General features: G+C 45.8%; 11 protein-coding genes and 1 pseudogene across 15 annotated transcripts in view; 8 read left to right on the forward strand and 4 right to left on the reverse strand.

Annotated features, from left to right (window-relative positions):
* Positions 1–266: 266 nt before the first annotated feature.
* Positions 267–16089, forward strand: LOC146196467 (uncharacterized). The gene is made up of 11 exons (XM_084597022.1): positions 267–318; positions 2849–2976; positions 3809–3958; positions 4448–4933; positions 5453–6253; positions 6855–7227; positions 8842–8887; positions 14098–14217; positions 15113–15229; positions 15840–15920; positions 16005–16089. The coding sequence occupies exons 1-11, from the start codon at positions 267–269 to the stop codon at positions 16087–16089; spliced, it is 2439 nt and encodes an 812-aa protein (XP_084453148.1).
* A 1797-nt stretch (positions 16090–17886) lies between these two features.
* LOC146196468 (solute carrier family 13 member 2-like) lies at positions 17887–26073 on the forward strand. Its single transcript, XM_084597024.1, has 4 exons — positions 17887–18057; positions 19277–19444; positions 24227–24361; positions 25918–26073. The coding sequence occupies exons 1-4, from the start codon at positions 17920–17922 to the stop codon at positions 26071–26073; spliced, it is 597 nt and encodes a 198-aa protein (XP_084453150.1). The 5' UTR covers positions 17887–17919.
* Positions 26074–40449: 14376 nt separating this feature from the next.
* On the reverse strand, positions 40450–59211 carry LOC146196469 (putative methyltransferase DDB_G0268948). The gene is made up of 7 exons (XM_084597025.1): positions 59127–59211; positions 48797–48969; positions 47959–48116; positions 47334–47532; positions 46259–46356; positions 44328–44462; positions 40450–40578 (listed from the first exon to the last, which is right to left on the reverse strand). The coding sequence occupies exons 1-7, from the start codon at positions 59209–59211 to the stop codon at positions 40488–40490; spliced, it is 939 nt and encodes a 312-aa protein (XP_084453151.1). The 3' UTR covers positions 40450–40487.
* Positions 59212–71495: 12284 nt separating this feature from the next.
* alpha-Man-IIb (alpha-Mannosidase class II b) lies at positions 71496–134769 on the reverse strand. 2 transcript variants are annotated; one of them, XM_084598200.1, is made up of 4 exons: positions 134026–134769; positions 80642–80814; positions 78761–79069; positions 71496–78153 (listed from the first exon to the last, which is right to left on the reverse strand). In XM_084598200.1, exons 1-4 carry the CDS (start codon positions 134482–134484, stop codon positions 75576–75578), a joined length of 3519 nt encoding a protein of 1172 aa, XP_084454326.1. In that variant the 5' UTR covers positions 134485–134769; the 3' UTR covers positions 71496–75575. The 2 variants fall into 2 exon arrangements, with proteins under 2 accessions (XP_084454326.1, XP_084454327.1); XM_084598201.1 differs by lacking the exon at positions 134026–134769 and adding an exon at positions 125572–125767.
* A 1489-nt stretch (positions 134770–136258) lies between these two features.
* On the reverse strand, positions 136259–169060 carry LOC146196471 (nonsense-mediated mRNA decay factor SMG8). Its single transcript, XM_084598203.1, has 22 exons — positions 168932–169060; positions 168657–168783; positions 167241–167279; positions 166612–166734; positions 165517–165600; positions 164987–165054; positions 164400–164571; positions 161674–161762; positions 160631–160773; positions 158961–159112; positions 157871–158007; positions 155690–155777; positions 149177–149332; positions 147674–147817; positions 145643–145910; positions 144469–144558; positions 143855–144001; positions 142801–142944; positions 142076–142200; positions 137964–138022; positions 137282–137458; positions 136259–136549 (listed from the first exon to the last, which is right to left on the reverse strand). The coding sequence occupies exons 1-22, from the start codon at positions 169006–169008 to the stop codon at positions 136432–136434; spliced, it is 2727 nt and encodes a 908-aa protein (XP_084454329.1). The 5' UTR covers positions 169009–169060; the 3' UTR covers positions 136259–136431.
* DNAlig4 (DNA ligase 4) lies at positions 169049–174684 on the forward strand. The gene is made up of 2 exons (XM_084598204.1): positions 169049–170239; positions 172067–174684. Exons 1-2 carry the CDS (start codon positions 169380–169382, stop codon positions 173856–173858), a joined length of 2652 nt encoding a protein of 883 aa, XP_084454330.1. The 5' UTR covers positions 169049–169379; the 3' UTR covers positions 173859–174684.
* A 3698-nt stretch (positions 174685–178382) lies between these two features.
* Positions 178383–179924, forward strand: LOC146196473 (uncharacterized). The gene is made up of 2 exons (XM_084598206.1): positions 178383–178820; positions 179786–179924. Exon 1 carries the CDS (start codon positions 178573–178575, stop codon positions 178810–178812), a length of 240 nt encoding a protein of 79 aa, XP_084454332.1. The 5' UTR covers positions 178383–178572; the 3' UTR covers positions 178813–178820; positions 179786–179924.
* On the forward strand, positions 178808–187589 carry LOC146196474 (transforming growth factor-beta-induced protein ig-h3-like). The gene is made up of 6 exons (XM_084598205.1): positions 178808–179639; positions 179786–179985; positions 180359–180548; positions 183697–183798; positions 185352–185456; positions 186053–187589. Exons 1-6 carry the CDS (start codon positions 179333–179335, stop codon positions 186154–186156), a joined length of 1008 nt encoding a protein of 335 aa, XP_084454331.1. The 5' UTR covers positions 178808–179332; the 3' UTR covers positions 186157–187589.
* A 335-nt stretch (positions 187590–187924) lies between these two features.
* On the reverse strand, positions 187925–209141 carry LOC146196475 (OTU domain-containing protein 3-like). The gene is made up of 9 exons (XM_084598207.1): positions 208991–209141; positions 208096–208289; positions 204699–204847; positions 201166–201278; positions 197553–197675; positions 195085–195192; positions 194456–194561; positions 191343–191497; positions 187925–188419 (listed from the first exon to the last, which is right to left on the reverse strand). The coding sequence occupies exons 2-9, from the start codon at positions 208251–208253 to the stop codon at positions 188255–188257; spliced, it is 1077 nt and encodes a 358-aa protein (XP_084454333.1). The 5' UTR covers positions 208254–208289; positions 208991–209141; the 3' UTR covers positions 187925–188254.
* A 29808-nt stretch (positions 209142–238949) lies between these two features.
* LOC146196476 (membrane metallo-endopeptidase-like 1) lies at positions 238950–252771 on the forward strand (annotated as a pseudogene).
* Positions 241980–248750, forward strand: LOC146196477 (uncharacterized). The gene is made up of 5 exons (XM_084598209.1): positions 241980–242145; positions 243811–243950; positions 245534–245622; positions 248096–248320; positions 248568–248750. The coding sequence occupies exons 2-5, from the start codon at positions 243848–243850 to the stop codon at positions 248583–248585; spliced, it is 435 nt and encodes a 144-aa protein (XP_084454335.1). The 5' UTR covers positions 241980–242145; positions 243811–243847; the 3' UTR covers positions 248586–248750.
* A 14744-nt stretch (positions 252772–267515) lies between the features above and the next one.
* The window catches only part of LOC146196478 (uncharacterized), a 301218-nt gene continuing 280375 nt past the window's right edge, over positions 267516–288358 (forward strand). For 2 of the 4 annotated variants that reach the window (XM_084598211.1, XM_084598213.1), the window contains exon 1: positions 267516–268294. The gene's annotated coding sequence lies outside the window, so the exon portion shown is untranslated. The remainder of the gene's footprint in view (positions 268295–288358) is intronic. The other 2 variants (XM_084598210.1, XM_084598212.1) reach the window with 1 other exon arrangement.

Genomic DNA, 288358 nt, shown 5'->3' on the forward strand with positions numbered 1-288358 from the left:
CAATGTTCGGGGGGCTCGACGGCTACCCGGAAGTAGAGAGCTCGGGCTAGCTCATGATCCGCCTCGTTACCAGGGACGGCAGGTATGTGCTGAAATTTTGCTGGCTGATGAAGAAGATGAAGCTCACGCGTCCACGAGGGGCATGCGCCCCAGCCGTTCTGTTCTGATCTCGCGAACAACCGCCGTTTCGGTGCCTCTTTTCGTAAGAACGGCGGCCTTCCCTCCTGCGTTGCACGTCGCTTCGGACGAGAGCGTACCCGACGTCCATGTTCGGCGCCCCGCAGACTCTGCCGCACACCAGCGAGCGCTTCTACGTTGGTACAGTCCTCACTTTCTTCTCTCTATGCCTAGCCTAATCGTTCCCTGTGCCTCGTCTTAAATGTCGCGGCTTTCACCTGCCAGGGGCCCGTGCAGCGGGGCCCACATTTAGACGTGGCAAGGTGCGGAAGCGTCCATATGATGCGCAGTGGCAGTACAGGTTAAAGCATCCCAATTGGTCGAAATTAATCCCTAGCTTTCCCACCCTGACTTGTCTCATAGGTTATGTCTCGCTTCTGGACGTTAAACCTAACGTACGCCGTATAGCCTTTAGTCTCCAGAAAATGTGTGCAGTTCTTCGCTTATTGCTTGTGTGATTTGGTCATCGGGTTTGTTTGGAATTGGAATTGGTTTATTGATTCCTCGTACAAGCGAGAGGAGGCAGGGAAAGCCTGACAGAGGTGCCTGCCCCCCACACAGATTCTGACATTAAAAATTAAAAACATGTTAGCAGTATCACTGTAATAACACGACAAAATTATGCTTTCTTTTTTTAGTCTGATATGTTGTACAGTCATCTTTGGCGAATTGCCTTACCTGCCAGTTATGTCAGAATTAGCTTATCTTGATGCAAGGAATATGCCTCAGCGCTCCAGTAGACCGAGCTAGCAATTGTACTTGCTTGGAATTGGTGATTACGACCAGACATCGCCATCGCGACGGCAGCAAAGACGCCTGTTGATATTTTGTATAGTGACTAACTGAGGCTAAGAGAAGACAAAATTTAGAGAAACGGAAGAAAGCATACGAATGTGTTTGTTGCTTTTTTATTCATGGTGCAGCTGGGATTATTACGGTAATAATTGTGTAGACGAAAGATTATTAGAAAGTACGAGAATATAGGTCATGGGTTTGGACCCTGTGACGCTGTGTGGTCTTTTTTGTTTCTATTTATTATGGTTCGGTTTGATTTCTTATTGTATTCATGCTGTACATATCAAACACACCAATAAAAGAAGGAGGTCCCAAGGTAATAACCCTCAGAAGGATGTCATGTGAGCGAGTGTATCAATTAAACATCAGAGGTAATCCAGCGAACAAAAGAGTCAAAAGAAGTGCACAGAAAGAAGGTAATTGCACAAAATAAAACTTAAAAGAAATGTGTGAACAAACTTCTTTGTTATCATATAGCTAGATAATTATACAAAACAAAGGTAAATAATAACAGAGTCATAAATAGCTTTGACAAGGAATAACAAAAGGAGAAATTGATGTTATCAATGACACATGAAAAAGTACAATCTCAAAATCTCATGAAGCCAAATTCACCGCAAAAAGGGAATAATACATAGTCACTAGTCAGGAGCAATGAAGAAAGGAAGATATTCACCAAGATAATGCTCTCAATACGTATCTCTTCAATGACTGACGAAATGAGCGTGAGGTGCGTAATAATTTCAAACGAGTAGTAAAGAATTCCAGACGAATATCGATGAAAAAGACACTAATTACCACAATTAGTATGAAGTAAGTAGTTGTGTTCTGAAAATCTTATGTTTGTGCTTCACATGTAAAGGAGGTCAAAACAAATTAGTTTTGAGTTCATAATTACGAAAGCGATATAATATTATTAATAATAATAGTAATACTAATAATAATAATAATAATTTATTGGCAACAAATTTACAAGATAACTAAATAAACTAAAACTAATAACTAAATAATGCTAAATTAAGCTTAAGTAAAAGGTTGATAGAAAGAATGACGAGGTTACCATGTCTATGTAAAGCAGTCGATCTGAATGGGGTGAAATTAATTATTGATGTCTTAATTTTGCAAATGACGAAGACATGAAATGTGCGTGTTGTAAGTGTAACTTCCCCACGATGATAACAATAAATGAGGTGGCCATACATGAAAGAATATTAAACATAAACAAGGACATGCAGCTGAGAATAGTTACTTGCGCTAATTAACACGCAAATTGCAAAGACAGTTTTAGACGTTACAGATCGAATATGGGGTCGAACTTTAGGTTTGAGTCAAGGACAATGCCAAGAAAAGTGGCGGTATCTGATGCATAAATATTATTACTTTTTGCTGCTAGAATGAAACACCGTGAAATTAAATTTCTCTATATATTATCGTTCACACATAAATTATAACTGCATTAATTTGCCAGCAACCTCACAAATTAAGCGAGGAACATTTCCCAACACATTCCCTGGTTCCTTTGGCTTTTTGCTTCTTTCATATACGTGCGCCATAATGAGCACATCATTTCCCAGCAGTTTACTGATATTACGAAAGAATACGTACAAATCCTGACCCTATCCTAGAAGGCAATGCTTCAGAACGGCACTGTGGAGTTGATCTTGTGGTGAGCCGGCGAACTGGTCATGCTGACGTTCTGTAACCTTGTCAGCGACAATATGCGATATAGTACTCTTCTCTTAGTGTTCTGTGTATAATCGTTTGTTAGCGCACTGCCCCGAGCCTGCGCAATTTTTGCTTTCGTTCACTGGTCATTCCAGTAATAAAAGGTTGGAAGTTAACGCGAAGATAACAATCGCGCTTGCTTTAAACGCAGGTGAGGTGCCTAAAAAGACGACCTCAAGAACCCAGGATGCCGAGAGCCGAAGGCGAGAGCGGAAGTTCACGAAGCTTCTCGAATGCCTTATGCCCATCTGCCTCCTGCCACTTGTATTTGGCGACCATGTAAGATTATTACCAGACGTCAGTGTTATCTAAGGAACATGCACCTAGTAGCGATTTTGTTTTCTAAATAAAGGATTCCGATTGAAGAATAAGAGAAATCATAAAAGTGACTATACAGTCCCTAATCAAGTAAGCCAGTGCCATAAACCCTACAAGTCGATCTTGGAAGTGTGCGCCCTCGTGGTCGAATGGTTCAGTTGGAACCACGGGACAAGTGCACGTATTAAATCCTCTTAAGAAATAACGTGTCCAAAATTTCTACAAATGGGTGCTGGCTGGCAGGCTTTTACATTGCGCGCTATGACAAAGTAACTCACAAAGCGGCGCAACTTGAGTTTAAAACCAGATTGTCATCGTACCCATCATTGTACGAGAGGGCACCTCTTCGGTATTTATGGCAGAATAGCTGAAATATTCGGTGAGAAAGTACTGACGTTTCTGTTTTTAGTTTTAACGGGAGGACCCCGTTGATCCTCGGCTTCTCTACTTTTCGTATAGAGACTAGGATATACGTCTGATCTCGTGAACTGTTCAATTAACAAAACTCTTAACGATCGTTTCTAAGCCTAACGCAGTGCGATGCCTCTCAAAACAAGCAAGATGGCCACGCATCTCTGTAGCCGATGTTTTGAACGTGCTTCGCGCAAATGCATTCAGGTAGAAATGGAATTCTTCGTAGGCTAATATTAACACAAATTTGAATTCCAAAGAGAAGATATAGTAAGTCAAGTTCGATATCTTAACAGTCTGGCTTGCTTTAAATCAGCTAAGTAGCTGTGCACCTCTATGTTTAGTACAGGGAAGCATGATGTGCTCCCGTCTCTGGATGCAGGCGGGCATCATTATCTACTGCGTCCTGGTGACTGTGATGGGCCTCACGGGGCGTCTCCTGCCACCAGCGGTCGCCGCCATGCTGCCCATCGTCATTCTGCCTATGGCCGGCGCCTTCTCCGCCGACGATGTGGCCGCGGAGTTCCTCGGTGTCAGTATATATTTTCGGACCTCACTATCAAAACCGGACTTGTTTACTGTCTGCAGTGCGTTAATTTTCTGAGATATGGTGGAATTGAGCGATACAAAAATGTTTGCCGAAATTCATGGTTGTTTACCGCGATTGCAGATATATAGTGGTGAAATTGTAACTGCAGGTCGAAAAGCCTAAATAAGGCGCAGAAGTGGGTTTCATTCCAACGAATAGTCTCGACAGAGGACTCGTTTTACCGAATCCCGTAACATCCACAGACTATTTTCCCGATTACCTCACCACAGGGGAAGCCGTACAGGAAACCGGTGAGTACTGAACAGTATGGAGTCAAACACAGCCCTCCTTGCATAAGGTAGTAAGGTAGTTAGAGCATTGTGTGATTCCCTGCATACAGTGCTACTACCATTAAACCGCCACCCCTCTGGACACACGGTCTCCTTGTAACTGGCGTGTCGGCAACCCCATGTCTCCTTCCTCACTGCGCAGCCTCGTGTCCTGGTTGCGTTGCTTCTCTTCACCATCGCCAACGTGGGAGACGAGACGACCCTGTTCTCCAGGATGTGCCTGTACGCGCTGCAGCGGTACGCGCTGCGCATCCAGCCCCTCTTCCTGACCGTGCAGCTCGTGGTGCTTGTGCTGAGCCTCTTCCTGCCCAGTTCGTTCATCGTAATCTTTAGCACCATCCTCATCGAGCGCTTCATCGCCACCGTCCAGAAGGAGATCATCACCGCCGACCAGAGGAGCGGCATCCGTGCCCCGACCAGCAGCTCGTCGCAGAACTTCATTGAAGAAGTGCGGCGGCAACGCTGGCAACGGAAACACGCCGCCGGTTTCTCCACCAAGCGCGCTCGCAGCGTGTCCTTGGTCAGCGATACGATTCCCAGCGAGGTATCTCACAGCAGTTCGATCGTGCGCGAGTACAAGTTGCACCCCGAGTGGCTCAACGAGCGCTGCTTGGACTCAGAGCAACAGGTATCGGTGCCCAGTTTTGGTATTTTGCATATGACGGCTGCTCGGCTATCCTCCGTGCATCCAATTGGATGCTACTCAGTGTGGGTCGGGTAGCTATCCCAGTCATAACAAGGTCGCCCAGTTGTCGGAGGTCCCGTGCAAGACATCTCAAAACATTCCCGTCCATTTTGGTAGCGACCGAAACGATTGCAGATCTGTGAAAGGGAACTCCTCTTGTAATGCTTATTTTTTATGACAATGGAAAGTGAAAAACTATATTACCGTGTTATAGATGACTTAAACATTTACTGGGGTCACAGGTGAAGTTGCCTGGGAAATTGGAGATAAAGTTTGCATGTGTCATTACTGTTGCTATTTCTCTTTTGATATTCGTTGCTATTTTCGGCGCGTTTTTCAGCAAATTAGTTAATTCTCGATGCCTCTAAAAGTATACTTCGCAGAAACAAAGAGCGGACAAATTGTGCTATTTCTGGAGATTCAAACCGGATAACGTCCCATCATGATTAAATTGGCGCGCAGGCACGAAGAAGGCCGCGAAAGACATCGTTCGACCCATTTGACAGGACATCGGACGCCGGAGTCTTGGCTTGCAGGCTTCCCGGGCGCACGATAACTACTTTTGCGTCGGAGAAGAAACAGCCGTCGTCTATATTGAAACACAGTGCGAAGGGGAAAGAAATGGAGCCGATAACTTCCACCGAGCGCCGTAAAGGCGGCCTCACAATGAGTACAGCGCAGGCCTCGGTGTCTCCAGCAGAAGCTACGAGACCGGCTGACGAGCCAGCCAGCGCATGTAAGAAGGAACCGAACGAACAACCGTCAGTTACCCCTTCGAATGAAGAGGTGAAGAAACAGAAGTCCAAGCTCGGAAAGCCGCCGTCAGTCAAAGTTGCTGTCGAAGAGCGTCCCATCCACTCTGCGGGAAAAACAGACTCAAAAGATGGGTGCGGACAGTACTTCGAAGAGATCATTGAACAAGGCTACGATTCACCGGAATTTCTGCAAAGTTCAAGCCCTTCAATGACGTCATCACCGGGGACACCAGCGACGTCTCCGTTCAGGCTCTCTTCTCAGACCTCGTCGTCGCCAGCGACTGCCGCTGACTTATCGCCGCCAAACGCACAGACTGGCAAAAGAAGCGTGGACAGCTACACGGCATGGGCGTCGCAGTTGATGAGCGCTCCGGGCTCTCGGCTTCTCCGCACCTACAAGGTGTCATCACCCAAGTCCGAGGAGCCATATTCGCCTGCTGACAAGAGCACAGTGAACTCTAGCGCGTCTGAGCTCCAGGCGCAGGCCTCTGGATGGAATCTGCTGGAGGTAAGGCGCTCATCGCTAGGGCGTTGGTGCTCCCTTATGTCCAGCTTTGTAAAGGTACAGCTGTTTTAGAAGAACTTTAAGGGGGGCTAGAAGGTATGCTGTCTCCGGATTCATTATGTGGCAATGTAAGGCACTAACACAGAAGAAAGAAAGAAAGAAAGAAAGAAAGAAAGAAAGAAAGAAAGAAAGAAAGAAAGAAAGAAAGAAAGAAAGAAAGAAAGAAAGAAAGAAAGAAAGAAAGAAAGAAAGAAAGAAAGAAAGAAAGAAAGGGACCGTACCAGCAGATGTCAGTTTAGTAAGTCTAACACACGTGAAAATTACAGGTACCGGGTTTGCTTGCGACTGTTGGGCGGTTGAGCCATTCAAAAAGATATAAACATTGCAGTTCTCTCATATGAATTTGTGCAAAACTGGATCTATTCTCATTCCTTCTATAGATTTCCTTTCCTACAACAGTACGGCTCCTATAGGCAAATCTGAACTAATGATTTTTCCTGAGATAATTAGTACATTACTGACTTGAAATTACTAGGACATGTATTTCAAAGACAAGCGGAGTGTATTACCTCGTTCACAAACCCTGCTGCTGGTTCTTGTGCAGGCGTTGCAGCGCGCGCACATGCAGACATTCACCGATGTAAACCAGCTGTACACGAAGGCCGTCTCGCCCACGGAGCTGCGCCCCGAGCGTCACCTGGAGGTGCGGGGTGTGCTCAAAGCCGGTCGGAGCACAACGTCGCTCCAACCGAGCGCGCACGTTCGCCACGAGGGCGCTGTACGGCGCAACTCCCTGGCGTCGTTGGACAACGACGGCGAGGCGACGTTCGGCTGCCCTCCGCTCCTGCCCTGCAGGCCTATCGTGGGCGACACTGCCAAGCGTAGGATGATGGTCCGCCAGGAGAACGGCGCCAGCGCGCGCCGCATCGTCATCGCCTCGCAGCCCTACGTGGCCGGCGACATGCCTTCCAGCTTCCGTGAGGACGCGCCGGCGTTTTTTGTAAAGTCGCCAGTTCACAACCACCACGGCTTCATTATCATCGACATCCTTATCTGCCTAACCACATCCACAGGAGAAAACGCGCCTCTCCCATATTTATCCAATTAACCCAACCCTGTGCCGGCTGCGGCCAGCTTAATCCTGCAAATTCGCTAATTTCAACCGTCCACTTTATCATCTTCCGCCTCCTGTTGTCACGCTTTTTCTTCTTTTGAAAATAGAGTCTGTTACCCTTAGCGACGATCGGATATTCGCGTCATCTGCCATTGCTTATTGATCTCGGCTGGAATACAATTAATGCGGATTTGCTCCCTCATTCATCCTGCTCTCTCGGTGTCTTTCTTCGGTCGTGCTCTCTTGCTGACCTTTCTTTTCTATTTTTTTTTTTTCTATGGCTCATGGCATTGCGTTCAAGGTAAGCTTAACCGTTTCCGTTCGCATTTACATTTCCGCCCTATAAGTATCGGCAACATACTGCTCATATAAACATCGCACTTGAGGGATACTGGTAAACTGCTAATTATCCCATGAGAGTGCTTGCGAAATGCACTGCACCCTATTTATTTTTCCTGATTAGTTAACTGTCGTGGTCAGAGTCTGCAGTTACTCCCTACCCTAAGCAGGTGTATCCCCCCGAATGACTTGCAATGTTTCGCTGCCTATTTTTGCGCCATTGCGACCCTGCGAGCTTATTGAACTTATCTTCGTGTCTCTTCGTTATAAAGTGTTATACATTCCGTTCGGCATTGCCTAAGACCTCGATCATGCTTTGCAGTTCGTGTCCTTAGTTACTTACCGAGTCATGGTCATCATGAAATCAACGATTACTAATGTATTCTTAACTACCTTTTGTCTCTTTCTAATGCGGTTTTCTAGTGGTCTTTTTTAAACACGCAGTAATTATTATTGGCAAGGTCGCGTCTCCTTTCTGGTCATCAGACTCCCTGAAGTCGAATAGGCTACGGTGAATCGGGTGATTGGTCCGGACCGATAGCTGCTGCCTCTAAGGCAAGGTGACGCGCCTGTGCATGTGCTCTGCTGGTGGTGGGTGGTAGTACGATCATGTACTCATGCCAATATCTCCTAGCTAGCTAAGCCAGTGTTGGCGTTCATGCGGTGTTAGGAAATCGCCGAGAAAACGGATAAAAACTTTTAACGTTGTTACCACTGTGTCAGTGCATCAAAGCTGGTGCGCTGAATTTACTGGCTGACGTTTACTGCTTATATTGAACGAGTGATCACGTTGCGCTGACTGATCTTTCCTGCCTTATGTTAACGCGTTTCTGCCGGCAAATATTATGCGATTTTGAATTAACCCGGGTAAGACGTACCCTTGCGTATACAGATGGAAGCTGACGGTGACGACGACGTGCAGTTTACACGTATCGAGAGTGTTGCATTCTGTATGCGTACCGATCGGCTACGACGACAGCTGCGACGTTCCACACTTTTCCTCACACAAAGTCCTGGGTTCTAATCCACTTCGCTCACTAGAAGCGGACATGCAAGCGCTAGATGATTTGACGAGTGTCTAAATCTCAGGGTTACTACTTTCGCACTGATAACGAATAATCATTTTGGCTTTTTTCAGTCGACAGCGGTGACGAGCAAGTCTCATCGTGCACACGTCTGAGAGCGTAAGTAATATGCGCCGAGCGCGTGTTTACTTATGTTCACGAGACGGGTTATCGTATAAATACAGTCTACACTCGTTATCTCAAGCTCGGAGGGTAACAAGAAATAATTTGAATATTTGATTGTCCCGAACTAATTACAGGCTTTTTATAATCCTGGTTGTTGACGGGGCCAAAGTGCCTGCTCGAATAAACTGATTGATTGAATTAATCATGTACTAATTAACGAGAGTCCACTCTATTTGGAACTACAGAAAAATATTTGCAATTCAATTTGTGATAACGGCACGAATGTGTCGAACAAAATGGTGAGCCTTGCTAAGTAACGAAGGGGACCGGGAGCAAAACAAGGAATTAGTTGCAGGTCACTTTGCGAAGGAAAATGAAACGCCATTTTGAAACACATTCACAAAATAACGACGCATTGTTTCCTTGTCCATCTCGCAACTTTTTGAAGCGAAAAGTTTCACTACGAGGGTCGGAGCCGAGCTTCGAGTATGCCGTATGCGGTATGCCGTATGCCGCGACTAAGTGACGTCACAGCCAAGGCCATCTGCGCAGCTACCTCGCCAAGCTCTGCCGGCGTTGCCTAGCAATGCTTAAGAGGTGTGCGACTCGTCCTCATTAAAAAAAGTCCCCGTCCGGGAATCGAACCTCCATCCCATGGGCCCCGGGTCGTGAAACGCTCTTCATAATTCCGCTTGTCTACTGTGAGAATGATAGCGGGATTCCGTGAGTGACAGATACTGCGATTGGCGCGCAATTTGAAAGTACCAAAGACTAAAATAGTTAAGTCACTCAATTAGGGTGACGTCAAGGATGTGACGTCACCCATCTGCCGTCAGCTATGATGACCAAGCGGGAACGAGTGCGCTCCAACGCCGCCAGGCGGCGCTTCTTGCCTTCCACGAGTGACAGATGCTACGCCTTTCCTTTCCTGTAAACAACTTATAGAACACCGGTGAACTTAGAAGGGCTCGACATCGAAGCCAAGGAGAGTTTAGCTGCAGGCGTACGGCGCAGAAGACTGGAGAAATTGACTTCTGATTCCGCGGTAGTCACTGCTTTGCGCTACGTATATCCAGGCATAGCAGAGCTAAGCCATCTTTCATTTCTTTTCTCGCAATGCAAAAAAAAATGTAGTTATTGGCTATTTTAACGAAAATGACGTCAGGCTGAACCAGTGCAACGAGCTATAGTCGAGGGAGGACCGGCACGCGTAACTACGTTACTATTTCTCTGTAATGAAGTTGCTTGCTCCGTTGCATAAGTGGTTCGCCGGCACATTCAGGTATAGATGTCGTTTTTTTACCGTAAAACTATTTCTTCGGAGGGCTGTCATACAGATTGCTCTTTTTTAGGCTACTATTTATTTTCCCACAGTAGATCTTGGCCCCCAGAAGTGAGAAAACAGATATATGGTGTGCAAAGTTTCCGCTGTATACTTTAAGAACCTCACTACCGACCTAAGAAACAATAAAAAACAACTGAATATTTTTTGCTATTTTTATTAAGCATCCTCTGAACAATGCATAGAAAAAATTTAGTCAAGAAATTTGGTTTATTTTAGCTGAAACAAGTATGTACACAAACGTGGACATAGGTTGTGTACACAATGGACGGGTCGAACACAAATGTGGGAATCAGTGCCCAGCGTTGTGAAATTCAGCGAAGCAGTTTTGCTTCTGAAGGCACAAAAATATATTGCATTTCATGCACCTCACCCTTGTCCTTCCCTTACAGTTCTTTTTCCTGCACCGCATTGCATTTTCAAGCTGGCATATTCCGGAAAGTGATCAAAGTGGTCGCTACGGGTGTCATTATTGGGGAGTTGCACAGGCCTCTTTTGGTTGATTGTGGGCTCGTTGCTTGCTCTTTCAGTCCTGCTGTTCTTTGTTAAATTGGCCTTGATCATGGTTTCTGCTATATCTTGCTTGAACTGAAGCAAGGGCAGGACTTCTTTTTTTGGAATGCCCAATTCTTGGGCGTCCCGCCGGTACTCAATCCACGCATTGGACACGGCCAGGTCAAGGAAGTGTGTGAAGAATCGAATCGTCCATTTTCTTGTTTTTATCTTAATTCTGTAGTATGACACATGCCTGTCGGCCAAGTCCACACCGCCCATGCACTTGTTGTAGAGTGCAACAATAGCTGGCTGAGGAACAGGTATCTTCTTTTTGTCTTCCTTTGACCACCCCTTGCACATACCAAGTGGGTCACACCCAACCGCGCTCGACAAGAAAAGAACTCCTTTGTTGTCTTTCCATTTCACAAGACAAACTTTTCCGTCCTCGCGCACGAGGCAAGCATTTTCTCCACGTTTTATTGACCTGTCACTCGGCAAATTTCCGACTGCCCCTTGCGTGCGGTTAGCGTTCACAGTGCCAGTCAAATATATTTGCTTTTCAGTGAGGTAGTCTATAACTGACAGCCCCGTGAAAAATCTGTCAGTGAACAGATGCGCCTTCTGGTCACTTACGGTTGTCGAAAGATGCTTCACGACTGCGCCACCAAGGCCATATAATTTCATGTCTTCAGGAGTCACTGTATTTTTGCCAGTATAAACCAGGAAGTCTAAAACAAGGCCATCTGGGGAAGCCAAGACAAAATTCTTTAAACCAAGTGGATTGGGCTTAGAAGGAAGATATTGCCTAAATGCACACCTTCCCGAAAAAGGAATCATTTGCTCATCTATTGAGCATTCCTTTCTGCGCGGCAATGAGCGGCAAGCACTTTGAAAGCTGTTAACTATTGGCCGCACAAGGCGTAACCTGTCTTCTTTCTGCTGTGCTGTAACCACGGAGAGGTCCACAAAGTGCAGGTTATTACGCAGCTCGTAGAATCTGTTCCGGGTCATATGTGGTCAGCAACAAAAGGGGTTCGTGTTGCTCGTGACCAGTACAGCTGGACTTGAGGAAGGCTCATAATTCCCATGAGTAGATGTATGCCAGCGAGCTTCCTCACCTCAAGTACGTCTGTTCTCACTGATCGGTGATTCCGTTTTTGAACGGAATACAAATTCGTTTGTTCAGCGAGTTCCCTCCAAAAATCCATTGGAAAATATTTGGCGAAATACTGATGTGGGGACAGAAGCTCCCGAAAACCGACGTCTGCTTGACTGTGACTGTCTGTCGTGTCAGGGTTTGTGAATCTGGAAAACGAAATGTTATCTAGGTTAAGCGCACATCAAACTAGAAATATTTTAACAGAAAAGTGCTGTGAGTAGACGCGCGAGAAAATTTAGCGCCACAAAGAGCAAGAACTTACGTTCCTGGCTTCCAGCAGCTTTTTTTTTTTTTTTTTTTTTTGCTTTTTGGGCAGGTTGACGATGTCCGGTTCATTTTCATCGTCATCTTCGGATGTGTCATGACCACATGCCGAAGGCGGCGAAGCACGATCATCCTCATTATCAGACTCTGAAAGGTCCGCGTCGCTCTCTTCCAGCATGGCAGCGATCTCTTCATCGGTCAAGAATCTGGCTGTTGAGGACAAGCCAGAGAGAGCAGTGCCCATGTTCACAACTTTTGTACACAAATGTGACACATTGTAAAAAGATGCGGTTGAAATCAATCGCCGTGTTTTTTGGCCTAGAAATATTTTATGGCGCCTTCGGATGTTATAAACTTAATTACCAAATGACTCTTTTCGCAAGGAAGAAGAAAAAAAGGAAAAGAATAGGTCAAAACTTACCTCTCGGTCGCTGTCCGACTCTGGAGCTGGATGCCGCCATTTCAACTTTTCCTGACGGCGCTTTGACTCGACTGGTGGTGTCGCCTCTTGGGCGTAGTGGCAACTACAAGCACATCTTCTAAACGCGCTGAATTTGAATTCCGCCAAACATATTTTTTTGAAGTAGGGTGCATAAATGTGAATGTCCACGAACGTGTACACTGGTAGCGAATGACACCATTGCACCATTGAATGATTTCACTAGCATTTATTCTCTCTGCGCAAAGCTGCAATTAACTCACAGCGTCCTCTTCTACGGAGTCTGATGAATCATGATCAGTGGTCAAAGCAGTGAATTATGTTTTCTGTGGTGTTCAAGTGCTTGCTTCTCAAGGTTGCTCTGCCCAATATCTGCATGGGGTGGCGTAGCGATCACACTTTGGAATCCTAGGAGCTTCCTCCGGTACTATATCATGTATATTTTAAGCGACTCTTATGATAATGCATGCAGACTTACTTTTTTATTATATGGCATCATTGCAAAATTACTCGTTGCCGGCATATTTTTTTTTTCTTTCAAAGCCGGACTCGATGTGATCAAACGGTTATTTTCTTGCAGCAGCGTTAAGGTCCTTTTGCTCAGGAAAAAATATGGGAGTGTCTGCGTAGTCCGCGTAATGAGTGAAAAATCACGAGCATTGCTCCGAAGCCGGGGGTTGGCAGGTGGTATGGCTGGCACTGATTGGGTGGCTGGTTGTGTGACGTCACAAGATCACGTGACATGGTCTAGTTGGCAGAAGCTTCCAACTAGGGGCGCTGTTTCGACACGGGAAAAAAGGAGGTCGCAATCGAACATTACAGCACTGTTCCATCCCGAGTCGGATGGCTAATCATGGATCACGCGCACACGTTAATGCAGCTTGACCTAAGCGGGATTGTCTATATCGGGAGGTCTTTCGCATAAATTGGGAGCTAATGACTGTATGCTATGGAGTATATGGAAGAGAACAGACACAGATAAGGTATCTCGATCAGCGATTAGTAAAGTATATGTACGTGAATAAGATTCCGCGCCGGGAGTTGCAGGCGGGAGCCATAAACGCTGTCGTGTCATACCTTTTCAAGGCAGAGCCATTGAAGGACTCTGGCAGAACTTAGATGTATCCACGCCCCCCCCCCACACACACACACTTTTTTCGTAATCATGGCGACTCACCGTGATTATGTGCATAGCATGGTGGGTGTCCACAGACAATCTATAGCATTAGCCTTGCACCCTATCACCAGAGTCCTTCAAGGACTCTGCTATCACTTATGTATATCTGCATGTACTGTACGCAATCGCGGCCTGTGTTAGCGCGCGCATTTCACGAAACGAAAGCCTTTCCGAGTAAGCGACGTTGCTGTGCCTGTATTGCTTTCTTTTTTCTTTAAATTCGAAAAAAGCTACAGAAAAGCTTTCACATGCCGCCTACCGACAACATGGCGTAGCCTTTGTTCCATTATAATTATGTAAGAATTATCTCTCGACTTTGTGAATGCAGGCTGATGATGACAGTGCGGCCTGCGCTCATCGCTGGCACCGCCTACACCGCCATCTTCGGAAACCTGATGAGCCTCAACACGGTGCCCACGCGCCATGCCGTGGTCCTCAGCCTCGGCTGGTGCGTACGCGTTCACTGTTTGATACCAGTTAGATGGCACGGTGAAATGTGCATGGAGTTCATTGGGCAGTTCTTTCTACCAAAACCCTGGCGGCAGAAAAACATTTTTTGGTCAACAGAGTCATGACGTCTCAGTCTCATAACGAAGGTGTGAAACTGTTTTGCTGTTGTTGTTGTTGTTGTTCGCTGTTTCTTGTTCATCCTCTGTTTTTACTTTTATTACTTATTTTAATTTATTTCTTTTGTTTTGAGTTGTTAGAGACTGCCTTGTTGGCTATTCGACGATTGAAAGTGATATGATTTTCCTTGCGAAACTGGCGCTGTCCTTCGCCGCCCAGCGTGCGTAAAGGTCACGAGGCCACGTCAGGCGCCATATAGACGCTCTTTGCCTCGTGAACCCGAGAAGATGTAATAACAAAAATTTCTCAAGTACATGTACCCCGATTCTGCTGAAATAAAGTTTATTTCATTTCAGAACGACATGACCTCGCGGGGTAATTTCAAACACCTCGCATTTAAGCAAAGGTAGCAAATAGAGGCAGGTCCAAATGAGCCCAAAGTTGACTAGGAGGTTCATTTAGGTGGGTATTTCAGAAAATACAAGTAGTTCACTAAAACAAATTTCTCGTATTTAGTGTTCGAACCCAGGCCATCTGCATGCCAGGCGGACAAAAAACGCATACTGTCGTTGGCGCCAAGCGTGATAGAGGGGCCCCTATAGTGAATGCGTTTTGATGTGTAGGGCAGACGTTTTGTAATCACTTAAAAACATTATGCCAAAGCTTAGGTCTCCTCCTTTTTCCGAGCGGATGGCTCTTCTTGGCTGCAACTTGGCAACGACTCTTAAAAATATATATATTGGTCCAACTCAGCCGTCGTTACTTTGTTCACACAGCGCCGCAGACGAGTGCCCGGTGAACTGGTGGAACTGGTGGACGGTGGCTTTCCCCGCGTCTATTGCGTGCTGCCTCATCATCTGGATTTACGTCTACTGCTCGCAGCTGGTTAGCTGGTGAGGCACAGTGATGACATCGACTGGTGATGAAGAAAATAATGTCGCGTTCGACTTTGGGCGATGCTTAAAATTTCATACAGAGCCTCACTTTTGTAGTGTTCGTCTAGTAGTCAAGACACCTTGCCAACGGTCGGCTTAAACGGTAGTCTCGAAAATAAAATGAAATACAACTGAAGAACGGTACTTTACATCCCCATTGCATCTTGTGGGGTCGACCCATTGTCACGATGTCAAGCGATCCGCTACCTTGCTCCTCTAGCATGGCACGGCAGAGTCCAAGGAATCGGTCAACGCTATTGGTTGGAAGACCTGCTTTTTAGGGCATTTGCCAGTTAGTCCCAATAGTCCATACCCATTTTAAATGTTAAACCACATAAATCATACAATAGTTTTGTAGCCGGCTCTATAGTCCCTCGGTGCTTATCATATACTGAACGTTCTCATTGCATATTACGTTAACGCGGTAGGATCAGTCAGCGGCGCGTCTTCACGCTTATGCATTTTTTCTTCCGATGGAGGAACGCCTAACGTTTGGTTTTCGAGCGTCTAAAATACTTTGAGTGCGTATTTATTTATTTATCTTTATTCTTTGTTTGGTCTCGTGCAGCGACGAAGAAATCGAAGAGCAGACACACACAGACATGTCCAACTGCGCTCGAGCACGCCTGCGCACCATGAAGAGACACACGTGAGCCACCCTGCATGCCCCCTCGCGCCTTTTCCGTGGTAAATTTAAAAAATATTAATAATAATAGTTTCTGTTATCTTCCAGGGTGCGAGAAACACTGCTCATCTATTGGCTGATCGGGATTCCGTTCACTTACGGGGCTTACAACATCGGGCATCCTGAAAGGTGAGTTACGCGCTTAATAGAGCCAGCTTGCATCAGAACCCACTACGGCGGATCCCATGGACAGCTCGGATGAACCGCATGCATACCGAGAGCTGTCGAACGCCATGTGTTGGTTTCACTGGGTGTCGGCATGGTACGTGCCGCGTGTCACTTCTAAAGATACGTATTGCCGGGGGCGTCCTTAGTGCCTGCCGCTGCTGTGGTCTCTGGGTCATGCGCCGTATTCACGGCGCAAGTAGTCGGCTCAGCGTTCTAGCTTCCTGTTTATCACAAACATTTATACAGTATCTCGCTATCCCGCCCGTTGCGACGTGTTCTACGCTTGATAGGGACAAAATGTAGATGACTCTTAACTGTAGATGCTTCCCGCGCATCCGAAGTATCGTGGGTGTGTTTTTCGGTTGGCGGTGAAGCAAGCATCCTGTTTGTAGTCTGATCTTACTTCATGTTTTTCGCTATCTACTGAATTATAATTTTAAGGAAGAGGAGGAGCGCGGCAAAGTCAGTTTAGAAGTCGAACCTGATTAAGTTCAGTCTTTTGTGATCTTTCTCCGGGAGACATGTGAGCGCAGATACAGTACCTGCATCCGAACTTACGGCGCGGTCACCCAGTTATAGATTGTCTCATGCTTTGGCAGTTTTCGCGGTGTATTGGCTTTCGTCGCATAATCTTTCGCGCATTTAGCGCTCATCAAGTGAAGCCTTGTCCCGCTCTCCAGCAAATCCATATGTGTTGGTGCTGTGAGCGAAAAACCATGATAATGGCTCTGCGGGTGGTGGCTGGCTGGTGACACGGCCGTGCACTGACTTTTCGTCCAATAGTGAGACGTCACGGGAACACATGGCATGGGCGAGTTAGTAGGCTCTGCCAGCTCGGTTCTTCGATTATGAGATGGGAGGGTGATATCGGAATCCAGCATTCCAGGACACTTGTATTTCAAGTTAGACACGGCCTGGTTAAAGCGGTGCCTTATATCCATATCGCAATTTCTCACATAATGTGGCATATCTTATGGCTTTATGCTAATGGGTATATGTGTGGGATAACAGATACACAAATTAAGAGATTACTGATTGAGTGAGTCGCAACCTTAGTGAGTGCTGACGAGGATCCGTAAAGGAGAGAGGAAAATGGGTGAGCCGTTAAACGTTGATACCGTTAAAAGCGGATCATAAGTGTCCCCCAATTTTTGCATCGCAGTCCCTGCCACGAGGCAGTCTCGAGGTATCGAGAATGCATGCCAATGCGGTTATTCTCTGGTCGTCACTAAACTACAAAAACCCTTGCATAGCTCACTGCGCTAGGAATGAAACCGTAAAGCTACCGACTGAGTCCGGCCCTCCGAACAGGTCTGTGGTTGCTAATACGCATTCTGACGCTCACCGTGCGCGCTATTTATTCCTGGGTTCTTCAATTATACCCAAAATTCGGTAATGACCGGTGGCAACTTTGCGGAATTGAGATAAAGGCGACGCCCTATAGAAATGAGGCAGTGCGACAGTTTCTACTCTGCTGTGCTTATTTCTTGAGAAGTGCGATCAGTTCGTCCGAATGCTACAGGCGGCGCGGCGGTCTTTTTTAGCCTCTGAGCTTTTTGTCTTACTGAAGCGTCATACTTTGATACATGATGACAACTTTGGCAACTTGCTGATCAAAGAACTATAAAGTCAATGAGATTAGAAGACTCCGCCTTATTTTGCAGGCTGCGTTGAAACGTTATGGAGAGCTGATTATTTAGCCGCGAAGTTGAACTGGAGAGTACAATGAATATAAAAATCGGATGGAATATGCAGTCACCTCGAGGGTCCCTTGTTTGGCCTGTCCGTGGTCGTGATGAGCGTGGTACCAGGCCTGACATGCCGTAAATGCTGGTCGCACCGCATGCTCTCCTGGGAGACCATCAGCGCCCGATTGCCCTGGAACGTCATCATTATGCTCGGCTGCGTTTTGGCCCTCACCAGAGTCGTCGAGGTAACAGGGAACTGCAGGCTAGGGCTTGCTATATGCCATAACCGGAACCTTTCGGACCCAACAATGTATCATTGTACGCGGGTTTGGCCTCTAAAAGATAAGAACAAAAAGACCAACTGAGCAGATCAGATTCAAACACCTGTTTCGAATTGCCAAACTGTATTTGCAATGAGAAATTGTGCTGGTCGGGTGTCATCATCCCAGTGAGAAAACTTTAGGGCATCTTTCTTGGCATAAATGGCAATTCGGCAATAACTATAGGGTCCAAGAAGGTGTTTCATTTGTCGATTTCATTTTTGTATCAGGTCTTGTGTAGTTTTGCGTGGTGTTTTTGTTATTGTTGATGCTTAGCTTTAATTTTGTATACTGATTGATGTCCTTTGCAACACTGTTTTGATAAGATTATTTTTCTCATGCTTCATGTTTATTATGCTTCATGCTTGATGCTATTCATGCTTCAATGCTTATCAATATGACTTTAGATTTCTTCTGTGGCCTTCTTTTTTTGGCGACGCTGTGAAATGACCAGTGTATAAGGGGGCCTGCGGCCTCGTCAAGCTTTCTTTAACAGCTTTTTCTGCAGGCCTCCTGCATCTTGTGTGTTCTACTTGATGCAAAATAAACATTATTATTATTATTATTATTATTATTATTATTATTATTATTATTATTATTATTATTATTATTATTATTATTATTATTATTATTATTATTATTATTATTATTATTATTATTATTATTATTATTATTTAAAATTATAAAGATAATTCGAATAGCATCGTTTTTACATTTGCGTTTACACCGTGTTTAGCTAGATTCCAGCCCTGGCGCTTCCGTTTCGATGGAGGCGAAACTTAAGGCGCCCATGTATTGCGTGATGTCAGCACCCATTAAAAAAGTAAAGCCCTGGTAGTCAAATCATTCGGAGACTTCTACTACGGCGCCCATTTGTCCTGAGTTTCTCTGGAGGTAATAAACTCTATAAGCCAAACTATGTTTAATTCGCTTGTTGATGCGTCAATAAATATAGTCAAAATTTGAACAGAATACGATACAGACTTATTTGTTGCAGTTGCGCTTAGTTATAAATTTAACTGACGATGTAGACGGGACTAAAGTTTCGAAGCCACCTCTTGTTTGAGCTAACAAGAATTCGCTGTAGATGTTACATGCTCATCGACTGAAGCTTGTTCACACCGACTCTTTCGCCACTGGACAGAAATACAGCCTAGTCCAGTCATTCCTGAACCAGTTGGATGACCAGTTCTGGAGGCGGCGTTCCATAAAGGCGAACCAGTTCATCCTCGTCAGCCTAGCAGCCTTGCTGTCCGAAATGGTCGTCGGCGAAACCCTGGGCGAGATCCTTGACCCCGTGGTCGTCCGTGTGGTGAGCGTCGTTAGTAATTAACGCGGAAAGGCGGTTTAGTTGCTGACTCTTCGTAGAATGAATTCCACTAAGCATGCATGAAGACAAACACGCAGTTATCGCAAGGAAGGTCAGGACCAGCAGCAAGGCAGGAAAAGGCAGGGCGGGACAGTACGGACAGCCGAGCAGAGCAAGAAGATAGAAACATCCTGTTTATTTTAGGCTGGTCACAATTGCGCTGTTTTTCAAATGTCCCTCCAAGTTCCGCCCTCTTAAGGCATATGATACTCTGAGTAGCCGGCGTGTGGTGCTTAAATCAGAACTTAACAAAGCATCGTGAAGTGGTTGAGGAGTGTGGGGGATGCTTTTAGCTTCTCATTGCAGTCGATGCCCATTAGTTCTCGTCTACCATTCACAATGAGCGCATGTCAAACAGTCTTCCTCCAAGATTTGTTGAAAAATCCTTGATGGGGTAAAGTATCAGTATGAATACGACGTTGTAGAGATGCACAGAAGAGAGACGACGAAGCAATCCCTTAGTATCTCGTCGTTATTATTGTTCTTTAGCGCCCTTTTTAGCACTTCAATCTAAAACAGTTGCAAGTCTGTCAGCTATTCGTCTCTGATGCTATTTGATAAATAATTCTAGCCTCACTTCGAAATGGTGCACAAGTCAGTATGACCGGGCAATGTGATGTGTTCGATTTGTGCATTAGGTATCGAAGGTTTGCGAATTTTTAGACCTTAAGTTATCATTAGACCGTTTGCCATGTCATTCCTTAATCCGTTTCCGTCACATATTTAACCAATTTTCCCTGCGCGTACTGTAAATACATCATGAGCGTTACCATGTTTTGTGTAATTAATCTCCGTTGGTTACATTGTGAGCACGCATTTATTTCCCCCTTGAAGTACGCCCTGAAGCAATCCACTGATTCTCATTTGCTATTAGTTAGATTAAAAGCTCGTGGTCAGCAGATCTTAACCGCGAGAGTGAACTATACTATAATGACAAGACAGAATGAAGCGCATTTGGCAGGTGTACCCATATTGTGAATGACATTTTACCAGTATCCGCCTCTGTCCCATAACACTGAACACAACACACTTTACCAGTATCGTACAAGTGAAGAAGGTGCAACGGCTGCATATGATCACCTATACTCACTTATGATGCACAAACGCAGAGGTTAACGAAAAGGGTTCAACCTAAACCTGATGACAGTGCAATGCAGCTATGGAAAAATAATGTGATCCATGTAACGTTCAGAGACAGGGGAGAGCAGAGTGGGTCAGAGAATAAACTTAATTTAGTGGCATCCTAGCCGAAATTAATAAGAAATGGGTATGGGCAGGGCACATAATTTGAAGACAAGATAACCACTGTTCGCTAAGGGCAGTTGGATTACAAGGAAAGGCAAGCGCAGCAGGGACGGCAGAGAGCTATGTTGGCGGTCGAGATGAAGTTGAAGGAAATTAGGTGAACGCAGCTGGTATAATACCAGGTTAGAGCAATCAAGGTGACGATGATGATAGAGGCTACACCTATAGGTTGAACGTTAGTGGGTACATGTATACAACCAATACACATTGCAATGGGTTGCGAAAATTTCAAGCAGGAAGTTCTTTTATCGAAATTTCTGATGTTGAACAGAGTGCTGAGCTTGTAAAGATAAGAAAAGTAACATGTTTGACGCTTATTTAAGTTTATTTGTCGGAGCAACATTCACGAAACTTCACCTTAAATATTCATTGCTTAGTAATTGTTCTGGAATTTGTCTTCAATATATACGCGAACGAAAGCTACGCTGCCTAGATAAGTTTTTCGGAATCGAACCGCAGTGTGATTTTAATTAAATATTAACCATCCTCGTACGTTGTTTAGTCAGAGTTCTTAAGGGCACATGCTTCGCTTTTCGCCCTCAATACCGTTTACATAGAGCAATTCGATTCGTACATGCACAAAATGTGGCGAGAATAAGGCCCCCGCCACTTCGGGCCTCTGAAACAGGAATCGCTGTTTCTGTTGCATGTCAGTAGTGTCTTTTGGACGTTTGCAGTAACTGCTAAAGACAACGTAACCAATGATATCGGCGTGCGTTGTGAGCTCTCGGCACGCGACGCGACGAACGCTGTCATGAATTATTATTATTTATAGCTTTGAGTAATTAACATCAATAATTAATATTATTTCATTAGCTATCATTATTGTTATTATGAATTATTACTATTATTCTTTATTTTTGTTAAACTTAATGACTAATCACTCAAGATTAATTCCAACTTCTTTATATCCTTATTCACAATTCACTTCCGAAGTGCTCACATCACCAGATGATGACGTGACGTCCGGTGACACAATTTTGCGGACACAACATAGCCTAGTACTGCTTTCGCCTTAATCTTTGGAGAAAACACTGTATATATGAAGAGCTGTATGCGCTGCTCTCAGGCCCGGGGTACATAGAGAGGCTCCTTGTCACGGTCCCATAAAATGATAAAACGTTTTGTTTTCTTCTTTTCAGTATACATAGCGTCTCACTAGAGCTTGTTTTTATTTTTCTGATTCTCTTGCCACGAAGATACACGAGGTGTTAGTTTGCCAGCCCTTTAAGCGTTCGGGCGTGCGTGGGATGAGAAGCGACAAAAGAGAAAACAGCACCCTTCCTCGGCGAGTGGAAGGGGCTTTTTTTTTTTTTTTTTTTTTTTTTTGCCATGTCGTCTTCAAAAAGTTCGTTACACCACTCTGGTAAACAAAACTGGCAAACAGCACCGTGGTGAGTATGAGAAGTTTTGAGTACATCAAGGTTCCCAAGACAGCTCCTGCGAAGCTCCATGAAACACAGCGAAGGCCTTGATCCTGACAGAGATACCGAGATGAAACGCAAACAGCTACTTGATTGTTGCTGCAGATGTAGAAGCCTTTAGGTGGATAAAGTCTACTCGTAATGGCGCCTGCGCGCGTGTTTCACTCTCCAACGACAAACCGCTAGCCTTTGTATGCATTCGCTCGTGTCTGGCTTCGAATCATTGCAATCATTTAGTCATCAATGGCAAAACAGCATGTATGCAGCATATGCGTCATCAGCAATATGAAAGCAGCTTGCGCTAAAACTCGTACCAAGAAGGGATGGTGGCTTAAATGTTAATATTTGAAATCTATCCTTAAAGCAATGGTCAATGTACAGTCGCCCCACGCTTATACACGCTTCTTGAAAACTAGCGCAAACCGACACGGACGTCATAGATGTAGACCGCACATGCGCTAACTTGCCATTTTATTTTGGAGAAAACACTGCGCTGAATATATAAAAGCCGTTGCCACTATCAGTTAGTGAGCGTGCACAAAGCAGTACGCGGTTCTGGGCACGCTCACCGACCGACAGTGGCAACAGCTCCTATATATTCGAAGTGCATGGAAAAAACAAAGTTGAAAGTTAGCATCTGTCAGGTTTACATTTGTGTCGCCCATGTCTATATTTGCGCTATGTTTTCAAGGAATTTCTGCCAGCTAGCCAAAATAAGCATCTATTACATATGCTGAAGCCCATGTCCTAGAAAAGTCTAGTTGAAATGGGACCTTTCCTTATCCCCTCCACTTGCCACCCCATACGGCTCCCCCAAAAGCGACCCAATCCGCTCCTATGGGTACGTATGGGGATTTTCGGTGCTCACTCGTTTCTCTGAAGCAGTTTTCCGTCATTTTAGGAATGCACGTGTTCCTCTCAACGCTGGTCGTTGGCAAGTTGCAATGACAAAAAAAATGGCAGAAGTACCATAAATCCTACCAACAGACTAATTTCAGCGCTGACAGGGTCTGCGAAAACGATTAAACCGCAAATATTCAGTGAAGTACTAAAATTCCCATTTTGCCGTAGCGGTGTCAAACTCTTCCAAGAAATTTTTCTGTCCCCAATCATCGGAATATCTATAAACTCAGGTTATCATTTGGAGCAGGCACGTAGTTGGTTATTTTCTTTCTTTTTTTCAGGAGCTGCGCAATGCATTTTCTTCGTTTGATGGGAAATGGCGGGCAGGTGGGGAAGGGAAGTAGTTGGCTATGCGAGCCCAACAAGAGGAGCACTGTCCACAAATTCCAGGGAAGGAAGGATCGGGCTTCCTCTTATTTCCGTGTTCTTAGATACTTGCGTGATGTGCAGAAAGCATTCTCCAGTGCGCAAGGTCCATCGACAACACACTTTGGGCGGCACAGTTCGCAAAGTAATTTAATCAATTAGAACTGTGCTTTAACAGGGTACAGTAGTGCAATTTCGTACGACAGCATTTTGTATATTTCAGCTGATTCCCAAGGGCAAGACTCGCAGGAAGTTTGTGCTTCTGTTTGCTCCAAAATGCTGACCTCTGGGCACGAAGCTATCACAGCAAATTATTAGCCTAACGCAAGCATACAGCACAACAAACGCGCAAAAACACACTCTACGCAACATGTTTGCGTCTCACGCAACTGTGTTATACACTAATAAAGCTAGAAAAGCTTCTTTCGCAGTGCCTTCCTCAGTACGCGACTGAAAAGTAGCAACGAGACTTGGAGACGACCCCAGCACATCGTCAAAGAGACTAAAAATCCTGGGGTTCTGCAGATTCTGGGTCACGAAAACCATGCAGCTAAAATCGTAGATTTCGTTGCCCCATGTTCGAAACACCGCACGCATAGGCTACGGCAACCCTGCTTCGAGACGCAAAAGCGCTATTAGCCATTAACCAAATCTAGCAACGCTTTCCACGCGGGAGAAATTGTAGCCATGAATACCGAACGTGAAGGCTACGACGCTGTGCCCGCAGGCTGTGGCGACGAATTGTTCCGCTGCGTTCTACGTGGTTCCAGTCAGCCTGGCGGCCTCCATCAACGTCATGCTTCCCGTCTCTCTGCCGCTGCTCATTATCCGCGAGTACCTGAACATCAAGTGTGTCAAGATGGTGAGAATTACTCCAGAAAACTACTCGAGTTAGGGACTGAAAGATGTAGAGGAAAATTAATATTAGTATAGTCTGGGTGCTCTCTAGCCACTTTGGCCGCCAATCTTGGCGCACACATGGAGCATGGCTGTAGACCGCACGCACGTATCAGTGTCTTATCGATCGCCACGTGCTCAGGACTGCATTACGGTAGTTGCCAGATAAACACGAACACAATACCCATAACACCAGGCGAGTACAATCCTACAGGGACAGCATGTTAGTTTGCCGGGTCGTTCTATTGCTAGCGAGAACTTGACAAAGCCAGCGCACCACAACAGCCTATGTCAGGGCTGCAGGAGCAGCCGTGAAGAGTCAACAAATGAAACAACGCGCGGGTGCAAGAGGTGAGGGGCGCCTTTGTAACTCGTAACTCGTAACTCGAGTTCCGTGCTCGCAGCTTCATTTGGTCACCCTCCGCGGCCCATCCCGCAGTATAGTGACGGATTTTTCGGTGGTAACGCTTGATCGGAGCGCCGTAAAACACCGGAGAAATAGTGCAAGCACTGTATATGCGCTTCGCTGGGCTTTTTCACACCAACTGCGTGGGCTTACAGTTGTGATCGCTCGCATGCTCTATCGTAGTCACACATAGCGTGTGAGAGCTAACTGGGCTACGTCGAGAGCACTAGGCGACTAATATTAGCAAACAAACGCTCAACTGGCGTGTTTATAGTTACCCAAGGAGCTGATAGCAGCAGTTTTAGGCTTGGAGTGGAACAATTACGGTGGCGCAACCTGGGCTGTTCAAGTTCTTTATTGCGTCGTATTTTGCGGCTGCCTTCTATAGATAAATGAGAATGAGATTTAGTTCCTCAGAAAATGAAAAGTGCAAACTATATGGTAGTGAACTACTATATCCCAGTGCTACATTTGGTGAAGATGCTGTTGGTGCCACTTTAACTGTACAGTATAATTGTACAAAAGCTTCGCATTGTACAGTAATTTGGATGCCTTACTGCCCAGTCGACATAACTACATGCGGAAACTATGGTGTGGGTCCTCTCATCTTAAGTTCTCAGCACAACATGGACACACTGGATTGGGGCAGTATGGGCTGTCAGATGGAGTAGTCCTACTCCACTCATTCCCTGTTCGTCATGTATTGAGGGAAACTCTACGAATATGCGTAATCACATGCCTAATGATGTGTTCTAAAGTCCAACCAACTCGAGAATAGCGGAAAATTCCCCTCAAATAAGACCCTCTAACCAAAGGTATCGATCGTTTGTCCTGATAGGGAGGTTAATCCCCTTGCTACTTCCAGTCACAGCAAATGCAGAGTGATTAACTGTGGAATAACCACAACGTCATGAGAATAAGTCGACGCTATTGCCTATTAGAGAGCATACGTTGAGAAGCGTTTTCCCCTTTATTCTTGAGTTTGATTCGTGTGAAGTCTAGGGTGTCTCTGATTTCAAGCTTAAGCTGGTAAGGCATACAGCAGAGACGGTTGCGGCCACTGCACATGAAGCTGTCATGGTACCCTTGGACAGAATGTACAAATCCTATTCCAGGTCGCCTATGGCGTCTTTCTCAAGTGTACGGCTGTGCTCGCCATCGTCGCATCCATGAACAGCCTGGGCACGGTGTTCTTCAGTGGCGAGCCGGTCGCCAAGGTCGGGTACACTTTCAGCAACGCTTCGCACACTCTGAGCACCCTTCCGCCGTGACTGCACCCACTCTGATCGGCGTCGCAACGTGACACTCGCCGCTAGCCTTCTTGTGTAACTTTCTCTGTGCGTGAGGCGTTGCACACGCATGTGTGACAGTTCATTGTATGTGCTATTTTGTAATGTGCGTAATATCCTTTGCATCGCATACTTGTCTGGTTAATCGAAACATGCTACTGACAGTATTCCATTCATAGAGTAGGCTAACCGTATACGAGATGGTTTATTGGCCACCTACCTTTGAAGTGCCAAAATCATTGAAAACTATTTCGCAAGAAAGTATACTAACTGTTGGCGCATTTCTTATACTATCGCGATTCTTAACCTTTTTATTATCGTTGTCCTAATGTCTGTGGCTGCCTTGTATAGTTTCTTTGTTCGTGTATCGTTCTTGATAGGTGGGCATGAATTATTTTGTCGTCTATCAAATATGAAGCCACCGAAGGCCTTTGTACATCTATGCTAGATTTGCTATATAAGCCATATAGTAACTCTAATCTATACAGTCGTGCAACGCCATCTGGGTAGCGGGAATGTCAGTAAGCCGCAACTACATTTTTTGTGGGAACAGGCGCGTTTTCTTCGGGTCATTTCCTGTATTACTGCTTCAGCCCTGAGTATCCTGCAGTGTACTGCCGGCCAAGCGGAACAGCGCTTTTTTGCGTGTACCACCTCAAGCCGCGTCGTGACGTATAGACACTGCCTGCACCCGTAGGGCCGTCTGACACTGTCGCACAAAGTGCCCGTTGTGAAGGGCGTTGTTCAGAACAGACTTGATTAGTAAATGCTGCTCTCACTGTGGTACGGTCACAATCTGTGAACTCTTGTAACACTCCGTTGTCTGTGTGATATGATGTGCACAAAGACCTCTGCTGCTTGGGTCACCACAGCGTATATGCGATATGGGGGGCAGAGAGCTATAAAGTCTTGGCACGAGCTACGCCGAACAGGAAGACCACACCGACCCCGCAAACTAACAGCTGCGCGTCGCAGGAGCATGTGAAAAAACTGTTTCGTGCCGTGACACAACGAACCTTTTAATCCATAAAATCCCCAGCATGAGCTTTCCGCATGTCTACGTCTTTTGTGACTTTGTCATTTCATCGTGTGTCTTGAACGTAGGCGAGGAGGCAGCACAGCTGTCTACAACGGGATGATTCTTTTTCCCGATCATTACTCTAACTGTGCTCATGTTTGCCAAAATGCACAGCTACAGCAAATGCTGGGAGCGCATATGTAACCGGATTCAGAAGATTAATGTGATTAAGTGACTATAATTTAACTATGAGAGAAATAGACAGTGGTTCCAGCTTGCAAAAAAAAATTTAATGGCTATTCAGCTTCGCCAATTAAACACGAATATTTTAGCTGTTTTACATTGTTTAGCTTTGCTTTGCTACGTATTGCTATGCTTAGCTAAGGGTTTAACGGCTGTTTTCGGCTTTATTATGACCGAGGGGGCCTAATTGAAGACTTTAATGAAACTTTCTGAGAGGAGAGAGGACGACGACATCCGATGCGTAGCGTGAATGACTGGCAACTAGCGCGTAAAATACCAGGCCCCCGAGATGGCTCAGCGGTCCAGCGCAGTGACCAGCGAATCTATCTTTGCGTGTCCTCGGTTTGAAACACACTGGCGGCGAGTTTTAGCACGAACTCACTACTAAATACGGTGAGACCCAATTATGAATCTTGTGTGAAGCCTCGGCTGAGCTCAGTCAAAAGACAAATCCTAGAGCATTGTGTAATCTGCACTGCAGAAATGCGAAAGCCTAAGCGTTGTTTGTGCACGCGATGCATCACGTTTGCTTTCATTATCAACTAAATGCGCCGGCATTATTATTGCTAATGTCATAATCGTCATTATCACTAACTGCAGCTTCATTGTGATCCTACTCTCATCCTCACGGTAGACAAAAATTGTGTGCGTTTCACGATGCCGGGCGTGGCGCTGTTAAAGCGCTCGGCTGGGGTTCCAAGGGAGGGAGGTTCGATTCCCTGTGGAAAAAGGATTTGTTTATTTTAACTATCTCCCTCACGGTAGACTGACCAATGACGTCACAATCTCGTGTTATCCCGCGGAATCTCACGAAGTGTGAGACTTCTCGTGGCCGGATGTACCGGGTCATGACCGCGAGTATGAGCCATTAAAGGCTTTCGTCTTAAAAGCGTAGGAATGGAACGGACTCGAGCCTAGGAAGTTCTAGCAGGGAAGCCAATACAGAACCTCGTAGCTATCGCCCCAGGCGACCACCCCACCTGTTTCACTGCCGCACTCTCGAGCCTGTGTATTGCATGGTACGTACATCCATCCCCTTCTATACGTGCCCCATGGATCCAAATAAACAATCGCCCCCAAGAAAGCTTCCGAAACTATGAAAAAGGGGAACGTGGTCGGGGAAGATCAGGTAACTGCAGCTTTGTTGAAGAACGGGGGGCATCATGCTAGGAAAACTGGCCACCTCGTATACGCAATACCTGATGACATCGATGGTACCTGAATCATGGAAGGACGCGAACATTATATTCATAAGAAAGGGGACGCTATGGACTTCAAAAATTAGACCATTCAGCTCACTGTCTGTTACGTATAAGGTGTTTGCTAAGGTAATCGCTAACAGAATCGGGACAAACTTTATTGCATGAAAATATACCAATCTTGACAGGCGTCAATCCAACTTAACCAGGTGGCATCCTGCAAACAGTCCTGCACAATCGCACCAGCGTCTACAGCTCTCTTTTTTGACACACATGAAGATTAAAACCAAATCAAATCTTTATTTCCAACACGCTCTCTACACATGGAGTGCTACATTGTTGCTTGGATTTACGAATTTTTTTAAGTTCAAGCAAAAGATCAAGAAGGTTTTCGGAAAGAGTACTCCACTATAGACCGAATTCGTACCATTAACCAGATGATAGAAAAATGCTAGGAATATAACCAGTCCTTATACATAGCATTCATTGGTTACAAAAAAACATTTGACTCTGTAGAAACCTCGGCAGTCATGCAGTTATTCCGGCATCAGAGTTGACGAGCCTTATATGAAAGTACTGGAAGATATCTGTAGTGGCTGCACCGCAACCATAGTTCTGCATACGGAAAGTGACAAAATTCTCCTAAAGAAAGGGGTTAGGCAAGGAGACACGATCTCCCCAGTGATATCACAACTTGCTTACAGGAAGTATAGGCTTGGAATGGGAACAGTTAGGGCTAAGGGTTTTGAAGAATACCTCAGAAATCTGCAATTCGCTGATGACATTACCTTGCTAAGTAACTCAGAGGATGAACTGCAAACAATGATTTATGATCTAGACAGGAATGGCAGAACGGTAGGCTTGAAAATCGATCTGCAGAAGGGAAATGTAATGTTCAATAGCCTTGGGAAGCAACAGCAGTTCACAATAGGTAGCGAACCTAGGCGAATATGTCTACTTAGGACAGGTAGTGACCGCAGATCCATACCATGAAATGGAAATAATAACAAGATTGGGATGGAGCGCATTTGGCGAATACTCGCAGATTATGACTAGCAGCTTACCGGTACTCACCTATGGGGCTGAAACGCGGATGATAACGAAAAGGGTTCTATTTCAGTTGAGGACAACGCATAGGCCTATGGAACGAAAATAATAGGTGTAACGTTAAGAGATAGGAAGCGTGCACAGTGGGTCAGAGAAATAACTCGAGTTAATGACATTCTAGTGGAAATAAAGAGAAAGAAATGAACATGGACAGGGCATGTAGTGCGAAGAAATTATAACCGATGGCCGCTAAGGATAACGAACTGCATTCCGAGGGAAGGAAAGCGTAGCAGAGGGCGGCAGAAAGTAAAGTGGGCGGATGAGGTTAAGTTCGCTGGGGTCAAGTAGATGCAGCTAGCCCACGGTCGGGTTAGTAGGATGAATATGGGAGAAGCATCTGCCCTGCAATGGGTATAATCCGGCTGATGGTGATAATGATGACAACGACGATGATGATAATTTCTGGTTGCTGACACAACCATCTGTCCACTCACCATAATACAGTCTCTTTTATACGAAGTCATCTCTTGACAGGTAACACTGACGTGTGCAGTTTTAAAAAGAATGTTGTGTGGCCGATTGAATGCACAGCCTTTGTCGAAACTATACGGACCAAGGATTTTTGTTCTAAGCCCAGTAACGAAGCTTGTAAAGCAACTCTAGCGTTCGAAATCTCGTAGAGGACAAATCTCGCCCTCATTCTTCTCGAGGTTACATTCATATTTCACTATTGCTGCCAGCAGCTCCGTTACAATGCTTAGAAGCGAACCTCTTGGGCCATATACTTTTGACATGCTGTACGTCCGTTGCACGTGCTTTAATACACTGTTGTCTATGAAGGAGAGGTAAGGTTGGCAATACATCGGTGTAGTAAATAACGTTTACGTCAGAAGCTTTGTCCTCTGTCTTATGGATAGACTGTATTGATATTGTAAGGAAAACCGCATAGTGAGAACATGGAATGTGTCGACAATTCCCTTAAGAAAGCCCCACGGCAGCCGTTGTCGAACCACTGAGGCGGCGAGCGAGAGAACGGCACGTGCAACAGCGGGCAGGGCCCTTTCCTTCTTAAAATGTCAAATAACCAGCCCTTTGGCCCCAAGACCTGATGGTATTAGAGCTGGAATGTTAAAAGCCCTTTTTTCATATTTCTTGACAGGGACTATTGAATATTATCAACTGTTCACTAAATCACTCCTGGATACCTAGCTCCTGCAATCTTGACAGAGTAGTTCTACTAAAAAATCAGTCTTGGCTACGACGTTGGCGCCATCAGACTGATCTCTTCTTGTTTTCAGGTGAAAATATTAGAGTGCATAATTAATGCGCGCTTATCTTGTCTGGTGGTGGCTGCGTTACTGTCCGCGTGCCAGAAGGTCTTCCTGGTCACGTTAAGGGCGTGACAATGTGGTGGAGATGCGGAGGCAAAGATCCTAGGCACGTACTACATTCAGCGCAGCTAGAACTGGAGCACCGTAAAAGTCGTCGCCTCGCGGGCCTTGAAACACTGATCAGCGCTATGCAATCTGCTGATGACCACCCAGCAGCACACGGTGACACTGTAATCCAGGCTGGAGACCGGGGTGTGGCGACAATGGCTTTAGTGGATACGGGGGCATCTATTATTATTAATTTATCTTTTAAGAAGCGCTTAGGTCGCAAAATGATCTTTATATGGGACATAAATGTGAATTTTCATGGTGGGGAGGTGAGTTGTTATGCCCTTTGTGAATGCACAGTGCTACAGTGTGACTTGGTGGAACGATATTGACAGCGGAGTTTACAGTGCTTTCGCGATGCACACATGAAGTGATTCTCGGTATTGATGTTTTGTGAATGTGTGTGGCACTGCGGTGGACTGCCGCTCCGGAGAGGTCTGCATTAGCAGTTTCTTTCCGTTCCCAATAGACCAACACTTTCTATTGTGTGCGTCCAAGTTTTGTACCCCAGTCGTGCTTTCGACACCTTCGCTGCTGTGGTGGCGCCGCTTCATTACGACAGTGCCAAGAAACTCATTGTCGTTCCTCATTGCGTCCTGTCGGTGGTCAAGGACGGCTCACGGCTGTGGACCATCAATTGCTCTTCGCAACCGGTGGTTTTGCCCGTGAATATGAAGATTGCCGCGTGTAGCCAAGATGATGCTGCTTCGCCAGTGGCTTTGATAGCAGACGCACCTAAGAAAGTTACTGCTTCTCCAGCACCTGAATCACAACTGCGCCGAATTATCATCAGATCTCTAACCAGCGAACAGCGTGAGGCGCTGGAGACTTTACTTCTCAAGTACTTGTCCATCTTTGACTTTTTGGAGACAAGTCGTTGATGGTGCATTCCCCTGACACGTACCCGACATCGCATTGACACAGGCTACTCACACCCTGTTCGACAGAAGCCACATACCGTGTCGCCGACAGAACCCTGGGTGATCAGTGAACAGGTTCGGAATATACTGAACAAAGGTATTATTCAAGAGCCATGGAGGTCTTGGGCTGCTCCTGTCATTCTGAACAAGAAAAAAGATGGTACATGGCGCTTTTTCATGGGCTCACCGCCTGAATGCTGTAACCAAAAAAGACGTTTATCCTCTTCCCCAGATCGATGACACCATAGATTGCCTCTACAGCGTGATACTTTAGATATGTTGATCTGCGGTCGAGATATTGGCAGATACTTATGCACTCTCCGGACAAAGAGAAGACTTCTTTTATCATACCCGACGGCCTGTTTGAATTTAATGTAACGCCGTTCGAGCTGCGCCATGCCCCCGCAACTTTCGAGAGATTTATGGATGTCATCCTACGTGGCTTAAAATGGTATATATGTATGTGCTACCTCGATGATGTCATTTTTGGCCGGACATTCCATGAGCACAATGAGCATATTGCGCTTGTATGGGACTGCCTAAAAACGCTGGTCTCGTATTGAATGCGAAGAAGTGTCGCTTCGGTGAACGACACACTTTGGTTCTTGGCCACATCGTTGATCGTGAAGGCTTCAGAACTGACCCACAGAAGACCGTGGCCACTGTGTCATTTCCAACACCTCTGTATGTAAAGGAACTTCGAAGTTTCCTCGGACTTTACCTTGCCGTAGTTTTCGAAGTTCAGCGGTTTCGGTTCTATTTGTACAGACGCCCATTCACAGTAGTTACTGACCATCATTCCCTGTTTTGACTGATCAACCTCTGCGACTCGTCTGGCCGCCTTGCGCGGTGGGAAATCCGTTTGCAAGAATTTGATTATACCGTGTCATACAAGAGCGGGCGCCAGCGAGCTGACGCGGACTGTCTCTCACGTTTGCCGGTTGCGACGACAGAATGTGACGCCGACAATTTTGATTATTACATTGCCGCGGTATTACCTCTGCTCCCTGAAGCCCGCATGTTCCGCACTAAGCAGAGGCAGGACGAGAGACTGAAGCCATTATTTACCACTGTACAGGACTCAACAGCTTCCCTTCCTTTTTATACGTGGCGGCTTTCGTACAAGGACTATTGTGGCACTGGCCTCCGCCACCTTCTGGTGATACCCCACAGCCTACGATCCTCCGTTTAGTGCGCCATGCATGATGATTCCACTTCGAGACACATCTCCGAGGACGCCCCACCGCATCCAAGCTCATACCTTGCATAGTTGGCAATACCTATATCCCGGCTAAATACACTTTCATTTGCACTCTTTCTATTTCTCTCTCATACCATCAAGAGCATTCAGTCCAGGTTACTACTCATAAGTACCTGGGCGTTTTCTATGATTCTTCAGTGAGTTGGTGAGCTCACCCTGATCATATCAAGCTTAAAGGGGAGCGCGCCTAAGGGCCTGCTGCGTCGTAGAAGCCGCAGGACGTATGAGATGAGAAGATCTGTTGTCATTATGATGCGTAAACTTATGTCCGCCTTGTTCTTGAATTCTGTTGCTCCCTGTTTTGTGGATGGTGTACCTACAAGCTTTGACCAGTCCTCCTGACCGAACGATAAGTATTGCGGCTTCGCCTTGGCCTACCTAGTTTTGTGGCTATGAACGTACTGAGGCTCTGGTCTGGTACTTCCTTTGCATTTTCGATTTGAGCAACTTACGGTACAGGCTATTCTAAAATTATGATTCTTTCCTGTTGTGTTTACAAGCGATTTTCATTACTTGACCTAATTTATCTTTTCGTATTTATTGATCTCGCTACCAAACGCCGCAGGTCACGTATGTTCAGCCGTTTTTGTCTCAGTTGTTAGATGTGTGTTGTCTTTCACATGCCAGTATCGCCTATCTAATTTTTACTTGATCTGTGATGACACTTATCCCAATGATACCAAATGTTCACCAGTGTTTGCCTTCGGTTCCATTTTGTATGATCACTTGTAGCATTTTCCATCATATACCGTGGTTGCCACTAATACTGTTCAGCGTGGGGGAAAGGCAGCCGTTAATTGCCATTTTCCCTACTCGACTTAATTTGGCTTTCTCACTCCGCCTGACTATTCCGAAATTCTTAGCAATTTTATCAGACATCGGAAAGTTTCTTCACAGCACTGCAACATTATTGTGGTGACGGATGCTCTTTGACTTTGTACTGCCTGCCTTTTGAAACTACTTTGCTTCGACAGTTTTATGATGTCTCCTATTCATGAGTATATGCTTGTGTGAGTTCCAGGCTATTCTGACATCTCAGTGAACGATCTAGACTGCGGACTTTCTTTCTTTCGTCAGCTTCATCGAGTAGACTTATCCTTCCATTACTCCCCTGCTTTCTTGTATGAATCTGTGCACGATTTAAACAATTTATTTGGATGAAGTGCTTCAATTCGCCCTTCCTATATATTGACGACTTCCAGAATTTGCAGTTTAAATGGAATCCAAGTCCGCATTTCACGTCAATGCGGGGTATGTTTGACAATTTTCAGTTGTAAGATTCCTCTCCCTAACTTTTATTTTCACATATCTGGCTGTTTTCCGAGTTATATGTGTTCATACTGCAATGAACCCGAGACTTTGCATCATTTTGTACTGTCCTGTCACCGTTTTTCCTTGTAAGAATTTTTTATGTCTTTAACTATTACAATTTTACTCTCGTCTGGCGCTACTCAACTCGTATTCAGTTGAGGGACGGTTCACTCCGTGGTGCACAAATTCATTAACGCCTCTGGTATAAAATTCCCTGCTAGATTCCGATTCCGCTGCCTCTCTTTTTCAGTTTCTTATTAAGTCGCTTTTTTTTTTTCAATCAGTATGCCTTTTCTCTATCTTACTGTATATAAATGTATTTAATGTAAAATTTTATCAAATAATGTGTATCCTAGCTCTAATCTAATCACGCAGTATAATACTATTTCGGACGGTTACATTTGTTGCGACTCCCCCTCGTGGGTATGTGTCATTATCTAAGGGCATAACGACATATCTATATTGTGATAGGCCTGTGGTCAGTGTCCTTTTAAAACTACAATGGTGTCCTCATGACTATGCCAATGTGCAGCCAGTTAACGAACAATGGCGCGGAGCTCGCGCCAAGACCACTCTTACATCCTGGTATAAAGTTGATCCCTGATGAGTCAACATCATTTATAAGTGGCTCTTCAATAGCGAGTCCAAGGGAAAATTATTCTTGCACGAGATTGGAAGTCACGCCGAGGTTCACACGGTGACGCTATGTTTCCAGCTCTGTATCATTTTTTTGAAGAAAACATACACCGCCATAGGCAAAAGAGAAGAGAGAAACGACATTTAATGCCAAAAGAGTAATAATTAAGGCATGTCGGCCTGGCGTGGCCCCCAGGGGGGGGGGGGGGGGCGACGCTCTGGGCCCACGAGACAAGCGCCAGCTGCGTCTTCTTGTCTGAGCGCGTAAGAAGTTGGTCCCAGCTCTCCTCGGAGGGAGCTGGCAGTAAAGCAGGAGGGGGTGGTCTTCCCCTACATCCCCAAAGGGCGTGTGCCAATGTGGCCGTTATTGAACAGTCGCAATTTAGGCAAATGGGGTCGTAGTCCCCGTCCGTAATCAGTGCCAATCTCGGATAGCTGAGAATAGAATTTGTTTGAAGTTTACGCAGCATGGTAGCCTGCGCTCTGTCAAGGTCAGGATGGGGAGGCGGGAAGCGTTGTCTCGTATCTCTGTGTAGGTTGGTGATTTTGGTGATTTCGGCAAAAGTCAAGGGGGCCTCGGCGAAGGCCTCTAGATCCGCGGAGCCGCCCGCCCGGTTTGTTAGACCTCGGGCTAGTCGGTCGACCCCTTCGTTCCCAGAGTTCCCCGCGTGGGCGGGTACCCAGACTAAGCGGATTGCATGATCGGGAGTGCGGCCGCGGAGTATGCGTGCGGCGGTTGGGCAGATAAGGCCTTTCGAATAATTTTGAATCGCACGCTTAGAGTCACTAAGGACTGTGTGCGTACGTGGGTCGGCGATGGTCAACGCGATCGCAGTTTCTTCCGCCGCGGTGGGAAAGGGAGCGCTAACCGTGGCAGCAGTAACAAGTGTGGAGTGTGGCATGGCTACGCATGCGACATAGATATTGTCACTGATTGCAAATTACGAGCGCTGCGACGGAGAACAACAACGAGAGAGTAATGACAAGGACAGGCGCTCCGTCGCAGCGCTCGTAATTTGCAATCATGTACCAAATAGCTCAACTTTCCGTAATATTGTCACTTTGTCTCGCTACATCCACGTAGCATGCGTGGTCGTCTGTAAGGTAAGTGGTGTCAAGTGTCTCGGCCTTGATTCGACGGCGTGCGTGGCACCCAGCCAGCATATTCTTGGGAAGGGGTTTAACCGTGAGGCGGCTGTAGACCCCTGGAGCTGCATGATATGTATCCCCGGTAGGAGTTACGTGTAGGCGGTCAAGTATAAGGCGACCATACCTGATGCGTGAGAGGCGATGAATTTGGGCGATTTTATATGCTTCGATGATTTCTGCAAGAGACACCCAGGTGCAGCTGTCGCTGTGTACTAGCATAGTGAGGCAGTCCTACCGCTGCCTTGTACGCGGGACGGATTACGCTGTCCACTGCTTCCAAATCCTTCTGGCGTAGGTGGTAGTAAGGGAAGGCATAAACAATGCAGCTAATTAGAAAAGCCTGGGTTATTCTACTAAATTCCTCCTCTCTCATGCCTCGGCGGCGAGTGGCAATGCGCCGAATGAGGCCGTTAATCTGATGGGCTGTAGCCCGGAGACGTTTGATAGCCTCCGTGTTTTGGGTGTTATTCTGCACCATCATACCGAGGACACGGATGGTCGGGACTGAAGGTATGGGAATCTTATTCAGGTGGAGCGCGATCGGTGCCATAGGCAAAGCCCCCGAGCGTGGTTTTGCGGAATTTGGCCTGTCATGACTTGCGGTGCACATAAGTAGATTAACTCTAAAACTCATGACTTGCGGTGCACATAAGTAGATTACCTCTATAACTCAACCCTTCAGGACGTCATCGACGCCGCAAGGAGAAGCCTGAACATAGTCATGGGTTGGGCTGGCGATGCAAATCTTAGTTCTAACGCAAAAGAAAAAAAGAAAAAGAAAACAGAACAAAGGTTGCTTTGCCTGCATGCTTCACACATTATTATTTTCAAACACCTCGAACAGTAAAAGAGAAAAATCTTCAGGACACCTCTATACTTGCTTGTTCTGCAAGTAAAGCTAGGTTTCTTGTAGATCACCATCGTCCTACCTCAACTAGTTTAAAGAGCGCAAGCCAGAGTATACCGAGAAACAATGTCCTCCTTTAATAGCGAGTATCGCAAGAGAAATTCTAAAATTTAGCCGGCTCGTATGTGCTGCATAGCTATGAACCTATCTTGCAGATAGTGGCACCATACTGTGCGCGTGTGAGAAACATTTATTGAACAGAACAAATGGAGGTTATATTTGGGTCCATCATTCAAGGAGTTCATTGGCTTTTGCTGCCACTCTTGCTCGGTTCGCTAGCCAATAAAAAAAAAAAAAAAAAAAAAAAACTACAAAGAACTCGTCTTCCAGGAGTGAACTGGACAGCGCTGCCTCCCAGTCCACACTTGTTTCCATTTTTGCAATGACAGGACTTTTCTGCCGTGTCCACACAGTGTTATATAAGTGGATGGTGGTGGAACTTGTATCCGCCATCTTGCTGCGTGCTTCGCCCATGTGCTCTCGACGTTATTACGAACGTTCTTGGAGATAGCGTCCTCATCCTTCTGGCACAATCCGCGTGAGCCATGCCCGCGCAGAGGCAGGTGTATAGAGGCGCCTTAGAGAGAGAGAGACACAGTAATTCAATGTAATGTGGGATGTCGGCCGGTGGTAGAAGCCCTGGCCTGCTACTACACACTAGGGAAAAGCGTAAAGGGAAGTAAAAATGTTCGAGGGCGTACGTGTGGTTACATGCTGCAAATGTATTCAGTACACACACACACACACACACACACACACACACACACACACACACACACACACACACACACACACACACACACACACACACACACACACACACACACACACACACACACACACACACACACACACACACACACACACACACACACACACACACACACACACACACACACACACACACACACACACACACACACACACACACACACACACACACACACACACACACACACACACACGCACGCACGCACGCACGCACGCACGCACGCACGCACGCACGCACACACACACACACACACACACACACACACACACACACACACACACACACACACACAAACTTGACAAGATTCGTTGCAGATACAAATGCATGAACACTTACACGACGGACTGAGCCAGAAAATACCATAAAGTTCATGCGGCACATGTCCTCACACGTCGCTGCCCACATGCCGGTTGCAGAGAGGATCTCCGGATTTTCGCATGCAGATACAAAAGGGCTGACTTCCCAGTGACATACGCGCGGTTAGATAGTGAATTTAAAATTAAAGCGACAACATAATAGTCTTCCACTGCGCGCATCACCCGAGCGATTCAAAACACAGCCGATTCCCGCGGGCTGTGTAGTTTTTAATGCCGTTTAGAGGTGGCGTCACCATCCGGCTAAGCACGATTCGCGTGTGCCCTGCATGCAGCAACGACAGATGTACAGGCACCCTAGTGACGCAAGCGATGATTTGCCAGTCACTTGCACGCGGTTAAATATCTAATTTAAAGTGAATAAAGCAACGGCGCTGCAGTGCTGCACACCGTGTATCACATGAGCTGTTCAATCACGCAGCCGATCCCGGTAATAGTTTCGAACGTCAATTGGAGGTGGCACCAGCATCCTTTTGTGTAATTTAGTCTTTGTTCGTGTTTTTTCTCTCTTTCATGTCTGTGTCTGTCTGCCTGTCTGTCTGTATGTCTGTCTCTGTGTGTAAGAAGAATAAGACGCAAGCATAGCACTGCCTATGGCAGTCGAATTTGTTTAATGTGCGTATTGGAATCAAATCAGTATATCCTGCACCGTGCCACGGGATGAGGCAAAAGCTAGTGGCATACTTCCTGATGAGGCCTCACCCCTGGTAGCACATCGATGACAGAAGGATGGAGAAGGATGGAAATAATAAAATTGCGAGAGCACTGCAGAATCTGATCTGGATAAATGCGAGTCTCAGCTTTGCTACTGCGCACGTACATCGCGCGCACCTTGTATAGATTTTGCTAGAGAGGCCAGACCTGGTGCCGCACAGTGGAAACTCGTTTCTTGCCCCGACCGCCGGCGGCTGCGTTTCGATAGACGCGTAACGAAGAGGTGTCCGTATGCTGTGCGATGTCAGTTCACGTTAAAGATCCCCAGGGGGTCGAAATTACTGGCACCCCTTTCTCTCCTTTCGATTTAGCTACCACCTTCCTCACTTGCCTAACGACGCGGTTCAGGACAACGCGGTTCAGGACATGGATGTGCCCCGCCGGGGTGGCGCAGTGGTAAGACGCCCGACTACTGTGCCGGAGTTCCTGGGTTCGAACCCGACCTCGGCGGCTGCGTTTCGGTGGAGGCGAAACGAAGTGGCGTCCGTGTGCTGTGCGATGTCGGCGCACGTTAAAGATCCCCAGGTTGTCGAAATTACTCTGTAGCCCTCCACTACGGCTCCCCTTTCTCTCTTCACTCCCACTTTCCTCCCTTCCCTTACGGCACGGTTCAGGTGTCCACAAAGCAAGTGTGACGATACTGCGCCTTTTTCTTCCTGTGAACCAACCAACATGGATGTGTTTCTGACCTAAGTCGTTGTCAGGAAAGGAAAGGCGCAGTATCTGTCGCAATTTAAGTGGACACCTACATCCATTCCGATTGGCGTATCGTCACATGAAGAGGCTGGCAGTTCCTGGCCCTACGGGGCTGGGACCAGAGGGCGCGCGCATCGAGGCACCCTAGCTGGGACGGTAGGTCAACGCCACTTGCGGCGGGGGCTAGCTAGCTACCGAATTTTTATCTGTTGTAGGCCGTCATTGCACCCGCCACCGCTTAGGTGGTGGATGACGGCTGTTGTTGCGGCGCGCGGCTTTCTCTCCCTCTTCTTTTTCTTCTCTATTTTCTCTTCTGTCCGCACGAGGCAGCGTAGGTGGCTCAGCTACAGAGCCAGTAGCAGGCCCGTGCATTTTCTTTTCCTTCTTTCTACAGCCACAACAACGTCACATTCATTCGACGTCGACATTAGTCGTATTTTACTTTCAAATTTCTGGCTCTAATAAACTGACTAATCATCCTATCAACATATTTTTTCGGCAGCATCATCATATCATCCTCTATCGATCACCACTATACGTTTTATCCTAATCTGAGAACGACACAGCTGCTGCGGATATGTTTCGCGGACATGACTTTGCTGACATAACCGAGTAAGGCTTTGGCCATAATAAATAAGAACAAGGTTAATGTTTTTGGCACACAGAGAAGATAAAACGAAAACTATATTTCTATTATTCAGCGTTGACAGTTATTTTTTCCGGCACATAACGTATGACGTCATGAAGGCGACGCTGATCATCGGGTCCTGTCCCGGATATTCCTGCGTCTTGGATAGGATCCTGCAGCGAAAAAGCATGAAGATTTGTATTATTAGCGGTAGCTTAAACACCTCGTTCGGCCGAAAAGCCGTCGGCGTCGTAGCTGTAGTAATTGTAGTTTTAAGGACATAGTTTTCAGCGCAACAAAGGAAAGAAGAAAAAAAAAACTATAGGGACGAACACAGCGCTGTGTTCGTCCCTGTGTTCGTCATTTGGCCGCGTGCCTTTGCGCTGAAAACTATGTCCTTAAATCTAGAATACCAACTAACCCAACAACTAACTCTACTAATTGTAGTTGTTGCAGCTGTCGACACCACGTGTCAGAAATAATCGGGGACTGTCTAAAAAAACCGTATCATAGTATTTTGTGATTCTAGTGATTGATGATTGATTGGTGTGTGATAGGTGATGACGAGTCAATGTAATCATTGCAATTAGTAAATGAATTAACAATTTTAAGAAATTAAAAGAATTGGGAAAAGGGGGTCCAAAGGTGTCAAAACACTCAATGAAAAACCAATGCTTGATGATGATAACCAAGAAATTTGGAGTGTGTAATTGATCAATCAAATGTTTTAAATAATTTAAGAAATTAAGTTAGTGTAATAACGACCGGCAGCAGCCAAAGCCCGGTTGACTCTTGAGGGCTGGTTCGCTCGATACTCAGTCCCCGCAATACCGTCCTGACGTTCCAATAAACTCCTTACATTAGAAATAAGGGTACATTTCAATAGCGTCATAATGCTCACAATAAAAATTCAATGCTTCCTGATGCCAATTAATAAAATGTAGAGTGTTTAATTGATCAAAAATCATGGCAATAATTGAAGGAAAAATTAAAATCGGAAAAAAGAAGTGCAAATCTGTCAAATGCTCACAATGAAAAGCCAACGCTTGATGATGCAAATTAAGGATATTTAAAGCATTAATTGATCGATTAATTCATTGAAATAATTGAAAAAGAAATACAAACGAATTACGTGGCACAAAGTTGTCAAATGTTCAGAATGAGAAATTAATTTTTTTTATTATAATAATTAAAAATTACCTGTGGTTTAGCTCTGGTTAAACCCTGACGGAAGCGAAAGCTTCTTTTGCCTGCTACATTATTCCCCTATCCTACCCTATCAGTGTAGGGCGTAACGTTATTAAGGACACTTAAGCTCAGCCTTTAAGAGTATATGACGCGAGAGCGTAAGCTACCAGCCCACCTATACAGTCCCGCTTTAACCAAGACGTATGGACGTGCCTGCGTGTTCTAGGGGTAACGAGAATGCAAAGCGTTCTGGCAGGCTGATTCTGATATCCCCCTCCCGTATGAAAGGATCGACCCGAGTTGGCAGCTTTTGCCAGTGGCACGACGGAGCACACGCGAGACTCGGAGTTGACTGGCCTAGTGAAACGTTTCGCTTAAAAAATAGTGCGTAATTGATAAATTAAATTATTCATTCGCTTGTGAACTGGCGACGTGTGTGTTAAAGTGTAGTGGCACACGTGCAAGAATGTGCGGGGCGGGGCTCCGTGATGCAGTGCGCAAACTGTAACCTCGCGCTTTGCGATTGGCCCGTGCCGAATATGAACCAATTCCTTGCCTATAGGGACCTATAGACACCGAAGAGAAGAAAACCTGGTATCTGACATCGGGAGAGAGCTTCCTTCTGAAATCTCCAAAGTGTACAGATGCAAATAAACTACTTGTACTCTGCTCTAATGAAAGCTCCTCGTCTCCGCGGTTCCTCGACACCTCGCCGGTAAACGCTACCCTCAGCTCCGGCCCTGTGCGTCCGGCGTAACAACAAGGAGTTCATTATGAAATACATACGAAAGCCGCTAATGGCCTCTGATTGTACTGTGGCTTTCTTTTATCTTGTCCTTTGTCTTCGTGTTCGCGCTGTTTATATTAATAATGAATAAGTACCAACTCGCCCAACAAAGTATCTTGGTAATGGCCTCTGACACCTAGGAAAGCGTAGGGTGTTCTTGGTGTTGATTAGTATGAAATAATAGTGTAATCAGGGAGATAATCAATTACGAAGAAGAAAAAGTACCACGTGGTGCTACCGCTATGATGCGAACACACAACCTATGAATTTTGCATCCGGTGCTTTATCGGCTGAGCTCCGATGACTGCTGTTTTTGAATTACTTGTCTATGTTGCACGAAAGCACGTAATCTACTTAGGTATTTATGTCGCACATTTGTTTGATATGCTTAAGTGACACTACTATAACGGCGCCGGTTGTACACACCTGTCTTCAAGCGCGTAATCATATAACTAATAGTATTTCATTTTCGTTTTCCATTTTATTTCCATAAAGGTCCCAAGATGTGTTACATATAGGTTGGGAAGCATTATAGAAACAGTGTTACGGTGCGTATTTTTTGCTCATCCATTTCACTTCATTATTGCAAAGCAAAGGCTTCTTCCACATCTCTCCTGGAACCCGGTCCTCCTCAGCAGGGGCTGCTTTATCCTACCAAACCTCCTAATAATACCCGCCCACCTGACAGACTTCCGCATCCTGCTGCGCTGGTGTTCTCTTGGAATCTGCTCCGTATGTTACGCTAAGGTACGGTTCTCCAACACGTGGCCCGCGGTTTGTAATGCTGTCCCGCTTGCACCAATACTTTCAGCATTTGTCCCCAAAGCATGTGCCAGCTTCACAAATCTGCGTTACAGCGTGAATCGTTTTCCAAATGAAATCAACTGAAATGCCTACTCCTCAGACGGTAGACGTCCTTTGTGGAAACTTCCAACGGACATCAGCTGTCTTCAAGAGCTAAGCGCCCGAAAACCTGCCCTCTGTTTTGTCTCTAATTCTGCTTTTTTTTTTTTTTTTGAGGATGTGTGTGTGTAGTAATTAAAAACCGTCGTACCGATACAGTAGCTCTCTTCGGGCCACCCTAAAGGGTCGGCTGCCCGGCGTTTAGGCAGGACCTAACACGCAACGGTTTTCTTTTCCATGAAGAATGAAATGGAATGGTCTAGAAACGAGATGGTTTCTTTATTTGTTTCAGAAATTCCTCTCGGTTTTCTCCATTTTATTTTTGCTTATTGTTTCCATTGTTTCCGGTTATTATTGCGAAAGCAATACTACTCGCACTTTCAAGCCATCAGCGTAGTCGCGGCGGTAACCACGTTTGACCTTTGACCTTTAGACGACCCCAAGCTGGCAGGAGCTGCCAACTTGGGTCTCTCGTTTCACATGGGGCGGTTATGTCAGAATCAGCCTGCTAGGGCCCTGGCATTCACGCTACTTCTAGAGTCCAATAAGGCACGTTCATATGGCTTGGTTAAAGAGGGGGCTTTATATGTGGGCTGAGGAAGAAGAAAAAGAGAAGAACGCTCGGTCACCCGCAGCCAATGCTTTCGCTCAATATTTGGTTCAACAGCGTTGAACCCTTGTAGTTTTGTTCCCGGTTCTTGGCACGCGAAGGACGAAATTAAGTTTCTTATTGCTGACCGCATAGGAATACGAGTTTAATACCCCTGCCTAAGGGTGATTGGTTCCTTGTCATCTCGTTGCATGCTCTATGGGCATTTCTTTCCAATTTAAACTACGACTTCTCTAACCAGTGTTCGTCCGCAGACTCACGCTGCTTAAATTTTCTCCGCGTTTATTTATTTTTATTTTTAACTAGAAGAGGGCGAACACGGGCTGGCTGGTACATGTTGATGAAGGGAGCAAAACAGCGCTGCGGAAGACGGGACAGGTGAAGGACAAGTGTCTGTCCCTCGCTTGTCCCTTTATACGTCTGCACATGGATACCTGTCTCTGAACTCGGCAAGCGTGGCCCGTGCCCTCTCCGGCTCCTGCTGGCGCATCATGACCGCCAGGCTCCACGTGTTGATGTGGTCCATGACAGCCGACACCGTCAAGGCGCTCCTCATCAGCACTGTCTTCCTGGAAGCGTCAACAGTTGTGGCGTGCATTAGGAGGCACGCCGCATCGGCCGGAAAAAAGGAAATGTTCCCAGGCTTCCCACTCTTTTCCACAGCAAAGTGACAGGACTAAAGTTGTTTTACACATTTGTCAACAGTTCCGAAGCTGGTTGAGAGGGAACACTGCGGCGGCGAGAAAAAAAAGAAATGTTCAGGCTTCACGCTCCTTTCTGGAACAGACAAGACTATAGTTGTGATGTGCATTCACCGTAACCACCCTAAGTGAGAGAGGCCACTCCCGCTTCCAGCCGCGTTAGTGGTCCCTATGGCCAGCTGGCAAAAGAGGGCGCATTTGGGTGCGGAAAACAATGACGCTGCTCTGCAGCTGTGGAGAATGGAGGTACGAGAAAACCAGATACGTATAATTGTAATGCGTCGTGTCATTTTTGCGTTTGAACCGATGAACTGCATTCGCCCTATCATCCTTACGTTTTCTCTTCTTTACGCGACGGCATTTAATGCTCCGTTCTCTACAAAATTTGGTATCGGCGGTGTTGTGGACGAAAAATCAAGAGCAAGCTTCTGGAAGGTGGCAGTTGCACATGGCACGGTCACACACTGATAGGTCGATGAGTTCTGTGACGTCACGAGTCCACGTGACATGGCCAAGCTGGCAGGAGCTGCCACCTCTCGCAAGTCCGTTGAAATGAGGAGGTGAGATATGGGAATAAAATCCTCCGTAACCCTCGGATCCATTGGACGTGGCGCCACCTGGCGCCGTCAAGATGGTCTGGACATGCGCGATGGAACGTGCAGCGGCGGATCATGGTAACGGATCGCGTTCGGCTAAAACTCTAATAATGCGATCGCGTCACATACCCTCAAGCAGAAAATCACACTTATGTGTTATCCGATTTGTTTTTTCAAGAATGGTGAAAATAAAAACGTTTATACCTAAACGCTTTATTTTCGTCATTCTTGCGACGCCATTTGCATGAGATAGCAGGTGACTGCTGTGGTTGCTGCTGCTTTATCCTACCACCACAGATGCACTTGAGATACAAATGGCATTTGTTTCGCTCCGAAAATACGCAAATACAAGGTACAGAAAGACGTATTGACAACTGGACCTCAATTGTAGTACTTGAGCTTACTACACAGAATGACAGCCTAGATGTGATCCCGATAAAAATAGAAATTGGATTAAACCCTCTTATGCAAAATGATAAATATGCCAGCGAAACATGCGACATCTTAACCGGTACAATCGTCTCTCATTTTCGCCGTCCCCAGCCTCTGCACTCGTGGCTCTTTGCACGAGTTTGACTAACGTTAACTGTATGCTGATCTAGAGCATCTCGGTGAACTTTAGGTCTTGTGTCCTTCGCCCTTGCGAGCGGGTTATTGTTGCTGAAACGACATGCACCGGACCCCTTCCAAGAGGGAGCATCTCCCTTTTGTCATACACGTGCCTCGTTGTTCCAACCTCGACTCAAGAGTCGTTAGACCCCGTTATGCCTGTCATTCCAACGGCATCCGCAGATGCCACTCACCTTGCACTGTGCGAATACATAAGTGCTGACAGTACATAAGTGCTGCTTTTTATTCTATGAATACACAAAGAACCACTGTGACCAGTCGGTTGACACATAACAGTGTCTGCCACGTTACCGCGTGCCTACACCGACCTTTACAACACCCTCATTTTTTTTTTTTTTTTATCAGTGTGACTGCTGCATCGACCTACGTCTTCGAGCGCGTCCGCCTGGACAAGGCAATTCCGGTCACGGAAGAAAAGCAGCAGAGAGTCGTGCTCACTTTCTGACACCCGTGAAGGGGACCTCGATGCTGTCGTATCCGTCAGCCCAGTAAGCATGACGAGAGAGCAGGTAATCCGAGAACTTATCTTTCCTCAGCTGCGAGAGAAAAAAATGCAGTTAAACTGTCATTAAACAGAACTCTGCTGTCGCAGTACGTATACGATAATTGTATTTACACGTGGTCTTTGTTAAGGTGCCATTGCCAAACTTTTCTTATTTCAGTGTAGAGTCCGTTATTCGATCCTTACTTACAAATTCATTTATCCATGTTGAGCATAATTATTTGCAGCACATGGACATTGCATATTGAGGAAGGTGAAGTCAACGCTGGCTGTTGTTTTTGCGGCACTGCACTCTTAAGGAGCACTGGCTATGCAACTAGTTGTTGCTTAATTTTCCTGGAAAACCTGAAAGAGCAGACAGGCAAGGATGAAAGCAGAAAAGGTGGTATGAACGTTCGTAGTAACGTTTGTTTTCATCGTCGTCTGTGTACAATCTCACGTGCTCCAGGAGAATGAAACAGCAACTGGCTCCAATGTTCCTGAGGGTTGAAACGAACAACTGTAACAACACGAATAACGTATCATATTACCTAAGCGGCCATCAATACATTGAACACTCATAAAGACAATGATGTTATATATTGTTACCCAGTCTAGCTCTATACGGCACCGACATTTAGCCCACAGCAATGTGATGTGCTATGGCCGGAACTAATTTCTGCATTCAAAGATGATTTAAGCCAGCGCTTGTCCCCTAGCCGTATAAGATGGCTCGAGCCATTAATACTCATGCACAGATTCTAACGTTTTCTTTCCAAAGCGGCTGCCATACTTCTCTACTTCAGGTAATGGTAAATGTTTCGACAGCAAAATAGTAGAAATTATAAATGCCTCCTCCTTGAGGCACTGTTACGAATCATAGAAGTTTTATTTCATTGAAAACTTTAAAAGCTTTTTTTGTATATTGTAGGCGTTCGCACAAAGTTTTGTAGCAGAACATGGTGTCTCCCGATTGCAGGGTGATCGAGTGCTGCCACATTGGTACAAGGATCTCGACGTCGCGCCCTCTACCTGTAATAGCCAGTTGTCCATGCCGGGTTCGAGTAGTGCGCGTAGGTGGTGCATGGCTGCGAAGAGAACGCCGTTGTCGACCAGCAAGCGACGCACCTCGGCGAAGAAGGCGTCGCGGTCGAAATACTGGATCGCGTTCACCGCCGACACCAGCGCCACTGAGTTGCTGCGTAGAGGCAGGTTCTCCGCCCTCGCCTGCCTGTTAAGTGCCGTATTCGAAAGAGCGTGGACAATCAAAGGCGTCCAAGAGGGGCGGTGTACTGGTACTGCTCGATATGTTACCAGGTTTCATGCGGGGTAAGCATTTCCGGGCAGTCTAACAAGAGCAGCAAACATGGTGTCATACATTGATAGATTACAGCGCTGTCCGAGCTAACATCGAGAAGGGGATGTTAGACATGGGTGGGGAATATAATTCAGCAAACAAGCGACCATGTATACGTTTGCAACACACTGTCTTGAATAAAGAATGAAAAATATTGGCTTGGTCGAGAGAAAGAGGATGGGGGGGGGGGGGGGGGGGGGGGGGTACTATCGCCAGATTATGCAGCCAAATACCAGAATGAGCATTGACCGAATATACCAATAGTCAAAGCGGAAATGAAATAGCGGCGTAACGACGCACATGTAGGTGACGTTGCCGTGTCGCCTCCGAGCGTCGGCCACCTCGATGAGGGAGCGGCTGACATCGGCGCCCACTACGTTCTTGAAGTAGGGACAGAAAAGCTCGGTGCTCTGGCCGGGACCGCAGCCCACATCCACGCACAGCTCGCGCTTGGACAGCTGCGAGGTCCGGCGCCATGAGACGACACGAGGCTCGCGTAAGCCTCACAAATAAGCCTATGATGCAATACGGGGGGCATGCTCCGTATACTGTGGTTAGATCCTCGTTAAACTCTCTCGGTTCACTTTTTGATCTAAAGCGAACAACTATGTGGCACACTGTTCAGGTTTATGAAGCAGCTTCTGTTTGTCAGCACGCAAGCTCTGACTGAAACCTCTGGCTTTCACTGAAATCCTTCAATAAAATGAACTTTATTCGGCAGGACTTGAACTATGTATGTTGACCAAGGAGTCCAGAGGATGAAGGGAACTGTCCGGGCAGTTTTTGAGACTGAGCATTCTAGAAGGTATGGTATGTGACTGTCGTCGCTCCACTCAAGTTATAGAGCAGAAATTCATAAATTTCTGTTTTCAGAACTCGCGCTTGTCGGGCGAAGGTAAAGGCGGCACAGTTGGAAGGTAAGCATGTTCAGTTCAGTTCAGTCGTTCAGTCGTGTCCGACTCTTCGTCACCCTATGTACCATCACGCCACGCTTTCTGGTCTCTCACTATCTTCTTAACATCACATAACTTCATCTGCAGCGCCTCGAGGACGCTATCTATCCTACAGAGGAAGCACACTTGCATACAACTACCAAACACACGACGCCTACGCGTACAGTCTCCATTAGTGTGTGTACCTTTCGGTCCACGTATGCGATGACTTCTTGGACCACCGAGTCGGGAAGGCTGGGCCTAGCCTGTTTGTACAACTTCGAAAGGTCGGTGCCGTCAATGTTGATGCTGTACTTGTCCCGCGGTGTCTCGTCTTCCAACCTTCTCGCGGTGCTGTGGCGAGCCTGGTGACATCTCACTGCGGGCGACGCAGGTGTCAAGTGCGAGTGCGTTTACGTCATCACTTTGAACGAATCATAAGCGTGTCCTAAAGACACACGTCTTCGCCTGGATTCTCATGTTCCAAACCAACTAGACCAACACACCGCGTCGACGGCCCTCCCTGGCAATCTCGATGGTGTCAGTGAGACTACAAAAGTAAATCAAATAGAAACCGAAAACAAAAAATCTACTGTTCCAGATTTAAACAACATTAGTGGATGAACCATTCCAGACTGTAGCAGTCCAGCGCGCAGCTGTTTGTTTGTTTGATGTTTGTTTTGAGGTGAGAAATTTCTTCATATTCGCGCTTAGTGCTCCTACTCCTCGTGTCAAACGTTTCTGTATAGCAGTGAAACACCAGAATTTCTCGACAGCTTAATGAGAACCCTTCTCTTCATTAAGGTACACTGAGAACACGGCCACATCAAGTATACACAGAATACATGAACGGGTGGGTTGCCGTCTATGTTATTCGGGTTGTTCAGGCGTATTTGGAAAAATAAGAAGTAGACGAAGCAGAAGAGGGGTAGCTAGCTTCGAAGAATGCGGAGGCGAGATACAACAAGCAAAGAGCGAAAACAACCTCCGCTCGACAAAGGGATAGCCTAATACATTTTCGCCAGTAACATATTCCTGTGGTCGCTCGTAGCTTGTATTACCTACTAATTTGTATCTCTAACCTGAACCGATGAAACATTTGCGTCGGCTTGTATTCGAGGATGTATAAATATAATCCATGAAACGCGACAACTAGTTTACACTATAAAAATATCGCGCAGGTTGTGCCACGCCCATATGTCTGATTGATGGTATGCGAAATAACGTAACACATGGATAAGAATGATGTGGAAATGGCGTTCAGATTCTCTTTCTCAAAACTCCCCCATTGTGATGTGATGTGACCTGTCTGTGATGTGACTTTACTGTCTTAACCCATCCCCCTCTCACCCACAACTTTTATACCCACCTACCCCTCTCCCCCAGTGCAGGGTAGCAAACCAGTTCCTTTACCGGTTAACCTCCCTGCCTTTCCTCCTCATTTTCCTCCTCCTCCCTCCTTGTCCTCAATTTCTTCCGTGGGTGCCAGACGAACGGAGTAAAAGCTGCGCTAGCGAATGCTGGTGCACTATATAGACGTTGCGTTCATACCTGAAGACATGACTGGCCAGCTACAGCCTCTCGACGTCTGCGTCAACAATCAATTTAACTACCGGCTACGAAAGTTGTCTGGCTTACCAAAACGTCCAAGCTAACCCCAATAGGCCCCATTAATGGCGTCGCTAGGATTAGTACCGAGCTGGACTGCTGCAGTCTGAAATGGTATATAAAAAGGTTCCATCGCACGCTCGTTTAGGAGCACTGTATTTCAAGTGAACTTGAAGGGACAGGAGATTGCGCGTTGTATGATGACAGGGACACAAAGCCCAACGCTGACGACGAAATGAGCTAGAGGCCGTAGGTTGGTAAGAAATACTTTTTGCCTTTCACAGTCCTTGTCGCTCTTAACGTTCTTATTTTTGATCGTTCTATAGAAGGATTCCAGAAAGGGTTTTCATTTCCTAGCCTTCAAATTTTTCGTGTCGGCGTAGCATCGAGGTCGGCCTATATTCGGACAAACGCCTGACGTTCTCCGAAGACCTGAAGCCGATATTTCAACGCCATCATTCCAACCTCCCAAGAAACGCGCGCATTAATTTTGTTTAGATCTATGAAGAATCGCAAAGCACTGGGACTTGCTGCTAACGAAACAAATGCCGCAAGACTGTGCTAAATCGGCTCAAAGTTTTGTAAGCTATTTGGTATTTTGGACACTTGATTACTCACATAAACGACCTCCTCTTCCCCAAGCTCTACCCAGCAGCATTAACGTTGTGGACCAATGTCGGTGAACACCAATGCGAGAAAGTTTCAGGATAAAGGATCATTCAAGGCTTGATCCTACTGCCGGATGCCTTCTTTGTTTCTTCCTCCCGTGAAGCGCGTGCTCCCACGGCTCTTTGTCCTTCTCCTCCTCCCGCCGACATCCTGAGGGTACATTGTTGTTGTTTTCCAAATAACATATGGCAAATACCCACACACGAGGATCGGCCAAGAAAGTTTTAGATATAAACTTACATGTCTAAAAAGAAAATGATTCGGGGATAGAGAAAAAGAAACTAAAATGTTAAGCAAATGAAAAAAATAAATAAATAAACTCATAACGCACACTTATTCACGAGGGGGACTGGCTTCTACTTCTTCTAGCCTCTGTACACAATGGCACATACCAAGAGTGGGGAATTGGCCAGGGTTCAGTGCATGTGCAAGAATTGAATGTATGATCCCGACTGAGACTTTATGATACATAACTTATTAATTAAGAATTCGTGTTGCTAAAATAATTTGGAAAACTTTTGAGGTCGGCTGTCTGAAAAAGAACATGACTGGTATTCTCCTTTTTCTTTATTTTTTGAAACATGGCACATACGCACAAGGAGGATTGGCCAACGGTAATTGGTATATATACATGAAAATTTCCACAGGTGATTACGACATGACTGGTGCTAACACAACTTCGCTTTTTTAACAATGTAGTTAAGACTTGTGACGAAAAGTATGTGAAGGAGCAGCACGCTACCTGGCGTTTTATTACTCCTACGCTGGCGTTTAAGTGACTAGTCTACGCACACACTTCATACATTAACTACAGTTCAGAAATAAGACGTAAACAATACTGCATGAAACTTTAGTTCGGGACGCCTCCACAACTATGCACCGCGCTTGGCATGGAAGGCCAGCCGAACTGATTCTTTGTAAAGTTGGGGCATAAAAATTACTACAATAAAAGACGCAGAGCAACTACACAAGCTGCACATACAGTCACTTGACGTACCTCGCGCCTTATGAAATGGCACAAAGTCAGTTGGAAATTATCGATCATATGTTATCCGTATACATTTGGTCTGGCTTCCAAACCCTACGGCCTTCACCATGCGTAGTCATACAAGGGTCGAATACCTTCCTGGCCCGTAGCCACCCAATACAGCCACAGGTACCTGGGAGAGAGAAAGCGAGAAAGAAAAAAAACAAGGAGTGAACCATAGCGAAAATTCTCAGTCTTCGTAGGATACTGACCTTAGGAGATAGTGATAGAGATGCTTTCATTCACCTGCATGACTCAGGCGGGGCAAGTGGGAGCATACCACTTTGAGGATAATTCTGGCCTTACATAAGCCCCTTCATAAAGGGAGAAGTCATCTTGCTTTTTAGGCCACGGTCGCCAGTTCAGCTGGATGAGTTGCGACTGCAATTCGGCGTTGTATCCTGTTTACCCCAAACGTGGCTGGTGTGGACCACCATAAACAACCCACAAGCCGCTGGAGGTTTTCTCTCTTCCTCCAGTTCTAACGCATCTAAACGTAGAAAGTTGCAGTGCTGGGGCTTCCTCGAGCGACGCGTTCGATCCCCAGACGTAGATTCCTCTACCGTCGAATTAAATCACACTTACTGAACGTATAGGTCGCATGCGCCAGACAATGTCATGTCTCTAGAAGCGTTCATTGGCGCACAGATTGGGTTTCGTTGAGGATGCTCAATCTAGACAGCTTATATAAACAATTGAAGAGCAAAATACGCTTGCAATGGGGAAGGAAGAGGTCTCAGCATTGTTTCCTCTAGATATTGCCAAAACATATAAGCAATGGTGAACACTCTATACGTTTTAACAAGCTAGACAAGATTAGACTCCCTTTTTAGAGTTTTCTTTCTTTATAGTGAATCACAAAGAAAGAAAAAATTTTCAGTACAAGAGATTCTTTTACGTCAAAAACTTCTACCAAACTTGAAGTGCGCCTCAGGAGTCGATCCCCTCTCCATTACTTTTCAACATAATCATGCTGGAGATTCCTGTTCGTCCTGCTATGAAAGTGTATGTATACGTACATGCCGATTATTGCCTTTTTCCCATCTGCAAAAGATGTTCATCCGCTATACCACTTACTGCAAGCCTCAGCGCCCATGAAGTTTGGCTGAGTAAGGTAAATTTAATTTCCAATGTGAGCACAACTTCCGTACTCGTTTCGTCGCCGGCATACCCTCTTTGCACCTCCCTAGTGTAATTGCGGTGCGCACATCCCACTGGCCGAGTCCTTAACATACATGGGTGTAATAAACAATTCCCAGTTATACTTGCGACCTCATATCAAAAGCAATCACTTGAAATGTGAGCGTGCTCTTGGTCTCCTGATATAATTGGCAATAAGAAATTTGGTATGCGCAGAAATAATCTTTTGTTCCTCTATAAAACTTATACGAGACCAATTCTGGAGTTTTTTTTTTTTTTTGCGAAGTTTATTGCCTCAGGGCATAAGAGGAATGTCATGATGGATGAGGGGTGTGGTCAAATAAATGAAAAAAGGTTGGCTGATGCAATGAAATCGAGGAGTGAACGATGATGCGGTCCCAGTGTCCAAACAGCATATGACTCCAGATTATGGGGGGAGAGGCCAGCTGCCACCAGGTGCCGGATCCGCGTTGGCTTCAACGCTGGGCAATCCCACAGTAGGTGATGGATGTCTGCTTCTATATTTTTAGACTTGCTGATGGGGCACCCAGGGTGTGGATATAAATACCGAAATTGTGGCCACTTTCGGATCACTGCTGGTGTTAGGGCCACCCCAACTTTAATCCTCCGAAGCGCCACCTCCTCTGCACGGGTTAGACCGCGGGGGAGGCTTACCGTACACGGAGGTATAAGAGCACGTGTACGGCGCCGGAGGTGATCCTTTCTTGTTAAAAGCAGGGTGGCATTATCTAATTTTATGAGATTTGGCGATGTCGATGTCGAGTTTGATAGGCGGGTTGCAGCATCCACTTGGCTTTGGGCACTTAAAATGTCACGCGGGGTCCATTCAATACGAATTGGATTTGGTATGCGAGCCGCTAGACTGTGTATGTTCTGGCAGATTTCCGGGCTACTACTAACTCGTCTAGGTAGCTTTGTCACCTGGAGGGCATCTGTACGTATGATAATACGGGCTGTGGGAAGCATGGGAATGGCGGTCACAGAGCGAAGCGCCTCTTGCACTGCAAGCAGTTCCGCACAAAAAGAAGATGGAGGTTCCGGTAATTGAAATGTTGACGTCTTGTTCAATGAAGATTTGCTAGGACAGTAAACTGCTGTTATCACTTCACAGGCTTTGATGCTTGCGTCGACGTAAATTATAATGGAACCATGTGGCAAGCGGGCGTCTTGAATTCTGGAGTTCGGTTGCGTACTTTTCTCTGGTAGTTTTATTAAATTAAATTAAATTGGTTCACAGGAAGGGAAAGGCGCAGTAACTGTCACACTTGCTCTGTGGACACCCGAACCGCGCCGTAAGGGAAGGGAGGAAGGTGGGAATGAAAGTGGAAAGAGAGAAAGAGGAGCCGTAGTGGAGGGCTACGGAGTAATTTCGACCACCTGGGGATCTTTAACGTGCGCTGACATCGCACAGCACACGACGCCTCTTCGTTTCGCCTCCATCGAAACGCAGCCGCCGCGGTCGGGTTCGAACCCGGGAACTCCGGCACAGTAGTCGGGCGTCTTACCACTGCACCACCCCGGCGGGGCCTGGTAGTTTTAGACACAAAATACGACTTCGTTACTGTCGGAGAGGCACATTTTACGGCTATGTCTCGGTTTGACAAAGTTATTTGCGAATTAAGTACTCTATTTAAAGGCCCGTGTACGAGGCTTCTCGTGTGTGCATATGCTCGTGTGTGCATAGCTTCTCGTAGTACGGACCTTTTTACGAGCACTTGAGCCAATGCATATAGAGTGGCGTTCCCCATTTTTATGACGCGCCCAGCTGTGTTTCTTTTTTTTTTTTTTGTATCTACTGGCCGCACTGCCAGCAACCAAAACTCCCATTTGTTCAGTACTTGTCTGAAATCACTATTTCGCTTAGGTCAGTGCAAGTGCTAGTAAAGTTGATTTTACTATTGCATTGTTCTTTGACCAGTCGTTGTCATCTAACGGAAAGCACCTGACTAATAATATTATAAATGGCCTCCTGGACGATTACATGTTACAGAACGTGCATGCGATGAGTAGCTATTTCATAGATGAGTCTCAAGATGACGAAAAAGTAGCAATAGTTATTTATTCCCAAGCACTAGATTGGAGTTCTTCTGTCTGTGTAATATTTACTGTTGAATTGCTGGCAGCCGGCTTGACCCTTCAAAACATTCCCTCCAACATTACTCAGGTAATTACTATTTTACTGCTCCTCGATCTTAGCGGCGCTGGAGAGCTCTAATACACTTGTTTTGAGCCAACCGCTTATGGTTGGTATTCTTTTGAATGTGCAAGAAGTGAGTTTTCTATGAATTTCGGAGCATTTTGATTTTACTTTCTAAACACAAGCAAATTTCTTGTCGAATACAGCTCTCAGTGTGCCTTTCGCCAGGTTCATGTTTAGAAAAAGTATTATTAGAAATTAGACATTGGCGCGTGCGATGACAAATGGTCAAAACTGAAAACATACATTGTTAAGAACGAGGGACACGGCACACAACATATCTTATGAGGAGGAAATAGATCAAAAATTACTATTTACATTCGGGAAAAGGATTGGCTGCTCGTGATGATGATACATACAATTTTGAATGACACTGTAAATGAAGGTATATACAGTGTAGAATAATTTGACAAATAAAATAATGCAAACATATGCAGCGATTGCATGCGCAGTGTACTGCATATACACTGTTGTGTTGTGGTGTGTGTTGTACACTGTGTGTTGTGGTGTGTACAGCTGCAAATTGACATAGATATTTACATTACATTACTGGTACCAAGGTGAGTTAAAAACCACCCGGACACGTTGATCCGACACGGAAAAAAAAGGAAAGAAGGACAGAAGAGGAGGAGGAGGAGGATTGATGTTCTGGTTGGGGATGGGAGAAAGGGGGGTAACGTGGTGCTTTCGACTGTCTCCTCTATTGAGGGAATCAGCGCCGTTAGAAGGACAGAAGAGGAAATGGAGAAGGAAAAAGAAGAGGGAGAGAAAGACGCGCGCCGCAACAACAGCCGTCGTCCACCACCGAAGCAGTGGCGGGTGCAATGACGGCCTACAACAGATAAAATTCGGTGGCTGGCTAGCCCCCGCCGCAAGCGGCGTTGACCTACCGTCCCAGTCCTGTAAGCGTATTTGGGTTTGCTCGGTACGGTGGCCCCGCAAGGGATAAAACGACAGACGAGACGAAGAAAGCGGGCTGTTCCGACTAGCATCTACCGCCCCCAGGAGCCGAGCAGCCTAGCGATTAGCGGCGCATACTTTTTCAATGGGCGTCATGTTGGACGCGGCACTAGCTTGAGAAAGCCTATACTACTACTACTACTACTACTACTACTACTACTACTACTACTACTACTACTAATACTATTATTATTATTATTATTATTATTATTATTATTATTAGTAGTAGTAGTAGTAGTAGTAGTAGTAGTAGTAGTAGTAGTAGTAGTAGTAGTAGTAGTAGTAGTAGTAGTAGTATAGAGGAAGACTTTTTTCACTAAGTTGGCACTGAATTGTCTGTAGGTAACGGCCAAAATAACTGGCTAAATATTATCTTCACAGTTTTAATTATTAATAATATTAATTGGTTCACAGGAAGGGAAAGGCGCAGTATCTGTCACTTGTGTCTGTCTGTGGACACCAAGGGATGAAGGTGTCCACAGACACGAGAGTGACAGATACTGCGCCTTTCCCTTCCTGTGAACCAATTATTATTATCATTATTATTATTAAATAAAACTGTGAAGATAATATTTAGCCAGTTAATTCGGCCGTTAACTAGACAATTCAGTGCCAACTTCGTGAAACGAATCTTCCTCTATACTACTACTGCTACTACTACTACTAATAATAATAATATTATTAAACATAATTAGCAGAGAAATATTACTGTATATTATTATTATTATTATTATTATTATTATTATTATTATTATTATTATTATTATTATTATTATTATTATTATTATTATTATTATTATTATTATTTAGTAGTAGTAGTAGTAGTAGTAGTAGTAGTATAGGCTCTCAAGCTAGTGCCGCGTCCAACGTGACGCCCATTGAAAAAGCATGCGCCGCTAATCGCTAGGCTGCTCGGCTCCTGGGGGCGGTAGATGCTAGTCGGAACAGCCCGTTTTCTTCATCTCTTCTGTTGCTTTGTCCCTTGCGGAGCCACCGTACCGAGCAAACCCAAATAAGCGTCCCGCAAGGCCAGGAACTGCCACCCTTCACCCCCCTCTCTTTTGTTGTTGTTGTTGTGGCTGTAGTAAGAAAGAAAAGAAAATGCACGGGCCTGCTACTGGCTCTGTAGCTGAGCCACCTCCGCTGCCTCGTGCTGAGAGAAGACAAAATAGACAAGAAAGAAAAAAAGAAGAGGGAGAGAAAGACGCGGGCCGCAACAACAGCCATCGTCCACCACCGCCGAAGCGGTGGCGGATGCAATGACGGCCTACAACAGTTAAAAATTCAGTGTCAGACTAGCCCCCGCCGCAAGCGGCGGTGACCTACCTGTCCCAGCCCCATCAAGGTCAGGATCAGCCACCCTTCACCACCTCCATCTCTCTCTTCTGTCCGAATGAGGCAGCGGAGGCGGCTGCGTTTCGATGGAGGCGAAACGAAGAGGCGTCGTGTGCTGTGCGATGTCAGCGCACGTTAAAGATCCCCAGGTGGTCAAAATTACTCCGTAGCCCTCCACTACGGCTCCTCTTCCTCTCTTTCCACTTTCACTCCCACCTCCCTCCCTTCCCTTACGGCACGGTTGCGGTGTCCACAGAAAACAAGTGAGACAGTTACCGCGCCTTTCCTTTCCTCTATATAAGTCAGGTTTTGGTGCAGTGGTAAGACGCCCGACTACTGTGCCGGAGTTCCCGGGTTCGAACCCGACCGCGGCGGCTGCGTTTCGATGGAGGCGAAACGAAGAGGCGTCGTGTGCTGTGCGATGTCAGCGCACGTTAAAGATCCCCAGGTGGTCAAAATTACTCCGTAGCCCTCCACTACGGCTCCTCTTTCTCTCTTTCCACTTTCATTCCCACCCTCCTCCCTTCCCTTACGGCGCGGTTCGGGTGTCCACAGAGCAAGTGTGACAGTTACTGCGCCTTTCCCTTCCTGTGAACCAATTTAACTTTAACTCTGCTACAGAGCCAGTAGCAGGCCCGTGCATTTTCTTTTCCTTCTTACTACAGCCACAACAACAACTACTACTGAGGCACTCGCTATGCATCCTGATAAAGAGAAAGAAAAGTCACGCCGTCTCGGTGAAGCCAGGAAGCGACAGCGGGCTACAGAGACAGATGAAGAACGGGAACAGCATCTCGCTCGACGGCGCGCTCAAGATGCAGCTAGACAAGCGCGCCGCGCTTCTCTTGAATCGTTCTCAACCGGTGACGACTCCGAATGGAATGGAATGAACGTTTTGAACAGTGAAGACTGTCGACATGTTCGCGAGCAGTCAAGAACGTAGGAATGCAATTAGGCGGCAACGACGCGTTCGGGAAACAGAAGAACGGCAACGGAACTATAGCTTAGCCATGCTATTATTGCTTTCGCAACCTACCGGGCTTAACTAAAGCTAAGACCCAGCTAATTTTTGTAAGGCTTGTGTCCGCCGGCGCACAAATGCACAAGATGCGCAACCTCACAGTCGAAAATGAGAAATCGAACGCACACGCCCAAACCCGTATGTGAAGTTATGGTCACGCAAAAGGGATCTGTTTGGCAGCACAATTCCTACGCCACTCGAGCGCGAAGCGATCGAATAGTAATATTCCAAATGAAACTCGTGCTTAAAAGCTACAAAGAGAAGCACAATTTTCCCCAGAATCAGAGAATTTTGAAAGGTTCCAAGTTGTTGTTGTGGCTGTAGGAAGAAAGAAAAGAAAATGCACGGGCCTGCTACTGGCTCTGTAGCTGAGCCACCTCCGCTGCGTCGTGCAGATAGAAGAGAATATAGATAATGAAGAAAAGGAAGAGGGAAAGGAAGGCGCGCGCCGCAACAACAGCCGTCGTCCACCACCAGCGGTGGCGTGTGCAATGACGGCCTAGAACAGATAAAAATTCGGTGCCAGGCTTGCCCCCGCCGCAAGCGGCGGTGACCCACCTGTACCAGCTCCATCAGGGCAGACAACTGTTCCCAAGTACTGCACTCTCTGTTCGAAGAACGCGTTCTGCAAGGACAGGCTCATGGCTCCAAGTACTGCACTCTCTGAGCCATGAGCCTGTCCTTGCAAAACGCGTTCTTCGAACAGTTAAATTTCCCTTAGAATATATGATCCCGCAGTTCAAGACAATGTGAGGTCTTCAACTTTATGACAACCACACTTTCCCTAATTACTTGCCTCAATCTTTATTTATATCTTCTTGAATTCACGCTGTCAAATCTTTGTGTGTCATGGAATGAAGCATGGAATCTATGAAGCATTACATCATCTCCTGCCCGATAGTTCTCCAACAGACACAGGATAGGCGTCTACCTATCCGCCTACACGACGGCCTGGAGCCCTCGGACCCGGGCGGCGTGTTCGGCCAGTCGGATTACACGCAGCTGAGTCTCAGGGTGTCAGCTCAACAGTGGAGTCTCCCAAAATTCTTCAGTTTTTGTCCATTTATATTTTTTTATTTCTGGACACGTCCATATCACATGTACCAAATCCTCCTTATCCTGACATAGCTTGCACCTATCTGAAAGGTTTTCTCCCCAGGGAAGAAATTATTTTTGAACTCTTCTTGTTTTCCTTCCTTTGAATGTATATAAGAAGTGTGTTTTCTGCGGGCTTCGGAGCATTGCGGTTTTACTTCCTAAACACAAGCCAATTTCTTCGCGCAACCGTCAAAATACATGCCCTAAAGCCGGTGTGTTACTTCATAAGTACAACTTCCCGAAGAGCGCTTCCCTGCCTTGATTTTAGTTAAACGTTTTATTTGCTTAATTTCTTTTGAAGCGAGAAGCTTCACTAGGCTGGTCGTTCCAAGGTCAAGCGTGGAAACGAGGACTTTCGCGCCAGAAATGATTCCTTCCCGAGGCTGGAGGAGACTACCGAAGGGCGACAGCAGCGCGGCCGGTCGAGTTCCCGCTCCAGGGGGCGTTCCGGATCCAGACGCAGCAGACCGAGTTCAGGGACCCGGAAAACCGGTGGAATAAGAAGCGGAGCCCAAGCAGGGACCGTAAAAATGTAAGCTTTGGGAGTGGGGTTTCCTGGGCAAATGATAAGAAGGACGAGGAGATCTATAAATTAAAAAAAGAAGTTGGGGAGCTTAAAGAGTAAGCTCACTCAAGAGTTGCATAGACCAAAAGGGCAAGCGCGTACTGGGTCCCTCTCCCCCCATAGAGCGCAACCGAAATTGGTATCGAAACCAACTGCCCTGGCCCCTAAGGCTGCGACTCCCACGCAGCCTGCGGCGCCGGAGGAGGAAAAGATGATTGTAGAATCGGCTAGACCGCTCCCAATGAAACGCAAAGGGGAAGACGCTGATCCATTGGAGGCACTAGAGAAAAGATTAGAAGCCAAAATCGAAGCTAAATTCGAATCTTTCATGACCCAAATTATGGGAGCAATAAGTCAAATTCATAGCCAGATCCAAACCCTTACGGGCGAAGCACAACTGCAAAGGGCAGAATTAGTTGCCATCGGAGAATGGCAGCAAAAAGTTGAGGAAACATTTGATCAGCTCCGTAATGGCCAGAGGCGGACCAAGTGAGTATTTAATCTGGTAGTGGAACTGTCGCGGCTACCAACGCAAGCGGGCGTTAGTGAAACAGTACTTGACGCTGTTAGATGAGAAACCACTAGTTATAGCCCTGCAAGAGACGGGTAAAGCAGCGAAACTCTCGTGACATCAATCTTTTTCAAGTGACAGAGGTGAGAAATCTCGCGTCACAACGTTGGTGAAGAGGAACATTGCTGCAATCATGCACGAAATCAATTCGAAAGAAATTGAGACAGTTCTATATTGGAAATTCTTACGGGTCGAAAAGAGCAACCAAGCGTGTTCCTCTTAAAGTTGTGTAGTACGCCACCGCAAAGAAAGGTGAGATTCGGGGCCCTATTTCGCAAAGCGATAATGAGTATGACAGCCGGGAGTAACCCCTTGCTAATAGTCGATGACTTCAATGCGGCGCACCCGGAATGGGGTTACGCTAAACAAGATCCCAAAGGCAGGCAGTTATGGGAAGAAGCGCACGAGGTGGGACTCACCTTGCACACGAACCCTAGTTTTCCATCCGGGGGGGGGGGGGGGGGGGGGGGTAACAGCGCCTGCGTAGACATTTCCCCTGACTTTACCTTCTCCAAAAATGTGACTGATCTGAACTGGCAAAATTCGGAGCAAACTTTTGGCAGCGCAATTCATTCTGGCCTCGATCCTTAAAAAAGGAGTAAAGACACGCCATGTGTGTCAACCGACGGTTACGCAATGGAACTATTTAGGGAACAGCGAGAGAAGGCTCCCGCACGGAAGATTACAAACATAGAAAAATGGAAGGAGGCCCTCATGCGTCCGTTGATAGGCAACAATGACTCTGAAGGGGACGATGCCCCGGAGGTAGCTGACAGCAACTGCTTCACATGTGGAGGCAAAACATGGTATGGAGTTCAGACTAAAGACTCAAAGTGGAACCGTAATCTTAGAAGGAGGATAGCTAGACATAACGAAGAAATTGAAATTTATGCGGTCAAATTCTTCGAACAGAATTGGTGCAGCAGATATGCGACGAGATGGAAGGGGGCATGAGCATTTCCAGAACGTGGGGTCTGCTGAGACACCTATTAGATCCGACCAACTCAAAATCTCAATCAGGAATTAGATTACCAAAAGCCAGGCACGCGTTTAAGGGTACAGACGCGGAATTTATGGATGCACTAATCAACCTGTACATTGGCGATACTCATAGTGCCCCCCTCCTAGAGTATGACGGAGCTGCCAACGAGGAGCTGGACGCACCCATCACGGAGGCGGAGGTCAGGGCAGAAATATTGAGTCTAAAAACGAAATCGGCCCCGGGCCCTGACGGGATAACTAATAGAGTTTTAAGAAACCTGGATGATGACTTCATCAGCGCTCTGAGTATATGCAAGAAATTTGGACTAAAGGCCACCTGCCTCGGCAGTGGAGGTCGGCAAACGTAATTCTAATCCCAAAGCCGGGCAAACCCCTAAAACTAGAAAATCTAAGAGCTATTTTTCTAAGCTCATGAATGGGGAAACTGATGGAGCATGTAGTCCAGACAAGACTGACGCCACTCGAGATGGTCGTCTTCCGACCGGGTTTGAGCACGCAGGACGTGATGCTCCGACTCAAATACGACATAATCGACTCGCGTTCTAGAGACGCCAAAGTGATTCTCGGCCTGGACTTGACAAGCGATCCTCCACGGTCTCCAAGAAATCGGAGTAGGTGCACGAACATACAATGCATAAGGACTTTTTGTCAAACAGAACTGCTTGCATGACGTTTCAAGACATTCACAGTACCCCACAGTGAAGTTAAGGAGCAGGGGGACGCCGCAGGGCTCGGTTCTCTCCCCGTTCCTTTTCGCGTTGCAGAAAAATCGTCGTCGGCGGCCGCCGCCGTCCCGAGAAGCATTAATATATAAAACAAGTAGAAAAAATCGCCGACCTGAGGAATCGAACGTGGGCCTCCAGGGTGCGAGACGAGCGCGCTAACCATCCCGCCCCGCCAGCTAGACGGTTTGTAATGGACAAAGGCGCATCTATTGATTCCGGTGTTGTCTTAGAAATGTCCCTTAGAGAAATGTATTGTGGCGTATAATAATAGTTATGAGCATGTAAATTACAGAATTACATAACACGCAGTTAAGCGAGCGGCAAATTACTTTTCCGCTTTACTTCCTCTTCGCTTGGCGTGCACGTAGAACCATCATGCGTGTGGCGCACGGAATAAGATAGACAGGGCATGGCCTCCGAGATCTCCATCGCGCCGGCTCGGATCGGCAACGTAGAGGCAGCAGCGATCACAGGGGGGGCTGAGTTGGAGTCGATGGTGTTCGGGACGTGGCCAGTGGAGATGCCCATGTTAGCGACCTCCTGGCGAACAACAGCCTGGATGAAGGATACCGTAGGCAGGGTGTTGTCTGTCGGCTGAGATGAGGAAACAGCGGGAGCCATGGCCTCGAGTTCGCGGCGGACAATTCGTGTCAAGTTAGTCGGGTTGGAAGGCGGACGGAGATTAGGCACGTCAGTACAGGATGAGGAGCAGCAGTGTTCGGCAGGCGGTCAAACCGGTGACATATGCGTTGTTTCGCCTGCTCAAAGCGCCAGCATACTTGAAGAGCAGAGTCCACAGTTGAAAAGTCCTTGCATAATAGTAGGTAAAAGGCGTCGTCGGCTATACCCTTTAGTATGTGGTCCACTTTATCTTCCTCACTCATGGCCGAGTCGACTTTTCGGCACAGGGATAGGATGTCTTGTATGTAAGAAATATATGACTCGGACGATGTTTGGGCGCGAGATGTTAGGTCTTTCTTGGCAGCAAGGCGGCGTCCAATGGGTTTGCCGAAGAGGTCGTGAAGCTTCTGTTTGCATACGTCCCAAGATGTCAGTTCGTCTTCGTGCGTTTCAAACCAAACGCGCGAGGTGCCGGTCAAATAAAATATGATATTTGCCAGCATGAGCGTTGCGTCCCAGCGGTTGTGTTTCCTTACTCGTTCGTAGAGGGCCAACCAGTCGTCCACATCCCGCAGAAGGTGCCCGGGTCCCGGGGTTGTGCCATCACGACAGTTGGGGCGGCGGCCGTAGAAGGGATGGGGTCTGTGGACATGGTGATGGTACCGACGTGGCGCCCACTGCGGAGATCCAGCCTGTTGTACGGGGATCGATTATTTCACCTCCACCAAAGATGTTACGAGTGGAAATCACGCACCGATGGGTAACACCACTCTGAAATCGCTGGGCACCGCTTAGCCGCACAACTCAACACAGAGCGTCGTCTTCGTCCACACACCCAGACACTTCTTTCTTCACTTGCTGAATGCCAGCATGGTACACCGCATAACAATATATATATATATATATATATACTGGGTGTCCCAGCTAACTTGAACCAAGGGATACAAAATAATACATTTGAGGTAGGTCAGTGAAACCAATTGCATTCAACTGCCAGCCTCCTTGCGCACTACAGGCAATTTTTTGTTTTGCAATTATTAATTAGCTAATTATGTTAATTTTTCTAATTTATTACAAATCGACTTTAGACCAAACATGTGAATTGGAAACTTGTAGAGCAGCTTCAGAAGCCCCCATTCCATTAATTGCGATAAAGAAAGTCTCACGTGTATCTTCTTTTTCTGGGCTCAAAAGAAAGCCCGCGAAATACAAATGATACCACGTGACTAGTGCATTTGTGCGCCGCGATTGGGGTGTTCTCAGTCGTGGTTTGAGCGAACGAAATTAGCGGCGGCTGTGTCTCGGCCCCGTTAAAGTGGCAGGCCGATATGCCTGCAATGGCTTCTTCGCCCGCGTCAGACAGCCGGCCCATGTGACGGTGCAAGTATAGCGGCGAGAGCGGCGAGCCGACACCCTGGAGATTCTAAGAAGGCCTGCTTCTCTCCCATCAGCGAACGTCACGACAAACGGATGAGCGATAAGGTATCAGCCACTGAATCTGCGCATATAGGCTTGGGTAAAGGGGCGAGATGACATCATGTGACTCGACTAAAATTAGCGCTGCACCTTCATTTGCTGGTTCTTTTTATCGTCATCCGCCTGTCGTGATGTAGGCTGCTGCGGTGCGTAGGCCTGGCCAAGATCGCGGTGGTGACGGGCGAGCTCGAGCTCGCTCCAACCATCGCCAATATTTCTGCCTGCCGCTGCAACGGGACAATCGGGTCACGGCCGCAGCTGATTTCGTTCGCTCAAACCACGACTGAGAGCACCACAATCGCGGCGCTCATATATGTTAGTCACGTGGTATTATTTGTATTTCGCGGGCTTTCTTTTGAGCCCGGAAAAAAAGATACACGTAAGACTTTCTTTATCGCAATTAATGGAATGGGGGTTTGTGAAGGTGCTCTACAACTTTCCAATTCAAATTTTTAGTCTAAGCTGAATATTTATTAAATTAGAAAAACTAACATAATTAGCCAATTAAGTAATTGCAAAACAAAAAATTGCCTGTAGTGCGCAAGCAGGCTGGTAGTTTTATGCAACTGATTTCACTGACCTACCTCAAATATATTATTTTGTAACCCTTGGTTCAAGTTAGCTGGGACACCCGGTATATATATATTATTTAACCTAGAAAACAAACCTATTGCAGATAAGACCACATGATTCTCGACAGCCTTCAATTGGTTTCACTTAACTAGGACCCTTGATTCTCTGCAAACTTGGTTACGTTTAGCTGGGCCACACCACTATGCCCCGAAATGACGGAAATGACGCAATATTGTTAGCTAGAACTGACACATTGTTTTTTTTTTTTTTGTGCTCGTGCGAAGTGTTAGGTGAAGGGAAATGCGCTGTTCAACACTTAATTACTAACCTCAAAGAGTATGATAGTGAGGGTATATAAGCCGGCCTGTTAGAAAGTGTTGGAATTTTCGGGAGCCTAAGTTCAGCGCGGGAGCGGCCGGCTGTGCCCTTTAGACTTCTCCTTCTGCGCCGCTTTCGAAGACGGGCGCGCCGAAACTGTCGTAAAAAGACAACCGCGGCCTTACAGGGGAGAAGGCGTCTAAGAGCTGAAACTATGTCACACACTAAAGACTTAGAACTATTATGAAACTATGTCACACACTAAAGACTTAGAACGATTATGAAAATTAATACAAGTAGCTTATCTCCCCTTCTAGAGCAGTTCAGCAGACTAATCTGTCGATTCCTTCGTTGTTTAGTGTTTAGCTTACTAACGAGAAGCCACAGTCATTTGCTCGAAGCTTCGACACCAGAACAATATGTTTGTTAGCACATGGAAGCTACCACCGTACCCTTCACAGATCGATGCCAAAACTCTCAATCCCTAACAACATTTAAGTGTCGCTACAGTTAAGCGAGTTCCAGAGAATTATCGTAAAACTTACCCCCTTAGCAGCTAACTCAACTAAACTCAACCTCTCCTTTTCTAGAGATCTTAACAATCTTAATTCGCTCCTTTCTGTTACCGGAACGTGGGCACCCAGCTCGAAGATAAGCAACGGTTTTCAAGTTCAGGGAGAAAACGTGGTTCGAAAGACGAAAGGAATGTCATTTCCTTTCACTCACTTGTGCACAACAGGTAAAAAAAAAAAAAAAATGTCTGTTACTTATACATTAGATAGCATCGAAAAAACTTTTTCCTGTCTGAGTTTCTCCGCAAGCGCTCGCGTTCAAGAATACTTGAGCTTGTCTACAGATGAGCAAACTGTAAGAAAGCAAGCATAATGTTTCTGAATTCATTTATTTTACGCTGAGAAGGAGGCATTTATCAGTTATTATACGAGCGTCCTTAGCCTATTCTTTGTCAATTTACAGTCAGTATACTGTCACAACGAAAAAAAAATGTTACCCTCTCCGCTCCTTGCAGCCTTTGTCTTCGGAGCAACCTTCCGAATCTTGTGCGGTCAGCCCTCCGCGGCCATCCTCGTGCTTCAGCGCCTTCCTTATTACGAAGAGATAGCGGGCCAGTGGTTCCTCATTGGACATTCAGCATGCTGCTAAGTTGGTCCGTGCTAAAGCTGTCCACGAATATCTTTCAATACGAGAAATAAAGTTTAATCTAAAGTAAAAAAAAAGTAGACTTAAGTTCTTGCTCTGCTAACATCATATTGTCAACCGCATTTTACTGGTCTCCACAGTATCGCTTTTTTTTATGCGCACCAATGCCCATTCCCAGCAGTTCATTACAAGTCATCATAAAGAGATAGAGAAGTTTGTCTTTGATATGCTTAATAAGCATTCGTAATTAACAATAGTAAGTACAATATATTTCGCCTCACAATCTCTAGTTGCAATAGTTAGTTCTGATCAAGTGTACGGGGCAGAAAATTATAGATAGAAAGAACATACACGGAAGTCGTTTGGCAGGAAATTGATGACCCCACTCGCGATCTAAACGTTCATGTGATGTTGATACATGACGTATGCGGCCCGGCTGACGACGATCTTCTGCCTGGCCGGGTCCGCTGACCGCTGTGAAGTCTCCCAGTTCTCCTAGGTACGGAGAGGCACCGGCCCGGTGGAGGGAGGAGACGCCGGGCAGGATAAAATAATGTGGGTAAGGGTGGCCTTGGGGTGGGAGCACAAAGTGCGTATGGGGAATACCGGAATAAATTTGGAAAGTAGAGCTGGTGTCGGCAGTGTTCGGGTCTGCAGGGAACGCCAGATTGACTGTTCTCTGGTAGTGAGGGATGGGTGGGGTAACGGATAGATGAGGCGCTCAGCGCGGGAGTTTGCAGTGAATTCAGAAAATGAATGAATGCGTTCCTTCGAGAAATCTCCCACGAGGTCCACCTGTGCCCGGTGCAATTTGTCAAATGTGGCGCGACAGAAGCCAAAGGTACATAGGGGCGCGGAACACCAGTGGGTGTCTCAAGTAATCAACATGGAGGAAAACGGCAGCGGATATTCAGCGGAGTACAGGGAGATGGACGAGGAACGAAGGAGATGCAGCTGTGCTCTCACGTCTGGCCGCTTTCGCCTTCTCGAAGGCCGGACTGGCGCCACGCTTGGACGTGTTTCGCTGCTTTCAGCTCACACCGGCTCTGACGCTGAGGACAGAAACACCATCCGAGGAATCTCACACGACTGCGGACCAAGCGGCCAGGGAACCCGACGCAGAGAAGGCAGCGTTGACCAAGGACAGCACCATTATGTCTCCCGAAGATGACACCGAGCCCCGGAAGAAGCAGCCAGTGAAGCCTTCTTCAGCGCGTATTACTCCGCTACCGGAAGTCGCAGCACCGCATTCTAAAGGGTCCGGAGTGTTCCGGAAGCTTCAGCCCCCCACAGCCACGAAAATGCAGAACAGGTTCAGCCATAGGAGGAGGCCAGAAGGAACACGCCGAGGTTCAGCTCGTCTACGTCCGGCACTTCCTCATCGCGGCAGTCGGTGACAACAGACAACAAAACTCCACTAGAAGGATCTTTAAAACCGCTTGTGGGCAGTGGAAAAGGCGGGGCCGGGCCCTTCCTCACAGCGGCAGGCGGTGACAACAGGCAACACGACTCCAGTAAAATGATCTTCAAAACAGCTGTGGGCAGTGGGAAAGGCGGGCTCAAGGTTCGCCAACGGGACTCTGCTTCCAAGTCAGCCGCCTCCCCGAAAGGGTCCTCGTCACCAACCCGCTGCACTACACAGTCCCACTAGAACGCCACTGGCTAGAGTAACTTGGTGGGGCCCGCACAGGCCGCACCAGGCGGACTCCACTGATGCCCCAGCGACAAGGCGCCAGTACTGTACTGGCACTGGCATTAATGCCCTGTCATAGACAATAAGAGTGCTACGACAGTGTCTTTAAAAGCGAATTATGAATTAATCAGCAACATTAAATGCCTCTGGAGCTGCAACGTGGTCTGTTCAGTAAATTCTGCTTTCCAGTATACAGTACGCGCCACACCGAGGAATAATACGTCGTCTAAGTGTATGCACACAGCAGCAGAGCAGTTTGCCGGGAACTTAGCCCAGAACCGATTTTTGACGCGGCTCAGCTAATGTTCCTCAGCTCTTAGCTCACTGAACATTTAACGTTATTGAAGTAAAACTTGTTGCCGGGCTAATTGGTTCATGATCGTACGGGAGAAAAGTAAGCGCAAAGGAGACGAACACAACTTGGCAGGAGACAGCACAACACGCCGTTCACAAACTAACTCTTGGTCTTCCACAAAGACTTTTTATTTTTTGCCTGGAGAACAAGTGTCTCGCTTGCAAGTACCAACATGAGCCACCTCTTCGTCATCTTCCTCATCCTCCCCTTCACTTCTTTCTGGGCATTACAATATTAAAAAAGCACCGACGGCAGCTCCGTCCATTTTTCTTGCGAAAGCAATACTCGGACAGCCAAAGCGAGACCTCGGGTGGCCGCAGCTACGCCGTGAAGAGGCGTAGCTACAGTCTCCTCATAAGAAAACCAGCCTGTCATGGCATTTGAATTCACGATACCCCTATGGCACAGGCAGGAGCTGTCAACTCGGGTCGCTCCTTTCATATTGGAGGGTGATATCAGAATCAGCCTGCCAGAACCGTTTGTATTCTCGTTACCCCTACGACACGAAGGCACATCCATACGGCTTGATTGCGTGACTTTATATGTGGGCTGATAGCTTGCGCTATCGCGTCATACCCTTAAAGGATGAGCTTAAGTGTCCCCAATAATGTAGCACATTACACTGATATGATGTGAAGGGAATAATATAGGAGGCAAAAGAAGCTCCTGCCGTTGCTTTCGCAATTCAACTAGGGTTAACCAGAGCTAAACCCCAATTTTTTTTTCTTTTCTAAATATCTTGTTTAGAGAACAAGTTTAAATCACAAGGTCAATGTCCCGACATGGCTATAAGACACACCGTAGTGGAGAGCTCAGAGTTTAATTAGACAGAGAATAGCCCGATTCGGTCACCCATCTATTTTCGCTTGCTGGGTTGGCGGCCGGGCGCCATTCTAAAACTTTGACCAAACGTAAGCATGCTAGAGCTTGTGAAAGTGCACATGTACATAGCGCTCGCGCAGATGAACCCTCTCAAGCTAGAAAAGGCCAAAAAAGAGGTGTCTCTGATTTTGCAAGCGAAACCTGTGAGCCGACATCAACGGACCCCATGTGCTTCGCTAAGCCACCATTCACTTCAAAACAACCATGCCCTTTTCGATAGGGCGTAAGCCACGAAGTTGAATAAACTGCGAAGGAAGATTTTAAAATGCCATTTTCTCGCAATTAAACGAGTCTTTTTGAGCCAGACAGACATCAACAAAACCAGAAAGAACCAGATAACATCTACTGAGAGCAATAACTAGTTTTCCTCGTGGTCCTTAAAAGAGTAAAACCATCAAATTCTTAGACGCATGAAAGTACTAATTCAAGAGTTCATAGCATAGAGAAGTCGTCTAACACCGCCTAACTAACGCCTAACGAACAGGCCGCGCCGCGCTGCGGCGGCACCCTCTCGGTCTCGCCTGGGAGCCTGGGCAACTACTCCGGCTTCCAAGACGGTACCCCGTTCAACCGATAAATCTCGGAGGCAACCCGCAAGCACCGCGGCGGGAGCTTTCCCTCGTAGGCTTAAGTAGGGTTATATTGTGACGAAGAAGAATTGAGCGATTGTGCTGAGGGTCGACGACATTGAAGTGTGTGTGCGGTTAACTCGGCTACTGGGCGCTACTGTGCTGCATTAACTGGCCATATCGAGGCCCCTGTAACAATATTACCTCCGACACTTTTTTTTCTACTTTGCAATGGTGCGCAAAACAGCAGTACACGTTGTTCACGATGTGGAGTTCACTTAGGCCAGCTGAATAAATGACGAGCAACTCTTTATTTCTCTTATCGTTCCGGTTCACACAGCCTAACGATGGCAAAGACGCACTTTTCCGAACTATAAACTTTACAGTGCACCAATGTTTCAGCTAGTCTGAAAGCGTTTAATATGGTGATTCCGACTCCAAAGCGCCTTAATGCAACCTTAAATAGTAGAAAACACACAAGGGGGTAGGGGAGAAGGGGGTGCTGGAATTGTACACATTATTTTCGGGCGGCAACTGCTGTTTGAAATAAAGAAAGAAAAACGACGACAAAGTAAAACCTTAAACGAGTTATAGACTAACTTTCGCTTAAAACCATAACAAGATTCATCCAACACACCCTAAGAGATAAATGACCTATGTCTTGCACGGCATATGTAAAAAATGATGAAGTGTACAATTAAATGTAAGATTCAAACTGCTGCTATATGTTGAAATGCAGAACAAGCAAACTGCACTCCAAAAGCACCAGTGTCAAATGTGTTCTTATCCATTCTCTCTAATACTGTGATATGGTGATATGACTATCTCCTGCTTTGTACCATTTACAATTTGAAAATGTGTGTTAAAGATCCATTGAGGTCATGTGATTCATGTAAAAACCTGCGATATATATTCACCGCTTGCTCATTCATTCACACTGCATTGCTTGAGCAGGCTGTATAAAAGATGTGAATAAAACGAAAGCAGAGAAACTCCAGTTCACAAATGCATGACTTGACCTAAACTCACCTTGTATGTCACAGCTGTCATTTGCCCACTGAAACCGAAATTGAAACATGATAGGAGAAAATCAATTATAAATTATTTCATGTTTGTTGGCACAACCCATGCAGCCATCTATGTTTTCTAACCTGCTGTTAAGAAAGAACACATAACTGAAATTGTGGTGAGAAATGAATACCAGTGCAGGGGCGAACACGGACAACAAATGACTGTTTTGGCTACTACTTTGTTATCAACAATGATTCGGCAGTATCAGAAGTTTGTATTAACACACTGTGAGCAAAAGCATGGACTCAGATTAACGCAATGCTCGATCAGTGCGAGCATTTATTTTCACAGACAAAAACGGAGCAAAAAAAAAAAAAAACTAACCACAGGTACATACATCACACTTCAACGATTTGGCATGAACTGAAAAACAACGAAACAGAAGGACATGCTGTCTTTCTTTGACAGACACAGATGTGTTTCCATTCAACCGCCATAGCAATGCACCAACCCAAAGCATGACTTCGCAAAAGAAAGTGTTGTCTGCCTGCTTACGTTGTTATTGCTGAAGCCTGACTCCCTTATCACACACAGGTCGCACTCACAGACTGTGCATGTGCGACATTATCACGGTGTGCCCGTCCCCAATTTCTCATCACCCGCATTTGGATATCTATATAAACTCTCATAATGCCAAAAACAAAAAATATATTACTTTAGAACCATCAATATATTATTACTCATGGGTCACATCTATAAACACACTGGTGCAAGGGAATGCACCTATAACAAGTGTGGTGTGTCAGAAAATGACGTATACAGCTGAGGCGCAAAGGAAAGTGGGATGGAGGGGTTGCTTGAGAAGGATTTGTATGAGAACAAGCACATTTAGTGCATGGAAAGAGGGAAAGGAGAAAGACTGGAGGTGTAGTATGGAGCGCAGTGATCACTACACAACCTATCCTCACCTTTCCATCCTACCACACTAAGCAGGCCTGACATTTTACCAAACTGTAAAAACATCAACACCTTAGAATGTGAACATGTACCAATCGATTGAGGGAGCCTTCTATAATGTGTTCACAACAGTGTGGGCACAGAACAGTTGAGTCCCTGTCACGTCAAGCACGCCATTCAACACTCATACAGATGCTGCTTTCTGCCAGCAGATGAGAAAGGAACAAATGCCACCCTTCAGTATGCAGTTTTTCCAAAACCACGGAGCACCACCAATGCAATCCAGAACAAACAAAAAAGCAAGGCAATAAATATTTAAATGAAGACTACCAAAAGTGGTTCAAGAGATTGAAAACAGGTGCAGAAAAATGCTCCACTTCGATATTCAAACATACCAAGATATTAGCAGTTTACGTGGATGTCCGAACACTGAATGGGCGCTCGTTTTTCAAGGCTGGCTCTGTGGCTGTGTACAAAGGCTGACAGAAAAATCACAATAAGAAAGTTCATACTGCGGGAACAAGTAGTACTGGATGCACATCGCATAGAAATTCTTTGATTACACAGGTCTTGTAGATTGTGCAAGCCCTGAGAAATTAAAACTGCAGAGGGTACAACTACATAAGAAATTTATCATTATAAAAGTGTTCTTATGCAGCTAAAGCTGCGGAATTCCCGCTGCCGAGTTGAAACATTGTCATCACAGTTTTTGGCTGAAACTACACTGCATCATTCAAGAAATATATGGAAAGATGCTTTGTTACTCGTATGTGTACCCAGAAATGAATTATACATAGAATACAGGTAGCAAATGGGGTGTCATTTCTTTCTGCTACTGTTGCTAAATCTTTCAAGAAGCTTTGCCACAAAGCTGCAACCCCTCCTGCACATCTTTTTTCAACACTAAGAGCTGCAAGTCTCTGACTGCATGGTCTTGAAAAATGCAGCAGCTTTGAAAGCCCACATAATGTCGTCATAAACACTTTTTCTCGCATAATTTTCCTCCACAATCCAGCATCTAGTAATAGTGAGCAGACCCTGGGGTACTTGAAACAAAACAAAACTATTGCTCATAAACATCATAACAAAAAACACATTGCAGCCGGTTAATTACCTGCACAATCGGGAAGCTGTCCTAATGTTAACGAGATTGTTATTTGCAAGCAGATTCATTAAGAGTAATTTTAAACAGCTATAATAAATACAAAGAAATGGTGGCAGCAACATCTTACTGGTATGCACTGAAGGTTGTGCAGCCAAAATAAGGCCACCCTGTTTTTACTCAGCTGCTGCTCAAGTTGAATAAAAACCTTCTCAGAAGAATTCACAAGCTCCACACACGGTGAAATATTTTAGCTTCCCTCACGCTGACATAACCAAGCACCTAAAGTATTTGAGGGGTCAAAATCTATAACGTAACTCAGCACAAGTGCAAAACAAACAAACAAAACATGTTTTACACGTCCGGAATAAATAGACAGCATTCTAAACCATCGGTGGTGTTACAAAGCTCTGCAGCATACCCATCACGGTGGTGGAATGGTTTCAATGACAACATCATTATATTTTGGTGTCATGACTGCAACAGCACACAGTCATTAATATCCTCACGCTATGTACAGTTATTTACATGCTCTGATGCAGAGCTTGCAGTGATCCACAGTGAATGTTGTCAGCTATGGAAGACAGGCATAGATAGGTACACCGTGTCCCACAGGTCACGAATGTGTAATAGTATCGATCTAGAATCACATGCTACCACATGAAACAAGCTGGGCCTGTTTAGAGCCAGAGGCTGCACCAGAAAACTTCTTCGGTAAGCAGGAGTCTATATGTGTCCAGCATCAGGGAATAAAGAATTGGTGAAGATAAGAAGAAAAGGTAAGGTGTCTTCATATAAAAATGGGGACGCAGGGACAATAAAATTTGTGATATGCTACCTTGTGGCATCACCATCCATTCCAACCTTAGAACTGGCGGGGTGACCTAACGGCAACCTGACCGTTCATGGGTAAAGGTGGGGGATGAATCTCTTCAGCAAGATTATTTTGCACACTATACACATATACAAGAAAGCGCGAGTGTGCTTTAAGGGAACACAAAAGCTGACAGAATTCACTGTGCAAGGTAGTCATGATTACGAAATACGCACTCAGATGTAAGGCTGTACAAAGTGACGCCTAAACCAGTTAAATAAAGATCCCACAGAAGATCATCAGTATAGCTCTGCACATTATCACGAAAACTTCAGTGGTTATAACCCATCGTCAATACAACCTGTTAATTCAACAGATTTAGATCCATTTGAACAAATAAGGATATTAAGATAATTTCTGTTCCTTGCTCTTTGTTCAGAGCAAGGTCAGCAAACACGTGTTACCATCATCTAGTTTGCCACTACGCTTTCATCCTTTGGTATCAAAAATTCATAGAGTATCGTAAAGTGCAATCAATATGTATTATTAGAAAGTAAAAATAGAGCGTAAACTTCAACACATTATTCAATCTGTGCAATATTTTTTCATTGGAAGATTAAAAAGTGCATCAAATATCCCATAATATCTGAGTCACTTGCACAATAACTCCTTTAATACTTTATTACCCGCACTTGTGAGCTGCACTCAAGACTAATATGTAGTCGATGTAATTCCAAAAACAGGTGGATATCCCTATGAGAGTTTGTACGTCCTGAGTTGATGTTAAAGCGGACGGCTTGTAGTGTTTTGCTCGATAACTTGAAGTTTACCACTAGGGTCACTGCAGTAGACTGGATCCTTAAATAATGTAAAGGAATCCAGAACAATCACAAATTACTTTTTTTTTATGCATTGTCCTTATTCAAAGCCTACACTCATAGACGCAAGTGCAATGCACAAACTGGACCAAAGGCTTTTGGTATGAGAGAGCAAACTCTTACAGATATGTGTGTCTGGTGTCGCAAGCAAGATTTCTCATGTGTTTCCGGATGTTGACAATTGAGAAACGACGTCTAGCCACCCCGATAGCATTTTCCTACAACTATAAGCTTAGTTACTTTCATTTTCTCATGTGCTTTTTCCCAAGATCAAAATGTTTGACAGCATTATCATTTCCACATAGTGGCCAGGAGGTACAAAGTTTGTAGCAAGTCATAAGAACTCCACGACACATAACCATTAACTCGTAAGACAGCCCTTTGAGGTGAGCATACGCGTTCAATCATGAATACTCTGTGGAACAGACAGGACAAGCCCATACATGTCTCATAAGGTCCACATAAACAAAGCTATAGTATGCATGACAATTACTCGCAAAAGCGAGATTTCAATATTGGAGGCCGCTGTAGAACGGCCTATGAAGGATGCTGCCACAATATCATGGTGCCAGTGCATTCAGAAGTTAAGACAGTCCCCAAAGTACACACGTCAACTTTTCTTATCTTAGACACCCATTTTTAGGGACCAAAGGTCACATTGAGGGTCACAATCTCCATGGGCGCCACATCCACCGCCCGCACATCTGGCAATCTTGCACCATTCCGTACACCCGTCAGCGTAGTCCTGTGCACTGACTGCACCTTGATGAGCCTGAAGTTCTGGGCTCGCGACGATGACATTGGCAAAGAGGACGTGGAGGAAGCAGTGCCAGAATTCACAGAGGCCTTCTGGGCGTCGCAAGCAGCTGGTCCCAAACTAGCCACATGGCATGAACCGGCCTTATGGTGCAGAATCAGTAGGCTACTCTTCGAAGGTCGGTCAAAATCTTCCTCCAGCGGCGTCGTCCGGAGATTCATCATCCATGTCAAGCATGGATAGCTCCTTTGCAAGAAGGTGAAACTTGGATGCAATGCGCGGTTTTGCTGTCCCTCGGTGGCCAGCACCACGACCGGGTAGAGAAGCCGTTCCGAAAGCGAGTGCGCCAGCGAAGACAAGTTGGGCACATCCTTCTTTTGGTCTTCGTCCGCCCCTCTGCGATCTCTGGCGTTCACGAGTCCCGAAACTCTGGGTTCTAGGAGCAGCCAGAAGTTGGCCTGCGTCTCCCGCACGTCTAGGACGCCCTCGCCGAGCCCACGGCTGTCGTCGTAGCGCAGCTTCCGGTCCAGCATAACTTCAAGCGATCCAGGCTGCACGCTCGCGGCGCCGTGGGCATGTGACACAAGTAACGTGACTCGGGACAGCTCGTCCTCCAAATACGCAGCGGCGGTCACCGGATAGTAGTTGGCCTCAACCGGGAGCCGCACATCGGTGATGCGCTTCATCATTTGGAAGCCCGAAGAATCTGTGTAGAAGGCGCGATCGCTGTTGTCTACATCCGTGTCTAACTTCATAAACATCTCGACATTGTAGTCGGATCGCTTCGACAAATCGAAGACGACGCTCATCTCGAGGCCACCGCCCAAAAAGCTCTCTGTGTGATACACGCGGAACGTGTGGGTCAGGCCGTCCGCGTAAGAGGACACCAGTTCCGAGATTATTGGTCCTTGGATCACGCGAACGATCGGAAAGCGCCCAGTGACGTTCAAAAATGGGTCGCTGGCGTCAGGCTCGAAGAGGTACGCGCCACTGTGAAACTCGAGCGACCGGTACGCAGCGAATGAAACGTTCATCCTCCTCTCAAGGCCACTCTTCAAAAGCTTGATGGAGCGCAGAAGGCCCGTCTCGTGCGAGAAGGTCGCTTGCAGGTAGGGAGTCGAGAGGACGATCGGCTTAGTGTGCGGGCTCTCGAAATTAAAGATCGATTGCGCACTGGCACCACTCCAGGTGTCGCCAACGAACATGGAGACCCTAGTCTTGGGCGTTGCCAATCTTCCCGGCTCTATAAGCAAGGTGTAAGTACTCAGCGACAGCGGTGCGAGATTCGCGACGAAGACCAATTCGAACACATCGCTGGACACGGCAGCGGCGTCATTCCAGACGGGGTTGAGCTGGAACAGAACATCCTGGCCCGCCGAGTCGAGCACCCTAGCGACGGGGTCTGTTACGTGTACACTAACCACCTCCTGTAACGCCTGCGCGTGCGAGTTATAGAGGACGACCTTGCGACCGTGCATATCTGGCACCGTGAGCGGCAGCTTGATTGGCAGCACGTCGTACGTGGGCCTCTGCACGTCAGGAAACAGGTACGACGTCACTGGTCGCGGAGAATGGATCGCATCACTGATCATGGGCTGCTCAACAAGCATCAAATACTGAGCGGCGTGCGCGATGACTCCCATGGCCTCTTTCATGCCGTTGTACATTCGTGATCCGTAGTCGGTCATGACACCCTCCTTGGATGTTCCCGTGATGGCATCGTGGTGCTGGAACAGCCCCAGGGCGTCTCTGGTCTGTACGAGGAATACGTAGTCTGCGTCCATCCTCCGCGCCAAGTCAGTCTGGCCGCTTTCGTTCAGGTAGACGCGGGCCAGGCTGAAAAGAATCTCCGCCGCCCGGAGCCAGTGCTCCAGTTCTCGGGCAAAGTGTTTCAGATAGGGACGCGTCGTAAAGTAGCCCGTCCAGTATGAAGGTTTGCCCTCGGCGTACATGTCGCCGTACGAGTGGAAGTCCCCGGTCAACTTGGTGAACGGGTGCTCTCTCGACACGCCCTTCTCCATGCGGGTGTACACTTCTTCGAAGTAGTCGCTGAGCGTGCCGAAACGCACGTGCGCGTGCAGCCGCTTGCTCTTGTTGATGTAGTCGAAGAGCTTCCGGTAGTTTGCGTACTGCTGCTCCCACTCAATGTCATGGTCGAAGCGGAAGTCGTCGCCCAGTGGCACCAGTGCCACGTTGTGGGGAAACAGCGACCCGATGCGGCCATACTGGCCCAGCAGCAGCTCGGCGAGCGTGGCCACGTTGTGGTCAGCCACCTGCGCGGCTCGGCTCTCGGTGTACTCGCCGGCAAGGCGGCGGAAGTCGAACTTGAGGCACACGTCCGTATTAGGCCCGCACGTGTGCTTGATGCTGTACAGCTCGAACGGCGCCATGTGCGTCAGCACGCCGGAGTCGTTGAAGTACGCAGTCGGGAACGGAGTTTTCCACAGGAACTCCAAGTCCCTGAAGGAAGTGGAGCAAACCTTAAAGACACTTTTGCCACATCAAGTACTACACGAAGAAGTTTCACTTCAGAAATACTTAGTCACTGTGTCAATTGCATGCAGTAAAATAACAATTATTATTTTTTAATCTAAAAAGCCCTATCTCAACCCCGTGTTTTATGAGGTTAAAGATATTGTTGATGTTGTCTTCCTCCTATAGGGTGATGAGCTAAGGATCCGTTCAGCATACGAAGCGTTTATCGTCAAACCTAACCCCCACACCACTCCGAAATTCAAAGCTAGACAACTCCTCTTTCTGAGAAAAACTTATTCATTCTGAGAATAAAGAGATGAGCGGCCAACCTGGCATAATCAACACATTTTCTCTCCTATATTTATATCTAAAACATTTCCTAAACATATTTCGGCTCTTCTCCCTAGAATACATCTAATGAGGTTAACTTATCCAACCTTTGTTTCAAAAGATCAACGAGTTAGACGCTATCAGCAGGACACGAGACGAGTGTTCTCATCTTAGTTCTCATCTCACGCATGTTTCAAAGTTCGCGAGGAAAAGCCGCACTGATGGGCAACAAATGGAGACCAGAAGTGGAACGCGACCTCACCTCCTGGCAGCCAGGTATTCCTTCCAGGCGAAGTGTGTCCGCTGCACAAAGGTGTTCCGGATGCCGGCCGCCTGCAGCAGGTATGGCACCGTGGCCCCATGGCCGAAAGGGTCGATGGACCAGCCGGCGCGGGGCACCACTCCCAGGGTGGAGCGCAGCCACTGGTGGCCCTCGACCAGCTGGTCCACCATGGCGTGGTAGTGCGCGGCCGCTTCGTCCGTCATCACCCAGCCGCCCGTCACCATCTCCAACTGGCCCCGGTGCACAAGGTGGCGCACCGCGTCGCGAAGATGCGGACGGTTCTCTAGGCTAAGAGGGATAACACTCTCATCACCGGCGGCATGGGAAAGCCACTCGATGCAACACCATTCAAATGCAACCTCTTATTAACGTCGTTGGTGTCATCAAATATTCACCATAATTAATGCCAGCCGTCAATTATATGTCTTCTGAGGTAACTCGTACCGACGTTTTCTGCATTCAGGTCGCGTACACAAGGGCGTATACACGTCTAAAACTTAAATGTTGCCGCGCATTAAGACAAAACCGCCGAGGACACAACACTGGGACTGTGACTACGTATTACTAATCTCTACGGAATCTGCGTCACAGAGACGCTTGCTGCAAAGCAATGGTGGTTACCTGACAGGTTACCTGACATGGTAACCTGAACGTCCTGCGAGACTGAACGAGCACGCGGGGCTACCGCCGCTGCTTGGCGCCTCTCAATACTTTGGTTAAAAATATCACTCCCACTCTGTCATCCGAAAGAAATAAACAAACGGAGCTGCCAGTTTATTTATATTTTCATATTATTTTCTCAAGAAAGAATTCATTTTTCAGGCAACCAACCTGTTTTCTGTGAGGTTCGGGAAAGCAGGCTTCAACGCAATGCGCAGCGTGTTAGCAGTGAAACGCGCTTCGCAGGCCACTTCGCCCGCTGATAAGGCAAAGCAAGGGGCGCAGCGCGGGTTGCGCTATCTGAAACTTTCGCGTTCGGAAGCGGCGTTATCGAGCTTGAAGGAAACTCATCAGAATTTCGGAATGCGAGACTGCAAGGTGGCCCACTGTAGCCTATAATAGTGAGGCGACTCGCTTGCTGTCAAACTGCGCATGCCCTAACATATCCTCTATTTTATTAGGCTCGGCCAGCGTGAATTTGTAACGCAGTTCACCTCGACAACACCCCGCCGGCCTATAACAATAGGTCATTCACAAACTAAGATAGTTATTTCGCTGATTTAGCTGTGTGCGCGCCTTGTCCTTACCTTTCCTTCCCATAGTGCCGGGCAATAGTGACCGTGTAACGTTGCGCTGCTGCGATGAAAGAAGACTTTTGACGCGACCTAATAATGCCATTTAGTAAAGCGTAGTTCAGCTACAACTATTAAATATGACGGCCCCTTGTGTCAGTCGGCATCGGCCAGTATACTTACAGCTATGCCAACAGGTCGCTCTACAATTTTCGCTGCAGAAAGGGGGACCGTCGCCTTCCGAGGGAGTTATCGCTTCCTGGTGACAGCATCCAGATAAAGCGAGGAGCTAATTGACTTCAGTTTTTATGGTCAGCCGCGATATGAGTTGGTCTGCGGTCTGGTGCCCGATACAGGATGCTGGAAGCGAACTAACAAGATTCCGAGGCAGTTTAGTCACTTAGTGGCATACCAAACTGACGACGCAACTTAGTACTATATTACTTAACTACCACATTGCCAAATTAAGCAGACTTTGTATTTAGAAACGCAGGCGCAGCATGCGCAGTGCAGAGGAGAAACGATGCAACAACCTCGATTCCACTGCAATACCACAAGCAATTGCTTGCAAATGTTAAAAGTCGAGGCATGCTAAAGAGAAAGAAAGAAAAAAAAATTGTACACGTACCTCCGCCACCACCGAGAGAAGAAGCACATCTCGGCCCAGAGGAAAGAGAAGTCCTTGTGCTTCTGCAGGAAGTCCACCATGTTGTTGAGGATCTGCGCTGTGTTGCTGAGGAAGTAGCCCTCGAACGTCTTAAGCCAGCCCGGGTCATTGTGAGAGTGCGGAATCACGATCACCTGCGCAAGCACGCGCGTTAGGGTTAATCGCTAACCCTAAGCAACAAAAGCATCATCTGCAAAGCATGAGCCATCAGAAAACGGGTCAAGCGTAGAGTCGTAAGTCGCGAATACATGTTTTAAGTCACAGCCGCTAAGCACCGTTATGAACTGGAACTAGCGGTGTTCTCCGTGACAGCGGGGGCGGAACAGTGAAACTCTCAAAGAAAATTGCTCGAAAAGCTAACTATACACCGACGCGAACAACGGCGATTGGATGTCAATAAGCTGCTGTTTACGGCTATATATGCCACAAAAAAAAAAAGGAAGTAAAATAGGGGGAAAAGCACGCTATCCCTGCGAGGGACATCGAAAAGAAATGTGAAGTTGGCCTAGAGAACCGATTTCTGCTAAAAACAAAAGTTCGACGTGGTTTCATACAATCAGTGCCCCATTTCCTTATTTAAAAACCTATTCTCTCGACTCAAACAAATGTTTTCCCGTATAAATTATATATCCTGGCCTGTGAACAAATTTATTTCGTTATTTTTCCGCTGCATAACAGAAAATGTGTGTTTATTTTTTTTTTTAACAAGAATGTAGGAAATTAGATTTGTCACATAAACACCCGAGGGGCCGTGGAATCGCCTCTTTAAAAGTAAAACATGGCACTAGAAATTCAGAAAAGGAAAGTATATCATTGCTCGTATCAAAAGTTGGCTGCATGAAATATAAATTGGCCCAAAACAGGCTACCTATAGGTCCTCGTACTAACAAATATACTTCCCAACCGAGGAAAAAAGATCAACAGAGCGGTGGCCAAAATACGACAGAATGGTTGGTTGTTCTATTGCAACGAAATTTTTCTATGCTATTCGAGACATTGTGATTAACGTACAGAACACACGCAGAGAAGGATAAACGACAGGACATACGCTGTTGCGGTACTATACAGTTTATGCACTATTGCATATCTTCTGTGATAATTCTTACGTAGGAAAAAATTACAGCTCATTATTCAGTTGTTACAACAAAAATGTATATTGGCAAAAAGAGTTCACGGCCTTAAATACTGCACAAAGTAGTCTAGAAACTATACGCTATTTTTCGACCGGGATATACTGTGTTCGCTAGTTGGCATAAAGGAGCACCTTGTTTGCGACGCGAATGATGTGAAATTTGCCTAGAAGAAATCAATCACCGCTACATGCATCGCATCCAGAAAAAAAAAAAAAAAAAAAAAAAAAAAAAAAGAAAGAAATAGCGACCAGTTGGCTTTGTACGTAAATGAGTGCCAAAGAACTCAGGGGATTAAAGCCAAGCACTAGGATGTGCTCTCTCAGTCAGTCATGTCGCCTCGTGCCGTCATGAAAGTAACAGCACGTGCTAATGCAGCTGACATCCTCATTTCGGCCAGGAGACAGCAGCACAAGGCTACTGCGTTGTGCTGAGAAGGGAACGACAGCAAGCCACTGTCCAAACAGACACACACGGTCTGGTGCCTTATTTACGTGTTCAATATTTTCCATCGCCGCTGGTAAATAGACACGTCGGCTCTGCAAAAGCGACACTAGGGCCAGATTTCCCGCACACGCTAAGTACACGGTCAATATTAGACAGTCCAGAGCTCGATACCGATCAGATAGGTGTCTCGCTTCCAACAACAATATTGTCGAGAACGCGTGCGCTACCACGCTACTTTCCGGACGCCACCTGGTCATTTGCGGCAGCGCTATCGATTATGGGCACGGGAGCGCGAACAGCCTGCAACAACACAAATGAATGCTGGCTGGTGCATTCGGTTGAGTAGTTCGTTCGACGAAGGCAGACTTGTCGGTATGGTTAATTATCCAACTACCTAAGCCGTGAGCAATATCCGGTGTGTATTTTGAATACATCCTAGGGTACATATAAAGTATGAAGCATATATACCCATTAACCGCGTCATGCACTGTAGTTTAGCCGATGCTAAACAATAGGCCAAAAAAAAATTAAATACGCATCCTATATTTAAATTCTTAGTGGGCCGTCATTAAAAGCAGATCGAATTGGAGGAAGGGATAAGGTGAGTGAGTTCGCACAGATACACGAATCGCAGATTTATTTTTCATGGTTTTCTCACTTGGAACACAGAAGCGTTAGCTCAGTACAAGCACTCACCGCTAGTGCCACATCCACTGGCGGCGTGGCGACAGACCCTTACAAAACTGTTCGCAGTCCGTAAAACCTCTGATCCAGAGATACTGCTTACATTATAGTATAGTTAGCCAGTGTACATTTATCTTGCGGAACTTTTTCTTCAATCGCAGCAGTCGGAGTGCAGTACAACTTATTACGCCGATTTCACTCAGAACAAGTCTTTGGCGATCTCTGGAATGCTTCCGTAACGCGCCTCGAGTGGAAACTTGATCGATGACGCCACCCTCCGGCTCTTCCACTCACATAAGTCACATCGCACGAACACTCACTTCAGACAAGACCTGCTGCGTGCAAGCTATAGTTCAGCTTGAGACCCAACGGGTGAAAAGGGGGTTGCGAGAGAGAGAGATTTTTGGAGAAATACCAGTCCACGCCTCTAGTTCATATGTGGCGCGCCTGTATGTGCAGAACTGTTATTTGCGATGCGTGCTGCAACATCAAAAATCACCGCCTAATAATGGGGTTGGATGTTCAATGCGCCACATAGCGACAACCTTTGATTCCTTCAATGTACGTCACATATTAATAAACGCAGTTCACGTCCAGTGGAGCTGTTTTTTTTTATTGTTTTTTTTTTTTTCGAACCGCGATCCCCTCGCTACGCTATAGTGCTTTTAAAATGACGCGCACGAGCGCTGTGCGTCCGGTTACAACTTCCCACGTACAGCGACGCATATACCCGCTCTTGAAAACTGGGTCGTCGACCAGTCCGCTTCATAAGAGCGTGGAGAAAAGCTAATGTGTGTGTGTGTGTGTGTGGGGGGGGGGGGGGGGTTACACTACACGTTCGTCCCGTAATTCATACCCCAGCCACGGTGCCAAAAGCAGCGGAAGAGCACGAAAGGTGCAGCGGCCGACACGAATGGGCGCGGACAAACGGCCCAAACAAAAGCCGACACCGCCGTCCAACCTTCGCCCGATGGCACGCGTAGGTGGACACATACAAAGGAGAACTGCCTTATATATATAGCCCCATACACACACACACGCGCTGCTGCCGGACGGCACACACCACAACCGCGCTATTGTTGGTGCATGTATATATACTCGCCCTCTAAGCTTCCATACAAACAGGGGCCTACAGCTGCGCCGGAAGCTGCAGAATAATATTTATCGGTGGACGTACTACAACGTATAAGGGCCTGGCAGCGAGAAAATAGAGTACGCCTGACGTCACACCAGAAGCTCTGAATTGAGGAGGAAAAGCTTTTGCAGCGGTGAGCGTGAGTGGCGCCCACATGACGAAGTGCGAAAACCCAGGCTGATTCGAGTGAAAGTTCGTTTCCCTTTTATTCCAGTCACGCGCGCGCGACCTCTTCTCGCGAGAAAACGTCCTCTCTTCGTCGGTAAAAGTTTGTGAAAGCTTCACCACGGCCCCAACCAACAAAGCGAGACTGAAGTAGGAGGGTAAAGATTTATTGAGTTAAGCGCAGTAAAAAGTTACGAGACAAACAGTTTTCAGCTGAAATATTCCGCTACGCATTATGAAAAAAAAAAAAAAAAAGTGTAAAAGGGCCTGCCTTCCCTCTTTCTTTTTGTTTTGTACTAAAATCTATAACAGCCACCTTAGCAGAGTTTTAATGTGTCCAGAGTGCGCCCCTAGATTCAGCGAATCTAGGACCCGGAGTTAATCCTTGACTTTTTGATAATTTGAAACACAAGCCCATTCATTCTATGGATGTCGCGACTGATATCGCCGGAATATTTGAGCCATCTCAGATTTTTGTCAGCGAAACACATAGCTAGCAGCAGCACCTAAGAGCGCTTTCTTTTTTCCCTTTTTTATTTTTACTTCGCAGCTTCAAAATGCTGTCGCCACAGCAAAGTGGACCTCCTTTGTCGTCCAGCTAACCCCCATCCTCTCTTTTACCGATCTCATCAACGCAGCGACTACACGCATACTCAAGACTCAAGAGCCTGTCACAAATAATAAGTAACAGCCGAGTTCTCTGCTACAGTCAAATCAAATGCACAATAATCTACTCGATAAAAGAAAGCAGCTGACTGCGCTAGGACTTAATATTCGCGCGCATAAATTCAGTTTTGGGGCGCACAGACGCTTGCGAGTCGCGGCCGTCAACTGTTAAACGGCAGCTTCAACGAAACGTCGAAAAATAAAAGGTGTTTACGGCGTAAGTCGGGAAGCGATGTGTCAGTGCTCATTGCGACACCGAAGTGGCCGCAGTTGCGCTTTGCTCACTTCCTGCGTTAGAGCGAGTCCCTTGCACCATGAAACCAGTCGAGCGAGGTTGGCATTACATAAGTTCACTGATTTCACTCCTTTTCTGCACGTGCACTGCTGTGTTAAAGGTTGCCCATCAAGTCAGCGAAGCTCGAGCGTCAACGGCTGTTCAGGTGTCGAAGCAAGGTTATGTGATGCGAGGTACGGCCAGGTGGGGGATCTTTAGAACTCCATCGATGAATCAGTCGTTTTTCATTTCTCGTTCGCCGAGGAATCAAAGCCCGCGAACTGCAATCCAAAAGCAGCAGTGACTGATAATTACGTGTATAACCGCTGTGAGAAAAGGAAAGGCGCGGAAAAACAATAACTCGGAGTGGGCACCCCGACCATTGTTGTTGTCACTGTGGAAGAGGGATGTAATACAGGCGAAACGCAACTGCGACCCGCGCGCTGTGCGATGTCAGTGCCCGTTAAAAATCCCAGGCGCTCGTAATAATTCCACCTATGGCACATCTTTCTACTATTAATCCCACATTCCTCCTATTCCTGAGCACCTTCCCTTTCCTATAAAACAATTTACATTTTACATTTTAGGTAGGGATGAAATGAGACAGTAGTAGCATCGCCGTAGGGGTTCGGTCCGTATTGATTTCTGAACCTTAGATTCTTTAAAATGCACTCATACCACGCTGCACGAGGGCATTTTAGGTCTCACTAAGTGCGCCGCGGCCGGGATTCGAACCCGCGACCTGGTTCTCAAACGAACCGTCGCGGCGAGAACCAAGAGCGAGGTAAAAAATCGACACCATGGGCCGCAAGCACTGAAGAGCGCTTTTCTTCTTCGGAAGGCTTTCCGCTACGTCAAATACGCTAAGTGCCGACGAGTTCAAAAAGTAGCGAACGAGCCACTCCACGAGCTGAAATGGCGGGAAATATCGGCCGTCGAGGCAAGAAATGGGTTGTCGCTCTTTTATTGCCCGTCGCCGATCGGCAAAACTGCGCACATTCTCCTTCTCCTTCCCAGGATTGCTGCTGTCAACAATGCGTGGTGTATCGAAAACCGCCGCGGTCTTGGACGGCTTCTATCGACTCAGATACACACGTCAGGGTGCTGACAACGCTCCGTTCCGTTGGAAAGCACGTGGACCAGGAAAGGCGCCGTTTCGCGGAAGTCGTTCCGCTCAAAACGGTCGTTTTCCTCCTTCGGCACTACTTTTACTTTTTTTTGGTCTTTCGACCAAAACGTCCAATTCGATCGGACGTATAAAGTGGGGGATTTCGTACGAAGGCCACTGACTGAGCTTGAAACGGCGGCCACGTCGCGCCATACAAAACGTGCGTAAGCGTATACAGCGGCCGGCTGGTATTCAACCGTGGCTTCGAACACGCCGTATACGCGCCGTGCCGTCGCGCCGGCGGCGCGGCACGTCGGCGGGTGTTTCCTTTCATTGGAAGGCTGAGTTTCGCAAGCATAAGCAACGCGCGCTCTCCAGCGAACAAACAAGGCGGCCTGCGTTTGCACGCTCGGTTTCCGAAGAACATCTGTCGAAGGCAACCCACAACGCTGGCTCCAAAGGCAGGAGACAAAACGAGCCAGGCTAAACCAAATGTTACCCACGTACAACTAATACGTGCTTCGCGCCTTCCTTCTGATTCCTTCATTTATTGCTTGCACCAGAGCTGAGAGCTTGAGTAATAATAATTATTTTATTTTACCGACAGCTGTGCATATGCGTGGTGTAAATCATGCAGGTAGCGGCTAAAGCGACCGCCCTTGTAAACTGCTGTCTTCAGGTTTCGTAAGATCACTTGGGTTCCGGGGCACTCTGGATTGGAAGGTAATGAGGTCGCGGATAGGCTAGCTCGAGGTCACACAAAACCGAGCGGCCACCAATCCCGATCTCACAACCAGCATTCCTGTCCCCAACGACTTACGGCACGTGACTTAAGTACCTACGAGAACAACGTAGGATTTATCCCCCTCCACACAAGGGACTAAATGCACAAGAGACGCGGGAATGGAGACAGCTCCAAACCAACACTTACCCCAACCTACATCAATACAACATAATGTTCCCAGAACACTACACAGACATATGCCCTTGGTGCGACGACCAGCCCACCGGCTACCCACGTCACATGGGGGTGCACAGGCCCCAAACCTCCGCACATAAACATGCACCATTCGGAGGCGCAGTGGGAGGCCTCTCTGCAATGCTATTGTTACCCGGCGAAACGCGGGACCAAAGTGTGCTCACTGACAAAGACGACGATCGAGGAACGCGGCACGACGAAGCGTTGAAAAAGAGAGAAAAGAGAGAAAGAGAGAGAAAAAAGAGCTGGGTCCTCTATGATCTAGAGACCCAGCGTAGGCTGGTAACTCAGGCAAGAGCGGCAGCCCAGGCCACTGGGGGTCTTGAAATGAAGACTCCACTCACTGCCCCCCCCCTTTTTTTTTTTCTTTTTGAAATAAAGTTTCTCTCTCTCTCTCTCTCTCTCTCTCTCTCTCTCTCTCTCCTCCTCTCTCTCTCTCTCTCTCTCTCTCTCTCTCTCTCTCAGGTTTCGTAATTGGGCCCCACTGGAATGATCAAGAGAAGGTCAAGAACTCTTGTCGAACACTTCGAGCTTCGTGGACTCCGTTAAGTGCCTCCATCGTCCCGGTGTTGCAACGTGTCCGGCAACGCCCGGTTTTTTGTACAGGACCTGACGGCCCACGCATTTCCAACGTTCGGACACTCTCTGCTGCTTGGAAATGCACTGGTCAAATAAAACCCTGTGACGTTAAGACTCTTAGCCAAAACTGCAAGTTCAAGAGAGTCCGCTTTAAGGTACGCGTATAGTTTCGCCCGTTGCGATATACGCGCGAAAACGCCGATTTCCGTAATTCTGATATAAATGTTCCCAAGGATTGTGAACAGCCGCTCGGAAAAGCGCGCAAATAGCAGTTCTATATGCGGGGCAGGAATCGGTGCTTCCGGGGCGCTATCGACTCCACAGGAAGCCGCAGATTCCCCCTTACCTCGCCCCATCTCCCGACGCAACGGAACAGCTACCATCCTCCAGATCTTTTTTAACAAGCATGCAGTGGGTTTTACACCACAGTGCAAAGACCCCCGGGTAAAACCAATCGAATAAGACGTTTGTGGCATTAGTACCGTAAAAAAGGAGTGGCCACCGCACACGTGGTCGCTCCTCGAAGAGATTCGAGGTTTACAGCAAACTAAATCGGCAAACGTCGACTTACTGAAAGAGGTCCTAAAAAGACAATTTTGAATCAGGTTACTCATTCTGGCAATCGGAACCACGACATGACGAACATCAAATATATGGTTGCAATGTTGAGCTTTCAGTACATGTGCCGATAGATTCTTGAGGTTAAAACGAGCAATATTCACCGGGGCCCTCGAAATGACTATCTGCCAGTGCTGACTTTCAATTCTATATGCACAGACCAAAGAGACCCGCAAACCGCGCTTCAAGCAGCCACATAATAGAAGAATACGCGTCTGCGGGCAGTTATTTTCTACCTGCAATATTATAGGTGCAGAATAAATGCTCAACCACAAAACTGTAAAGGAAACAAGCTTCATGCACAACTGAAGCCACCCGACATGCCGAAATCGGCATGTCAAAGCAGATTTTTTTTTTTTTTTTTTTTTTTTTTTTTTCAGCGCGTCTTACTCCCGGATCCAGTCAATTCACTCTCATGGATCAACGCATTTTTGTTCTCGTTCGAACTCGACCGTGCAGTGCGAGGTGACAAAGCAGAAAGACGAACTCCAACAAACACTCGGCGTTCTCTTGTAGTGTTCAGTATCTTTAGCAGTGAAAACTAAACAAGGTTGCAGGGTTTATCTTTCCGAAGCGGACGAATCAGCTATGAAGGACGCCGTAATGGATGGTTCCGGATTAATTTAGACCACCTGCATCGCACACCGGCTCCATTTGCGATTCGTCTCCATATCAAACGCGGCCCCTCCACAGCCACGATCGAAACACTAAAACGTGGTTTAACGTACAGGTTTAACGTAACGTAAAACGTGCTTCTCAAAAGAAGCAACCGTATTTTGCGACGCCGGTAACAAGACTTGACCAACTGTACGTACAGCCCCCCCCCCCCCCTCCTTCTCCCTCCCTTCCCCCCCCCCCCCCCCTTTCTGTCCGAAAAAAAAAAAAAAAAACCTGCACATTCAATTCAGACTGCGTGTGTGTAAGGTTGCTAGAGCATTGCAGTCCCGTGCACGGGCGAAACGCTTTCCGAGCACAGTTTTCGACATGTGTATTAAAGTTATATCTGCCAGTATTGAATTCCATGAGTCTGCTATTTCAAGTAGACTGCCAAGCTTAATTCACAAGGCTTAGGAGCCGTATACGCAGAAACCTCGGTTTGAAAATCAAATTGGATGTTTAGTTTGATTTTAGGGGTTTAACGTCCCAAAGCAACTCAGGCTATGAAAGACGCCGTAGTTGAGGACTCCGGAAATTTCGACCACGTTGAGTTCTTTAATGTGCGATAACATCGCACAGCAAACGGCCGCTGCGGCCGGGATTCGATTCCGCGTCCTTGGATTCAGCAGTCGAGTGCCGTAACCGCTGGGCCACCTCGGCGGGAATCACAATTGGATGAACAGTAGGGTCCACTGTTAAAGGGAACGCGCGATCGCGTGGCCTTAAAACTTGGCAAAGCGCTGCCGTCGACATCTGCAGAGAATGGGCGGCACCATGTACATACCAGGCCAGAGCAGCCGGCCGCGCTTGCTGCGCATATACTTTGTGCGATTGCTTGTCGATTGCTCTCTCGGGAGTGCTTTGCAAAGCGCTGCAGTAACGCGGTCTTATGTTCCCTTCAATAGTGGATCGCACTGTCATATGTCGTTAGTTCGAATCCCTGTCAAAAGCTAGCCCCCAACTTTACTAGCACAAAATAACATTGCCATAATTATATGTACAACAAGACATCGTACGACACTACAAGTAACGCTGTATGCAAAAAGGTTGCATCCTAATCTTGATACGAATAGTACCAGGAAAAGTGCCACGTGAAGGTCCGCCTGTGGCCAGTATTTGATGCACCCAGTGATGCACACTGGATGCTCTACTTTCTATGTACGCCATAGTCATGCGGCCGCTTGATGACGTCACCCTATTTTTCTTGCCAACGCAAGGATCCTTGCGACTATCTCGTGAGCACGAACGAACGATGCCGACGGCTTTTATCGTAATGGGACAAATAACATTTTCGCATTTAAAAAAAAAAAATGGTAGGGTACAATACTTGTTCTTTAGTGAAGTATACTGCAGGCAAACCCATCGAAACCTGGCATTCGCGGAATAATTTCACTTGCAGTGGGTTTCGTGCGTTGAGTACTACGCCGACAGGTGGCGACAGCATGGGCCACAGACTACTGCGACCCCAAATGTAAATATTGCGGAAAGAAAACAGGCCTGCACCACATGGTGTGGACCTACCCACACAATCCACCTGATGACTCAAATGCAGTGCCAACCAACTATTGAGGGGTGGGAGGCTGCCCTATTCAGTTCTGGACTATGAGGACCAACGGGCCGCCCTCGTGATACGCGCGCGGACAGCAGCGGCAGCCGCTGGAGTCCCGGACTAGGGACCCCACCTACACATCCCCCTCCCTTATCTCTACTCAATAAAGTGTTTCAGTTAGTCAATACCGACGCAGCAAACGATAAATTTGTTCGGCCCTGCCACCCCTGCACATTTTGTTCATACTGCAAGATTTCCAGGACGCGGCTACATATACAAATGCGCAGCTCGATCAGCTGAACGCACCCTCGCTTTCTCTCCGCGCGGTCTCGTCCGCGGGCGAGCCGAACGGTGACCCGTGACAGACGACCGTTCAGCTCTCCGCCAAGGAAATTACGTCTCTGTGCAGCGGACGGTCATAATTCACTCAGCATGCTGCTGCGCCTGGCAAGCCACAGCCATGTTCTCCATGCGTACAAGGAGGAGAAAGGGAGCCCCATCTCGTAAGGCCAAGGTGCGTAACACGCCACTTCGCGGTCTGCTGGCCAGTGAGCGGCCACCGCAGCCAGCGGCCCGAACGTGACCGCGCGGTGCAGCGGTGCGTTGAGAAGAAGACGCCCAGACAAGGGACGGCGGCCAGCCGATGCGAGACGCGTGGACGAACAACGTGACAAAGAGAGGATGGCCATGCTAGGACGGACGCAGTCGTTACTGCGGACGGCGGCGACGCGAAGTTCGCGACACACAGTAAATTGCGCTAGATGAAGAGGCACAAAGAAAGTTGGTCGCGCTCGAAGGGAAGGCACCGTGGTGTGCTCTGTGTAACGTCCTCAGTTGAGGACGGTTAAACCTCCTTGCAGCAAGACGCAGTCAGCATCCATGCAGTGGCAGTGGATTCGCTTTGTCAGACGCCAACGGCGTAGACATAGAGGCTTGTCTGAGCAGATTAGACAGTGCGGTATACACGAAGTAGAGAGCACTGCATGGGCTCAAGTTGCGGGCCCGGGCTTGGGCCGGGGCTCAGGCCTAAAGCTACGGGTCCAGGTTGGGATTGCGCCCGCACAAAGAGAGTCGATGTCCGGCTTTTGATCCACGATTGTAGAGTTACACTTGGTGGGTTATAACAACGAGACAGATGAAATGAAGCCACGCAGCGCGCAGTAACATAAGAAGTTAAGGTTTGCTGACTTAATTATTACACAGCCCCGGTGGCTCAGTGGGTAGAACGCTTGACCGCTTGACCGCGTTACTGGGGTTTGATACTGGCCGCGGCGGCCCTGCTTCAACAGGGGCGGAGAGCATGACACGTGTGTTATGCGGTGTCAGTGTACGTTAAAAAACCCGAGGTGGTCGACATGATCCGCATTTTGATCATTTTGCTTCACGCGTTACATAAGGACTGGCCCGGGCCGGGCTTCACCGTTATCTTTGCGGGCCGCGGGGGCCTCAGTACAGCGTTAATTTAACGGGCCCGGGATTCGAGAAGCGGGCTCGGTCCAGGCTCGGGCCTCAGATTCAGGCCCGTGCAGTGATCTAACACGAAGCGGGCCTTTAGATATTCCTACGCCACTGCAAAGAACCCATGAGGGTTGGTATACCCGACCCAGAGTCGTCAAGTCGGTTCTGCACTTGCTCTTTGCAGTTTTTCTTTTTTTTTTTTTTTATGCGCCGAATAACAGCTGCGAGACGGGTAAATACAACATTCGGCACGAGACAATGGCATACAGTTAAAGAAAAACAAGAGAGCGTGTGCTGTCGGTTTCCCTGTCTCGTCCCAGCGCTGTTCTCACACCGTAAACGAGTGCAAGTAGGCGTCTTCACCTGGCAACCACGACTGCATGCCTCGAGCAGGCGTGGAAAACGAGCCGAAGAGTCTACGCGCAGCAATGCATCCACGCCGAAGGAAAGGGGGAAACGAAATGTCGTGGAACGAGGTTAATCTGAAAGTATTTCCTTTGGGCCGCGAAGAGCGGCTCGCGATGGCATCAACGCGCGTTTTTTGCCACGCAAGAAAGCTGTCGCTTTAGGTGCAGGTTGCGCAAGCTTATTAAGGCGAGCAAATATGCGCACCTGGGTGTTTGCCAAGCCACGCCCGTTCGTCGTGCTAGCGCGCACGTCTAGTGCGAAGCGGGGCCGCTATGCATGCGGATCAGCTTTAAAGAACACGCGCACCCTCCCCACCATTCCAAAAGCGCAGACATGTGGTGCACACTCAGGGTATACCCCAGGTGACGAGCCGAGGCAACACAAATTGGAAGAGGCTCGACCTATATCCGGGTTCACTTCATACACCGCCGTAAAAGGGGCAACCATCTAGAGGCTCTTCAACCCGTGGTTGTGCAACAGTAACCCATCCTCTGATGGCGTCATGCAGCCGCAGTGAAGAGGAGGGGAGCGCTTCCAAAAATAAAAACAGAAAAAAGAAAGGTAAAATATGCGGTGGGGCGCGCACGCGGCAAGCGCGCACGGGCGCCACGCTGGCGCGTGCCCCGACTTCCGCGGCGCCTGGTGCGAATAGCGCTATACATAACGCCCACATCTGGGCCAAGCGGTCTGGGGCGGTGCGGAGAGAGCATATGCGCCGAACACGAGCGCGCGCGCCGTCGTAGGAGAGGGCTCGATGGAGCCTGATTTGGGGGGAGCCGCTTTCGCGAGAACGCAATCAACGCGGGCTGAACCTCTCCGAACGGGCCGGGCAAACTGAAGACAGCGTGTAGACAGGTTGCGCCTGTCCGAATAGCTTTTGCGCTTTTTGTTTTCTTTTCGTTTTTTTTTTCTTTCCCGTTGTCAAATTTCTTTTCTCGCCAGCAGCGAAAAAAAAAAAAAAAATGGGCGCGACGGGCATCATTCAAGACTGACGTAGTACGTTGTACGCCATCGCACACACGCATACACAGCCCATAGAGGGCTAGAAGCCGCTCGGCTCGGAAGTACATTACGCGCTCCGGCATACAGCGATCGCATCGGGAATATGTGGTGACCTTGGTTCTTCCCCTTCCTCCTTCTGCAGAGCAGCACATCGTACAAGCGTCGAATTGGACGGGTTTGCATGTGGTAAACCGTGCGAAGACGCACACTGCACGGCGCGGCATTGGTTTGAAGCTGAAGCCCTCCGCGTTTTATCTGTAGATGGGCGTGCGAGTCGTTAAGGTCTGCGTAGCGGAGAGCAGAGAGAGAGAGCGTCGAAGGTAGGTGCAGTACGACACTCGACAGTTAAGTACACACGTACAGAGGCAGGGCTAGCGGCCTTGGATCGAGCAGTGCAGACAACCATCAATCCCGGCCGGCCCGCCAAAAAACGATAAAGCGCTCGACAGAGTGCGGAAGGGCGTGTTCCTCGCGAAGCCAGAGGCGGACATCAAGTCTGCGCCTGTACTTCATCGGTGCCGCCGCAATTGCGCTACTGGCTGGCGTCGATAATGGTGTCTTAATTTTGTCATCAAGTTTAGAGGTAGTGCGTGTTGCCTGGTTTCCCGAGGAACTGGCAGAGACGCGTGACACTGACGCTGAGCTCTATATCAGATTACTACGAAAGTCATGCTTTTACGTTAGCACAATAGATAAGAAATCCATCGCGTCACTAGGAGTAAGAGGAAGAGCGGGCATACAGTCGCCAAGACGTGAGAAATATACGCCCACACTTCTTGTAATAATTACCCTCTCCACAGCACACAACCCGCAAGACGACATTAAATAAAAATGGATTTTAATACGAACCAAAATGAATTAACAGTGTGTCCATGTGTGCATGTGCGAGAAGAGGGGGGGGGGGGGGGGGGGGGGGTTCGCTATGCCCAAATATGAACGGCGTTGGGCAAGAATGTGCCGAAGCAGCCAGAGGCGATGTGCGAGCACTGCCGTGTCTAACAACAAATAAATCAGCTCTCTCTCAAGCACGTAATACTGCGCACGACAGCAAACAGCTAGACGGACGGACAATGGATGACCGCGGCACGCGCAAACGGAATAGAAAAAGAAAAATTGAGTAATGTCGCTCGCAATCACAGCGACTGCATTCGAAGCACGCTAGCGCAGCTGAATGGGCAATATAACTGAGGACCGAGCTCGTCGCTCGATCAAAGCCTCCCGGCGCGCACTCTGACAGGCGGGCGCTCCGACGGCCGAGTGTCTTCAAAGCACGCACAGCGTGTGTACGCAAAGCCGACAGCTGGCGGACATTACGGCGTTTGCGCTGCGCTATTTGATCGCTCGCTCGGCGGACGCCCATTCATTTCGCCCTTTCGTCAACACACTGGCTGTCACGTCACCTCTCCATCCTCTTTCCATGGGCACGGCTCGCTGTTATCACAGCCTCGCCCAGAATGAAAGCAATGGAAGAAATCACAGTCGTTCCAGACTCGAGAACAGGTTATAGCAAGCTATGGGAGAAACGTCACGATAAGAAGGTGCAAGCGCTTGAGTAAACGAAAGAAATCGAATGGAATGCAGAGTAAGCGCGCCCTCAAAGCTGCAATGTAGCTCACCGGTGCTGCGAGGCGTGGAACGGATTGGGAATACAAAACCTCAGCTAGCCGCTGGAAGGCGACAATTGTAGGTGGCTACAGTACGTGCTTCGCGATGTTCAAAAAGGAGAGAAGATATAAAAGGCAACTCGAACGTTAAACGTATTAGATCTTTAGCTCTGCTTCTCCGATGTCAGACCTCGAAGTCATCTGGATTTGAACATTTGACCTTGAATACCCGAGCTGTGCAGCAGACATCGTCGTCTTCATTCTCCAAGGACATCTATCTGCGCAAGCTAGGTATTGCGCATGCGCATAGCAGCAGCTGTGCCGAAAAAAAAAAGAAGAAAAACATTGCTGCGACTGGATTTCGCACCTGCGTCAAAAGGAACAGATCAACTTCCCTCGCCCATATGCACGAGGACACCGTGCTGTCGGCGCAGCCAATCACGCCTCGTGTAAAGCTGCAACACACTATCGCGCTGTGCATTGAACATCACCATCGCCTTCTAAGTCCCATTTGCGCCGCTCCTTCAAACGTAGAAGCGAGCCAAGATTGAAGCGGTAGCAGAGACTGCGGCTGCAGCCGATGGTATAGGCTCGTGAAACTTAGTACAAGGATAGTTGAACCTGCACACTTTCTTATTCTATTTGTTAATAAAATTCGGCAATTTATTTTTTTTTTGTTGCTGCTGCTGTTCTTTTGACGTGTTTGGCAATATTTATTGCGGAGAAATTTGGATGCGAAAATGAAACGCCTTTCTCCCATCCTTCTAGTGAAACTTAAGAGTACGACGACGACGACGCCTACAACATTACGAACTCAATAATACCGCTGGCTGCGAGAGGATTCACGTGGTCGTGGTCTAGGCTTAGGGATCTGAAGGGGCTGGGTGTCGCCGCACTTTTGTTTGTGAAAACGGTATGCGGTAGAGCAACCGTTTTTCCTCACTTTTTGCTTTTTTTTTTTTCTGTGATAGACAGGAAAGCGCGCATATCCAATTAAATTAGCTTCTTTGTGAACACATATCGCGCCAACTTATCAGATGATAGATCGGTTTGAACTTAGCTTGCCTCTGAGGTGCAGAGAAGTTCAAAAAGCGATCCGGTTTGTCATTTCGGCTCCACTGACATGCACCCAGGGTTAAGCAGCAGAACTACAGAGCGATTAGAACAGCCTGCCAATTATGCGGTGGAAAAGAATGCATTAACTGTTGATTCCCCAATTATTTCTTCATTCCTCTGCGCACTTGCACCCAAGCCATAGTTACATGTGCCTCTCCTCGTCAAATAACCTCATCATGTAAATATTCTTCTGTGTTTTTGTTATGATTTATTCTTCAGTGTGTAGTATCTCGTTTGCGGTTCTTGCTTTTGTTCACCTGAACTGCCCACTCCTGCCAAAGGCCTGATAGCAAGGCTGGCAGTACCTGTAAAATAAATAAATAAAATAAAATTAAGAATAATGAGGTACGGTGTCATAATTACGTCCGCGGCGCACTGATTTCGCTGCTTCGGGATGGAGCAGGAGAACCGGAAGTGAGTTCGCCGTCCTTTGTAATTACATGCGGGGACAGACGCCGAAGTGACACATAACGGTGTCACGCGGAAAGAAACGGTGCCGAGGGCAACCGGCAAGCAAAAGCGACGTAACTCTTTCCGCCTTACCTAGCGGATATTTCGAGCCTGGATGACTGTTCGCAGCCCCCATCTCCCCACCTCTCATCCTTCGAGCAAAGGTGCACCCGGATAGGAAACGGAGACGCGAAAGGCACAAATAGAAACCGCGACCCACGGAGCATCCGTAAACATATCTCGACACGCTGTTCTCAGCGAGTTATGACTTCGTTCGTCTTCGTTTTCCTTTAGTGCCGACGCCGTCACTTTCACATAGTTTTCTAGGCGGGCCACGTGTATCTTCGAAGACTGGGCAGCTCCTCAAAACAAGCGGACGTGAATATGACGTCGATATTAAACTCTCTCTCTCTCTCGCGTCCTTTTCTGACAACGCGCGTCAATCGTGCGAGAAGAAGCAGCAATTTCGAACGGAGAGCATTTGCCACCGATCGCTTTGCGAAAGAAAAGTACCAGAGAAAAAAGTGGTCGACACGTACGCTTCTCCACGTCTAAAATGAGCAGCTAGAATGGGACGGAGATGCACCAAGAACAGCTGAGAACTCTGTCGTATATAGTCATCCAGTGTCATACACATCTTAGTGATGCCGCAAGTTCGCGAGATACAAAGAAATATGAACAGACTCCCAGATTTTTCGCCAGTCCGTTGGGAAGAGGAGCTCCTCAATCGTGTCATCAGAATCATCGTCATCGGCATCATCATAGCCATCACCAGTCAAGCTACGTCCATTGTAAGCCAAATGTTCCAGATGCGGCCTATACAGTCGGACACAACTCAAGAACACTGCTGACACTGCGGCGAATGCATGCCCCTCAAAAAAGCACCCCCCCCCCCCCTCCTCTTCAGCCAATGGCGTCGAATTATTGGCGTGACGTTACGGCTGACTTCATTGCACGGACACACCTGCTCGTTACCTGGTGTCTCATAGTAAGGTATTAACCATGACATCATAAGAACACACACTTGCTGGTTACCTTTCGTCTCAGAGTAAGGTATCAACCCTGACATCATAAGAACCGGTCGGCGCCATTATTTGAAGGGGGCATCCTTCGAAGGACACGAGCAACTGCGCTCGTCATCCGCGCACCCCGTTCAGCGTTTTCTGTCTCTCGGTATCCACTTTGTGACCCCTCTCCCCTCCCCCCCCCCCCCCCACACACACACACGCACACACAAAAAGGAAACTGCAATCTCTTCTCTCTGTTACAAGTACCGCCAATCCCAAATTTAATTTCTTGACTCCCGCTAGGATACTTCACTCGATTTGGTTCCTTATAGCCGATTCTGCTGCCGTCTTTCCACCGGTTAAAGTAACGTCTCTAACTTCCGATCGTCATCCGAAATTTAATCGTCGACCTTTTCGTTAGCGTCCAATTTAAAGCTGCGCAGGTGAGTACTGACAAGACACAACTATGAACCAAACATTATGGAAACAAAGGCAGAGTTCGAACAAGTTCAGCCCTATGGCTTCCGAAACAAGGCGTCATAGTCGATCCTGCTTTCAGCTTCAGATTTCAAGGCCGAAGACTACGATATGTTACGCAGCCTTTAGTAGGTGCGTACGTAGCAGGGGTATTTTAGAAGCCAGATCGCGGAAGGCAGACCGGGATACAAGGCGAAGGGTGAGCGAGAATGATTAGGCCTTTTATTTATTATTATTTTTTTTTTAGTGAGAAAAAAGAAAAACGGCGTAAGGGAACACTGACGCCCTGCAGCCCTCTTTGAACAACGCGTTGATGAGGTAACGCTACACTCACTGAGGAGAACCACCGGTCTTTGCAGAACAAGCGCACCACTTAAAGGACTAGCCGTGGCCCATCCGTTAACCACCAAGTCCATGTGTAGTAAAACATCACTGACGTCCTTACCGTTGCTCAACTACACGCCTTTTGTCCTCCGCGAAATAAAGACTCGCGAAACGGCTTCCAAGCACCACAGCTTCAGCCGGAGACAATGGACGAACAGTGCACACAGCGTAACGGCCTGATGGAGAAAAGAAGCACGCGACAATGCAGGCGCAGCAGGAGCAAGTGCACGGACCGTCTCGTCGTTCCCGGGAGTCTGCAGTGCATGCGATAACGCATTGTTTCGCCAGCCCCTCGCGTATATGTATTATGCCCGTCGGAGGAACTATAGCCATGGCCGTCGTCTTCACGATGCGCATCGTGCTCCTCGTTTCCTTGTCTATTTTCTCCTTCCCTTCTCGTTTGTGGGAGAAGCTGAGTGGCTGGCGCGAACAAACGAACTGCCCACGGATGGCCAACGTCTTGCAACCGTGCAAACAATGCCTATTCTTAAGACGGAAACTGAGGGCGAATTGAACTCAGCCTGTATATAGGTAGGACGTGCACTGCGTTCTCTGTGATCATACAGAGAGCACTCGCGCCGAAAACGAAACTTTCGCAAGAAAATACAACAAAGAAGAAATCGAGTGTCGCCGCTACGCGGCGAGTTAGCAAGTCAACTGTGCGCATCGAGAACGACTTTTTTTTTTTTTTTTTCGCGTACCTCGGAGGTCACGCTGCAACGCCATTCGCTTAAAAACGGCGATCACGCAGCCCTTCTCGGTAAGCACGCAAAGAGGTTGAATCGAGGAGCGAGAAGGAAATTTAGGCCTAATTTTGCCGCCGATAAATGCATACTTTGCTCGCGGACAAACGTCATCGCGTAGGTAGAAGAAAGAGCCGGGAAATAAATTTCTACGAAGAACCGAAACTGGATTTGTCCTCAGTGTCATGGGCAAGTAGAAAGGAAACAACAAGACAGGCCAACAGTGGACACACCATTAGCGCCGTAGCCTGTGACTGCGAAGTGTCGTCGTCTGGGTGAAGAGGACTTTTCGCCGTAAAAGCAACATAGCTTTAAAACAAAAATGTCTGAATAGACCTCGCACCAGAATTTATAAGGTGTAGTTCTAACCCAATAAAGACCGAATTATGCGTAGCTTTAATTATGCGCAGTCTTTTTACCGCTCTTCGTGGACGGTATCAAAGAGTCAGTTTGAACAGAGCAGCAGGACGCATCTCTTGCCGGAGCTCCAGCCCGTGAGAGTTCATGTGAGCGCGTGACCATATGGCGACGGGGTGACCATAAATACTCCGCGATGTTGCAAAGTAGAGGAGTCATTGGAAACAATCAGTCTGGTTCCCTATACCGACTATAAGTAGAACTTAAGTAATTTTTTAAAGTTCCACTTATAAGTGGAACTTATTTGGAGGCAGATGCTTAGTGCGGAAAGTCAGAGCGAGGGAAGGGAAGGCATATTACCTCCGCTACTGTTTTCCTGGTTTAAGCGCTAAACCTTTCTAACAAATGACATTAGTAATATCGAGGGCCGATATTCGGCTATTGCTCATGACTCCAACGAAAAATATTAGCGAAAATATGGAAAAATACAAGCGCCTACACGGAAACCAGTCTCAAGCTGGCGATTTCTTCGCCGGCTGACTGATGCCGGTGACAGCTCTCACAACAAAAACCGATGATTGTCATAGGTATCGCAATCGCCCTGACATGTGCACACATCATCCAATTTCCTCGGACATGCATTATTGTTCCCATTCAGGAATACAACCATTTAACAGCACAAATATCTTTTTGTTGTTGTTGTGGCTGCTGTTGGTACGTGCGTCTGTTGAGCTTACATACTGGTCACCACATTTGCTACCCATGAAGTGTGCGTCACGGGCAGCGGATTAACCCACCCAGTGCATTATTTTAACTCACCCTGGCATCTCGCTGCACTGGTGTTTCTGAATCGCGCCTCTGTTACAATACGCGGCCGCAAATTATGAAGACCAGACTCACGATCCCTTGCGCCGCAGCAGAACAGCCCCTATATACAACGCAAGAGGCGAGTTATTTTCCGCGCTCCCATTTTCATTGTCACGTCCGTAAAAGTCAGCTGTACACGCTGGCACGCGAGCTATTGAATCATGAGAAAGAAAAAAACTCCAAAAAAGAAAGTAAAAAGAAGAAAAAATGGGGGGGGGGGGGGGGAGGGGCGCAGCAAGGGAATTTCCCGCCGCAGCCAAGATTGAGGAAGGAAGCGGTGAGGGCCACATGCTGATCACTTCCCACCACTTGCCATGCAGCGCGTGGACAACGGAGAGCGCGCGGGAGGACAGGATGACGGTCACAATTGATCGTCGCGCAGTGTAGTGCATGGCGCACACGGTCGGCCGTGCGCACGACAGATCGGCACGTCAGCGGCAAAGCAGAAAGCCCCGACAGGACTGCCACAGCACAGGCACACACAAGGTCGTCCGAGCGCGGTCGTCCTTAAATATAATGCCCCATTCATGCATTCACGTATGCAGGATAAAATACGGCCGCAGCAACAACTCGCGAACGGCGTGCGTCACGCATACACGAGGGATATGCACACTTCTCTCTAGATGGTCTAATTTCTTTTCTTTTTTTTTTATCTCCTCGTTTCCTCGAATAGAATGCAAACTGGGTCAGCGGAACAAAAACTGGAGCGATATGGGGTATGCGAAGCACGGTCATTGCTGCGCGCCAAGGTTTATAGCCCGTTCCGGCCTAGCGCCCGGAAACCAAGGACACGCGCCGGCCTTCCTGCATTGTCACGAGCGTTTACCTCCTCGCCCTGATTTGCAACTGGCTACTGCGAGGCACTCGTATGCACCAAGCGAAATAAGGCTCTCGACGTGCGGTCGAGACAGGCGTGTGGCCAGAGTTTGTCGGATGATGGCTAAAAGCAGGTCCACGCAACCTGACGCCGAATATGAAGTATATAGAGATGATTGCGACTGCGACTTTAATCAAGCACAAAATTTGGGTCCCTCTCTGTGGTCCCGATGCAAGAAGCGATCGCAAGGTATCAGCCCCATGCGAGCTCCTGGACTGGCTTCAACGCACCGTTGATGTCGCTCTGTAGAAGCCAGCTGCGACAAGCGACGACTCCCGCACATTTTGTGAAACAAAGCTGGATGCGATAAGATTGCCCACAGAATCTCGCAGGGCTGAACCAGAGGCGACGACCTTGAACATTTTACGACACCAGCGCCTTAGAAAGATTTGTCGACCTCCATCTACTTATCTAAGACAGCCGTGCGCTTACTCATTTTGCTTCCCGTCTGTCTGATTGGTGCACAACCGTCGCTATCGTGAGAGCTTCTTCCTTTCGCCCTTTCCAAGAATGCGATACACCACAACGCCACTGACGAAACCAGTCCGGCATTGATGGTAAGTGCCTTTGATATGGCCCGGAGGAGTCCCAAGTCAGGTCGGTCACCACCGTCTGCATTCTGTCGCAATTTCCGCCCTCTTCCCTTCCCTGCTCGCCTAACCTTCATTTCCAGAGCATGATTACATCGAACAGCAGATGGGGGTTCGTTGTCACAAGAGGCAAAGAACACGGTTTGAACGAAGGGGTTAAATAGAGATATCTGGCGTGTAATATGCAGTCCCGGGAAAGAACACACAGCGGGACTTTCCCGCTCTCTCCAACAAGCGTGACATTTACAAGCGCTCGCCTTCCTCACGATTACGCACTCAGCCCCCAGATAAAAATAAAAATAAATGCGCCGTCACCAAGACAAAGAGGGGAAAGAGTCGGGCAAGGCCCGTGCGGCGACGAGATGCGCCTCGACATCGGTGGGGTCCGGGGCGAGAAATACCGCAAGTACGCGCGCTGCCTGACGCAACTGCACCCACGGGGCTACGCTACGCAATGCCGCGACAACGAGGAAGTGAAAAGCTCTCGGCGGGCCACGCTTTGACGCCGTCGATTACGCATGGGCTCGCAGGCTTGATGTCACGCACCACACGCCGGTTTTGTGAAGCAGCCGTGTGCATGAATAAGCACAGCACCAGCACTCAGGAGCAACCTGCAACGTTCTTCCCATGCAGTGTACTGCTTGTTTGCAATGGGCTGCAGCATCCGAAAGCTTTGCAGCATACTACAGGGCACAATTTGTTTCGTCGAGCGGCGGCGGTACACATGAAGCCGGATTTTTGAAGCCGCCGTTGCACGAAGGACTTACAACCACAAGACGGCAGACAACCTCGAATTCAAACCACGCCTTCCCAACACCGCACCTTCTTAGAAGTTCTGAAGTGGTTTCCCCGCTAGAAAATACGCGTTTCATACGGGAAGCAGACACTCGAATGTGTGTACACACAGTAACATCTCGTGTATTCTCTATATATAACACGCGTGTTTACTGTACACAGAGACATGAGCCGGGCGACCTGGTTCTTCCTAGCTGCAGCGACCACTGAAACTCAAGGCGCCCATGCACTGCGCGATATCAGTGCACATTAAAGAACTCCGGGTGGTCGAACTTGGTCGCAGCGCTTCCACCACAATGTCCTTCATATAGCCAGAGTCTCTTTGGGACGTTGAACGCCATAAACCGTACGTAAATCAAACAATGCACAGAGGCGCAGTTCTGCGCCTCTGCTGTGCAATTATACGCAACAAAAGCGCGAGCCGTTAACACTCACGCAGGATGTGCATAGCTGCCCCGGAGGGCGACGGCGCTGCCACGTCCACATATATACCGGGTGTTCCACATAACTTGAACCAATCATTGAAAAAAGAAACGGTGCGGCGAAGCTTGGTGAAACCAATGGCGTATCATATTCCGCCTTGTAGCGCTCCTTGGAGTATTTATTCCACTCAATTGGTTAATTAACATAAGATAAATTTTGCAAATTATCCATTATTCACTTTGAGCCAAATGGTTTTCGTCAAGTTGTGAAAGGGGTTCGGAAACCACCTATCTAGTTTTTTCTACCAAAGTACCTATTACGGACTGCACCATGACATAAGAGGAAGAAGGAGGAGGAGGAGGAGGAGGAGAAGAAGAAGAAGAAGAAGAAGGTTGGTTGGTTTGTGGGGTTTAACGTCCCAAAGCAACTCAGGCTATGAGAGACGCCGTAGTGGAGGACTCCGGAAATTTCGACCACCTGGGGTTCTTTAACGTGCACTGACATCGCACAGCACACGGACGCCTTGCTTTTCGCCTCCATCGAAAAGCTGCCGCCGAGGCCGGGATTCGATCCCGCGTCCTTGGGAACAGTAGTCGAGCGTCGTAACCACTGCGCCACCCCGGCGGGGTAAGAAGAAGAAGAAGAAGATTGGTTTGTCGGGTTTAACGTCCCAAAGCGACTCAGGCTATGAGAGACGCCGTAGTGGAGGACTCCGGAAATTTCGACCACCTGGGGTTCTTTAACGTGCACTGACATCGCACAGCACACGGGCGCCTTGCTTTTCGCCTCCATCGAAAAGCGGCCGCCGAGGCCGGGATTCGATCCCGCGCCCTTGGGAGCAGTAGTCGAGCGCCGTAAACACTGCGCCACCCCGGCGGGGCGGTAGTGGTAGTAGTAGTAGTAGTAGTAGTAGTAGTAATAACAACAACAACAACAACAACAACAACAACAACAACAACAATAATAATAATAATAATAATAATAATAATAATAATAATAATAATAATAATAATAATAATAATAATAATAATAATAATAATAATCAACCCGAGCCTCCTTGAATTACGCGACTTGAACACTTCCCTTTTTGTTTCGTCAGTGTGTGCAACACCTCGATAAATTCTCCGTCCGAGATTGTTGCCAGTGGCCTGCATATATCGCTTATCGCTTTCTGTGCTCCGAAAGAATATGCGCTGACGCAGTTTATGAGACTGTGCTGATAAGGGGGCCCGTCGCACGCGCATTTCGAAATGGGCAGCGTGCACGCTTCGTTAATTCAAAGCGCCTTTGGCAGCGCTACAATACGATAGCGCAAGAGCATTCACGCGGTATTTTTTCATGTTTCGCAGGCTTTCTTTAAATGCTGTAAAAAACGGTCACTTATACGAAGTAGGCTAGAAAAAACTGAGTCAGCTGCACCTTAACCCCCTCTACAACTTAATGATATGCACTTGTCCATAAAGTGAATAAAAATATTTTGCATAATTCATCTTTTTTATTCTGCTAATTGAGCGGAATATAAAGATACTCTGAGGAGCACCACATGACGACAAACAATATGTCGTTGGTGGCAGTAAGCTACAGCTTCAAATATTTTTTTAAATCCTTGGTTCAAGTTACGTGAAACACTTCTATAGTGGCCCCGCCGGGGTGGCGCAGTGGGTATACGGCGCTCGACTCCTGTTCCAAAGAATGTGGGATCAAATTCTGGCCTCGGCGGCCGCTTTTCGTTTGAGGCGAAAAGCAAGGCGCCCGTGTGCTGTGCGATGTCAGTGCACGTTAAAGAACCCCAGGTGGTCGAAATTTCCGGAGTCCTCCACTATGGCGTCTCTCATAGCCTGAATCGCTTTGAGACATTAACCCCCAAAATCCAAACATTTATAGTGCGTGCTGCTCCTTATACTTTCATGGGTTTGCTTGTCCCTATTTCTAGGGAGTGTTGGGACCCAGAGCTCGTGACGCCACAGCTCTGCAGCATCAGAAGAGTCTCCTCTGAGAATATACGGCGCTCACTGTGCCCCATAAAGGTGCTCCCAAGTACAGGCTGCCAATATCCGAGTCAGCGATCACACAGACGCAATAACCCTGCCAAACAGCGGGCGGTATGTATGGTTGCTCGGCCGCCATCCGTATCAGGTGAAATCGATGCTGTTCTGTTGGGCAAGCCGGACCGCTACGGTAGTACGATCGACGTGGATGTCGCAGTGAGAAATCGGGAGCGGCCCGGTTCCCACAGCTACGCGTCCACGAACATATGCAAAGTAGGCGACGCGCCCTGGGGAGAGGTAAGTACACACGCTGCTACCGCTTGGGTGACACAAGGCGGTGTACTTGCCGCTCCCAGCCGACTGACGCTGGCGCGGTTCACTTGGCACAAGCACGTCACATGCCGTAGAGAGTGGTCCGACGCAAATAATCATGCAAGAGAGTAGCAGCTATGTCCATTTAAATATTTACTCTACATACTTATCGCACTCGAAAGGGAACATTCTTATCTGTAAAACAGAAGTGCAGCATAAAACGGCTGTTTACAACACTCGGATAGGTACAACATCGATATGCACGTTTATCCAAGCCGCAACCTGTCTGCCTAGCGTACTTTTTCAAAAGGGGTCGTAAGAGGACCGGCTAAGACCGACGAGGAGAAAGCGCTGACAAATAAAGAGAGTTGCAAATAAAATATTATTATTATTATTATTATTATTATTAATAATAATAATAATAATAATAATAATAATAATAATAATAATAATAATAATAATAATAATAATAATAATAATAATAATAATAATAATAATAACAACAGACGAAATCATCGGATCCTGTTGGTCTACTCGGATGAGACCGGTTTGGCTGCCCATCTCTACACATAGTCCTGCATTTGCCCATCCGGGTCATGCCTGCAACTCTTTCGAACGACGTAACTTCTGCACTTGGTCACATCTGTCTCATCCTCCAAGAGTGATGCCTCAAGATGGACAACATAATCAGCATCTCCCTCCATGAATTAACAAGAAGAGAAAAGTATGCAACTAAAGATGTTCGGGTGATATGTAGGAATTCGTTAGAAGCTTTTTCCGGATTAGGCTGTCCCCTGTGTCTAGGTAGCGACAGGTAGCGGCGTCGGTGTTCCCTGTAGTATGTGGTGACGTCGCGGTAGCCGTGACGTCACGTCCGCCATCGCTCGTCGGGTTGAGACTTTTCTTAAATACGCATGAATGCGTTAATTACAGGGAATGTATATCCTCACGCCAGATCTCCACGTGATGGATATCGGGTGTTCAGGTGTGGATGCGGTGGCGAGTATGCGGGCTGCTGTTTTCGAGATCAAGCTTCGGAAAAGGTGTCTATATGGTTGGCGTGGTGTTGTCGGTTGCAGCGGCATGGGCCAGTAGGGTAAAGCAGTCGGCTTTCCCCGGACCCTTGATGCGAACACCGGCTGCCGTCTTGTAGTTTGTCTATTGTGGTCGCCATGTGTGAAGACGCCGTTGTGGAGGTGAGGTGTTCTGCGTGGGCGCGCCTGCGCCCTGCGTGAAGCACAGGGTGCGAAGTGTTTCGGGGAAGCAGTTGAAGGCTGGGGCTCTCGCGTGGTCAAAGCGGTCAGGGGCGGATGGCCACGTCCAGCGTCTCCCTCGGCACGTGGTAAGCACTCCCATCTTCGTGAGCAAGCGTCGACACTCGGTGGTGGAGCGCAGCCGTCTGTGTAGTCCCGAGCTTCGGGCCTCGTTTATTTCCTGCACCGTGCGTTATTCTTATGAACGCCTAGCCGCAGGAACGTACTGACATATGGCGGAATGCCGTCTGAAGGTCGTGCTTACACGTTCTTTGTGCGCACGCGCGTGTGCGTGTGACATGCCAGTTGGCTGGCGACGTGGATATCGACCAGTCAAAGCACGTCCCTTCCGCAGGTCTTGGTTGCGAATCGCACGCGTCTAACCAAGGTTTGCTATCTGTGTTATCCGTCTTTCCGGCATGTGAAAGGTGTGATTTGTGTTTGTCTGCACATGCAGGAACCTATAATACGCGGAGATGCTGAAGAGAGGGGAGCTGGGTATACCCGTGCACGGTTATATCAATGAAGGGGTCGTGTTAGTGCGAACGGGTCAAGGTTAATTCTGGCTCAAGCGACACAGTTTCGCACGCTTTCGCACGCTTCGAGAAAACACACAAGCAGAAGCGCGCGCCTCCAATAGCCCCGCGCGCGCACGAGACAAATTCAGTTATGCCGATCACTGAAAAACGTAACCACAAACTTTGCACGCTAGTTTTTGGACCCAGATTTTCAGACAATCCGGTCAGTCGTTCTGTTCTCGTCCGCCCTAATGAGCGCCCACGCTTGCGGGCAGCCATATTAAGCTGCACCAAACGGATGGTCTTCGTGCGGAAAAAGGAAAAATAGGCACCGGTGAACCTTTAATTACAGTTACACCAGGCCAGCACATGTACTATGATTATCTCCCGCTACAAGAAATACTGATAATAATAATAATACTAATAATAATAATAATAATAATAATAATAATAATAATAATAATAATAATAATAATAATAATAATTAATAATAATAATTATTAGTTTATAATAATAATAATAATAATGACGGCCTCAATTCGTACTTCCTGTGCAAAATTACGCCACGTTAAATAAAAAAAGAAAAAGAACACATCGAGATGAACAGGGCACAGAGCCCCTCTCGGCAATCAAGTCACGATGCAGCAGCTCGCGTAAACTGAATAGGGTGCAGCATCGTACGGGTCGAGGGGCTTCGGGTTGAAATGCTACACGGAGAGAAAGAGAAAATGGCGCGTCCTCAGAGAGGAATGAATGTGTGTATAAGGTTTTACGTGAATGGGAAAGGCACCGGAAAAAGAAACGCTCCCCCTACGACCGGCGCGGCATGCACACGCGTTCTTTCGCGGACGACTGGTCGCATGTGTTTGCGCACCATGTCCGCCGCACAACTGTCTGTCGGCACTCTGATCGTGCATGCCAGCCCGAAATAGCGGTCCACCCTCCTTCATCGTGCTCTGGCAACAGAGACGCTTGCTTTTTATACGCGCGGTGACGTGGATGGTTCCACTGTTGATTGCCTGTCCTTCTCCGCTGTCAGAAGTTGCAGGCTTGATGGCGCTCGGCAAGGACGAATGCAAAGGCCGCATACGCGACCGCGCAGACAAACCGTTAGTTTTGGAACACGGGCTCAAGAGAGTTCGAAACGCTAGGCTGCTTTAAAAATACATACATGTGTCTCGTGACTCACGTCTACGTAGCGGATACTTTGGTTAAAAATATAATTAAATATTAATACTACACCATAAATGGAATAAATGACAACGAACAATAAATTACGCTTTGCTTCTTTGCGTGGTAATGGGCAGTTCAGTGGAAATCAGATAAAATCTTTGGAGCTCCAAATTCATTATCCTAGAGTCCAGTAATATTTTGTAAAATGTGGTGAAGTATTGAAGCTGCTAGTGTTTCATCAGACGCGCGACGGCGCATCATGCTGTAATGACCAATCTGTTAGGGAGGGGGTTGCAGCTCCAGAAGGCCCTCCGAGGCAGAAGACATGAGTCTTTGGTAGCGACGAAGTTTGCTTCTTGCCACCGAAGTGTCTGTTGCTCATGCCGTCGTTGCACTCATCGCTTCGTCGGCAGACGATTGCTATGCGACGCTTGTCTCAATTCTCTCAATCTTTCTTCTCCCATCTCAATCAGCTCTGCCGTGTCCGCACTATAGCAGCGATGGAGGCTCAGCAAGGGCCAGTTGGCAAGCCCGTGAACTTTCTTTTCCTTTTTTCTTCAGTCGCAACTTCAATGGCCCATTTATTTTTACTACGACTGTTTAAGTCCCACGAAAAGACAGCACATATGTTCAGCCGGCTGACAGCTGCTGAATGCGGCTTAATGGTCTTCTTAGATCCATTCATTCAAAACGGACAATGGAAAAAGTTGAAGAATGCGTCATCTTCGACAATTCTGTCAATAAATCGAATCGTACGTATTAAAAAGAATATTATAAACTGGGTAAGACAAGAGCACGTGGACGCAAAGCCGTGAAATGGCGCAAATATTAAATAGTATAGTCACGCTGAGCTCAGAACAAATCACACAATAGCTACAGCTATGCATTTTCGCTTGTGTGCTGCGTTATAGCGTGACCCCATACCTCTACTTAGTCATGACATTTGGTGACAGACGGCGGTGAGTTCAGCGGATCGGTTATGTAGCGGGCCATTTTGAGGACGGCATCTCTTATCTTTCATCTTACGTTACTCTCCTTAGCGCTGGGGGGCTATGGATGCAGGAAAAAGGATGAGGTCGCGAGATCTAACCCAGGCCATTTCGGTGGAGAAATAATTGGCCTACGATTACGATACTCGGCAAAGCGAAATTGAAGTGCATCTCTGCGGGTATTTTAGCTGTTCCTAAATACTGAGGTAAATAATCTGAGAGAGGCACACGTATGTCGCAGCCTTATCTTGGCATGTGAGCCTTGCCCTGCATTTTACGAAAAAATGGATAACGTTACGAGTGGTATATATGTTTTACTTGCACTGTTACCTGCTCGGATAGAACATTTAGGTCCAGAACACGCACGCCAAGTTTTGGAATTGACTATGGCTTAGAACATCGCCTTATAGAATTAGCTAAATGACTAACAACCTCGCATGAATACCCATGGTCAAGGTATATCGGTTTACCATCGAATGCCGTGAAGATGGGGTGACGAACGCGGGTATTTATTCTGCAAGAAACGGGCACACCTCGTCCACAAGGCACTACGCGTACTGCAAGGACAATCCTCCCGTTGAGCTCGGGCGGCGTCGCCCAGAACGAATCGTGCAACGCGTAATATACAAAAGATCGCACGACCTGGAAAGAGCGTTCAAGCCGTGCCGTGACATCGTGACTCACGTATCCCCACAGGCGTGGGGTATGCAGTGTAGCGTAGAAAGAACACGCAACACGCCCGCCCAAATCGACCGAGCGCGCGGGATAGACTCACGACAGGAGGATGCAAGCCGGCCACCGCATGCGTTTCGTATCAACCACCGCGCTGCTGAAGTTCCACGGCGCTGAAGGTGGTTGAGTTTTCATTCATGAAGAACTGGCCTTGCGTCGTCATCGCGAAAAATTAGTTGTTCTACTTGTTTTATCACAGTAAAATAAAAATAGGTTGGTTGGTTCAGGTTGGTTCATAGGAAGGGAAAGGCGCAGTATCTGTCACACTTGCTCTGTGGACACCTGAACCGCGCCGTAGGGGAAGGGATGAAGGTGGGAGTGAAAGTGGATAGAGAGAAAGGGGGCCGTAGTGGAGGGCTACGGAGTAATTTCGACCACCTGGGGATCTTTAACGTGCGCTGACATCGCACAGCACACGACGCCTCTTCGTTTCGCCTCCATCGAAACGCAGCCGCCGAGGCCGGGATTCGATCCCGGGAACTCCGGCACAGTAGTCGGGCGTCTTACCACTGCACCACCCCGGCGGGGCTAAAATAAAAATAGAGAAAGGAATTTTAGTTGAGCACACATATCGTCGCCCTACACGCTCCTACCATTCTAAAAGAGTCGCCACGTTTTCGTGTAAAACAAATGTTTTTAAATACTCTTTCTTTCCCCACACCATAACTAAATGGAATGGTTTAACCGCAGACATTGTCAATTGCGAATCCGTGAATCAATTTTTACAAGCTCTTAATGAAGCATGGGGCTCTTATGTTTCCCCGTTTTGGGCCAAGTTGAATGCTTTTGTTCGTTGTCAACTTAGACATCGTTTGTCAACTCTCTGCCTCTGCACTCGGTTTTGTGTGGCATGCTCTGGTTTTGATTCTGATTGTTTCCTGCTTCTGTTGTAATGTTCATCTTGTTTTTACCAGGATGTTTGTACCCCACTCCTGCCTAAGGCCTGTGACACAGGCCGGCAGTACTTGCTAAATAAATAAATAAAAAAAACCTCGCGTCAACGGGTGACAAGCGAAATGCGGGACTCTGCACTTTTGAGTAGACGATTCCACCCTATTTTATTTCGCTCTATTGTAGCGTTTGGTTAAATGCGATGTACGACGAGCGAGGCCTTCAGCACTTTACTTTCACGCAACATCCCGACCAAGTGTCCCGCAACGGATGAGGCCCGAGGACACCGCGTCGTTTAAACGGGGGTTCGTTCCCACTTCGCCGAGGTTGTCTTTGGCACCGTTGCTTGCTTTCTACACACGACAAGAGTCATTATGTAGGACAACGCGCGTCACACTTGGCTGTGTTTCGGTGTTAACTACTCCGACCACTTGCTCCTCTTGCCGCCCGCCCTGGCCAGGTTGAGAGGTTGGCACAAACAGCGCGCACCGTGGCAGGTTGCGCACGAGAGCAATTACTCATGCGAGGCAAGACAAAACGCGCCGCACGATGGCGCAACAGACGCGTTATTCGCTCCCGGGGCTGGCGGGGCCACGCTGCTGTTAGGGGGACAACAAGGCGGCCGGTAAACAAGGAAGACGGAAAAGCGGTCAGGGCGTCGGAGACAGTGCCAAGAGGGAGAGGGGTACGTAGGGGAAGCGTCAATCGCGGGGAGTTCCCGGATGATCCAATTGAGAGCACTGGAAGAGTGCGACGGCGCGCTGCAACGCCCGGCACTGGCCGAATCGAGGCACGACTTGCGCAGGCGCGGAGAAAGGAAACAAGTTTCGGTAGGTGATTATGGACATCATATGCCGCGGACTATAATTTATCCCCGAGAAAAATGAAACACCATCTGGTGAACAAGGCGTATATGCCTCGTATCTGCGCCAAACAGGCAATATTCCATATAACGAATTTTTGGTCGCGTAGTCTCCAGTGTAGTGAATGCACGAATGCACGCGTTAAGTTGCACAATTGCCTAAGGCATTACGAGACAGGAGGAGAGCCGAGGGAGTAAGGGAACAAACTCGGGTCGATGATATCCCGGCCAACTTAAGAGGAAGCTGAAGACGCCTACAAGCATGGAAAGGACCGGTGGCTCTCCTGGGTCTAATTCTCTGAAAAGCCATTATGCTCCTGTTATTCCGTCTTTTTCGGTCACTTCTTTCATCTTATGCTGTCGTCATGCTCAAGTACGAGCAAATGAAGTGGACAATGGGCGATCAAAATATGGCCTCCAGTGCAGCAGGATTCTATAGCCCCTGCCTCGCACTCATAGGGAATGCAATGTTCTCGCGGTGAAGGGCCGAAGCATGGGTCCTGCTACAGTACTTCGATATATTCTTTAATCCGGAGGTTTTGATTCTCAGCCGTGAAATATGGCGTCTCTATCAATCGTGGAAGTTCTATCCACTGGAGACAGTGGGGCCAAAAATCTCCTTACCTTCGGGAGGCTTGGAATACTTGGAATGCGTTACGGGCCACACGGATCGGATCAGTAACAAACCTGCTGGGATGTGAACTTTTGACAGACTCCACCACCTTTTGAACAACGTGAGCAAATCATTATATTATTACTTTCGCGTCAAGTCGCGTCCTTGTAGCGGCCTCGAGGCCAACAATTAATAAATAATGAGTCACAGTCGCCCAAGTCTCTAAAGGAAACGGCACGATAAGTATCGCAAAATGGTTTGGTTTGGTTTGTGGGGTTTAACGTCCCAAAGCGACTCAGGCTATGAGAGACGCCGTAGTGGAGGACTCCGGAAATTTCGGCCACCTGGGGTTCTGTAACGTGCATTGACATCGGACAGCACACGGGCGCCTTGCTTTTCAGCTCCATCGAAAAGCGGCCGCCGAGGCCGGGATCCGATCGCGCACCCTTGGATACAGTAGCCGAGAGCCGTAACCACTGCGCCACCTCGGCGGGGAAAGTATCGCAAAATGTCGAGGCTTATACGGATATTTAACTTCACGCATGGATGGAGGTAAAACGGCGTTTTCGAAACGACGTCGTATTATATAGAGCGAGAGAGATGAATTGATTGAAAATTGGCACGAGGACTAAAGGAGGGAATGATCAAGCTAGGGAAAGACTAGATGTGACCCACAGTGGGAGCTTCACATAAGGAGCTCCACTAGGAGTTGAAATGTCGCCTTAGCGAACCACCAAAGACAAAAAATGCATGGCGAAGCAGATCATAGAACTCTATGATCTGCCTCGCCTATAGGACTCACAGAAAGTCACCGTATCACTTCAGCTCCGTATTTACTTTGAGTTGGCCGAGTGCGAACTGTGAAGCGAACAAAGCAATCTCGGAGTCAACAGAGCGATAAGATTTTTCTCGATTTTCGAAGCCAAGGGTGCTTATCTTATCGGATACGCGGATGACAGTCGACACCGCGGGCTGCCGCAAAAACCAGACTGATGTGCATTCTGGGCCGATACTTTGCCGTACGTGACGCACTTTCCAACCATTTCCAGAAAGTGGCGATCACAGTTCGTCTCTGCGGACGCACCTGCGAGGCCATAATCAACGATAAACTGTGCACGAGTGTAGATCGTATTTCTAAAAGACAAAACGAGAAGTCTTTTTGAATAAGCTCATCGCCCATGCGGCTTACACGCCACGTATTATGGTCCGCTGGCGTCAGTATACAGAGAAAATGATTACGTGCCCCCACTGTACGACTCTAACTCGCGGCGGCATATCTCATCTACTCTGGGATTGCCCTGCTTTTTCTACTGGACGCTCCGAGATCAAACCCTACCGCCTGGACTACCGTTCCCTTCTGGAAACTGATGCTCACACACAGATGATATTTGCCAAGTATGGCTCGCTCAGTGGCCTGGTTAGAGCAATGTGATTCGAGTGACGACCTAAACAATGGAGATTCTGCCTACTCCCCTTAATCCCCATCCATGGCCATGAGCCTTCCCATTCAATAAGGACATTCAATCTCTCTCTCTCTCTCTCTCTCTCTCTCTCTCTCTCTCTCTCTCTCTCTCTCTCTCTCTCACACACACACACACACACACACACACACACACACACACACACACACACACACACACACACACACACACGCGCGCGCGCGCGCGCGCGCGCACGAACGCACCAAAACAGCCGCGCGCGTCCCAAGTGGCGGTTTCCTTCACTGAAAGCACTAAACTGCGTAATAGCATCACCAGAAAAAGTTACGCACCCGGTAGCACTACACAACACACGCAAAGATGGCCGTCCAATTAAGGTTCGCAGCGTCACGCTTTCACTTCGCTTGGTGTGCTTCGAATTCTAGGCTGTGGAGTGGAATTCGCAGTCATTCGACGAAAGCGTGCGGATTTTAGCAGCCAGACAATTCTGCCTGGTCAGACTGGATAACCACAATCCCGAAATTGTCGCCCTGCGCAGCTTTGTGCGTAGGGAAGTCCAAATCGCAGCTTGAGCCGCACCAGATCACTCTCAAAATAAAAAGCCTCTTTGGAAAGGACAGCTTGTTGCAAGGCCATGTGCATATGCATAACCGGCCTTCTGAAAGTTGCGAAACATTATGTTTAGAATTTATCCAGTGCTACAGGCAAATTCTCGACCACGCTCCGCATGCACGCTCCCTTTCGTCTTTTCTTAACCGCTCTGCGTCTTTTCTTAACCACTCGAGTGGTTAAATGCTGCATTTCTCTAAATAGGAACGTAGTGTCTCTCGTGTGGGTCCCGGCTCACTCGGGCGTCCCCGGGGAACGAGGCCGCTCACCAATATGCTCGAGGTTTTGTCAGCCGAGCTGGTGATCTCGGACGCGGGTGCCCGACGGGGTGAGTCACTGGATACGTACCGAGTCATTACCACTTATTACAAGGAGCTCAGGGCAAGCCTGCCTCCTCCGCACGCTTCGCTCAGCCGAGAACAGGCTACCACGTGGCGGCGCGGCTGCAAACGCGGTCGCAGCCAAACCCCTGGACGTATGCCAAAATCCTTCCCGACATAGTAAATCCGTACTGTCAACAGTGCAGCGAGCCTGCCACCTTAGACCATATAATCTGGGACTGCGAGGAGGATCCGCCTCCGGCAGATCTAGTACCATCTCCCTCGCTGGAACACTGGGAAGCTGTTTCTCGCCAGCCGGGACCCAGACGTCCAGTCCCGGGCCTCGGCATGAGCGCAAGAGGTCGCTGACAGACTTGGACTGCCGGCCACCTGGAGCAGCTGAATGCAGCCAAGGCGAAAAACATGTAAATTATCGCTGACAAATAGTTTTCTCTCTCTCTCTAGAGCCAGCTGTAGTTGACTCGTTTGAGCCGCGTGAAATGATGGCGTGCGAAACGACGAACTGGCTGCGCTTAATGTAAATCTGCATTTCCGTAAACTGGCTTCGACGCCTTGAGTTCGGAAAACATGTTATGACACGTTTTGACGATTTCTATGGGGGTGGAGCCACACCTTCATTCAACTACATGGCGTTGCGCGCAGCAAGCAGCCTTCGGAGCTCTCTCCCCTCCCCCTTCTTTCAGAAAAGCGATGCGCGGCATATAGCAGAATAAGGTGGTCGATTCTTTAGCCAGACAAACTTGCGTAAAAGTCAGTTTACGCTCTTAATGATTTATGTGGACTAATCTGACATCGCAGATCGATTCGAATTCTGTGTTCTATGACCGACATTTGCATTGTGTGAGCGTGGTGAGTTTGAATAGAACAGACAACATGGGAACATGGAGTGGGCGGTTTTAAAACTTCCCTTTTGCGGGTTCCAAATAAGCTTCGACTTAAAAAGAAGTAAGCTGCGAAGGGAGAGGGGAGTGGATAAGGTCGATAAAAGAACGCAAAGATAAATCCTGGAAATACGACCTATAGTGACGCGCTATCTACATTCTTCCCTCTAATCAGTTCATCCTCTAATTCTGCACAGCCCAGTGCTGCGCGCGCCCTCGCTTGATGTAGAGCCATGTTGAACGAGAAACTGTCAGCCGCTCGAGCGCACTGAAATGCTAGCCGCACGGCTTAGTTGTCGAAGACAACCATTAATGACAACAACGCAAAAGCAGCTGGAGATGATACTAAAAGCCCTCGAACCAATCCAGTTGTCAATTTGAAAACGCGCCTACAAAACGAAACCACGTGATCACGACAAGATTATGCGTCACTGAATTAGTTATTTAAGGTATACGCTGACGATTGCCGAGAAGGAAGAAGTCATCCCGAGTGAAATGTTTGGAACTAATGACTGTCGTCACGGTCACTTTTGTTGTTGTTGTTTTCGAGTGGAGCTTTTCTTTTTTATCCTATGTGTTATCCAAGGCGCGCCTGTCTGCTTATCTAAGGAAACAGCAAAATGCATTGTGCGGACTGTCCAGTGAGAAGGCACGTAAAATGGTTAGCAGAAACAATTGCTCGAGGTCATCGTTTTCATATTTTGCCATTCGCACTGTGCCATCGCTACCATCCAAGAAACGATATTGCGGTTTGTGGGGTCTTAACGTCCCAAAGCGACTCATGCTATGACAGACGCCGCACGTAGTGGAAGGCTGCGGGAAATTTTGACCACCTGGGGTTCTTTGACGCGCACTGACATCGCACAGCACACGGGCGCCTCTCCGTTTCGCCTCCCCCGAAAAGCGCTGCCGCAGCCTGGATCCGATTATATAAAAGATATTGCGTTTTATAAGAGCATGGGTAACGGAAATCTAGTTACGCGGGACCTGGGTCGACCGCGTATAGGGCAGGCCACCAAGAGCCGAGAAATAATCTGGAGTTTGATAAAAATGGACAACTCTCGTCAGAGAGAGAGAGATCTGCCGCTTCTTAATGTCCGCAGGCGCTATAGCCACGTCAGCCACCGCGCACTTTTGCTTCTCGGCACTTCTCTGCCCTTCCATCCTCCGAGTCTGCAACATCATAAAAATATCTTGCAATATCATACAGGTATTATACAATAATAACAGCAAAGAATATCATGTATGTGGATTTATTGATATAAAATTACACAACCGTGACGAGCCCGCACACTTAAGATAGGAATCACATAGAGAGGAGGAGGAGAAAAGGAGAGCTAACTACTACAGAGATTCGGTTCACATCACCCGCGATGCTCTCTGTATTGAATTTACAAACGTGATACCGACGCGCAAAAGTCCTACGTGTATGTCTGCGGGTACCCCGCTTTGGATGACCTTTACCAATGACCTTTAACAATATAAGCTTTAAAATGAGCTGGTACGTGACGCTTTTATTATAGACTAAATGTTCGCCGCAGACAAATCGTCTTTAGGAATTCACACCCATTGCTCAAGAGTCACGCGTATGCTTGGTTAAATGTCACAATTGTCATGTCGGTTTACTGAAAACAACTTTCCGGATCAGATAAGCTGCTAGTCGAAGGCACGGGTGGCCCGTCGAGACTAAGGGAACAGCGACAAGCGCTTTCGAAAGACGGTGATGCAACAGCGTGCCGACTGAGGCTGATAAAACCTTATTGAGAATAAGGGCGGATGATAGAGGCAAGTTAGCTAGCGTGTCGTAGGCCGTGGAGACCTTTTGCGACGGAAGCGAACAGTGCGGCTGCACGCGCGCTGGGGCTGTACGTGAGCTCGGTTGGCCCAGTTCAAACCGGTACGGGTACAGCCTTATCTCGTACTAGCCCGGCGCGCTGCTTCCAAACGAAACGCACGCGGAGTTTAATCGTCGTGTTTCACGAACAGACGAGAAAGGTCACGGGTTCAGTGCCTATAGACCTCTGCTGTGGGTCCTCTAAGCCGCCGCCCACACGGTGGAAGATCTGCCAGCGGACAACACTCACAAAATGTTTTCTCGATGTCCTCATAACTACCGACGCTTTTGCTCCACGCATTTCAGCTCGTGCCCAGACGTCAAAACGGCGCCAAAACGGAACTGTGCAGTTTTGCTGAAACTCTCGAATCGAGATAGCGTTACGTTGGCACAGTAGCTGGAGGCAAATACGCGGGTGGGCACCTCGCTGGAAGGACTGCAGAGAGGAGAAAAATGTACCCCTGATCCGCGGTTACAATTGCTTACTTGGTATCACTGCGCACTGTAAAAATATGCCGACTATTCCAGTTTATGGACAGCACCTGATTTCTATCGCCCACGCTTTGAGAGGGAAAGGCTCGGGCCTGTATACATACCACCATCAGAAATCCCTTCTCTCTTCATTTCACCTTCGTGGCTGTGTATATATAAATAACGGCCGCTAACAGCGTCCAGCTACACGACTGAGAAGCGACGACACAACGCCAGCAGTTCGCAAACAACGGCAAAAAGAAGAAAAAGATACATTAAAAAAGAGAGCACCCCTCTGGAGTCGGATCGATTGGAGACTCCTGGCGCAGCCACGCGAGGTCCGAGTCACCGCGCAGCGCCGGCGAACAACGCTCCCGCGCGCGACCTTGCGAACTGTTTGCCCCCTGCACCCAGGTCGCTGACCGAGCGCAAAGCCGGAGTGAGGTGATACGATGCTGCTGGCTTGGAGGGGTCGCGTCGCGATCGCAAGCAGGTTGAACGGTGCACGAAATATAAGATTGAGAAATGAAGAAAGAAGGGTGCGGACTAGTTCGCACGCACAGTTGCGCAAGCGGGGCGCGAGTTCAGGGTCCCGACAGATTAACGCTGACAGCCGATCTGCGCTCGTTTGCCGAGGTGTCAAGCTTAACGGAGCCCCCGCACCACTGCGCTGCCACGTCGCCTCTGATATACAACGATTTGCTGTCGCAGCCCTGTGGGTTATGAACGCGCATGATACTCGGGCGTGTTATTTGTCTGACACGCTGAAGCGATATTTCTTCACCTCCTAAGCTTTCCGAAATAAGTTTTTTGTTTGTTTCGTTTTTTTTTTCCCTCACGCATCCTTCCCCTCCATGCCTCAACCCCCCCCCCCCCCCCAACCTCCTGCTTTTTTTTTTTCCTTTTCGACTTAGGGAGCCGTCAGGTCGCATGTGGTCCACGTCTAAATAGCTTCATTGTCCGCAATAGATTTCCGCTCGACACCAGCGACCGACATATTGTGTCAGATGTAACGAGGCCAAATAGGAGGAGCGACGCTTCTCTGCATGCCCACTGTTTGCGACCCTCACACGGGCTGGAGTTCTACACAATGCGACAAAAAAAAAATAAAAAAAAACGCAACAGAGACAATTCAGACGCGAAACTACAGCAGTTATTCAAAAATAACCTAAAGATTGCATGACCTGCAGGCGAGGTGTGAGCGCGGGTCGAAAGCACATTTCAAATGCCGATTTGTACAGTTTTAAGCAAAAGAAGTAAGAAAAACTCCCTCCTTTCATCCCTCGCTACACCCTCTTTTTCGCAAACACGCGCCGAACGCGCCGAACAATCAACACACCAGGCGAAGACGGAGTGAGCGAGTAGCGACTTAATTTATCCCATGGGAGAAAGGGGCAGTAGGGAAGGGAGGGAGGTGTACGCTAGGCCTCCGCTACCTTCTGAGTTCAATCCAGGATCTGGTCCTGAAGATCAGGCGCTGGCCCGCGTAAGGCAGCCTCCCACTGCTCCTTTGAATGAATATTGAGTGATTTTGATGGGGGCGGCGAGCAGAGCCCCACATGATGTGGTCAAAGTTTGCTCTGGCCGGGCAGAACTGACAAGCTGAGGAGGAACAGATAGCTGTGTGGATGAGGTGGCGGAAGTCAGGAATCGGAATGTGCGAGTCTGAAGCTGGCGCCAGAGAATCTCGCGATAACGATAGGTTTTGCTGTACGCAAGGGGATACACAAGGCGGCCGAGAGGTTAATGGTGACATATGTTATAAAAGGAGACGAGGCAGTACCGCGCACTAAGCGGGGCCACGTGGCCAAAAGTATACTTCATTGCATGTGGTCGGACAGTGATGCCTCGGCCGCATACGTGAGCCACTTCGTTATCTTCTAGGCTCGCGCGTGCGGGGTTTCCCAAGAAGGGTGATAGAGTGGGTTAAAGGGTGTATTAAGAAGAGAGACAAGGCTAAACGGGATATCCGACCAGCGCCGTAATTATAGATGGCTGATTTAGAACCATTAAGGGTGCTGGTATATCGAGAAATTAGTCATGGTGAAACGTATTAACCGCGCCGTCATGACAACCGACCAAAGACATTGACCAGTGGACCTCTTCTGAGGGGCATTCGTTCTTGCCACTAATGCTAACGCATACTCTTGCACACTAATCGCACTGATCGTCTGAAGCTACGAGGGGCAAAAATGCCAACGCATACTCTTGCACACTAATCGCATTGATCGTCTGAAGCTACGAGAGGTAAAAAATGCTAACGCATACTCTTCCACACTAATCGCACTGATCGTCTGAAGCTACGAGGGGCGAAAATGCCAACGCATACTCTTGCACACTAATCGCATTGATCGTCTGAAGCTACGAGAGGCAAAAAATGCTAACGCATACTCTTCCACACTAATCGCACTGATCGTCTGAAGCTACGAGGGGCGAAAATGCCAACGCATACTCTTGCACACTAATCGCATTGATCGTCTGAAGCTACGAGGGGCAAAAAATGCTAACGCATACTCTTCCACACTAATCGCACTGATCGTCTGAAGCTACGAGGGGCAAAAATGCCAACGCATACTCTTGCACACTAATCGCATTGATCGTCTGAAGCTACGAGGGGCAAAAAATGCTAACGCATACTCTTCCACACTAATCCCACTGATCGTCTGAAGCTACGAGGGGCAAAAATGCTAACGCATACTCTTCCACACTAATCGCACTGATCGTCTGAAGCTACGAGGGGCAAAAATGCTAACGCATACTCTTGCACACTAATCGCACTGATCGTCTGAAGCTACGAGGGGCAAAAATGCCAACGCATACTCTTGCACACTAATCGCATTGATCGTCTGAAGCTACGAGGGGCAAAAATGCTAATGCATACTCTTCCACACTAATCGCACTGATCGTCTGAAGCTACGAGGGGCAAAAATGCCAACGCATACTCTTGCACACTAATCGCATTGATCGTCTGAAGCTACGAGGGGCAAAAAATGCTAACGCATACTCTTCCACACTAATCGTCTGAAGCTACGAGGGGCAAAAATGCCAACGCATACTCTTGCACACTAATCGCACTGATCGTCTGAAGCTACGAGGGGCAAAAATGCTAACGCATACTCTTGCACACTAATCGCACTGATCGTCTGAAGCTACGAGGGGCAAAAATGCCAACGCATACTCTTGCACACTAATCGCATTGATCGTCTGAAGCTACGAGGGGCAAAAATGCTAATGCATACTCTTCCACACTAATCGCACTGATCGTCTGAAGCTACGAGGGGCAAAAAATGCTAACGCATACTCTTCCACACTAATCGCACTGATCGTCTGAAGCTACGAGGGGCAAAAATGCTAACGCATACTCTTCCACACTAATCGCACTGATCGTCTGAAGCTACGAGCGGCAAAAATGCTAACGCATACTCTTCCACACTAATCGCACTGATCGTCTGAAGCTACGAGGGGCAAAAATGCTAACGCATACTCTTCCACACTAATCGCACTGATCGTCTGAAGCTACGAGGGGCAAAAATGCATAAACGTGGAAACCAGCTGTCAAGCGATATATGACGTGGCAGAACATAAAGCCGACGAGCGCACTGAGAGGAAAGGCATGCGGCAAAAAATCTGCGCAACGGTGTCACAGCTGCGAGTCGGCCATAAGCGGAAACGACCGCGCCTCCCCATTTTGAGCTGCTCATACTGCGTTGGTGTCGTTCCCCCGACACGCTTCAAAAGTGTGCCACCGCAAAGAGCACGCATACGCGCATGTTTCAACAAAAACAGGCGAAAAGTGACACGCAGCGGCGAACGTGAGTGAGCTGAACGCGAGGAATATAGAAAACTGAAAAGGACGAGGCCGACGTTGAAAGGAGGCCAAGGGACGGGTCGGAGATGTGTCTGTCTACAAGAGATGCCGACACGCGTACCCGACCGCGAAAGAGAGAGGCAGTTTGCACCCAGGAAAAAAAAAAATAATAACAGGTAAGCGGAACAGCGCGGGGCTCGAAGCGTCAAGCCAGTTGCCACCCAATTCGCTCTCTCACCTTCTGCCGGTTCGGTTTCTTTAGAAAAAATAAAACTACAGGCGGGTGCTTTTTATAGGTTTCAGGACACGCGACGGTTATTCAACACGTGCTCCTTTTTTCAGCAACATTCCCCCAAATAAGTCCCTCAGTGAGGGCATCGTTACCGGCTGCCAAAAAGAGCGAGAGAAAATAAAAAAAGAGAACAAAGCGCTGGCGTCTGCATATGTATTTTTCTTTTCAGGTCCTTTCCTTTTTGGAGGGTCTACGCTGCTCGTATCGTGCAGATCGCCTAACATGGGCTTGCTCGCGCACCCCTGACTCGCATTTCGGAAATATTTTAAAAGAATGGTGAAAGCAGCAGCACGAACACCTTTTACTGCTCGCCCTCCTAGCCCCGAAAAAAAAAAAAAAAAAGAAAACCCGGTCGCTTGTTTAACAAACGTGGCCAGACTAACCCGAACCCCATCCCCATTGGCGACGCACGCTGACTGCACACCATCATTCCCTCCGTACGACCACAGGGCGATATGTCGTAAGGACTTATTTTTCGCTAGCTCTTTCGCGAATACGTCCAAAGGCGCTATTTTCGAATATATTACGTAGTGGCATTCTCTCTTTTCTTATTTCTCCCGTCTTGCATGAAATTAACACTTACAGGCTTCAGTATGCCGAGTGCATAAAACACTCAAAACGACGCAAAACTGGGTGAGAGAACCAAGCCTGAAGAAGCCACCAGCAGCATGGCTTCACTGAAGTGTACTCTGAAACCTAACGGCGCAGTGTGCCTCCGAGTGGAACGGATGAATGCGAATTTCACGTCTGTCGATACGTATAAAATACATAACCAAGGCCGGAAGAACAAAGTACTTAAGTTAGACATTTTGACCTTTAGTTTTTGCGAATTCAATGTGCTTCGCGAAAAATGCTGAAGCTACATGGTTTTCGCAAAAATGAAGTTAATTACAGCCTATGTCGCTGCTTTTTAATGTCGACTGACTCTCATAAAACTCAAAAATGCCAATTCAAGCATAGAAATAACATGTCATTTCGCGTGCAGGTGGAATACATGCACGAACAGTAGCAGATCAGACAACTGAAAGCGGACTAAATGCCACGATCAGCCTGCGAATGTGCGGAGCAGAGCAGTACGTATACGTAACCGTAAGCCTCAGCATGCGAGGACATGAGGAAAAATCAAGGAAAAAAACTGCGTCTCGTCTACGACTCGAGGGCGTTGGACAAACACTTGAGTTTACGAGCAGACGTTTATAACCGCGATTAGCATAGCCCTTGCACGGCGAGCATGCATCTTCTGTGCACATCTTTCTACAGAGCGCTTGAACGAGATCTCCGGTGAGCTTTGCAAGGCGACATTTGTCGCTGGACGGTTTAGCTTCTTGAGAGGCAAGTACAGTAAACGACGATCAAGACGATAAGGAGCTGTTGCGAGCCATGCGCTACTCTATAATGACACCAGCACACACTGCAACGTGCCGCTCGCGTTCCCTGGATATACAGGCGTGTCGAATTAAGTCTGTATACTGTCTCTGTAGCAAAAGTTTAATGCGTCTGCTAAGAAAAAAAGAATGGTACGGTTTTAAAGTAGTTAAACCGAGGTCGTGAAAAAGCTTTTGCGCACAAACGGAAGTTGATGGAAGTGACGACGTGCAATGCACGCCGCGAGAAGAGTGTTGCAATTTGCTTCGGCTGCGGCGATATTCTCATGAGAATTTTATGGATTCGAATCCGCTCCGCACTAACTAGTTTTCTTTTTTTTTTTTTTTTTTTGTTTGAGCGAAAGTTTTTACTACTCCCCTCCGAAGTTTCTTCGCCGTATGCACGTGTTTTACCTCGAACCCAGGAGAAACCGGGCGGCAGCTGCTGAAAATAAATAAGAAGCTAGCGCCGCCTTGGCCCTAGCTAGCGCTCTCGTGTATGGGCTCGGGCAGCTGCTTTCACAAGACAGCGTACTTCCTTGATTCAGCCATATATGTTGTTGCCGAAACCAGGGGAAAGAACCAGGGACCTTTAAACGCCGATTTAAATGATCTTAGCTGGTGCCAACGGATCGCAACAGCTATCGACAATTTACCGCCAGCAGTCGTCACGGATGATCAGGGCGAGACGCCTAGAGAACTGTCTCAGCGGTTACGAGGACGACAGGCCCAATCCGATCACCCAGTGGACGTAGCTCGCCGAGAGGCTGCCGCACAGAGTCGAAGAGAGGCGGGTCGAGCGAAACGTGCTGCAGCTTTCGCTTTGGTTACTTAGGTTTAGCAGGGTTAATCCTCTGCCTTTTTTTTTTTTTTTTCGTCCGAGTCCGGCATATCCAAGCCACAATATTCTTGATTGGGTTAGACCGTGTGAAGCCATGCTTTCGCACTAAAATTTATTCGGGGTTAAACATGATTAGACCGCGGCGATACTGTGCGAAAGCTCTGTTTGAATTACCCGCGGCAGGACACGTGGACTGTGACGTCACAATAGTCAGGCACACAAGGTCCAAAATCGTTGCTTAGCTCCGGCGTCCGTTTGAGTGCTTTTGCGGCGAAATTTATTGCAGCACTGTCTCGCACACGTATATATGTGGTTGTTAACCAGCTCGACCGCGACAGATAACAACTCGGTGCGCGACATGCATAGTAACGGCTAGCTTAACCAGGAGCATAACAAATACGTATAGTTATTCACACCACGTATAGTCGAAAGCTACTCCATTTCAGTTATCGTATGTATACAGCCGCAGCTATGTATACGGCCCTCTCATCTGTAACGAGCCCAAAGGACTGGTTGCGTATAGTATACCCGCAAGTATATGTATATACGCGAGTGGTCACGTCTGCCGATTGTGGGGAAACTTGGATCAGTGCCACGCGCGGCTACCGGGCAGCGGCTTTGGCCTCTGCAGGCACTCGCCATGAGTTTTTTTTTTTTTTTTTCTCCTTTTGCATATGTGAGCGCGCTTCAATGTCCAGATCAAATAACAACGCGCGCATACACACGAGCGTGGGAGCTGAGCGGGGTACTCCATTCCTCGGCACTTTCACCGCTCTCACTGTCACGCACGATTGCACCGAACCGCGACCCCCGTGCATGTTGCCAGCAGAATAAAGTGCTGTTCGTATAACTAAAACCGTAGCAACTCGCGAAGCAGGTGACGAGTTCCAGCAGGTGCAGTGGATTCCGTCCACGAGTTACCAACGACAAGGCGGCTGCAGTTACTGCCTCGAAAGAAGGTGGGTGAGAGGACAAGGGGCTAAGCTAGTTAGTATATATGGAGATAAATCTTCAAAACACGAAAAACGTAACAACGAATTCGTTCGATTTTTCGATTAAGGTCCAAGGCATTGTCTGAGAACACAAAAAGACCGCGGACCCCGATCTAAATACACACACTCACATACATACACTTCACAGGCGCCTGTCATAACGGCACAGCAGCGTCCCTGGTAAGCAATGGCGGCAGGCAAGAAGCGCTCGGAGGGTGTCGTTATCCGGAGACGGGGAGTTCACAGTAGGCGATATTGGCAACGCATACAGCGGCGCGCACCAAGCCAGTCAGCGACCGAGATTCGCTCGTTTGCTGCTCGTTGGAGGCTGCTGAAGGTCAGCGCCTCAAGGGCCTTGGCGGCGGGAAACGCCCACCGCGAACAGCGGAAGCAAGATGATGGGCTGCGAGCAAGCCTTCCATCGCGCAGGGGAAAAGAAAGTAGGCATGCGTGATGCAGCTGCAGTTTCCAAAGCGACTCGAGCAACGCGCGCAAAAGCGCAACCGTGTCTGAAAACTGCAATAGCTACAATACACTCCCAAGCTCCAGTGATTGACTATGAATACCGGAAGCACAGCCGCCCGCAAACTCAGCTGCTCAGCTGGGACCGAGACCATGCTAGTAGGCCTGCATGCGGGAGCCCGCTAGAGTCCTGCATCCAAAAGCACAACACACAGTATGGTCCCGCATGGAGCGGTCATCGCAACAGGGCGCTAACGTCAGTCCAACTGCCGTGGGTTCAAGCATAAAGGTGAAGTTTGCGGGCAGCGGTACCTACATTCGTTTCTCTCCCTCCCTCCCTGTTTTCATCCCTCGAATATATCGATTAGGCGCCGATAATCTCAGGCCGCGACTCGATAGAGACAACTGCCGCACATTTCCTCGAGACGTCACCGAAAGTTATGTCAGAGTACGGTGCTGTGAATGGAGAAAGCAAGAGGCTGGCCTTAGCAAGGTGACCTCCGCCACTGAAATTCCTTCTGCTGCCCATCGAGGTGGCTCATCAGTTATTATGGATGGTATATGGCATCCGAACGTCAGTGGCCGAGTGCTGCAAACACGCCCGTGAGCTGTACAAGGTCAGCGTAGAATGAAGTCTTTCTGCTGATAATGATGCCACTGGCAATCCCTCGGGAGAACAATGGTGCGAGACCGAGGTTTCCCATGGGTGCTTCCGGACGTTAAACCCCACATAACACCAACACCATTCCCTGTGCTACTGAGTACCAAACCAAACTCAGCCCGGAATAGCCCCCCCCCCCCCCCCCCCAGTCATCATAATAAGTTCCATCAAATTTCAAACGAATGCGCACTTATTCTAAAGAAGATTCCAGTTTACAAGGTCAAGTGCAAGCTTCCTTATTTTAACAACATGACATGCTTCACCGCCCATGAGCAGCCCCGGACACGCTTGACGAAACCAGCAAACGTCGCACAACCGTGCCAGGAACTTGTGCAACATTTGGTTGCGGAGATACTGCCAACAAGTGTCGCGCATCGCGGCTTGTTTAACACGCTCGTAGTTCAAACTGTTCGGTGTCATTTCCACATTACCCCGGATCAGACATGGCAGTAATTGAATTACAGTATTGAAATTACTGTAATTCAATTACCTTTTTTGGTAATTTGTAATGTAATTACGTTTTTCGTTTTGTAATTTAGTAATATAATGAATTACTTTTGGTAGTAATTACGCAGCAAAAGTAATTAATTCCTTTCGAAATTACTTTTACTGAAGTGCGTCTGGTCTGTTCCGGTTTTTGCTCTGGTCTTGTTTTTGTAATGGCAAGTGCTATAGGAAAGAGGGAAGGAATAGCTCTCTGGGACGGAATTTGGCGGAAAGACGAAAGAATGTGTGTGCTTCGCGTCTGGAGAACAAGTAGTTTTTTTTTTTTACTAGGTTTACTTAGTTTTTGCATGAATGAAAACTAGAAAGTAATTTAAAAATAATTGAATTACTCAGTAAAAGTAATTGTAATTTCATTCCTTTTTGGTAGAAGTAATGGTAACGTAATTTAATTACTTTTCTGCAAATTTCAGCAAAGTAATTAGTAATGTAATTTAATTCCTTTTCAAAAGTAATTTTGCCATGTATGCCCCGGATGTCCCTCTTTCTGGCGCAGCCACGGCTTACCACCGCAGCCACGTTTGTGGATGTAGCGCCTCGCGAAGCCGGGTTAGCAAACTTGCGAAACGCCGCGCGAATGACGCATTCCGCCCCAGTATTCTAGTGAAAAAGAAAGGGACCCGCTACAGCGACAAGTGGCAGATGCATATGGCGGTTGTCGCAACGGCAGCGCACTCTTCGCACGAAAAGCACGAAGCAGCGGGTCCCGGGACTGCGTGTACAACGGGACCGTGCCAGTGGGGAAAAAGTGTCAAGCGGCTCGACGAGCCAGTGAGCGACAGGCGGCGGGCTGAAGCAGCTGGCCCCCTCAACCCTCCATGTGTTGCCAATCTGGCCGACGGGACGCAAGAACACAGAGGAGAGGGTGGCGCGTGGGATAGAAAGCTGCGGTCCCAGCGCGAGCCCGGACGCAGCCTGCCTCCCATTTGTCTGCCCTCCGCCTCTTTCCCCCTGTCTGCCGGCAGAGGCGAAGTCGAAACAATGTAACACAAGCACACTGGGCGCGTGTCACACCATCCGCACGCACTCGCCGAAACCGCGACACCTTTGTATTCCGGAAATACACACCTCTAGAAATAGAGCCCTCTTCCGCGAGCGCCTCTGCCCTAAACGTTTAGCAAAACGTAGTACTGGAGTGAGCCGGTAGTGGAGAAATTCAGTAATAGCCAAATAACCATTTAAGTTTCGTTGGCCGGCTGCTTTTCACTCGCCATTGTGGAGGACTGCGGATTAAACGCGGCCGCCGCGTCCGGAATCGAACCTGCAACCTCGTGACGCATACCGGCCACGGCGGCCTCATTTCAAAAAAGCTCACAAAACTCCCTTTCCTCCAACCGCAAAGGCCAATGAACCCTGAAACTGCTGCCATGAAGCGCGCCGGGGGAATCCGGGAATGTAACCTGTACTCTGCCCTGCTCAAACTTGGCCTCATCCATTTGCATAGGACTCGATCGATGCTCTAGCGACCCTGACATTCGGAGCTGATATTTTCCATGGCCAGTGCTCTCCTCTAAACGGAAAGACCGCGGGAGGCCAGCATCACACACTTACGAAAAGCGCTACCGCATGCATTTGGGTGACAGCAAAATATTTTTGCTTGTTTTCCGCTTATCAATATGTAAATTACTCAGTTTCCAGGCGCACGCGTATCACGAATGATGTATGTTACACGCTATGTTATACACCGTGCTTCTGGCACCCAGCCAACACGGCAGGTGTTGTGAAATTAATGATGTCACCACTAGAGGAGCACAGTCCAAATGTGCAAACTGCGTGCTGCGTGCAATTTAGTTAGCTAAGCCTGCTTTTAATTGTGAATAACACAACGCTCCCGCAGAAGCACTGTTGCAGAGGGTAACAAACCTTCAGACAAGGGTCTTCCGACACAATGACGCAATTTTGTTGTTCAGCCCTGCATGTACGCGAAGTTTCAATGCTATGCAAGGCTTCGCTGACACAGTTTCACTCGCAAAAATCACACAACGGTTGCAGAGATTCCAGCGAATAACAATAGAGGGAAATCTGCCGCTGCTGTCGGCACGAGCAGCAATTATAATGGGTAGTTCCCCAATGCATAGAGTTTCTATACGCACGAAGCACGAGGGCGATAGCAAGCACGTCGACCTTAGTGCACAATTAATTTCGAATGTCTTTACTGGTTTCGTTATAAGCTTTCTAGGATCAGTTAGCAGATATAACGCAAATAGTTACCAATAATTTATTCAAGTTGTTTGCTGAGCACAGTTATTTTCTTCCTTGCGGCTCTTGACGCAAAACTTCCTGCTTCACGACACGTATCGATTGACAGCCTCAGTGGTTAACACCCCAACGTGCGCAAACTATCAACGTGCTGCCCTTGGTGAGGCAGCAATAACGTGGGACAAGTCGAGGTCATCGTCACCATCATCAGCAGCAACAGTAGCAGAAGCCGAACTACACCCACAAGGGGATAAAAGTCGCCTTATGTGGACTTCAATGGTTAAGTCTTGCACACGCTTAGTCAATCACAATTAGTTCATTCAAAATGTAATCACATCAAATATATGCTGACGAGAACGGGCTGGTGCGGCTTGCGTGTCCTATGTGCAGTCCTCTGCAGTGCACATTACGTTACTAATTTCCCCTGCACGTTTATTTATTTATTTTTTTTCTCAAGCTTGTAGTGACACTGAAAAGCGTCTCGAAGCGCACGCCGTAGCGAAGCGCTTTGTTTTCTTGCGCAACCACAACCTCGAAGTGGCGCAAAGCGCCGTGCTTCATATGTTGGTCCTGTTTTGAGGGGATAAAACCAGTATAGGCTCTTTGTTTCTTCTTCATTGCCGTTGGGCGCCAAGAATGACAACGAGGATGCAGACGTTAGCAAATGAAAAACTTTATAAATCAGAATAGCATGGTTAGAGCGCAGACAAAGTTTTATTTAGAGTACCAATTATATGGAGTCGTCTCAGCTCTCTCTGTGAGAAGCTCACGACGAGAATCTTCAGATTATCGACAACATATCTTCTTAATCCCTCGGCTCGTCACCGATTGGGTTTCTCCTCACGCATCAGTAGCCTGTGGCCGCGTGGATAGGCGGACACACCATTCTTCAAGTAATTCCACGTGACCCGGTGCGATGTCAGTGCGCGTTAAAGATCCCCCGGTGATCGAAATTACTCCGCAGCCCTTCATTCGGGCATCCTTTTCTTTCTTCTGTCATTCCGACCTTCCTCCCTTCCCTTAAGGCACGATTTAGGGTCCGCATTCCAAGTTTTCCGTCGTTATCAAAAATGTCGCTATCTCCCTGATATTGAGTGGAAACGCCGAAACCACAAGTAGTAGCCATTTCCGGTTCCGGCATTTGCACCATTCGTTAGGTCAGGAAAATAGGTACGGACCCGGGCTTTGTTAACCCAGTTGTGTACTGAAAAAGTGCGACAAATACTGCACCTTCTCTTTCCTGTAAACCAATTTATTTATTATTATCACAAACTTCGACCTCCTTCACTGTCCTTGTTTGATTTTTGTACTTGCTGAATGATTTTTTTTTCTTTCGAAAATTGCATTTTCGCCATGGCACGCGCCCTACGTTTGACTGGCACCATCAATAAAATTGAGGGTGCCAGCTCCCAGATGAAACGCAAGTTGACCACGGGCTCAGCGGTGAATTTTTTTTTCACCACAAATCGCTTCCGGAATTAACCTCGCGCGCAAGCTGGGCTGCCAAAACTATGACAGCGCCGTTCGCGGAACTGCATAATTGTATCAGGGTATTTTATTTTATATTTAGCCTATATTGTACTTTCTCCCTGTCGCTCACCTCTTTCATTTCTTCCTTTATCATCTTTGCTGTCCCTTTCATTCCGCCGCCACAGTTCCGGTGCTTTCGACATTTAGAACCGCGGGCGGCAAAAACCTTTTTTTTTTCTGTCTTCTTGTTTTTTTTTTAATTAACCGCACATACTACATAGCAAACGTTCAAACTGGCACGAACGGTGATGCACTGTCCCAATCGATTTCCGTGAGCCGATTCTCGCGAATGCGTCTCTCCACATCGGCAGAAAAATATATCTGCAACACTATGCATTTCTTTACGAGTGCACTGAGCAACTTCAGCGAGAGAAATGTCACAGACAGCATACGTGTCAACAACAACAACAACAAAAAAGTAAACAAGCGCATGATGTACGCCCTTTGCAGCTGTACGTGCCAAGCCCCATTTTAACCACTTGCTAAAGCATCGTGAAGAAATAAGGTTTGATTCTGAGTGAAAATTATTTGAATTCGTTGAAAATGAAACTGATATTGACGCCAAAATGATGCTCGGATTTTATAAGAAAGACCATAAAAGCCGAGTATCATTTATAAGCGCGCGATGGGCGCCTGTACACACGTATACGTGGCAAAGTAAGAAACCTCTCTGCAAGCCGTATGCGAATCACCGAGTTGCAAACACGCGGGAAGTGAGTCACTATACCAGAGATGGATTCTATACGAAAGCGCCCATGAGGGACTTTTTTCAGAGCCCTAAGGAAAAGAGAGAGAGAGAGAGTGAGAGGAAGAAATTTAGATGCGCTTGCAGCTTTATAAAAACGAAGAAAGGTCACGCGCAAAACAACGCACGACACAGCTGCGCCTCCCGAATATAGCGCAACAAAGCTTCATTTCCAGCTGTCGACCCAGGCACACGCTAAAGCAAGACGTTGGAGAAGACGAAGGCTTGACAATTTGAGAGCGAAGGGGGACGGGGCCGCAAGTGCAGCGGATTATTATTATTTTAATTATCAGACAACTTTATCGGGACTGCGTCAAAGCCTCCATCTGACTTGCAGGAGCCAAAATATAAATTTAAATTGGTATTTATGAAAAGAGAGGCGCAGTATCTGTCACACGTGGACACCTGAACAGCACTGTAAGGGAGGGAGGAATGTGGGAAATACAGAGGAGGAAAAAAGAGGTGCCGTAGGACTTCGGAGTAAATTGCTACCTGGGGATCTTTAACGTGGAGCTGACAGTGAACAGACTCATATCTGCGTTTCGCCTCCATCGAAATGTAGCGGCCGCAGTCCAGTTCGAGCCCGGGTGCTCCGGATCAGTAGCCGAGCGTCTTAACCACTGAGCTACAGCGGCGGGCCCAGCAGCACAGGCCGAGAACTTATTTCGTAGAATCATAGTTATAATGGCGAAAACAACGAGTGAAATTAGTTTTTTTTTTTTTTTTTTCCTTTGAGAGGCGCGACAACTTTCTCACTTCTCGGCGGACACCTCGACCAAGTCTTGAGGAACACTAGAAAGGAAATGCGCGACGACTGAGACGAATAGTGCCTAGAATACAATATCGTCTAGGTACTATAACGACGGCAACGAATAAAAGCGAAATTAATTTCAGCGCCGAGTGCCAAAAAAGCTCGCACTTCAAGCTCGCGGCGCCGAACGTGGCCGTTGGAGAGGCATACATGCAGTTTAGGACAGGCCACACCAGCACTCCTGCTCGAATTATTACGCGCTAAAATGAAAACAGAGTAAACTTTTACGTTATATTAGTTCGCATTTAAATACGCAGTAAGAGACGGCTAGAACGAAATAACGATCACAACGAAATAATCGTTAGCACGTTCCGGTACAGTCGCCGAATGTACGCGCCCAAGGTAGCGCAGCAGTAGTGCGACATAGCAATCGAGGGGATCAAACACAAGACCTCATCTGTAACTCGATCGCCTCATAATCTGTCTGTGCTGGCTAGATGACTAATTGGAGCTCGCGAGAGCTAAATGTTCCCGATCGCGTTTAAAGCATCACTGCGGCGAATAATACAGAGCACATATTGGTTTATACCCTAATCGATTGATGCACATCCCTTCTGAATAAAATGTAATCGCACCAAAAAGGAGATCAGTTTAACAAGCTATGCCAAAAATGCACACATAAAACGAAAATAAAAATGCGGCGCTGTTCCGTTGTCATGACCGCGCAAAACTTAAACAGAATATATATGCGGAAGGAACTATTAGCTGCTGCAGTCTAAAACATCCACAGTAGAGAAGTGGTCAAAAATGTACAGGCACAGCTACATTGATTAAACAAGCCCGCCCGCTAGTGCATGCGAAAAGCACACGCCGGAAATGATAGCTTCGAACTACCCCTCGAGAGGCGCATAGTAGACTGCGATCGAAAATGTAAAAGACACGTCGTGCGCCGAGCTCGCTAATGGCATTCCCGTGTTTGGCGCTCTGAAGAGATCCGCTAGAAGCAGAAATGTAGGTATATTTCTTCAAAGAGCATACATCCCTACAGCCCGTTTTACCGTAGAAGCTTTTGCACAATGTCTGCGCACATACTGCATAAAGAAAATGTCCGCGTAACACATGGAGATGGTTCAGGCTTGCAAAACAGCAAGGTTCCGCTTTTTTTGTCCCTCCAAACGAGTCGGCAGAACGAAATTCTAGGTTGGAAGATCGAGGAAACTTAAAACTGTTGGCCTTGGAGGACGAAATATTCAGCTCTCAATTTCGAAGTTATGATTAAGATGCTAAAATATATTGCAATAAAACAGCGAAACTTGAATTGCATACAAAGTGAAAAACAAAAAATAAAAAAGATAAGCTGAAGTCGTACTGTGGCCGCCTCGTATCAACGGCGGCAGAAACTCGGCGAAGTGCAAAATCAATCAGCACTACAGACCCGAACAGCGTCATTTTACACCGAGCTGAAACGAGGCTGGCGTGCACGTTGGCTAGCTAGACTATAATATTGATCACGCTCTCTCACGCAAATTTATATTCACTCTCTCCGCGGCGATGCGAGCGCGGAGGCGCGCATACTTTATCTCGGAGCTGGCACGCAGCTGCATCCTCCGTCCGTGGCGATAACGTTCCCAGGGCGGGAAAGCCCCCCAACTGTTCGATCGTGATGCGCGATGCCAGCGGTGTGATGCCGGTTTCAAACACACACTAGAGGTTACAAGCAATGCGAGATTTGATTTCTCACCTCGAGCGGTAGCTTGGCCCACTGCTTTCGTGTTTCGTAGTACCGATTCTCGAAGGTTTGGTTCCAATAGCTTCTCGATTGCGGCTTGAAGTTTAGCGTCGGGTACACATCGGGAGTATAGATATCCACATCACGTCGCATCTTGAGGGCACGGCAGTCGCCGGCAGCGGACCGCGAGCCTTTTTTGCTCCACGGCCATACGAACGTCGACTTGGACGACGCTTTGTCGTCCACTGTGTTGTCCGAATCCTCCAGTCGGTGCTGATCACCATACACCATCCGCTTGCGAGGCAGCTCGTTCAACTCATCGGCATCCTTAGAGTATTGGTAGAAAAAGACCAACGCCGCACACACGACTAGGCAAGCCGCGACGAGGGCACGCACCTTTGCCTTGCGGCTCGTACACTTCATGACGCTGGGCACTCCACTCAGCTGGGACAGTGGCAACGAGGATGGCATGCACCACTTATGCGATGTTACGCGCTAATCGAAAAGATGAATACATAATACCCGCACAGGTGCAACACAAACCTAGCAAAGGCCTCATCGGACGGCACTAGGAGCTACGTATCCAGCGGAGCCGAGAACGCGAGGCTAGCCATGGCGCAACGGTGAGCGAGCGCAGGGGAGCAAGCGAACTGCTGCCTCTGCGAGGCGATCGGCCGTAGCCTTTGTTAGGCCTACATAGCAGACGACGAAAAATCGAACCGCCGCTGCAGGGGCGCTGCGGTCCGAAAACAAGGAGGCGAGGAGAAAGGGGATGAGCCGAAAAGCGAGCGGGCGGCAAACCTGGCGTCCTCTAGCGAGAACGCAGGCAGCAGTGCGGGCTCCAATGCTCCGCCAGCTCCGCGACGAGAAAATGGGCTGCTCGCGAGCGGCAGCCTCTCTGAACTTCGCGCGTTATCGTTCGTTTTCTTTCTCTAGCTTAGCCGCTTCTCTCTCTCTGCGACGGCACAGAAACGCGTCGTCGCCCAGCGGTTGTGGCTGCGCTCTTGAAATAGACGACCGCAGGTGGATGTGGAGCAGTAGGCGAATGACAAGGACTCGCGAGTACTGCTCTTCCACTCTGGGTCAAAGACGCGACCGGAGGCGCGCACCGGCCGCGAAGGTGCCGGTGACGCGCCATCCAGTGCCCTAGGTCAGAGCGTCGAGGCCCGGGGCCGGTGAAGAGCGGTCCGTAGTGGTGCGAGCCAGTACGCGGCGAATGAGTGCATTTCGTGCGCTTCCTACACCCTGCTTTTTGTTGCATTTAACATGTTCTCACCAAAATACCACGCTAATAACCGATAACATGGGGGTAGGTGAGGGGGGGGGGGGGGGGGGGGGTGATGTTTAAAATTCATTCACTTGCGTATGAAAGAGCGCTGAACAAGGGTAGAGGGGAGCCTAGGTTCGCAAGCCGAGCCAACTTTTCGACCAGTGGACTTGAAAAAAATTCACGGGGAACTTTGGCTGCTTGAAGTGCCGCCTTTACTGGAGCAATGTTGGGCACTGACCGAGACTGGTTTGTGCTTAATCAGTGTTTTATTTGACTGCAACTTCAATTAGTTGAGTTATTAATGGTTAATCGGTCATTTATTTCATTGGGTAATTAGTTTCAATTAGTTAAATAATTAATTGGTTAGTCGATTGTGCAATTAATTCAATTGGTTAACTTCTATTACTAATTAGCTAATTAGTATACTATCTAATAGCCTAACTACTATGTTACTCATTACTATTCAACCAATTAACCCATCAACTACTTTTCAATTAGTTACTGTTTACCAATGTCCATATATGGTGTGCTCTCGAAAGTGACACCCTCTGCCGACACCTCCTGCTATTAAAGGCTTTTGCCTTAATTAAAGGCTTTCGCCTTAAAAATGTCCCTTTGGTATGTATTTCTGAGCCTGGAACCGATGATCCCGTGGCCTGTCAAAGAAAATAAAAAGCGGCAACAAAAAGCTACTATGCTGGGTGGATGATGAGTCAACACATATAACACAGGTCCATGCTGACACGAATGCTAAGAGGAAGGAGACAGGCATTCCTGCTAGTGATGATCGCGCTGCCCAGACGAAGACAAGTCCACTTGTAGAAACGTTGGCTCGGCTTGCGAACTGAGGCACCCCCTCTAGCCTTGTTCAGTGTCTCTTTCATACTGTGTAGCCACTTCTTTTTCACATTCTACTCTGGATTCACTTGTGTTGTTACTCGAGTTGTCCATCTTCATAAATATAACGAACACAAGTGCATTCCCGATCACAGGTTTATTGACATATTTGCATTCTGGCAACAAGACATATACAGCTCATGATAAATACCAACCATTTTACAGTACTAAGCTTTGTTTCGAAAGCACAGGTCAAACACTCTCCAAGAAGGAAATGGCATCACATCAGCCTAAATGTCATCACTTTCACTTCACCGAATGGGAGTCTGTTCAACAATGCCATAGCAGCCACTTAGCAGCCGGGCAGCTTCAATTGGAACACCATCCTTGGGTGGCAGGTATGGGCCTGTGTCACCTTCATACACAAACCTGAGTAGTGAATCAAGGTATTAAGCGAGCACCGCACACATCCATCAATGCCAAATCTTAAATGTTTCTAAACTGGCTACAAACTGAGTTGTTGTGCCTTGAATGCACAATTAGCTACAAAAAGTTACAATAAGTTTTGGAAAGCTGCCACTAGCGATTAGTGATTACTGCTATAAACCTCTTGCATAATAAATGTGTATAATTATGCAATTCCCCTTAAAAAAAAAAATTACGAGGCCTAATATACAGCTGCTGACTTTAGAATTAAGTAATAAATAAAAACTAAACCAGAAATAAAAAACAAGAATAAATAGGTAATAAATAAAAAATAAATTGTTGACTCCATTGTCAGACCCTGTACAAAAGATGACAGCTTTCACTATATTTCCCACGACTACAATATGCTGCACTGTTACAGCACAAGCATCTCAAGATGCAGTGGATGCAATAAATGCATGCACAGAATTCGGGCGAGGCACGCTGCCTGTCAAGTATTGTTACCTCACCAACAGTCAATTTGCCAAATTTCTCAGAACACCCTACATTAATATAAGGAATGAAGCAAGTGCTTGTCAGCTGTTACCTCATGGACCTAAATTGCATGAAACATGCACACAGAAACAGAACAAAAAACTGCAAGCACAGAATGCATAAATCTTTTCTATCACGAACTCTCCAAATTGCCTGTGTAGATGAAAGAGACACAAACGAGGCTCAAAATTAAAAGGATACGGAAGCCGCAGCACCCAGTACGCTGACTGGGACAGCTTGACAGGCTCTTTGTTGCCTGGGAAGAATATAGGTGCCGAGTGCCCTGGCTGCACCCGCGGGTTAAGGGTGACATGCACTGGCGCCTTGGGTGTCACTATGTGCAACCGCATCAACTGCGCCACCTGCGGCTTCACAGACCTGCATGGAGATTGCAGGTACACTCTCAGCTTCCTTTGCACCGGCCACATCTCCCACATTGTCACTGAAATTGTCATCATGGAAAACTAAGACTATTAGAGATGTAGAATAGCTGCTATTTAGGATGGGCGCATAAACTATTACATACTGTAGCTATATGTTGAATCATAACAACCAAGGTGGAGCTGTTATAGAAACCAATACTAATTGCACCTTATGATGTACTTTGCATAACAACAAAGCAACATGTATTCAAGGTGGCTGAAGCGAATGCTTAGGTTTCCACTTATTTTATACATGCAATCATTAAATGTGCGGGCCTACAACAGACTGAAGCCATCAGACTGAATTCTAGCACTGCAATCTATCACTTTCACAGCTTTCACCAAATTTCGGCTACCATATGCTCCCAGTAATGGAATCAGATGCAACTCCGATGACCTTGGCTTAGTCCACACTATGCTATGTCTCAAACCAAGTGGGTAGTTTTTCAACCCAAACTTACCGGCATAGACAAGGGAAGTACAGTGGCATGTGACTGTTGGCTATTTTGTTAGCATTGTCCTGGAAGAGAACACAACCTAGTCAGTTTGTAGATGTCACTAACAAAGCAACAGTTCAGCTATTACCTCTACAAGAGTGACTAAATTAATTCATAGTGAATTAGCATATACAAAAAAATAACAAAATATGACACATCACTCTTATGACAGGCACAGGATTGGCAACTAAAGGGGTTGGGGTATGAAGTCGGAAGCAATCTAGAAAGTCCAAAATTTCAATTTTTCAATTAAACAATTGATCCCGCACGTCAAACGGTGGAGCACAAATTTTACTATGTGCTATACGAGTATTGCAAACGCTTGCTGTGCACAAGTCCATGACCACTAACATCAAGCTATTTGCCACATAAATAGCAAAACAAACAAGACCTCACAAACGACGATGAGAGAATGGAAAGAGAAAGAACAGCACTGTGTTCATTTTTTTTCTCTGCATTTGTAGCTCCCTTTGATTGTCCTTCGCTATACTCTTAAACCTGACATTTGCAAAAAAAAATACCAGAAGTCGGGATAAAAAAAATGATTGTATACAGAAAGACCACAGAAGGCACCAACGAGAATAGGTGGAAATCCGAAGTGCACTGCCACATAAAATGCTGATTCGTTACCCTTATTTTTAGTATTTATGCTTCCTTTCTTGACAAGGCAAACAAATTTCACTGTTTCTTAAAAGCCACATGGCATGGAGAAACTGTAAGCTAGTGCTAGCTTTACACGAGCCTTGTGTCCACGAACAACCAATTTCAGTCCAACAGTTCTTTACTCTGAGCCCCAAAACAGTTTAATACCCTATGGCACAAAATCCCTGCTGCTATATAAGAAGATGGTATGTTTCACCAAACAATACTTTCCTGATCCCGGAGGGATTACTAAGTGAAAAGCTTCTGACAACCCAATATCTGACTGACTGGCTGGTAGCTCAGTTTGTTTTGACTTTTAGAGGATTCTGGCTTCCCAAGGCACTGCTGCGAGATAGAGTTGAGCCCATTTATAACAGTTGCAGTTATAAAAAGCTCTTGCTTATTACAAGCAATGGTGGAGCTACTGTTAAAGCATGCATTACGGCAATGGCACTGCGTCTCGGGTAAAACGAACAGCCGCAGCCACACAACTCAGAGCGAATGCGGAGGTGCTGCAAACTCGCCCCTACAGTCGAACAAGCATGTCTGCCGCCAACACAGATCCCAAAGAGCATCTCCTAGATCTTATGACCTCTCCCAATAAAGGTGTCGACCCCTAAAAAAACAATAAAAAGCAGAATTGAAATTGCAGGTAGACTGCCAGCCAAGAGCATCCCAACAAACTACAAGGCCAATCAATCGATGAACGCACACGTGTCATCTCAGCACAGTGTACAAAGTAGAAGCAGAATTGCAGTAAGCACGAGACGGGCAGCATTGAAAACAAAACTGCTTTACATGACTACTGAGAAAGTGATGGAAATGATTTGAGAAGTCTGATCACTAATCACAAGGTATGCCTTGCTGGCCCACCCGGTCACGCAGGCATCGCCTGCCAATCGGACTTTCCCCCTCTGTGCTGCTGCAGAATGCAGGTAGCACAGAAACAGCAGGTAGTCTGCACCACCCTCGTGTGAAGTGGTCAAACGGCACACCAATCAGTGAAAACTTAAATCAGACAGTCAAAAAGTAGCCATGGTCTTTGAGGAAAGTGTTAATCACCAGCTGTTTTTTTCAAAAGCCTAGCAGCTGCAAAAACGTTCAGCAGAGCCTACGAGTACGAAGGCAAAAGCTGGCTCGCACAATGCGATGACACAGCGATTGCTCCCCGCACTCCCTCATATGGCGCGTGCCACCAGGTGACTGGTAGCACAATGACCTTAGTACTCTCCTACTGCACCCTTGCCACTTCTCTGACAGCCTCCACTGCACAGGTCCCATAGTGTGCTGAGGTGATTAAAGGGACACAACACCGGAATTTAGGCATCAAATTTTTTTTCAGCGCAATAGAAAGATTGCTGCCTAAAGTGTTCGATTTTACAGCGGTTCGATTTTACACCATAGAAAATTTTGCTAAGGATTTTTCGATCTGTGCATGCACTCTATATTATGCAGCCCGACGCTGGAAACCATGAGCTGGGACCGTGATGATGAGTGGTGGTTTACAAAAAGCATGTTCTGAAAAAATACTTAAATTTCACCAACAGGACAGTAATTAGACATGTTTAGTGTAGAGTAGCGTCCACTTCAGTTTCCACACTTAAAGCTGTGACGGAACAGTAGCGTATGCCTCATCAACGAAGTTTTAGTGGGTCCTACTACCGCTTCATCCAAAAAATTCAAAATACTGTGGCGCCATCTAGTAACAAAAGCTGAAAGCATGCTATTTGCAAAGCGAAAGAAGGAGTTGTTTTTATTTAAGGGCGCACTATAGAGAGTGCAAGCTATAATAAAATATAACAAACGCTCCTAGAAGAGAAAAGGACAATGTGATATTTTCCTCAGAAGTGATCACGTGGAGTACTACAGTGAAAGCAATAGAGTTTCTCTGCAAGATGTCACCTCAGTTGTTTCCATGCAATTTTCAATGACAAATTAAAATTGTAAAGCCTCGTTTCTTTGATATTAGAGTGTGAATATTTCTTATATCAAAGAAGTGCTCCTAACATTGTATTCATTACGGTTTCTGATACCTAGCAGTGTCCATGTGAATTTTTTGTAGTGTGGTTATTTCTTCATTGCTTCCACAAATTAAGAACAATTATCTTTTGAACTAATTAGCCATTTAAAAAACAGTTAAATATTTGAAATCAGTGCAAGAAACTGAATCAGAGCACTGAGTTTTATCAAATTTGGTCAAAAATTGAGAAAAATAGCTTGAAAGCTTGAAGAGCGCATACTGGATGGGAAGCAAAGTGGTGGTATAACACCACCTGGAACACTGCATGAAGAATGGTTGTGTTACAATTTCGCTACAAAAGAGGAGAAATCTGGTGCCATATGGAGATCAACAACAACAACGCCAGGTGGATTTTCGCGTAATGGGGCGAACATGGGCTGCTCAAGTGTTTTAAAAAAGGTACTATATCCCTTCCTTTTCAATGCCATCACGATCCAGTTAGCAAAAAGGCACGATCAGATCGCAGGCCTGAATTAGCGCCATATGCCATTGTGTTACACTCTGGATCATCAAAAGATTGCTAGGATTGCTGGGACAAATCAAAGACAGGCTGCAAGTAGCTGCCAGCACTGCACAACAGTATGCAGAAGACTGTGGTCTCCAGTGCTTCAGTGCTTCTTACAAAAATCTATGCCCTTGTGTACGCCAAATGCAATGTCTAGTCAAGCACATTGTCAATAAACACTCAGGTATAAACACTAACACACACACACACACCGCATTTTTTGGCTGCAATAGCACAAGTCCACCTACTACGACCTTCAGATTTGTACAACGAACGCAATCTGCATGACTAGTAGGTTCACTACAAGTGGGCTCTCCTTCACATACTTTTTCAACTATGAGTTACAGGCGGGGCAGCTTCCGACATACGTTGTGAGACTAGTGCCCACCTAGACCTTTACACCAATCTCCCTACCACCATACCCATAACGAGAAATTCTTAGCAAAAGTGTCAGCGTTAAGTAGCCAAGGTCAGTTCTTATTTCCACAAAAACATAAGTCACCTCACGTGGGATTAAACACCTAGCATTTTATGCAAGTCCAATGACATACCAAGATACTTTGTAGCGAGTTGGCAAACATCCATTGTTAATAAAAACAGCACAAACAGGAAGACACAAGACAAGTTAAAAGGAAGCTACATGACTAGTGCCGACTCACAACTCAGCCTCAGCTTTTACTCCAAGGCCCAGACAAAAAAAAAAAAAAAACAAATGTCACAAAATGAAGCTTTCGCGTGAAACACCCCTGGGTTCATCTGCTATACAAAAAGTCACTCAAAAAAGAAATCTCTTTGCTTGAAAGAGCAAGAGAAGCCTTGCTTACGCACTTAATGTCCCTTGAAATAAAATATGCTTCAACCATCCAATGACAGTGTTGCTATCCACAGTTTCCATGCTCCCCATCTCACCTTGACTAGGCCAGTGCTTGTGGTGCGAAGCATCCTCTCAGGTGCAGAACACATAAACCTGTGCCCATGCAGGCACTCATACTCCACACCAATGAAAACCTTGACAGTGAACTGCATTCCATCCCCTGCACACAACACGAAGAAACAAGGGCCACAAATAAGAACTGTAATGGTGCCAGCACATACGTATGAAAGTACATTTCACTGCCATCTATTAAGGACTGTTTTTCAGTTTGCATAGCTTTTTTTTTTTTTTCAAACCTTTTTGTTCTGCCCAAGTCCACATTGCTAACATGTAAATGAGTGATAAACTATGCACCTCAGAACTCAAACCACCAAACAAATTGGCTGCCTACTGTAAAAGGTAGCTTAAACAGCACATTTCCCCAAGTTACATGAGCTAAAAATAAAAGTTTTTTTAATGTACCAATGTTGACAGGGTCAAGGTGTCATCCAAATAAAAAAGCAGTTTAAATTAGGCAAGTTCAAATTAGATCTAAGTCTGCTGCACCACGATGAGCTGCTGTTTGTTATTTCCCATCTGGGAATAGCAATTTAGGTACGTTTTCCCCTCTACATTTATCTTCTAGTGGTCAACTTAGGACTTAATGACTGCAAGTAAACACAGAAAGCACATATTAAAGCTCATTCCGACCAAGAGGGTCAGGCTTTTGCTTTCATCTTGGCTGCCAGCTTCAGGCACCCAAAAGAAGGCCATCGCTCACCTTTGCCATTCTTTTTGCCCTTCCAAGTCTGTGCCCTCTTGCCCTCCCACAGCGAGGGCCAGCGGTCCTTGTCTATCTTCACGGCAACATCCCAGGGCAGAAGGAAGTTGGTGCCAGCCACAAAGCCCGGTTGATCCTGGATGCCTGCAGTAAGACAGGAAAGGACACAAGAAAGATACACATCACTCCACAAACTGCCTTTACCACCATCGTTCACACGCTGTATTTCCACTTAGGGTATGAATTGCCACCTAGTCAAGCCATCCCTCTTACCCACAGCAGAACACTTTGCTCACCCAAGTCTAGAGGGAAAAAATGAGTTTGTCCCCAAATAAGGCTTCCAACTTTCTGCACCGGGCAATATTCCGAAAATTGAAAACGATGAATCCGCGACAGATCATAGAGATCAACGATGCTCCCAAGCATAAAACACAGAGCATGTTTCTCTGTATGACCTTTCCAATGTATCTAAAGCAATCTTTAGCTATAGTTTGAGATTGCATTATGATTGCTGCACGACTTCATTCAATATTCTCTCAGGTCTCCAAACTCCCCTTGCCTTATATTTATGCAGATATGGTAAATTAGCCACTTTTGATGTCTGTAACAATAAAAAAAAAAAAAAAAAAAAAAAGATGGCTGCTAAGCAGTACACACTTTAGCTAAAAATGCACAAACTTACAATGTTTTGTAGAATAGTAAGAACTAGGGTTCTTAATGGCTTTCTCATCTTTTGCACTCATTCTGAACACACGTGCTATGTGAAAAAAAAAAAAAAAAGTAGCTCAGAAACATAAAGAAAGGTACGTTTGTCCAACATCACAAACCACTGTGATTAATCCACGTTACTCTATTATCTTTCCTCTCACCTCAAACATTTTTGCCATTAGCGTGACCAGTTAGCGGCACAGGACACAGCTTACACCTTACAGCATCTTTTCAGCTCGCATTCTAATATCTAAGATACAGATAATGTAATGAGGCTGTGATGCTACCCGCTGCTCGGAGTATACGGAACAAGCCCGAGAGTACTGAAGAAAAGTCGGCAGTTAACCGATGTTGTGTGAGTAGAGACTGGACGGGCCCAGGCAGACGAGAGACCAGGAACTGTAGCTGGGCAGAAGCCCTGCAGGACTCAGTGAGTGCAACATCCCAGGGAGGCATTCCGTGCTGGAAGGTACTAAGGATGCCTTCGCCACATCTGCAATACAGACAAGGTAAAAATGACAAAATAAACATTACACTTGATCTGCAAGGGACTGTCAGTCAAATATTTAGGAGAATCCCCCAATGGGGAGCAGATTTGTAATAAGGGAGTAATTACTCATTGACATCCAGCCAAGCACATTGACATCCCAAGTACAGTGACACTCATTGACATTACTCATTGAAATCCATCCATCCTTATTGAAAGGGACTGTCGCCTAAGAAGGCATTGAAGCAACATGATGTGAACAAATATATAAAATTGTACAATGACAACAATGAACCTGTGTATGCAAGCATGCGGTACCAACAGGAAGGTTGATAGCAATGGTTCCTGCTATTACAAAGCAGATATGCAGTGTGCCTACACGTGAAGAATGTGCTCTCGTCATCAACACTAAAAAACCTCCCGGCCAAACTGCACCATGTAACAAGCAGGCTCATCATGCAAGCTTAACTGACCATCATCATCGGGGTCGTCTGTTTGCTGGGTTTGAGCTTCCGACAATGATATACTCTTGTCGCTGTCTTCACGATCAGTTGACTCGGAATCTGTGGGACAACAGGAAACAGTTTGTGTAAGCAAGCTGCCCCAATGGCAAAGAAAGAAAAAAAGAAATTTACAGACAATCAATGAGATTCATACAACACGTACACGCTCACACTCGTGCTAATGACGTGTGCACATGGATATACTCCCATCGCGGTGGCTCAGTGGTTATGACGCTTGACTGTTGAACTCAAGGACATGGCGTCAAATTCCGGCCACCGCGGCCGCATTTCAATGGAGGTGAAAAGCAGGTTGACCGTGTACTGTGCAATGTCAGTGTATGCTAAAGAACCCCAGGTGGTCGAAATTGCCAGAGCCTTCCACTAAGGCGTCTCTTATAGTCTGGGTCACTTTGGGATGTTAAACCCTATAAACTAACCAATCAACTTGCTCTCTAGAGCCCGCTGAATGATTATGTTTCCGGTTAATTAAGTAAAGAAATACAAAATTGGCACGCAAAGCCAGATAAAAATCTGTGATGAAGCGCTGACGCTACATTGGTGCATCGAAGTGGCCGCCACGTGTCGCTTCCTCTCTCCACCCTCTCCATGGAAGCTGTGCTCCAATCTTTACCCTCTCCTCTTACCCACTCCTGACCCACATGCCCCTTGCTTCCTCTCTCTTGCCACTCTCCGCTCTTTAACTTCTCCCCTTCCCCACTCCTCTCTCCACCAGCAACCACATTCCCTCTCCAAACAGCATTTGGAAAGTTTCAGCCATAAAATCAATGCGGATAGCGGAAAATATTTCACAAAGTGGGGCTTCTAACTGCTGCACGCTAGCACACCTGCCAATTTGGCCATGTCACGCGGTCTTATGGCATCACACACCCCACCGACCAATCAGCACTAGGGCATGTCACGTGACCTTATGACATCATCGCAGCAGTTGCCAGGCTTCAGCCAGCGAACCAATACCAACGCAGGACAACTTCTTTACAAAATGGGGCACTTGTAAGATTATTGCATTGAACAAAAATAATATACTAACATTTTTGTCCAGCCCAAACTCCAATGGCATCAGAAACACTTCCCAGCTGGAATAACAAAGTAAGGCCTAACTAAATATAAGGCAGGCAGTGCCCACCTGAGTCATCTTCGCTAGTCACTGGCGTCTGTGAGCTGAAGTCTGACTCCGAGAGTGGAGTAGCGCTCCGTGAGCTGGAGTCGCTGTGGGACAAGCTCTTGGCTCGGCTCCGAGATCGTGGTTCAAGTTCTACAGGTTGCTCCTCATGTTCTTCGGTTGCGGCTCGGTCCTGGTCGGCCACGCTCGGCTCAAAGGCTGGGAAGTTTATCCGCTCCAGAACACCACAGCAGTCAGCACTGACTCGCAGATAAAAGTCGTAATTGGCAGCCTGGAAATAGTACACAAGCCCAAGGTTCAGGCTCCAAATAGAAATGCTTACAGGGGTACTGAAAGGGTGTCCATCACGAAAAACAGAAAGCTCATGATGATAATGCTAGATACTAAAATAACATGCTGACAATAATGACAGATACTGAATTGCCTATCAACTTCCCACAAATGTTTGTCTAGCTAGTGCATGTAGCACCTTGAGACACTGATGGCTAAAAACAGCCTCTACCTTTTCTCTCTCAACTTACTCACTGGCTCAAGCAAGAAAAACAGAGAGCACATCCATACTGCACTCTGGCTGTGAATGTATCATCAAACCAGTCCAGCTCGGTTGCATACTTTTTTCTTTTTTTTTTTTGCGACTTGTTCCCCTGCCATAGATAGGCAGCTGCGAAGTAAGGAAGAGAGCTAGATGTGCCAGTCTTCTGCCTGGTGTGCACCCCGCCTTCCTCATCGTGGTCTTTGGCAAGCCAATTACAGCTCTTTCCCACTGACGTCAAACAGGACTTATGATGCTTAGTGGTAGAATTCATGCAAATGACCGACGCTAGTGGTCGCTGTGGGGATTGGAATGGCAATTTTTAAAAAATCATTTGCCGATTGTCATCTCACCTTTGAGGACTTGCACACTGCATGCACGCTCGATGACATTCGTTCAACGTATATAACAATCATTTGACCGGCACTTTCTGAACCCTCCTGGAATGTGATTTCCGTTCTGGCATCCCCACAATTACCTGTGTGCAAAAAATTTAACTTTCACGCAGTAGCGTTTCAAAGAACTTTACTGCAAAATACGTCTTAACCCTTTAACTTGCCTTTGTAGTATACAATTGCTCACAATGCTAATTTAGATCTTGTCCTTAAAGTGTGCAACAGTCTGCAGTGTTTTCTTTGTTTAAAGATGAATTTAGCATTTTTCATATCCAACACAGGGTACTTTTTTTAGATCAGCCAATGAACGCAGCAAATAATATTTCTGATGCAGTGAGCTTGATACCACGTCCTCACGCATTTTCCTGTAGACAGGTTTTACCACCCATTATAAATTTCAATCATAAATTTTAAGTATCACCAGCATCATAAAAGTAAACAATATGCATCCCCTGAATCTTAGGTTATTCATTAGACAACTCGTGGTGTTTAGACGTCACAATTTCTTTTTATGAAAGTCTGTACACACCCATAAAACAATTACACTATTTATTCCTCAGGTGATAGTTTTTTTCTTTTTTTTTAAGAACACGAGATGCCAAACCCTTAGACAGGCTTAGATTTAAGAATTCATAAATATAATTCATAATAGATGGAGACAAATCCCTTTAAACTGGAAAAATAGCACGTAGGTTTTGCCCTTAAAAAGTTCTATCAAAAGAGAGCAGTGTAACCATTACTACTCCTAGCTGTAGCCGGTAAAAGTAGTATGTGTGAGCATGACTGACTTGACGCAACAGGAATTTCACAGGTCAAGGAGCTTCCATGCGACCTCGGAGCCGGCGCATCGTATATAAACAGTGCTTGGAAGTAAGTGAGGCCTCTGGCAAATAAACGTCATTGGCATTTTCTAACTGCTACAGCTCTCAATCTGCAGATTTTTCAGTCGGTTCATATTTGAGGAAAGTTGTTTAAACCTGCATAATCTATTTAGACGAAAAAACAATAATTCTCAATGGAAGCAGCCAGCAGCACTTGAAAGGCTTAACATCGCGCTGCACCTTCAATTCACACGCAATGTCTACGAAAAACGGAAGCAACTCCTGCCTTGAGAATAAATGGGTCTTCCCGGGTGCTCTGCTGTCGGCCACAGTTGCAGGTTGAGATCAGCACCACCTGGCTGCGATGAGGCATGAGCAAGGGACATTCCTCTATGCTCACTTCGTCCGCATTCTCAGGAGTTCTGTGTACCTGCACACGTGAACATCAAGTGACGATGTAAGCAGGTAGGAGCCCCCCTTTGGCTAAGTAGAAGCCCGCTATAGTAAACTCGGGTATCGAAAAGTGAAACTGAAGTCCCAGTCTATCTTCCACAGATGACTGTGCATTTTTCCCCATGACTTTCCACAAAATGACACCGCCGCACGTGCGCTACCTAGGATCGTGAGGCAAATTTTTCGTTTGAAAAAAAGAAAAAGTTAATAACCCACTGAGTGTGGTTTTTTATATAAGGCTTACCACCAGCCTGACCAGCGTCGAGGAGAAGCCAACTTTACGTCGGCAGTGGAGCCATGAGGAAAAGCACACAGCACGTAAAAAAAAAAAGAAAGTAAAGCTGTCTATGAACACGGAAAAAAAGGTGGTGCAGTCCATTCAGAAAGTAAAAGCGCAGTGTTTAGTAAGTAGCCATTTATAATTACCAGGTAGCATCTTCTGGACCATGTCATCACCAGTGAGTGATATAGCGAAGACCCTGAGATAGTAAAGATTTTTGCTGGTCCCAGTCACTTTACTGTAAAGGGGTTCTCCTGTACCAGACTAAGGCAAATTTTCCTAGAAATAGTGCAATTTTTTTTTTGAAGCAAATGTTAATGGACACTTTTACTATCAATTTTGTTACTGAAGGCAAGAAGGCTTGCTAACCACAGTTTCGGCTGGTGTCTTTTTCACCCCCATGACTGATGTCCAGTCACCATTCTCGTCCTCATCAGCCTGTGTTCACACTAAGACAAAAGCCTCTTCTATGCCCATGCAAACAAGCCTGCCCTGCACAGCAGCTGCGACCCCCTTATACTCGCAAACCTTCTATCTCCCCCACCACCTGATTCTCTGCTGCACCCTGCTTATGATTGCCTTCTCTTGAAATCCATTCCTTAAGCCTAAGGGACCATCAGTTATAGTCTCTTTGCATTACATGCTCTGCCCATGCTTACTTCTTCCTGGTTCCTGCCAAGATATTTAACCAGCATCAGTATAATGACTCACTACTGCCTTAGATGGCAGGGCAATTATAGTCTTTATTAAGCTTTCCTCACCAGAAAAATTTGAACTCAGAATCGAAGAACATTCGTTTTCAAGTGGTTGATCATACTTCAAACTTTTGTAATTATCTCTTCGCCCCTCAGGTACTTTAGTAGAAGAAGAGCAGTTACCAGATGATCGTTTTTTGTCACCTTTGACAAAAGCTTCTTAAATATTACTTTTTTTTTTCTGGCATTTTTTCAATGGTTTTCTGGCTCGTTTCCCTCATAACAAGCTAGTTTCGCCCCGATAAAGATGTCTGCACCTTGCACACTCCATCCGTGACCCATTCTCATTGGCAAGACTTACAGGATTGATGCAATGGTTTCCAGTGAGACTCAACACCTCGCACATCTGTCGGCCCGACTTCCAGACAAGGTCACAATCTTCCTTCAGCTGCTGTGCGTACCGATGGAATGCGGGACCTCTCGCGTGCATGCTGAACATCTGGAAAGCGCGTGCCAGCTGGGAGAAGAAGATACAATGGGGGTCTGTTTATACACATACCACAACAAACGTACAGCATGTGTGTCACAAATGCAACTCACTGACAATGTGACCTACCGAATATCGCGATGCTATGATCTCCCGTCAACCTTGCACCCAACTGATGCATACAACACGCATGGCGTGTGGAAACAGCTGCTGCTTGTACACGTGAAACCTCCAATACTGCTTTGTTTGAGGAGTGGTAGTCGACATTCAATTCATTAATTTCTTGTCCGAGTGTTTTGCTTTCATCTGGTTTCACCCCAACTTTTCTTGCTATAATGCCATTCGAACACTTGGCATTCTTACCATCACAGATTGCATGTTTTAGAACATACAATCGCAATCAGTATATTACCTGTAAGAAGGAAGATTTGGTACAAGCTTGCCTCTAGATAGAGCGAAAGTCCAGTGGAGAGGAAGAAGTATGCACCTAGTAACTAGAAGAAATGGTACGGTTTCTTGTACTGTGTATCTTACCAAATGCAATAGTTATGGCGAAAGTAATGCACCATCATTCCCACTGGCACATCGATGGTTGTACAGCGTGTTGCACAATTAGAGGCGCGATGTAGAATGCTTCTCCCAGCTAAACTGTGGAATCCTCGCAGTGAAAATTTTGCACAGAAAGGGCATTTTGTCGCTAGTATTTTTTAATACGAAATTTGTTTGGGGTACTTGCCTGATTAGATCAAAAGAAGTCAAATGTTCCCATCTTATGCGGCGGCGACGACGCCAGACGAGCCGCTGCCCCAGCGATGGTACTGGTGGCGCCACCTCATGCTGCTACAGCAACTCTGTAGCAGGAAAAGAGGGGGCGAACGTTTCTGGCAGAAGGTTTGAGTTGTTGTAAGCAGCATGAGGTGGCGCCACTAGTACCATCGCTGGGGCAGCGGCTCGTCTGGCGTCGTCACCGCCGCATAAGATGGGAACATTTGACTTCTTTTGATCGAATCAGGCAAGTACCCCAAACAAATTTGGTATTAAAAAATACTAGCAACAAAATACTATTTCTGTGCGAAATTTGAACTGCGAGGATTCCGCGGTTTAGCTGGGAGAAGCATTCTACATCGCGCCTCTAATTGTGCAACACACTATATAGTACAACTGTACATAGCATGAACACAAGATGATAGGTGGAAACTAAGCACAACAACTCTTATTTAACTATTTGCTTATCCACACTTTGCTGGAAAACAAAGAAAGCAGAACATGCTATACAGAAATGAGCAGATGTGAAGACTAGCAACAGGGTAACAATATTAATTACTACAAGAAGCACATTCTTTTTTAATAAGAGATGCAGACCAAGAAGACGTTTGGGCAAGCCTAAAGAGAAGATAATGAAATAGCGCCTACCTACTATGATTAACATATGTGCTGCACAGTACTGCAAGTTAAAGCGAAAAGGCAAAAGAATAGTAAAATAGTTTGATATAGCCAAGATTCACAATATAAAATTTTGACAAAAATGTGCACAAGAGCAGCACTGTTTAGTCAGTGAAAGAATGGAAACTACCTAACTGGGAGACCTTTTCAGACATTTTAGAGCCATTTTGAAGACTGGCAGCGATTCCCGAAATGGCAGCAAAAAAAAAACAAATAAATAAATAAATCACACAGATCGGCTTTGCCACATAGCACCACTAGCAGCAATGATGACAGGCCAAGCACTATGGACCAGATTCTTTGGCCCTTCTCGGGCGCGGCCCTTTTCAGTTGACTAGCGCGCCGCCGCACAGGCGTTTCCTTGGGGACTGCGGGGCTGGGAATCTCCACAGTCGCGCCTGCATGGTAGCCAAGATCAGCTCGCCTTCAGAGGCTAGCTAACATTGGCAGAGATATGGCAGAGATATTTTCACCGCCCTGTTGTAGAGGTGTGAGCTTATTTGCGTTGTCGTGGAGTTCAAACCGATGCCTTATTTATGGGATTTTGTTTTACATTTACGTTTATTGTGTTGGTACTAGGTGCGCAGCCACGCTAATGCTGCTGTTTCGGTACCCTGCAGCCGAACTAGAAAAGAAAAACCTTTTTAAACAGCTGCAAGCTTTACTCATATGTGCACGGCTCATATATAATTCTGGCCAGTTCCAAAGCACTCTTCATGCTTCCTGCCAGCCATAGCGAACCTCACCAATTAGGCTGTATTGTCGCCCGTGGGTGGTGCGCCAGTTACATAAAAATTATCGCTTGTTGCTTATCTGCAGTGACAAGCTAACAGCGGGCAAGGTTTATTGCTGATTATTCATGAACACCGGCTTTTTTTTTTTTATGCCTGGAATATAGTGCCTATTAAACTGTTACACCTGCATGTCACACATGACACGCCTTTTTATATCCTGCCTTACAAAGTCGTACATGCCAAAGAAAGAAGGAGCAAAGAAATACTAGCTGGAGCATAACTCAGTTTGCATATGGTATATGAACTTTAGCATCCCAAAATGGCATCGGCTATGATGCACGCCGTAGGGGAGTGCTCTGGTAATTTCGACCAGCTGGGGCTCTTTAAGGCACATTAACATGTGCGTTACACAGGCGCCTTCAGCTTCACCTTTAGCGAAATGCGGCGGTCGCTGCCGCGGTCACACCTACGTCTTCTGGCTCCGTAATCAAGAGCCTTAACCACAGAACCACCGCTGTGGGACACAACACCGTTTCCCTATTCGTAATAAATCTTGAATAAATACTAACAGAGCAGAGAGATTTCATGACTTCCGCAGCCAGAAGAGGAGTAAATTTTATTTCGAAGCTATTGGTATATGTGAAAGCGTTGCACAGCCGTTTGGGCCAGCGTCACAGCCTGTAATGAAATCACATTTATTTGTGGCGTCTCAGACAGATATTAACTGCGCTCAACCGTTTTCCACGCCGCCCTCTCTCTGAAATACGGAAATAACAATTTGTATTGCTGATAGTCGTGCTTATATTCCCGCAAAGGAACAGTAAAAGGAAGCCAAAGACGAACCACTGATGACCGAAAACGTAAGTGTTTTGCCTACGAAACCTTGAGCCCGAGGTTCACTGATCTAGTTACAATATATATATATATATATATATATATATATATATATAAAGTGAAGGGCAACCGCAAAAATAAAAAAAAACACCAGCGCATTACTGCTAATAAACGATGATTTCCAGTTTGTAACCTGCACGGTAGACTACCCTCGGATATCGCGTAAACGAGGGAACAGTCCACTTCAAATTGCTACAGTACTCTCTAGAAAAGGGAAAACGATGCACAGCACGCACCTACATGAATAGGTGGTAGAGCGCGTTAACGGTATAATGGAAGAACGCTTGCTCACGAACACGTATTATACACGAGGCGCCCACCCGCGGCCCGCAGTCCCCGAGCCGCGCGCTCCCGTGTAGAGAGTTGGAGCGCACTAGCAGCCTGCATGTGAGGGTAAAAATATCTGGTCTATGTAGGGTGGCTTCCTGGTGTTGTAGCCGTGTCGCAAGAAATGTTGTATACGTCCGAACAAAAACTATCGCCTAGGGGTGTGCAAATATCTAAAATTTCAAATACGTATTGAATATGTTTGTTATTCGATCCATATTCGCGTTCGCAAAATGATATTTGAAATTTTCGAACATGCAGAAGTTTCCGGGTTCGATCCTGACCGCCGGCAGCTGCTTTTCGATGGAGGCAGTACGGAGAGGCATCCGTGTGCTGTGTGATGTCAGAGCTGTCTGTTTTGTTTGTTGCGACTATAGGAAGAAGGAAACAAAAATGCACAGGCCTGCTACTGGCTCTGTAGCTGAGCCACCTCCGCTGCCTCGTGCGGACAGAAGAGAGAAAGTAGAGAAGAAAGAAAAAGAAGAAGAGGGAGAGAGAAAGATGCCCTTCGCCACAGCTGTCATCTGCCACCGAAGCGATGGCGGGTGCAATGACGGCCTGCAGCAGGTACAACCGCTAGTGGCTGACGAGCTTCTGCCGCAAATGGCGGGAGCCTACCATTCCCAGCCCCGTAGGACCAGGAGAAGCCACCCCACCTCCCATCACGTCAGTGCACATAAAAGATCCCCAGGTGGCCGAAATTACTCCGTAGCCCTCCACTACAATACCTCTTTCTCTCTCCCCACTTTCACTCCCACCTTCCTCCCTTCCCTTCCGGTGAACTTTAGGCGTCCACAGAACAAGTATGACAGATACTGCATCTTTCCTTTCCTGTAAACAAACTACTACTTACTTCGAAAATTATCAAATACACCAAAAACTTTCATTCAGTTTCACAGCAATGCATGACTGCATGGATTGTGCAGCAAAGCAACCTCTAAAGCTGACGGGACCGTTTTGGACATTCTGGAGGGTCCTTCCCTTTTTGTGAGGACGGTCTTCCCGACAGTGCAGGGAAAACAACGCAACATGGAAGAAAAACGTCGTTCTCACTTAATTCATCTCAAATGCAGAAAACTACCTTGCAGGTGTTCATCGGATAAAATTACTGTGATGCAGTTTATGGCAGCTTTTTTTTTTCTTTTTTTCATTTTTTTTTTTTTTTTCAGCAGTGTTTGAGCCTTCAGTTAATTTGGACAATTTTCCTGCTCTCCTGGAGGCCAAATCGAGTAGAGTTTACTGCATTCATTAGCAATATGGAAGCTGCTTCCGGTTTCATGCAAGTCCTTCCTGTACAAAAACACTGGCATACAAAATTCTGTATAAATTTTATAGTGGATTTTTCAGTAAGGTATACAGTTAAAACTCGATTTAACAAAGTTGAGGGGAGCCGTGAATTATTTCGTTAAATCGAGAACTTCGTTAAATTGAATAAGGCATTTCTTGGGCACATAATTCAGTACATTCGATTACAGTAAAACCTCGTTAAAACGTACCCGCTTAAACAGTACTTTTGTTTTAAAAGTAGTAAAGTCAAGTCCCCGACTGAACACCCATTGAACATAATGCATTTTGCATCTGCATAAACCGTACCAGCTTATCGCGGTCGTATCGGTTAGCACGTACCATTTTCACTTTTCGTCGCACTCGCGCGTGACGAATTCACGCCAGTAGCACCGACCCAAAGGACGATTAGGCTAGCGGCGCAACAATCTTCCCTAAATACCGCCGACGGGACGGCAAGCCACACAGCTAATGACAAATTGGCGCCAAAGTTGGTAACCATACAACTAGCGCAATCTTTGGGGGTCCGTATGGTCATCGTCATGACCCCCCGCGCTACTTTCGAGTGGGTAGCGCCAACACCACGACCGGCGCAGCTAGCGCGTATGAAAAGAAACAACAAAAATTCTTACTCGACAAGAAAGGCGACGGGATGAAGATGCTCCGCGCTGTTACCGCTGACTCGCAATCAATAAATTTTGGGGTGCTGTCTACAAAATAGACCAAAAATTAACACTTTTTCACCTTTATTTCTCGAAAAAAAGGTTCGTTAAATCGGGACAGATCACGGAATCGGTTTCGTTATTTCGGGTTAGTCAAAGCATTGAACCCTATGGGCGTCTGAGGGGGAATTAGGATACCTTCGTTAAATCGAGATTTTCGTTAAATCGGGTTTCATTAAATCGAGTTTTGACTGTACACTTATCTGCCATTCAAATTTAATTTTATTTGCAAATACCATGTGAATTCCAAAATAAAAAAGATGAAAAAATGTTTGCTATTTCTTAATTCTCATTTTTTTTTCACCAATGAGAACCGCGTTCAATATGTAAAGCAGGTGCTTGTTAAAAATATCTAGTCAAAATTCGATACAGCCAACAATTCGTAGCACCCGCAGTCACTGTACTGAGCTTTCGATATTATAAATGTCCAATATAACGAATCTATAAAGGCTACGAAAGGATCACAATTCTGTTCAAAGTAAAAAATCAATTGAGGCAACATTATTTTTTTCTCTTTTACGTCTTGCCTGATAATTGCAATAGAATGTGCAAATACATATATAGCATTCGTGGGGCAACAAAAACTTCTGGAATACGAGTGCCCCCCCCCTCTCCGCTTTTTGGAACAAAAGTGCCAATCTTCATTTTCCCACAACAACCACACTTTTGCAGAAACAAATTTAAACCTAACCTGCAATTGGGACACATTCACAAAGTGATTTCGACGCACTTTTCAATTCAAGGCCTTATGCACAAGCAAGGAAAAATGTTCTTGTTCTTTTATTAAACTCATGTAAAAGAAAATTGCAGTCGCCCTTGTGTGATATGCATTAACTAGCTTGCACAGCCAGAGCACTAAATGCACACGCTCAAAATGAGGAAAGCTTAATTCATGCGGCTAAACAAACTCTCGCAAGGAATTTATAAGCCAGGACATCTACAGAGTGAGCAATATTCTGAAGAATCAACCGATCTTAACCCACCTTCTTCTCGTGGTAGTCTGCAGTGTAATGAGTAGGCAGCCCCTCTTGGTATGCAGCTGTTGCCAGAGGCAGGACTTTTCCACATCGCCTGCGAGGCATTGCAGTGACAATGAGCTCCGTCCAAAGCTGATAACAGTGTGACCTCTGCTGACGATGCTTTAACAGCGACAAATGACAAAACTACAATGCCCACAATGTTCACTGTGCCTATCCAGAGTTGTATGTAATGAGTTGCACATAAACGATACCCTGTCATTGATTATAATTTGCGTAGTTTTGAAATTAAGTTCTCACTTTTCTCACGATAACATTCTAAGCAATTCAATTCAGCTTTCCCAAGGCCCCCGTTCTATCAGATAGATCTGCTAATTACCTCCCACTACTATCAACTTGGCAGCCTGAAAACAGAGCGCGAAGGTGCAGATGTAGCTCAAGAAGGAATGGAATGCAAGGACTCCACTGAATCCAATGCGACTCCTAGAGCTAGGGAGTTCTGTGATGTGAAAAGTATGTGGACCATGTGGGCTTCTATGGAAGAAAAAATGGCAGCGTAGTGAAGGTGGGCATGAAAAAAAAAAAAAAAGAAAAGAAAAAAAAAACATACAAGACGGAGACACAGTGTTGCGTGTGTCGCCCTGTCCTTGCATTTCTTGGTCTTCTACTTTTCTCAGAATGTGAAATAACCCACAGCAAATGAAAACCCAGCAGCTCAGTGTTAAGCTACTGTTGTAAGAGCACTCAACAATGCAACTAAAATATCAGAAAGTCTGTACATGATGTTCCAAATGCTAACACATACTATGCCACATGAATCGCATTGATTGTAATTTGCCTGTGATGTTTTTTTTCTCCCACCCCCCACCCCTTCCCTCCCTTACCTAGTTCCCTCCCTTTGAAACACACGTAAGAAGCTTAAAATGCTACTAAACCCTATATACCATTATTATCTCAGTGTTCTCCGTCTGTGCATTTTAATTCATCCATTTCTCCCCTTTCTCCACTTACTAGTGTTTCATCCAGCGTTCTGCAATGTTCTGTTTTAGGCCTGCTTCTTTTCTTGTCATATATAAATGATCTGCCATGTTACATATCCATTAACACACCATTGTATTAACACACCACTTGACCATCAATTGCTTAATGACTCGTTATCTAAATTTTGTAGGCTTTGCAAGGAACGTCAAATGAACCTCAATGTCTCTAAAGCTGTTTCCATGCCCCTTTCTGACGCCCCATATTTCTCCCTTTTCAAGGTCAGAATTTAGAAAGACAAACTGAATTTAAATAACTACAGGTCATTTTCCTCGTGACATGTCACGATCGAAACACATTGTACCACATGTAACAAATCTTTTAAATGTCTTGGATACCTCCAATACCAAACTGCTGACATATAAAGTACTTACACACCTTATTCATGATTTATGGCTGTATCACATGCAATCCTTATAAGAAATCCAATGTTAAAAAACCAGAATCACTTCAAGAGAAATCAGTGTGTTTTATCTCTTAGAAATGCAGCCAAGACTTGTTTTTTTTTTCTTTCTTTCTTCCCACTATGCTTGTTCAGATCTCACAGTACTATCGTCTTGCCGCTGGTTAGAACATTTGCAAGTTTTTGCACGCACTAGTTCATTTTCAACGCTTTCCTTCACTAAACAATTATTTGAACTTTCACAACACTTCCATTAGTAGAAGTTCTCGTACCCTGAACCTTTACCCTTTCTTTCACCACACTGAGGAATTCAAACACAGCTTCGTTTCTTTGGTCACAGAACTTTGGAATTAGCTGCCTGGAAATGTCCACTTACTACCCATGGAAAAGTTTTTAGGCTGCCACTGCTTGTTAGTGGCATTGTTTACTTATCTATAAAATTTATCGGGTTTATGGGGTTATGAGAGACACTATTAGTGGCATTATGATTTTCTGTTTTTCTTATGTGTATTTTATTGGTGACCTTTCTCTCACTGCCCATTCCCACAACAGCCTCACCAACGCTGCAGCATCTAAAAATAAATAAAAATAAAATTTAAATATTAATCCTTAGTAAAGTCAAAAGCAGGTATAAGAAAACGTCTCACATGCACGATAGTGGACGCATTATAAGAGTATAATAATGCACATTGCAAGATAGTGTGTAAGCCTACAAGCTTAAAAACTTACAAGCAGGCCGAACCCACCCTTCTGAAAAGCGCACATCGATGTCCAGCGCCCCCTTCAGTGATGATGCCAGGGCGGAACCTGCCGCTGTGGTCGTCGACAGGAACAGGTCGCGAAGCTTCACTGCAACCTTGAACCAGGTTGATACTGATGGTAGCTGAATGATAAAATCAATTTACAATACAGCTAAAGGACACTGTCACATATGTAATTACTAAGAGGTATAAATGAAAGCAGCGACCGCCATAGCTAAAATTAAAAGCATTAAATATAAGTCTCAAAGCTGTACTGATTGCGGTAAGCAAAATGGTTCCATATACCTTACTTGATTACTTCATACGCTCATCTCGGATAATATCGGCACTTTACACATTTCGCTATCTAGTCAATACAATTATTTTTGCCGCTAATGCCGATTCACATTGCTGTTTAATTGTGCTGATTAGTCATTAAAGGTGTACCTGCATAACCATTGCCCAAATCATTGTGAATCGCACAGCTTTTGTGAATGAGTGTAATATTTTATCAGTTCGGACTATTTCATGATATTATGTAACCTATATAGCTTGTCACATTAACAAGTTTTGAGTTGCCTGTTTAATTCTCTCTATATTTTTTTTGTTGTTTTTTCTTTTCTCCTTTTGCTTTTGCCTGTGCTTTAATATCAGTTCTTTCTTTGCATCGTCATCCCGCAGCACTGCTGCTGCCCATAAATGAGTCTTAAGACTTGTCTAATTGCTTTTGCAATATATGACATTCTACGGCATATAAAAAATCCTAAGCACTTCCACAGGGCATTAACACTTGGACAATATTAATCATGCAGATTTCTAAACCAACGCATGAATGTACTCACGAAAGAAGTATTGAAAAAAAACTACAGATTTCATCACCCACATCACTGTCAGGCAGCAAACGACAAAAGAAATATAGTAGCACAATAAAACAAAAGGAGAAAAACAGCAAACACATAAAGTAAAAAAAGTTAAGGCCTCTCCCTCTTTTCCTAAATAAGACATTATAGCTGCCGTGAGAAAGGAATTTTCCACACCACTCCGGTTAAACAATAAAACTCTGCTTGACTAAACCTAACTTAGGCGATGTACAAACCTCAAAATCGGCAGGTACTGGGTGCCTGCCAACGTTGTCATCGAAGCCCCTGGTGAGGGCCAACTCAATGTGCTGTGAGAGGAAGGCTGGGAAAGAGTGCTCCTGCGAGGAGGCCTCGTTAGCACCACCCAGTGAGAGCGAGAGAAAGTCCTCTGCAAGGAAGACCCACCACCGAACCACAAAATGAACAGCCACGTTCTGCGGCTCCAGCTTTTGACACCTGCACTGTCTTTCGACCTTCCAAAGGCATAATCTGTGACACAAGTAAATACCAAACTACCCCTATACAGAAGGAGCCAGCTCCTACTAGGGAGGCCTCTTACTCTCAAGAAAGTAAGGAAAAAAAAATCCTTCTTCAACTTAAAGGAGTAGAGGCGCCAAGTTATGACTGTGCTTTCTGTCTTTCGAATAGAGTGCAGCGCATTAGAAAACATGAAAGTCAAGTGGATAGCACAGAAGAAAAGCGGCAAAGAATTTGTAACTGAATTTTTTTCTTTCGTGATTTTTCAGTTTTAGTTTCAACAACCGAGCAATGGCTGTGAAGTTAGAGAAGAGATGGGTCACGTGAGGCATGCAAAACAGTATGGCCACTCTATTCTTCTTTTTATTTCGCACAAACTCCTACATAACTCTGCCCAAGATTGGAATCATGAGCAATAAGCGAGCAGTGGTGAGTATCATTTTTTTCCTGACTCCTGTGACTGAAACTATCTGCGAGGTCACAGCCATCAGTTGGCAGTCGAAATAGAAACTGTGCGAGAAAAAAAAATTTGATAATAAATTATTCAGCAGCCATAGGTGAATTCCAGGTCATGATTCCTGTACACTACTGTCTTGTGTCTAGCGGTTATTGAAGCACCTGGTGGATAGCATAACGGCACTACTAGCATCATTAAATGAGAAATGGTCAAGAGGACGTTGGAACACAGTGTTTGCCTCTTTGATATAAAATCTAGGTCTGTTCTGGTTTGGCTTCAAGTAAAAAAAATTGCAGCCAAAGCTCTTAAACACACTAGACAATGCGTTGAAATGACCAATGCATCATTTTTCAGCCATAACCTTACTACACGCATTTTCGAATGCCATCGACCAGTGTGATTAACTACACTGAAGAAAGCAAACAAGATATAAACGTAGACAATGCTATAATGCACAGCATTAACGGTAGTGGCAAAGGACAATTCACTTCACTCCAGGTAAATCATCACAACAAGCCTTTCTGTAGCTTGTGAAGTTACATAAAGCGATGACATAAAGTGTAGAAAAACTGAAAAAATTTAGACAGCATAGAAGCTGACAATAACCAAAAAGAATTATATTGCTCAGCCCTACTGAGGGAAACAGCTCTATACTAGTTTAGTTCAATATAACAATTAAAAAAAAAAAAAGGAACATATAGTACACAATTTGTATAGACCTGCAAACCTGCTCTCATCCAAAATTATATTGGCAGCAGCTGATTATGAATGCCTCGTGGAAACCTGCTGTTCAGTTCAGTGCAGTTCAGGCGTTCAGTCGTGTCCGACTCTCCATGACCCTATGGACCGTATCACACCACGCTTTCCGGTCTCTCACTATCTTCCTAACATCACATAACTGTAGCCTGCTGTAGCCAAGATTAATAAAGACAAGCCTCTTTTGCAAGCAATATTAAAAGATTTTGCTCTAACCTGAGAGTGCATCATCATAGTCTGGAGAACAGAAGTCTCTGAGCTTCTGCAGAAAGAAGTCGACCATATCTTCACGGACAGAGCTCGCCGTTCGAACGTAGACAAACTCCTGGTTGGCAGGCACAGCAAAAAGCGAGTTGCCACTGGAAGATGCCAAAGCACGTGGTGCACTTGCTTAATCTGTTTCACACAAACTGCTGCATGTTTCAAAGCAGTGGTCATATAAACCATCACAAGAACAGTGTGGCCCATACAACGAGCAAAACAAAATTACCTACACTTGCATAATTACTTGTAATGTGCATGCACGCCTGTTACACTCGCCACAATAGAAAAACAAAGAGTCTGACAGTAAATAAGGCAAATTATCTACGAGTAAAGATGAACGCTAAAAACAGTGCAACACAAAGTGTGCAACATATTTTCTGATACTACGCATAATTTAGTGACAAGGAACATTCATTAAGATAATTGGCCAAGGCAGTTCATGTACAGCAGTGACTCGGCACATGTGGAATTCAGCTATGGGGTTTCGGACGAAAAGTTCAAACTTGATTATGGCAGCCACAGTGCAGGGAAGGTGAAATGCAAAAAACTGTTTTTATGCACCGAGATTACAATGCATGTTGAAGTACCCTGCAGCCAAACTTAATTTGAACCCAACTACCACAGTCTCTCATTTATAGCCCACAGTGCTATTCTGCTATATACTGATTCAATTAGCTAAATAATTTCCAGTCTCTTCTATATCCTATAGCTATAACTGGGCTATGAGAAACATCACAGTGGAAGGCTCCACATTTATATTTAATGCCTCTGGCTCTATGGCATCAAACTATCCTATTCATCAAAACCATCATCATCAAGCCTCGGCATACCGACACGTTTTTTATTAAAATATGGGGGCGATAACTCCAAACCTATTTCCCGATTTTTTGCTCATAATAATTGATCAACTGCAGTGAGCAGCTTTTTTATGCCCCGATAGCAGGATAAAGGCACAGATTTGCATTAGAAACACTTTGTTTGAAATTCTGACTCACCTAATGTTTGTTATCACCCTGCTTTTTCTGAGAATTCTGTACACTTGGTCTTCCAAAGAATGCTCTAGCTTCTTGATGGGGGCCACCTTCTGCCAGAAAAAAAAAAAATAAGAGCATTTAAGACAAGAACAAAAAAAAAAAAACTTTCCAGCAGATGGTCAGCAGCTTTTGCCAAAATCCCTATAAGCGAAATTTGAAAGTCTGCATTTGCAGTAACAGTCGGAGAAATAACTGGGAGTGGTCAATGGAGCATCAGCCCTAAGCAATTTATTGCGGACTCTGAGCATACAGTTCCCAATCAGAAAACAGCATGTAGTGTAAGGGACAGTTGTGTGCTTTCCTCCTAAACATTTTGACACCATGTATAGAAACACCACCCCACAATGATTTTCAACTATAATTACCTCGACCTTGCTGTCACCATGGCTCAAAAAGGGGAAGCAATTTGTCTTGAGCATTTGGTTATTCCTAAGGTAAATTGAAGCGCAAACGAAAGACGGTCCACAAAGAAGAGGCAACCACAAGGACAGGCGCTAACTAACCACTGCTTTATTCTTCATGATAACGCATGATAACAAAAGAGGTAGATTTTTATCTGTATTTTTTATGGCTAAGACGCACAAGCCGGGCATTCCCTTTAGAACCATTGTAAGTGAGACTGGATGCTGGCAGCACAATGTAAGCCAATTCCTGCAGGAGAGGTTGAAACTGTTAGAGGTAAACGACCCGTTCGGAACCAAGAACTCGGATGAAGTAGCACAGTTTTTGAAATGCAGTGAGCATATCGGTTATATTTTTTCTATTTACATTGAAGGTTTATTCTATTCAGTGCTGCAGGATGAACTTTTGAATTCTGTAAATTCATGCATTGAAGAAAACGGAGTGATTGCTTTCCAAAATGCTGCCGGACTTTCTGTGCGGAATTTTTTAAGTCTTTTAGAGTATTACCTTCAGGTCACTTTTATTGTTTTTAAAGACCAGCCGTATTTACAGCGGAATGGCATTTGTATTGGGTCTTGTGTCGCTCCAGTTCTGTGTGATATATTTTTAGCCAGTGTTGACCACTATTTAGACCTTGGTTTTAATGTCCGTCTTGTTAGAAAAGTTTTCAGGTAAGTTGATTACTTTTTAGTGGTTTTAAACTCTGACTCGTCCTACCAGGACACGATTAATGAAGTTTTAAAAAATTTTAAGCAACATGGACAAGGCCTTGTTTTTACTCACGAGCTTCCCCACAAGGGTGTTTTGCAGTTTTTGGACCTTAGCCTCGAGCTCCAAGAAAGTCATGTGTGCTGGGAATACCAGCCTCGCGCAAAGAAGGAACTTCTATCTTTTAAGTCCGCACACTCCAAAATTGTTAAAAGAAGCATTGCATCTTCATGCATTGAATCGTCTCTCAGAAAATCGTGTGTGCATAAAATGCAACCAGGTTTTGATAATCAGGTGCACCGGCTTTTGGCAGCAGATTTCCCTTTGGTGCTCTTGACAGCCGTTGCCGAGACATTGATCCAGAAGCAAAAAAACAGAACTTCAAGGCAGTGGGCGGCCGGACATGAAACGTTCAGGCCAGTGGTAATGCCCTATCTTCATAAAGTGTCTCACCACCTCAAGAAAATTGCCACCAGGCACTGTGTCCCTATGGCATTCTCTGCCCCGAACAAGCTGTCCAAGCTGTGCTCCCGCACGTGCGGTGATGGAAGGCATGGTTGCCAAATAAGGCACGAGACCAACTACGTCCCATGCACTATTGGAGTGGTTTATGTCATTCCTCTTACATGTGGAAGGACCTACATCAGGCAGACAGGTCGCTGCATTAATGAGCGACTCGGGGAACATGTGCGAAATGTAAAAAACAAAGATAACAAAGGTTTGCATCTCGTGTCACACATTCTTGATTGAAGGTGTGCACAGCAATTTTCTGATACGTCGATTCTGGGCAGAAGCAGAAATGATTGTGCTAGGTTGTCACTGGAAGCCTTTTACATAAAGAAAAAAGCAGAAGACTGCATTAGCGATACTTCTACTTCACTATACGCAGCCAAATATGAGTTTGTGTGCTTGCGGCGTTGTTGATTTGCATTGAATGACTGGTTGGCCTGCATTGAATGAGTTATCGATTTTTGCTTGTTTTTCTCTGCATGTGCCATGGTAGCTGAGGGTATATATATGCGTTATCCTGAAGAATAACGCACTTGTTAGTTAGCGCCTGTCGTTGTGGTTGCTCTTCTTTGTGGACCGTCTTTCGTTAGCGCTTCAATTTACCTTAGGAATAATGCACCAACTAGCCCCAACTGAAATTTTAATTGGTTACTGCCTGAACAATCATGAAGCAAGTATGTCAAAAGAAGAAAGCAGAAACAGGGTGACCTAACGAGCTGTACTTGTCATAAAACTAATATTATTACACCTAGTATGCCTATAACACATGCGGCAGCACATGCATAGAACTTGTCAATAATTATGATAGTTATGTACAGACACAGGGAATGTACATAGCATACCACATATATTTACAGCTGGGGATAAGAAACAGCGACATGGCTTTCTTGATGCCACACACTTCACATGGTCTGATAGTCACTCCTTTTAGTATAGATTCCAGCAGAAAGTAACAGTTACTGTCCATATTGCAGGTCACTTGCTTTTCATGATATAGTTTCACATTCAAAACGCAAACCTAATCTTTAGAACCAGTGTCAGCGCACTGCCAGCAATGGATGACTCACCGATGGCTTAGTCTTCACCTTGGCGTCAAGCAGCTCAGTGTTAGTTCCCTCCAAAGGACAGGATAGGAACACAAAAAGGACCCTTGGCGAACAAGGGCGTCCATTCTGAAGCCACTCTGCAGATATTGGGCATGTCTTCAATGTGTCAGTTACGTCTTGCTGGCAGTTCACTCTGCAAAATATATGCAGACAATGTGAGCAAAAGTCATTCAGTCATCATCGATTTATAAGCTTTAACAGAACTGTCACAAAAGAGTTGTCAAGCACAAGCAGTAGCTGAAAAGATTACAAGAGAATAAAATGCTGCTACTGTTCAGTTACGCAAGAAAAAATGCGAGAATACAGGTAAAAAATACACAAGGTTTCCTCAACAGCTCTCATCCAAAGCTCTGATCATGACTAAAAGCACACAACTGTGAAGGCATCTTTCATTAAAGAAAAAAATAGCTACTCTCTGTCATGCATTAAATAGCATGGATTACAACTCACATTTACTTTTACCGATAAAAGAAGTTGTAGTTTTATGTCTACACCTTCTTCATGAAACAATTTGCCACATTTCAGGTGAATAAATAGCATATACTAACCTGATGCTGTCCAATGTTCGAAAGAGATGCACATAACTTACATCAAGTGTTGGCGTGGGATGGACAACCTGAAGAAAGAAGTGAAATGGAATAAACAAAAACATTACAGATGCAAAAGTGTTGTTTTGATGGACTCTCTTTCTCTACATAAACCAGCCATAAATGTTCAATAAGAAACATTTCAGTGTTTCAAGTAGAACTTACACATTCTTGGAGACATTTAAAAATTCAGCCAAAATAATGCGGCCTTTAGCAAGGCATTTTTTACCATGGGGCATCTTTCACGTTCACCGCACTATTTTACGATACTGTTTTCATGTATGAAACATAAACGATTCCGATCACGCAGTACACAAATAACTGCGCCATTAGCGGAACTACTGTACAAGAAAACAACATGTGTGCATTCAAACATGGTAGTCAGAGGAAAGAATGATATGCATAAGGACCGCAATCCTGCACAAGTGTTCGCAAGTAGATCATTCACCCCTGCTATTTACCGTCACATAAAGTGTCAACAAAGGACTCACCACAACAAGGTGTGACAGATGAAAAAGATACAACATTGTCTGCGCAACTGTGCAGTGAAGATCGTTCCAGACTTCTAAGAAGCTCTGCAATGCACATAACAAAAATGCGGGGCTGCTGTGCTATTATGGCACACAATAGAATGAAGCATTCAACATTTCAACATGCATGCATGACTTCCAAGACACTGACTGCGTTTGGTTATGGATTTATACTCCATTTCACTCAATGGCTAACAAGTCGATGCATATACAAGAGATTTAAAATAAAGAAGGTTTAAAGTTTAAAACAAACTTTCACACTGCATTACAGTGTATAGACGTCAAATGGAAGTACTGTATGCCCGTAAGCTTCCTTGAAGTCAGAGAAGAAAGCCTGAATGAAATATAAATGCATATAACCTGACAGCTAAGAACAGATAAAGCACTACAGTAACCTGTTCACCATATTGGAAGGAAATTTTAAATTTACTCACAAAGACATTTTCTGTCCCACCTACAATGCAAATTTACATGCAGCATTCAAAATACTGCCACTAGTGAACCAGTATGCGGTTTCTGATAATTATGACTGCTTCGCTGTTACAGTAGCCTTCCATGAAGCAATGAATAGGACAGTGACGACCCTGCCATATTCTTAAATAGCCACTTACATCCAGCTCATTATAGGAGCACATCTTAACCCCTAATGTAACAAGCTAGATGAATGAAACAATAATGAAGCTTTGCTGACAACTTTGCACAATGCAGAATTTCACCTGAAGACTAGTTCATTTTAGTACTTGACAGCTAATATCCCACAGAACATATACAGGCTAAGCGGCTTCATTACTGTAAATAATGATGCCTCACAGCAATTCAAAATTCCCTTTGTCTAGTTTATTTTTTTTCCATTAACCAACCTGTCTGATATTTATTCATTACACATTGTGTAAAGATTAATATCTCATATTATATTGTACAGCAAAACAATGGCTTAGGTTTCTTTTATCAAACATGATGAATTTTTATTTATACTTTAGAATGACGCTCATACTATGACAAGGGAACAATCCTTAAATAACAGGAAAAAAGAAAACAATCCTGGTTTCAGCTCACTTTTTTCTTAAGCTCTCCTTCCAGCCTTCGGCAGGCTTGAACCAGACAAGCCGAGTCAAACATTCCAATGCAGTAGAGAAAAATAACTCGAGTCTCCCTGTGGTAGAAGCCTTCAATCTTGAACTGAAGAAAACAAAGCACAATAATACAAGAAATTGAAAAAAATTATGAGGGACGCTTAAGCTCAGCCATTAAGGGTATGATGCAATAGTGTAGGCTACCAGACCACATATAAAGCCCCACTCTAACCAAGCCGTATGAACGTGCCTGCGTGGCTTTGGAATAATGTGAACGCAACGATCTTGGTAAGCTGATTCCGATATCACCCTTGCATATGAAATGAGAGGCTCGAGTGGGCAGCTCTTGCCAAACGTAATGTAAGGTAACCCTGCGTCCAGTTAGTGTGTGGCCATGTCAGCTGCCAGCTACCGCCTGCCAGCACCATGCTTGCGATTTTTCGCTCACAGCGTCAACACCAGCAGACGGCTGCTGACACCGGATTTTCGGTGAAAAGTGGCATTTAACGTTATCGCATTAAAAATCAGTGGATATGCTCTACACTATTTGTGGCAATTTATAAGTGAAACATGAGTAAAAGCTAAGAATAATGAGAATTTGCGAGTACTTACGTCTTCACTTCCAATATCATCCTCAACTCCCAGTTCCGGCTGAACATTGTTTAGGTGAAAAAAAAAAGAGAAAGTGCCAAGAATTCAATCACAACCAAGGCCCAGGTGCATCAAGCAGTAGACTCAAAACTGTCCCTGCAGTTTTATTATTTTTATTTTTCACAGAGCATTTCAAGCGACAACTTTCAGCCTGATCTCCTGTCAAGTAGCCTCATGAACAGAGTTTGAGTAAATATTTGAAACTAATGAATACCAAATCCTGCAACATGCATCAGGCAGGACTAATGTCTAAACCTTATCTTTGCTGTGAGGTCACACATGTGGTCAAATTTGAAGTACAGTAAATTCCAAGTTGTATAAATTGTTCATATTCTTTTCACGTCATACTGCACAAAGAGTGTTATGTTATAATTATGCAGTACATGTGCATCTTGCCTTTTAAGACCATATTGGAGGAGATACAAATAAATTTCTCGTCAAGCCCTTTCATGCGCAGCTTACTGAAATCAACGTTTATTTATTTATTTTGGAAGTGTCATACTAGCAAACTCAATGCATTCCCTTCAATTAGGAAGCATCTGCCTTGCTAAGAAAGACAAGAACAAAGTTGCCAGAACATAAAAATTGGAACACTGCTGTGTAGTGTAGGCATGTACTCATGAATTCAAGGCTGCGTTCTGAACTACCCTGTAAACCCTCCACAATGAACTTATCCATGCCTGGCTGTGCCTCAGACTAGCGATGAAATTGAAGCTTTCATTTTAAGCTATTAATGTTCCCAAAACATTTAGGGGCAACTGTATATTTGCATATAAAAATGCATGCCGTGAAGCTCAACCACACCCAACACTTACATAAACAACATTTTCGTTTGCTGCCAGAATTGACAGCAGATGACTAAATCGAAACTATGGTAAACCAGCTGGTTGCCCTGCCTCTGGCTGTTGCTCGAATAGGTGCGAAAGTTGTAGAGCAGCTGAGTTAATCACAAACTTGGCTCAGTTCACGCTTGATACTCAAGTAGCAGCCAAATCTCATGACCCGTCAACAACTGTCACTATACTCGAAGTCGCACCACATGTGCAGCTCACTGCATCACGTCTCAGGCCCGATTTCTCTAGTTCTGTGTTCTACCTTACATTCTCCCCCAGAGTAAAGTAGAAGGCCACAGAATTGTAGAAGACCACAGAATTTTCATCCGGCCGACCTCAACCCCGTTACACACATAAATAGTCTCGACGCTTGTGATCAAAAGTCATTACTCGTGCAACTACAACGTGAGCTGCGGCTGTTCAGACATGCATTTCACATACATGAATCATTGTTAATAAATCTGCAACAGCGTCAATGTTTTCACAAATATTCCAAAATAAAGTAAGCTTTGGTAAGTTTCTGATAACGAGATCCTCTTCTCACCTCTAGTATGTTATTGCCTAAAACGTCGTCAATAAGGCTTGCTTTGACGCTATTTCCTTTCAACGTAGTTTTCCCAATAAAAGAAACGATGCAGACTTTTTCTTTCAATGCTGTCGTCAAGTCCGGCCTGAAAAAGATACATTGATCACAAGTGCGCATTATCAAACGCCAAACGCGACGCGCTGTTTGAAGTAGGAAAACACAGCCAAATGTAAGTTTACATCACGGCGAGAACTAACGAAAATAGTGCGCTCAATTTTGTGACGATCACTTACAAAATATCCTCAATATTTGATACAGAAAAGCGGTGTCCATACGGCGGCGGCTTCGAGCCCTTTGAGGACGGCGCCATCTTTAAATGTCCGCGTGGCTTGGACTGGATTACAAACTGAAAGGTTCCGCTATCCAAGACAGTCCAATAAGCGCATTCCGATTTCGCGCGCTTCGTGTTTGTTATCAATGATCATACAAATTCATTTAATATAACGTGCAAGGAACGTCGGCACTACCTTTCCCATCTACCCTACGTGTCTGGAGCGGCGAGTCACCTCAGCGTAAACATGCATTTTGAATTGTGGGGCTTTTTTGCGCTCCTTGCTGTATCTCAAGTTCCTTTTGCACTTCTCCGGACGGTCGTCTCAAGTCGTGCTTGAAATTGTTTGGAGCTAGCCTGGAGTTGATGCCTGTTTTTCTTCCTATTATACGGCGGTGTAACAAAACACCATGACAGTCGCCGACAAAGTACCTTTCGGCGACTTGTGCAAACTGTGCGAGAAAATATGCGGCAAGCAGGACAGGAGAGAGAAGCGCAATTTGCTGGAGAAGTTCATCGCTTACTGGCGTGATTTTGACGACAAACTTCACGCCGGAAACGTTGAAGCTGCAGCCAGCGACTCGTTCTTCCCAGCGATGCGACTTCTGCTGCCACATCTCGACAGAGACCGCCCTGCGTATGGAATCAAGGAAACTACCTTGGCCAAGCTCTACATCGACGTGCTCGCACTGGGCAAAGATAGTCCTGACGCTCAAAAGCTATTGCTTTACAGAGCGCCGAAGGTGGCTAAAGCAGAAGCTGGCGACTTCGCAAATGTCGCCTACTTGATACTTCGAAATCGCTGCCCGACCAAAGGGTCACTCACTATCGCCGAAGTCAACCGCCACCTGGACGAGCTATCCAAGGCCCACGCTGACGGCGGGCCCGAAGGTAGCCAGCGAACTAAGACTACATTGTGCACCCTGCTGCGCCATACATCGGCTTCAGAGCAGAAGTGGCTTGTGCGAATGATTCTCAAAGATATGAAGATGGGTATGAGTGAACAGGGCATCCTCTCCTGCTATCACCCAGACGCACATGACATATTTGATGTCACCAGCAGCCTCTCGAAGGTGTGTCGAGAACTCAAAGACCCGAATGTGCGGCAGCACGAAATCCAGGTTTCGCTCTTCAGTGCCGTACGACCAATGCTGGCTGAGCGAGCGGAGCCACGCACTGTGCAGCGTCGTTTGAATCGCGAGCCTTTCTTTTCTGAGACAAAATTCGATGGTGAACGACTGCAGGTTCACAAGGATGGCAATGAGTTCAGGTATGTTTAGTTCACTGTTAAAATACAATTATGACAAAGGGCTCAAACCTAACCAGACCTCCGTGCTCCATCTTGCAAATGTGTAAGCAAATAGTCACAGGTTATATGCAGTTTCCTTCAGCAAATTATGTTGGCAGTACTTATTTGTTGAAGTTTCCTGGGATTGATTATTTGAAGCATGTGATATGCCTAGTATCACAGTGCCGGCATGTGATATGCCTAGTGTCACAGTGCCGGAAATGGTGTTGCCACTCTTCCCTTCCCCTGGTACATGTTGCACATGAAAGAGAAGTGTAAGCAGGGATGATGCAGAATAGTGAAAATCCATGTTAACTTCAGCTGGCTGGTCCAAGTTGCAAACTCTTGGCCAGCACTGTCTAATAGATGGTTGGTTACCCACTGTAGAGAGCCGTCAACACGAAGAGACAGCTCAGGGAACAGGGCAAGTGGATGCCGTGCTTTGTCTATCAACTCTCATCTTTTGGCCTTTAGTACAAGTCTAAAAGAGGAGGTTGAAAGCCTCAAGGGGGCTGAGTCATTCTCTGATTGCTGATAATTCTGCCGACTTAAATTATACTTTGAGAATTTTCTTTTGCAGGAATTTGCACTAATGGCTTCTCTTATGCTTTTGCAACTGTGATAAAAGGCCTTTCAGGGCTCTAAGATTACCTCGGAAGGAGACTGCAGCCATGAAATTAGGAGACGCCTGCTTCTGGGAAAGAGAGCAATGGTTAGCCTTGACCGCCTAGTAAAGAGCAGAGACATTAGTCTGTCAACCAAGATCCGTATCACCCGTGCTATGGTCTTTCCAGTTGTGATGTATGGATGCGAGAGTTGGACTGTGAAAAAGGCTGACCGCCGAAGAATTGAAGCGTTTGAATTGTGGTGCTGGCGAAGACTCTTAAGAGTTCCTTGGACTGCCAGAAGATCAAATCAGTCGATATTGTCGACCATAAACCCTGACTGCTCATTGGAAGGCCAAATTCTAAAGTTAAAGCTCAGCTACTTTGGTCATCTGATGAGAAGAGAGGAGTCGCTGGAGAAAGATTTGATGTTGGGAAAGGTTGAGGGTCGCCGGAGAAGGGGTAGGCAGCGAACGCGATGGTTAGATGGCATTCTCGAGGCATTGCAGATGAAGCTATGTGATGTTAAGAAGATAGTGAGAGACCGGAAAGCGTGGCGTGACATGGTCCATAGGGTCACGAAGAGTCGGACACGACTGAACGCCTGAACTGAACTGAACTGAACTGAAGCTTTGACGACATACTTTCCAGACACATGGGTGGCCGCCCCTTTAGTATTTCGGACGCACACAAGGTCCCGTATATCTGTATGAAACGCCCTTCAGGATTACATATATTGCACGACTAATCTTGCCGATAATATCATGGCAATGAAAGAAAAGCTGGCTGTGCTGGCTAATGAAAATAGCGAACGTCTCAGAGAAAAATTTGGTGACTTTTTTTTTTTAGTCGCAGTTGAATGCAATTGAAACCACTAATTTTGTTTCATCTGTACAGTTTAGAGCGCAAATATTACCTTTTTGATGATTCCCTACCCCTAGCCATCTGTAAACCATTTCATGAGCCTCAAAGAAACCACAAGTTGGGCAGTCTTGTTAAGCCCAGTGCCCAATATGGTAACGTCGTTCACCGCTTTGTAAAATTATGTACAAGCCACAAGTACCCCTTCCTGGAAAATTTTCTGTCTTTTCCAGGCATGCAATTTCATCATTTAATCCTTAAAGCAATTTATCACTTTCTGTAAATTTATGTCACTGCTTGTAGTTCCTAAACTTGAAAGTATTTCTTTTTGACCTTATTGCAGATACTTCACACGACGCAGCTACGATTACAGCTCCGGTTTTGGAACTACTGCTGACGAAGGCTCATTGACACAGTATATTGCCAGAGCTTTCCAAAGTGATGTCAAGAGCTGCATCTTAGATGGAGAAGTGATTGGATTTGACCCAAGACTTGAATGTTTTGTGTCAAAAGGTTCCCATGTCGATGTGAAAAGCCTAACTGAAAACTCCTCATTGCAGCCGTGTTTTGTTGCCTTCGACATTCTTCTTCTGAATGGGCAAGTCGTGACTAACATGCCTCTTCATAAACGTGTCGATTTTCTTGAAAAGTCTGTAGTGGAAATTCCTGGTAGGATACAGATCTCTAAAAGGCAGAGGGGTTCCACACGAGAGGATGCAGTACGCTTGCTAAACCAGGCAATTGAGAACCAAGAGGAAGGTATTGTCCTCAAAAAAATATCATCCATTTACAAGCCAAATGCAAGAAAAGCTGGCTGGCTGAAACTGAAACCAGAGTATGTCGACAATTTAGTTTCGGATCTCGACATGCTCATTCTTGGAGGATACTTTGGAGAAGGCCGTCGTAGTGGTATTGTGTCTCATTTCCTCTTGGGTGTTGCCAGTGGCGATTGTGATGACGATGGGATGCCTCACTCATTTTGGTCGGTGGCAAAGGTGGGCTCAGGATACAGCTTGCAAGAACTGAGTAAGCTGTTAAGTCAGCTGGCTTCAAAGTGGAAAGTGTATGACCCCAGGAAACCTCCGGAAAAACTTGTGTTAGCCCCGGGTTTGAAAGAGAAACCAGACTTGTACATTGAACCATGCGACTCTGTAGTGCTCCAGATCAAGGCTTCAGAAATTGTTCGCAGTAGTCAGTTCAAGACAGGGATAACGTTGCGATTTCCACGTGTGGCTGCCATTCGCGATGACAAACCATGGCAGGACGTGCTCTCCTATGCAGAGCTTTGTGAATTGGAGAAGGCTGCTGGTGGAAAGCTTGCCACTGCTATGATTAGCCTTGATGAGGAAGATGGCGGATCACCTGTGAAAAAGAGGCGTGTTGGAGCCTCTATAGCGGCACATTTTCAGCCAGCTGATTTATCTGATGTTGTAAAAGAGAGTGATATGTTACAGGGAAAAGAATTGTGCATTCTGATTAACTGTAAAGAAAAAAAGCAACAGCTGGAAGTTAAGGTGGCAGAACTTGGTGGCAGTGTTGTCCAAAATCCAAGTAAGGAGACTTTCTGTGTTGTCGCAGAAAAGATCAACTTCAGAGTGCGCAGTATCATGAACACAAAAAAATGGGATGTTGTTAAGGCAGACAAATTTCTTGCACTTCTTGACTGCGGTGAACTTAGGCCATGGCAGCCAGCCGACTTGTGGTGTCCAAGTTCTGAAACTGAAGAGTGGTTAAAGAACTTGTACGACGAATATGGTGACAGTTATACTGCACCAGTCACAGCAGACTCTCTGAAAGACCTTTTCACAGCCATTCCAAAGGAGAAGTGGAGTTGCGTTGATAATTTATCGGAGTTTATTTTCAAGTTTGAACAGGAGAGCTTCAGTTCTAGTCCTGAATGGGCTCTTTTTAGGAACTGTACATTTAGGTTGTCTGATGATAGCGAACTGAACAAACTGATTATTAGACTTCATGGTGGCAAAGTCCATGATAATAGCAGAGGTGGTAAAGCTGACATTTCAGAATGGAAGTCGAACGAAGGGCATTCACAAAATAACCTGAATGAAGTGTTGGAAGTAGGCAGTGAATGGATTGACAAATGCATTCACACAAGAAAAGTTCCTCCTCATTGTTAATAGAACAGTCTGGGGACAAGTGGTCCTCCATTTACGTCAAAAACTCTATTTGAACTGTGCAATAAATTGGTCCACTCAAAAGCTATTGCTGTGACCATATGGCTTTACAAAACACTTATAGTAGTAGGATGCTCAAAGGCTAGCTGTAATTGTAAACAAGCTTATTTTTACTAGTGATGTAACAAATAACGTGACAGTAAATCACATTCAGGTGTGACTCTACATGCTCCTTGCATTGCCACGTGCTGTTTGCCGTAAGGAGTCCCAGTAGGCATGTTAAATTTTAAAGTCTTGTACATTTCTATTTATCATATTCTTGAACAGCTGTCTTTTGCTTTGTTATTTTTCTTGTGTCTGAAGATTCAAGAATTGTTGAAGTTGCTTGCCTGAAGTTGCCTTTTATGATGTCTACTAGCTACCTACTCTGTGAAGAATCTATTTTGCAAAGTTTATTGCAGCTTTTACATCTGCAACTCGGCAAGGATGATTTTATTAAATAATGTTTAGCATGATAGTGAATTATACAATTATATATTATATTATTTTCAGTGTGTTGTTTAAATGTCTACAGGCTTACTGCCATGAAAATAAAAATTGGTCAATATTCTACAGTGGAGATATTTAGTCATTTTTTTTTTCGTATGAATTAAGTGTGAACAGCCCTTACTGTAGGTTAGTGCTCTTCTTGCATGTTTTCGTTCTTTGTGCACATTAACACTTGAGCAAATGTTTCGTTCAAATAAATGTTGGTATGTGGAAAGATTGTTGCATGCCATACCTGCCGGATTCCTTGCCCAGAAGAAGCCTCTAATGTCTATTTCTAATATATATATATATATATATATATATATATGAAGGAAAGAAGCCAACAGTCGGCGAGGCCAAGGAAAGCGTTGGGGATGGTCCTCTTACGTCTTTTTTTTTTTTTATGTTTTGCTTAGATAATCACAGAAATTAGTAACGAATCTGTTTAGGGGAAAGATAATTAAACGCAAAGTAGAAGAAAAAACAACGTGCCGATGGTGGGAACCGAACCCACGACCTCCGAATATCGCGTCCGGTGCTCTACCAACTGAGCTACATCGGCCGCTGTCCCCCCTGCCACTTGCTTGGGTATTTGTGTTGTCTGTATACGAACCTTGAGAGTGTTCACCAGCGCCACCCTCAGCCATAGCGGCGGACGTAGAACGTCCTTTGTTACCGCCAGCGTCACGTAGAACGTGATCAAGAGCGAGGGCGAACGCTGTGCTAGAACCCTCTTACGCTACCTGTGGCTTCAAGACTGCCAGAACCGAGACCCCCGTAAGCTACAAGCAGATCAATTAAGGGGAAATGAGGATGCTCGTTATAATACATGAAGGAAAGAAGCCAACAGTCGGCGAGGCCAAGGAAAGCGTTGGGGATGGTCCTCTTACGTCTTTTTTTTTATGTTTTGCTTAGATAATCACAGAAATTAGTAACGAATCTGTTTAGGGGAAAGATAATTAAACGCAAAGTAGAAGAAAAAACAACGTGCCGATGGTGGGAACCGAACCCACGACCTCCGAATATCGCGTCCGGTGCTCTACCAACTGAGCTACATCGGCCGCTGTCCCCCCTGCCACTTGCTTGGGTATTTGTGTTGTCTGTATACGAACCTTGAGAGTGTTCACCAGCGCCACCCTCAGCCATAGCGGCGGACGTAGAACGTCCTTTGTTACCGCCAGCGTCACGTAGAACGTGATCAAGAGCGAGGGCGAACGCTGTGCTAGAACCCTCTTACGCTACCTGTGGCTTCAAGACTGCCAGAACCGAGACCCCCGTAAGCTACAAGCAGATCAATTAAGGGGAAATGAGGATGCTCGTTATAATACATGAAGGAAAGAAGCCAACAGTCGGCGAGGCCAAGGAAAGCGTTGGGGATGGTCCTCTTACGTCTTTTTTTTTATGTTTTGCTTAGATAATCACAGAAATTAGTAACGAATCTGTTTAGGGGAAAGATAATTAAACGCAAAGTAGAAGAAAAAACAACGTGCCGATGGTGGGAACCGAACCCACGACCTCCGAATATCGCGTCCGGTGCTCTACCAACTGAGCTACATCGGCCGCTGTCCCCCCTGCCACTTGCTTGGGTATTTGTGTTGTCTGTATACGAACCTTGAGAGTGTTCACCAGCGCCACCCTCAGCCATAGCGGCGGACGTAGAACGTCCTTTGTTACCGCCAGCGTCACGTAGAACGTGATCAAGAGCGAGGGCGAACGCTGTGCTAGAACCCTCTTACGCTACCTGTGGCTTCAAGACTGCCAGAACCGAGACCCCCGTAAGCTACAAGCAGATCAATTAAGGGGAAATGAGGATGCTCGTTATAATACATGAAGGAAAGAAGCCAACAGTCGGCGAGGCCAAGGAAAGCGTTGGGGATGGTCCTCTTACGTCTTTTTTTTATGTTTTGCTTAGATAATCACAGAAATTAGTAACGAATCTGTTTAGGGGAAAGATAATTAAACGCAAAGTAGAAGAAAAAACAACGTGCCGATGGTGGGAACCGAACCCACGACCTCCGAATATCGCGTCCGGTGCTCTACCAACTGGGCTACATCGGCCGCTGTCCCCCCTGCCACTTGCTTGGGTATTTGTGTTGTCTGTATACGAACCTTGAGAGTGTTCACCAGCGCCACCCTCAGCCATAGCGGCGGACGTAGAACGTCCTTTGTTACCGCCAGCGTCACGTAGAACGTGATCAAGAGCGAGGGCGAACGCTGTGCTAGAACCCTCTTACGCTACCTGTGGCTTCAAGACTGCCAGAACCGAGACCCCCGTAAGCTACAAGCAGATCAATTAAGGGGAAATGAGGATGCTCGTTATAATACATGAAGGAAAGAAGCCAACAGTCGGCGAGGCCAAGGAAAGCGTTGGGGATGGTCCTCTTACGTCTTTTTTTGAAGTGATTCAACATTGGTAAAACTGCTCTCGGCGGCGTGCAAAATTTTCACAGAAGAGAGTCGAAAAGCTATTTTGACATGATGCGTCATCTGTCGGGCAGTGAGGCAAGCGCGCCAACGGCCGGGATGGAGCTTGTCTCGCTGCTCGACAGATGACGTATCATGTCAAAATAGCTTTTCGACTCTCTTCTGCGAAAATTTTGCACGCCGCCGAGAGCAGTTTTTCCTCGATTTCGGAAAATCTAGGCAAGTACCAATGTTGAATCACCTATCAGATAACGTAGACGATATTTTGCTACTTTGTGAACGTTATTTCAGCTCGAATGGAGCAGTAGAGTTTGCATAGGAATTTTTTAAATTCCAGCCCCCAAATATTCAAGTCCCTGTATATATATATATATATATATATATATATATATATATATATATATATATATATATATTTGATTTATCATTGCCTCTTGCGAGCAGCTGCTTTACTTGTAGAACCATATTTGATGTATCTAACCTACTAACCTTCCAAACAAATGTTTACCATGTCTAATAGATGCAACAGTTAACTAATGAAACTCGTTCCAAATCAATCCAAATATATATTTACCCAGTGTTGCAGTTTTTGTTTTTTTTTCTCGTCCTGTAAGATTCCCAATGCCTCTAAGAATGGTGCCTTTGTATATATGTACAGCCACCACTGAACCAAAATTAATGGAACAAGGTGTTAAAAAAAAATATTTAAAGTTCCTTGTATCCAGTGTGCATTGCTTAATGGTGCCGTGTGTAATTTGCATACACGAGATTTGGTTGCAGGGCCACGTGCAAACACAATAATGCAATAAATTTCTGGCTGCAGACGCAAGTCAGCATCATCCTACCTAGGTGCCTATCCTGGAATACTCCATTACTGGCATTTTTTCATCAGTACATTATTAGTGAACTATTAGCTGATGAAAAAAAATGCCAGTAATGAAGTATGTGTACCTGCAGGTGCACCTACAGTCGGGCCTACACCACACTTGCTAAAGCACGACTTGCACCATGCCTAGCACCAGGCATGAGGAAAGCTTGTAACCTTTGGAAAACTGGTAGGTATGTGAGTGGGTGGATGAGTGGTCGAGGGCACGTCGCAGTGAAAGCCATGTAAAATGTGTGAACTCTCAATCGCACATGTTTTCCCGGCATGATTGGTTCAAATTGCTTCGTTATGTACGTAATTATCATATTGATAAGCGATTCTCTTCAAAACAATAAGAATGCAGTACAATGTAGAATGTAGCCAAGGTTAATGAATACAACTCGCTTCGTATTGTGTCGACTCGGCCTGCATAGAGACATTATGCATATACATTTTAAAAGTGCAAGCTAAGCACAAGCACTCCGGGTCATAAGACGTAACAGTTAATGCATATCGCTTGATTCTTCTTCTCCAAATGCGTGAATTCATTTTAGAACACGTACAAGGCACAGTCGAAATCACTCCGAAATATTTTTAACGCATCAGCAATATTTAAAAATGCGGATTCCCGCCATTCCCGCTTTTAATGATGGCTTGCTTTGGCACGGCCACCGGCCGGCCTTGCGGCTGCTTGCGGCTGCTTGCGGCTAGAGCCAGCTTGAGCCTCAAGCGGGAATGTAGTATTGATTGATGGTTGACTTGACTCGTCGACTCTTGGACTCTTGTACCGCGTTTGTTGGCGGGAAGAGGAGTGTTCTGTCTCAGATAAGTGAAGATATGGTTTCAAGCTGAACAATTTGTTTTGAACTGAAGCACGCATCAGTGCTATGTTTGTGCAAAATGAACAGTGTCGGAGAAGAGTGCAACGAGCTGAAGAAGGAATACGACACGTGCTTTCAAAGTTGGTTCTCGGAACATTTTCTCAAGGGGCGCAAGGAAGATCGCTGCGCTCCGCTGCTGAAAGTTTACCAGGAGTGCGTGAAGAACGCTGTCCGCACGCAGAATATCGAACTGTGGGAGCTTGAACAGGACATCCTTGGTACTGACAAAGAAAAGGCTTCTCCACCACCGAAGAACTAGTAGTTTTGGTATGACGCAACCCACTGCCTATCTTGATGGGGGGACCAGAGGCTCAGGGGCCCCGCTGCACCCGACGAAGGAACGTGTGGAGTAGCGATAGCACCGTATCAAGTGACATGTGGCTGCCTTATGGAAACAAGTGACGTGCGGTTTTTAGAAAATGCGAAATAAAACAAGCTGAGCTTGATTTAGCCTGCTCGCGCAAATGACGTTCAATGAGTATGATCATACTCGTGTTCGCCGTAGTAACCGCCAGTTTTGTGGCCGGAAAAATCTCCATGAGACTGTACTGCGTGTTCCCGCTGACGAACCAAGGTCGTTGCCATGTTACTGCGTATCGCTGTTTCGAGCCTCGTGTGGTTCGGATGGCATTACTGGAGATTAGGGTATTTTGAGACATCCCGCTGCGCACGACACGCGCCTCACTCTTTTCCTTCGCATTCGTGTCAGCGTGCACTTCAGTTAACGTCCCGCGGAAGAGTGTTTTGCTCGCTTGTTCAGGGCGCAACTTTGAAAAACAATGAAGGCATTGGTGGTCGTCGCCTTTGCCGTAATTTTTGCCCAGTGCGTTTCCTGCTATCCCAACCTTGACTATCTCGGCAACCAAACTTTCTTCTACCGCTTCCTCAACTCTGTCCCTGGAGTGCTCACTACCTTTCCCGAGTCAGAGCACACTATTGAGTCGCTGAGTGGGACGCTACCAGCTGAATGGCAGAATATCTCTACCAAACGTTCCAATCTGATTGAGATAGCCAGGAAGCTTAACCTAACCAAGTTAGTAGAAGCAATCATCAAGGTAGGACTTGGAGGAGTGCTGAACCACGAAGGTAAGCAGAATGCTTGCATCTCCTGAAAATTTCCCCAAAGTTTTCTCATAGATTTTGATTGACCGTTCCATGCTTTAGTGAGTGTGCCTTGCACCAAGTGGGTGGTTATGTACAAGCGAGTGCAACTTTTCTTACAACTCCTTCAGGTCCATTCACACTGTTCGGACCTACAAATGAAGCCTTTGAAAATGTGCCTGGCTACTGCAACAATGTGCCCTTAAAGGAGGTCATCAAGTATCACATTGTACTTGGCGCACACAAAGAATCTGAATTCAAGAACAACCTTAAGCTGGATAGTTTTCTGTCGGGACGCAAGCTTCGGATCAATATCTACCCTCAGACTCATGTGAGTTGTGTACCTTTTTGCCATTGCTATCCTTGCTCCATTATTAAATGGTTTGTTTAGTCGAGAACAATATGTTTACATTTGAATCGTGTCACATGGAAGCTAATGTGCCTGGTGCCTACACTTCGTTGCTACAGCACATTGCAAATATGGCACAACTGGTCATTTTGTAGAAAAATTGATGATGCTTACAAAGCATGATGCCCACTGCTTGGCCTGGATGACGCATATGCAAAGCTTAAAAGTACCTTTATTTGAGGGGAAACATGCGCACAATTCATGGGCAGAAAAGCTACAACGTATGGCATACTGTTGCATTTGTGCTTAGCTGTATCATGTTAATTCATTCTCTTGTACCCTGCTCATATTGCAGTCTGTCACTGCCTCTGGAAGGAACATCACCGGCACCGACAATGTGGCCTCGAATGGAATTGTGCATGTGCTTTCAGAAGTTATCTGCTCATTGTACAAAGGAAGTGCAGCATTTGAACTCAGCCGCTGCAAGGCATTCTCTGTCCTTGATGACTTGATTAAGGTGGCCGGCCTATATGCTGCTTTGGATGGTAAGCTGATGACAGCAAGCACTAAATACTTTCATCAGTGCAGAGACACTAAAATTTGAAATTTGCCTTTCTTTTCTACAAGTTCTCTCTGAAGTCATGTCAGGAAGCTAGACTTTGAATCAGCAAAGCTTGCATCTTTGCCTTAAGGCTGAAATTATGTGCTAAGACACCATTTGGGCATTAATACTTGAATTTGGGCTTTGACAGTGATGACATGACTTAAGCGTGACCTTCCGCATTAAAATATAGATCATGTCATTTATTTACATGGGTGAATATGACAATGCTGAAGGTTGTGCATTTTATTTCAGGTGCTACAGTAAATGTATATTTTAGCCAAAGCTTGAGACTTTTTTTCTTTTTTCATATCGATCTACTTAACCATCCATGCTTCGCTCTGGCCTGAGAGTTGATGCACGTGTTACACAGTCGTAACGTTACTTCAGATATAAATGCACAGTTGGCTGCAGTACTGGCAGATGCGTTTCACTGCTGTGGAATTTTTTGCAGTTCATACACTTGCAGGTAATTCATATAATTTAATCAGTTGATTGCCCTTTAATCTATTCGAATTTGAACGCTGATCTGGCAGATGTCCCCATCTATATGTAACCAAGTTTTTAAGTAAGGCAGGGTGACCTAGCTCATTGAAACCAAGAGTTTTTGGGGGTACTGTGGCCTGGTTTGCAGTATTTGTTTAATTCCATGAAGTTAATTAGTAAGGACTAATTAGCTAAGTTTTAATTAATGGCATCAGGACGACAGTGCTGATGCAGAAGTTGTAGATTTTTGCTGGCACATATCACTTGCCCTGTGCAAACTCCATTAGGAAAAGTGCTTCAAAGGAAAGCACATTTTGCTGTTCCCTGAAATGCATCACGAGACAGACACTGAAGCAGCACCATTTTCTTATGGGAGCTTTTCTGCTGTGCGTGCTATCTTTTAAGGCTGGTAAGAAAAAAAAATGACTGTACATAAATAGTACTTTGATGCAAACAAACGTCTTGGACAGCTGTTTCTCAAGGCAATCTACAATTTCTGCATTGACACTTTCCTCCTGAAGACATTAATAGAAAGTTATCAGTCTGTACTAATTAATTAATCTTGGAAAAGCAGAAAATGCTCCAGCCTAGCCCATATGACGCTCAGCAGCCCTCATTTGGTTTCACTGCACTAGGACATTGTCTACTTTTTGAAAGCTTGGTTACTTTTTGCTAAGACACCTGACAAAGGGTGGACAGTTGGAAATGCAGTGACTTCTCCGATTCACTTGCAATACATTAAGACACGAAAAGAACTGCAAAGCTGTGGAGAGACAAAAGTGTAGAGCAGAAATGAGTACTATATTGGGCATGTAAAACATCAGCAAAGCAGTATAAAAGAGAATATAAATTTTTCCTCTTTCTTTATTGTTTTGTTTGTATTTTATTTATAGTAGCATATGGTGTCACATTAGAACCCTGTAATGCCTAACCAAACAGGACTTAGGGAAAATTTTATGTTTTAGAGCTTAATAATTTAACTAATAAATGGGGTCACTCCGAGGCTTTAGTCAAAGAAGCACCTTCTAGGCTGAAAAAGCATGAACGGCCTTTAATTAAGCATAGTATAAATTTATGCCTGGTAAATATGAGTTCAAACACTTGTCTTTTTTCAGAATACGCAGTGTCACGTTTTCTTGTTAGTTGGATGCCCTCATGTCACAACGTCATTGTCTCACTCATCGAACCTTCTGCACCTATCTACATCTGCTTTAAAACAAGATGCTCACATTGGTCACAAATTCTTGTTTAAAGCGCAGGGAAGTTACAGTGTGAAGCAAAAGAAGCAAATCTGTCGTCAAACTCTGAGCAGCAGCCTTGTAATTCATGTCAGTTCCTTCACGGAAACTAGAAAGAAGCACACAAAGAACGACAATAGCTAAATTGCAGGCTGTGCAAGCTGAACCAGAGTTACTTTAAACATGCTTTATGGCAAGTCCATACTTAACATCAGGGTTTTGGGTCAATGCCAAGCAGCTAATTGAAGGGAGTCCTCTTCCGTCTTAGGTAATAGCCTTGTTGACACCACAGGTGTCTACCATATCTTCTAGGTTTGGCTAGTTTTCAAGAGGCGTTTCTTAGAAAGCACAAGAATTCAGCGAAGACAAACTTTTGTCCACTATAAGTTAAGCTTGTGTAGTTTGTTACAGGAAACTTCATTAATGTGTAGTTAGCAGGGACACACGAAAAGTGTGCACTATGCTGTAGTGCACCTCAACCGACTACTACAAATTTGGGCATTACTTGACCTATGAAAGTGAAGAAAAGTTCAGGCATGGTAAATTTTTCATTGCATGTGTGTGAACTTTATTCGTGCACTGCCAACCAGAAATCAGCTACACCAAGAGCAAGCTTGCGCGAATGCCCTTATATAACAGAAAATGTCTGAGCAGCCTTCATCACAGTAGGACCTGACTCACCTATTTCCAAGTCATTGCTGCAGACCTCATTTGCAATACCCTCATCACATTGGGGAGTTGTAATAATGGCAACAATTTTGCTGTCTGACCAGTCCCGAGATGTTCCAACCTCTCTGACGTAATGAAGCATTTCAAAGTTCCAATTTCTGCACCTCCCTGTGGCCCGAATACCTCCTATGATGGGTCGTCACGGTCAGTGGCGCATTGGTATTACATTGAATTTCTGTGCACAAACATAGAAGGTGGTGATGCTTCCTTCAAAAGGACCACACTGTTGTGTCACCAGCGGTCTGCACGTTGATGCTTTTGTTTTTTGTTTTTTTGAAAAAGGAAAATGCTTTGCATCGCAGCATGGCTTCAGTCGAACTGTGGCAGATAGTACATATTAACCAGCAGGCATTTCATGAGCCAGTACGTCTTAAGTGGTCAGCCAATTCATGAAACATAGATTTCAGGGTGGTCGAGCTGGGGAATTTTCACAACTACGTATTAATCACAACTATACTTGGTAAGTGGGTACATTATAATGGGGTTTTGCTGTACAGGCTGGTGTTGTGTAGTCAAGCTCTATAATCCACTTCTGATGATCCACTTCTGGTGATAGCTATTACTGGAATGAAGGACATGACGTAGGTTCATTCCCTGGCACTAGAGGTGAACTGAGTAAAATACTGTGCTCTCTTACAGGGGATGGACCATTCACAGTGTTCGCTCCAACAGACAAGGCATTCTCAAAACTGAGCCCAGACCTCATCAACCAGCTCAAGAGCAATGTCACAGCCTTGAAAGGTGCAGCTTTTCTTGTGTGTGTGTGTGTGTGTGTGTGTGTGTGTGTGTGTGTGTGTGTGTGTGTGTGTGTGTGTGTGTGTGTGTGTGTGTGTGTGTGTGTGCGTGTGCGTGTGCGTGTGCGTGCACTCACGCACGCACCGTGCTTTAGCAGTGTTTTCTGTTATGTCTGGTGTTTAGTATTATTGTTAATCAGTCAACACTTCAATACTTTTTTTTTTTCCTGGTGCAGAGAGCGACAGGTTAAAAAGAAGATCCCACAGTCATAAAGTGCATTTCGACTTCCTTTATCAGTGAAGACGAATTAATTTTTTTTTTAAATGTAAACAAAAAAGAATTTTAAATGTTAAGGAGTGTTTTTAAATGTAAACAAAAAAGAATTTTAAATGTTAAGGAGTGTTGCAAAAGAGATATATAAAAAAATTACGAAATTACAAAGTTGTTGGTTAGCATAATAAGTGAAAACATTAGACACATCAAAATAGCAGACGGAAGACTCATACTGAAAGCATTTTGCTCGAAATAAGTTTCAGTGCTTACAATTTAAATGTTGTATTAAAGCTTATTAGTTCATGCAGCAGTGTGTTTTCAAAGGAAGAACGATTAGAAGTAGGCCATCTGTTTTCAGTGTGGAGCTTAGGCAAGATATGAATGTTTTCAAAGCAAACCTAACATTATTAACCTAACATATTAATATTTAAAAGGGGGCATAAGGAAATGTGTGGTAATTATGCTTAAGCATTAATGTTCTAAATTGTGGAGGTTATAGTTAGTAAGTTATTCACAACATTAAAGCTTGGCTGTCCTAGCTCTCAAAAGTGTTGACAGACACTCTGTCAGAAATTCATCCTTGCAAAAAAAAAATTTACTTGCTCACCCATGCCCGTGCCAGTTCATGCCCAGAAGTGACTGTGAGCAGTACTGCAATTCTGCTCTGTTTCAAGATAAGACAAAAGCTGCAGCTGACATTCACGTTTCAACAAACGCTTGAGCTTGCTCCTTATTTCTCATTAGTGAAGTGAATACCGGTGACTAAACATTATGCACTCACTGCAATGTTGGCTTCTGTTGCTACGTTTTGAAGAGTGGAATAGTTATTTGATGCCTTGATGTTATTGTCTACATCTCCAGTTAGACATAAAGAAGTTTTGTGTTTCAGTATTCACTCCTACTGATATGGGAATGCACTCAGGCTTCTACAGTCATTCCAGTGTGGTTAGGAAAAATAAGCAGTAGGTTCAATTTAATTTTAAAATGGGGCAGATTTCCTCTATCCAAGTTCTTTTCAGCTGAGAGACATCCGAGAAATTTGTGTAGCTCTCCTCTGCGGCTGTATGGCTGCACTCATTTTGATTATAATTAGTAATCACTCCCCAATTGCTTCAATTGTAACGCTGTATATTTTAGTGTACACTAGACTTGCATATAGAAATAAGCACCCCCTTCCATGTGTTCTGCTTGAGTGAAATTTCCGTCAGCTTTTGCATGCAAGCTTTTGCATGCAAGAAATTTCCGTCAGCTTTTGCAAGAGAATGTGTCTTCATGCTTCTTTGCAGAGGTGCTGCTTTACCACGTGGTACCCGATGTGTGGTACAGTGCTGGTTTGACGAACGGCCAATTGAAAACTCTGCAGGGGCAAAGCTTGACTATTGCTGTTGACGGTGAGTAAAGCTATGTTGTCAATGGTCCACAGAGTGAACCTTTTTTTTTTCATCTTCATCATTCCGCCTTTGAAATTATTTTTGCCTTGCCTTCAATATCTATAGGAGCATGAAAGGCAAGAGGGGAATTGGCAAAGTTCTCCTTAGCACTGTGTCACCCCTAGTTTACATGATTGTGCTAGTCAGATCATCTGTACTAATAACCCACTGACCGCAAGCAGGCTCTAGACTGGTCATGTCAGTACCAGACTTATACACCCCCAGGCCACTTTGGGACCCCATAAACCAAACCAAACCTTGCATAGAAGGCACAGTGGACTCAACTTAGCACTAAATGTAAGAGAGAGCACGCACCTTCGATGATGACACTTTACAGTCTTATTGCGTTTGCGAAAGCCACTTGAGCGCACTTGTTTTGTACACACATCTGTGCCAAAGTTCATTTTGTTGTTTCAAAATAATTTGGTCACTAATTGAACGACAGATTTGTCGCATCACTATGGCTTCACTGACAATTTCACCGGGTACATTTAAAAGATTGCAATTCGTTGAGTTACGTCTGTGAATGGCTCACCTGAACGCGCCTCTTGTTGCAGATGGTGTTCACGTCAATGACGCAACAGTCATCCTGCCTGATGCAGCTGTGAGCAACGGTGTGGTTCATTCGATTGACACCGTCCTTTTGCCCAAACTTCTCTGAACTTACCTAGACTTCCAGTTGCCACTGTGTAATAGGATATATAGAGCCAACACCTCTTTAAATGTTCTGTAACTGCTGCAAAGCACCTTATTTGCATCTATATACTGTATATACACCTATATACCTGTATATACACATATACCTGTATATGTCTATATACCTGTATATACCTATGTACCTATATGCTGTCAAGTGCAAAGTGCATCTCGGTGGACCACACTTCGAAACTCAAGCCTACCTTGCATTTAAGTTTGCTGGAAAGGGATTATGGGCTTTGATTTGACTGACCACTGCGGCTAATCAAATGACCAATACAAAAATGCAATGCTCAAGCATGCTTTCTTTAATGTGCCCATACAGCATCCTCTTGGGCGAGCTCACAAGCAGACACCAATGCTCATGCCAAGTGCCTTTTACTGAATATACGTAGTTGTAACTGATGTGGTGGTTTAGTGGCCATAGCATTCGGCTGCAGAAACCCAGCTTGGGAGATCGAATGCTAGTTGAACTTGAAGGAAGTGCCTGTTGTGCAGCGGAAGTGTATAACAACTCCAGGTGGTCAAAATTAACCTGGAGTCCTTACTATAAGCGTCTCTCATAGCCCAGGAGTCAGGCCGGGCAATGAAAATACCACATATATAATTTCATAGTTGCGAATACTTGATTCTAAACAAATAAACGATGAAATGCATGCATTTGCCACACGTGTTCAGGTGTTATGCATTTGTTATGCATTTCACACCAAGTACTTGCTGCACTAAGGCGGCATGTAGCAGTCTGTTACTTTGTCTATTCATGTACTAAATTTTATAAAATGTGCCAAGCATATGTAATTAAACTGGACTGACGTAAACACAGATAGGCTTTAAGAAATCATTTTCATTTTACAGCAATTAACCAGCATCCCAAGTCATTGTCTGTCAATTAAGCCAAAAAAGAGAAATGTCAGTGTACTCATTAGGACATCTTCCAAGCTTCCTCGCATACAATCAAGTGCAATTTAATGAATAAAAACAAAAATTTACAGGTTTATTGCACTCGTGCCTCAACAGCATTTGAACAAAATAATTTACTACTACTATTTTAAAAATAAAAAGCATTTGAACAAAATAATTTACTACTACTATTGTCAAAATAGCAAAATGGTCAAGTGATCAAAGAATATAAGCAGTGATGAATATTTTTACAAATCTGGTATTTTTGCCACATTCTCCAACTAATTTTGCGGTCACACTGCAACAATGCTGTCTCGCATTATCGCTGCAACAAAGATGGACAACACAAGTGAAGAACCTGCGGAGATTCTACACTAGAATGGGTATTTGTGTTCAGATAGTAAAACTCTTTTTTCCTATATGCATATATAAAAATGCTTTCCAAGAAAGTGTACTGTACTGTACTGTGTTTATTAAATAAAGTTTTAAGACTGGTAAGTTTTTTTGAAGTTATTCTGTCTGCATATGTAAACTTCTAAATAGTTCCTTATTCTCGTGTGCCCTGTACCGTATTCAGAGAACACAAGAAACAAAGATTCATGGTGATCGCCTTTATAATCAACATCATAGCTTTACAGCATCTATGTGCCCACCATTGGAGCAACATTTCATTTTTCATCTAAATAAATTATACATAGAAGAGTCTCGGAACACACTACAGCTCCGTCGTCAGACAACGGCATGGAAATGGGAGCCCTTGAGAAGGATTTTGATTGGCTAAGGTTGAAATGCAAAGTTTTTTCTCCCCCCCCCCCCCCCCCCCCCAACCCCCACTTCCTCCCCACAACAACAACAAGAGCGACCCTCAGAGTCCGTCCTGAAAGGCAGAGGGACAGCCAACACTCGCACACACGCACTCCACTTCCTCGCAAGGCAGAAACTTTCACAACCCGCTTGCACACTAAATAAGTTAATGGAGCCAGAAGAGACCCTTTCTGCCATCGCGGCATTGAATTTGTCGACAGGAACTACATCATCGCCTCCAAACGCAATGGTCATTAAGGCACGCAACTTGGAATGTCTGTACGCTTCACTCCAGAGTCTGTGTTTTCTAGAGCTGAGAGAAGGCGGCAGCGACCGCAACCTCGCTTGCCAAGCAACACTCAGATGGTCAGATACTTGAAGTCTGCCACAATGACGTCGTTCATCTTGGTCTCCTGTTCGTTTCGAAGCTTGAGGGTGTTGCTGTCGCCTTTCTTGCGTTGGATGTTCCGCTGTTTGCGTTCCTGTTTCTTGATCTCCTTCTTTGCCTTAGCCGAAAGCCGCTTCTGGGAGAGAAGAAAAGACAGGCCCAACATAGTTAATGTGACTACGACATTATTGTGAGAAAGCAACTGGGCAGCAAGGCTATACGTATCACGTTTTGTATCGGCTACAACTAGCGCAGTCCATCGTTACATGAAATAAGGAGTTAGAATGTCGGGACTAGATGACAAAGCTGAATGATTTCAGTTCTCGCGAATTGAGCACCCATTCTGTGCATGCCCTCGCAGTCATTTTTAGAATTTAAATGTCACAATTTTTACAACCTGTACGTATACAGTACTCCGCGATAACCCTTTCTAAATACAGAGCGGAAGTTATGGGCTGAAACAAGCCCTTTCTTCCTACGCAGTGGAATACAGTCCCCATAATAGTTTTCTTCTAAAACACTATGCATTCGTTACTTAATTCACATTTCTAACCCAACTGCCAATTTTTGGTGTCAAAAGATGAGAAAACAGTTTTCGTGATTACACAAAACTTGCTAAGCATGTCTCCTTACAAGAACAAGCTATTTCAAGGAAAGATTTTGCCAAGTGTACCACTGCCGATCACGCTAAAACTGAGAATGAACTGGATGCATTTTCGTTTCCGAGAGCTCGACTTTCTCACAATTCTTTTCAGAATTGTTAACATTTACTTTCCTGGGCCTGAACATCTTGCATAAGAAATATAGAGCTTCACCATGAGTGTTTAAGTGAAGTGAAATCCTTGTGCAGTAAAAATACAGTAGAACCCCTTTATAGTAAAGTCACTGGGACCAGCAAAAATATTTACTATATCAGGGTCTTCACTATATCAGTTGCTGGTGATGATACAGTCCTGAAGATGCTGTCTGGCAGTTAAATAGGCACTTACTGAACACGTCTTGTTGCTTAATGAAAAAAAAAAAAACAAATACCTTCCATCTCACTTTTATCATCTCTTCGTGCAATTTTCTTGTTATAAAATTTTTACCGCTTGTGAAAGTACCTCTTAAGCATGAGGACAACATGGCTATGAATGCAACAAAGTTCGATTTCATGTGAAAACCAAAGACTGGCATGAACATGGTGTCACTTTTTGCTGTTTCTGCCTTTTAAAAGGCAAATGATAAATGCACGAGGCAGTCAAGTGCTGTAAGACCGCACACGCTGCACCTCTACTTTCTGCCTACACTGCCTCATGCTTCGTGCCGCACAGCAGTAAATGTTCGCCCGTTTCTTCCCCTTCCCTAGTTCTTGCTGAACTTTTACTCTCGTTTACTTTCTGAACGGATCATGCCGCCTCCTTTCTATGTTGGTAGACAGCTTTACTTTTTTTTTCTACGCGCTGCATGCTTTCCCTCACGGCTCCAAGACCTCCATAAAGTAGGCTTCTTCTGGATGCTGCTAAACTTAACAGCAAAGCCACTTAAATGACCACTTGGTGTTATTTTTCTGTTTTCAAAAACAAAAAATCTTTGCCTCGCGATTCTAGACAGTGCGCGGGCGGTGATGTCATATCGTGGAGTCGTCGCCGTACCAAAAACGTCTTTACTATAAAGGGGGGAAAATGTACAGTTGTCTATGAAGATGAACTGGAACTTCAGTTTCACTTTACTGTATCCGAGTTTACTATAACGGGGGGTAGTTCTTGTTGCTAACATTCCACAGTGCACAACTTGGCAAAGTAATGTTGTTTCCTTGGCATTCAACATTTTGAGAGATTTTCGCATCTGCTACAGTAAACCCTTGTTATAAAAGACACTCAAGAAAACTCAAAAAGGTGTCTCTTGTAACCAAAATTTCGTATCAACTCGTATGTGGAAGTTTAGATTCCCTTATCTAAATTCTGTTCCGCATCAGTAGTCTTGTTTTGTTGCAATATGTTAGGAACCAAGAAGTACCTTCTTTTGACTGGGAAGTCAAAATGTCCTTATTGTTTCAGCCACTGTCATCACATTCCTGTGTGACTGAAACAACAGGGACATTTTGACTTCTCAGTAAAGAGGTGGCACTCCTTCTTGGTTCCTGACATATTGCAACAAAACAGGACACTGATATGGAACAGAATTTAATTAAGGAAATCTTAAACTGTCGCACATACGAGTTAATATGAGTCAGCTGCATTGCATGAGTGTGCCTGGGTTAATTTTGTCTCTTTATATAGTGTAAAAATTACTTTAGGGACCTGAAAAAGTTGTCCTTGGTAACAAAGTGTCTCTTGTATCCAATGTTGTTAACATGGCAAACATAGGAAAATCAAGCAAACCATTTTCAAGTGTATCTTATAACCGAGTGTCTCTTGTAACGAGATTTTACTGTTTCCAGTGACTGGTGGTTGACTATTTTTAAAATTTTGAACATTAAAATTATTACTGATTGAATTACAATCTATACAGTTGCATTCTAGACACTTTATAGATTATTCACACCAAATTTCACATTGATAATGCTAAAATAAAAACATGAAACTGGTGCACAAAAGCCATGTTAGGCCTAAAATAAGAAGTTGCAAAAAACAAGACTGGAAACTCTAAAGAGGTCCAGTACTGCTTGGTATGGGCAATGCAAACGTCTTTTTATTATTATTATCATCACTTACTGGGAGCATGAAATGGCAAGCCTGGTCTTGGAAAAAAATGTGCATAGGCCTACTGGCCCGCACATACCTGACTGCGGGCGACGCACTCTTTGACGCCTCACACACTTGAAAATGGGTCAGATCTGCACCACTCACAGCCACATGAGTGCCTTAACAGAGTTTCTCAATAAATTTCAAATATATCTGGCTGCGATCATTTTATATGTGAAAGAGGAACCATTTGTTGAGGTGCGCATCCCCTTACAATACGACTTGCTAAATACTTCTGCTGTTCACAGCATCTACGCTACAGGGGTGAAGCCCACTGGAGACAGGGCTGTTGCTTTTTTCAAGGCCACCCCGCAGATTAAGGCAGGGGCTCACCTTCTGACCAGGTGTGGAATCTGCCTTGGCTTTGGTCTCTTCGGGTTCTGGTACTCCATTCCTCGGTGCCGCTACTGCTGCTGCCGCCCCTTCGCTGGCTATTAAAGGCTCCAGTCCATCCGTGCTCCAGACCGACTCCACTTCCTCAAAAAGGTCTGGAGACAGAGAAAAAGTATTGTATTATATTGTATTGGGTTTTTTGGCGCATTAGCAACTCAGGCTATCACGCGCCAGGAACAAGGTTTGTTTTTATTTTGTGCATAAGGAGTGGTATATATATATATACAGTCGTGCCCCGTTAATATGACCCCCGTTAATATGGACGACCCGTATTATGGACAGTTTTTCTGGGGACGAAACCTTTTCAATGTATTTATGCCTCGTTAATATGGAAATTCGCTGTCCGGACAATGGACAGGGGAAGAATGCACGCGCCCCACTTGGGCCCATGTATTTTTGTCTCGTTAATATGGACAATGCTTGAAAAAAAGCACAGTAGTCCGAATGCAAGTTAAAGAAGGGCGCGCCGCCCGCGAACCTACGCGACAGCCGATACGGCGGGATGCCTGAACAAGTCCTGTGGGGTTGGAAAGAACCAAAGCCGGCGTGTCTCCGTTTTAAGGAAGGGGGGGGGGGGGGGGGGGGAGGGGCGGGGGGAGCGCAAGAGCGGAGAGGAGCGTACACAGCAAACCGAGGGCCAGCGTAAGAAAGACCCCGAAAGGGGGAACCAGGAGGCTTCTGGGTGCAGCGGAAGTGCCGCCGCAGTCGGGAAAACAGCAACATGTGGTTGCAATAAATTCTGCTGAACGTGAACAGAGTGGCCGGTAAAAGCGTAAAAGAGAAATGACAGGAAGAAAGACAAGTGCCTACAGTGGCGGTGGGAACTGAAGTTTTCTTTCCCAAAGCGCAATGTGTGTTCCATGAAGCCGTTAACGCTTTTCGGTGAGAGTTAAGACACGCTCACAAAGTACAGCGACAAAAGAGGCGACGTACGAACACGCAACCGGGACCGGGCGTCCCGTCCTGGACGCGCTTCCCTCTCATGCTCCTGGTTTTCATTCTTGTTGCGCTGTCGAACTGCCAAACTTTGCCCACTAGGCGGTCCGTATGTCGGCTCCGCTTTGAGTCAACGATGCGGCCTTGACAAGGTCTGAGCTCTTCGTAGTCGGCTAGCCATCGCTCTAAACTGTACTTCAGCTTGCAGTGTTTGTTTTATGGGAACACATAAAAACGGCGCCAAGAAGATGGGATGTTCGATTTGCCCTCTGCATAGCAGCTTGCCAGCTTGACTCCTTCGCTTTCTTACAGAAACAGTACAAGGCAAAAAAAGAAAGAATCAGAAGAACGGAAAGGCAGAAAGGTTAACTAGGCAAAAAAGTGCACAGCATCAGGAGCCTGTAGCCCTGAACTTGAGTCTGGCTTTTGGCATGGCGGGAGTTAAACGCAAAAGAACAGAGCTGAACGTAGGCGCGAAGAAATCTGTGAATACAAGCGGCAAAAGCCATCTCAGTCAATCCAAGCTGCGAGGGACTAGTATCGACAGCTCAGCTGTTTCCTCGCCTCAGGAGAATCTCAAGCAGCTACTTAGCGGCTACTTAGCTCAGTGAAGAGCACATTTTGGAAGTGGCGGTGAGTAGAGAATCAGACGCTGAATCATCGCCCAGTGGGGAGTTCGTGCTCGAAAGTTCGACCAACACAAAGCTGCAGCTTCACGGGTGTCATGGTAAGCGAGTCGCTTCAGGCTGCACTACAATTTTTTGAAGACAACAATGACAAGGATAATGCACTCAAATGTGCTGGTGTTCTGTGAAATTTTGAGTCCAGTGCACACCGTTATGTACAAAAGCAGTCGTTAATTACAATTCTCTTTTCTAAATAAAATCCTTTTCGTTTTTATTCATGACTCGTTATTATGGATGACTCGCTTTATGGACAGTTTTGGTCGGGAACCAAAGTGTCCATATTAACGAGGCACGACTGTATATATATATATATATATATATATATATATACATATATTTCCTAAAGGATGCAAAGCTCCTGAACAAACTTTAAGAAAAAAAACATATTTTTGTATATATATTCCTGAACAAACTTTAAGAAAAAAAAACATATTTTTGTATATATATATATATATACAAAAATATGTTTTTTTTTCTTAAAGTTTGTTCAGGAGCTTTGCATCCTTTAGGAAATGGATAACATTTTCAACTTCGACCAGTGGATCTTCTCCCAACAGCAGGCTGGGATGGAGAGGGATCTGTTCTGTGTAAAAACGTGCAAAAACATTTTTCCTTAACTTTTCTAGTTCAGTGCACAAAAGTAGAATGTGGTTTATTGTTAGTTCACCTCCGCATCTTTCACAGAGAGGTCTGTCGTGTTTCTTTAGAATGAAGCTATGGTGTCAGATGAGTGTGTACGATGCGAAGACGACATAAAATGACTGCGATGAAGCGTTTTTGGTGACTGCACGATTTTGTGATAAGGGGGAGTGCAACATGTAAACGAAAAGACTGGAGTGAAGGCAGCCCAAGCAACGAGACCGTAAAGTTTCGAACGGTGGTTCTCCATCTGCCTCAGCCAATGCTAAGCAAAATGCGCACAAATAAACTAATGCGCCAGAACAGACAAAAGAAGCAGTGTCCATGCGATACTTCTGAATTACATGCTACAGAATTCTTGTGATGTGAGTATACAGAACAAGTCCAAGGCATCTGTCCTTTTCAGTCCTAGTCTTGTGCTGGTCCTGCCAGACAGTAGCATAGCTATAGTAAAGGTACTGACGAGCTCAACTGAGCCCCCCCAACATGAACTCTCGCCAAATACAAACGCAGCTAAGCTCCTCTGTACTTCTACAAACACTAAGCCTGAATTTGAGGTTTCTTGGTTATGTCTGCACAGAAAACACGATGGAGAGGTGAGGAGCGCAGGAACTTGTGAGACTGATCGCTGCATTAGGAGAGAATCTATGTAACCACCCACAGGGTACAACACCACATCCAATGGTAGGAATGCCAAATTGCTCCGTGTACGTAGAGGCCAGTGTTTGGTACCACTTGTCTACTTTTGAGTTTTCAAACATAATTTGGAAACACTTCAAAAGTGGCACTCACCGGTGTCCTTGCCAGGTAGGGAAGCCCTGCGAGTCATGAGCTGGCTAATGGCGCCCACCTTGTTGAAGCCATTCTCTTGGAGGGCTTCCTTTATCAGTTGCAAATCCTGGGGAATGCAGAGAAGAGGCAGACATACTTTAAGAGAGCGTGGACATAAATCTTCATGGCCGGAGAACATTTAAAGCCAAAGTATGGACCTAAAGCCAATGACTAAGTCTGCGCTCTCGCCAATAAAAGCAGCATAGAAAACAATAAAGTTACTGTTAAGCAATTATCTGGCCATCCCGTATTGCTTAAGAAAACTTAGTTGGGTTAGGACACACTTCTCTGGGTACTCGCAGATGCACTCCTCCGAGAGCATCTTCTATCACACTACAATTTCTAATCCACACTGATGTAACTACCTTTGAGCATCACTCTGACAGGCATTACACGGAAAAGTTGTTCGGAGGTTTCCAGCAGAAATCGTTCCTGTTCCATCATACTTCCTCCCCAAAATCACTTTAATGCCACCTTCAAGCACTATTTCATGCTCACAGAAACAAAACACTCAGCCGTCGCTTTGGGACGTAAAACCCCACAAACCAAACCAAAACACTCAGCCAATTGAGGCTCAGGGCACAACTTACGTGGATGCCGGTCTCAAGCATGATTTGCTCTTCCAACTGCGCTGCCGCAGCATCGCCAGAAGACTCCCCTTCTCTACTTGAATTCTGCTGTTTGTCAACTTTTGGTGCCTTCGTTCAAAGAAACGAGAGATTAATTGGGCCGCACTGACACACTTCCCGTGCATGCATTCTCAAACACGAATGGAAAAAGTTCCTTGGACGGCACTGGCAGTGAACAGAGATAGCTGGTGACAAAGGCAAACAAACAGGCAGGCAGGAAGAGATGCGAGAGAGAAACCTAAGAAATTCCTTTGCGCACGCGTGAAACAGACTCAGGGGGCAAAAATGGAACCTTAATAACCTCGTCCAGTTTCAAGCCCAGATAAAGGCAAGTCCTCTTTTCAAAATGTTAGCTAGAGGGTAAAGGATCCTCCCCAAACGTTGTACATTTCATTTTGTGTCATCAACTTCCAAAGCAAGTGACCGCACTAGAGTTCTTGGAAGGACATTTGAGTTCGGTTACATACTACAGAACCCCATCCTGAGTACAACTATCCCAAAGATAGATATACATTAGCATAATCCCAATCGTTCCAGTAGAAAATCAGCACACTGTAGGAAACTATAACTGCAAAGAGAAGAGACGTTCGTTTCAGATAAGTGTTGTCCCAGCAGTGGCCAGTAACCTTCTGTATTACAAGCAAGACCTTACACCTGGATGACAAAGTTTTGTTTCAAAGTTCGATGCAAACTGCTTCAAAGTGCGAGCGTAGCTTGTTTTCCCTCGCAATTTTCAACAAGTGTAAAATAGCTGTTTCATGCTACGTTGTGCAAAGCCAACATAAACTGGCCAAAACTCTCTCTACATTTTGCTCGCTCTATTAGTGCAGTCCGTCTAATACTAAGGTATGACATAATGTACTTCTTATTCATACAGCACACAGCACGCAATGCTTGAACTTGAAAATAACTCAACTTACTTAATGCAACTTACTTGGCTTTTCATTAAAGTGTAATACACGTACCCTTTTGCTGGCAAAACACACAGGAGACAATGCTTTGATTTAACAATGAAAAAAGTGACGGGCAGCATGCAACGACTGACACAAGCAAGACAGCCAAATCAATGACAAGGCAATATTTAAAGAAGCAAGCGAGGGAGCAGGCAGCAAACTTTTTGCGACAAAAAAGAATAGGACAAAAAAAAAAATTCACCTTGCACACAGCAGGATGGGAAGGGGAATATAGCATAGCCGAGGTTCCCTAAGAATCGGCTTGCTCTGCAGATTAACATCCCTAAAATCATGCAAGGCACACCTCCTTTCCTTCCGTTAGGGGTGTGGCACTTGCCCACACAATGCAGCTCTATTAGTGTGCCCAACTATGAGAATTATAGGACAACTTAAAATTAATTACTTATTTCTTAGAATTACTTAGGGAATTCTAGAATTGCTCGAAACACTGGAAAGACACCTCCACTCTCAACAGCTCCGACAAGTGAGCACCAGATAATGGAACAACAAAGCAATGCAAGGTAACTTTACTGCAAGCTCATGCTAGTTAATAGCATAACAGTATAATTATTTCAGTGCATTTATAAGAATCACATTGTCCCACAATGTATTAATACAGTATACATCAGCTGCAGATGGAACTGCATGGAGGGCGGACACAAATAAGCAAATGTGGCTTTCAAGGAACGAACGCAGCTCCTAGCATGAGCTATTTTCCACATGTGTAAATTTAAGTGACCGCGTGGCCCCTTGCACATGCATTGAACACAACTGTAACCAAGAAAGCTGCCTTCTGCACAGCAATATAGTACTGCTTAATTTACAATCAGTCACTGTACTTATGTCCGTAGAGAATCAACATAATGTGTGGCAAACCAAAAAAAAATATTGACAGTTCTGTGAGTCTGGGCAGCTTGCGCGCTACGAATAATCAGAAAACAACCAAGTGAGAAACGCACACAAAACACAGTTTCGATTTCAGTCATTCCTCAAGGTCATACTCCTTCACCTTCTCTTTTATTGAAAGCACATTGGTGGTACAGGCCCAAAAGGGCCAAGGAGACAGCATATATACCTTCAAAGGCAACTGTATTGGTGTCATCTATATAAGTAGGCCTATACTTATGTAATTACATATGTACATTTTATCACACTGTGTGTACCAAGAAACTCGGTGTTGCGGGTTCGTGGCATGCAGTACACACACACACACACACACAAAAAAAAAAAAAGGCCGTGCTGAGGAGGCACATAAGCTAATAAGGATAAGTGATGTGAAAACATTGAGGGGTGGGTAGTGTGTATGAGAACGCTGCAGTGGCGGCACGGAGCCAGGGACGGCAGCGTTGAATCACACACTGGAAGCGGCAAGGTAAGGGCAGGGATTGAGAAGGAAATGACACACATACGACACAAATAGAGGGGGGAGGGCTGCCAATAGCGGGCATTAATTATTCAAACTTCGTGCTGGCTTACAGCTAATCGGATAGATGCGGGACCCTGAGTATTATCGCCGATTTTCCGGACGCTGTTGTAGTGGTCACCATTGTGGTAGGACAGGTGTAGTTCCACGGCATTTGGTTTGTCCGTGCCCTTCACCTGAGTACAAGAGGCAGAGATTAGTACAGAGAGGGCATCATATTGCATTGAAAGAATTCTGAAAATAATGTTTTGCAAAAGAGTTTCAAGGGCAAAAGGAGGCACTGTCACATCTTGCAGACATGTTTACAAGTCCTTCAAACCAAAGATAGGTTTGTATTTTTTTCCATTCTTTCATTCTAGCCTCACACGGTCGTCACCGCTTTCTTTAATTCTTTTTTTATTCTCGCCTGCCAGAGTTTCTGCTAGCTCCAACATATCACATGGTCTCGTGATTTTATACATCCCACCAGCAAATCAGCGCGTGTCCATGTCACCTGTCGCAGCACCTGCCAGCTCATCCACAATATTCCGATTGGTAAACAGGTTGATGACATCAGGTCGTCTCGTGCAGTCACGCCCCACAGACCAATCGGCGCTCGCTGATTAGGACATATGACCTTGTGACTTGATCAATGACTGGTCGAGAAGTTGATGACAACACATGATTTCTCTAGGCTAATTAAGAAATTTTGTGACGCGTTCTGGCTTCTTTTTGGAACGTGTGCTCTAACGCTATCAATATTTCAACTCTTTCATTACCACGCCTATTCAAATCAATCACCAGTGATCGATACTTTAAATCAGATTTAGATATGTTAGAATCGTTTATTGTGCACCTAGCACCACCCAGTGGTTGATCTAGGCACTGCACTTGTAGAACCAGTTTAAATCTTTCCACTTTGGCAAAGTTCTGATTTTTGATGCACCATTTTAAAAACTAATGTACATACATGCGTTGTTGCGAACGAGAGCATGGCGGCCGCCGTTGAAAGAAAAAAAAACAAAAAAAACCCTACCACTCATATTACAGCATTAACACCAAAGTTTTGTGATCAAGAGACTTCCAGCAAGTCAAATATCGAATCATATTGTTGGGTTTGTTATCCGACGGTGTTGAGTGATGATAATTATCCGAAAATGGCCCCAGCAATTCACTAGCGAGCTTTGACTCTGAGTCCGGGTAGTTTTATTCCATGAAAACGCATTTCTGAAGGTCCACCGCATGTTCCACATGAATACCCAGCCTTTACAGCCAGATCACAGCAGTTTCAGTTTGGTGCCTCACGAAAATTAGGAACTGCTTCACCAAATGACACGAGAAATTGTTTTACCTGTTTCCACCTGTAGTTTTTTATGTAGCTGAAGAACAGCCCAGTCAAACCAGTTTCTCTAAGGGTCGTAAAATGGTCTATAGATAGTTTATTTTTTTGCACAGTGTTCCTGGGTTACTGAACTTTAATATGTATATTCTAAATTTTCTGTGTTAACAATGTGTCTGTAGATATCGTGCCTTTTGTATTTTATTTTTATCAACTCTCCACAAAAATGGCGGTTTTCCTATTCTTTGTGTGTTCCGTAATAAATTTTTTGCTTTGTAACTTATGCTTTTTGATAGAGCATTCCATTATGTGCAATTTTGTATGCTGCAACGTGTGCTGTAGTGTTATTTGTACTGCAAAAAAAAAAAAGTTTTCTGAGACCTATGAAAAATGGCCGTTTTCTCGCGGTAACAAAAGAGTTAAAATGTTTGGCCTCTGTACTTTATACATCTTACCATGTCTGAAGTAGGGAAGGCATAGATTATATTATACGGTTATGCTCAAGTTATTCAAATGACAACAAATTCAAGCTCAAACTAAGGTCAACAAGTTTGGGAAACTCAGGTTAAAAGTTCTCTCTTGATATTTGCTCAGCACCTTCATCATGCCACTGTATGTAAAATTATTGGGTTCATTTCAGTAGCTGGAGAAGGTGGTCAGGTGAACCCTATTCTGCTTCCACAACTCTTCTTTGGACTTGTTTGTCCACGAAGGCAACATTTGTATGGACTTCCATACCATCCAATGCCATGAAATGACGCAGGTCTATATGACGGCACCCCTTCCAGTTTCTAGGAATTGTATGCTCACTCACGGAAGTGCGTTAACTTAGATTGGCATTTCTTAGTCACCCAATTTCTTTTATATTTATTCCTCTACTACTCCTTAGTTGGCATCGCATGAATGGAATTTGTAACGGAGCTTCTCTTAACAAAAGTAATGATTTTGTTAGTGTGTAAAAATTCAACCCACACCGTAACAGCTCATACAGGATAAATAAAGAATTTTTAGAATAGGACCTGTTACAATAAAGAGCTGCTGCCATACACACCAAACCTAAGTTTTGAAAACACTACGGCGCAAAAGATGATAGCACAAGAAAGAATACACCACTGCATGCAAACAAGTCGCAATCAGGTGGCATGAAAAATTCTTGAAGCTTTTTCGATTCAAAAGAAGGGGATCATGCTTATTAGTGATAAACTCTGTAGCTCTTCGAAAAAAAAAAATGAAATTTGCTATCTAGAAAAGTTTTTATGAAGATCTGCATTGCCATACATTATTTCTATATTCAGTGTCTGATGATCTGTCCTGGGTGGTGCTGGTGTGGTGGCTTTTGTTACCTTTGTTTTTGTTTTGCTTTTACATTTTAGGTTTTCACAGCTATTGCTTCGAACACTTGACGCTGCTTTTGCTACGACCAACTCGGCTATTGCTAAGATTTGTTTGGTTTATATTTTGTAACCTTGCTATAAGTGTTTAGTCATATCATTTGCTACTTGCTGTAACCGGCAGGGTTGAGAGCCGGTACAAATATGCCCCTTTCCTTGCAATAAACAGTTCGTATGTGCGCATGTGGTGTGGTATTCTTTCTCGTGTTGTCGTCTTTACACAGTAATGTTTCCAAGACATGGACCAACTCACCCCTCAAGCCGTCATTCTATACTAGACCTTTGCACTTCCTATTGTTTCAAACAAATGTTGAAATACTGCTAGTCCAGGTATTCATTAAACATCAATTTTGGTTAATCCTAACTTAAAGAGCCCTCCGCAAGCAAAACCAGCAAAACAAATATTCATTCAGCATTAGCTAATCAGTATACAAAAAAGGATTATTTATCATTCAGAAGGGCACTTCAATCAAGCACAACACACTGGCAAGTCAAGCCCCGGGACCATAACAGTGACAAACTGTCTAGCATGGCTACTACAACACAATAAAGTCTATTCTTTTTATCACCTGTAATGTTGCACCCCAAAGGGAAATTATAAAGTGCTCTTCTAGAATGAAAAAGCAACTTCTATAGACAAAGCTGTATTATGCATAGAGACAGAATGACACATCATGGCATCAAAGTTTGCCACTTCCAGAAGTAAAGCACCAACAGTTAATAGGGACAGGAGTTAAATTGTAAACGATATGCTTTGCATGACATTCCCTTTGTGTGCTTGACAGTAACTCTGTCTCAGATGAAGTTTTATTTAATTGCTGACTAAAATTTTACTCAACACAAAAAAAAAAAAAATTAAAAAGAAATAAAACAACCAGCTCTGGGAAGGAGGAGGAGGAGCAGGCTTAAATGAGCTTTTGCAATAAGTGCGCTCATGTGTATGCTAGCCACACTCACCTGCCACAGAGGAGTATTTAGCTGGTGAATGACGATAACAAGCTCGTGAAGCTTGGCAAAGGCAACTATGGCATCATTGCCCGCATAGGTTCCTGGCTGAGACAGGTTATGTACTGCAAGACGAGAGAAAAAAAAATGGGAAGAATTATTTTCCTAGAACAATTCATCAAAATTTCTGCCAGCTGAAATTACGGAAACAGTACTGCAACATTCTACTTGCGCAGCCAAGGCTACACAACTGCATGGCGTGGTGCAAAAGATTTAAAGACTAGCTCTGTTTATGCGGAAGTTGGAAAAGCTTGATGCAAAGTCTTTATCAAAAGTATACGGCCCAAGAGGTTCGCTTCTAAGCACTGTAACGCAGCTGCTGGCAGCAATACTGGAATATGAATGTAAGCTAGAGGAGAATGAGGGCGAGATTTGTCATCTATGAGATTTCAAACAGTTATGGCGTTTTACGAGCCTCGTCACTGGATTTAAAACAAAAATCCTTGGGCCGCATGCTTTTGACAAAGACTGTACCTACGTTTATACACCTTGAAAAGAATTCTTCAGCTTCAGCAACACAGAGATATCAGTTTTCCTGGCATTGCTGCGAGGTGTCCTCGAAGTCATCTTTTCAAAGCGTGTCAAGCAACTTCTGCAATTCACACTACACTCAATAGTACTGTTGAAATGACAACCTTTTGAGCTGGATCTTCACCTTTGAAAAGGGGGAAAAATCTGCACAAAAGAAAGCTGGTGAGTGGGGTGGTTGCGGATATAAGATGATAATGTTTCAGGCGATGAGTCGGTGACAAGGTGCATCCTCATCACGGAGAACACAGTTTTTCTTTCAGCACAGATTAGGTTAAGGCCACTGTCTTGGCAGCAGTACTCGCTACTGAAGGACCAGCTTCAGGGGATGAATTCTTGAAGCACAATGCCATGAATCTCGATAAGTCAACGAGAATGCACTTGGCCAAGTTGCAGACCTTTTTTGGTTATGAAGATAATGACCTCTTTTGCTGTGAAGACTGTTGCTTTGTCTCAAGGTTGTACTCACAAAGCCAGTAAATCATCCCCGATATGGAAGAATGAGTCATCACCAGCACTTTGACTGTGTCCTTGGCAGACTTCGACGCAGACATCCTTCTGCTACTGGGTCATCAGCGGGGTACAACTTAATAGCAACGAGGCACATGCTTTAATCACATGTGAGGATTGTGTGGATGGTACCATATAATGTGTCGCTAATGGCAACAATGTTGTGGACTGTGTTCTAGATTGTTCACCGATGATCCTCGAGCACAAATTGCGAAATAGGTTTGACATTTTTGGGGGGCTCGAGCTCATTGACGGTTTTCTGATCTCTCAAAGTCTTCCAGTAATGTTCTGCCACTACTGAATCGTGTGCATGCCACTCAATTCACCTTGACAGCCCATTGAAGAATCACCATAAAATTGCCCATTCATGCCAAACACACCTGTGGCAAATGTCCAGGGTAATCAGAATAGCCCCAGCTGCACAGCTCCTGATGCACATGCAATGAAAACTTTTGACACACTGACTTAAGAAGGCCAGTGCTTCCTGTTACTGCACATGTGCAACATTGTGCTCCCCCTTTCTTGCAAGCTATGAAACACTTCTGGCAACTTTGATACCACTTCATATGTCGACACACCTTCGACTTGCAATCACTGAGGGAGATCATTCTCTTGTTCAAAACAGGTGTACACCATAACCCCACTATATGCGCACCATTATGGTTCCATATGCCAAGCAAGTGGTATTCTGAGTTTGAGGTACTTTCTACACCTAACCATAACAAAAGCAAGTATAATGCACTTAGTGTGCAGCTGTTATGCTCCTTCAGGCTCCACAGCTACTGCAGAGGAAATACACAAGTGCTGCGAACACTAGAGTTTGTGTATAGAGTATTTCAGCCACCTTCCTATTGTAAGTAGCTACTCCTTGTACAGTACTGCATACCATGTAAATGAAAGTAAACTTGAACCCACTTATAACAGCAGCAGTTATGACCAGCACTTGCTTATTACAAATGAAAGTGGTTCTGTGGTCAAAATATGTATTCAGTGTCAGACAAAACAAACAACTGTGGCCACATCACTGGGTTGTAACGAACGAGGATTTCCTGTAAACTCAACCCTTTTATCTAAAAACTCTTGCTTCCCACATGTGCATCTCCCAGCCTGTGATACCACCGCTGAAAGAAATCGCCCGACCATTAGGAGTAATAAACTAAGTGGCATCAAACTTTCTAAAACTGCCTTCCCAGTGCACAGTAACCAGATACAAATTGTACAAGGTCAATGCATGGCTGGTATGGCAAGGTTCCCAAGTAGACAGGTAGGTAGATAGATTTGTTTACTGAATGGAAAGGCAGAGAGGTCGGCTGGAAATTTGAGCATCTGGCCTGCTACTTTGCACCAGGTAAGGGGAAAAAGAGAAGAAAGAGAGTCAAGATAGGTGATGATGTGATGAGAATAAGTATGAAACAAATACACAGGCACAGTAATTTGTTTCAAAAGCGTCTGGCCAAATGCCCAGTTGCAATTCTTCTGAGAGAGGGCTGCTTTCCAACAAACGCTTCAAGGAAGTAAGCATTGTCCTTTTGCATGCATACACTGGACACACGACTAAAATATGGTCCACAGTCTCCAAAGTCCCAAAGTGAAAGTAGAAGTGTGGCGAGCACAACACAGCTGCATTTTTTAAAGTGAAACTGCTGTGCACTGTCGGTGATCAACCAATGGCAAAGAGTTCAGAAGTTTGAACACCAGTCACGTGGTATACCCCCTGGCCCAGTGCCTGGCATTGCCGGCATAATGTACTTTCTGCAGTCTGCACTGCTAAGACGTACGGGCAGCGTGCAGGAAGAGCTCAAGCCAAGGACAGTGTCATTGCGGTGCAGTTCACACATTCTGCACGCAAATGCACTGCATGGTCCCATAAAAGACAGACACTGTGTTCAAATACCTGGGTGACTGCCCACAGTGGATTAGCGGCAACGCTTCGGTGCAGATGTCACTGATATCACACAGCCATGAACTGACAAGCCCATTGTATGCAAAGGACAAGCACAGCCTAACTGAGAGGAAGCTCATGAAAACAATGACAAGGATTCCAACCTACCACTAGCTGAAATCAACTTTTTAACTACGCTAATTATACTGAATCCCTGAGGCAGACTGCTGACAGCAGGAACCTCAACAAGAACCACATGACTGCAATGGAGAGCTTGAAAGTGCAATGATAGAGCCTGTTTTGAAGCAACAGGCACATAATAATCACTTCTTTAACACTTTTTTTTTAACGCATAGCCAAAACTTTTGTCTGCCCCTACAACAACTGCAATATGGCACACTCAATTACTACGAACCCTGGATATGAATGCAATCCGTGTGGTCATCAGATTAATTATAAATGGGCCTGACTAAATTAAAAACAAGGCAGGCAGCTACAAGATTCACGAGAGCTAGATACTAGTGACCCAACAGCAACATAAGAACTGCAACCCAAGAACACTCACAATGCTGGTCGAAAGGAACGTCATCTTCGACAAATGGCTCAAAGTCGTTCCTGTGCTCCTTCATGTACTGCACTGTCTCGAACCTGTACTTGAGGTGGTTTCTCGTGTGGCCTTCGAGTTGGTCATTGAGAGCACGGAACAGACAGTTCCTTTCGTGCAAAGAAAAAAAAAAAGTAGCAAGGTCACCTTTTCTATTTACAATGCTCAGCAACACAAATCCACTAAATATCAATACATTTTTCTCCTCTCCAAATATCACAGCGTATTTGACCAGAGGTAAAGAATCTAAGAAGAGAAGCTCCCAGGCATGAAATTAAGAAAATGCTAACTGCAATTTGATTGCACTGCTAAAGAGAAAGATACAAATGCTGCTTCATACTAAACCACTGAGTATTATGTACTCAATGAAAGGCAGTTGATAATGGCTTTTGGTTACAGTATTCGCATCCCTCATCCAAAATAAACTGCTCTAATTTGTAAAACAGCATTCAGAAGAACAGAGACACTGTTACAAAAAATAAAAACTCAACTCCTACAATATTGTCTCTCTTCATCCAGGTGGTATGCCTTTATAATGAAAGAAGGTGCTACTACCTCAAGGCCTGAATGCCTATTTTTATAAATTTTTATTGGTTTAAAAGTGCATGAACACAGCACTGACATGAATACTGTAGAGAATAAGCACTTCCCTATATCTATCACTTGTTCTGCATGTCACTCACGCGTTTACACACAAACATGATGCACCAGCCTGAACTCCAGTCAAAAATTCTTCCTTCAATCATAATAACTCGCACAAACAGACTATTCAAATTATTTTTCTCAGAGTAAAAGCAGGTATTGCAACTAAGCCCGTAACTAAATGTCATTTTACCTGTCATTTTACCTGTCTATGAAAGTAAAACAATAGTCAGCAAATTTGAAATATTTGTTTATGCTGGCACAATACAGACACAACTTGCCATGGCTAACAACACTAATGCACCATCTATGATGGTCATAATATATGTCTTTTCTCCCAGAAAACATTTACATTAAATATAAGCCTTTAAAAGCCAGCCATCTATCACATCCACTCGAGGCTGGTGAGCAGCGAACTGCTAAGTTAGCTAATGAAATAATTAGAGCATTTCAGTAAACCACAACTGTACATCAGGCAAAGGAAGACAAATTGCAATATCTGAGAGACAATTGTAATTTGTACTCAAAGTGGTCATTCCTATGCATCCAAACACATTTAAATTAGGTAATACATATTTTTGAAGGTGATGACTAAAACTTTAGGTGACGACACTACAACCTCACGCCGGATATTTTACACAAATCCTCCAGCCTATGTGAATTGTGCAAATACTAGGTACACAGGTTTATGACTTCAATAAGTACATACTCTCCTTCAATGAATACCAACACAGTTGTACCATGGTAATATGGTCCCCATTAATATGAACTTGAATTATGGACCACTTTTGCAGAGATTGATCTTTTGTAGAGAGTGTTGGCAGATATCAGAGCAAAAACTTCACTAATCCCAACACATGGTTCCTTTCAAATGTTTTACTGCTGTCCTGCTGTCAAACATTTGAAAGGTGCCTTGAAAAATTTCCAATGTTTTATTGAGGACCCTTTTTAATTTTGTGATTTTGTGCACTGCGGTGGTAACATAGGTACCAGGTCAATGTACTTTTCCAATAGCGATAATGCATGAGTGGCTGTGAAGGAAGCCCTTTCAGCAGCTTCTGAAAAGTTGAAAGATGTGTTAAGCAGAAAGTTGTGCTATTGCCATGGGATGTCATCATGCGCTCGATGAACCGCATGGTGTTTATAACTTCCACTACAGTATAAAAACCATTAGTGAAAAAAAGAAACCATATCATTAAAATAATAATAACAATCATGGTTACATAAGGAAAGCAACAGTAACGGTCTCACTGATGGAGGGCACCTAAACTGCATCACGATAGAAAAAAATGGAAAGACTGTCACCGCAGTCAGTGGACAGCTCAAGGTTAATTAAAACCACCAGCGGTTCCTCCTTATTTACACTGACATTACAGAGCTAGCAGATGCTTATATTTCACCTCCATCAAAACGCAACTGTCGTAGCTGAGATTCAATCCTAAAATTTTGTGCTAATCTGCCAAATGCCAAAGCCACTAGAAAAACTGCTGTGGGTCGTGAGATTAAGCTCCACAATTTTGTCTAGAGGAAATGCGAGATAAGTTTTCTCTTCTGAGAGTGTCCATCAGCACTTCAAGAGCTCACAAGTCACAAGGCAGGCTGTCAGAATCAGTGCTGCCACAGAACAACCAATTCATTTAGAATTCAGCACAAGCAACTTCATTTGCATGCAAGTAATTGTGTGGTATGTGTATGCTTACATGAATCTAAGCATAACATCATCAAAGTGTGGCATGCGGCATGGGTGAATTATCAGCAAATTTAAAATGTTATAAATGCATTCCTTCTTGTCTTAGCTTGCTGAAGTGGTGTGCATAAAATATGGAATGCATAGTTCATTGTCCTGCCACACAGTCCTCTTTAAGATATCAGTATGCTAAAGACAGACAAAAAACAAACCATGATCAACTGTTTTTGGTAACATATTGATGCAGAGACATGTTACTGCTCTTCCCCACTGATGGCCCTCAACCACATTTGACAGCACTAATACTGAAATCGATGCAAAAACCCTTTCTTATGTTTGCATGTTGCAAAGTCACTGTACTGATCATAACGGTGAACAGGACAATATACAGCTTCAAATCAACCGGCTGAGTTGACCATAAAATTAAGCCATAGACAAACTCTCAATGGGCTCTAATCCCACCAGCGGCATGTGGTGTGTTTTTTTTTTTTCTACTTTCTAATCAGTTATTTTAAAGCCTTACAATAATTACACATTAATTTCTCATTCATCAACACCATAACGTTTTTAAGAATGGAAACAGTCCCCAACAGTATTCTTGGTTTCAGTGACTGTTAGTTTCTTTCATAACCATGTTCCAAGGTATTCAAGTAAATTTTTATTTCATGTTTTTAAGGTTAATACTTCTGAATATTCCCTCGAGCAACCTGGACGATCATGCCAGCATTACAACACCTATCCATAATCCAGCAGCCAGAAGAGAAAAAAGAAATATCCCCAGCTGTAAAACAATATAGTTTTACACAACATATGTAGTGTATGCACTTATGTATGCACACTAACCTCATGAAGTGTCACGCGGAAGGCATTTATTAATTTTTACGTTAATAGCACCAGCAGCTAGAGAATCCCTTTTTGTTTTGCCCTTCCTTTTTTTTGTGGAAGCCAGTTTAGGCAGCCAGAGTGACAGTAGTATAATTGAGTAAATGAGATCAGGCACACCACTGTTTTCAGCGTCAAGGGGCTTACCCGTCACCCTGTATCTCCCGAAGGGTCAGCCCCATGGCCTTGAGCTGATCTTTGAAACACGTGAAATTTTCATCGTCGCTATTGGCCTTGTTCTTCTGCTTCAGGCTGCTCGGCTTCTGCTGCTGGTTGCATTTGTCCGACGATTTTCGGCGCGCCATTTTCCTCACGAATAAATGTTGAAGCTAGCCGTGCCTCTGCAAACGTCGCATGCAAAACAGCAAGCTCAAAGCGCGGCCCATGAGCATCCACCGCGCCCTAAGGCTGTTTATAACTGAGCGCGATAGAATGAGAAACGCGTTCCCGCAGTAAAATGAGCAAAAGCAAGAACACATACGCCATCATACAACCTTGCACGTCAGTCCATGCATTCCCAGGGCGAGACGTTCACTGCTGTGTGCCAGCCGCACTACAGCTGACGATATGGAAACCAGTGCCAACATCAGCAAGAGCGGTGCTCCGCTGCTCAAATATTACGCGCGCCGGCTACGATGAAACCGGAAATAAGATCTGCGTTTTCTATACGCGTACTCTCAGGCTGTATTACATCACCGACAACGCTGCGAACAGCACGTTATTATTACGGGGCAGGATGAACGACGCTGGACGGAGCACCCTCAATGGCCCCTTTGAGTCCATTCACAAAGGCTTGGGTCTCGGCCGTTCCAGGGAAAAGATCTTGTGTTTTATATAAAATTAAAACTACAGCTCAAGGTTCAAGCCTTCGTTGTTCGCCTGGACGCCAGCACGCAAATCACAATATTAACGCCGCGAAACACAGTAGTTGCAGCTTGATGTGACGACGGGCCGAATCGGGTACGGAAGGGAACATTTGGCATAATCACTGGTCCTCGTAGCCAGAATAAAGCATGCAAGCCTGGCCGTGTGGCGTACTCACAGGACGGGTGTGGTTACAGCGTGTATTGGGGATCATGAGGGTAATAGGCGGGGGTCCCATGTCATCGGGAAGATACATTTCCGAGACGATTTCGCATCGCTCCACGGCGACAGCCTCACTAAGAATGGATGCCCTGTGACGACCGAGTCGCCATCTGTCGGCAGCTGCTGCATCGACACAAACGGGGAGCGGCGAGGATGGGATGCGGGGAGAGAAAAAAGGAGGAGGATGAGAATAATTTGAATAGAGACGAACGGGGCGTGGGAGCAAGCTCGCGGGAACGGGCAGCTCAAACCAGCCTTCGACTCAAGCGAGTTTATGCAGTCCTTCGAACATCAATGCGGGCGCACGATCCCTCTTACAGTGCTCGCTACAGGAGCACTTTGATACTGCAGTGATCCGTTTCATGCAGTGATTTGCGCGATGGTAACTCGGCATCCCCACGGCGAAGATTAAAACAATGGTGTAAAATTGTTATGTGAGTTGCAGTGTCTAAATTAATAAATAACGTTATATGGTATATCACATAAACAGCGTTATAATGTTATATCATCCCAAGGACGCCCTGATAATCTATTTCTGTCGACGCTACGTTATATTGAGGATATCCTCTAGAAGTCATTACCTCGTCTTTTCGTCCTGCCTCAGCACATCCTCAGAAAATTTGAAAAACTGCCCTGGTGGAGCTTTTTGGTCGGTTGCACACAGTACAAGGTGAAGATTCGGTGGGGAAAAAAATGTGTAATATTTGTTTGCTTAAGGCGGTCATGCATCCTCCTCCTCCGCAGGAATGATGCAACAGCTTTATTTCTTTTCGGGCGAGATTCTGAGAAAAAGTAATTTCGCAAATGTTTGGTTAGACTAAGCAAGATATGATTGGATCGCCACCTTAGCAGTTCCCACTGCTTCTTTGTGTCGTCTCTTCATACAGCGGCGGATAATATACCGGGCATACTCTCAAGACTTCCTAAGAAATTGGTATACATACAGAAAAAAAAAAAAACAGTTACGAACTCTCAGCAGCAGTGGACTAATTGATTTAAAAATCTTCTGAATGCATTGCTAATGAACTAAAACTGGCTGATTAACTTGTTAATTAACGTAATTTACCAATTTGTGTCAACTGGGAGTTTGAAGCCGTGGACAAGGCAATGCCGTACAAGTTTTTGAAAAACAGAAAAACGAAGTCTCTAAAGCCCTAGAGAGGAATTTCGGTGGTTTTTCCGAACATAAGCGGAAATGAGTGCATTAGACGAGCAGGAAGCACGGCGAACGAGCATCCGCCGATGACGTGTTCCAGCGACAATGGTTTGAAACTTGAACTGCGTGCACGTCATGTATGTATGCTAGTTTACTTCGCCGCTTGTTGCAATAAAAAGGACAATCATTGCCATTTGCGTGGTCGTTATTTTGTAGAGGAACGGAACAGAAGCGAGGGCATGACATGGCGCAGTAGAGCAGACAGTTTAAAAGCGACGCCACGGACACTGCAGTTACCTTGCCGTCAGTCATTCCTTTTCTACCGAACACCTGCGTATTGCGCGAAAAAAAAAAAAAAGAAAAGAAAAGAAAGAAAAGTTGGTATTTCCTCTGGGTGCAGGGCTTCAGAAAATGTATTTTTCTTTCAAAAACTAATATGTCATTGTACTCGTCTGCGGTATTGAGCTCTCCATTGTCACTAGCGACACAAGTGTTATTCAAAAGTTAGCAAGTTTTATCTGAACGAATGGCTCAGCTTGCGAACTAAGGCTCCCCTTGTTCAATGCTCTTTCATAAGATACATCCTGGAGACATTCATAATTTGTATGAAAATATTTATGCACAGAAAACATTGACGAAGGCGCACTGGAGTTACTGGAGAGTTACTGCACAGACCAAAGAGGAAAAATATTGAGAACACTGGAGAACCTGCACTGGAGGAATGTTAATGCCTGAGTGTTGCTGCTGCTGTTGCGACATTAGATGCATCATCACTTTTGGAGGACATCGTGGGCATGTTACTGACACGTGACTTGATGACGTCATCACTTTTGCAAGTCCCCCGGGTCATGTAGCTTTGTCACGTGACTTGACATCACTTTTTCAAGCTATCCTGTCCATGTAAGTTTGTCACGTGGTTCGATGATATCGTCACCATTTTAGTCATTCTGGTCACGTGACATCGCCACATTTTTTGCAAGTCATCATAGTCATAAGACTGTCGTGTGACTTGATGACGTCATCATTTTTTACGAGTAATCATGATCATGTGACTGAGTGACGACACCACTTTTGCAAGCCACCCTGGTAAGTTACTGATGATGTCATTACGTTTTGCAAGCTGGTCTTGTGACTGCGGCGACTTTGCATCGCCTTTTCGGTGAAGCCGCCTAATGTGACTGTCATGTCACTTTGGGACGTCATCACTTTTTTGCAAGTCATTCTGATAATGTGGCTTGATGAAATAACCTTTTTATTAATGGCATACCATTCCACTATTTTCAGAACTCTCCAATTTCGTATGACTGTCATCGCACTAATGGCGTCATTTTTGTACGTCATCTGCCAATAGGCTGTCATATGAATTGTTGAAGTCATCAATAACTAGTTACGACGTACTGGTTTGGTTTGGTTTGTAGGGTTTAACGTCCTAAGGCGACTCAGGCTATGCGAAACGCCTTAGTGAAGGGCTCCCGAAATTTCGGCCTCCTGGGGTTCTTTAACGTGCACTGACATCGCAGAGCACACGGCGGTCGGGCTCGAACTCGGGAACTACGGCACAGTAGTCAGGCATCTTAACCACTGTACCACAGCGGCTGGGCAGATACGACGCACTGCACACTTCATTAACTTCATGCTTTTCCACAATCACACACCCCCTCCGACTCTTGCGATCACGTGAGTGGGATAACTTTTCCGTAGACACATTTTGCGGACAGTTTCTGCGGACAACTTCAGGCCTAAGATTTCGCGTGTCGTGAGCCATAAGAGTTTCGCCCAAAAAAATTTCGAGCAAGAAGTGCATAAAATGTGGTTTTATTTAGTTCGCGCTTTGTCATCATTTGTTGTTGTCCGAACCCGTTTCCTCGACGTAAAAGCAAGTGTTTGTTGAAGGACTGCATTATGAGCCATAAAGCACCACTGTTTATTTTTTAATTTCTATACATGTGCATACGCTACCGCTTGCAGTCCCATAGGAGGCTGCCTCTTGCACGTATGTGACCCAGAGGCAGAAGCCCAGAAATTGGTGAGTTGAACATGTGTAGTGGTCATCCCTTTTGGTTTTTCGCTTGACGTAAGTCACCATGGCGGCGACAGTTGAAACGACGCGAGGGAGGGGGAATCGAGGTAAGGAAGGTTACTCAAAAACCCTCCTTACCTCGATTCCCCCGCCGTGGCAATTGCCACAGCGAAGACAGGTAACGAAGGAAATGAAACAGCGAGGAGCAGGATAGGGCGAATCTGTACGATGGGGTGGATGAGGAAGGGTCGACGTAAAGGAAGGAGTAAAAGTAGATATAATTTCACGTCTACGCGTGAAATGCGCCGTTTATGTTCGGCTTGGCTCTTCCACGAGGCACCAGCTGCACACGCGCAGATGGCTTCGAGAGGCGCACTCCTGCCACTGTGCAGCTGCAGCTGGGTGCTTTATGCTTTACCGGGTGTGCGAGGTATTTGAGGATCCTATTTTGGCTTCGGGCAGAGAAGAATGTCTCCGGCAAAAATATAATTTTTTTTAACCAAACTTTGTGGAATACTTCTCTTGCGGTTTATTTTCACTACACCTGCAACAAAAATTAGTTGGGGTTTAGCTCTGGTTAACCCTCGTTGAATTGCGAAAGCAACGGCGGAAGCTTATTTTGCCTACTACCTTATTCCCCTATCACGCCCTATCAGTGTAAGGTGCTACACTATTGGGGACATTAGGGAGCATTAGTGATCAGCTACCGCCCTCCCTAATGATCACGCGCTACGTGACGCTCGCGGTATAACATGATGTTTCCCATCCGCCGATAGGGATATGGGTGGCGCTGGTGAATAGGCTTCGGTAGAATCACTGGAAATTTTTCAGAGTACCGCAAAGGTGCCCGCGGGCGCCATTTTCCTTCCAGACCGCCGGACCCAGCCGCCGTCTGAACGGCGAGTGACAGCATTCGAAGCCTTCTAACATGTTTTTAGAATAGCAAAACTGGAAAATTTTGGCACGTTTATTCAGAACAGTACCACCAGTGATTATGTGGTCACTAACCTTATTACTTTAGTCCGCAATCGATGGGAAAAGATGAAGTGTGTGGGTGAACCGGCGAACACTTCAGGGCGACTGCTCTTGTAAATCGCCGGTTATTTGGATCAACTGGTGTTTTACGGGCAGTGAAGTGGTGTTACACGTGTTACAACATTATAAAGTGACGAAGTGTGAAATAGCATGTCTGCGAAGATTGCAGGAACGTGTGCGTATATTGTTAAGAATGCCGTCCGCTGGCGCCGCTGTGCTAGATGCGGTAAATACACGGAGGGCGAGGTGCAGAGTTTATTGCGCTCTGACACGATGAATCGTTTTGTATAAGCAACAGAAAGTGAAGCAGCAGGCTCGCCGAGACAGGTAATTAGACTAACACACAATTTAATATCGCCGTCGCTGCTCCAAGAACGCCAAGCAGGCTTTGTTGAAGGCATTTTGCGTGAACATAATTCTTTTGCGGCGCCGTCATTAAGTGAAGGAAAAGTAACACGCTGGTCGCACCCATTTTCATCCTGAAAAAAAAAAAAATTAACATGGCCTACTATGTCATTGCTATCCCCGCGCGGCTGTGAATATTGTGCTTTTCATTGCGTAATGGTATCTCTTTATGTTGTTTTATCGGCATACGCCTCGTTTGCTAGAACGTCCTCATTAACTGCCGTCAAAAATTAAAATGACATCACACATTGATGGCATCTCTGGTTGACACACATTTGCCAAAAGTTTCCACCTGCGAACACACCAATATGGTTGGTTGGTTTAGTTACGGGGTTTAACATTCCGAAGCGGCTCATACAATGAGACACCACAGTGGAGAGCTCGGGAAATTCCCAACACCTGGGTTTCTTTAACGTACAACTAGAAATAAATAACTAATAAATCTATGCATAGAGCTTTATGTACATTTGCATTAACAATAAAAATAAAAAAGGAAGAGCTGCGGCGGCCATCGATTCGATCCGCACACGAACATGCAGAGTGTGTGTGATTTCGCAGAACTAAATATAGATGCATCTGATGCGGGCTGGCTGGATATTTAATTTAATCTGAGGGTAGCTTTTGCAAACTTCCGCGAGTAAAATGGACGCTGCATATTGCTGCGCACGTGTGGCACACGGCGTTGGAAGGTAAACACATGTTGCCATTAGGCGAACCATGTTCACGTTGAATACTTCGTGCGCTTCTTTCGCGGCTAAAAGAACAAAATTTCAAACCAATGAACAAGCGCATTTCGCGCAAGGTGTTCCTTGATGGCACGAATTTTTCCTGGTCGGTTCTGTGAAGCCACACCTACCACTGGTGCAGATCACTCTTTTCGTCCAGGCACAGAGAAAACGTATTTCTAGACTCAGGCCTGGTGCCGCACTAGAGACATAGCAGAATTTCTCACGTGTACACAGCGAGAAACGATCGGAAAAAGAGGAACTCCAGCGCAAGACACGTGTTCCGCGCACGCGCTTGGAAGGGATATGACGACGCGAAGTCACGTGACGCGGATCAGCCAGTAGGCGAGCGGCGGCGCGGGGAAAACGAATGCAGTACTTCGGTTACAGTCAACATAAATACCTATGAAAGCGGAAGGTTCAGCAGCCATCGTAGCACAGTTGGAAGAGCACTGGATGCGACATTCGGAGGTCGTGGGTTCGACTCTCACCAACGGCGCGTGGTTTTTCCTTCTGCTTTTCATTTAATATTCTTTCTTCCTAAAATCACCATAAGACTCTATTCAACTAAACAAAAAACCCTAACGTTCACCTTCGACTCGCAGGCTCTTCGCTCCTTTAAATATATATATATATATATATATATATATATATATATATATATATATATATATATATATATATATATATATATATATATATGAACCTCGTGGTGCCTATGCCGATAAGGGATAGTGACCTCAAACGCCTCACGCACCCGATACAGTGCTGGGTGCTCCATACAGTGCAAAATGGTTGCGAACATTTTCTAAAAGCACAGTTCTCACCAACATTACTAGATTACCTGGGTTTTTCACCGTATGCGGCCTTCATGCATGGACGCCTATCAGGAGTGGGGAAGGCACTTCATTTGGCGGAAGTGTTAGCGTAACATGTAACGGAACGGATGCGCACTCTTTTCAGGCAGATAATAAAAGGTTTTCCGAGTTTGGAATACTCGCATCTTCCCCCCGAGCAGAAGCCTCAGACGGAGAGGAGCTACACCAAGGCCGGGCTTCAAGGATTGCTCCGTCAATGAAGGGTTCTTTAGAGGCCTTTCAGTACCACAATGTTACACTGAGAATGCCTGCAATTGATCTACAGTGCACTGCTTGTAACTGGCCAACTGAAGAAACATCCTGCCTTTACACTGAGGTCGTTACGCGTAATATGTATATACAGCACTGATCACGGTAAGCGGAGTATTAACTGCCGGTGTTGTCAGTACAGTGTATACCGTTTGTCCATTGCTATGCCCTAGTGGAGCATACACAATGAACTACAAGTCCAATGAACCCGAATTAACTGCTACTCTCCATCAGCTACGTTAGTCATATCAGGGCACAGGAACTTGAGGTTGATGTCTTGTTTACATGAAAACATTGAAGATGTGTAACGTTAAGAGATAGGAAGTGTGCAGAGTGGCCGGGGAAGATAAATAACTGAGTTGGACATTATTTTAGTGGAAATCAAGAAGAAAACAAATATCCGGCTGGTAATGATGATGAATGATGTTGATACGCAAGCTCACTTAGAGTCCATCAAAGTAAAAAAAAAAAGCATTCCGCTTATGCAACGTAACGTCGGTTAATCTGAAGGGAACAAATGGATGTCGAAGCTAGAGAGGCTCATAAAGGAAAGGTTTTAATAGCGCAACAAAAAGACACTCACAAATAGGCACAAATAGACACACAGGACAGGCGCTGCCTATTTGTGAGTGTCTCTTTGTAGCGCTATTAACCTTTCCTTTATGTGACTATGCACCAACTAGCCCAGCAATGTTTTAATTGGCTAGAGAGGCTGCTCGAGCAAGTCGCGTCAAAGCGGGATGCTTGTTGCTATATCTGTGTGCTCCAATAAAACGTGGGAGGGTTGTGCTTGATGAAGGTACATCCTTTTAACCCCTTGACAAATTTTTTCATTACTTCGCTATGTTCACAGATTTCTGTCCGCATATCGCGTCAGCACACCGCGTCCGCATACCGCGTCCGCAGAACGTGTCCGCAGAACGTGTCCGCAAAATTGTGTCCGCAGCACTTGCGAGGAATTGAGAAGTGGTATAAGTTATTGAATGGTATCAATCGATAGAAGATGACGTAATGTTGTGTACGAAAATGCAACTAGGTCAATAAGGTAATTAGGTAATTAATTAGAGGCAAAAAAATGTAAACGTAAAGGCGAAAATGGTCTCATTAGCCAATGGCTTGGCGCCACATTTGAATGTATCAAATACTAAAATACTTAATTAAGTCAGTCACTTAGGGTGACGTCAAGATGTATCAAATACTAAATAGTTAATTAAACAAGTGAATTAGGGTCTCGCCAAGGATGTGACCTGACGCAACCTGAAGTCGAGGGCATAGGAAGAGATTGGCTCGCAATTTGAAAGTACCAAAGACTAAAATAGTTAATTAGGTCAGTCAATTAGGGTAACGTCAATGATGTGACGTCACGCAGCCCGAAGTAAAGCTGGAAAAGGACATAGGAATGGATTGGCGCGCAATTTGAAAGTATGAAATACTAAAATGGGTAAAGAAAAAGTGAATTAAGCAACTAGAAGCAACCAACAGCAGCATCCGTGCTATTACTCCAATGCAGATTCTACAGTGCTCTTTATTTTTTATTTCTTGGGTAATAAGTGATGCGCTAAGTGCTCTAAAACCATTGTAGTGGATTCATGCACGTTTGAGGGGGCATGCTAGAATAAATCGACGAAAAATTTGTTTGTTTGTTTGTTCGTTTTGAGATTTAATCGGCAAAAATAATACCCAATGTGGGGAGAAAACTAGCACAATGATGAATGCGGAGGAGCGCTCTAAGCGATTTAAAAATGGCGTTAAATGCCATGACTGCTGAATTAAAATGGCACTCGTGAGGATTGTTTACATGCTGTTTTTCTTTGTTTTTCTTTCGCCATATTTTTTTTACAAACAAAATGCCACAATTTATAGACTGCACTCAGTTCCGGACGTATTTGTTAGTTGAAACTGTAAATGTTTTCATTGGGGGCATTTTTGTAGAGATGTGAAGAAATGGGGTAACAGTGATGAAGTATACCCTTTTAATCCCTTGACTTGTTTTTTTTTTCTTTCTTGAGTAATAAGTTAGTTGTACAGATCATTTTCACTACGTGTTGTTGATTTTTAAAGTAATTTTTGCACGTTAGTGCTTGCACTTGACTCGTGAAAGGGAAAAATTAGCGTCGATTAATATGTGGGGAAGGATCATGGATGTAACCTATATACAATCACCTACTCAAACGAACTGGCCACCCCCCGTCAGGTACGTATCCGCTACCCTGAGAACACACACACTTATTGCGCGAAGCAGCTTGTTCGGTCGAAAAGCCGTCGGCGTAGTAGTCGTCGTACCAGTCGGCACCATGCGTGTCGGAAATATTCTTCCGGAAAAATCCTGATTGGTCGACAAGGCTATGACGTCACAACCACACCGCTTCGTGCGGGAGTTTCAATCACCCACAATCAAAATAAAGCTATAATAACGAATTAAAAATAAAGCTATCAACGAATTGAGGAAGGGTCCAAATGAAGCCGAAATTGGAGAAGAGCTTCCTCTTATTGAGGCACTTCGGAAATTAGCAGTATTCCGATGAAATAAATTTGCCGCCATTCGAGTCCGAACCGAGGCCCTCTGGATGCCAAACGGACACGCAACGCATAGAGTCATTAGTACCAAGCGTGTTATAGGGGCGCCTAGTGAACGCGGTTTGGTGCGGCTTACTGTATTTGGGACGTGTACTGATGCTGCAGTAATAATAATTTTAAAATTTAAATGATTGAAACAAGAAAACATGTTCTCGCAATGAAAAGGCGGTGTTAAAGTAGCTCTACCCTTAAGGCGAAGCTTAAGCGTCCGCCTAATTTGTCGAACCTGCCCACGTGCTACACAGTCCCGTTTTAGCCAGCACTAGATTGGATCACTGCCTTGTCGTGGCGGAGGGGCTTGCGAAACTCGATGAAGTCGTGAGCTCTGCTGTGTAGGGCCACCCAAGATAGACAGGTCACGGCAGAGAGTTCTGACAAAATGTGATTCACTGGAGAAGGTAATGGCAACCCACTCCAGTATTTCCTGCCAAGAAAGCCCTATGGCCAGTCACAATACCATTAAAGATATGGCGCCGGAAGATGAGCCCCCCAGGTTGGAAGGCGTCCCACATGTTACTGGGGATGAACAAAGGGCGATTCCTAGTAGCTCCAGGACGAATGAAGCGGCTGGGCTAAAGCCAAAAGGACGCTCAGTTGTGGATGTGTCGGGAAGCGAGCGGAAAGTCCGATGTTGCAAGGAGATATATCACATAGCAACATGGAATGTAAGATCTATGGCGCAAGGTAAACTGGATATCGTCAAGCGAGAAATGGACAGATTGAACATTGATATCTTGGGTATCAGCGAGCTCAAGTGGACCGGAATGGGAGAATTTAACTCCGGCGACCATTATGTCTTTTATTGTGGGCACGAATCCAAGAGAAGGAATGGGGTCGCTCTCATAGTAAACAGAAGAATGGGCAAAGCAGTGCTAGGATACAACCCCAAAAACGACCGAATGATTTCACTTCGGATCCAAGGTCACCCTTTCAACATAACAGTTATCCAAGTCTATGCACCGACCACTACTGCTGAAGAAGCTGACGTTGAGAGATTTTATGCGGACCTACAATGCCTTTTAGACCGCACCCCATCATCAGACGTCGTTTTTCTCATAGGAGACTGGAATGCTAAGGTCGGGAGTGAAGAAATATCCGGAATTACAGGCAAGTTCGGTCTTGGTGAGCCAAATGAAGCTGGGCAGAGGCTAGTAGAGTTCTGTCAAGAAAACAACCTGACCATAGCGAATACTCATTTTCAACAGCACAAGAGGCGCCTGTACACATGGATTTCACCGGACGGTCTGTACAGGAATCAGATCGATTATATTATTTGCCGGCAGAGATGGAGAAGCGCTATACAAGCAGTAAAAACAAGGCCTGGGGCCGATTGTGGCACCGACAATCAGCTTCTTGTTGCCAAAATTAAGCTTCGATTGAAGAAAACGCAGAAAACTAGAAGGCCTTTCAGGTATGATCTGGATCAGATTCCATTAGAATATGCTGTGGAAGTGAGGAATCGATTTCAAGAATTAGATCTAGAAGACAAAGAGCCCGAAGAGATGTGGACTGATGTTCGTGATATAATACAAGAAGTTGCTACTAAGGTAGTTCCAAAGCAAAAGAAATGCAAAAAAGCAAACTGGTTATCTGAAGAGGCTTTGCAAATAGCTGAGAAAAAGAGGATGGCAAAAGGTATGGGGGAAAGAGAAAGATACAAGGTTCTCAATGCGGATTTTCAGAAAATAGCAAGGAGAGATAAGAATGCCTTCCTGAACATACAGTGTCAAGCAGTTGAGGACAACAGCCAATTAAGGAACACAAGAGCTCTGTATAAGAGAATCAAAGATATCAAAGGAAGCTTCTGTGCTAAGCTGGGCGTGATAAAGGACAAACGAGGCAAGGACCTCACTGAAGCCTCAGAGATAAAGAAGAGGTGGCAGGAATACACAGAAGAACTGTACAAGAAGGACCCGGATGTGCAAACCCAACATAGGACGGTTGTGATTACTGATCTCGAGCCGGGCATCCTGAAGAGTGAAGTTGAATGGGCCTTAGCCAGCCTTGCTAAGAACAAAGCTAGCGGAATTGATGGTATTCCAGCTGAGTTGCTTCAAAACCTCAACCACGACGCTGTTAACACACTGCATACATTATGTCAAAAGATTTGGACAACCCTGCAGTGGCCACAGGATTGGAGGAGGTCAGTTTACATCCCCATTCCAAAGAAAGGCAGTGCCAAAGATTGTTCCAACTACCGCACGATCGCGCTTATTTTGCATGCTAGCAAGGTGATGTTAAAAATCCTGCAAGGTAGGCTGCAGCAGTATGTGGATCGGGAGCTTCCGGACGTGCAAGCTGGGTTTCGCAAGGGCAGAGGAACTAGAGACCAAATTGCCAACCTTCGCTGGATCATGGAAAAAGCAAGAGAGTTCCAGAAACCCATTTACTTCTGCTTTATTGATTATGCGAAAGCGTTTGACTGCGTAGATCACAGCAGATTGTGGCAAGCTCTCCAAGACATGGGAGTTCCAATTCACCTCATCTGTCTCCTCAGGAACCTTTATGAAGGGCAAGAGGCCACAGTCAGAACTGGGCATGATCTTACTGATTGGTTTCCGATTGAGAAAGGGGTGAGGCAAGGCTGCATACTGTCGCCCTGCCTATTTAACCTATATGCAGAGTGCATCATGAGGAAGGCCGGTCTGGACGAGTCTTCAGCTGGAGTGAAGATTGCTGGAAAACGTATCAACAACCTTAGATATGCGGATGATACCACTTTAATGGCAGAAAGTGAAGTGGAACTCAAGAGACTTCTTATGCGCGTACAAGAAGAGAGTGAGAAGTTTGGGCTTAAACTGAACATTAAAAAGACGAAGATCATGGCGTCTTGCCCTATCAAGTCCTGGAGCATCAATGGACAAGAAGTGGAAGCTGTGACAGATTTTCTGTTCTTGGGCGCCAAGATTACCTCGGAAGGAGACTGCAGCCATGAAATTAGGAGACGCCTGCTTCTGGGAAAGAGAGCAATGGTTAGCCTTGACCGCCTAGTAAAGAGCAGAGACATTAGTCTGCCAACCAAGATCCGTATAACCCGTGCTATGGTCTTTCCAGTTGTGATGTATGGATGCGAGAGTTGGACTGTGAAAAAGGCTGACCGCCGAAGAATTGACGCATTTGAATTGTGGTGCTGGCGAAGACTCTTAAGAGTTCCTTGGACTGCCAGAAGATCAAATCAGTCGATATTGTCGGCCATAAACCCTGACTGCTCATTGGAGGGTCAAATTCTAAAGTTGAAGCTCAGCTACTTTGGTCATCTGATGAGAAGAGAGGAGTCGCTGGAGAAAGATTTGATATTGGGAAAGGTTGAGGGTCGCCGGAGAAGGGGTAGGCAGCGAACGCGATGGTTAGATGACATTCTCGAGGCATTGCAGATGAAGCTATGTGATGTTAAGAAGATAGTGAGAGACCGGAAAGCGTGGTGTGACATGGTCGATAGGGTCACGAAGAGTCGGACACGACTGAACGCCTGAACTGAACTGAACTGAAGATTCCTATAACCGAACCGACCGAACGTCCTAGCGTGAGTTAAAGGTGTTGCACGATTTAAGAGATATCCGATAACCACGGCTTCTGTCCTCACATCACCTTCCCATATGGCAGACTCAAGTAGCAATCTGTACCTTTTCCATCTCCAATCCATATATCACCTACAAACTCCTAATGCCAGATGCATGCTGGGGATTTTTCACTCGCAAAGCATCGACACAGGGTTTTCCGCTGAAATCTTTTACGTCAGAATTTTACGCCAGGTGCTTTAAAGGCAGTTTACTGTGAACTCAGGCTGGCTAACGCCTCTTAAAACTCTGACCCACGCCGCATGTGAGATTATCCAAAGGTTTGCATTGTTGATGGTGATTATATCTCTAGTGACAACATACCCACGACGGTGGATTGGCCAGGGTATATTGCAGATGTATTGACATTTACGCACAACAGGAATAGGGTTTGAATACTTTTATGTCTTAAACTAAAATTTGAACAAAAAATGAAATTATAAATGTTGTTTATTCTAGCAAAGAAATCCACCTGATGTAATTATATAGTCGTGAATAGAATCACACACTGGTTTCAGGACATTGCTTGGCGCTCCCCATTTCTTCTTCTTCTTCTTCTTTTTCTTCTTCTCGCCTCAGTGCATATGGCACATACACACAGTAGGGGATTAGTCAGGGTGCAGTGGAACGTGTAAGAAGAGAATTCATGATGTGGACATGGACTGTGTGATAGATAACTTATTAATTAGGAATTAGTGTAGCTTAAATAATTTGGAAAATGTTTGAGGTCATAGGGATACTAAATAGTTATCAATTAAAGAAGGATATTTAAAACTGCAATAAAAAATTTTAAACATAATCCAAACACAGCAGCGCTAACAAACAAATCTTTCGGTAGCAATATTATAGCTATGGAGTTAACTCACACACTGGTTTTAGGTCTTTAAGACCGCAAATGTGAAGATGAAACAAGCAGTGGCACGCGCGCTGCGCTTTGCAGCTCGTGCTAGAACCGTCGTCCGCCAGCAACAGCTGCCTTTCTGTGCGCCCTTGCATTCTGATACCTTTCAGCGAGCGCTGCGTTTAGAAGTGCCCTCACGCCATGCCTGCAGTCGCTGCCTTCGCGGTCAGCAGACGCCTGGAACCCAAGCTGCTGACAAACGTCGACGTGCAGGCGTTGCTGGCCAATCCCGAGAGTCTTCACATCGTTGCCGTGGCGCGGGTCTTGTCCACCCTTGGATTCGCCTGCTTCCTCACCTACTCGCTCGCCAACTACAACCACTTCAGGAGCAGCGCCGAAGAGGGGCACAACTTCAAAGCGTCCCAGGCGAAGGTTACTGGCCAGAACAGTAGTGGCGGCGAGAGGGTGGACGCGTGCAAAGCCCACCCGGTCACTGTGAGGGTTCTGGTTGCGACAGCCCTGACCGCGGTGTACGCGCCGAATATGGCTGACGTCACCCTTGACGTGACTACCAACGATGCATGGTCACTGTGGAGGCCAGGCCGAACGCTTCTGGTGTGGCGACGTTGCACTTTATTGCGGCCGCCGACGTCAGCTGGAGTGCCATGCGCTGCGCCTTCACCCGCGAACAGTATGTCGCCATAGCCAGACGATAGACTATAGACCGACGGAATGGAGCGCCGACTCTTTACTGGTAGAAGCGCGTCTACCTGAGATGTTAGAGACCACGGCATGGACTGAACTATACTGTGTCGATTGCACTTCTCTATTGAAACAGAACAAGTTACTTGATACTGGGACTTTTTTTTTTTTTACAAATTTCTTGTTCGTTTTGCTATGACAAAGCGTTGCTATGCAACAAAATATTTTATGGATAGACTGCATTCGTTTACAAAACGCTAAAGCATGCAGTCAAAGCCGCAGAGGTGGAGCATCCGCTTTGCATGCATGCGGTTGGCTCTTGTAGTTCCAATCGCGGTACAGTACCGCAATTCTCCACACGCGAAAGAAAAAAAAAAATGCACGTACAGTCTCGCCCACTTCTAGCTATAACATGGTCACTGCTTTCAAAGCGTCATTGCGTCCGACCCGGCCGCGCAATAAGGCTAAGTGGCAGGAGATGTGAAGCAGCACATCCGGCTCCCTCTGGGCTTGCATCGCTTTGCATCGATATGCTCCTGCGTCGTACGCAATGTTGCTTTTAAAGCAGGGACCATGTTACAGCTAGAAGTAGATGACCCTGTACATAGTGCACATGTCCTTGGAGTGCCCTTCGCTACAGATCGCAGCCGAGCGTGCCTATTTTGGTGCCCACTGCCCACAAGGCTCCTCGTCCATAGCTTCCTTCTCCCGGATCTTCTACTTCCCCAATGGCTACAAGCCGTATAGAGAAGCAGAAATCGATCCTTTCACATCTTTGCAAGCATTATCATCATCATTATTCGAGTGAAACGTAGAAGCTCTGCATGGACCCTATAAACGACAAATAGTAAAAAAATCTGCTCCTTGCAATCGCTCACAACTGATTAGGGCGACACCTCACCACTCGTTCTTTTCCATTCAAGTAAAGCGGATAATCTTGGCGCGCCCAACTGATGCTGGCGGCTAGACCGAGGGCTGATGGGCGCAGTCGCGAGTATATTTTATTAATTGGCTAGCATTACTTGTCGCGATGAGCGATTTTAGGATGTGACTGTCTCCTCCTTATGCATAAAAAAACTGAAAACAATTCCGATAAAAAAAATAAAAGAGCTCTGAGTAGGCTCGAACCAAGTCATTTCTCTTGGGAAGTGAGCACGGGGCTTCGTAGACACGGCGGCGCCGTGTTGCTTGAAGAATAGAAGTGAGCTTTGTGCGTGCTACTGAGTGATAGTAAACGCGAGCGTTTGTTGAAGGGCTGCATTATGAACCATAGAGCACCGCTGTGTCTTTTTAATTTCGGTATACACGCCCGCTATCGCTTGCAGCACTAGGAGGCTGACTTTTGAACATGTGCGACCCAGAGGCAGGAGCCCAGAATTTGGTGAGTTGAGCATACATATATGTATAGTGAGCATCCCTTGGACATTTAGCGTGACGTAAGTCACCATGGAGACGACAGTTGAAAGAGAGCGAGAAGTGGGAATCGAGGTAAGGATCGAGGGTTACTCAGAACTGAGTTTCTATGGCGAAGATAGGTAACGAAGGAAATGGAACAGTCATGAGCAGCATAGGGCAGATCTGTTTGATGTGGTGGATGAGGAAGGGTCGACATAATGGAAGGAGTAAAAGTAGGAGCAATGCACGTATACGCGTGAAATGTACCGTTTAGGTTTGGCTTAGTGCTTCCACTAGGCCGCAGCTGCGCACGCGCACATGGCTTCTAGAGGCGCAGCTGCAGCTGGATGCTTTATACTTTACAGTAATGGGTGCTCCATGCAGTGTGAAATGGCTGGGAACACTTCCTAAAAGCACAGTTTGCACCGTATGCGACCTTCATGCATGGAGGCCTATCAGGCGTGGGGATGGCAGTTCATTTGGCGGAAGTGGTGACGTAAAATGTAACGTCATGGATACGCACTTTTTTGAGGCAGATAATAAGAGGGCTTTCCGAGTTTGGGATACTCGCGTCCTCTCCCCGGGCAGAAACCTCAGGCGGAAAGATGCTGCACCAAGGCCGAGTGCAAGGATTGCTTCGTCAATGAAGGGTTGTTCAGAGGCCTTTCAGCAACACAATGTGACACTGAGAATGGTTGCAATTGATTTACACTGCACTACTTGTGACTGGCCGACTGAACAAACATCCTGCCTTTAGACTGAGGTCGCGACGCATCATACGTATATACAGCACTGATCACGGTAAGCAGAGATAAACTCCCGGGTTTGTCAGCACAGTGTAACGTTTGTCCATTGCTATACCCTAATGGAGCGCGCACTATGAACTATCTAGACCAACTAATACGAATTAACTGCTACCCTCCATCAGTAACGTTCGTCACCGTGCTTGATGACGCGAGTGATGTTAGGCAAGAAGTCCAGTGTATCTTTCCGGGGTTAAGAGACGTGGAAGAAGTCTTTCGATTTTTGGGGGGCTGCTCCGAACACAGTAAAAGTTGTGCGCCCTTTTAACCCCTTGAGTCGTTTTTTTTTTTTCTTCGGTAATATAACATGCGCTAAGTCCTCCAACGCCACTATAGTGGATTCATGCACGATTGATGGCGTATGCTAGAATAAAACGGCGAAAAATTTGTTTGTTTTTGTTTCCAGATTTAATCGCCAAAAATAATACGTAGTGTGGGGAGAAAACTGTCACAATGATGAGGACAGAGGAGCGCTCCAAGCTATTTAAAAATGACGTTAAATGTCATGAATGCTGGAATTATTATGGCTCCTGTGAGGATTGCTTACATGCTGTTTTTCTTTCGCTATATATATATATTTTTTTTTACGAACACAATGCCAAAGTTAACAAACTGTATTCAGTTCCGAGCATATTTGTTATTAGAAACTGTAAATATTCTTATTGAGGACATTTTTGTTTAACAGTGAAGCCAAATTGTTTGTTTGTTGTTCATATCATTTTTATTGTGTCGCTGATTTTTAAAGTCATTCCTGCACGTTGGTACTTGTGCTTGACTCGTGAAAGTGAAAAATTAGCGTCGATTAACATGTGGGGAAGGATCATGGATGTAACCTATATATAATCACCTGCTCAAACGCTCTGGCCACCCCCCGTCAGGTATGTATCGGCTACCGTGACAACACACACACACTTATTGCGCGAAACAGCTTGTTCGGTCGAAAAGCCGTCGGCGTAGTAGTAGCCACAACAGTCGGCACCAGCGTGTCGGAAATATTCGTGCGGAAAAATCCTGATTGGTCGTCAAGGTTGACGTCACAACCACATGACTTCATGCGGGAGTTCCAATCACCTCACATTTAAAATAAAGCTATATAATAACGAATTAAAAATAAAGTTATAACGAATTGGGGAAGGGTCCAATTGGTGCCAAAATTTGGGAGGATGCTCCTCCAATTGATGTATTTCAGAAATTAGAAGTAGTCCAATGAAATAAATTTGCCGCCATTCGGGCCCGAACCGAGGTCATTTGCATGCGAGACGGGCACGCAACCCATAGAGTCATTGGCACCGAGCGTGTGGGAGGGACACCTAGTGAACGCGCTGTGGTGCGTGTGACTTACTAACGTGTATTTGGGACGTGCACTGATGCTGCAGTAATAACTTTAAAATTGAAAAATGAAAAATGTTTGGACCTGCCCACGTGGTACCCACAGTCACGTTTTAGCCAGCGCCAGATTCTTTAACCAAGCCCTCCGAACATCTTATATAGCGTGGCATATGTGCTGAACAACTGACGCAAAATCCGATAATAACGGCGGTCGTCACATCACCTTCCCATATGACAGTCTCGGGTAGCAATGTGTACTTCTACTACCACTGCAATCCATGTGATCTGCAAACACTAATGTCAGATGTATGCTGGGGATTTTTCTATCGCAAAGCATCAACACAGAGTTTTCCCGCTGAACTCTTCTATATACCTAAAAATTCTAAATCAGGTGCTTTAAAGACAGTTTACTGCAGAATAAGACTGGCTCACGCCTCTCAAAACTCTGACCCACGCCGCATGTGAGATCATCTAAAGGTCTGCATTGTTGATGATGGTGATGATGTCCCTAGTCGCAATGACCATAAAGGTGGATTTACCAGGGTATATTGTAGATATATAGACATTTATGCACAAGAAGAACAGGACTTGAATTCAATGGTTTGCATTGTTGATGATGGTGATGATGTCCCTAGTCGCAATGACCATAAAGGTGGATTTACCAGGGTATATTGTAGATATATAGACATTTATGCACAAGAAGAACAGGACTTGAATTCAATGGTTTGCATTGTTGATGATGGTGATGATGTCCCTAGTCGCAATGACCATAAAGGTGGATTTACCAGGGTATATTGTAGATATATAGACATTTATGCACAAGAAGAACAGGACTTGAATTCAATGGTTTGCATTGTTGATGATGGTGATGATGTCCCTAGTCGCAATGACCATAAAGGTGGATTTACCAGGGTATATTGTAGATATATAGACATTTATGCACAAGAAGAACAGGACTTGAATTCAATGGTTTGCATTGTTGATGATGGTGATGATGTCCCTAGTCGCAATGACCATAAAGGTGGATTTACCAGGGTATATTGTAGATATATAGACATTTATGCACAAGAAGAACAGGACTTGAATTCAATGGTTTGCATTGTTGATGATGGTGATGATGTCCCTAGTCGCAATGACCATAAAGGTGGATTTACCAGGGTATATTGTAGATATATAGACATTTATGCACAAGAAGAACAGGACTTGAATTCAATGGTTTGCATTGTTGATGATGGTGATGATGTCCCTAGTCGCAATGACCATAAAGGTGGATTTACCAGGGTATATTGTAGATATATAGACATTTATGCACAAGAAGAACAGGACTTGAATTCAATGGTTTGCATTGTTGATGATGGTGATGATGTCCCTAGTCGCAATGACCATAAAGGTGGATTTACCAGGGTATATTGTAGATATATAGACATTTATGCACAAGAAGAACAGGACTTGAATTCAATGGTTTGCATTGTTGATGATGGTGATGATGTCCCTAGTCGCAATGACCATAAAGGTGGATTTACCAGGGTATATTGTAGATATATAGACATTTATGCACAAGAAGAACAGGACTTGAATTCAATGGTTTGCATTGTTGATGATGGTGATGATGTCCCTAGTCGCAATGACCATAAAGGTGGATTTACCAGGGTATATTGTAGATATATAGACATTTATGCACAAGAAGAACAGGACTTGAATCCAATGGTTTGCATTGTTGATGATGGTGATGATGTCCCTAGTCGCAATGACCATAAAGGTGGATTTACCAGGGTATATTGTAGATATATAGACATTTATGCACAAGAAGAACAGGACTTGAATTCAATGGTTTGCATTGTTGATGATGGTGATGATGTCCCTAGTCGCAATGACCATAAAGGTGGATTTACCAGGGTATATTGTAGATATATAGACATTTATGCACAAGAAGAACAGGACTTGAATCCAATGGTTTGCATTGTTGATGATGGTGATGATGTCTCCAGTCACAATGACACATACGATGGATTTACCAGGGTATATTTCAGATATATAGACATTTATCTACAAGAAGAACAGGACTTGAATAGTTTTGTCTTGTAACCAAAATATGAACAAAAAAAAAGGGGGAAATATTGTTTATTCTCGCAAAGGAATCCACCTGATGTAATTATATAGTCGTGAATAGAATCGCATGCTCGTTTCAGGACATCGCTTGGCGCTTGCAAATTTGTTCTTCTTTTCATCCTCCTCCTCCTTCTTCTGGGGGATTGGTCAGAGTGCAGTGGCACTTGTAAGAATAGAATTCATGATGTGGACATGGACTGTGTGATAGATAACTTATTAATTAGGAATTAGTGTTGATAAAATAATTTGGAAAAATTTTGAGGTCGTAGTAGTAGTAATCAATGAAAGAAGGATATTTAAAAAGGCAATTATAACTTGTAGCTCTAACAAACAAATCTTCTTGTAGCATAGAATAGCAGTAACTCATACATCGTATAATACGCCTTATGGTAAGCTTGCGTAAAAAAAAAAAAAAAAAACCCTCGTACATCGGTTTTATGTCTTTATCGCCGCAAAAGTGAAGATGAAACAAGAAGGGGCACGCGTGCTGCGCTCTGCAGCTCGTGCCAGAACCGGCGTTCGCCTGCAGCGCAGCTGCCTTTCAGTGCGCCCTTGCATCCTGATGCCTTCCGGCGGGCGCCGCGTTCAGAAGTGCCCGCACGCCATGCCTGCAGTCGCCGCCTGCGCGGTCAGCAGACGCCTGGAACTCAAGCTGCCGACAAATGTCGACGTGCAGGCGTTGCTGGCCAATCCCAAGAACCTTCGCATCGTCACCGTGGCGCGGGTTTTGTCCACCCTTGGATTCACCTGCATCCTAACCTGCTCGTTCGCCAACTACAACCACTTCAGGAGCAGCGCCGAAGAGGCGCACAAGTACAAAGCGTCCCGGGCGAAGGTTGCCGGCCAGAACAGTAGTGATGACGACAGAGTGGCCGCGGTCAAAGCCCACCCGGTCACCCTGAGGGCTCTGGTTGCGACAGCCCCGGCCGCGGTGCACGCGCCGAATATGGCCGACGTCACCTCTTGCGTGACTGCCAACGACATGGTCACTGTGGAGGCCAGGCTGAATGCTTCTGGTGTGGCGACGGTGCACTCCATTGTGGCCACCGACGTCAGCTGGAGTGCCATGCGTTGCGGCCTCACCCAGGATCCGCGACTCGCCATGGCCGGACGATAGAATACAGACCTACGGAATAGAGCGCCAACACTTTACTCTTGGAAGCGCGCCCACCAGAGGTGTTTAGAGATCGCGGCAGCTATACTGTGCCAATTGTACGTCTATGTTGAAACAGAACAAGCTACGTGGTATTGGGACGTTTGTTGTTTCTTGTTTGTTTAGCTATGACAAAGTGTTGCTATGCAACAAGATATTTTATGGATAGTCTGAATTCGTTTAACTTGAAAACGCTACTGCTTGCAGTCAATACCGCAGAGGTGGAGCATCCGCTTTGCATGCATGTGGTTGGCTCTTGTAGTTCCAATCGCGGTACAATATTGCAGTTCTCCACTTGCAAAAGAGAGAGAGAGAGAGAATGCACGTACACAGTGCACATGTCCTTGGAGTACATCTGTGTCCTTCGCTACCGATCGCAGCCGCGTTTGCCGATCTTGGTGTCCACTGCCCACATGGACCCTCGTCCATAGCTTCCTTCTTCCGGACATTCCACTTCACCAATGGCTCCAAGCCGTGCCTCCAAATGAGTAGAGAAGCAGAAATCGATCCTTTTCACACCTCTACAAGCATTATCATCCCTACTCGAGTCAAACTTAGAATTTCCGCATGGCCTATAAACTACAATTAGTTAAAAACTGCTGCTTGCAATCGCCCACAGGGACACCGCACCGCTCGTTCTTGTCCGTTTATGTAAATCTTGACGCGCCCAAGCGATGCTGGCAGCTAGACGGAGCGCGGATGGGCTCAGTCGCGAGTGTACTTTATTAATGCGCTAGCATTGGTCATGGTGAGCGATTTCAGGAATGTGACTTTCGTCCTTATGCATTAAAGAAGCTGAAAATAGTTCCCTAAAAAATTGTCAGAGCAGACTCGAAGCAAGCAATTTCTCTTGGGAAGTGAGCATGAGGCTTCGTAGACACGGCGGCGCCGTGTTGCTATTGAAGGATAGAAGTGAGCTTTGTGCGCGCTAGTAAGTGATAGAAAAGCGAGGGATTTGTAGGTGATAGAGCCGGCACCAAATAAAAAAAAATGGAACCATGGTAGACCTAAGGGAAGGGGATAACACCAAAAAAAAAAAAACTAAAGCTAGGGGAATGGGATGACTACACTGTATGAAAAAGAACCGAACAAGGACCGATAGGGAGCCGCAAGTCAACGTTTCGACAACTCCACGTCAGCTCCACCTTTAAGACTATATTGTCACGTACAAGGTGATTGAGGATATCAAGAATAGGGTTAGCTCCGATACAACAGCGGTGAGCAGCACAGACGCAAAACCCGCAAGCGACACTTCGTCGTCCTTCACTCAGTCATGCGCCACCTGGCAACGCTAGGTGGCATTACCCCCCTTCCGAAAAAAAATGGAAAAAAAAAAGTGGAGATGGCCGGTGAGAACGGTGTGCCAAGTAAGAGAGTGGTCACAGGAGGTGGCCGTGCGTTATCGTTGGCAGTACGGCTTCAGCCGCACAATGGGCACAATGTCCGAGCTGAGCTTTCGACGTTTTGAAAGTGCGGCGCCGTCTGGAATAACTTCATAAGTGAGGTCACTCACACGACGCAACACTTTATACGGCCCGAAGTAGCGGGAAAGGAGTTTTTCTGATAAGCCTGGACGGCGAACTGGTGTCCACACCCAGACTTGATCGCCAGGTTTGTAGTGAACCTGGCGGTGCCGGAGGTTGTAGCGGTGTGCATCAGAGGTCTGCTGCCGCCCGATGTGCACACGGGCAAGCTGGCGGGCTTCCTCAGCGCGGATGGCATACTGCTGGGCATCTGGGGAAAGCTGGTCATCATCTGGGCACGGGAGCATGGAATTGAGCAGGCTCTGAACTTCACGCCCGTACACAAGTCGAAACGATGTGAAGCGCGTTGTTTCTTCTTGGGCTGTATTATACGCAAATGTGACGTACGGCAGCACCTCGTCCCAGGTCTTGTGCTGCACATCGACGTACATTGACAACATGTCCGCAATCATCTTATTTAACCTTTCGGTAAGACCATTGCTCTGCGGATGGTACGCTGTGGTCTTGCGATGGGTCGTGTAACTCAACACAAATATGTGGTCGATGAGCTGCGAAGTGAAAGCTGTCCCTCTGTCGGTAATGACATACGAAGGGGCGCCATGCCGCAAGACTATGTTATGCATGAAAAACTCGGCTACTTCGGAAGCTGTGGCATGAGGGATTGCCTTTGTCTCAGCGTATCGGGTCAGGTAGTCAGTAGCGACAACTATCCATTTGTTTCCGGCCTGCGACAAAGGGAAGGGCCAAGGAGATCCATGCCGATTTGGTCGAACGGAATACGTGGTGCTCTAACGGGCTTGATAAATCCGGCAGGCTTCAGGGGTGGTGTTTTACGGCGCTGGCATTCGCGACAGCTTCTTACTTAGCGTTTCACAGTTGCGGAGAGTCCTGGCCAGTAATACATGTTGCGGACTCGAGCAAGCGTCCGTGAGTAACCCAAATGACCAGACGTCGGTTCGTCGTGGCAAGCAAGTAGAATATCCGCACGGAGCTCGCATGGTACTACCAGAAGGTAAGCTCTTTCTTGGCCTTGGGAGTTTCTTTTATACAAGACGCCTTGCTGCATACAGAATGAACCAATCTGCCGAGATAGGCGTCGAGGGAGCGTCGTATCACGTCCTTCCAGATAATCGATGAATGGAAGGATGTCTGGATCAGCTCTTTGTCGATCCCTGAGCTCAGATGCACTGAGAGCTCCTAGAAAGCCGTTGTCGCCATCGGCAGTGTCAACGGGGGCTCGTGACAGCGCGTCAGCGTCTTCGTGTTTGCGGCCTGACTTATAAACAATAGTTATGTCAAATTCCTGAAGCCGTAAACTCCAGCGTGCAAGTCGTCCCGATGGGTCTCGCAGATCTGCCAACCAGCACAAACAATGATGGTCCGTGACGACTTTAAATGGTCGGCCGTAAAGATAGGGGCGAAACTTCATAGTGGCCCACACGACCGCCAGGCATTCCTTTTCCGAGGTGGAGTAGTTCGTTTCGGCGCGAGAGAGTGTGCGGCTAGCATAGGCTATTACTCGCTCCATCCCGTCTTGATGCTGAACAAGGACCGCGCCAAGACCGATACTACTGGCGTCAGTGTGCACCTCTGTGTCAGCTGCTTCATCGAAGTGCGCCAGAACAGGGGATGTTTGAAGGCGCTCGCGAAGCAAAGAGAAGGCCGTCTGCTGCTCAGAGTTCCACACAAAAGAGGTGTCCTTCCTTGTGAGGCGCGTCAGAGGTTCTGCGATCTGAGAAAAGTCCGCAATGAAACGCCGATAATATGCGCACAGGCCGAGGAAGCGCTGAACAGCCTTCTTATTAGCTGGAACGGGAAATCGTGCGACAGCAGCAGTGTTATCGGGATCCGGGCGCACCCCATCAGCGCTTACAACATGGCCGAGGAACTTGAGTTCTGTATACCCGAAGTGGCATTTCTCGGGCTTCAGCGTGAGATCAGCAGAACGGAGCGCTTCCAGTACAGCTCGAAGGCGTTCGAGGTGTTGGTCAAATGTTTCGGAAAAAACAACTACGTCGTCCAAGCACACAAGACAGATCTGCCACTTGAGGCCAGTGAGGACGGTGTCCATCATCCTTTGGAATGTAGCTGGGGCAGAGCAGAATCCAAATGGGAGTATTTTGAATTCATATAGGCCATCTGGAGTGACAAATGCGGTTTTTTCTCGGTCTCTTTCGTCTACTTCGATTTGCCAATAGCCGCTTTTCAAATCAATAGATGAAAAATACTTCGCACGTCGCAATCTGTCCAGTGAGTCATCGATGCGCGGCAACGGGTATACATCTTTCTTTGTCACATTATTCAATTTTCGATAGTCGACGCAAAATCGAAGAGTGCCGTCTTTCTTCTTGACCAGGACTACTGGTGAAGACCACGGACTTTGTGAAGGCTGCACAACACCATCATCCAGCATCTCCTGAACCTGCGTCGGGATCACTTCTCGTTCTTTGGCAGACCCACGATAAGGCTGCTGTCGTATAGGGCGAGCGCCTTCATAAGTAATGATGCGATGTTGCGTAATGAGCGTTTGACGAACCTTCGAGGAAGAAGCAAAACAGTGCTTGAAATCCAGCAACAGTAGCTCTAAGGCCCGCCGTTTCTCCTTCGACAAGTAGCAGTTAATGTCGATGTTGTCAAGAGATGGCTCATTAGTTTCGACTGCTGTGGATGTAAAACAACCCGGATCGTGCGTAACAGAGTCAGCGAAAGCGATAGCAGTTCCCGGAAACAAGTGCCGGTGCTCATTTGAAACATTTGTGACAAGGAGTGCAGCCCGGCCATTTTGAAGCGACAATAAACTTCGAGCAGCGCAGATGCCTTGAGCAAGCAGGAGTGAATGGTTCGCTTCCGTATACAGCATCGCCGGCACGGAAATCGTCACGTGATAGTTTTAACCGATCCCGTCTGCAGGCTCTTTCTTATTCTCGTTCGCTTATATCCATTTTGGTACTCGCTTAATCTCTATCCCTTAAAAATTTACAATGGAGCATTTAAGTCTCCTTACGAGCGGAAATGCGAAAACATTTCGAGATCCTTGCTATATAGTTTCGCTATGAGCTCGTTCTGCGTTTCGTTGAATTTCTGGCGTCTGCAAATTTAGCTTTACTTTGCTTACTCTACTTGTTTTTATCGGTTTTTATTATTTCATGTTTTTAATGTTATTACTTATTTTGCTATCTGCAGCTGTTGTCCTTTCACTCAGTTGTCCTTCGGCTTCTTTACGCTAGACAAGAATTATTGACTCGTCTCAGGAATTATTGACTCGTCACTGGGGATTGGCTGGTCAACGGAAAGATGGCGGTCGGAGTCCTGGCGTGGACCCGATTGACTTATGTTCTGACGTTCTCATCATCTACGTTATGTGCACATATCGTGGTCAAATATCCTGTCCACGCCATCCATGAGCCAAAACAACGCCAAAGCCGGCGGACGGCCGCCAACGCCGGATTTTCGGTGAAGGGGCCTTTGGCGTTACCGTGTTGTAATGCTCTCGCATTACTATGTGCCTCTACTCGCACTTATTAATTAGCATACATTTGTAAGCTACTCAAATGTATGAAATATCATCCGACATATAGATACCTACGTTTTCCATAAACCGCACGAACGTGCAGTTTATATGGAACGTGACTGTGTGGGATAAGAGTAGCGTGTCTCGCTCATCGCTCAAATGTCATAGAAAGTTCAATTTCTAACTCACCCATCACCAATCTCAAATGATCGAATGCCCGAATTGGCAGTTCTCGCCATGATATGTGATCTCTGCAAATATATTTGTCCTCTGCCAATATCTCTGAAACCGCAAAAACAGAAAAAAAAAAAAAAAAAGCCCGCAGAAATTCGAAAGTGACGACATCACCGACTAGAATCTCTTCGATGGATTGAGCTAGAACACACCGTATTGCTCGAAAGAACCAGCGGAATACGCGCAACCTATTTTGGTAGCCAAGCGGAATTTGAAATCATAATCTCGGAGCAAGAAAACGTGCTCCGAGGCGACTAGTGGAAATCGATATTATAGTTCCAGAGCACAGTCTTCTTCAACTAGAAGCGCCAGCCAGAACGCTGCAGTGAGGAGTCCTGTCACCGTTATCGTAATCACCATTCGCCGCCAAGGTTACTCCAACGGCTTCCATGTGCGTCAGTCGGTCATTCCGACGATTTTCCTAACATGTCTCTTCAGGTAACGATTAGTACCTCTCTATTACGATCACATCTTCTCGTTGTTCTCTCTGACGACATACAGGTACTATTAGCGGGTCTAGGCGGATAGGAGGACACTGACCCCATCTAGCCACACCTTTCACCCTTCCATCTTATAGCAATGTCCGCATGCGCATTTGAGCCCCGCTATTCCCCTATCCTCGGTTAGCATTGAGTATCTAATTTGCAGCGAGAGCCTGAATTCGTCTACCTTTCCCCTTACCACTAACTCGTTGAGGACTTCTTCTTCACTAATCTGTTCCTTTCCCTTTTCAAATCCAAATTAATTCGATTCTTGAGCGAATTAGAGTTCTGCATGGGTAAGTTGGTAGGTCATGATTTACAGGGCACTCGTCCTGTGTCCCTCGCTTGTACTCGTCTGTCTCGCGTTAAACCTCTTGTAATTCGAGACCTTACCATCCTGGGGTCACTGCATCGCATTTTCCCGATTACCTCTACATCCTGCAAAATGGCGGGGTTAGAACACAGTATGAAGTCAATTTCATTTTTAGTCTCCTCGTTGGGACTTTTCCATGTACACTTTTGGTTCTTCCGTTTGCTTAAGGTGTTCATGATTAAGCTATTGCGCTCTGCAAACTCAACTAGTAACTCCCTCGGTCACAACTGGCTCGGTCAAAACCTCAAGACCTGAACAATCATGCAGGCATTGCGAGATCAGGGTATAGGTGAGCCATATGAGAAAATACTGCAATATATCTATAATGGCTGCACAGCAATCATAGTTCTGCATAAAGAAAGTGATAGAATTCAAATTCAAAAATGTGTTAGGCAAGGCAACGAAAGTGATAAAATTCCAATTAAAAAATGTGTTAGGCAAGGCGACGCCATCTCCAGTGCTATACAGCTTGCTTAGAGGGTGTATTCAAAGACATGGAAAGGGAGCTGTTAGGCATCCGGGTCGGTAGAGAATATCTCAGTAATCTGCGATTTGCTAATGACATTGCCTTGCTAAGCAACTCAGGGGATGAACTGCAAAGAATGATCGATGATCTAGACAGGAAAAGCAGAAAGGTAGGCCTAAAAAATTATATGCAGAAGGCTATAAGGTAATGTTGAGCAGCTTGGGAAAGGAACAGCAGTTCAAAATAGGTAGGTATCCGAAGCGCTGGAAGTGCTGAGCGAATATGTCTACTTAGGACAGTTAGTAACCGCAGATACGGACCACGAAATGAAAGCAAGTAAGAGAACAAGACTGGAATGGAGCGCATTTGGAAGGCACTCACACATTATGACTAGCAGCTTACCGGTATCACTCAAGAGGAAAATGTGTAACAGTTGCATCTTACCTGTACTCACCTATGGGGCTGAAACGTGGAGGCTAACCAAGAGGGTTCTACTTAAGTTGAGGACAACCCAGAGGGCTATGGAAAGAAAAATGGTAGGGGTAACATTAATAGATAGGAAGCGTGCAGAGTGGGTCAGAGAAATAACTAAAGTTACTGACATTCTAGTGGAAATTAAGAAGAAGAAAGGGACATGGGCAGGACATGTAGTGCGAAGAGAGGATAACCGATGGTCGCTTAGAGTAGCAATAACCTGGATTCCAATTGAAGGAAAGCGTAGCAGGGGTGCGGCAGAAAGTTAGGTGGGCGGATGAGGTTAAGAAGTTCGCAGGGGTCAAGTGGATGCAGCTAGCACAGAACCGGGTTAAGTGGAGAAATATGGGAGAGGCCTTCGCCCTGCAGTGGGTACAGTCTGGATGATGATGATGATACCTTGTCACCTCCCCTCCTCCCCCTCCCCCCATTAATAGGGTGACCATGGTTCTAAAGCTTGCCTGCCTTTATCTCTTCCCTACACAGGCCGCGCACCTGTCGATATTTAGTTACTTGCACTTAAACTCACGTTCACCCGCTCTATCCACTGCTTTCTTCATATTGCTGCTAAATGATACATGACGTTTCATTTCATTGAATCCATTTTTTTTTATTTTCAGGGGACCGTTTTTAAAAGGGGTTATCTTGTCCAAGCTTATCTGTTAATTTTAATTGATTGACTAGCAACTAGCGAGAACTAGTCAAGGCCGCAAAAAAACTCTTCTAATAAATCAGTATCAAACGAAATAAGACGTCCTGCATAGTGTTAACAGTTGTGTAGAGTTTCGTTATCGCTAGTTCCATTAATAAAACTTTCTGCTCTGTTCCGCGAGGAATTTTGCGCTCTCATGCATGATTGTTGCACGTACTATATACATTTAGACGTTGCCTCCACACGAAGCTACTTGTACTTCATTGGGCCAGTGAATTCCCCGGAATGTTCCATTTGCAGCATTAACGAGATGTGGAACGTGTGCTAACGCATGGTGTGCCCAGTATTGCGCTAGAAAGGCAAACATTAGGCTCTTCCCATTTGCGGTATTAGTGAGACTGTGGAATATGCATGGTGTGCCCAGTATACGCGTGATAAAGGCAAACATAACCTCTTCCGTGAAGCGTTTCCGCAGCAGGACGCTCTCGGAGGACTTACTGACTGCTAGGCGCTCTGCCGGAGAGCTGGGAAGCTCTCGCAAGCTTTCTCCCGTTTTATTGCGAAAGCAATACTACTCTAGGTTTCGAGCCATCAGCGTAGCACGGCGGTAGCCAAGTACGTCTTATCCACGTGACGCTGTGACGTCACACCCCACGTGACAACAGGGTGTGGGCTGGCAGGAGCTGCCAACTTGGGTCTCTCGTTTCACATGGGACGGTTATGTCAGAATCAGCCTGCTAGGACCCTAACATTCACGCTATAGGCCACCAAGGCACGTTCATACGGCTTTTGTTAAAGCGGGGCTTCATATATGGGCTAAGGAAGAAGAAGAAGAGAAAAAGAACGCTCGGTCACCCGCAGCTAATGCTCTCGCTCAATATTTGGTTCAGCAGCGTTGAACCCTTGTAATTTTATTTTCAGCGACACGGGCCTCAACTCGCGATTGTGATGATGATGTGCCTGTATATGTATTTCTATACCACTTTTCATCGCATCACGATCCGGCACTATCTTCTTTCTTCTCCCCTTCTCCAGCGCGCAGAGTAGCAGATCATGCATTTATCTCTCCAGCCAACTTCTCTGCCTCTTCAATCAATGAACTCATATATCTGCGAAGCAAGCTTTGAGCCTGTAGGCGCCATTCTGTCGATGTCGTGAAGAAGGAAGCTATGCGCTGTGATCATGCACCCTGGCCAATCCCCTGCCATGAGATGTGCCATTAGAACTGGGGACATCATCACCATCACATCATCATGATTGCTTGCAGCTGGGAAGCGGGCGCGGGCCTCTGCGGCCTCGCGCATCATGAAGTACGGCGACGAAGATTCGAACGCACCCTCCTACGAGGACCGGGGACCCCTGATCGCCGACCGCGCCGTGGGCTTCGTGTGCGCCTGCAACTACGCCACATACAGCGCGCTAGTCGTCTTGCTTGCCGTCCTGGCGATGGGAGTCGTCAGCTATCTGGTCGTTCCTCCGGGCCGGCGATTCCTTGGCGGCGACTACACGCATCTGCCCTTCAACTTCACCGACGAGCCGCCGCCGCCGCCTACTGACGAAGAGGACTTCTTGCCGCGCCTTGCCAATGTTGGCAGCACAGTAAGGCAAAAACTTCCTTTATTGGGCTCAATGACTGTTGAACCAGCGCCTCCTAGTTGGATGAGGTGCCTGTTGAACGCACACTGTTGAGGGATGCCGACTTGACCGTGCAGCAGTGCATTCAGAACATTCCCACAATGCAATTGCGATGTCAGGCATTCAGCGTTTTCCTTTGCGTTTTCCCCTTTGCTCACCTTCTATCGTCGACGAGTCTTTGTACATAATTTCCTATGCTTGTTTTAAGCACCACGCAGGAACAAATGAATCACTGCGTCACTCACTCACTTGTCGCTTACAAAAGAACGGGCAGAACACTGATGGATTGATTGATTTATATGAAGGGAAAGGCGCGGTAACTGTTTCGCTTGTTTTCCGTGGACACCTCAACCGCGCTGTAAGGGAAGGGAGGAAGGTGGGAGTGAAAGTGGCAAGAGAGAAAGAGGAGCCGTAGTGTAGGGCTACGGAGTAATTTCGACCACCTGGGGATCTTTAACGTGCGCTGACATCGCACAGCACACGACGCCTCTTCGTTTCGCCTCCAGCGAAACGCAGCCGCCGAGGCCGGGTTCGAACCCGGGAACTCCGGCACAGTGGTCGGGCGTCTTACCACTGCACCACCCCGGCGGGGCGGGGAGAACGCTATAGCCTGAAGCATCGGAAAGTATCTGGCGAGAAGGCATCATCCTACAAGCGCTCTTATCCACATAGTCCACAGAGTCGGCTCTCCTTGCCCGTTTTCAACTGTGATTGAGAACGGGAGGTTTAGCGCATAGTTATGTAGTATAATTGCCAGTATTAGTAAGTGCAGTGCATGACAATATTAGGACTAATTCGTAGAAGGTAAGGGCATTTTTCAACGATAGCTTACGGAGGTCGTCCTCTGAAGTGAAGGGCTTCGGCGTGTTGAATCGTACCCGAAAATTGTCATTGCCTTGTTTTCCACACAGAATGAACGCGTTAACCGTGGTTACGGGATCTGCGTGGATAAACATACAAAGAGGAGTGTTCGAGAGGGAATACTTTCTTGTCCTATACTTCAGTTATTGACCTAGTGGCGGACAGCAGTACCCTTATGAAAATCGAATTTTCCTTTTTACTTCCTTTGTTTTTCCTTTTTGCTTCCTGAACAGCCTTCCTATAGACTTTTCCTTTCTTTTGACTAAAGGAAGTTTCCTTTGAGCTCACCTTGTTGAGACTTTCCTTTCTTTTGACAGAAGGAAGCTCATTTTTAAACTGGCTCTCTTTGGCAATATCAATAATGACCTTCCTTTGTTTGTCCTCAAGTAAAGAGAAAGTAAGTTCTCTTTACTCTTTCTGCATCATACCTTCTTTTTTTTTGTTCTTAAGCGAAAACATACGAAGCTCATTTTTCTTTTCAGCTATACTTCTTTTTTTTTTCTTTCATTAGTATCCCTTGCACTTTTTTAACTTCTGAACTTTTTTGAATAAACCAACTATACATTTATCAAAATATACAAAATCGCATTCGTTTCTTTGTTGTGCAAGTAAACATCATTTTAATTTTTTTTTTCATTTTTTATTAAATCCATGCTTTTTTTTTTTTCACGCGCTAGATCTTATTTTTAGCGCAAGTTTCTTCTTAGTCACCACACAAGGACCAATAATATTCACCACCTTCCTTCCTTTGTCCTTAAGTGTAAAGATAACTTTCTTTTCATTCATTTCTTGTGCTTATTTTTGTGTGTGTGGCATTACTTGGTCTATTTCCTGCCCCTCTGAATTTTTTAAGATAAAATATAATACATTCAAGAATTTTCATACATGTTAAAGAATGCCAGGTGGTTCTAATTCATCGCTTTCGCAGCCCGCTGGTTCAATGGCGATGCATGCGCGAGACGGCATGTACATACATCCGTGACCGCTGCTTCAGCACTCTGACACGGTACGCAACAAAGCTCGGCGCAGGGCTGGCAGGGTTCGTCAGTATTTGCGTCGGCATTTCAGCCTGGCAACTCTTGGCTCGCAGCGACGCCAAGGGCGACGCTGTTAGCAAGCGCGGCCTGCTTCCGTCGTGATTTAGTGCACTTCGGTACGGCACGACGTTGACGTCGCGCAAGTACGCTTTTACCGTGGTGGCATTTCCAGTGCGTTCGACGGGTAGGCGGTTACCGCAGCACCATCGATAACGGCTTCAAAAGCCTGCAGTTAAATGCACTTCACGATGTGCCTAGTACCGGATGTCACATTGTTCACGAAAGTCAAGCTCGTTTACCTCCTATCACAGTTTAAAGACCAGCAATTAATACGTCAGCGACGTCGGTACGTCGGTACCACCACGCACAGAAGCCCCCGCAGCCGAGGTTACGAATACTGCCAGTAAAACCAACGTTCTCACGGCGAGTAAAACCAATGAAGATTGACATGCACCATAAGAATTCCGCAGCAAAAAAAAAGGGCGCTGCCAATGTTTGTGGCAATAATTTGCTTAAATTATTTTGTGTTTTGTTACGCATCACATATTACTACTAAAAAAACAAACGTTTAAGGTTGTTTATAAATTATAAGTTTTATTTTGAAAGTTTGTGAAGTTTGCAAAAATGCATTTAAAAGTTTGCAATGGCGCTTGAGACTCTAGCGCTATCGTTTTCGTGAAAACAGCCGGCGGCATGCTTCACTATGTGTTTCATGACCGCAGGAAGTTGATTGTTCGCGTTCGTTGTATTCGTCGTGCTGTCGTGCTTTCTTAGCGTGAGTAGTGCAAATGGCCGATCATGTCTTGGTTACATGGGCGACCGCTACCCTGTAAGAAACCTACAATCAAAAGAACTGCAGGCGAAACTGATGGATAATCCAAAATACTGGAAGATTATTCCAAACCAAGGAGTATTACATGCCCAGTGGAAGGAGGGGTCGTACTCTCCTACGTTCATTCTCGGAGTGGGTAAGTAGTCAAACGTCTCTTGTCTCTTTTCGTATTCATGTCTTGATAATGTTTACCTGTGAAACACCTTCCTTTGCTACTCGCGGTGAGTCGTGTCGCGAAGTCGTTTACATGCCCGCATTACGACCGCATTGTGTTAACCGGCAGGTGACAGTAGTGCACATGGTGAAAGAGGTAGACAGTTGATTCCGGGAATTGCGTGAAATTAAAACAAAAATGCATAATGAACTGAATTTGCGGAAATAAGAAGTAGAATAAACGCGGCTGCTGTCGTTACGTGGACCTGATTCTCTCTGTTTACACAGCAAATGGCAATTCTCGGTGTTTCGTGATAACAGGAGTAGGCTTCCCAATTTGGGCTCTAAAAAAAAAAAAAAAAAAAAAAAAAAAAAAAAGAAAAGAAAAGAAAAGAAAAAAAAAAACACCTTGCCCGCATCGTCGTCTCGGAACGGTGCGGCATGGAGAATGGCAGCTCCTTGATTATTGAAGCTGATTTAGAACAAGTTTTAAAGATTACCAGGATGCTCGTTCCGAGACAATTGGTAGTGTAGCAGCGAAACGGACGCTTTCACAGCTGCAGGCGACTGAAGTTTAAGCAGATAAAAGCGCCTAACGTGTTGTCGCATTCATTTGCTTTCATATTCATTTGTTTGTTTCTTTTTATTGAAGCGTCAAACATGCTTCCTTTCTTCGCTACCAGCCATTCCTCAGATTTCGCGCAGAGAGAGAAAACTTTATTAAAAAAAAAAGGAAAAAAAAAAGTGTGTGTGGTGGGGAGGCAGTGTGTGGAGTCTCCATTCTAAGACTCCAGTGGCCTGGGCTGCCGCTTTTGCCTGAGTTACCAGCCTACGCTGGGTTGCTAGGTCAGAGCATAGCAAAGCAAGCAGTGATATCAGTTACCAACAGCATAATGCTGCAATGATTTTTAGCTGCCGATGTAAAAGTTGCTCCCAGTGCATAGGGTACGGCCAACAGGTAGAAGGGCACCGCTCTCTCCACTTCATTTTCAATGCTGCCGTTGCACCTTGCCACTACTTCTGGATGAGGCTATCTGCCACGGGATCGCATGCTCCCTTTCATAAAGCTCACGACTGTACATGGGTACAATCCCAGCATTCATGGCCGCATTTCAGTGGAGGTGAAATGCAAGTTGACTGTGTACTGTATGATGTCATTTGCACATTAAAAAACCCCAGGTGAGCCCACCACTACGGCATCCCTCATCGCTATAGCTTAAGTCGCTTTGGGACATAAAACACCATGAACCTACCATACAGCAGAGTGGCTATGTTTTACGGTATGCGTGGGAGCTCAAACTGTTTTTCTGGAAATGCATCCTTTGTTTTGTCCACTACTGCTCAAGTGGGCATTCTGCCCACTTGAGCAGTAGTGATGCTGGATGGTGTCAGCTCGCAGTTAAACATTACCATGTCCTTTTATGTGCCAAGGTTTGCTCAAGGGCTAATGTTCCTCCTTAAGAAGTGTTGCTTTGAACCCTAAACAGTGTCCATGCTACGTTTCTCTTGTCAGTGGTCTTCATTTGGTCACTATTTTGCTAATCTCATGTGTGGAACCAGATATCTGCACAATGCGTTATACGGAATAATTTTTGTATGATGCATTTGAGTGCAAATACAATAGACCTTGCCACATGTCGTTTTGCAGGAAAGCTGCAGCTGTGACAAAATGTCTAAGCCAACAGATGCAAAAAAGAGAGTCCTGGAGCTTGAGGATGAAGTGGGGTCTGCAAAAAAAAAGGATAAAGAAATATAAGGCCGCAAGAGATGAAGCACGTCAGATGCTTGGTATGTGATCGCTTTTTTCTGAAGCCATTGGAATGCTGATCTCCATTGCCATGAGACTGAAATTATTTGCTGTGTCACCAGATGCTACGTAAAGCATAACAAATTCAAGTGCTAACTCTTAAATGAATAAGACCTCTTGGTCTGTAGCACGTCCTAGTAAAAGCACCAGTAAGATTATGTTGCTGCAATAAGGTTCCCCCTACAGTGAGGATTTGGATTGGTGTTCCTCCTGTAGTTGTCTTTGCGACACATTATAGGTGGTGTACAGTAGTGCTCAGCTACACCGTGGCGTTGCTGCATGACGCCACCAACCACCATTCTTGCAGTGCATGTAGCAGATGAACTGCTGCCACTCCTGCTCTGCAAGCATGCTTTGTTTGTGTTACAGTGACTTGCGTGTCACATGTCATTGCTTGGGATCGGCATGCATCTGAGATTGAGCCTGTTGTCGTATGTGATAGCTGCATGAAAATGCATGGTAAACAAATGCCACTCAAGGTGAGCACCTGTGCTGATTTGTGCTGGTCAAGCCGAGGCCGAAAAACGGGCGCGGGATTGGGTTCCTTTCTGTTCTGGAGTGGTCGGCGACAACAACGCTCCAGTGAACCCGGAGAGCTGCATTAGGTTCAAACACATTCACGGGGTATAAGTTGTAGCCAGATGGCTGCGGCAGGTCTGTGGTGCTCTTGCATTACTGTGGACGGCGTATCTGAATGGAACCCTTGATTCCCTCAGATTTTAACCTCAGAGTCTCCTGCAAATGATGAGGTGCATCTAGAATGAGCGCAGGAGGGACAGCAAAAAATCTAAATTTGTATGAAATTATCATGTGTGGCCTCGTCCTGTCTTGGACCTTGGAATCCTTATGGCATGCGCTTCATTTTCCTGTGCCATTTTGGTCACTTAGGTGGTGTTTTTTTTTTTTTCACAACAGGAAATTTATGCTTGTCCAAGCTCGGCACCTGGCTCAGCAATCTGCCTAACTTAACTCGGTCATTACACCATGTTAGCAAATGTCGACACGAAAGGCAGACACGAGATAGGTGAAGCATGGGCTATCGAGTATCAGCTACACACTCGAGTGTCAGCCTTTGTCCAAATGTATGGCGTATTGCTGCCGCCATACATGTATATTGCATGCTGACCTCTTCAAGGCCCTTGCTACCGACAAACTGTTTCAGGGATGTGATCTGACTAACTTCTGTTAAAGCTATCACAGCTATCTCGGCATCATCATTCGCACCCATGAATTCATTCTAAGCAATAGCAGCACACTTAATTCAATCCAGGCATTTCCACAGCGAACAAAGAGATCAGAAGTGGGATGTCAGCATTGGCTTCATCAATTGCTATCAGCATCCCCTAGATTATGTACCGCTGATAGGGTGCCTTGAGTGCGTGAGTGATGCCAGTGTCTAGCAGCTAAATTTTGAATGGCGCATTTGGTGACAAAAAAGGGTTGGTCATGCAGTCAAGGGCAAAGAAAAGGCTTTTCTCCTGTGGTGAATGTTACATGGGCTGCTGCTGCTAGTGATGAAATAGTATGTTTTGTTCCAGCTTTCCTTTTTTTTTTTTTTTTTCAGATGTTGCTGAGCTGGTCAATCAGCTGACGGAATCCGTTAATAATGCTGCGTGTACAACACAAGCAGTTGTGCTGCCAACCGAGGCTCAGGTTAGTTGCTTTAGTCTAGTGTCTGCATGGTTGTGCTCATTACTGCCTTTCTCGATGAAACTTTTTTAAGGGTGACACAAGAACTTGGTTCTAGCTTTATGATAGCACTGCCACAAGTCATTCACTTCCATTGAGAAGTGTGCAGGGATAGGGAAACGAGGAGCTCATTATCCATGTGAATGAAGTCGCAGTCACTGAATTCAGAGATAGGCAAGAAGCAATGCTCTTTATGATTGGTTGGCTCTTAGGGTTTAATGTCCAAAGCGACTCAGGCTATGAGAGATACTGTAGTGCAAGGCTCTGGAAATTTCGACCACCTGGGGTGCTTTAACGTGCACCGACAACACAGAGCACACGGGCACCTTGCGTTTCGGCTCCACTGAAAAGCGGCTGCCCTGGCTGGGATGCTGTTTATGAGGCTGGGCTCACAGACTGCATAATTAGTAGCATAATGATATTTTTAAATGAATGTCAATTTGATAGAAACGACAAAAGACAGACAGTACTATTTTCTTAAATTCGTCAAAACAACCATGAAAAAAAATCCCAACTGCTTCCTTTCATTTTAGTGACTGTTACTTCATTCGTGTGTATATTGATTTGGAAGAGTTTTTGTGAAAGCTGTAGTGATCGGAAGTGCAAGGTTACTTTTGTTTATGCTTCCTGTTGAGCATACTTCGCTTGGGCTATAGCAAAGCCCTTTTCATCAGAAAAGAGATTTCCATTAGCTTGTTTAATATTCAGCAATTTCTTAGGTTATCGATCTCGGAAGGCCATCTTTTTGCACTACAACACGAATGACGCAGCTGGTGCTCCTCTAATCAGTCATTTTAGCGACTTGGGCCAGTCATCATGGTATTCAAGCTAATGTGCATATAATCCACTTGCACCTGACAGCCACCTGCAATGTCACTCTGGCAAGTCAGAGGCAATTAACCACCATGGTATTGCCAGGAGGGTCTCCTTTGAGAAGGAGTTGTGGCTTCTTAAGCTGATCCAACAATAGTTCAATTTCACTTTAACCCCTTGAGCACTATTATTTCGAGATTTCTAGCTAAAATTGCTTAAAATTACGATATCGTTAAAGGCCCCATTACATGAAAATTTGTTGTCTGTGTTGTGAGTGAAACATCAAGAGCATGGCGCTGGCAAGTGGCATGGCCGAACACACATTCTTCGATGATTTGTGTGGCTTAACGAGACCACATGATATCCAAAAGTTAGGAGGAGCTGCTAACTCCGGTCGTTCATTTGAGTTGGGAAGGTGAAATACGAATCAACATTCCAGTGCTCTTCAATGCTGAGTCAGGCTTGCTACACCTAGGCTACGTAGACATGTTGATACAGCTTGGTTAAAGCAGGGCTTTATATGTTGGGTGGTAGCCTACACTGGTCGCATCATACCCTTAAAGGTGGAGCTTAAGTGTCCCTTTGGTTTTTATTTTTACTGCTGGTTTCTATTGGTAGTGTAATAAAAAAGGAGGTATCCGAGACAAAAATATTTGAACCAGAAACTAAGTCAAATGAGTGCAGTGAAGTTTATTACTCATTACGTGAAAAATCAGCTGCCCCCCAATAAGCAGCAATCTAGTCGAGTAACATATAGCGAGGTAACTGGAAATGTTTTACAAGGGACGACCAAGAATGGAAGCCCAGGGGGTTTCATCGGAATGTTGTCAATTTTCATCCACTGACACAGAACTCGCAATATTAAATTATGAAAGCTACCTGTGCAAGCTGGAAACTAAATGTTGCCTCAAAGTAGCACATACAGAGCAGGGAGTGCATGCTTTTGCTAAACCTTCATTGGCAGTTTTTTTAATTGGTTGAGCTTCTGATGTACGAAAAGGATGTTAGTATTTTTAAACAGGAGGTGACAATGTGGGCACTGTGCTCTGTCTTAACTGGCTTTTAATGGCCTTTGCAATGTAAATGATGAGTAAATCCCTTTATTTTCTGACTTAAAATCTGTTTCTTTTTTTTTTTTTTTATTGTTGAAATGCAAGCATAAATTAGGTCGTTAAAAAATCTCTTATTTCTTGTTTTTTCTTCTGCTATAGCAATGCACTATTAGCGCTCAATCCTTTCCGGGGCATTATGTGCCCTCTTTTTGGCTAGTTACTTTAAATACATATTACACAATTGTCAGGTTACACTAATAAAAATGTTAAAAGATGTTTGGCCTGATTCTAAATTAGATCAAAACACTGCTCGGGAAGGTGTCAAAAACATCCAATAGTTTTCGTATGCCTTCATTGTTGTACATGTTAAAGTACGGCTTCTTGAATGTGTATTTTTACTTGCAAACAAATGACCTTAATTATGCATTTTGGGGTTTCTTTGAATGTTCTTAAGCTGGTCTAAGTTTTTTGTTGTTTGTAAAGCCCCTTCATTTTCTTATTGCATATCAAGGAATATTGTTGTATGTTACAATACTGGTCATAGTACTAATATTTGCTTTTTGTTCTTGCAGGTGCACATTGGCAGCAATATTATGGTAAATCAGCAGTTGATTGACCGCATGAAACTCAGTGCGGGCAATCAAGCAACAAAGTTTGCGTGTAACTTGGTGCGGGTTGTGTTCTCACCCGAAGAACTGGAAGAAAGCTCACTCTATGGCCGTGTCTGCAATGCCCGCAACGCAAGGAACAAGCTCCAAAAAAGGCACTGGGCTGCCCAAAATTGGATGCTGTTATCTGTAAGTCCTCGAGCTCATAGCCTGTGCATGTGATGCAAGAGCATTCTGAAATATTGTCCAAACAGCTGACTTTTCAGTGATGGTCAGGGCCATAATGCTTGCCTTAATGCATAATGCTGTGGTGCCTGCATGGCGCTCACACTGTCCGTGCTCTGTATATTTAATTTACAAAAGCTAAGGAAGGCTGGATGGACTCTAGCTTGTTCATTGCAGTCATGCTTCTAATGTTTTTTTTTTCTTTTTGCAGCCTACACCTGCTTACTGAATGGAGTACTAGCCAAGGTGGTCACCGGCAGTTGCGCAAGTTTGCACTGGGATTGTGGACAGTGATCCAATTTTTTGTCGCAGGGTCTTCGAAAGCAGGCCTAATTGCAAGGCCTAAACAGAGGAAGTACATCTATTCAAATAAATATAAGCTCATACAAACAAATGTTTCAGTCTGAACCTACTTCCTTCGAACATCCACCAAATATCCCATAGTCATCATTCCTTCGAACTTCCTTTGAACCAATAATTGGCCACTGCCTGTGAACTCAACTCAAACTGACAACGGTCTGTTCCCTGGGAGCTCAAAGGAAATTCACAGGAAATTCACAGGATGGTCAGAGAAAGTTAATTCACTGTGAATTCAAAATCAGTAGCCAATTCTCAGTTCAGAGGAAGTTGCTTCCTTCTGACTTTTTTGAGTTCACATTGAACTCAAAGGATGTTCCCATTTTTATAAGGGTATAGAAGGGGCATTCAGCAGAAAGAAGGCATCTCAAAATGCAACGCGTGTCGCGCGCGAGGACACTGCATCTGACAGTCGCGATGCGGTGCAGCAAAATGTTTTGCACGTGTTCGCCGTTTTGCGTGCATTGGTTATTAAACTAGTTAACGCCGCCAGGGCAACGTAACTGGTTCATGCGCGTAAATACTCACGAAGAGAGCGAGCAGGCATTTCTGAGGCTCGACCAGTTGTTAGCATGTAATGCTCCACGTATACCACCTGCGATAAAAAGTAAAATAGGAACATTTTCAGTTCCGTTTTTGAAGCTGCATGGTTTATGAAGAAATGGTTTTTTGTATCATATCTACCACTGGAAATTTAGTTTCAGCTGCTACAGATGCAGACCTGATGAATGATAAATGCATAAAACCCGCTGGGGTGGCGCAGTGGTTAGGGCGCTAGACTTCTGGATCAATTAAGGGTGCGGGATCTAATTCCGGCCTCGGCCGCCGCTTTTCGGATGCGAAAAGCTATGCGTCCGTGTACTGTACGATGTCAGTGCACGTTAAAAAAAAATCCAGGTGGTCAAACTTTCGGGATCCTCCACTACGGCATCTCTGAGTCGCTTTGGGACGTTAAACCCCAAAAACCAGACCAAACGCACAAAAAAATATAATTCTAGCGGCAAAGCAGCCTACTAAATCTTTGGTGGTGGTGATGCTGCATTTTCCGTGATTGGAAAGGTTTGAATGTCGCCCTTGATTTGATCTATTCGCCTGCCCGTTATATAGCCAGTTCTATCACCCCTCAGGGGTAATAAAATTTATCTAAATGATTTTATAATGTAGCAATTTTTATTAGTCAATCTCTAGTTTCTTTACTTACATTCTTGCACAGTAAACATAATTTATGATGAAATCCTAAAAGTTTCTGCCTCTTCCGATATTTTCAGTGCCTAGGCATATTACTGGATTAAGCCATACAAGCATGTATGCATGTATTGAGAAGGTCGTCGGTCGAGAGCTGACAGGCGACATGTTTTCTTATGCCTCATACACGGCTATCCCCATTCGAGATACAGCAACAATCACTCTACCATTGCAATTAACCAATTAAATTACCCCGCGTTCGTCTTGGTTGGTTGGTTTGTGGGGTTTAACGTCCCAAAGCGACTCAGGCTATGAGAGACGCCGTAGTGGAGGACTCCGGAAATTTCGACCACCTGGGGTTCTTTAACGTGCGCTGACATCGCACAGCACACGGGCGCCTTGCGGGATTCGATCCCGCGTCCTTGAGAACAGTAGTCGAGCGCCGTAACCACTGCGACAAGATGCGCAAGATGAACAATTTGCAGACCAGAAGCACTGGAACAGTGTTCTGCTCTGCATTTGGAGTATTCACAAGCTGAAGAGCAAATATCGTTCTTACAGCTATGTGAGAACGACATAAATTTTGCCTGAGCTGGATGACAGCTGCGCATTTCTATATCAGCCTATAAAGTACGCTGCATTAATCCGTTATGTCGATGGTGATTTAGGAAACGCGCTCGTTTGCGGAAAAAGAACAGTAAATAACGTCTTGCCAAAACAGATTACATGTTAGCAGGTGTATGCTTCCGTACCAAACGTTGCACTACATAAGCCTGACACCAGTAACTCATGGCGAATTTTTCTCTAAACGCAGGTCGTGTACGAAAGCGATCTGTGCTCCTCGATGGAGTGCAACCATGAAGCGGTGCGAATCGTCGGTTCCATCAACGCGTCTGCAGATCCGTGCGAGGACTTCTACTCTTACGTTTGCTCCGTCTGGATGGATAAGCATCGACCCACCAAACATCAGGACAGACGCTCCGTCGACGACGACCTCCTGGACAGCTACTCTCGGTTCCTGGTCAGCGTACTGAGTCGCAGCAACAGCGAAGTCCCAGCGGCGAAAACTATCTTCCACACCTGCGTAGAGCCACCTTCTTCCCTCTTCAGAGACGTCGTCACAACATTCTTCTACATGATCGGTCTGCAACACTGGCCGTACTCATCTTCGGACAAGATTCTGGCCGTAGACGTATCTTCCAAGGTCGGCATTTTGTATCGCCTCTTGGGGCTCGACAGCCTTTTTCATCTCTCCGCCGTCGAAGATCCCGAAGAAAAATACACGTTTATATCGATCGGAGAGCCAGAACTGCTGTCAGGCTTCGCCGAAGGTTCTTCCATCGCAGAGTTCGCTTTCCTGACCACCGCGCACGAGTTGCTCATGTCCTACCTCGACAGGCCCCTGTCGACCAATGTCGCCGTGGTGGAGGCTGACCTTGCGCGACGCATGGCGCAGCGAAAAGCTCCAGGTTGCTACGAGCTGCTCAGCCAGTGTACGACAGTGCACCTGGACCAGCTGCCGGATTCTCGCATGGTCCACTGGACGCTCCTTGTAGCTGAAGCCTTCGGCGACAAGATCACAGCGGTTAACCAGTTCATCAAGATTCCCAACTACGAATACTTACGGAGCTTCGGCAGTGACGTCCAGCAGACTCTACGCAAATCGGACCTTCTCAACTATCTGGCGTTCCGCGTATGCATGGCCCTCTCTCCGCTCATCGCCAACGACACCGTGCGCCACCACCTCGCGTCCATCGCTTACAGCCGTAACCCGCGCGCCGCACAGCCGCTGCTTCCTGAGCATTACTGCATCCTGTTCTTGAACCACTTCGAGCCTGCGCTTGTCATGATGTTGGCTTACGACAAGTCCATCCCTCGGCTGTCCTGGGAAGTGGTCCACGAACTCGTTCTGGGGCACCTCAACTCCACTCTTGCCGGACACATTCGCTACGACTTCGCCCGGTGGTTCTCGCGAGAGTTCTCCGAACATGTGCTACACCACTTGTCTCGCGTCTCTTGGGAGCCCCTGGCACCGAGGATGTTCTTCGACAAGGAATACCGTCGCAAATATCTGAGCGGCCTTTACAGGGAGGACTCGAGCAGCTCGCCATCTTCATTCTTCTACTTCTGGCTGCAGCGGGCCGTCAAGAGGAGGCGTGGAACACTGGAGACCGCCGAAGAGGGATCTCAGGACCGGCTGGAGCAATGGCTTCCTTAAGACTTGGCCTCATCTCGGCGCCCCATTCAGACGTCTCGAGATACCACAGCCGGTGTTCGACTTCGGCATGCCGGCCGACCGCCAGTTGCGAAAATTCCACATACCGCGCGTCGGCACCCGCGTGTACTGGAGCCTTTTCAAGTATATCTACTTTCTGTCGTATAGCTTCTACATGAACACCACCTGGTCCGACCCTGCCTCTGTCTTCGAGAACCTGCGTGGCTGCCTACATAAGGATTACGTCCAGATGAGCGCCTCGGCAGGCCGGTCTCCGGCTGTGAACGCGGAGCTGCTCTTTGAAAAGACGTCGACGGCTGACATGCTGGACTTCCTCGCTGTGAGCCTAGCCTACCGGTCTTTCGAAGAGTACATGCTCAAGGAAGTATCCAACTTCCGTTTCAAGAAGGCGCGCCAGTTTACGGCGGAGCAGCTGTTCTTCATCTACTACGGCATGAGTCAGTGCGAAAATGTGAACCCACTGTTCACGAGCCAACAACAGATGACTGACACGAGCTCTGCCTGGGTTCGCGTCAACGGCCCTCTGCGTCACGTTCCCGAATTCGCAGCAGCTTTCCGCTGTCCCAAAGGATCCTTCATGAACCCGCGGGACAAGTGTAAAATGGACGAAATCAGCACCGGTGGGCGCCAACCTTAGGTGTATATTTGGGTGCACGCCATCTTCTCGTCCGTTTACGTAGACCGAACGCTATTTATTGCCTATGAAAATTGTAACAATGCGTCAGCAGTTCGTTCACAATTGATTTTAGCAACTATACTCTCCTATATTCACGTACTCGAAATAGTACCCTGCTGGTGCTGCTTTCAAAGCATTGTTTCTATCGCTTTCCATTAGTTCGCGTGGGCACTAAGCGGCTCAAGTTCCTCTTCACATTCACGTATCCGAAATACTGCTCTCAGGTACCTGAATGATTGTTTATATCGTTTTTAATTAGTTTACTTGGACACTACTTCCCTTCGCCAATGCGCATACTATAATACTGCGCCGAGTGCAGAAGTTAGGTTTTGCTCACTCGACAAAACGCGGGTGGTTCCCACTACCTGTTCTTTATGTTATACTGTTTGACGTTCCCCGTTCTTGTCAAGGTAATGTCTCATTCTTGACGTGCGTTGGAAACTGTTTTCGTTAAATCAGAGTCCTTCAATGCTTGAAGGACTCTGGTAGCACGAACAAAGTAGCCTTGAAGAAAGTTTTAAAAAGCTTAAGAAATATTTAGCTATATACCGGAGACGTACTTTAAAGTAGACGTGTATCGGTTTACCACGCCCTCTGCTCGTGCGCAGAGGCCGCCCGGCACACCGATACACGTCTACTTTAGTACGTCCTCGGTATACGCTAAATCTGTCTCGTGTTTCCTATTTTTTTGTTGCTGATTTGGAATAGACCAGATTTTCTCTTTGCTGTCTAGGTTTAGAAGAATTAGACCCCACTAATTTTTTTTTAGAGAAGTTTGATTTAATCGCTTTATCAGACCTGTACAGGTATCGCCTTTGCAAAACATTCAGAAGCCAACAAAAATATCAATTAAACTTGCTGACACATATAGCATGCTTAAACGCTAAGTCATTATTACTCAACGCGTCATCCCTAATTTTGGTTTGTGCCTCGTTCAAGGACCAATTACGGAAATGAAATGTTGAGTGTAGCCGTTCCGAATGTGTTGAATGCTTTCAGGAAAGAGGGAATCGACATAGAGAACCTGACCTTAAGATCACTCAACATGTTCCTCTTCATATCCATGAAATTATTGACGTACTCTCATATGACTATTTTTCCTGTTATATCATTTCTGTGCTTTTGTTTTCTCAATTCACTGTGAAGAATTCTTATGGTCTGTTTTCTATTCATTGTAAATGTGTTTTTTTACTTTATTGATTGTAGTTCAATCATGTATATCATTCGCTTCATTTATACATTGTGAATTTGTAGCTGATGCTTTGCTCAAGGGGTGGGAGCCTAGTCCAGCTGCATGATTGCAGCTTTTTCTCCTAACTCCTCATGTATCTACTCATAATACATGAAAATAATTCTATTCTATTTTATTCTATTCTATTCTATATATGCCAACATTTCTGTTTTTATCGGGTCGTTTAGCACCCGTTTATAAGTTCTGCTTCGATTAAGCAATTCTGTTGACGGTATGCGCTGATGGCAGCCAACCGTGCTTGTCACTCTTGTTCGGATTCCGTAGCTTGCTTTGTATGCTTTCGAGTCCTCTTAGCTTCCAGAAGTTTCTCCTGCGCCGAAGTTTCAAGTCGAAACGTTTTATGCAAGTTCTTTCCGTCTTTTAGCAATAGTCTATCCTCGCTGTTGCTGTCGTGGAATTTGCTGTTGCTCGCGTCGTTTAGCAAGGTGAAGTTCTTTAGGCAGTCTGGAAGGCATCGAGTGACATCCCATTTTATTTTTGCCTTTATTTTTCCCTGTCTTCTGTTTCGCTCAATCGATGAAGAAGGGACTGGGTTACCATGTTTCGCTTTTGTAAGACGAAGCAAGCCTACAATTAAGGCATTAGTGAAACTCTATGGAAGGGTGAAGACGTACGGCGACATTCGAAATGAAACGTGAAATACTGGCAGCCGACGCAGCGGCCAAACGTATCTGTCTTCGCTTTTGCGTAGATTCGAAACTCACTGGCGGCGAGGTTTAGCACGAGAGCATTAATTAGTACCCCTGTGTCGAAAACATTGTTCGTCGGCGTCCATAGTTTGAAGGCTCCCACTATTCAAAAAACGAGCACATCTCTGACTGGTGGCATTGTAGTATTCACTTGTCTTACCACAAGGCTGTGATCATCACATTGAGCTCGAAACCTTCACGTGAAAGAAATGTCGACGGCTGCGGAACGTAGGTAACCTAAAGCTAATTGCCACCGGAAAATAAATTATTCAAAAACGAGTGAACGAGCGTCAATATCGATTTCCTTCATTTCTTTACATAGACGATAACATATTCCTGTAGCATTCGCGTTATCGCCTGGAGTTTTTTTTTTTTTTTATTTTTTTTTAAGCTGTTGCTCTAAGGTTTCTCAGCTACCTAAGGGAATTCCGAGATTGCGTGTAGTAATGTTTCTGCACCGAAACTGAAGTTTCTAACTGAGAACCCTAGAGCACAACTGGGCAAGCTGCCGGAGAAGAGTCAGAGTTATTAACCTTTACAAATTGTACTTTATTACGTTAAAAGTTTTCGATCCATGCTGAAAGTTTGGGATCAGTGTTTGATTTTCTAAGCTTCCAAGAAATTATTGAATTGTTAACAAGGTAAGATACCTGCAAAACTGCAGGAAAATGTCGTCAATGGCTGCGCGCGGAGGTTGTCAGTGATCGAAATTAGCTGTGTCTCACATTAAAAAGATTTGTGAAAACCGTGCTAATGACTTGTGTGAAATAATTGATTGCTTTCGATAAGATTAAAAATATAAAAATAGCTAGCTTATACGTTCAGAGATGTTGCATGAAATGCTAGGGAAAGAAATGGTCTGCAATTAGCGGAAACAAGTGCGTATAGCCAGATTTTGATTCCGGTATACCACACAGCAATGGCCACCTTTCAATCGCTCGATAACGGTGTAGAATGCACATATCATTTCCATAGTTTAGATGGTATTATAGACGAATACGTATCGGGGCTCTAAAGAATGTCAATACCCCCAACGGAAAATTTTAATTTTTTTTTAAGTTTTGCGCACCGACCGAAAAATACGCGCAATGTCAATTGGTGGAAAATTAAATAGTCAGTTTCCGTCAGGGAAACAGATGGTAGTTGCACAAATGTTCTCGAAATACTTCATTACAAGCATCAAAACGTGGTTATTTGAATAAAAATGTCATTCTCATCAGACAAGTTATCAGGTTGCATTTTGATCAGTCACTCATAGTGTTCTAGAAATTTTGGTGTTTCTGTACAGTTTGGCACTCTTAAATTCGTCTTTATATACCTATACAACTTGTTGTCTGATAAGAAATCCATAGGTCGTGCCGACTGCTACATTTTGCTATATGAAACAAGCGCTTCTTTTTGTTTAAGAGTTGTTTTACGGAATGGCGAATTATGGGGAATCGCTACCTGCCCGATATTATGCGTGGCGGTATGTATTCCTCTAACAGTGCAACAGTTTTCCTCCAAAAAGACGCCAGCACATTTGAAGAGTGGTTGAAAAACTAATCGCTAGATATCAGTCAAAAAACGTTATCATTTAATAAAAAAATATAGGCGCTTCTGTAACCTCTACTTTCTTCTTGACGCGGAACGATTTATGGTTCCTGCAGGTAAAAATGGAGGAACATCTTCATCACTGAGTCTCGCAGAAAAGTTAGAGGATAACTGGTGTAGCAGTCAGTTTTTTGTCGGAATACTGCAAATATAGTTGACGTGGTTCGGTTTGGTTAAGTATATATAACCGAAAAGCTGAAATCACCGCATGCACTTGAAAATGCTGTCGTTCGAGTTAACTGAACTGAGGCAAACGGAACGGGAAAGAACCGATTTATTTTGAGATAATTATAATCATCAAGCAGAAATAGAGGTGAATTTGGGAATCGAGATAATAGAGTATTTATTACATTTTGAAGGTCAGTGCAAAACGAGTAATAGGAAATATAGGAGGGCAGTGCGCCCGCAATTTCTATGGAGGAGGCAAGGGGTCTATGAAAACTGTGGAAGTTGACTTTGTTGCTATATAAACACTAGCAAGCCGACATAAGTAGCATCCTGGGGTCAGTAGCAAATTTATTTGCACATTGTTTTGTCACATACAATTACGCGATATATATATAGTACTGTTATTCTATATCACAACGATAGTCTGAGCAACTAACATGTGTTCTGGTCCGTTGGGCAACTCCAGTGGTTTTTCGACCGTACTGAGTTAACGATTGATTTGTATTGCTGAAGGTTTGGTCATCACGGTACGCGATTACATTTTTTATAACACGCAAGCAATAATTTTAAGTCAGCCAAAAACTTGAATCAAAGTTGAAACTCCCGCGCGCGGCCCGGAGCGCACTGCCTGGCTTGACGTCACATGATGACGACACAGGCGTGCAGCTGCGCCACACGCACCCGCTTACAGTGCCCTACCCGCTACCGTTCTGCCGAGGTGTGAGAACGTAAATCGCTGTCACGTACGCCCTGGATGTCATCGGACAGGGACAGCTAGAACTATAGTAATCCAAATGCAGCTAAATAAAAAAAGAGAGATAAATATTTGGCATGCATGGCCAATGAGGGCAGAACGATCCAAGTGACCTTGAATGCGGCTAAATTACTGCCGTATGAAGCATCGATTCCCTGGAATTTTTAAGTCATTTATGCACTCACGAACCTGATACAAGTGGCCGGCATATATGAGGGCGACCGATCGATCGCTAGTACAAGTCCCCCCCCCCCCCCCCCCCCCGTTTATTTATTTATTTTTTTTTCTGGATATCGACCCTAAATACGCCTCGCACCGAGTGAAATTATTTTCTACACAGCAATACCCATGCTATATGGAGAATGAAACGGAGCAGGTTTTGGGGAATATTTGTCGCTTCATTTGACTGCCATGTTGCTACACTTCCCTGCAGGAGTTAAGACACAGGATTACTAGGACAGACCTTTACGTGCCAATTTCCTGTTGGACTTCTTCGATTGACGTTGCATGCAAGGAAACGGTAAGCTATCCATTTCTTTATACATTGTGGCGTATTAACTGGAAATTAATCATCGCGTCAGTCATTGGCACCTGATATGATTGATAGAATAAGCTTTTGCTTCAACTCTACTGCACCATACATTCTCCATGAATTCATTTTCAGTACACTGGTTTGGACGCACAGAATATTTTTAGCGGTGGGAAATTTTACGGCTCACGAATAGTTTTCCCAAGTTGTACTGGAAAAAACTTAACTGTGCATAACATGGTTTCTTATTGTTGTTTTTACTTGCAGATGTTTTCTGCGAAAGGGAAGATGGTGATATGCAAGCTGTTCAAGCATACATCGGCAACGGCTGCTTAAAGCTGCTGTCCTTATAACCGAGAGTAAAATGCGCATGTAGAGATGCTGGCTTGGCAGACACCTGAAGCTGCCATTAATGCGCCGTCTTCCTACCCAACCTCCAATGAACCCTCATGTGATGTCCTGGAAGTCTAAAAGATTTCTGCCTAGAGCTTTTTTTTTTTTTTTTTTTTTTTTTTTTTTCACTAGGTACCACATGCGCACCTAATAAATATCAATGAAACGAGCAATTCTGGCTTTTTTGTATGAATGCACGTATACTTTCAGGATGCTGTATATATATTATTAGCTACATGTGAACACCTGCACAAAAACAAACTCAACCCTGTGTTTGGCAGATGATGGCCTTAGCTGCCTCTGCGCCGTAACACCCATCAAATAAAAAAAATAGTCACAAAAAACAACATTAAACAATAATCGGATTGCCTGGCTGCCAGTTATGCAAAGCCAGTGGACAAGCTTGGGTGGGCTATGTTGGGCAGCCGATGAGCCTAGCTGGATATCAGTTCTTAAAAGCCAGTGAATAAGCTTGGTTGCAAGTATTGGATAGCCAGTGAGAGTGGCTGGATGTACAGTCTTTGTCAAAAGTATACAGGCCAAGGACTTTTGTTCTAGGCCCAGTAACGAGGCTCGTAAAGCAACTCTAGCGTTCGAAATCTCACAGATGACAAATCTCGCCGTCATTCTCCTCTAGCTTACATTCATATTACAGTATTGCTTCCAGCAGCCACGTTACAGTGCTTAGAAGCCGACCTCTTGGGCTGTATACTTTTGACAAAGACTGTACGTTATATAGGAGCCAGTGGCTATGCTCAGGTGTAAGATATTGGGTCGCCGTTGACAGAGGCTGCATGCCAATAAATAAGGCAGTCTGCCATTGGTGACCATTGTAGGAAAGCCAGTCTAATAAACTGGATCAAATCTTGGCACGGGTAGCGCTCCAATGGAACACCATTGTTGGCCCCCAATATTGGTGCCAGTATTCCCCAATGTTGGGTTGATGGCGGCCCTTTCACGGCGTGTTACTTGGGAGTGCATTTATGATAAATCAGGCAATAAAAAAATAAAATGGTGGATAAGGGGTTAAGACGCTCTGATACTGAATCGAGGTATCCAGGTTATAACGCTTCGGTTATAACGCACCATCCATAGTTTCGGTGAAAGAGGCAAATTGCACATATCATTAATATACAAAATGAACAACAAAGGTCCTCAGGGATCGATCCTGGGACCTTTGTTGTTCATTTTGTATATTAATGATATGTGCAATTTGCCTCTTTCACCGAAACTGGTCATGTACGCTGATGACACAAATATTTTTTTCTCCGCACAAACCATAACCCAATTGAACACTGTCATAAATAGTTATTTGATCAAACTTGAAGAGTGGTTGCATAAAAACAGATTAACCTTGAATGTTAAAAAGACTAAATATATTATTTTTAAACCTTATAACAAAGCCTGCGACACTGAGCTAGTCCTAAACTTTCAAGGTACAGCGTTGCAGCGTGCAACTTCAGAAAAATTTTTAGGCGTCTGGTTTGAAGAAACCATGTCATGGAACACACATGTTAGCAAGCTGGCGATAGAATTAAGCAAAACAGTTGGCTGTCTCTATAAGCTGAGAGAATTACTTCCAGTGAGGCTCAAAAAAGCAATATATTTTGCTAATTTCTACTCTCGTCTTTCATATTGCATTTTAGTTTGGGGAATTACAACCATCCATAATTATAATAAACTCGAGCGGCTACAAAAAAAGGTGCTACGAATTCTTGAAAACTTTTATGGAAACCCTAGCCAGCTATCTACTGATCCCTTGTTTACTAAACATAGTATGCTTAAAGCAACTAAATTATATGATTACAAACTGTCTCTCTATATGCATAAACATAACCTTCCCAATGATACGCACCGTCCCTTGCATGCTTACAGCTTACGCAGGGAACTAACGCCAGTGCCACATACACGAACAAATTATGGTCGGGCCACTCTTGACTACCGCATACCATCACTTTATAATGAACTTAAAGCCCACATTGACTTTACTGCCCCGCTTTACATATTTAGACACGAATTAACAAATTTTATGATGAGGCAATGAATAAATACTGCGATGTTCATATTCATTTCTGATATCTGATGTGTGTATAATTCTTTTGATTTTGACCTCATGTACATATCCATTTTTTGACTGTGTTGTGAAATCCTCTACGAGATGCTGCCTGTAGGCCCCCAGGGCCCAGTCAAGCTGTCTGTGACAGCTTTTTTCCTGGGGGCCCCCAACTTGTAGGTTGGAAATAAAGTGGATTTGGATTTGGATTTGGATTTGGATAACGCTTGGCGTCCCCATAAAGAAACCGTACGTCAAACGCGGACAGCCATGTTAAACCGTACAAAACCATTCTTAACAGATCTTTCGGTTATATAACTGTGTTCAAGTCGTGCTTAAACCTCCACCACTTTTTTCAGATATTTTGAAGCTTCTTATTCATTTGGGTGTTTTTTCCAGTTGTTTTCAAGCGCCTCACTGGTGTCACTGCTGAGTGCTACCGACTCCTACGACGCCCAGCTTCAACACGCGTTAAAGGAGGTCGTTGTGATCCACGATGGAAGTGTTCGCAGGGTACAAAGACACGCATGTACACTGAACTGAAGTCCTATGCAGGGTATAATGATGTAAGCTACAGAAAAACAAAAATGTAACAAATGAGAAATAAGGTAACTGATTTGATGAAAAGTTCTTAGAAAGTTTTTAAAATTCTCAACGGGTTAAGTAGCAAAAAAAAAAAAGAAAAAAGGATTTTAAGCTCAACGCAAGAGCATGGGTAAAAGCAAAAAGAAAAGAAAAAAAAAAAGTCCTGAATTATCAAATGTTTCGAAACGAAATTGGCGTAACTGAATTAGCGCTAAAACATCACAATTTACCCCCGAATTCAGCAAAACATAAAACTAGAGAAGGAAGGCCACTACCGGGCCTTAAATAATATATACTACCGAATTCCAGTGTGCAATAAAAAAAAAAAATGCTAACGCGTAGCAGTGCGGACCTATATTGATTGATGCATTCTCATGGTACGTCCATAAACAGCAAACAGGATATCAAACCATATATGCTCACCAATGAATATTGTCGGATTGAGATGTTTTTAGCGATAAAAGGTATATCGAATTACCTCTAGCACACCGGAGCCGTTCGTGGGCAATGTGTTTCAGCCCGCAGACACGCACTCGTCTGCGCTACCTGTCTGGAAAGAAAGTGAAACCGAGCAACAGCAGCAGAGGCAGCAGCAACAGCTCAGTTTACAGCTAAATATACTCCACCGGGACGGAGACACATGTAGCGGTAAGCAAGGAACAGCAGCCGAGACAGACACATCTGTCACGAGGCCTGTTCACGGAAGCGACGGCTCGGCTCTTCGAAACACGGAGAAACACGTCTCCCTCCAAACGCACGTGTAGTGCGTGCTGGCGAACGGAGGCACGTAAATATGGCATCATTGTCGTCGTCGTCCCCCCCCCCCCCCCCCCCACCCCCCCCCACCCCCCTCGGGAGCCGTCTCCGTCTCCTCCGACACAGCTCGCAAATGTGCAGTGGCGCGGTGTCTTGCTCTCGAGGCCGCATCTGTCTTCGGTCTGTCAGTGGGACCAAGCTACAATCGTGGCGGCCACTTTTTACGAAAAAGGCAAGTTTTAGGCTGATTCCAAAGATGCGACGTTCTCTCCGTTTTCCGTGAAGCATGCCTTCACGCATGTAGATTCAAGAAGCAGGGATTCAGGCCACATCTTCTTTTGCGCGGATCTGGACTTAAGAAAGGTTTGGTTTGGTTTGTGGGGTTTAACGTCCCAAAGCGACTGAGGCTATGAGATACGCCGTAGTGGAGGACTCCGGAAATTTTGACCACCTGGGGATCTTTAATGTTCACTGACATCGCCCAGCACACGGACGTCTCTTCGTTTCGCCTCCATCGAAACGCAGCCGCTGAGGTCGAGTTCGAACCCGGGTACTCTGGCACAGTAGTCGGGCGTCTTACCACTGCACCACCCCGGCGGGGCGGACTAAAGAAAGGACGAAGAAGCACGAATCCAAGTTCAAGAAACGGGCAATACACGATGGTGTGTTGTCTGTCCTCTTCCATACTTCCCGCTTCCTGGAACGTTCCGGACCTGTACCTTGTATATGCCAAATAACTTTCGGAGACTGACATTTGCTTGTATATTCTCTGCCGAGATGAGTGCTCTTCTTTTTATTAATTCAAATTGATTCGCCTTTTATTTCGAAGTTTGTTTATTCTTCTTTCAAATACACCAGAAAGGATAAAGAAACGAATATATATATATATATATATATATATATATATATATATATATATATATATATATATATATATATATATATATATATATATATATATAAATATATATATATTTATTTATTTATTTATTTATTTATTTCTACTTTTAACATACATACTAACAGACTACTTTTAATAAGTTGCCTTGAAAACGTTTGATATCGCTTATATATATATATATATATATATATATATATATATATATATATATATATATATATATATATATATATATATATAATAGAGAGAGAGAACGGGCGAGAAAAAAGAAGGCCGAAAGGATGGAAGGGGCGGATGCAGCGCTTAAAAAAGTTTGGGGATATTCCGACACCAAAACACTCCCCCGCCCCGGCTACGCCCCTGGTATATTATACGCCCAGGCAATCTAGATGCTCGGCCTGTGAGTTTTAGCCAAATAAAAGTCATGCTATTATCACTACACACAATATATATACACTATACATAAGCAGTATTATATACACTATACATAAGCAGTATATGCACTCGGATATTTCCATAATCAATTTACAACAGCCTAAACTATACGTCAACCTCTGCTATTAGGTAAGCGCGCATTCAAATCAATGTTGTTTTGTCAACTTGGCAAAAGAAGAGGGGCTTCATACGTATACTCGTGAGATCAAGAGGTATACAACACACAGCTGATGTCAGAGGTCGGGAAAACTATGAGAAACTGCACCGACATACTCTAGCGACAGGGATAGCGACACATGCATGTCCATACAATCTGGCACAGCCACAATTGCGTCGATCCCAGATACCTGTTTCTGGATGGAGTTCCAATGCAGCTTTTTTTAGTTTCTTCGAGCTCCGTCACCGGCTGCGTGTTGTATACCGCTTTTGCTCACGACTGTGCATGTTGCACATTTCGTGGTGCTTTTAAAGTCTCTCATCGCATACAGTGCCGTCTACACGTGACTTGGGCACAGTGTTCTCGTACAGTTTGTAATGTGAACGGCGTTAATTTGAAATAAAATGCTTGTTTAGCTTAAGGAATATTATATTTCAGGAAGAGGAGATACGTCCGCATATACTGAGTCCGACTTCCGTAATTCGCTGAAATTATCAATGTCTTGCCCACGCATGGCAGTTAATCAGACCTTTTTGAATTAGTAGGGGTTCCACAGACCCGATTACAGCATGATAATCTAGAACAAAATAAAATGTCATACAACATTTTCTTCATGTAAGAATAAAATACATTACTCAGCTTAAAACGCACCCGAAAGCTTTACGATTAGTCATGTGCGTATTGCTTATCCACATACTGGCCCAGAACAGACAGCCCCTTTGCAACCACATACCTAAATATATTTAGTTAGCTGTACTTTGATACTGATATGATATCATGGCTTTCCGTTAATAGGCTTTTGACTGGTTAAACAAAAATAATGTATTTATTATTATTTGCGCTTTTTGGCAGCTCATTCGTATGGACATTAATTGTAACGCGCTTGCGTTAAGGGCCCCGTGTCGCAGAAAAGCCGGTGTCGGCGTGGTAGTTGTAACGCGAAAGTCAGAAAAAAAGTAAAGAAACAATAAAATTTTTGCGGAAACTCGCTTAGCCGAACTCAGTTCCTGCGTGGTGCGAGGCGAGCACGCAATATAGGTGGATCTAATGTAGGCATTGCCTTATTACTACTGTTAACTAATGTTTAGGTGCGTCATTAGAAAGAATCTAATTACGGAAGTAATAGTTACCCGATAGCAATTCATTTCCGCTTTGCTTACCTGCTATGCGGAGCTCACTGAAAAAATCGCTAGGTTGTACGGCGCTACCGCAATAGGTGGCGGGAGCCGCCGCCCGATTCAAAGCCTTGAAGTACATTCATCCATTGTCTTCAAAGCATTGTGGTATAAACGCTATCGCGTTGAATTCTTAACGACGGAGCTTAAGCGTCCTCCAATTTTTATTTATTTATTTATTTATAAATACTGCGGTCTGAAATACAAGACCATAGCAGGTGGGTTCACACATTTGCGCAATAACAATGAAAAAAAAAAAAAAAAAGACAAAAAGAGGAGAGATATAGCAGGCAAGGCATTACCAACAACAAAATTTCAGTATAAATATCTAAATATATCTAGCGAAAATGAATTCGCAGAGTTGGTAATCATGCTTTCCAGATGTGCTGTCGACCTGAAAGCAAAGAATGCATTCCTGTATTCTGTGCGCATAAGTAGACGAGGGGACTTAAACATTATATCAGGCACGGGAGGATTCGTATATGTGCTAAGTAATATTGGTTCAGTCATACTGTATATCCCTGCGAGGCGCCATTGTTTTAAGCCCTGGTTATATATTGTTGTTGGACATCCTGGTACCAATTTATATACAATTACGCATCAAAGTTAATGCAGTTCACATGCGTACCATAGTTACTAAATTCAGTTGAGAGTGGTTAGCGGTATTAAATTTTTTTTGCGAAGGCTGATGAAGAGCCCAATTTTAAACAATATATTTTCTATATTTTGGCCATTCTTCGTTATGTGCAGGCAAGGCCGCTATATCATGATACCTCCCTCCCCCCTTTTTTGTTCTTGTTTTTCGGAGGGCCGACAATTAGCCAAGGAAAATCTCTACTAATTGCAAAGGACAGAACGGGCTACACTTTCAAGCGCCACTTAAATCGGAGCGCACTAGTTCTAAGCGTAACATTTATTTACAAAGAGGCGATACGGCTGAGAGAGTACGCCCTCCAATTTTATCGATTCCTCTGAAAAGCCTGCGAGTCTAGTCACTGTTTAGAATTAACTTCGCCTCGCTAGAAAGCAGCCAGGGGGCAATTTTTCACTCAGGCGACTGCCGCAGGGGGCTCATTGCCAAGACTGCTGAGAGCGGAGACGAAGAAATTCGATAAAAAACAATGTGGTCGCTAGCCCATTTAAAGTGTCACCGAACCCTCCAGGCGGCGCTGGCTTTTCGCCTCTAACTTTCATCGTTTTCTTATTTTCTGCATCCAGCTTCTCACTCGCCGCATTGGATCATGGCCCGTGATTCGATTCTCTCTTCGCACAACCCTTTTCATTTTATTTTTCTTGCGTCCCCTTCCCAACGACACCCTCAACTCTCCAGCACTCTCCCATGCATCTTTACAGCGCTGCCTGAGAAGCTGCTCCGTCAAGCATCAGGATTTTAACACAAGCCCCCGGCTTCTGGGCCTCTGATCTCATCGTGTTCTAGGACACTGTATAAAATCACAATGACTGTTGCTGCGAGGAGTTGCGACCGCTTGGCGCAGCGACCGAGCCCGAAGAAAGAGTTGCTTGGCCAAGGCTATCTCAAGAGACGCACAATGGCGGCCATTTTGTTCTTTCTAGGACCATCCCTCCCTTCCTTCATACTTCTCCGGCGTCTGCGGGGTCCGGTCGAGCCGGCGGTCGGGTATTCACGTCCTCTGAATCCTCAGAGACAAGCCTTGATGCGACATATAAAAAAAAAAAAAGAAAAAGAAAAAAAAAAAAGAATGTAGTCTACCACCTCCTCCTTGCCACCCTCCACTTCCCGCCTCTTTTCACAAGCTTTGCCCGCTTTCGCCCTTTCATCGTGTTCGCCCGTACTTTGCGCTGAAAGGAAGCAGAATGAATTGAGCTGCCAAGAATTATATATTTATTTCTTTGCTTTCTGTTTTTTTTTTTTTTTTTTTTTTTTTTTTTTATCCAGGGCAGTACCGATGCTGCCTGGAGCGTTGACGCGTCATAGCGCGGTCTGAACAATCGTCTTCTCGTTTGCGAAATTCTTTACCAATTCTGATCGCTAGTTTTTCCCCGCATTGCCGTTTTAGATTTCCAGAGTTGCTATTCTGATATGCTTTGACGCTCTTTTCGAATTTGTTCAACATGTGCTTCTGCTGGGCTTTACATTCGTTTTGATCATCCTTTCTCTTGCGTATAACCCTCAATACACGGCTATTGTGCGCGCAACAGATTCTCCAAACTACTTGTCCTTTTTCTCCAAGTTGCTTGTAATGCTAGCTGCGCATTTCCTCGTTTTTTTTTTTCTTCTTCCCTGTTGGTTCTGGCTGTTTACAGACAAGTGGTTCTTTTATGATTAATGTTTGTTATAATTTAATTCATACCGCAGGCCTTTGAGGGTGTGAAAATAACTAAATAAGAAATGCAATCGGTGCTTTGTACATTGCTATCAAGGATTTCTACTTGCGTTGCCCGATAAATTTGACTACCGTCTTTCTTCCACGTGCCACAGGCTTCGCGTAAAAAAAAAAAAAAAAAAAAATCCATTTCAGGCTGCGCTAGAAAACGAAGCGCTTTAAGATCTATCTACTTCCTTACAATCCGCCTCCTCCTGCTCTGTTCTTTTTCCTTTTTGAACTCAGCTTCATCGCTACCTCTCTCACATTTTCATAGATGGCGCCACAAGTCAGATTTTAGTGGCGGTTGCTTGGGGTCGCGCAGTAAAAGCATACTTTTAACTGAAGACTCCGACCATCGACGCTGCTCGAATAGGGCAGTCTGCATTTTCCGAAGATAAAGCACACTATCATTGACCTGCCAGTACGCATACTGTTGCAAATTAGTGTAGTTCAGCATGGACTGCACACAATCAGCAAGAAGAAGCAGACCGATACTCATTTTTTCCTCCTTTTGATACCTGCCTGGAGTTCTTTAACAAAACAGTACCTTTCAGATAACGATATGTGCCGCTTGTTGCAATTGTACGTTTTTATTTGATACATCCGTAACAAAATATGCAGACCCCGTTTAAAGAAACGCGTGATAGTCGAAATCACTCTGTTCATTATATATATATATATATATATATATATGTGTGTGTGTGCGTGTTTGTTCTGTGTTTTTTTTCCACGGCGGTCAGCGCAGTCGAGTCCGCCGGAAACGTCTGCGTTCGCTCGGGCGACGCGCGTCGCTAGCGTGTGCCTCCTCTCTTTTTTTTTTATTTATTATCCTTATCTCTCTCTTTCTCTCTCTTTCTCTCTCTATGCTCCTCTTTCTCGTGAAAAAAGCGACCGCAGCGCCACGGTGACTCCACGCGGCTATGGCGCTGGCTGCAGACGGCGGGTACGGCGGGAGTCGTATTCGAACGCAGACACGCAGATGCGACGAGCGTGTTGCCGGAGGCTTCTACGCCAGGGCCCGGGCGTGTAGCCGCGGCGCTGTTCCGCGAGCGTTTGAATCACACTACTCTGGTGGCTGCCGGTGTTTCTCGGCCCACCAACGGCTTCGTGGACGAAACTGCGTCACACTCGTGTTCCCTAGAGCGTCTGTGTATTCGTGCACACGTGCATAAGCGCGTGTGGGTTGTTTACACTGCGTGAACAACTGAGTTTTTTTCCTTGGTGGTCGACGCTCAAGAAACGCTGTCGTTTCACGCACCTGTGCGGAGCCTCTTCTTGATTTGGATAACCGTTTTCTATTGTCTTCCCGGCTGGGCGCGGCGGCGGTGTTTGTGCAGTGTTTTGCAGTGTGTGCCTGTAGGAGTACATCCCTGTTGTCAAGCGTCGTCGTCGTCGTCTGCTGCTGAGAGCTGTCAGTGCGCGGCCGTCTCCTGCTTGCATCTCTGACCGCTGGCGCCGGCGCGTCGGCCATCGTCTGTTGTGGAATTTTGAAAGTGGTTCACAACGTGCCATTTCTCTTTTCTTCTTTTGAAAGTGATGACGAAGGCTCGGTGCCAGCAGAAATGTTCCACAAGTTTGGAAAGTGTTCGCTTCACACACCGTTTCGTGTTCGCTTGAGGATTAGGTTTCCGATCACTATGATTATGTCTCGGGACGACGCCGACTGAGGTCTTCGTTTAGCCTTCCTTGCCGGTAAGTACCGTTATGAGTATTCTGTGCGACGCCCACTGCCATTGATTGCGGTTTCTTTACAGACGGCAACTGATATTAACGAGAACATTCCACTAAGTTCGCTGTTGAAGCTTTTTGAACGAACAACTGAAACACTGTCGTAGCAGAGAACTGCAAAAAAGCTCGGTGGCATCAATTTACTGCCATTGGAATTTATTATCTAGCCCTTAGTTACGTACAGTTGCAAGCAAGTCTCATGCTTCGCACAGTTTTGGTAATTAGCAAAACTAAACTTATATTGTTTGTTAATATTTGTCCAATACCGGTATAACGTTGAGTAAAGCAACATATTCATAAAATTAAGTGACTGCCCGCCGTGTGTGAAATGTGAGCTTGATTTCTTTCAGGAGCACTCAACAATTACTAAATCAGCATTTTACAGGTGCGTTGAAAATGCGCGCTACATATGACAGCTTTTGCAAATGAACTGGTGAATGGTACTCCCCGATAATTATTTGCTTATTGCATTTAATATTGGCTTTCAGAATGTAATACCCGTACTCAAATGCTTATACGTATCAGCTGCTGTATCAAGAATACCGTGCTCATAGGTTCAGTCTGAAAGATATAATATTCATTTATATTGCTGTGCCGGTGCAGCTGTTAGGATCAGTGTCGTACGTCGTCTTGCGTCACGATCCGACGTCAGCGGTATGACATTTAATTCGAGGTGTCGCTGCGACTTTTTCTTCATCGAGCTCAAAGCACGAGAAGGAATTCACTCCACGGTCGCCCTTGCCCCTTATGGAATGCCGAAGTCTCTGTCGCGCATTGTACACGCGTTGATGGAGGTCGGATAGAAGGTCGCGCGTGCCACCGCATAACATCATAACATGTCAGCAAAGTTCGGGCCATTGTGTGGCGTTGTGAGAGGACATATCTCAGCTCTTTCGTTCTTCCTATATGATGAGCAAGCGAGGGCGGGACGCACGATAGAACTTCTCAGGCAGCGGCAGGCATCCACACGGGGAATCACCTCCTCGAGTGAACGGAATGCCACCGGCGCGGTGTGCCCAGCTGCACTTAGCGGACGCCGTCTGTTCCCCCGTCTGTTTTGACGTCGCTCGCCTGTGGCAGCGCCGTATATCACTCTTCGCTTCGGACGCCGTGCGACGGCATGCGCGACAGATGGTCTTCCGGCTGTGCCTTTCGGTTTTTTCGTGCTAGCTGCTCGTGACGAGATAGGTAACGATCGAGAGAATTGGTTCGTTCGTTACGCGGCGAGGTTCTCTTGTCTAGCCGATTTAGACGGTGTATGCTTTAGAGCGTAGCGGCATATTGATTCTTGACTATTGCGCGCGACAAAATGTTTGGCGATCAAAGTTTGAATCGCAAATACCATGTGCTGTACCTCAAGACGTTTCCTTCGACGTAAGGTGCTATGCTGTGACGTACAGCCCTTTTCAAATGTGTAAAGCCCAGGGGACCTGCTTCCGAGCCGTGCAGTGGCGCTGATTTATTATTAGTGGAGGTCCTTAGCATTGGAGAGGCTAGGACAAAAAATATTACCACCAAGAGATTTAGAGCACTGGAAATGCATTGCAAGCCGCACAAAGTGGCTCGGAAGCAGACCCCCTGGGTTCTACCCTTCTGACAAAGGCTGGACATGGTCGTTTGGTTGGCTGCATTTTTTTTTAATGTTTTTGCTAAATAGTCCGTAGGAGTTGCAGGCTTAGGAAACTTCTTTTGCTTGGTTTGTTTGCGGGGTTTAACGTCCCAAAGCGACTGAGGCTATTTGAGACGCCGTAGTGGAGGACTCCGGAAATTTCGACCACCTGGGGTTCTTTAACGTGCACTGACATCGCACAGCACACGGGCGCCTTGCTTTTCGCCTCCATCGAAAAGCGGCCGCCGAGGCCGGGATTCGATTCCGCGTCCTTAGGAACAGTAGTCGAGCGCCGTAACCACTGCGACACCCCGGCGAGGGCTTAGGAAACTTGTATGTGAATGGTTAGTCGGTGGGCTGTTGTGCGGCATAGAAGGGTTAACTATCGAGAGTACAGCTTGGCTGGCGAATAACATCCATTCTATTGTAAGGTGGTTTATGCTCCGACGATCGAACCTCTTAGCTGGGACTCCCTTGGGCGTTGGACGCTTTGAACATCGTATTTTTTAAAGAGCAATATGTGCTGCTTGGGAAGTGCTCTTTGAATGACTTGCGGCCACATGGTGAACGACCGCAGAAACAGCATCTGGCGCGGCAGACTGCAAAGGAAACGGGCTGCAATATATTGCATATTCGTTCCAGCACGCTTGTGGTTTCGGACATTTCAGTGAACTCGTGCGATATTTTTGAACGCTTTATTTCGTTTTTATCTCATTCGATCCTGTGCCATTCGTCATTGCTCACGGTGACGTATTGCTTGGGGCTTGGCGTCACATCGGCCGTGAGAGGAACGCAGCCACGATCAATGCAACTGGTGCGCTGACGGATTGCGGAACATGACGATTGTTTGACACGCCTGACGAGCTCTATCGGCGCTGGTCCCGTCTTGTGAAAGAAACGGTGCGGCGGTCGCGCGACAGGTAACAGATTGGCTGAGCGCTGTCCGTGGACTCGGAACAGACCGACGCCACCGAGATTTTAACAAGGCCTTTGCATCGCCTTCTCTCCCATCAGCGAACGTCATGACAAGCGGATGAGCGATAAAGGATTAGCCACTCAATCTGCGTGTACAGGCTTGGGTAAAAGGGCGAGATGACATCATGTGACTCGACTCAGATTCGCGCTCGCACCTTCATTTGCTGGTACTTTATCGCCATCTGCCTGTCGTGACGTAGGCTGCTGGGGTGCGCAAGCCTTGCCAAGATCTCGGTGGCGACGGACAGACACGGTGCAACGGCTGCAGGGTGGTCTCAGATTGGTCCTTTGCTTGGCCATCGCCTGTTGCTTTCGTCGCGATTGGCATCGCAACCGAATTGAATAAAAACAAAATGGATCCTTGCAAAATCTGGCTCCTGGTTGGCCTTAACGTAAAATAAATCTTTCTTTTTTTCTTTTACGTGAGTCGGCGTCCAGCACACATTTGTGCATAAGTGTACGCACTGCGTATAGGCAGAATATTCCCCCCACAGTCCACGTTCAGTGGGGTTGTTGTTGTGGCTGTAGGAAGAAGGAAAAGAAAATGCACGGGCCTGCTACTGGCTCTGTAGCTGAGCCACCTCCGCTGCCTCGTGCAGACAGAAGAAAAAGTAGAGAAGAAAAGGAAGAGTGAGAGAAAGACGTGCGCCGCAACAGCAGCCGTCGTCCACCACCAAAGCGGTGGCGGGTGCAATGACGGCCTACAATAGATAAATTCTGTGGCAGGCTAGCCCCCGCCGCAAGCGGCGGTGACCTACCTGTCCCAGCCCCATCAGGGGAGGAGACCGAGCATCAGTGGGGTGCAGTCGAAATGTATTGACACCATTGTAGTTCTACGGGATTCCGTTTCAAGTCACGGATTTAGGAAAAACGACCAGGTCACTTTACTCCAACAGTAACTGGCTAGTCCGTTAACATCAACATCAGGAAGCACTAATCACTTTTATGCATTGGGCCGTGATCCTTCTCGTTAAATCCTGCTTTATCCAGGGCCCGTATTCCGAGTTTGCGTCGTTATCGAACTGTCTCTATCTCACGTGACTTCAAGTCATCTGATTTGTCGAAACGCTAGAACCAGGTGTTGCCACTACGGAACCGGAAAAGGTGGTAACATCGTTTCCCGGCGTTTCCACCAATCAAATGACTCGAGGTCGGGGAGATAGCGACATTTTCGATAACGAAGCAAACTCGCAATACCCAGAAGTTCAGCTGGAGCCCTGCCGCGGTGGTGCAGTGGTTAGGGTGCTCGACTTCTGTGCCCAAGGATGAGGGATATTGAATCCCGGCCGCGGTAGGCCGCTTTTGGATGGAGGTGAAAAGCAAGGTGCCCGTGCACGTCAAAGAACCCCACCTGGTCAATATTTCCGGATCCCTCCGCTATGCGGCGTCTTTCATAGCCTCGGTCGCTTTGGGACATTACACCCCATGAACGAAACCAAACCGGAACTACAGGTGGGAAGGGCTGGCTGTGAAGCTTAGGTGCATTATTGTTCGCTCACGTGGATCCGAATACGAAGTGCTCAGCGACCGCGCTGCAGTCACCGTTATTAAGCGGTTAGGAGGAGGAGGAATTACTGTGTCGAGCGTCTTTCGCGTATTCCCAACAGCGTCATTTTACCGCTGCTGACAGCTGACTTGGGACATATGCGCTTGGTAAGTTGGAACACCCAGTAATTTCAGTACTTGTAGATTGTACGGCTTAAAGCCCCGCGGAGCCCGACTCTACTATTCCCAAGGATGCGGGATCGAATCCCGGCCTCGGCGGCCGCTTTTTAGATGGAGGCGAAAAGCAAAGCGTCCGTGTGCTGTGCGATGTCAGTGCACATTAAAGAACCTCAAGTGGTCGAAATTCCCAGAGTCCTCCACTACGGCGTCTCTCATAGCCTGAGCCGCTTTGGGACGTTAAACCCCCAAAACCAAACCAAATTACACCGTTAAGTCGTGGTGGAGCGCGCGCTCCAGATTTATTTACACCGCCCGGATTTTTTTGAACATGCACTTACATCGCCACAGCTGAGACGGGCGCATTGCTTAATTCGTCTCGATCGGTACGCGGCTGCGCGATCGGAGATCAACCCGAGGCCTCTAGCACATATTCACTTCAGGCAGTGGGACCCTCCTTTGTACGGTTATGCATCTGTGAATAGTGATTATGCAGCTACTAAACTTATTGAATTGTTTAACGAATTCTCACACTGACATTGTGCACGGTGTTTGCTGTAGTGCTTCCACCAACTTCACTGATAATGGCTTCGCGACCTATAACTGCATGGTTATATTCATTTAGCGCAATAAATACACCATACTCGTGTGTTTCCTTTGTGGCGGCTTCTTGGGAGGGCTGAAACAGAACTTTCCTGCTCAGGCAGCGCTGACTCTGTTGTCGAAAAGCCTCCTTTCTCCCTCTCACTCCCGTTATTATCGGGTGTTTGTTCCTGTACCCTTGCACCGTTCGTGAATCAGCCTCTTTTCTTTCTTTTTAATTGTTCGCGCACGCCTATTAGGCCCCGCACTCCTCGGGAACGCAGCCTGTGTCTGACTTTCCCGCTTTCCTGTCCGGCTGGGCGGACGTGTCGTCGTCGTCGTTGGCTCCGCTACGCGGACGCCTATTCACACGGATGTTGACCGAACGGTGGACACTTTCTCACGGTCCGCGCCCTCGGGCTGAACGCATGCATGCGCTGGTGCAGGTATAACGTACGGGGCGTCATCGTGTGCGTGGTCGATCGGCGGACCGATAAGAAGACGGGTTACGCGTACCGCGGTTGCGGCAAATGGGTGATGGAAGGAGAAGAAAAAAGGCGACAAAAATAAAAGGAGAGGCTAATCTGTGCCTCGCATCGTTAATGAACCTTTTCTTTTACCTCTGGCGTAAATGATAACTTTAGCGACCCGGAAAGAAGACAGTATGACAGATGGGGAAATGAAAACAAAAGAAATACCGCCAAGTGTTTTTTTTTTTTTTCTCCTTGATTATTTCGCGTTAAAACAAGAAAGTGCAGAGAGCGCGCGGATATCGCCGTCTAGAAGCGTTTGTGCATACGAAGCAGATAGGGTCGACGCAGCTGTGTGCTGAAGAGTTCCCACAACCTGGCTACGCGAAAGAAGCGATCGAAAATTTTAGTTACTATAACATACATATAAGCTCATATATAGGATTCTATCCACGTAGCAAGCAACATTCATACCATTCAGTTTCATGGCACTGACTGCTTCCTTACTCCGAGTGATCACACAGACTATTGAGATTTGCGATACCGCCGGTGCTCTACCGCTCTGTCGTACTCTTTCTTTTTAAGGCGAAAGTCTTTAATGGCTCATACTGTCGTGGACAAAGTGTGTCCCGCTTTTGCGGCGGCTGTCGCGTGGCGTTCCTTGGCGCGCGTTCAAGTGTGGGATTGCAGATGGCAGGAACGCTAGACAAGATTCCTCAGCCTTTCGCCTTTCACTACTTTAGTCGCTGAAGTCCCTTGAAGTTTTCTTCCTTCTTTTTTTTCATATATGCATGTATAACATATAGGGACAGATACGAAATGGTGAATGGGGACATTGTTTGTCTTATGGGCGCGGAATTTATTGTGGAGAAACTGTGTTGGCCACCAATTTTCGTTTTTCGATGGAAACTAGTGCACAACTGCGCGACGCCGAGGTAACCACGGCTGCCCCTTACCTCCGGACCGATCCCTTCAAGAGCAGTCCTCGATCGCCCCTGATACTTGGTCACCAAAAGCAGGCAACAGTTAAGGTCTCTACAGACCTCGCTGAAGTGTGCACTTCCGCCTTCCTGTGCCGCAGTAGAGGTCTGCGTTCACTATGAGCGGTTCTCTGTCTCTCTAATCCTCGCACATCAAGCGGTCATTGGAAACGCTTAGTACAGATGGCGAAGAATGAAAGAAAATAGCCGTTCCACGAGCAGCCATTCTGCGAGGTCCCGAATATTTGATGCGTTATATTTTCGAGCGCCTGCCTTCATCCTTTATCATTATTTTTGTTTCGTAGCACAATTCTTTTTCGGCGTGTGTGCTCGGCCCCAAAACGCTTATGATGGAACACCTCGGCGGTCCGCTGGCGCACAAACCCGGAGGGGTTCTCGACTCTTACGGAGGAGCGGTGAAGAAGGAGGGGGGGGTGTTAAACACTGTCTTGGCAGCAGCCCTCACCTCGCATGGTGTTGTAAAGCTGTTGGAGCGCGCGCCCGCAAAAGGAATGATCGTCTCCAACATCCCTCCCCCATCCCCCTTCTCTAAATCTTGCGCAATTTGCGCCCTTTCCGCCTTTTCTTCCGTTTACTTGATTCCTTTTATTCTTCCGGCCCCAGCGACAACTGCGGGTCTTGCTCTCTTCCTGCTCGGTCTCTCGCTTTTTCGTCCCCAAGTTAGCGAGCGCCGGGAAGATGTCGACAAAACGAAAAAAGAACGAAAAGAGGAAAAAAAAAAAAGTGTGAAGAGAAGACAATCCGAGGTGCGACGTACGCTTTATGTACAGAGAGAGCGCGGCGGGAGGCGTCCGAGAAGTCAGGGCGATGAGAAGATAAAAGAGAATAAAATGCGCGACACGCGACCGTTGGCGTAGGCGAGGAGGAGGGAGGATGAGAAGAAGAGGGAAGGTTCAGAATAGAGAGCAAACGAGCGTTTCGTTCGCAGCTGCGGCGGCGCCAAATGTCGGCCAAGAGAGTGCGACGTACCCAACGTACCCGCGCGGAATTTCTTGACATCTCGCGCTGCGCCGGCCCTGTGTGCGCGTTCGTGTGTCGCCCCGCTGTGATGATGACGGCCTTATTCTTTCGCCGCCGCCGCCGCGACCTCGAGTTTGTGTGTGCCGTCGCCGCGAGGTATTCTCTCGAGGCGACTTATTTTTTGTATTCCAGTGTGCTTCCTTTCTTTCGTTTTTCTTCCTCATAGTTTTGTGGTGCGTTTTGTATGTTTCGCCCGCTCCTGCTTCCTGTTCCCAGCGCTGATATGGCGGTGGAGCTAGTCTCCGCCGTCTTGCCGTAGATGAACGGTGAAGTCTAGTGGAACCAATGCTCATATAGAATCCTCCGCCGTGTGCTGCCCCTGGGCACACTCTCTCATGACTCGCAAGCTGCTGGCAGTGACAGGGAGGCTACAACTACCGCTCTAACCATTCCGGACTTATTGATCGTACTATGGAGAACATCCAGGTGGGGTTATGTTCGTCCGGAGCGGTAAGTTCTTGGGTATAAAATGCACCAAGCTCGTTAATAATCGCCGTCATCTTCATCTCTGTAGCGTCGATCCAAAGCATATCAAAAGCCTCGTCTCCCGTTTACTCCGATCCATAGATATTACTCTAAGAGATCACTCGTTATCTGTTCTTCGCATCGCATTGGATGTCCGGCCTTCCCAGGTCCATTTCGCGTCTTTGATTTCGGGTGGTGCGCCGCTAATTCGCGTCCGCTGCCAGACCACCTTTGCTCTCTCATTGTCTTTCAAGTTTACCCCGGGTCATCGTTTCTATTTCCGCATATAGCTTGCTTCGCTGTAGCTGTCCGAAATTTCAAGCATTTTGGTTGGCCTCCAGCGCTTCACCAGGCCGGCTCACGTTTTGGTCCCACCGGAAACGGATCTGGTCGTTCACTTGAAGGGTTTTACACTCGGCTGCCACTTCCTGTTCAAGTTCGCTAATAACAGTCTGTTATCAATTCAGCATTTGCGCCAAGAAGTAAGTGCCAAAGATCGTGGAATGCGAAGTTCCTATAGTCGATGACGCGTAGCTTATGCTCGAGCGTCGAACCGGGGTGGCGCAGTGGTTACAGCCCTCGACTACTGTTCCCAAGGACGCGGGATTGAATCCCGGCCTCGGCGGCAGCTTTTCGATAGAGGCGAAGAGCAAGGCGCCCGTGTGCTCTGCGATGTCAGTGCTCGTTAAAGAACCCCAGATGGTCGAAATTTCCGGAGTCCTCCACTGCGGAGTCTCTCATAGCCTGAGTCGCTTTGGGACGTTAAACCCCACAAACCAAACCAACCCAACCAACCCCCAGAATACATTTCACATCGCATCGATAACCGCCACAAGGTTGGCATCCGAACATGCCACACCAAATCTTCTTTTCAGTCATATCTTCCTCGCACATCTGTGGAATGGAACCGCCTTCCCCCCGATATTGCAGCCATTTCAGATAACAAAACCTTTCACGACGCAACAGCTAACAATCTTTATTCTGAAGTAATTAGATCATATGTTATATCTGTTTCCACTGTATTGTGTACATTGATTTTATGTTATTTACGCTTTGTGAATGTTGTTTGTTTTATTCTGGGGGAATTTTATTTTGTACTACTTGTTTTCAATGTATTATATTCATTGCTCTGTATCCTAATTAACCCACTCCCCTCTATAATGCCTTTGGCCCTGAGGGTACAATAAATAAATAAATAAATAAATTTATGCAAACATAGCGGACTATGAAGTGCTGCCGACGTATCTACAGTCGGTGCTGACCATCCGTGTACCGCGGGCGCGCACGTTTGTTGAGAGACACCTTATTAGTTTTCGAAAGCATGCCAAAGGAAAGGAAAATGAAATTTAGAAAAAAATTACTCAATTCTAATGTCGGGCGGAAGCGCTGTTGCACAGGTTTTATTCTGCTGGCTAGCTTCTCGCGATTGGTTGAAATGAGACACGCATTTGTCGCCAATTATATCTCTGCGTTCTTTATTTGGCTTCGCTACTGCAGCGCTATATTGCCCGGGACTTGTTGCGTCGCATCGGAGGCGATTTCACTCTAAGCGCCAAGATCAATGTCGAAATCAAAGCTCAAGTCTTGCTGACATCGGTATAATGACTATCATGTATGTAGAGGCACAACGTGGTGACTTTGCTTGGATAACTGTTACAGTGTTGCTGTGTAATTGCTGCTACATATTACAGGCATGGCTATAGCGCGAGCAGACATGACAGTAATTGAATTACAGTAATGAAATTACTGTAATTTAATTACTTTGTTCGGTAATTTGTAATGCAATGAATTACTTTTCAGTTTGGTAATTTAGTAATGTAGTGAATTACTTTTTGGTAGTAATTTCGCAGCAAGGTGATTAATTCCTCTCGAAATTACTTTTACTAAAGTGCGCCATCACTCCTTCAATAGACAGCAAAGTAGAGTGCGCGAAAGCAGGAACGACGTGCTGGAATCCGAAGCCAGCGTATCGGATTGGCAAAAGGAGACAGAATTGAGCAGAACTGTAGTCAACTAGAATACTCTGGAGAACAAGTTGTTGTTTTATTTAATAGCTTTACTTAGTTTTTGCACTATGGAAACTAGAAAGTAATTTCAAAGTAATTGAATTACTCAATAGAAGTATTTGTAATGTAATTTAATTACTTTTCTGCGATTTTCAGCAAAGTAATTAGCAATTTAATTTAATTCCTTTTGAAAAGTAATTTTTCCATGTATGAGCGCGAGCATGGCTCCACAAGTAAGACAAGGTTTTTATCGGGGTCTTAGCCTCGGGACGAGTGCTCTGGCAATTAAATGAACCGACTACCGCTGTTTGGCTGGGCCTAATGCAGTTCGACATGTTCGGCGACACTTGTATAGACACTTCTGTCCTTAAATGGAAACTGTGGTGTTCACATGCTCTGACCATATGAAAACATTAATATTGCAGCGCGGGCTTCGGAGCTTTCGTTTTCTGTCTCCTAAGTGTCACTCCCAAACGCAGTGGGATTATCGCCCAGATCGATGTTGGAGCAGATACTACGGAAGCATTGGCACGGATGACGCGACCGTTTTCGACCCCATAGTCGAAGCCCATTTGTTATACCGAAACTATACTCTTATTCATAACCCATGCCTGCTTAACTTTGCATTTATCGAGGCTACGTGTGACCAACAAGGAAGTGCAAAAGGCCGGTCATGTAATATCTAAAATGTATAAAAGAAAAAAGAAGCTAAACCATACCTTTCTCCTTCCTGCACAGCGGTTACCGCCCCCCTAAGATGCACAGTTGTTTTGTGACACAGTATATGTCAGAGGAAGTGAATTCGTAGGAAGGGGGAGATTAATGCCTTTGTGGTCTGATAGTGTTTGGTAAAGAGAGAAGCGAGATAGGGGAAGAGGGGGGTGCTTTGAAGGTCTTCCGTCCCTGCCCGGGGTATGGTGGCTAGCCACCATACCCGGGGACACATACGCGAAGCCAACGAAACTCTCGCGAGGCTCCCGCCAGCTGTACCGGTCGTAGTCACTCTTTATTGTGTGTCGCCCCTTGTTTATTTCGAACATCTGCGGTGCACTTACGCATAATACGCACCAGGTGCTGCGTGAACCGGTGTAGCCCATTATTATTATTATTATTATTATTATTATTATTATTATTATTATTATTATTATTATTATTATTATTATTATTATTATTATTATTATTATTATTATTATTATTATTATTATTATTATTATTATTATTGGCTGTCCTCTCTTAAAGACCCGTCCAGCCGCTTCGCACGGTGGGCTTTCCGCCTTCAGGAACTCAGGAGCTTGATATCTGCATCATCTATTGCTCTGACCGTAAACACATAGACGCCGACGCTTTGTCTCGTTCTCCCTTATCCAGTGACGCTGACTGCTCCTCGGCGGTAGGTCCCGTCCTCTCATCTCTTACCATCGCTGATATGCCTGCTGAGCTGCGAAAACATTATCACGTTATTATTATTATTATTATTATTATTATTATTATTATTATTATTATTATTATTATTATTATTATTATTATTATTATTATTATTATTAGTCTTCTCTGCCGTTGACAGCTGTAAGCCAATTAACAGCTACTCGCTAGCTACTACCTGCTCTTAGGTCGCGAGGCGGAAGGTAATTAATCGGAGAGATAACTGTTATAAAGCACCGGTCGCATTTAGCATTCGAAAATTGAGCGGGACAGTGTGTCAGTGCAGCCCGGCGAATCAAATCGAAACTGGATATTTTTATTTATTTTTTTTTTCGCCGTTAAAGGATGGTATTGACCACCAAGGCGGACATTCTTCGCGCTGACCTCTTTCGAGGCGAACTCACACCGCCGTCTCCTTTCTGTCACTTGTTTCGCATCGATAGAGAGAAAGAACAGCTATAGATAAAGCGATGGGCCCGGGTGTGCCCCACACTTCGTTCCGCCCTCGAGAAAACGACGGGTAATTCTCGTTACATCGTGTTTCGCGTGTAGCGTTACACTGTGACACAAACACGCGTGCAACGATATACGCAACGGACGCGTGCTCTCCGGGTCGTTAAACCTTCCAAGCGGCGCGCGGTTAATTCTCTCGCCTCCTTTGTGCCTTTCCACTCGTCCCCGAAGTCAAGAAGGACCGGGAAAAGAAGAGCACGACTAAACCGCGCGTGAACGGCGGTGACGGGTCGCCAGGCAAAGGAATGCGCGATCGTGACCGCGATGGCAACGAGCCCGTGTCGCGACCGGGGTCGTCGCCGCTGTAGATAAACTAACGAATACAAACACGCTCGAGCCACGCGACACTTCAAAGCCCGACCGAGCGCACGCGGTGTTCTTACAACGCGAAACCCATTCGCCCCGTGTCCTGCGGCGCACGCCGGGCGTCGAACAAAAGGCCGCCCGCGAGCTTTACGCGCGTGCGTTCACGGGATAGCCGCGAAGTTCGGACCACTTCGTTGCTGTCCGTGCCGAGGATTTGAGAGGGGTGAGCCTTTTTCGGGCAACCGGGCGGTCGCTCGACGAAGCTTCGTGTTCGCGCGAGCGCGCCTTCAGAAGCGAAGGAGGTGTTGAGGATACACGCCCTCTTTCACATCTACTCTCTCCGCTGGCGACCGAAACCGTTCTTGTTCGAGTTAGGCTTAATGAGGGACGCACTCTTTATCGCCTCAGTGATGCGTGCCAGCAAGTGAGCGTGCGCAGCGAACTCTTGAAAGGTGTCCAGTTTTCTGCCCGTTTAATTCCTCGCGGTTTGACACGCATTTGTGGTGACCGCGGTGGCGGGTTTTGTTGTCGAGAATCGGAGCGCGCTCTTCTCGTGGCGAGGTCAACTCCGGCTGCCCGCGTCGGCCTTTGGTGCTTGCGCCTTGTAACGTGTTATTTCGCCGTTTCTGCTATAATAGAATTTTGCTCAAAATCCGTACGGCCCCGGACTGAGGGCGTTCGCAGGAAATGTTTTTCACCACCCAACCACTCTGCAGCGAAAGCGACTTTGAAACAAAACGACGAAAGTGATTGCGCATTGGTATGCGCAATTTGTAGCCTGAGTTCAGCAGGCTTTGTGTGAAAGCCTACAGGGACCATCCCTCAAAACAAGGATCTGTGAAAGTCATTCTGTGATAACCTGTGAGACTTTTTAGGCCGAAATAAAGGTTACATCTCTTTCTTCCTTGTCCAAGGCGTCTCAGGCAGATTGTCTTGCCGTGTTTGGCGTGAACGCAGGTTTGTTATGAGTCGTAGGTACAGTGGCGCCATGTTGTGTCCAAAATCTCCCGATGATTAGCTCAGCTGTGCTGCTCACTTCTTTCCTGCTGTGCATGTGTTGAACGCGGTGCCTTTCTAGGGTAACAGGGTGGCTATGCAAAAAAAAAAAAAAAAAAAGGAAAAAGAAAGAATCTCAAAAACATGGTACAGCCACAGGCCTGTTTTTAACGCCATTCAAAACTTCTTAATAGAAACAAAACTTCTACCTTGCTAACATGCTTTGAACTTTTAATCTGTACATATAAATCTTAGTATTCTCCTACTGCGTGCGTTAGTATTTACTCTTTTTTATTTTGGTTTTTCATATTTACATTTCCTTCACTATTCCCTAGCATTTATTTCTACTTATTTTTGCGATCTAGTTATACATCTCAAAATCTAATATCTCTGCACCCCAATTCTTGGCCGATCCCCCTGTGTGGGTATGTGCCATCAAATTAGAGGAGAACAACAAGATGCCTTGCACTATGAGTCAGGTTTGACGATTCGCAACATTAGCGATAATGTTCATGCCATGTAGTTTGTCAGCAAATAATGCGGAAATTCATGAGTGATACCACGACGCCTTCGTTCGCTCCATATACGTATGCTGCAAAGTGTAGAACCCACGGGAGTTGGCTTCTAAGCCTGTATTGGTTGATCAGATCCATGGAAGTCCCAACTTTCGGAGGTGGGAGTACCACAGTTCCTCTTATCTTTCAGATTTTTGAAACGCTGGGGATGCGTAAAGAGCGGCATAGCATGATCTTAACCCCCCTCCCCCCTCCCCTACTTTTTTCTGTAGAGTTTTGATAAATGACCAGAGACTGGAAATAGCTTTCTACTCAACTCGTTGAGCACTCTTGTTCCAAATTGACCGCCGATGACGACTACCATACCGCCTTTTTTCTCTTTCCGATCTGTTGTCACTGCTATATCGTCTGCGGTCAGCGACCTTCTTGAACATTTTTGTAGTCGTTTTTCTCGCCGTAATTATTATAATTGCACGATAAAAACCTGATGTCACATTGTTATGCTCGTGTGCCATTGCCTGTATTTTATATCGTCCCAGATGGGAGGACTGAATGCAGGGAGAATAACCAGAAGGGTTGTTCCAGTTGGGTACCTTGCGCTGGGAAAAGGGAATAGCGATACCTGAAAGGGAAGGAGAGAAGTAGTAGTAGTAAGTGGCTTTTATTGAAATAAACAAACATGGAAGCGGAAAAGGTGTTTGCCAGCCCCGACATCGGTTATTTAATCATCCGAAGCACCTGAACTGGAGCGGCGGAAATAAAGGGAGGAACAGGAAGATGAAAACAGAGTGTTAACAGGCAGGAAGAAAGGGCAGGGCAGGTTAGGATAAAATAAAAATGCATACCCTATGATACAAATTACACAGTAGGTTCGTTGTTTGAGGCTCGTCCGCAATTGTCTCAGTCTATTAGAGAGAAGTAGTGACGAGCACAGTTACAATTTTGGGCTCTAATAAGGGTGTAATAAATGAACATGATGATGATTATCTCCAATTACGTATTCCATAGCCATATCGATATCCACCCCCGTGCAGGTGCCCCACATCTGCGCCCTTGAGCTAACATAGGCGAATAATTCGTGGCTGTTTACGCGGAGCACTTCGCTCTCTCCCTCAAACATCTCCGTCGCCCGCTCTGAGCGCCATAAAAATAATTAGCGGCAGTAATTACGTGGGAGGGAGCTTAATGAGAGGAACAATGTCTTCGTCCCTTCGTCGAAGTCGATATTGATTTCAAGGGTATCCAATTTCCCTCCTAATACGATCAGCACTGCCTTCAAAAAGCTACCGGGCTTCCTTCTTTACTGCGCGGCGCTCGGTGTTGGTACACACTCGTCGCTTGCAAGTGCAAAAACTTTCAGCAAATGATATACAAAATAACGGGATAACCGCGCGCACAGCGGATTGAGTTTCAGTCTTTTCATGCGTCGTTGCCAAGTTGCAATCGCTTGTTTGCTACGCAAGGCACGTCTTATGACACATCGATGTGCGCGCGTGTGTGTGTACTCACTGTGTGTGTACGGAAGGAAGGACAAAAAGAAGACGTGTATTCTGCGCGCGTCTTTTCGTTTCCCGCTGCGTCGAGATAAAAGTGATGCCGCAGCGTCCTTTCGATTCTTCGAAGATACAGCCCCCCTACCCTTACATTTTACCTTTTAGTGTATCGTTTTTTTTTTTTTTTGTTGTTTTTACTTTTTAACTTTGTATCTTAATTCCGGTTATACACTCCGCCTGGCCAAGAAGCGCACAGCGCGTTCCGAAGGCTGTACTATACAGCTCGCGGCAGCTAATCGAGGGCGACCGAATTCGCGAAGCACGACGACCGCTGGCGCAGGAACATCGCGATTGGCGGCGCGTTATGTGTTTGGTAGGTTGTCGTGATTCGTCGAGGCGCGAGCACCGACCAATCGCGAAACGTTGTTATACTTGCGAAGACACAGCGAGGCTCCAATTAGCGCGACTGCTTGACGCCCATAGATTACGCACCGCAGAACAGTTTTAACTCGCGATTGGCCGGTGCGATTTGCAGATTATCCTTACTGGTCGTTTCGTGGACGTTTACCAATCACAGACAACCTTTATAGTTGTAAAAAGAAAAAAAAAAGAAAAGAAAAGAAACCGTTATACTTGACTAGATAGTCAGACGGGCCAGCTCGCCATTGTGACTGGCTGGTGTGATTGGCAGGCTGCCAGTTAGTTTGCCGCATTTGTACATCATCCGACGGAGAACTTGAAAATAGCATGGCTGCCCGGATTGGTTGATAGAAGCTAAGATTCTGTAGTATTGAGGTGCTTCAATTTCCCGGATTGACCGGATCGACTGGCAAGGAACCGTAATTGATTGTCTTAAGTACAACGGCGTGCTGTGAAACAGCCATGTACAGTCTTTGTCAAAAATATACAGGCCAAAGGTTTTGCTTCAAAGCCCCGTAACGGTGCTCAGTACGCATCTACACCGTTTAAAATCTAGTAGACGACAAATCTAGTCCCCATTCTTGTCTATGCTTACCTATATATTCCAGTATTGCTTCCAGGGGCTTAGTTAGAGCGCTCTTGGGCCGTATATTTTTGACAAAGGCTGTATCTGCGAAGAGCATAACAGTTTTTCGCCTTGCTTCCTCAGCTCTAGATTCTGGAGCTTTGGGACCTTTTTTGAATTCGCGATTGGCCGGTGCGATTGGCAATCTACCGTGATTGATTGGCATCTGAACGCCGCTTTATTCTGAACCACGAATAGTGAATGCAACAGACCCTGATTAGGGCAGATACGCCCCCAGATATCCGATGGCGCTGCACACTTCTAAAGGGACAGGGTAAGTGGGTGATTGTAAGCTTGCCCGCTGCATCGTTTTGCCGCCGTGCCCGTTTTCCACATCGAGAGCGCTCTCCCGACTCGTATACATTACGAATGCATGCGCGAGATGCACGTGACGTGAATAGAAGTGGGCTAGTACTACTTATAAGCCTCCTGCGGATTGGGACGCCCGCATCCCGAGTGATTTTGGATGGGCGTGATATCGTGTCGTCCCCTGCGTCCTCCGTGTGATTCTTTTCTTACGTCATATTGGCGGCGTGATGCAAGCTGGTGATAATCGAAAGTGAACGGTAAACGAGACGCTTGCAGTGTCTCTTGCGTGATTTACACGGGCTGAGTGAAACTCTTGGAGATGTATGTTGCGGAAAACGGATGCTCTACTAGACTTTAACCAGCTTTTCAGTCTGTATAAGAATACGACCGCCTTTTCAGTTGTTCAAATAGACACGTTTGTTAATTATTTTGGGTTGTTTACGAAAAATGCAATTTTTTGTTAATTCATTTGAGTTATTTACGATGTTGACGGTGACAGTCATCGTTCTCGTTTTTATGTCCATCCGTGTGTTATTGACGTGAGGTTAAAAGAAATTTCTTCCGTTAACTGCTCACCGTTTGTTCTCTAAGTAGGATTCAGAACGGCCGACAGTGGTATGTCGGCCTTATGGCTTCAATGTGGTAAGCACAGCAGTCACTCGGTCACTGCATGCTGACCGTAGTATTAAATGCGAACACAGCAGTACGACTGTGTATTGTGATTTTCACGAAATCAACGCCTCGCTGCGGCGGCGCTGCGAAGTATAGTCTTAAAAGGATCGGTGCGCGGACCCGCACCGTTTGCTCTGTCAGGATTGGTTTGTGGGGTTTAACGTCCCAAAGCAACTCAGGCTATGAGAGACGCTGTAGTGGAGGACTCCGGAAATTTCGACCACCTGGGGTTCTTTAACGTGCACTGAAATCGCACAGCACACGGGCGCCTTGCTTTTCGCCTCCATCGAAAAGCGGCCGCCGAGGTCGAGATTCGACCCCGCATCCTTGGGAACGGTGGCCGAGCGCCGTAACCACTGCGCCACTCCGGCTGGTTCTGTCTGGACTCGCACTCTCCAAAATCAAGCATCATATCTCTACGCGGGTGGTGGCATGGTCTGGGGCACCTTTACTCTTTCTTTTCAGCCTCGACGCACTTGTTAGTCCAAATTCCAGAGCCCAATTCATGTCCCCTTTCCTCCACCGGGTGGCACATTGCAGATTACGCGAGCTATCTTGTTATTGCGATAGGGTAAGCTAACTCTATGCTGCTGGTTCTAGAGGCAGGCGGTGTTCGTGTTCGATTCCGGCCCAGTGCAGTGTCGTTTACGACTGCAACTTGCAGATGTACTTCCTGAAGAGTGAATGAATGAATGAATGAATGAAAAACTTTATTTACACAAAGGGAATGAGACGACAAGGCGCAGTGATTGCCCCGATTTCGTCGGTGTGTCGTGGCAGGCTCCAGGCTTACTTTGATCCGCGTGGAGTTATTTGGCGTGCACTGACATACCACAGCACCCGGACGTTTTCGCGTTCGTGCCCCACCGAAACTCGACCAGGATCCGATGTCGCGACCTTCAACTCAGCGGTCGAGCGCCGCGACCACCGACCGATCCCATCGTGGCCAGTGTGTTTATGCCGCAGATAAAATAGTATTGGCAAAGGAAGCTCGGCGCGCACCTTCAGCTTGTTTGAGGTACAAGGTTCGACCCTGTGCTGCCGCATCCTGTATACGCGAGAACTGCTGTAGTAGTGGGGTGTATGCGTACACCGCGGGGGCCGCCCTTTCGCTGTGTTCCGGTGGAGCGTGAACCCGAGCGCAAACAGTCGCTTCCTCTGCCGGCGTCGAGCGTCACGCACCGCGGGTTCCACTGCCTCCTCTTCCTCCTCGCGTGTGTGTTGTTCCCTTTCAACGTTTATCCCCGTGCTCCCCCGAGGGGCATATCTGCATGCGCGTGTGCGGCGCAAAACGGCGACCGGCCGCAGCCCCGCTGTGGCCGAGGCAGCGGCGTGTGCGCGCAGTTTGTGTTTGCAGCGGGATGCCGATCACGTTCAGCGCGACGCCGCCGCAGGCTTGGTTGTTCTTGATGACGCCGCTGGTGTTGCTTTAGATGCTGTACTTACGTGCGCGTTTGCGGCCGCTTGGGACAGAGCGCGAAAAGCGTCGAGAGCGTGGTGAATGAAGCCGAGATGAGACCGTTTTTGCGTTGCACTGAAAACAAGCCGTCGCGTATTTCCTTTCGCGTACGCCAGCTATGATGGTCCGTGAGTTGTATATATACTACGAAAACAACAGCGCTGTAATGTGCCTGTAAACTTCAGACGCGTAGGTTGATCCTCAAGATAAAAGTAACGTACGAACGCGACACTTCTCTCCTTTATTAGCGCTGGAGTATTGCTCTGTCTGTTATCTCGTATTGTTCATCTTTTGGGAAGTCCCGGCGCTTCCATGACTCGGAAGGAAGGATTGAGCTGGCGGGGACAGCGTCGGACGAAAATGCGGTTCTTTCGTCGCGACGTGCCCACGTCGCCGGCGCTGCTGGCACAAGTGAGAACCAATGGAACGCTAAAGGAACAAAGGAGGTTGGAGGGGGGGGGGGGGGAGGTCATATTGGACTGTGCCAAGGAACTACCGCATCGAATTGACACACTGATGAAATAGAGCTGCACGAAATATGAGTAGAGCCGGTGCGATGACGCAGTTCATTTTAGGAGAGGGGGAAGGATTTGGCAGATCTTGGAGGCTAGGCTACAGGGGCATTCATTTCAGGACGGTGATCACGGAGTCATTTTCGGTGTAGCCGCCATTTGTTTGAGTCGTCGAGTGGCGAGCGGATTCTTAAATGCAGTTTTCTCATCCCTAAAATAATCATCAACAAACATCGACGTACCCAAATAGTCCCGGAATTGGTTTTACTGAGGCGGCAGTTTGACACGAAATTGTTCTTGAATTGTCCTCAGAGTCAGTGTGTGTGAATAGACGAGGACGAGAATAGGGATAAGTGCAAAGCTCACGGATCTGTGTCAGCCGACGATGACCCACAGGCTTTGTTTGCACTTTGGCAACGCCTGTATCTCGTTAGAGTCCTTACTGGACAGCGCTCTTTGTTTCCTTGTAACGGACATATCTCTTTTGCCGTAAATGATCGTTAGCTCGCTATGAAAAATAACGGTCAGTTTGCAGAAACAGGCTAGTTCGCTCGCTATTCTTTTGAAACAAAATTCGCAAGTAAATTTAATGTTGTACCCAAGAGGAATTGCAGTTAACAAATAGAAAAAAAAAATTGTGCTTGGCACATATTTATTTATTTTAATTATGTGTGCTTGGCACACATAATTACGGAGTAGTGATTTGTTGAATACTCAATCTTTGTTCACTTTCATATTGAGCTACTCTGCACACTTTGAATAGAAAGCTCCGGATTGCTGTGTATGCCTGAATTATCATTACCATTGTATACCTGAATTTGATGCTCATCCCAAGCGCTGAAAGGCAGTGCGATTTCACGCAGCGCAAGACAAAAACTTGAGACCGCGGGAGACATGAAACATTTGATTACTTTGCCCACCATTGACGCTGATGGGTTCTCGCTGCTAGCTATTCTGCCTGTTCCGTTATAGTGGTGATATGTGCTATTTATGGTGCTCT

This window comes from Amblyomma maculatum, chromosome 3 (genome assembly GCF_055883805.1).
Source record: "Amblyomma maculatum isolate TAMU_Amacu chromosome 3, ASM5588380v1, whole genome shotgun sequence".
NCBI lineage: Eukaryota > Metazoa > Arthropoda > Arachnida > Ixodida > Ixodidae > Amblyomma > Amblyomma maculatum.

What these genes read in the sequence shown, in the direction of transcription:
- LOC146196471 (XM_084598203.1), bottom strand. Translation starts at nt 169,008, where the DNA reads ATGGCGCCGTCCTCAAAGGGCTCGAAGCCGCCGCCGTATGGACACCGC. An exon ending in AGGTGAAGACTAAGCCATCG is followed by an intron (nt 161,763 to 164,399) that starts GTGAGTCATCCA and finishes TTTTTCTGGCAG; the next exon opens with AAGGTGGCCCCCATCAAGAA. An exon ending in TACTGGGTGCTGCGGCTTCC is followed by an intron (nt 136,550 to 137,281) that starts GTATCCTTTTAA and finishes TTCACTACTCAG; the next exon opens with GTTTGTGTATGAAGGTGACA.
- LOC146196469 (XM_084597025.1), bottom strand. Translation starts at nt 59,211, where the DNA reads ATGAGCCTGTCCTTGCAGAACGCGTTCTTCGAACAGAGAGTGCAGTAC. An exon ending in TCGCATACGTGGACCGAAAG is followed by an intron (nt 48,117 to 48,796) that starts GTACACACACTA and finishes CGGACCTCGCAG; the next exon opens with CTGTCCAAGCGCGAGCTGTG. An exon ending in CTTGCCGAGTTCAGAGACAG is followed by an intron (nt 40,579 to 44,327) that starts GTATCCATGTGC and finishes TTTTCGCTGCAG; the next exon opens with GATCCTATCCAAGACGCAGG.
- LOC146196467 (XM_084597022.1), top strand. Translation starts at nt 267, where the DNA reads ATGTTCGGCGCCCCGCAGACTCTGCCGCACACCAGCGAGCGCTTCTAC. An exon ending in CACTTGTATTTGGCGACCAT is followed by an intron (nt 2,977 to 3,808) that starts GTAAGATTATTA and finishes CTCTGGATGCAG; the next exon opens with GCGGGCATCATTATCTACTG. An exon ending in TCGTGCACACGTCTGAGAGC is followed by an intron (nt 8,888 to 14,097) that starts GTAAGTAATATG and finishes TTGTGAATGCAG; the next exon opens with GCTGATGATGACAGTGCGGC.
- alpha-Man-IIb (XM_084598200.1), bottom strand. Translation starts at nt 134,484, where the DNA reads ATGCCATCCTCGTTGCCACTGTCCCAGCTGAGTGGAGTGCCCAGCGTC. An exon ending in GGGCCAAGCTACCGCTCGAG is followed by an intron (nt 80,815 to 134,025) that starts GTGAGAAATCAA and finishes GTGCTTGCGCAG; the next exon opens with GTGATCGTGATTCCGCACTC. An exon ending in TTCTCTCGGTGGTGGCGGAG is followed by an intron (nt 79,070 to 80,641) that starts GTACGTGTACAA and finishes TATCCCTCTTAG; the next exon opens with CCTAGAGAACCGTCCGCATC.
- LOC146196475 (XM_084598207.1), bottom strand. Translation starts at nt 208,253, where the DNA reads ATGGCGCGCCGAAAATCGTCGGACAAATGCAACCAGCAGCAGAAGCCG. An exon ending in CGGGAGATACAGGGTGACGG is followed by an intron (nt 204,848 to 208,095) that starts GTAAGCCCCTTG and finishes TTTGCACGAAAG; the next exon opens with GAACTGTCTGTTCCGTGCTC. An exon ending in TAAATACTCCTCTGTGGCAG is followed by an intron (nt 197,676 to 201,165) that starts GTGAGTGTGGCT and finishes TCTTGTACTCAG; the next exon opens with GTGAAGGGCACGGACAAACC.
- LOC146196474 (XM_084598205.1), top strand. Translation starts at nt 179,333, where the DNA reads ATGAAGGCATTGGTGGTCGTCGCCTTTGCCGTAATTTTTGCCCAGTGC. An exon ending in AGGAGTGCTGAACCACGAAG is followed by an intron (nt 179,640 to 179,785) that starts GTAAGCAGAATG and finishes CAACTCCTTCAG; the next exon opens with GTCCATTCACACTGTTCGGA. An exon ending in CCTATATGCTGCTTTGGATG is followed by an intron (nt 180,549 to 183,696) that starts GTAAGCTGATGA and finishes GCTCTCTTACAG; the next exon opens with GGGATGGACCATTCACAGTG.
- LOC146196468 (XM_084597024.1), top strand. Translation starts at nt 17,920, where the DNA reads ATGAGCGTGGTACCAGGCCTGACATGCCGTAAATGCTGGTCGCACCGC. An exon ending in CCCTCACCAGAGTCGTCGAG is followed by an intron (nt 18,058 to 19,276) that starts GTAACAGGGAAC and finishes GCCACTGGACAG; the next exon opens with AAATACAGCCTAGTCCAGTC. An exon ending in ACATCAAGTGTGTCAAGATG is followed by an intron (nt 24,362 to 25,917) that starts GTGAGAATTACT and finishes ATCCTATTCCAG; the next exon opens with GTCGCCTATGGCGTCTTTCT.
- LOC146196477 (XM_084598209.1), top strand. Translation starts at nt 243,848, where the DNA reads ATGCAAAAAAGAGAGTCCTGGAGCTTGAGGATGAAGTGGGGTCTGCAA. An exon ending in TGAAGCACGTCAGATGCTTG is followed by an intron (nt 243,951 to 245,533) that starts GTATGTGATCGC and finishes TTTTTTTTTCAG; the next exon opens with ATGTTGCTGAGCTGGTCAAT. An exon ending in TGCTGCCAACCGAGGCTCAG is followed by an intron (nt 245,623 to 248,095) that starts GTTAGTTGCTTT and finishes TTGTTCTTGCAG; the next exon opens with GTGCACATTGGCAGCAATAT.
- DNAlig4 (XM_084598204.1), top strand. Translation starts at nt 169,380, where the DNA reads ATGACAGTCGCCGACAAAGTACCTTTCGGCGACTTGTGCAAACTGTGC. An exon ending in AAGGATGGCAATGAGTTCAG is followed by an intron (nt 170,240 to 172,066) that starts GTATGTTTAGTT and finishes ACCTTATTGCAG; the next exon opens with ATACTTCACACGACGCAGCT.
- LOC146196473 (XM_084598206.1), top strand. Translation starts at nt 178,573, where the DNA reads ATGAACAGTGTCGGAGAAGAGTGCAACGAGCTGAAGAAGGAATACGAC.